The sequence below is a fragment of the Labrus bergylta genome, chromosome 23 (assembly GCF_963930695.1).
Source record: "Labrus bergylta chromosome 23, fLabBer1.1, whole genome shotgun sequence".
In the NCBI taxonomy this organism is placed as follows: domain Eukaryota; kingdom Metazoa; phylum Chordata; class Actinopteri; order Labriformes; family Labridae; genus Labrus; species Labrus bergylta.
In genome coordinates, this window is record NC_089217.1 from 8,351,722 (window position 1) to 8,624,635 (window position 272,914).

General features: G+C 40.2%; 7 protein-coding genes and 2 long non-coding RNA genes across 20 annotated transcripts; 5 read left to right on the forward strand and 4 right to left on the reverse strand.

Annotated features, from left to right (window-relative positions):
* Positions 1-203: 203 nt before the first annotated feature.
* Positions 204-56,471, forward strand: col7a1l (collagen type VII alpha 1-like). Of its 4 annotated transcripts, XM_065951355.1 has the most exons (108): positions 206-461; positions 5,650-5,848; positions 9,037-9,217; positions 9,461-9,620; positions 11,177-11,270; positions 12,467-12,640; positions 12,932-13,095; positions 13,874-14,003; positions 14,115-14,231; positions 14,468-14,623; positions 15,035-15,151; positions 15,295-15,441; positions 15,557-15,676; positions 16,524-16,682; positions 17,269-17,382; positions 17,575-17,724; positions 18,054-18,191; positions 18,326-18,472; positions 18,651-18,770; positions 19,529-19,675; positions 19,842-20,105; positions 20,208-20,347; positions 20,733-20,856; positions 21,194-21,337; positions 21,471-21,658; positions 22,154-22,234; positions 22,369-22,386; positions 22,474-22,500; positions 22,707-22,772; positions 23,695-23,775; positions 23,877-23,903; positions 24,794-24,838; positions 25,035-25,109; positions 25,189-25,284; positions 25,450-25,476; positions 25,765-25,818; positions 25,993-26,064; positions 26,148-26,207; positions 26,325-26,360; positions 26,507-26,551; positions 26,716-26,751; positions 26,906-26,950; positions 27,691-27,762; positions 27,856-27,888; positions 28,766-28,837; positions 28,976-29,035; positions 29,176-29,211; positions 29,568-29,648; positions 29,927-29,962; positions 30,096-30,140; positions 30,613-30,684; positions 30,900-30,935; positions 31,208-31,234; positions 31,435-31,473; positions 31,566-31,628; positions 32,181-32,219; positions 32,296-32,340; positions 32,434-32,466; positions 32,757-32,822; positions 33,001-33,045; positions 33,198-33,233; positions 33,315-33,341; positions 33,436-33,507; positions 33,656-33,718; positions 33,975-33,992; positions 34,091-34,126; positions 34,207-34,245; positions 34,331-34,366; positions 34,469-34,597; positions 34,855-34,953; positions 36,029-36,223; positions 36,608-36,715; positions 37,701-37,745; positions 38,188-38,274; positions 38,657-38,713; positions 38,977-39,084; positions 39,882-39,929; positions 40,052-40,102; positions 41,368-41,421; positions 41,513-41,566; positions 41,686-41,724; positions 41,817-42,332; positions 42,461-42,496; positions 43,922-43,948; positions 44,062-44,121; positions 44,507-44,632; positions 44,778-44,849; positions 45,033-45,068; positions 45,169-45,228; positions 45,435-45,479; positions 45,572-45,607; positions 45,973-46,008; positions 46,143-46,199; positions 46,790-46,861; positions 47,036-47,107; positions 47,195-47,230; positions 47,319-47,399; positions 47,503-47,556; positions 47,691-47,744; positions 47,832-47,894; positions 47,993-48,055; positions 48,183-48,299; positions 49,154-49,231; positions 49,735-49,788; positions 49,918-49,966; positions 50,751-50,969; positions 52,566-52,637; positions 53,445-56,471. In XM_065951355.1, the coding sequence occupies exons 2-108, from the start codon at positions 5,773-5,775 to the stop codon at positions 53,669-53,671; spliced, it is 9,081 nt and encodes a 3,026-aa protein (XP_065807427.1). In that variant the 5' UTR covers positions 206-461; positions 5,650-5,772; the 3' UTR covers positions 53,672-56,471. The 4 variants fall into 4 exon arrangements, with proteins under 4 accessions (XP_065807430.1, XP_065807429.1, XP_065807428.1 ...); XM_065951358.1 differs by lacking the exon at positions 34,855-34,953 and having other exon boundaries at positions 204-461; XM_065951357.1 differs by lacking the exon at positions 37,701-37,745 and having other exon boundaries at positions 205-461.
* Positions 56,472-56,771: 300 nt separating this feature from the next.
* Positions 56,772-58,876, forward strand: ucn3l (urocortin 3, like). Its single transcript, XM_020653091.3, has 2 exons — positions 56,772-57,074; positions 57,462-58,876. The coding sequence occupies exon 2, from the start codon at positions 57,478-57,480 to the stop codon at positions 57,946-57,948; it is 471 nt and encodes a 156-aa protein (XP_020508747.1). The 5' UTR covers positions 56,772-57,074; positions 57,462-57,477; the 3' UTR covers positions 57,949-58,876.
* A 1,883-nt stretch (positions 58,877-60,759) lies between these two features.
* copg2 (COPI coat complex subunit gamma 2) lies at positions 60,760-67,365 on the forward strand. The gene is made up of 24 exons (XM_020652931.3): positions 60,760-60,914; positions 61,240-61,292; positions 61,377-61,457; positions 61,550-61,621; positions 61,727-61,806; positions 62,061-62,136; positions 62,288-62,380; positions 62,490-62,576; positions 62,683-62,840; positions 62,982-63,115; positions 63,230-63,297; positions 63,413-63,601; positions 63,826-63,921; positions 64,106-64,349; positions 64,473-64,548; positions 64,713-64,816; positions 64,940-65,065; positions 65,165-65,233; positions 65,327-65,508; positions 65,620-65,749; positions 66,098-66,195; positions 66,342-66,480; positions 66,567-66,665; positions 67,004-67,365. Exons 1-24 carry the CDS (start codon positions 60,878-60,880, stop codon positions 67,132-67,134), a joined length of 2,622 nt encoding a protein of 873 aa, XP_020508587.2. The 5' UTR covers positions 60,760-60,877; the 3' UTR covers positions 67,135-67,365.
* Positions 67,236-72,004, reverse strand: mest (mesoderm specific transcript). The gene is made up of 12 exons (XM_020652942.3): positions 71,876-72,004; positions 71,283-71,470; positions 71,029-71,108; positions 70,852-70,929; positions 70,420-70,556; positions 70,236-70,294; positions 69,979-70,019; positions 69,565-69,635; positions 69,359-69,460; positions 69,178-69,254; positions 68,104-68,167; positions 67,236-67,970 (listed from the first exon to the last, which is right to left on the reverse strand). The coding sequence occupies exons 2-12, from the start codon at positions 71,434-71,436 to the stop codon at positions 67,853-67,855; spliced, it is 981 nt and encodes a 326-aa protein (XP_020508598.1). The 5' UTR covers positions 71,437-71,470; positions 71,876-72,004; the 3' UTR covers positions 67,236-67,852.
* Positions 72,005-72,718: 714 nt separating this feature from the next.
* Positions 72,719-112,770, reverse strand: atp2b1a (ATPase plasma membrane Ca2+ transporting 1a). 9 transcript variants are annotated; one of them, XM_065951538.1, is made up of 22 exons: positions 112,616-112,770; positions 101,137-101,609; positions 93,054-93,251; positions 92,515-92,772; positions 91,704-91,829; positions 90,040-90,201; positions 89,099-89,137; positions 87,044-87,199; positions 86,711-86,925; positions 86,169-86,411; positions 85,840-86,081; positions 85,053-85,290; positions 83,541-83,720; positions 83,346-83,433; positions 83,155-83,261; positions 82,788-82,979; positions 81,686-81,899; positions 81,388-81,599; positions 81,183-81,290; positions 79,619-79,807; positions 78,906-78,995; positions 72,719-75,967 (listed from the first exon to the last, which is right to left on the reverse strand). In XM_065951538.1, the coding sequence occupies exons 2-22, from the start codon at positions 101,327-101,329 to the stop codon at positions 75,575-75,577; spliced, it is 3,843 nt and encodes a 1,280-aa protein (XP_065807610.1). In that variant the 5' UTR covers positions 101,330-101,609; positions 112,616-112,770; the 3' UTR covers positions 72,719-75,574. The 9 variants fall into 9 exon arrangements, with proteins under 9 accessions (XP_065807610.1, XP_065807611.1, XP_020508789.1 ...); XM_020653147.3 differs by having other exon boundaries at positions 75,782-75,967; positions 78,815-78,995; XM_065951541.1 differs by having other exon boundaries at positions 75,815-75,967; positions 78,811-78,995.
* A 49,238-nt stretch (positions 112,771-162,008) lies between these two features.
* LOC136177636 (uncharacterized) lies at positions 162,009-201,728 on the reverse strand. The gene is made up of 3 exons (XR_010665135.1): positions 196,064-201,728; positions 194,114-194,219; positions 162,009-162,356 (listed from the first exon to the last, which is right to left on the reverse strand). It is a non-coding gene; the product is annotated as an uncharacterized lncRNA (long non-coding RNA).
* Positions 201,729-235,012: 33,284 nt separating this feature from the next.
* Positions 235,013-252,477, reverse strand: st8sia1 (ST8 alpha-N-acetyl-neuraminide alpha-2,8-sialyltransferase 1). The gene is made up of 5 exons (XM_020653326.3): positions 251,899-252,477; positions 250,316-250,460; positions 244,546-244,655; positions 241,836-241,928; positions 235,013-240,860 (listed from the first exon to the last, which is right to left on the reverse strand). The coding sequence occupies exons 1-5, from the start codon at positions 252,075-252,077 to the stop codon at positions 240,380-240,382; spliced, it is 1,008 nt and encodes a 335-aa protein (XP_020508982.1). The 5' UTR covers positions 252,078-252,477; the 3' UTR covers positions 235,013-240,379.
* Positions 252,478-255,067: 2,590 nt separating this feature from the next.
* Positions 255,068-256,319, forward strand: LOC136177670 (uncharacterized). The gene is made up of 3 exons (XR_010665179.1): positions 255,068-255,353; positions 255,453-255,549; positions 255,884-256,319. It is a non-coding gene; the product is annotated as an uncharacterized lncRNA (long non-coding RNA).
* Positions 256,320-259,323: 3,004 nt separating this feature from the next.
* Positions 259,324-262,138, forward strand: LOC109998266 (troponin I, slow skeletal muscle). The gene is made up of 7 exons (XM_020653052.3): positions 259,324-259,545; positions 260,224-260,265; positions 260,693-260,734; positions 260,953-261,084; positions 261,193-261,282; positions 261,469-261,651; positions 261,751-262,138. The coding sequence occupies exons 1-7, from the start codon at positions 259,339-259,341 to the stop codon at positions 261,850-261,852; spliced, it is 798 nt and encodes a 265-aa protein (XP_020508708.2). The 5' UTR covers positions 259,324-259,338; the 3' UTR covers positions 261,853-262,138.
* Positions 262,139-272,914: the final 10,776 nt, after the last annotated feature.

Here is a 272,914-nt window from a genome sequence, read left to right on the forward strand (position 1 = left end):
GCTTTGTCTTTTTTCTGTCTCTCTCTCTCTCTGTGTGTCTCTCTCTCTCTCTCCCTCTGTCTATCTCTCTCTCTCGCTCTCTCTCTCTCTCGCTCTCTGAGCCAACAGGTTGCAGCAGCTTCACCCCCCCACCCCACTTCCCAAACTTTTCTGCACTTCAACAGAGCCCAAGAAAGAAAGTCTGTGCCATTCATCCACTCTTACACACATTTAGACACACCTACTCACTCTTTCACTCAGATACAGACTAACAGATACGCTCATTGACTCTTATGTGCCATTCAGTTGATAATCTCTGATTACACCCTCTGCAGGAATACTACATCAACGCAGGACTTTTTTTTTTCTTGCCGTGCTTGGATGAAAATTATTTTTGGTATCTTAGGGGAAATTCTTCCTCTGTTGACCGCCAAGAGGTCACCTGTATTGGGAATATAATGGTGATTCACTTGTGCGTAGCGGTAAGTGAGAATGTGTGGGCCCATTTTTGGGGCTATAGTCAAAACCCATTACTTTAACTGCACTTTAATGTGGTGCTTTATGGAGAAGTTTTAGAGTCTTAACTGCCCACATACCATTTGATACAGGCTAAGTGTCTGGACTTAGGCCAACTGTTTTTACACTGAGCATTTACTGCTGCTCTAGACACCACAATTTCTCATTTAATCGCATTACTTGTTGATATAAGTGCTTGTTACCTTTGTGTTCCAAATGATAAAGTACAGTAATTGCTGGAAAGCTGCCTGCACGTGGTCAGAGATCATGCACTTTTATTTCACATAGTACTTGCACAGTGCAGAAGTCCTGCATCAGTGAGTATGCATGTTTCAGCAAAAGTGGCCTGCATATGTGCAGAAGTAAGTGCAAAGATTTTGCTCAAGTTCAAAAGGAGCAAAAAAACATGATCTCATGCATTCATCTGTCATGTCAGCAGAATTCACAAACAAGTTGTCAGGTGGTGAAACTATGTAGAATTAATATGGGACTTTTTCTTCCCCATGTATAGACTTGTCTATGTTCCTAGACTGCAACTGCAGTGTGGTAAAAAGACAGTATGCAGCTTTGGAGCTATGTGCTGATCTGATTGAATCTCAGCTATGACATCCCCTATCATACATTATAGTTCTGAGGTGTATGTGTGTGACTGTGTGTGTGTGTGTGTGCGCCTTTTTTACCGTTACCGGTTCCCACCTACAGGGATAATCCATCCTGTGAAGTGGTGAGGTGGAAAATGCCATTATGTAGAAATAGCTGACGTGCAGTTCAACTTGCAGGGCATATGATGTGTGATCCAATGTGTGTGAGGAAAGAAGATATGGAACAGAGAAGGGAGTATCAGGGCCAGAGACAGTAAAGTTCATTTTGTAACGCTATTTAATCCTCGCAGGGGCAGTGATAAACTAAAGGCTTCAGACACAATATGCGCATGCAGCTTCTCCTGGGAGAGGCTGGGCAAAGTGTGTGTGATCCCAGCACAAGGTGTGAGTGACAGATACAGTCCTGCATGAGTGTTTTCTTTGATTTGGGAGCATTGCAAGAATGTTGTCTGAGTATCTGACTCTGGCTTAAGATCACAGACATTTCAGGAATGTCTTTGTTCAGGAAGGTTTTGTTAGAATGAGCTGTGATTTTGAGAATGTCCTTATGGATTTCGATGTCTTAAAGTCAGATAAGCCATGATCTGCACGATTTAATAAACCTGATATTTTTGCAATGTCAGATAGCGCAATCGCTCAAGAAATGGAGAAGAGTGATAAATCATCACATCATCAACATATTGAAGCATATATCTTATCATCACTGCAGTATTGAACAATGTAAGAGATTTATAAGATTAAGATAAGATTTACTTTTTATTGATCCCGCAAGGGGAAATTCAGTTTTTACACTCTGTTAATCATGCAACACACACAGGCTGAAATATACACACATGCACAAACAGGATTCTATGGACATGCACTAATGGAGAGATGTCAGAGTGACGGAGCCGCCCCCGGCGAGCGCTCCTGAGCTGGTGGTGGGTAGGGGGTTTGGTGCCTTGCTCAAGGGCACCTCGGCAGTGCTCAGGAAGCGATCTGGCACCTCTCCAGCTACCAGACCAACTTCCATATTTGGTACGCACCGGGACTTGAACCGGTTCCCAACCCAAGTCCCTACAGACTGAGCTACTGCCTCCCCTTATCACACATTACAGATTCTTCTCAAATTGTGAGGGCATACTTGGTTCCCATTGGACAAAAACGTTGATGACCCTTGCTTGCTTGCCATCATGCCATGTTTTTTAAATCTTGATGTAGTTTTTGAGCCATAGCTGCGATTAGCACTAATTTGCTAATTATAGTGTACTAACAGACTAAACTAGCTTTGTTGAACACAAAACATAAAAGTCATCCAGCTAAACATCACCATGTTAGCATATTCATTTTGCGCATGTGAGCGTGCTAATGTTAGCATGCACCTCCAAACATTGCAAAGCTACTTGCATGCATAGCTATGAAGTTTTAATTCCAATTCTTTTGGTGTGTGACAGTATTTCACTTTACTTCATCTTTTCAAAATCATTTGGATTAAATCAGTAACACATTTATGTCAGGCTTAAACTAAGGCTCCTCTGTTTTCTGCTTTTCTTTTTTCACTTTGCTGAAAACGGAATCAATTTTTACTGCAGGAAGATTCTGACACCTTTGGTCTGCAGTGACATGAAAGAAAAACTTTCTGTTTCATCAAATTGAAGGTATCATAAAACTCTAAGGTTCTGCTTTCCTGCTGATTTTCTGAGAATGTATGCAAACCTTTTAAGAAATCCTGCTGTAGGATGGATACAAGAGTAACTGTGTACATCTGTACTCTCTCTCTGTCGTTCATCAAAAAACCCACATTTGTCTGCTCTGCACTTCAGTAATAGGACGATACATGCAGAGACAGATCTTAGAGCTGCACAGGTATGTGAGGGGGAGAATGTAGGTTTTTGGCTGTGTTACATTAGAGTTCAAACCCTGCCAGCTCTCACTTCCATCTGCACAGGTTGTAAACTCGTCAGCCTTAAGCTATTCTGGCTTTACCAGACCAGGTGGTCAAATCAAATGCAGGAATTGTCAGGATTTCAAAATTGTTTCCCATTGATCTGATATATTATTTATATCACTATTATTTTTATTTATACTTCAAATATGTTCACATGAGGAAATATTATATGTGATGCATTCATGGATGATTGCGAACCTTTAAAGCCAAGTGAAATCTCTTCTGTTTCCAACTCATGAGTAGTTGAGTAAAGGCAAGTCTGTCTTTGATGTGACGCTTATGAATTTGCAAAAGCACATGCTCATACAGCCGCACAGAAACGTAGGCACACATGCATACCTATATGGAGTCATGGGGGGGGGGTTAAAAAGCTAATGTAAAACATAACAGCAGGAACCATTTCCCAGATCAATGTGCAGAGCGTGTTGCTCTCTGATGGGGGTTCATTTATTCCAAATAGGATAATCTTTTACTGCTGCATGATTCCTTTGCCAGCGCGTTGCTCGCTGCTTTAGGTGTTGGATTACTCTACTTAAACACTGATTATGCCTAACAAACTGATGTTGTTGAGCTCTCTATAGTGATACTCAAAACTTTTGACTGCAGGATCCTTAAGTTACATTTGAAGTGGACCATTGAGCAGCACTAATGCAGTGAAGATGCCACGATGAGTAACGACCATTGCAGTATACTTCCAAACTTGCTTTTCAATATTACCTTTCAAGAAACACTCTCAGTGGGAGATAATATGGACTGGATTGCCTTAACTCAGTCTATTATGCCAAAAGTAAAACTGTAGCCCCCCGGGGCTAAGCTCTCCCATGCTAACTTGAAGTATCCTCTATCTGTGCTGTAGAAGTAGAAGTCTGATTTCTGTATCTCAAAGATGCCGTCACTGTACAAATTCAAATCACTTAGAGATGTGCCAACCGGCTCTGCCACTTGTTGTCTTGAATTGAGGATTCTCATCAATAAAAAACTGCACTCCATTAGGCGTTTTGACTAAATGCTACTGTTTTCTTTTAATTGATGATTTTGAAATATCGCGGGAGAAAAGTTGTAGAAAGGTGGAGACTGTAATCAGACACACTTGTTGCCTGTTACTGCAGATTTGCTGGTACCATGGGCAGGGTAGTATGCGAACACATATCGGAAGCGATTAGCCATGCTGTCTTGGCCTCAGCCCTGTAAATAATCATCTTCACTGTGTGAATGTCGGAGGATGGCAGGTCCTTAGGGGGTTTGGCTAATCCTTTAGTGTAGGACAGGTGCACATGGTCTGCAGGTTAGAACAGTCCAAACATCTTCATACAAAAAGCTTCCTTCCATGCTTCCTACTTCAGTTACAGATCAGTGCAGTGCACCTCTCCTCTTCTTACTCTACTTGAACAGAAAGCTTTCTGTTAGATCCTGATTTGATTTTCATGTCCTGTCACAGAGATTGAACAGATTGATCATTTATTTTTTGACATCGTCCTAAATGCATATTCACCATGCGGAACAAAACTTGATTCAGCCTTAATCAAAACTTGGCAGCCTTTATGAAATGTCATTTTCCAATGATGAAGGGCTATATCTTCTCAGTAATGTGTGATGAATGATGAGTAACTTAATCTGACTCTCTGGAGCTCTTAATATACATTTCCATATACACTACTTTAGCTTTTCGCATGTATCAGTGTGTGTCTGCAAGCCCAGCAGTTAGTTTGTTATTTCAGGTATAATAACTTCAAAACAAACTCACATCACAGAATAGATTCCATTTATCTAGTAGATATGAAATGCCTGAATCAACAGCCAGTTATATTGTGAAAAGGTCCCTTAAAGCAAACATGACATGGACATACTTATCTGAATTACATTATTTGACATTTCATTCCTGCTATAGTTCCCACAAATCAAACGATTGTAACGTATGAGGGTGTCGGCAATCTGCACTTTTATCTTGATGAAAATTAAAGTGTGGTTATAAGTTTTGAAACATTAAGCTGTCACGGTGAGTTGTAATTTGCCTGATGTGAATGACATTTCAAAGTCATTACAAAGGCGAGGCCAAAAACCTGTGGTCAAAACCAAACAGTCTGAGGCACTGGCACGATTCTAGAAAGCTGCATTTAGAAGAAACTCTGACATGCAAGACAGCCATAATGATGTATTGAGGCAATAACTTTTGATGTTTGTGTATGTCCATAATGTTTGTACTTCTCATTAACAACTTTTAATAGTTGGGTGTATATGAGACAGTTTTAAAGCCTCTTTGAAGCTTTTATTTCCGTGCTTGAAGTGTTTACAGGGAACTCCCCTGTCTGCACTCTACTTATTTATTGTACATTCACCTTCATTATAACTATATCGATAAATCATCAAGAAAATAATTGTGTTTATTTCTCAAATGAATGAAAAATAGCTGATGTCAATATTCAGTAAAGTTGCTTACACAGAACATTTTCCATGTACATAAATATATTTAGAAACGTGACGTAAGATATGCGTGCAAAAAACTCCATGACTCTGCAAAAGCCTCCTCTGCAAATTAAAACCCACTGATTAGGTTTTGTCTTTGAGAGCCTTGAATGACTCCCCCCCCCCCCCCCCCCCTCTCTCTACTCATCTGTGTACTTTCAGATAAGTGGAAAGAAGAGTCAGAATTGATGATTGTGGAGTGGAACTCAGGAAGGGGATTCGAAGAGAGCAGAGACTGGGAGGAGGAGCAGGCGATCGAAGGAGGTAGAGGAGGAAAGGAAGAGTATGGGCTGCTCCTCTTTGTGGATCTTTCTCCTGTCCCTTTCTCTCTCCCATCCAAGGGTCACAGCACAAGCTGAAGGTAACAGCTCACTCAAATAGACACCCTTAAACACACAATATTCCCCCCCTCATGTTCCATCTCTTTATCATTTTAACCCACCACTATAGAGCCCACTATCATGCTTTTTCTTTACTTATCCAGTCTTTAATTTATTCAGAATTTCAGTCAGTGACTCATTCTCTTGTCCCTTTTTTTCCTCTTGTGTTATGTTTAACTATTCACTCTCTAAAATTGGTTGAATTCTCCCTTATGGTACCCATCCTTGCTCAATTCTGAGTCAAAACCATACAGTATGTCTGATTGGCAGCACAAACTATGACTCAGATGCTCAGGCTTCAGTGAGGGCGGGTGCTTAATGAACAAAGTCTGTTTGGAGTGCTTCATCATCAAATCTCCAGACATGGAATGGTACACGGTGAAGACACTAACCTGGCACCCTTCTCTCTCTCCACACTGCGTCTAGTCAGGGAATTCAAACATCTGCTTGCCTCCTGTACAGTACGGCACTCTGTCTGCCTGCCTGTCAAAGAGCATCTCCCTCGAAACACAACCTTACGCTCAGGTGCTATTGGATGTCACCAAAAGGTCAATCAGCCAATCAAAAGTTTGGATTTCCTCCATCTGGGATGTGGTTGGCAGAACGTGAATGTTAAAGTTGTTGGGCAGAGTTATGCAGGGATATAAATAGCCCAAGGCCATATGTGAAAGCTGCTGCAGCATCTTTATGACTGTTAAGTCTTAAGTCACGTGCTCACAAAGACTGCCTGTAATCTTTCAGGCCGGAAACACAAAAGGAGTCACATGTTGTCAGGGTTCAAATCAACTGACCAGCTGACACCTTAAAGCACCATTACTCAACATTTGTGTACGAAAATTTGTAAAGTTACAGTGTGTGCAATACAGGTTGGTCGCCACTTTGACTTTTCAAAAAAACTTCACAGCTTTATGAAGAGTATAACATTATTGAAAATCTGTTTTTTTTTTGTTATATTGTATATTATTCTACTGTGAGGTGGACACAACCCCCCCCCCCCCCCCCCCCCCAAAGTAATATCTGTATATGTAATTATTTTGTGGGCTGCTAACATCTTTAAGTTTCTAGAGCTAACATAAATCACTCGTCACCTCTGAGTTTGACTGTTATGTGTTAGTATATATGTGGCCCCTGCAGTGGTGTCCACAGACAACAATCAAACACAATATACATCTAAAAGGCCAGGTCCTTTAACCTGTCACAATCAACAGCACAAGCCTTTATTAACTGAAACATGACAGACACCCTGAGTCCTAAGATACTTGCATTGACCTAAACATTTGTGCAAACAGGGTCAAGAAACAACAACCAGGTCTCAGCCTGCTGGTTCAAAATAGGCTGTATTGTTCTCTGTGTTCTTTTGTTTGCAGCTACATAATGAAGTACATGAAATTCAAATTAGAACCAAAACATTAAGAGTGGTAGCAGACTGACTTGCTTGTTTGCAACCACTGACTGCCCCACACGAGGCGAGTATGCTGCACTTGAAACAGACCCTCGGGCAACGATTGTGTATTTGTCACACTGACTGCGAGAAATGTTTTCAATATTTGGACTCTCCAATCATTTAATATTCCTGACCCCCCCCCCACACACACACACACACACACACACACACACTTTTTGGCTTCTCTGCCAATTACCGCAGTTTTTTCTGCTTCTAACTGTAACTTTTACATTAATTTGACTTGATCAAATCTGATGGCCCCTTGATGTTCTTAGCCTCGTTCTCTCTTATGGTTTACATCTTTTCTCTTGATCTTGCTGGTTGTTGATTGCAGTAGTGCATCATTATTCCTCAGACTATGTCTTTCCTAGCAGAATTTTCTGCAGCGTTTGCTGTAGCCACTGAGCTACATCTAATGCGTAAATCAATGGTGTTCCAGCACAGAGGTGTACACAACCTTTGAGATATCAGCATAGATAACCTTCAAGAAACGCATTCCTAATCCCTCAGCATGTGCTGTCTCCTTATCCTTGGCTTGTGGCTCTCACCTGCCAGCACAGACAGACGAACTTGATAATTGATCTGGTTTTCCACCTCAGATTGTGTCTGTCTGACAGAGCTGAGCCTCCGATGCTTCCTCGCTCAGATTCTTGGCCATGTTTCATGTGATTTTACAGAAATCTGTGCAGTCGAAAACAGCCAATCGTGTATGTAAGGGTTGGCTTCCTATATGAGACTTAACTCAGGACATTGTTTGATCCTGTTTATTTTTCCTTTGTGATAAAACATAAAACAAAGCTTCAATTAAGGCAAAGATAGTGACTCAACACCAGCGGTGAGAGGCCCAAAGTGGTATTCCCGATGATATTATGTTTCCTTGGTGTGTTGCCAGATATGTATAGGTGTGTGAGGGGGGAACATAATGTCATGTCGCTGTGGGCAGGAGACATATGTCACCCCCTGTGAATCCTGGGATTGCAGCCAAAGGAAGAAGGGTGAGATAATAGGGGCGAGAAGGCTCTGTAATGAAATAGAGGATAGCAGAGTAGCTGAGTTATCACTTACAGAACAATCAGTGGTGCCTATCTCTTATTCACTAGCCTAATCAATGCTGTCGTCACTGTGGTTTACCGCATATGTAATGCCAGAATATTGACTAAGGGGACTTTTTGCACACGCAGCAGGTTTCTGTATTAAGCTAGTACAGTACTGAGGATCTATGTGGGAATATATACAGGCGTGTGTAGGAGTCAATGTATGCGTGGCTGTGCATGTCCTTTATGCATCAGTGCAGTTTTTTGTGTGTCTGGCTTTTAACTCCACTTTAAAAATGCGTCTGAATCATGCCAAACGCAGCAGATCCTTCTGTTAAATGTGATTGTTTGCTCGAGCGAGGGGACTGACCCTGATTTTTGGGTGTGTTTACCTTATTATTCTAAGCGTTCCTCATCGCTGTACTAAAGTTTTATTGCTGTAGTGCTCAGAATATTGATAGTCTCTTTGGCTCACTTGTGTCTCATTAAAAATTCATGGGGATGTGTGTAGGGCTTTGGCTGCATGACAGGAGCAAGTGAACAGAAAAAAAAGCTCAACATGATGGAACAAGAGTGCTATCTGGTGGCCAGTGCTGGAATAAAAACAAGGGCAGGAGCATCTCCATTTTTTTTCACAAACGCAATCTAGGTATTCTTGCTCATATTAATTCCCCAGGTGTTCTTCTCTCAGACTGCAGGACGACGTTGCAGGCAGACATCGTGTTTCTGGTTGATCAATCATGGAGTGTGGGCCAGACGAGCTTTTACAACGTCAAAGACTTCATCTCAGCGATCGTCTCCTCCTTCCGGGACAGTGTGATGGGAACTGAGGGGGTTCGCTTTGGAGTCACTGTGTTTGGGGATGTACCGAGGTAAAACTAAAACACAAACACAGTCATGAGAAATGAAAATGACACAGGGGAAATACCCTTTTCACTAATTGTCATGAAGGTAGACCAATTTAACCTTATTAGAGATTATTGTTAATATCCAAAAAATGTTAACAGCTTCTAAAACAAATGATGTCTTGTCCCCTTTTTTATATCACAAGGAGCGTTAAAATTAAAGTTCCTACATGATGCAGTTTTGCTTCTCCTGTAATCGTCTCCTTGCAGGATGAGAATTGCCCTGACAGACTACAGCTCCCAGGAGGAGGTGCTCAGAACCATCAGAGACCTTCCTTACGAGGGCGGATCCAGAAGGATTGGTGATGCCCTCCAGTTTCTAGTCGAAACTGTGTTCAGCCCGGCCATCAGTCGGGACCATTCCCCAAAGGTAGAACGCTTCAAACTGGGACTTATGACAACCTGCCTGCCATATTGGGATTGTCCCGGCAAGTTTCTAGCACATATGAAATAATGAGCAAAGAATAGAAAAAAGTACTTTGAATCAGTCCAACAAACTGATTTCACTTATTGTAGGTAATTTGAGGTCAAAGACACAATAAAGCAGTCGCATGATTAAGATTAACATCCTTAAACTTGTCCCACGCAGCTGTAAAACTGAAGTGCCTCAATCTTTTTAAAATGTATTACGAAGTCTGTACAAACAAGCAACTGGGAGGTAATTGGTTCAAGATTACAGCCCACACTGTTTCCAGCTGGCCACTAAAATGCATAAATTGTATATTTTGGCTGTGCGCGAAAGGAATTAAATTGTCTCTATTTGTTCTCCAAAGAAACATGGTGGAAAACACAAACAAAACAAACTGGTCTACCATTTTCTCTCCACGGTGGATCTGATTAAACGCTCTAGCTTTAGTCCAAGAATACAAAATGAGAGAATGTCTGGTAAGAAGTAACAAGCGGCAACAGATTGTGTTCAACTTTGGTTTATCTTTTGCTTAGGGAAGCAATATGAATAAGAGAGAGGTAATAAATTCCCCCTTGCTGATCCAACATGTCATTGACTGAATGGTTGTCCATGATGGGATGACAAGTAGTGTCAACCATTTCAAACACACAATAAGTCCAACTGACGGTCTTCCAATAGTGCTCAAAAATTGACACAATCTGCATAATCAAAGGGTCCTTGAAAAATTATGTATTCATTCATACTAGTCTCGGATTTTGACCCTTAACCAATATATTTTAAGTGAACTTGTCTAATTTAAAATGCTTAATAAAATATCCAGATGCCCTTCCTGCAGCTCTCAGTTTCTGTCAGCTAAATTCCCTCACAGTCCTACACTGTAGTGCAGTCTCAGTATAACGCAGCTGGTTAGCATTCCAATCATCTCTCTATCTCTGAGTGTGCGTGCGAATCATTTTGCAGCAGCAGCAGCAGCAGTGCACTTGACGTGGGAAGGCTGAGAATTGAGGATTAGGCTGATATATTGAATCGTACTGCCGGTGCACATGCTGAAAAGCAGCTACATTCTCATATTGATGCTCTCCAGCCTCCCTGATTCATTGACAGAGGGGCTGAACTTAGAATGAACTGCGTAAATTTTCCATGATGGGCAAATTAGCAGTCTCAGTTGGAGGCTAGCATCCTTAAAATCCACTTTGTTTGATTTATTAATCATGGGTTTAATTATGAGTTAAACCATGTCAAAAGACCATGGAGGTTGTTTTTTTTTTTTTTAGGATGAGACTGTTGGCAAGGAGGTTCTCTTTATCTGAACAAAATACTGTTTGGAGGGAGAATTACCTCCACAAATATGATCCATCGATTTTTATAAAAAACAAACATTATTTTTTACAGAGATTTCATTCTTTACAACATGGGTTGGTTGCAGTAAAACTACAGTATGTTTATGTAATCCATTCAAAATGGCTAATTAACGTGTTGAATGTCTATCATGTTTTCTGTGTCTCATTGTTGTTCAGATTGCTGTGCTGATCACAAACGGACGCTCGGAGGACCAGGTTGATGTTGCAGCCAGAGCTGTAGCTGACAATGGGATTTCTCTCTTTGCAGTAGGTGAGTATAAAACTTGTGAATTCCGTCAACATCCTCACTGCAGAGTCCTCTCCGATTTTTATCCCAGCTCTGCCAGCTTATCTGCAGTGTTTGCAGTTAGAAATTCATGCCCTGTTTGAATTCATTGAATTCAGTGTGGGTATTTGTGAGTGTGTAAAACTCGTGTTTCTTTCTGTGTGGGTGCCCTCATGCAGTTTTATGCTCTCTATACGTGCAAACATGACATCTACTAAATATGTATGTCAGAATAAGCAATGTCTTAATTCAGCTCCTGTACTGTATATGTTGACATTCTGATATTATGTGTGCCTCAGCAAAGCTACCTTATCCAACAGCTCAACCCCTCCCTTGTATTCACTCATACACACTGCTGTTTATCCACAAGTTTACTTACTCTTCTCTTTCTTCTACCGACAATCACAAGCACACGAGCCCACAACTTACTCCTCTCAGCTGGGAGCGGTGCAATAATTACTGCTCATTAGCCGAGGGTGTGCTAATCGCAGCCATTTTTCAATAGGCGATTCGGTGTCCCCCATTTGCACCTCTGACACGGAGGTCTGCTCCTCTCGTTTATCACTCCAGCAGAGAAGCGCCACATGCATCAAGGGCAAAACAAATATGCCTGTTGAGCCTGTGTGATATGGATAAAACACATTCATGGATTAATGAATCACACACAAGATTCTCCTTTTGTTAACTGTTTTTATTTTTACAGTTAGAAAGAAGAACTTTTCAAGCCTGCATTTGGTCTATGATAGGTGTTTTTGCTGCCCAGCTCCACACATTGATTCCTAACAAACACAGTTAATGCCATAACTTGAGGAAGGTTTCAGAAAGTGCTTGCTTTTGCCTAGAATATGCATGTGTAAGGGTTTTTACATATTTACATGACTTAAAGGAAAATCACTCAAAATGCCACAGCGCCCCCTGGTGGTTTTCAAAGGAGAGGACGTCGTGGGGAAAGCATGGGCCTCAGACACAAAAACAGACATTTAATGATAACTTTGTAGTTGGCACTCACTCGTTTTATTAGATATTGATAAAGTTAAATCCAGTCCCTGAGGTATCAAAAGTTCTTGTATAAATTCACAGTAAGTCATTAAGAGTTGGAATGGTTTTATGAACATTCATTTCGGCCAATTTTCCATTAGTAAGGACATGCTGTATGTATTTTTCCTCTTGTTTGAAACCAGGTGTTAGAGGAGCAGATGTGTCTGAGCTGAGGAGGATTGTGTCTGAGCCTCATGAGGAGCATCTGTTACTGGGCACTGACTACTCTCTGCTGGACACCATGCTTCCCAAACTATCTCGCAGAGTGTGTTTCACTGCCTCTGAACCCCCTCGTCCTGTGAAAACATCACAGCCAGGTGAGTTAATGTTGATACACACACACACACACACACACACACACACACACACACACACACACACACACACACACACACACACACACACACACACACACACACACACACACACACAGAGAAGAAAAGAAAAAGCTGCCATTAAACTGACAGCTGTTTGCATTTCTATATCGATCAATTTAATATCAAACTAGAACTTAAATGTGTAATTAGATAAAAACCCTGAACGTAATTGTGTTTGTATTATACATATTTTATACTCATTCATTTTCCTGTATCTTTTGGGAATTCTAGTTAAAGTGCGAGTGGTGGGTCCCAGAGACCTGCAGGTTAGTGAGCTAGCCCACAGTTCCCTCAGATTGACATGGACCCAGGCCACAAGTGATGTCACCGGGTATCGTGTCCTGGTCACCCCTCTCAACTCCAAGGGGCACCTCCTCCCCCTCCAGCAGAGACAGGTGAGGGTCCATAGACAATGATAGCTGCCTTGCTTGGATGTAACTGCATTAGACTGCATTATTACAAGTTTGGACTCCTTTTCGAACTGTTCACCTAAGCTTACCTTACATCTTATTCTCGCATAGACAGTTAATGAGTTTGGGAGGAGCCTTGCGATTCAGAATCTGTTTCCTGCAAATGAAGCTAAGTTCTCAGTCACCCTGAAGTTTTATAGACTCTGATAAAAAAACAAAAACATCCACTGCATATCATTTCTATATTCTTTAGAGAGCTCAAGATCATCCTAGGAATGTCAGTTTATTACAAAAGCTGTGGGTCACTTCTGGACTGAAACAATATGCAATGAGTCATCTCTCATAGCAGCCATGATGGAATTGAATCAGTGGGACCAACCTGAACAGTGACGATGACATAGATTTCCCTTTCTCTTTCCATAATACCTTTGCTTCTTTGTGTGTGTTGGTATACTGTTTTCATGAAAATACTCTACCTGTACCGTTGATATCTAAAAATAGTTACATGTCATTGCTAAGAGAGGAAAATGTTGTTTTTGCGTTCTATTATGAACCATCTAATATCGATATAATGGAGACATGGATACTAGAAAGACGTTTAGCCAAGGCATAAGGATGCTCTTTGTTCACTGAGGTACAAGCATGTATTGAAAGTGATTTTAAAAATGTGTCTATCAATGGTCTTTTCTGTACTCATGTCTCTTACTCTTTCCTGCACCCACAATCACTGTTGTCATTTTGCTCATGCCTTTGTATGAAACAGATTGATTTGAAGGCAGACGTGAGCACCACTGTGGTGACTGAGCTGAGTCCTAAAACCGAATATTCCCTCACTGTCTATGCCATCTACCCAAGCCTCATCGGAGACTCTGCAACAATCACCGCCCAGACCAGTGGGTGTCACACATCACCTGTTTTGTTGAATTTATTCATTTAGGAAAATATACAAATACTTCTAAGCATATTTAGATTTCACTTTGGCTCACTTGCCTTCTGTCTTTCAGCCCCTTTGCCTCAGGTGTCAAACTTCCGTGTTATAGAGGAGGGTCTCTTCTCTCTGCGACTGGGCTGGACGCCTCCTCTGGGGAAGCTAAACGGCTTCAAGATCTTCATTCCAAGATGTACGCAAACATTACCATACCCAGTTATGATCAGTTTGCACCAAACACCTTGCAAATTTCGGCATTCATCTGCGATTAACTTCTCATTGAAATTCCCAGAAAGATGTGAAATTAAAATGTATGGGTTAAAACAATGTGATCACTTTAAACTTAAGGCTTCAAGCATCACAGATGATCACATTTTCTTGTGAGAGTAAATTCTTGATCATTGATTCTCCTGGATTTTTGTTCTGCAGCCAACAGACCAGGATTTACCTATGAGAACGTGCTGCCTGGAGACACCTCCTCTCATGTTATTGACAGCCTTGAAGAAGATAAGAAATACATCATCAGTATTTATGCTGTTTACCCCCAGGGACCAAGTGAACCAGTTTCAGTAGTGGGCAAGACATGTAAGTTAGTTGGCTTTATCAAATTTCATATTATGCACCTTAATGGAAAATACATTCTTTCATATTTATTAACATTACAAAGTTAGTGTAAAATATGATATCTAACAAGGAAGCATATGCTAAGGTGTAGTACCAAACTATATCCACAGTGGGGTGATATAGTCCCAAAAATACCACCATTAGGTCTGTTGCATACTCTCATTTATGTTCATTTCATGCTATGCTGGAGATTTATCACGTCAAAGCTTGTTTTTTGATTAAGATGTATTTATATTAACTGGTTGTTTTTATTACAACGCTTCATATAATAATTTTGCATTTGAAAAATCTGATTAAATATCCTCACTCTTGCTCATAATGATTTTGTTGATAAATAAAATTAAAGCAAATATATATGGGTGTTTTCCTCAGTAAAGCTTATACCAGTTAAGCTCTTCCTGGTCCAAAACGCCACCACAGACACTGTCCAGGGGAGGTGGGCTTCAGTTAAGGGTGCCACAGGATACCGTCTGACATGGGCAGCCCCAGGTACTGATTTTCAATTTCAATTTTAAACAAAGACTTAGCCAAAAAAAAGTAAAACCAACATGTTTGATCTTACAGTCAGATTATACCCTATCATCCAAAAATACTTTGTGGCATCCAAATATTTCTTCACATGTTTCTTTCAGATGGCCACATAGAGAACATAAACCTTGATGACACCTTTAACTTTTACATGATCCAGGGCCTAAAACCTGCCTCTGAGTACACCATCACCATCAACCCCATCTTTGGAGACACAGAGGGGCCGGTCATCACCACCACAGTCAAGACATGTAACAAGAATGCTTGCTCAGAAGTTCAAAATACAGGAATAAGCATCAGAGACCAGATAGTAAACTCTCCCTCTCTCTCTCTCTCTCTCTCTCTCTCTCTCTCTCTCTCTGTCAGTGGAAAGCAGTGCAGTACAAACTTTGAAGGTGTCTGCTGTGAGCACAAGTGCTGCCGTCATCTCATGGAACAGTGTACCCGGATCCACAGGATACAGATTGGCCTGGGGACCAACTCCAGGTGACTGCATGGCTCTCTTTGTGGACCCCCAGTGTTCTATCTTAAAGTCAGTCCTGTCCTGTCAATGAGAAGATCTGGTTCTTATAGCGATACACACCATAACTTGAATGGTGGTGCAGTGGTTAGATTTGTTGCCTAGCAGTGAGAATGTTCCTGCTTCATATCACCGTTGGGCATGAGTCTCTGTGTGGAGCATGTTCTCCCCATGTATGCGTGGGCTCTCTCCGGGTACTCCGGCTTCTGCCCACAGTCCAAAGACATGCTCGTTAGGTTAATTGATGACTCTAAAATTGCGCGTAGGTGTGTATGTGAGTGTGGCTGGTTGTCTGTCTCTGTATATCAGCCCTTTAATTGAATGGTGAACAGTCCAGGGTGTACACCGCCTCTCAATGGCAGCTATGATCAGCTCTAGCCTGCGACCCCGAAAGGGTTGCGGTATAAAGAACTTATGGATGACTTTTGCACACTCTTGTGAAAATAAATGTCGAAACTACTTCAAAAATCAACAAACATCCTGATAATGTGCTTTTAGAGCTAGTACTGGGTACAAAGCATTTTATATGCATGTGTGTCCATGTTTTTCTGGCTTGACAAACTCACTCTGACAGAAGCCTTTGAAATTCCTCGGCTTTTACAATGAACAAGGATGTGACAGGACGCATGGTGACTCACTTTGATAAAATCCAAATGTTGTTTCCAGAGTTGGATACTCTGATGCTGTGCCAGAGTTGATATGGAATACCAAGACACTGAGGAATAATACACTGAAAGAAAGAGCGATGTGACTGTACTGTGAATATATCTATCTATATATATATATATATATATATATATTTTTTTTTTTCAGAGTTTGTTGGTCGGGACCGGCCTAGGCAGTTGGCTCTTAATAGCAGCACCATAGAGTACCACCTGAAGAATGTAGCACATGATACTGAGTATGTCCTGTCTCTGTATGTGCTGTTTGGACCTGTGGTGGGGCCTGGTATCAGTGCTACATTCAGAACGTGTAAGTACCAGTATTCAAACACCTGAAAAACCTCTTGGGTTTAGTTTTTGTTTTTAAATAACCTTTTCTTTTTCTGTTGAATCATAAATGTATGTATGTATACACATATTAAGATTAATAGTAATGAGAGAACCTTAGCAGTGTAACTTCATTACAGGCTTAAAAAAAAAATTCTACTGCCCTCTTTAGATTCAACGATGCATTACATCAGGTCTGGCAAATAGTTTTCTCTTGTTCTTTTCACACATGCATAAAAATCCTGAAAGTTCCCAGAAATTGTCGAGGTGAGCTGCATGTGTGAACACAAACGGACACATATTTCACCCCGACTTCAACTGGAATTCTTCCCGCAGGCCCCCTTGTAAAATTACAAGCGGACAGAGTGATGTTGTTCATACATTACCATAGTGTCATCATGGTGTTGGACTCGATTGCTTTGTCGTCGTTTTTCCTTTTTCCATCAGGTCTTGCCTCCTGAGAACCGAACCCTAACCCTTTCTGATGCATATTAGAGATTAAATAAAAACATGTACAATGTATAACCAAGAAAAACTAGTTTTGTGAGATGCCTCTTCCTCTCTTTTAGCTCCTTTGGGCTACGTGTCAAACTTCAAGGTGACATCTTACACCAGTAACTCCATTGATGTGGAGTGGAGTCCTATTGTTGGAGCAACTGAGTACAAACTCACTTGGAACACAGGTGATATATTAACACGTTTTTTACCCCTTCTGCTTTACCACACTATTGGGATTTAAGTATCTCACTGTTTAAGAAAACCTTGTTAAAGCCTTTATATGAAGTATGTGTCAAGAAAAGCTTTTAGAAATAATGTTACACACTGTTTGTAAAACTGTTTTGTATATCTTTGCATTTGTACTTTTTTGTGCGCAGATGACAGCAGCCCTCAGTCCAGTTACCTGGACCGCAGTGTCTTATTCCATCGCATCGGAGACTTGAACCCTCAGTCCACCTACACAATCACCATCTGTGCAGTGTACGGCAACTCAGAGGGTCCCGAAATATCCTTATCCCAGCTCACAGGTACAGAACTGAAGAGATGTCTGGAAGGTCTTCAGGACGTGCCGCAGCAACCGTGTGCTGTCTTTGCTTGACTGACATATAATGTACTTTGGACTTCTTATTTTTAACCACAGTTACTGTCATTGTCACTCCGGGTGAGCAGAGCTGCTTTCTTTTCATCACCGTCACCTTCAAAGTTAAAGCCCCTTGAGTCAAGTTTAACACACTGGCAAATGATACAGTGCATATAAAAAGTTGTGCTAGGTCATCCAGTAATTTAGGTTTCATGAGATTTTATATGGTTTACTATTTCCGTACAGCTTACGTGGTTATGTTTTGTTATTTTACAGCTGCTGACTCAGACTCAGGGCCAATCCAAGCAGTGAGGGAAGTGAAGGTTATGGACATTGGAGTTAACTCCTTCTCCCTGACCTGGAGGAAAACACCAGGGGCATCTGGGTACAAAATCTCCTGGATCCCCTTCCTAGGTAAGAGACCACAAATACCATTCATGCTTTATGCCCAATGCTCACATAAATGCATGCACCCAATTATTTAACAGATTAATTATACACGTAGACATAACTGTTAAACTGCTGAAATGTAATATTTTCTATTCTAGGCGGTGATGAGAAGTCCCAGGTAGTATCAGCTGCTTCTACCACCTTCACAATCAAGAACCTGCAGGAGAGCTCAGCTTATAAGATCCAAGTGTCCTCCATGGTGGGCAATAGGGAGGGAAGTCCAGTCCTGGTCACTGCACGCACCTGTGAGTCCTGCATGCCCCAAACAGCAATATTTAAATAACTGTTTTAACACAAATTAATCATAATAGGTATTTTAAATCAAAGTGAAGACTATTTTTCTTTTTCAAAGATTTGGACTCATGTTACCCTTGAGCTTTCTTTCTCCTTTAATCAAGTGGGTTTTTTTTTTTTCTGTTGCAGTGGACCTCCCGAAAGTGAATGGCTTTGCTGCTCTTAACACAACAGACAGCAGCACTATCCTAAACTGGACGCGTGTGGCTGGTGTATCTGGATACCTTCTCTCATGGAGGCACATATCAGGTCAGAGTTGAACTGGCCAGAAGTTTTGCCTTCAATTTGCCATCCATTAAAAATCAGCTTTCTCCGTCAAAGTTAGGCCAAAACGTTTGCATAGAGCTCTGTCATTAGCATTGTCTTACCAGTTTAAAAAAAAAAAAAAACGATCGCTACTCTTTTAGATTTTAGTGTATTATGATGTAATAGTCATCGCTCTTTCTCTGGGTCCTTTAGGGTTTGAAGTGGAAATGAAGCATGATGCATAATACACATTGTTTATTAAGCGGCGTCATAAGCACCCTATTTTGAAAGCAAAAGTAGAAAGAAATAAAAACCTTTAAGAAAAAAAAATCATGTTTATAAAACAAGCAGACTGATAGGCATTGTCTGGATGAGGTTATTATTTTTATAACAGTCTATAATGAGTAAGTTGCAACAATGTGTTGCATTAAATAACTTGTTGCTGTGGTTGTCATTGTATTCATTTTTAAGTAAAGACACAAGCATAATGTCGGGATATGAACATTTCTCAAAAGAAATAAAAATCCAGACAATGTGTAGTTATTTGTATATGTATTCACACTGATCTATAACTTCACACAGCCTGGTCTCTTATGACATCATTCCTGTCATCCATCACTTTTTGATGACCTTGAGTGCTTGGCGTATTCATTCATTGCTTTAGACTATAATGTATTCCATACAGAGTCATGCCATTTCTCAAAACTCAATCAGTTCAAGCATCACCTCAACAATAACTTCTCCTGTGTGTGTCTTTACAGTGCTGGACACAAAAACAGAGACCCTGGGCCCTGGCTTCAGCTCCTATAAGATCAGAAATCTGCTGTATGGAAGAACTTATATATTTACCATCAGGCCCTTGTATGGAGAAATGGAGGGCCCTATCAGCACTGTGTATCAGAGAATATGTAAGACACAGGATGTACATATTCTTGATTTATATCGAGATTATTATTTTTTTTCGACTTTCTTGTATCCCAACTTAAGACCTTTAGCTTGTTTGAGGTTATTTTGTATCACTCATGAAACTTATAAGTGATAAGTTACTTATCATTGTGGCTCTGTGCATCTCAGTGGGACAGGATCCTCTTGTTGCAACAGTCCAACCTGTGCCAGTCACAGTCACCCCTCGCATCACAACCGCCTCCATCAAAAACACCACCATCCACCAGACAGCCGTTAGAACCACCCGGCACCCCATTGCAGTGCCACCAACCAAATCCATAACCACCAAGAAGCCTCCAGGCCAGCCAAGTGTCACTGAAGCCAAACAGGCAGGAGTCCCCTCCATTCGATCAAGCACAGTCAGTACACAGACCAAAGCTCCACAAAAACCAGGTCCCTTACGCTCATTCATACACAGATATTTCTAAAGTGTGACCTTACTTGAACAAATTCAATTGTGAAACGTATTCAGTGATTGTTTCTTTTTCTTTAAAGCTTGTAGTAAGACAAAAGCAGACATCGTTTTTCTAGTGGATGAGTCCTCCAGCATCGGGATTGACAACTTTAACAAGATGAAAGACTTCATATTTCGAGTGGCAACTTACTTCCCTGCCATGGGTTCTCAGGCCACACAGGTTAGTCCCTCTATTGAAACAGACTTTTTATTACAATCCTGCTTGATGTGGCCTGAGGTGTATACTTTATTTAGTCTTTTTGGTCTTATGGCAGATAAAAATTGGAATTTATTATTATTTAAACTTTATTGAAAGACGTTGCATTGCAGAATAACTTTGCAGAAAGGATAAACAATGAATAATACACAATGGCTTGTGATTGGCTCCGTTCTGTACAGGTCTGTCGTCAAAGAAGAGGCACCAAAATAAATATGTTTTCACTATATTTGAAGCATATGTCAAGATTACTGAGTAAAACAAAAATGTTGATTTAAAGCTTTGATGCATCACATCTGTCTTAGGAAAGATGCTGATGCATGTTTTCTCCGTTCCTCTCTCTCTGCAGATAGCTGTGGTTCATTACAGTGATGAGCCTCGAATTGAGTTCCGTCTGAATGACTTCAAAGACAGAACCTCCGTGCTCAGGGCGATCAGAGCACTGCGCTATGTAGGGGGCAACACTAGAACTGGTATGTATTACTCGTGTGCACACTTCTTTTTGTTCGTCTGCAGGCTGTCATGAGATTGATTATAACAGTAATTCAAGTCCTGCTGTCGATGTCACCGCCACTAACAGGTTTCTATCTTGCTGGTCTACAGAAAACTTTAATTACTAATAAGCAGCCTGTGAGTCACCTGTATTCTGTTATCAAAGTGCTATCAAGACAATGTTTGATTTATTGATTGAAGGCATACCATGCTTACACTCTGCTGCCTGAAATACTGCCATGCAAAGGCGTAAATTTAATCTACCAGCGTCATCAGCAAAAGTTTAATTAATTTGTCTTTGTACCTTTTTACCCGCAGGAAAAGGCATCAGCTACGTTCTGCAGGAGCTGTTCCAGGAGTCTCTGGGGATGAGGCAGGATGTGGCCCACATACTGGTCCTCATTACCGACGGCAGAGCTCAGGATAATGTGGTGCCACCATCCAGAATTGCACGTGCTCTGGGTCAGTCACATGTATTATAAAAGCTAAAAAAAAAAAAAATGTTATATAAGCACAACTCAGCGAAACAATATCATGTCTATGGATGAAGGTTTTGCCTGTAGTATCGTGTACCGATTCTTTTTTTTCTCTTTAGGTGTCAGCGTCCTCGCAGTTGGAGTTTCTAACGCGGACATTGATGAGCTGAATAAAATCGCTGCACCCACCAGCTACAAAAATATCTTCTTCTCACCGAGCTTTGACGACTTCCCAACTATAGAGAGAGAATTTATCAACAGCATCTGTAGCGAGGAGCTCCTGTCCGAGTATAAACTGAATGATGAGGCAAGAAAGTACAAAACGTCTCGGAATTTTCCTTTTATTTGTCTTTACATGTTGACATGTTATAGTTAAATTAGACTGTTGAGCAGAGTTGTTGAGTTGAGTAGAATTTCTAATAACATTCTATATTTGTGTATTTGTTGTAGACAAATTTGCAGCTGAAAATATGCTTCTGGTGATTGAAATGTAACCAGATATCTCCCATAGTCACAATATTAAAGTTACAAATGTAAATGTAATGTGAATGCATATATAGAAGGTGTATAGGACAGGTCTATGAAAGCACATCTGGACATAATGAGGAAATCACTTTTTAATTAACTAACAAGGACTCAGTGGGTGAAAATATTCCAGCAGTCATTGACTTCATTTTGACGTCAGAGTCCTGTGAAAGTGTGAAATTAGCTGCATTTCACAGCCATCCCTGCTACTGCTCTGCAATGTGTTTGAAGGGTCCAGTAATTCATTAAAAACTTTTTGAAATGTTTTTATTTTCAGTCTGCTCAGTTAGACACTCCGACTGAAGACCCCGAGGAGCTGCTTAAGCCTCAGGGTCCCTGCACCTCCCAGTGTGCCAAGGTAAAAAAAAATCCTCCCTCTCCTTTCCCTCAAACAAGTGTGTAATGGGGTAGAAATGACCACAGGACAAGAGCATTCATTCGCTATACACGTACAGTTACTAATGCTTCATCATGTGTTTTTTATTATCTCAGGGCCAGAAAGGGGAAAAGGTGAGTTAACTAAAGTGTATTAAAGATTCACTTGAATTAAAAAACTGTATGCAATGACAGTGTTACTTATTTGATTTTTTATTACAGGGAGATGGTTCTGGTTTTGGAGGTCTGGTATGTATTTCTCATATTTCCATGTTTACATTATTTTATCTGTTAAATAATAAGCAAATACTTATTTCCCACTTCAGTATTCGTTTGGTCTCTCTGTTTTGCCTTGAAGTACCTTTATGCTTTTCATGACATGACATAACCTTTATTTAATAATCTAAATCTTAGAATAAAACTGTTTTCTTTTCTGTTCACTGTTTTTGATGTAGAGATTCAGACAAAGCCCTGGGCAGTATGACCCCTTCACTTCTTCAAAAGGAGAGACCGGAGAAAGGGTAAGAAACACAGTTGTGGTAACCTTAATCCCTGATGATCATTTATTTCAGACTTCTTGATCTTTTAGGATCTGTTTTGTTGTATACATGTAAAGGGAGCACATTATGGTATAGCTTACCACTCTCGGTCAGGGAATGTTCCAGCTTGGCATTTTCAAGAGTCATCTGAAGCTGTGACTCAGAACAATCCCGATCCGTGGCCATGTCTAAAAATCAATTTTTAATTATGCCTACATACATACATCTATGTAACTAACCCCAGTGCAAGACTGCATACATAAACAATTCTGTGTATCTAACCTTCTGCAATAGTATGCCTGTATATGCAAACTCATATACAATATTGCTATTTGCAATCACATCAGTACTTTAAAGTCACAGGCTCCAGGGCAAATGTGTAATTCACACCACACAGCCACTTTATATGCTTGTATATGTGTCTCTGTCGACTAATGAACAATGTATGTTGTTGTTTGATTTTTGCTTGCCATTGTGGTTTTATGTAAATGTGTATACATACCAAGCGGCCAAGGGGCTACAGATGGAAATAAGCCTATGGAAATATTTTAGGATTACTGTTGAAATTTGCAGATAGGAGTTATAAAGAGTCAACTTTAAGAATAGAGGAGGATTGCATTTTTTATGTTGTATATCATTATTTACTAGTCAACAATAGTTTAAGAATTATGTGGAGATTATTTTAAATAAGAGGTTCCATACAGTCTGTTTACTGTTTTCACTCCTTTAGTCATTTACAGTAAATCTTAACACAACTACTCCATCTTCATAGCTCCATTATATTAAAATACAGTTTTATTTATTTCTTCATATTCCCCTCTCACCACCCTGTGTCATCGGGCTCTACTGCGCGTGTTCATTCTTTCATCTTCCTGCACAGTCCATAATGTTTTTTATTTGACAGGGACCTTCTGGAACAGATGGAGTACCTGGGTTGCCAGGACGACCAGGAAGAACTGGACCCCCAGGTTCTGCCGGCCAACGGGTAACTCAATTCAGAAAAAGAAAACCGCATACTGACTTTGTTATAGTTTATTTTGTTCAGGCCTGACTTTGAAAATTATATTTGTTGTTCTTTTTGTTTAGGGCACTCCAGGCGTTCCAGGTGATATGGTAAGAAATATGATGATGAATAAAGTCTTTATGAGTTATTAGAGTGAGTCAGCCGACTGCTATTCACTTCATATAAAAGTGATGTCCTGACTTTGAATGTAGTCCTTGAGCAAAGCTACATGTTTCCTCTGTTCCCTTTGCTTTCTTACTGTAGAGGTAAACAACAACTAACCCTAACCCAAAACTTTAGCTAAATATAAGACAGCTAAAGGAATGTAGCCATTTAATATTTTTGAATTGGCAACTTCTAATTTGATGGCACTGGTTTACATTCACCTTTAACTTTGAAGACTTTTTTGTCAATTCTCATTTCCACCTACATGCCTCTAAATCAAACCTGTATATTTGTTACAGATCTATCAGAATAATGATAATCATGTCCACTATAGCCTATATATTTTCATCCCCTCCCCACGGGTTCATTGATGGACGGCTTGGCCTCCCCCCCCCTATCCCTTTCCAAGCCCGGGGCAGTCTAGGCCTGTGAAGGCTGTTTCGTCCTGAGCCGGGGATCCGGCCAAAGATTTCTGCCTTTTAATAAGGCAGTTTTTTCTTACCACTGTAACTTTTGCTGCTTTGCTAAAGTGCTCATGATGGATAGGCCGGGACTTTGTAATATAGCAATAAGTAAGGTCTTTTTACCTGCTCTTTGTAACATAACAATGAGTAAGGTCTTTTACCTGCTCTTTGTAACATAACAGTGAGTAAGGTCTTTTTCCCTGCTCTTTTGTAATGTTAACAGACAAAGAGTAAGGTATTTTACCTGCTTTTTGTAAAGTGTCTCAAGATAACACTTGTTATGAGTTGACGCTATACAAATAAAAATGTATTGATTTAATTGATTGATTGATTGATCTAATAATCACCCTTTCTCTTTCTTTCCCCGGCAGGGGCTTCCTGGACTCACTGGTCCAAAAGGACAGAGAGGAGAGAGAGTAAGTCTGACCGCTGCTTTTCATTTAGATTTAATTTCCGATTGCTTTTTCCAAGATATGAGCTGAGGACATGGTTGCAGACAAGATTGATGTACTTTAATTAAAAGGACCGAAGTGTTACAATAACAAGAACAACAGAAACAATGGAATTGCTCTGTTGAGAATCCAAGCTCATGCTTCTTGTGTGTCCTCATAGGGAGAGCCTGGATATGTCATAGCTGGAGCAGACGCAAATTATGTTCCTGGACGGAAAGGAGAGCCAGGATCTTCAGTGAGTCCTCAGCAAAACTGTCTTAGGGTTTTGGCTATAGTGAACTGAATAACAACACAGAAATGATTATGTATCACAGGGACCACAGGGACCTCCAGGTGTACCAGGGGTCAATGGAGCTCCAGGTCTACCTGGCCAGCCAGGGCCATCAGGGTCACCAGGAATATCTGTTAAGGTAAAATTAGATCAGATGTAAAAATTCAAAGTGAAGAAATAGGCTGTAAACACTACAACAGCATAATGATGTATCTGTTTGTATTTTATGTATACAATTTTAGATAATGTAGACTTTTTTAAGTTAGGCAGTAAACCAGAGTTTTTTCTTTTGTATGCACTTCAGGGAGATCCGGGGGAACCGGGAGAGAAAGTAAGTGGGTGCTACTTTGCAAGCCTTTTCAGTCTTTTTTAAAAGGATGCATTGAAACATTTTATTTACAGCGTCATGTGTTTTGTATCCTCTTGATGTTTCTGTTTGTATCCTTTTAAAGCCCTTTGTGACTCTCTTTTTGAAAGGTGCTAAATAAAGTTATTATTATTATTATTATTTTCTATTTGTATAATAAGCCTTTTTAATACCTCAAAATCAGATATGATCTACTATGAAAAAGGCATTGCTCCATTTTGATCTGATAAGGCTTTGATTCTTTTTGTAAAGGGTCTACGTGGGAAGCCGGGCGTGAATGGAGACAAAGGAGAGTCGGGGAGAGATGTAAGCCCATGGTTGATACAATGGTTAAAAATGAGCAACAAGACATTGCATAACAAAAATAAAAGATTTTTCAGAGCCACCTCCGAGAAAATATTTTGCATCTTTTGACACATATGTCTCTGTCTTCTTCATTTCTGCTGTTTCTCACACGCACACATATGCAAACTTCTCCAGGGTATTGCAGGTTTGCCTGGTCCCATTGGTATTGACGGGGTTCCAGGATTGCCAGGAGAGATTGGACAGAAGGTAAAGCGGTGAATAACAAAAAGAATACAACTTCAGTGACCAGTGTATAATAAACACATGTATCTTGGATGTTAATTTTGCAGGGGCAAGAAGGAATTGGCATTCAAGGTGTTCAAGGTCCTCGTGGAGAGCCAGGAGAGAAGGTGCATCACTTTTTACGCTTTAGTTTCTAGTTTCTAGTTTCTTTAGTGTTTTTCTAGATAATTAAATAAATAAAAAATGATATTTTTGCTTCAATGTTTGAACTTTTTGTTTTGCAGGGAAATCTTGGCCTAATGGGACCAGTTGGCCCAAAGGTAGCAGACATTAAAATCTGAACATAAAGTTGTCGATTTGTTTGATTGCTTTGTTTCTATATATATATATACATATATACATATATATATATATATATATTACAGAAAAAAGAATGTAGAATAATGCTTTTTGACTTATCCTATAGGGTGATCATGGAGAGCAAGGCATCCAAGGAATCCTTGGACCTCGGGTCTGTTATCAATCATTATCTCCTGTTCAAAAAGCAAGCAAAGAGTTTCTGCATATTTTAGTCATGAGTGCATATTAATTACTCGCTGCATAGTTTGATGAGCGTTTGATGCAACAATCAAGGATGAAAAGATTCAAAGACCAGTGATTTATTTTTACCTGCAGGGAAAGAAGGGATTCAAAGGGGAGCAGGGGGACAAGGTGAGGTCATCCTACACACATTGTCCACTCTCTCTCTCTCTCTCTCTCTTCAATAGGCTGAAAATATTCACTCTATACTTATTAAACATCACTTGCTGCAACAAAGAGTAAAATCGAGTTTATGTGAGTGTTTAAAAGCATTTTGCCTTTTTAGGGAGAACGAGGAGAGATGGGACCAGTCGGACCACTAGGACCCACAGTGAGTGAGGATTACATCTCATACGAAAAGGGCTGAAATAACTTAAATAAATACAGTTTATAGACATTTGAGCGACTTGTGTTCTTCCTGTGTTCTGGAACATGTTTCAACACAAGTCCCACATAATAATTCTGCTACCACATAAGCACATTACAATCTACTTTCTAGCTTTTTCTTTGATGGTGTAGAAAGCATGAGGCCGATAACAGAAGTTTATTTACGACCCAATCTGAAAACAGTTTAACAAAACACAATTTAAAAAACGTTTCCTAATATCTCCAAACAGACATTTAGGGTAATCAATGAACACATGAGGATGCCATTTTCAATCAAGATCAGGACTCTATTGTAGATGGTTATGATTACATACAATCATGAGCCAAATAATCAAACCTCTGCGGATAGCTTTTGCAAATAAGCAATTCCGTGCTGCATCAGTGATTTTTTTGTTTGAGGAAGTTTAGTCTTTTGGAAGAAACTAGCAAAAATAAATGCAGTCAAGAAGACCCTCTTCCTCTCTTTTCGGATACAATTTTCTATCCCAAATGTCTATTTGTATATATGAAATAATGGAGCGCTGGTCATGGATGTAGGTTCAAGGGTGTTAAAGAATGTATAGCTGATGATACATTTTAAAATTACAGGAACATTGGCAGAGTGCCTTTAGTCAACTATCAATCATAATAAAAACTATAGAGTCTAAAACATATTTGTCATGTTCCTTTTTTTTTTTTTTCCAGGGACTGACCGGGCCATTGGGGTTAAAAGGAGATGAGGGTCCAAGAGGTGTCCCTGGAGATCCTGCCAAGGGCGTAAGGAAACAATTCATCTAATTTTAACAAAAACAATGAAGGAACTTGATGCTTCATCCCTTCTCTGCCTTTTTTTTTTTTGCTTCACAACAGATAATTGGCCCAACTGGAAAAAAGGGTGCTAGGGTAAGTAACCAAAGTCTTTTTCTTGGTCTATTTGTCCAGATAAAGTTTGCCTGGGTTCATTTTTAACATCTCAGAGGTTTATAGCACTTGCAAGTCCACATTTGTGCAGATTTTATTTTAGACATTTCAACAGAGACAAAAGCAAACATTAGAGTCCTTTGTCGTTTTTTTATAATTATTTTGTGGCTTTCTTGCCTTTAATGGGCAGGACAGTGGATGGAGGAGAAAATAGTGTGCAACCTAACCACTAGGCCAACCGGTCCCCCCCCCACACCACCTTTCTTGACTTTAAGCATTTCTATACCCTCGCATTAAAATCGATGACTTTGACTTCCTGTTTTTATATTCACCCTGAGCTGCCTGTCGACAGTTTTAGAGACTGATAAGCTGTTCGGATTCAAAAAAGATTTACTCCCTTGTTGTCTTGACCAATTAGTGCAAAGATTTAAGAACAATGTTACCATGGTAACCTTCAGGCTGCTGGATTACACTGGTACATTTTGTCATAACCTCACATGTATGTTTAAACTGTTTGCCTATATTCATTTTAACTAGCCGGAATGAAGAGAGGGAGAGAAGTGATTTTCTTAATTTTTTATTCTGGTGAGACTTGGTTAATTAATTGTTCCGGGTATTCTTGCACACACAGACTCGGTCCTCTGGGTCTGCTTATCAAACACAATTAAGATTTTCTCTCATTAGCTTCTGCTGGGGGACTGAACGCTCCATTGAACAGGACCTCTTTAATCTCAGTCCACAGGCGGCTGTTTCAACTGAAGAGTTTTGTTTTGGAACTTGTGTGATCATGTAGACTGGCAACCAGAATCCAGTGGATGCCCTACTGCTGTTTATATATGTGAATATTTTTTGTCATCAGGGGGACATTGGTCCGGTCGGCCCTACAGGACCACAAGGGATAAAGGGTGAACAAGGAGACAAAGGAGCAAAGGTTAATAAATACCAACATTTCCCATCATTGCATTTTGTCATTTTTATTTTTTTAAGTTGAATTTTTTCAGACCAGAGTGGAAAGACGTTAGTTCCAAATGACAAACGATTTGATCATGATCTGTCCTGCTTTACACAGGGCAGCCCTGGTTTTGGGATTCCAGGACAACGGGGAGAAAAGGGGGAAAATGGTGAGAGGGTGAGTGATCTGCACAAGAGGAATCCCTCTGTTATCATTTGATATTTGTTGTCATCAGATAATACTGGAGTAAAAAAGAACTGTTCATAACTTTATCTTTTGACTAAGGCTTTATCTTTTTTTTTTATTATTATTCACAGGGGAATGTTGGTTTGTCAGGAAAGCCAGGACCAAAAGTAAGTTTTGTTATGAAGGCAAATTGTTCTGTATTGCAATGTTTTGTTGGTGAATAAAGGTGATAAACTCACCACCAAAAGTTTCCAAGCACCTTTAATCTAATTGTTTTATGCTGGTTAATGAAATTCAGAACTTCTCAACTTAAGAGACAGATATTTTCCTCCTTGGTTGGTGGAGACTGAAGCAGAGTTTAAAAAAGAGCACAAGTCCAAATGAATGCTAATGATGCTCCATGTCAGCAATGTTTAAAAGACTGTTGGCAACTAAAGCACACGTTATGTCCTAAAACATGAAAAAGTAGATTTATATTTAAGGTTTTCAGCGTTACTTGACCAGAGGTCTTGTGTTTGTCCAGGGGCTGGACGGCTTCAAAGGTGACAAAGGAAATATTGGATTACCCGGCAATCCTGGAGTACCAGGATTAAGAGGTAAAGATGTAAGTAAATCCTGAGTTGCTGATACAGCAATTATATATAATTATACAGGTTGTTTGTATTTCTAATTTGAATTATTTCAGAAATTGTGTTGGGACAAAGCTCCTAGTTTGAATAAAGACAGAAGTGAATATGATAAATGTCTCAACAAGCCTTGATGATATATTTACTTAATAAAAGATGTATAGGTAATGCTTCTTTTCCCTTTTTACATACATGCATATGCCTTCTGTGTGTTTACTTTGTAATGTTGATGACAATTACTAAACTTTGTGTGTAGGGTGCATTTGGAACTAAAGGAGACTTTGGAATAAAGGTACAGTCTGCAGCTTTTACAGTATAGTGTTGTTGGTTCACATTGTTGCTCATCAGCATTTATGTATATCAATACAGTTATACCTTTTTTGGATATATCGATTTAGCAACTTAAAATCTTTTTGTCCTCACAGGGAGAACAAGGACCCCCTGGAGAGCCTGGTGACAGAGGAATACGGGTATTTCTTTATTGTATCTCATAGTGAGTGATAGGTTTTGACTGTTGAAAGAAATAGGATGAGAAAAAAAAAACCCTGTTTGATCACAAGGGTCCCCAAAATCAACATAAACCAAATGTTCCTCACAGTAGCTTTAAATAACATAGGTCCTGAGGTTTACAAATGAAGAAAATGAGTTTGACAAAGTGCATAGAGTGCAGGTTGATCTGAAGGAGTATTTATCTTTCTGCAAACTATCCATGTTATAGAAAGTATTTGTAGAGTCTGTATGAATTAATAAACAGGACAGTAGATATTGGCTTTAATAGCTGCCAGCTGGAACATTAAGTCAGATAGTTGCACCGATTTTTTAATTGTATTCCAATTAACCATTTGTGTCACATTACACTTCTCTTAATTTGCCGCATCACTTGAAAGCGTTTGATCAAGGCAATAATTCAGGGCCCAGGTTAACATCTTTGTTATTGTTCAGGGTCCACTGGGGCTACCAGGGCGACCAGGAGACCCAGGAGAGAAAGGAGACTCTGGGAAATCTGGCTCACATGTAAGTCCTTCAGAGTTTAATAAAAGACCATGAACTAGCCCTTCAAAGACGTGGCAATAAGGTATTATTTATACTTTGTTATCAGTGTTGTTTTGTCTCCATTGAACACAAATCTGTTTAGTTATTTTGTGAAGTCACTTTGTCCATAAATAACTGGAAGATGTGAGTTCGATCTGCAATTCTTCTGGATAATTTGTCATTTTCTTTGTTTGAAGGGTACTGATGGAAAGAAAGGAGACAAAGGGGAGCAAGTACGTTTATATTCAACCTCTCTCTCTTTCTCATTGATGTTGTTTGTACCCCATGGTTGACGCAATTCGATCATTCTTCTGCATCATTCACCTGCTATCTTCCCGTGACTTCAGTGATTAAGTTTGCCATTTTGTGTTTGCCATCCTTTGGTGCACACCTGCTAGTTTTCCTTTGTTATGCAGATATGAATTGTGTTGGCAGTGCGACATTATAATATTAACTGGGTGTCTTCTTGTCCTCTTCTTTTGATCGTGCTGCCATGGTCACAAAGGGAAAACCTGGACCTCCGGGAACACAAGTAAACAAACCTCTGTTATCATTTCTGTCTGCTCCTCATCAGTTCAGCCATGTTTGACAGGGCCGTTTGTTGTAATGAAGCTTGAACAAGACAACATCACTCTCCCATAAGATGGAGAAAATGAACGCTTGTTCTCAATCAGCTGAAATCTTTTGTCAATCAGGAAGTTAACTTTTGAAACTTTTACTTTGCCTGAGCAGATTTTGGGGGACAATAACTTACTGACCAGAGTGATCCAGGTAACTTGAAGAATGACATTCAACATGATTTGATTTCTGATTTTTTTAATGACTTAATTGAAATTTCTCTTCTAATCACTCCTTCCCTTCAGGGTGAACCAGGAGAGCCGGGTCAGCCTGGATTGAGAGGAGAAGCGGGTCTACCTGGTCCCGCAGTGAGTATCTAATTGCTTTCTAAAGTAGTCATAAAAAATATTTATCATGTGCAGAAGCAGACTGATCATGACTACCATCAATTGTAAAGTAAATCCATCAAGTGTCACATAGAGCTGAAGCACTAGGACAAAAATTCAGTCTACAACATTTCTGCAGTTTTTCATATTAAAATGAAAAACACTATCTGGTTCCCACCTCTGAAACATTGTGATATGCTGGGTTTCTCTGTCTAACATTATATCAATGTGACTATCCTTTGAGTTTTAAATATTATCCATATAAGATAATACATTTGAGACATTACTCTGTTATTTTTGGCCTTTCCTAGACCAAACAATTAAAGGATTTGTTGTCTATTAGAGAAATAATCTAGACTACAGATGAATCAATAATGAACCCAGTGTTTTGTTGACAGAGTTTAGACTTTATGGATTTTAAATTATAGCTCGTATTTTGGTATTTAGTATGTTGTAATCTATAGACTGACTTTACATCTGGGTGTAGATCAAACCCTCAGGGGGGGGAAATTGAATAATGGTCTCACTCCACAGGGTCCAGAAGGGAAACCAGGACTACCCGGATCATCTCTGGTAAGTCAACTTCAAATTCTTACTCTGCTACTACCTACCTGCCTATATGTGAAACGTGAAACACTATGTATTACAGGGTGGTTCTGGACCTGATGGTGTACCAGGGAAACCAGGAGTTAAGGTTATACAAACTTTTGCACACAGTATTACTTGAGTTCATATTTGGGCATATGGAGTATTGAATCACTTACAAAGTGTTTAATAATATCTGCAGGGTACCCCGGGACAAAAAGGAGAGCCTGGTCTGGTGAGTGAAGCAAGGTTTCTTTTAATACAATATGAAATTAAACTGTGTCTACATGATTAGTTAAAGATGAAGAAACTTGTTCACTCTAATCAGAGAGACTGTTTCTCTGTTTTAACTCGGCTGTTTGAAGCGTTTTGTTTACACGGAAATATCTTTTTAGTCATTTCACGAAAGGATTTTCCAAGAGAGAGCTGTTAATAATCTAATTATGGAAATTCAAAATACTTTTAGCCCCTTTAGTCCAACTAATAATAAATAAATATGACTAATAACACTTTTGCTGTTATCAGAGAGGAGAAAAGGGAGACCAAGGCCGGGTGGGGATTGCAGGAATTCCTGGTTTACCGGGAACTCCAGTGAGTACTGCTACTCTATTCTAAATATAAAGATGCTTGTGTCTTAAAGATTCAATACCCATTCTTCATCTGTTTTTAAAGATGACTCTCAAGTCGACATTTAAGCCTTCACATCCACATTTATTGTTGTGTCTGGTATGTTTTCTGAATGAGCATCCTGATTTCTTCTTTATTTCAGGGCAGACCTGGCATCGACGGGAAGAGAGGACTGCCAGCAAAAGATGTGAATATCATTTTGATCTTTAAAAATAAAACGATACTCTGAGTGATATAAACCTGATTACTTTTATGCTTGACATCTGAGCTAATTTAGATATTTTGCTAACATTTTAGTTCAGTTTTTCAGAATTTCATACTACTTTATTGTTTTGTCAGGGAGAAAAAGGAACAAAAGGAGAAGATGGCAAGAAGGTACTTAAAATTTAGTTCAACCTTCTTTAAATGTATAAAGTGATATTTTGAATACGTGTGTTAACGTTCCTCTTGTTGCAGGGGGAGAAGGGAAATGCAGGACAAAATGTAAGCAGCTTCGAGATAAAGAAAAAAAAAACATTTTACATTTCAAAAAAGATACCTGAGGTTCCGAATGTATATCCTCCTCTTACCTTTACAGGGTAAAGATGGTAGTCAGGGGGAACAAGGACCTCCAGGTTTGCCCGGTAGGCAGGTTCTCGTCACTCCTGAGGTAAGAACAATCACTTGTAATGCTGGGGATTTTAAAAATCAACATATTCAGAGTTTTACCTTATAATTATACACTTTTCTCATTTCTGCTAATTGTTGAGTCAAAAGAAAGAAAAGAAGAAATTCTTCTGATTTTTACTCGTTCTCAGGGCGCCACCATTGACGAAATCCGACAAGCATTCCCAATCCCGATGGGTCCTCCGGGAGCTCCTGTGAGTTTGATGCTTGCTCTCGACATGTTCGTTGATATTTATAGCTCATGAAAAATGTCACATTATTTCATCTGATGCACGACATTATTCAGATTTGGCCTGCATGGCGGCTGAGTCATCGTGCAGCGATGATGACTGTAATGCTTTTATTGTGGGCTGCAATGAGTTTTGTCCTCATCTGAATACAGATAAGCTCAGTGCCATGCATTGTAGAGGCATGTTCCAATATCTTGCTCCTCTGTTTCTGTGTGTTTAGGGTTCACCGGGAATGAAGGTAAGATGGTGATGGGGTTCATATGAAACACCGTTATAATAGGAACAAAAAACATTAGCTCTGTTGCTCATTTGCAGCTCTTGTTGTTGTGTTTGCAGGGTGATAAAGGAGAAAGAGGCGTGAAAGGAGACACGGTATGTTTCAGCATTGAGCTTCACAAATATGTATATGGAAATGACATAATTTCACTGTGATTACTTGAATGTTTCTGCAGGGAAATGTCGGAGCTCCTGGCAAATCTATCGACATGAAGGTGAATACAAATGTAGAAGTAGCTCCCCCGAGACATAGTTTCTCATTTTGCACTTTTAGCAATCTGTTTTTCTTTCCCTCTTTAGGACATTGAAGTGATGTTTGAAGCGTACGGCATCAGGGTGAGCTCTGAATCTGACTTTGACTACATTTAAAAGTTAGAAATACTTGTGATTGTATCCGAGTTTGACCTTCTCTATAAAAAAAAAACTTCCTTTCCTTAGCTGCCTCTGTTGAAGGCTTTGATTGACAGGCTACTGCAGGATGGAATAGAGGAGCTGCTTCATGTGCTCATCACGTCCAAAAAAACAAAAGAAGGAACTCACACCTCCAACGTCATCACTGAGTACACGGTACATAAACTCAAAGAAAGGAGAGTGTGTCAGAGTTGGATTAAAAAAGGAAAAATGAATAAGCAAAAGTCAAATTGTATTATAAGACACTGTTACAAAACACCGAAGTTCAAAGAAGAGTAAACAGCTCAGTCTAAGTCATTTTAATGAGTCAAATGTTAACTCACTTATTTTCTCTGTCATGAAACAAAAGAATCAAACCATTTGTAAACCTATAAGAAGTGAAAAACTTCCGTTCATGTTTTTCTCTTCAACAGAGTTCAGTGAAGTTGGAGCTTACTGGCCAGTCTCCATCAGACCTAGACTCCATTAAGGACCCTGATTTTGGCCGACAGCTTCCAGAAGCTTTTTCAGTCGTACGTTGCCTCAAAAATGTCCATCGAACCCAGGGGTGGGCAACTGGTGGCCCGGGGGCCACATGCGGCCCCCATCAACCCTCAATGTGGCCCTCAGGTCAATTTTGACATATCAATTAATTGGAATCATGAAGAAAACCTGACAAATCTGCCAACCAGAATCAGAAATCATGAAAACCAGAAATATGTCCATAATAATATTTGATCACTGGTATATGTTGAGTTAAATTTGAGACATAATTGATTTTAATCATTTTTGTATCCTACAATTTGGCCCCCTGGCAGTGAGAATTAAATGAATGTGGCCCTTGCTGTGACCAAAGTTGCCCATCCCTGATCTAACCTCTCTACTGATGTTATTTCCTTAAACAGTCATAAGTGCAGTTATCATCTTCATTCAAAGTCAGAAGATATGCTTAGGGAACACCACAAAGACTCAATATTCTTGTTAATTTTCATAAACGATGCCATCATTTTCCTATTCATATTTAAACCGATTTGACTCGAGAAACACTGAATGGTAACAGAAAAACTCCATTACAAGACTCACATGATCTTCATTGGATCTCATCATAAAAATAACATTTAAATGAGAGGAATAAAGATGAACCGCTGACAAATATTTAGAGTCATCCAAATCTATTTTAGACTTATTCCTCACCTCATTAGGAGAGTCGGAGACATATGTTGCCTTAGACCATTCTTACTTACGAGTGAAACCACTTTGGCTGATAAGTTTTCACATGTATATGATGGTTTTATCGCATATAGTTTATGAACCCTTAACAAATGTCTATTGATTCATATCTACATTTTGTTTATATATTCTTAATCGAGTGTTCTAAGATGACCCTGAGGACAACAAACTAACACATGTTGGTCTCAGATATCGTGCAGCTCGAGTGTTGTTGTTTTGACCTCTGGAGACAGACGTAGATAAAAATTGTTACAAAAATATCAGCTCTTGTTGAACAAGTTCTTCATAACATCATCAATGTTTATACATTAAGTAGATGCTTCTTGTCCAAATCTGCATATCCTCTTAGCTCTAAAAATTATTTATTTTGATGTGAAGGACCCTTCAAAGGAAACAGCGGAGAGTCCCTCTTTATGGACAGACACCACGCTTAACGGCGAGCAAGAACTGGACAGGATTGGGAAGAAGTTGAGAGAACAGGAGAAAGTAGGCGGAGACGGGGACGGAGCATTTTCTCTCAAAATTAACCAGACAGCAGTCAATTCTACTTTCAATTCGACTACGACCCAGGAGGTAAGAACATTTAACAATTAGGTATGCCAAAATTAAATGTCGCTTTATGAAATGATTGGAAACGTGCTGAGAACACTGAACATATTAATCGTTTAACTGTTAATACAGAACGGGAAAAGATTATTTCCCAGCAACAATTTCCGTTGAACTGAGTAATAACATTTATCTCATCAAGGTTTCAAAAGCAGCGTAATCCCTTTTATTATATTATATTCTCTTGTAGTCAGACTTTATACAATAGGTATAGGTAGTATAATATATCATATGATATACTCATTATGCATCTCACTTTTACAGTAGGACTTTACACCATAGGTACATTTGTTTGGAAAATGTCATTTGTAAGACAAAAACTGTCAGAAACAGTTTCTGTGTGCATTCCAGACGGTTTCAGGGTTACCAGAAAGTGTGCTGGAGACGGTTCTCCTCTCTCAGGAGGACTCTCTGAAGAAGAACTCAGGACAAAAGAAGAAGAACAGGGAACGTGGGAAGGTAAAAGCTGCACTGTGAACATGATGATCGTTGAATGAGTTTTGCCCCTGACCATTCAAAACGTATGTATGTTTACATCCATAACATCAAACATGAAATACTCCTCTGTTCATTTTTAACAAATGTAATCATAATTCTTTTTGGTTGTCTTTGATAACATAACACATAGAGTTGAAGGAGCATGCAGGTATTGAACATTTCAGCTCAGCCTTCCTGCCTTCCAGTTATTCACTGCTTTGAAGTAATGTGATTAAAATATTCAAATCAACTTTCAGGGACTTTTGTGCTTAAAGTTGAGGTACTGTAGATATAATGCAGTCAAGCACTTATGAGCATGTTTCCAGTAGATTTAGGCAAAAAAAAAAGAAATAAATGCTCACTGTGTCTACATTTGTGTTTTGTTTCTCTTTTATCAAATGCAGTATTTATTTCTTATATGTAAAAAATGCATTGTAATATTTTGCAATGCAGCACCTTCTTTTTATTTTAACTGTACACAAACCATGACACAAAATCAGTGGCTTCCTGGAGGGCAGGATATCACTGTAGCCAGACAATGTTATTTATATATGCAGCTCTTTATTGGAAGAATAACCTGACATTAAAGAACATAAAGAGCAGCACGTTACATGCTAAAGCCTAATGAGAGAATCTAAAAATATTGGATTGACTCTAACCATAGTCTTCAATACTGTCAAACATTTTTGATTTAAATAAATGAGCTGAAACATACAAACCTACCTGTGTGCTCCTCAACAAATGAGCAAAACCCATTGATAACTATAACACTAAAGTGTCATTTTAAACACCTTAATTTAAATGTGTTATTGTTTTTTTTTGATATTCATTAACTACTTATTCCTCTCTTAAGTATCTGCCCATTAACTTGCAGTACCCACTCGTAGTTTTCATACTTGATCATGAACGTCTGAAGCATGAGAAACCTTTATCTTTTTTTCTCTCCGACTGTGAACTTCTTAACCAGGGCAAAGGAAATAAAGGACGGCATAAAAGGCAGAGACAACGCCTGGTAAATGTCCTTGAAGAGGGTCCGACTAAAACCACATTTTGCCCGAACTAAAACAAAAGAAACCAACTAATCAAGCCAACTCACCCTGCAGAACCCAAACACAGACTCTAACACTGGCCTAAGCTAACATGACATTAACAATGAATAAGAGGTTTAGTATTAAAATGTAACAGAAATAATCATAATAAACTAACATTTTAGATATTACAAACATCATTAAGCAGTTATTGTATACATGGTGTGGCTAGTCCAACTTAAAGCATGCATTTGTCTTAGTCTCCATGTGCTTCTCATTATAATGATAACAGGTTTGAAACTTTTGATTAACGGGTTGCTTTGTCATCGCTTGGCTTCGTTGTCTTCCAGCCATTGACACAAATGATTAACAATGATCAGTACCAGTATCCTCCTCTAATTGTTGTCATTTCTCCTTAATCCAAAGACAAATGAGGAGGACAAGCAAGACAAAGAGGAGGGGGAGGAGGAGGAGGAGTTTTTAAAAGAAGAAGAATACAGCTATGAATATGAGGTGGGCCGTAGCCGCAGTAAATGACTAATTTGTGAGCAGTGGGAAACTTCAATTTAAAGTGATGGTTGATGATGCGTTGGGGTTGTTATGGATTTGGTGCGCTGTCGTTGTGGGTGTCTTCTTGTTAACAGACCCGTCAAACTCATAATGAGATTGTAAATTCATATATACATATGTATTGTAGAGTCTCGTCTGTGCCCACACTAAACTCTGCTGAGAGTTTGATTAATGACACACCCACCACCTGAATTAATTATTAGAAATAAATGAGTTTGTCATCACAAGCCCACTCAAGCTTCTCTGCATATCTTCCACTGGAGCTTCTGGAGGTTGCGAGTGTTTAAACGTCATCAAAGTTAGTTTTTTTTCTCTTTCTAAATAGGATGAAATTCATCCAGATGACCTGTCTGTCTCTCAGGAGAGAAGTGGCAACAGACAGGTGAGTTTGCTTCAAACTTCATGCTCTCCTCTGTTTAGCTGATAGTGTTTAAGTAAAATAATATGTTTCATGTTTCTGTCATAGCAGCTTGAAGTCCCTATATAGTCCTTTCCCCTTCTGGTTGATAAAAGGCTTTCTATTAATCAATCTCTTTTATTTCACCAGACTGCATTCTGATGGAAAGAGAGCAGAGACAGCTGAGCTCAGTAATGTCCTGCACCTGAACAATAATAACATATTGAAAGTGTTTTTCTCTTTTGTAGGAGGATCATTTACCCACAAACAGTCCGGCCCAGTTAGAAACACGGGCTGAAACCTCCAGTCGTCCTCTGCCATCCTCAACCAACAGAGCGACAGATACTACAACTAATGTAGGATGTGTTACATACCATCATTTATTATTGATTTAGATTTTCCAATCACCCAGTCTTTCCCACGCTAGGTGTTACATTTTCCTTGTTTCTGTGCAAGTTGAATCACCTTGATGATGTTTATTATTCTTTCTATGATTAGACAATGAACTGGTTTAGGTGGTGCTGGTAAAACATGTAAAGGGAGTGTGGAATGAAACTGGTTAAGTTTAATGGTAAACACAAAAGAAAATTGCAATACAAAATAATTGACATTACTTGTTTTTCAGATACACACAGACACATGAACTGCACAGGTCACTTTATATATCAATATATAAGACAAATGTTTAGGAACAATTAAGTGTTTTCTGTGTGTGTTTTTCTATGTAGGTCTTTTTCACATTAACCTTTCCACAGGCCTTACACGTATAACATTTTATTGCTTTTGTTTGAAGCTTAAAGTCTTGGTGCTGGTCTTGGTCTCAATGCACTCTGCTCTTGGTCTCTGATAGAGGGGTCATGCCTAAAACACTAATAATAAATAAAGAGACCCCAGAGCTGAACAGAAAGACGGTATGATTTTGATAAGAAACACATCATCTACATATTAAAAACACCATCGTAGGCTTATTTCAATTTGTCTGAAAAGAATAGTTTTAACTACAACCATTCAAAACACTACAGCCTGTTGGATCTCATTTGGGCTTCCTATATGATCAGAAGATATTTACATCTCATTAATGTTAGTTCTCAAACTGAAGCATGATGTTTAAAAGAAAATGAATGTAGTTAATTTCCATTTTCTCCTCCTGCAGGTTGTTTTTACAACCACAGATCCACAACGCAGCGATGAAATAGAACAGGTACTGAGCAGCAGCTGCCTCTCACTGTAAACGTTGCATACTGATTTGAACTGAACATAGTGCTTCAAAGTTTTTCCACTGTCATCTTCCTTATCTTATTTGTCCTTTATTGTTATGAGCAGGACGAAGTGTCACTACCTACACCTCCCATCACAACAGAACAACCAGACAAGGTAGCGTTGAACTTTGAACTCGCATCACAAGCTTGAATCTTAATTAACTGGATGTTTCTGGAGACTCTTGCATGCCTGGGAATGCCAATCTTCTTTATTTACACTCAAAAATGAGAGTCTTGAAAATGATGCACAAGTGCTTGAGACGTTATATACTGTTTTCAGGAAATAAAACATGCCTTGAGTCATATAACAAAGAAGCACTTGGCATCATGTTTTCAGACTTGTTTCTTCTTTCTTTCTTCTGTGAAAGTTTCACCAGTGCAAACATGTTTGTGTGAGGCTATGAACACAAGGGGAATGTAAAAAAAAGCCATCAAAGAGTTTGGATTCACAATCCAAAGCATGAGACAGGACAGCATGTTTTTTTTTTTTTTCATCTGAAGTTTGTCTGAATGGGAATGAGCTGGAAAAGCATCCTGTAGTCTCGCTCTTGAGGAGAAAATTACTACCGAAGAAAATGATTCCAGAGAGTTACTTGTAATACTCTCTCTCTCTGTTTGTTTGTTTTTTTTTTAAACAGGATTTTTCTTAATTCCCAAGAGACTGTGACTGTTTAGAGTTAAAGAAATCATAAGAAAACACACAACACACGGAAAGCACTGTGAACTGTTTTGCTGGTGAGGAGCCCTGAACCTGACCCTGAGCGTTTCATGAGGAAGGACTTCTTTTCACAAAGGGACGATGTTTTCCACCACACTCCATTTCTTTTTTGAGCGCTTTTTATTAGATGGGGCTCGTTAGAAAATCAGGCAGAAGTGACATCCCAGGTTTAAATTCATTCTGCATTATGTTTAATGTAACCTTGACTTTAGCCTGCCTACAGCTTCCAATTTATTTATTTAGACATATATTTTTCTGTTACAAGCTTTCTTTAACATGTGCAACACTTTTAGCCCACTTTTTCTTTGTCAATTTATTTCTGATATTTTATTTATTGAACCATGAAAAAAAAAAGTGTTTTCTTCTCCCACAAACACCTTTGAATCACAACGTTATTCAGACTGTTATTGTACTTTTAGCCAATTCTTGCCAACTCAAACATTCTTTTCACTGGTGAAATGTTTCTTTGTTGTTACACTGTCTGTCTAATTTTAATCTCTTTGTGCATGTATCTCTGAGTAAAACTGCTTCAACAACTTTATAGGCAAGTCTGTGTCTTCCTTTCTTACATGGTTCACCTCATGCATAACAATTATATATCACATTGCTTCAGCTGTTTGACATGGAACATTACATTTACGTCGTTTTCGGGGGCTTGACAGGTTCTTCAATCCCAAATCAGGGTTAGGAAAAGCGCCGACTGGCCAGATTCCATGGTAAGTTTCACCTTGTTTTGTAGAGGACAGTTTAATAATACACATTTAAATTTTAAAAAAGGGCAGACGTATTTACATTTTTATATCATAGGTGTTCATGCCAGGTGCCCCGGGTGGAAGAAATCGCTTCAAGGAGGCCTCCAAAGTAACTTTTTTTCAAACAAAAAAAAAAAATTATGTGTCTCCATTATAAGCAAACATGTCAACAAAATTCTATGGTCTGTCTTTATCGACCATTTGTTTGTTTCTTTATTTCAATTTCAGCATCAGTCATCTGGAGCTCAAGGTTACAATAGCTGGAATGTAAGTCAGCTACTGAGATACAAATCTAATCCAAGAAGATGGTTTGACTTATAAATGGATACATTTGTGCTTCAAAAAACTTGTTTTTCTAGAGGAAAAAGCAAGAAAATCCTGACCTCCATGCACATACAAGCAGTCAGAAGCAACAACACAGCGGGAGCCAGCGGTACAGTGATACAGAAAAAGAGACTGACATAGAAACTCAAGAGGGAGGCCAAGAACCGACTGCAGCTAAAGGACTGGAGGAGTTGGAAAAAGAACAAGAGCCAGACTACTGGGAGGAGGAGAGGAGTGGAGACTACGACTGGGAAACAGAAGAGGATGTGGACCGAGAGAGGGATGGCTTGGAGGAGGAGGAGAACCTGGAGAGGGAGAGAGAGAGGGAGAGGTTGGAGATGGAGAGGGAGAGAGAGGAGCTGGAGAGAGAGAGGGAGGCCGAGCTGGAGCTGGAGAGGGAGAGGACAGAGCAGGAGGGGGAGAGAGACTTAGAGAGGGAGAGGGAGGAGTGGGAGAAGAGGAGGTTGGAGATGGAGAGGGGCCGGGAAGGTGGTTATGGTGAGGAGACAAGACAGCCGTACCCTTACTCTCCAGAGTACTTTTCTCTCAAAGTAAGAGACAATGTAGAAACCTACATTCACTCATCTTCAGAACATTCCCAGCTTTTGTTGTTAGTTTTACATTTTAGAGATATAATGTTATAATGATTGTCAATGCTATGGCATTTTTTATCTCATAGGGACAACAGGGAGAGAACGGACAACCTGGAACAAAGGTAAAGGTCTATTTATCGTAGGGACACATAAACGGTTTGACTTGAATTTATTTTCTCCAATCTGACTTAAGTGGAATCATTCACATCCTATACTGCGCCTGTCTTAAATCCATTTGAAAAACACAAAGTGGAGTGTTTACATATTGGCAATTCTGACTTAAAGTGGCAGTTCACCCAAAATGCTCGACACAATAAAGCCAAGTGTTGAAAAAATGACACCCATTTGGAAGTGACTAAAAACCTTCAGTTTCTCGGATATCAAATTGAGGCTAGCTTCAAAAGACCCAGAAGTCCAATACACAGCCAAATTTTAAAATGTCCACGACAGCAGAAATAAACATGTTTACGGCCTGGTACCAAAAACAGTTTTAGTCTAAGTGATTAATGTCTGTATCAGCACACACTGTACAGAGGGGGGATTTTATAAACTCAACAGTTATGCATAATTGGGATCATGTCTGAACTGACTGCATGGACAAAATTCATGGTGAGTAAGATATTTGACTGATAACTGTTGATTAAAAGACAGAAGGATTCGATTTTTCATGATAAGAAAACACAATTTTTGTAAGGGTTATCGCCAACGTTTTTAAATCATTATTATCAAGTGAATATATCATTATGTGCTGCTGTATCCAGCTGTGCAGTGGCCTTTAACTATGTGCTATTTGCCAAGATACTGGCAGCATTTCTTTATGATTCATGTCTCTTCTCAGTTGATATAAATTGCATTGAGTTTTTAGGGTTTAAAAACATTAAAGATTGAAATAACTGAGTGCTTTTTCAGTTGGAACAAAGTGATATGGGGCACTCAGAGGGGGCCCTTTATAGTCCCCCTCAAACAGTCTGAGTCGCCCCTTTTGCTGCTCAGTAACCTAAAGTTTTATTTACATTTTGAACCTCACATAAACACTTCAAAATCCTTAATCTATTCAGGGGTTGGCATTACCAGAAGAGAGAGAGAGAAAAAAAAACAAACATGTTTTGTCATTTTAAAGTGAAACATCTTTTCTTTGTCAGGATTTGTTGACTCACCCAAATCGTTCCGCTGATTTAAAGTGTCATTATCATCATCCTGAGATCACAGAGCCAAAATGACAGTCGTCATATAACATTTTCCATCGGTTCATAAAAATATAATCGTCACTCTCCCCTCCTACCCACATTGCATCAGTCAGTGACATCAGAACTTCTGCGCTGTCTCGCCTGTCAGTGCAGCCGGTCGACTCCAGGCCTTTGATGTCCCATCGTCTCTATTTCTGTGTGACTGTGAGACAACAGATTAAAGCAGACATTAATAATTCCCCTTGTTGAACACGGTGTCAAGTTCTTTTTACATTGAAAATGCCTCTGTGCTGGTTTATTTTGGCTCCTGAAAAACAACGTGCTGAGGTGTGCTTTCTAACTGATGTGCTCTCCTTTCAGGGTGAAATTGGAGAAAGGGGACAAAAGGTAAATACTAGTGTCATTAATAAGCTTTCAGTTCTCTTATTTTAGAGTTAGGTGTGAAATCTAGAAATGTATATCTACAATTAAATGAACAATGTTTTTTTGTTTTTTTTCAGGGAGAACCAGGCAGTGGCCACAGAGGTCCAGAAGGTCAGGCCGGTCCTCCAGGACAGAAGGTAAGATTTACTTCCCCACTTTGAGAAACGATAAAATAAAGTGAAAAAGTCTCATTTATAACTTCCTTCCCAAATCAATTACTCTTCATGGTCTTTCAATCAATTTCACTTTGATTGACTTTGTCTCCCACCGAGCTTTTAATTTAGGGGATGTAATTGACTCAGTGACTCACTCACTCAATTCATTATTAATTAATTATGTTTTAGGACATAAAGTGATAAAGCAAAGAAGGACTTTAATTTGAAAAGATTAATCATCAATGATAGAAGGCTGGAATAATTACATTACAGAATCAACTGACCTTTCACCGTGTGTTTGTCTTCTTAACATGTCATTTTGTCTCCATCTTTCTCTCTGTGTTCCTCCTTCTTTACCTCGCTTTAGGGAGAACCAGGTGAGTCAGGGCCTCCAGGTGCTCAAGGAATCCAGGGTATCCATGGTAACACGGGCATCCAAGGCTCTCCAGGCCTGAGGGGCCTGCAAGGAGACCCGGGAGAGCCAGGCAGGGAGGTACAAGAAGCATGGTGTTCTTAAATTGCTCACTTTTTAAATGTTGAAAGACAGACAAAGAGTTTGAACAAATGCATGAAATGAGAAGGAAGGTAAACATGTTGAGGTTTATTCGAGACACAAGATGTTTTGTTTGTTGTTGCAGGGTGAACGCGGTAAAAGAGGGAAGAATGGATCACCTGGAGCTCCTGGATCTCGAGGAGCAGCAGGAACTCTTGTGAGAAAACGACCTTTTCTTTGAACTGTCTACTTTGAAACTCATTCATTTCAGATTAACTTTACTTAGTGTCACTTAGTAAGTAAAACTACTTCAAACAATTGTCTTAATATCTTTTTGATTTGCTTCTGATATGAATGATTAATGATATTTTCTTTTCTTACACTGCACATTCTGAACAAGGGTCCTACTGGTGAGCCTGGTATAAAAGGAGAAAAGGTATAATTGCACATATGATGTCATAAACTGAGGATACTGCTTCTTTTTTTCACCTTTTGTAAGAATTTGTTAATACTTAACTCAAATTTGTCTTCATCAGGGGGACAGTACTCCTGGAGAGCCTGGTACAAGGGGGTTGACAGGTTTCCCAGGAAGAAGAGTGAGTTCAGTTGAGCTTAAACATCATATTTAAACACGATTAGTCCAGGTTTGGTTCGGGGAAAAATCCAGATTTCAAACTCAAACACACTTATCATATTCATCTGTTTGTGTGAAAGTGAATGATGATTGATCTTGTGTACCTGTCAACACTTTTTGACATGCATTATTAAACCCATCACTCTTATGTTGGGGGATTTGTTTCAGGGTGAAAAGGGAGCTCCAGGCAATAAAGGAACTCTGGGAAACATAGTAAGCAACTTCTCAGACTAACCAACATGGTAACGTATAGTAATGTAAATTGTACAATGTACGAAAATTCTCCTCTCTTACCTTTTTTCCAGGGTATAAGAGGCTTACGTGGCAGCAAAGGTGAAAAGGTGAGTCGTTATTTAACTTTGAAACAGGAGGATTCCTTTAATTATTTCAACAACTTTTTCAACGATATGCTAATATCATAATGCTGCGTTCGATGCCAATTTGCAGTGTCTTATTTCAGCAGACAAGACATATAAGTTGTTAAAACTCCTTGACTTTGATGAATAGTTCAAACCACATGGCGCTGACATTACCGTCAGTGGGTTTCAGACTCTAATGCAGCTTGTTGCAAAGTAACATACCTGAAGACAATAGGAGTACTCTTCATGACTCTTTATCAAAGGCAGCAAAGAAGAAGAGATATAACACAATAAGTGTACTTCTATGACACGTGATGTTGGGAGACTTTTTTTTTTTTTTTTTGCAGGGTGACGGGGGGTTACCTGGAGTCAGAGGAGAAAGGGTAAAAGTTGTTTTTTATTACAGCATGGCTTCACATGTAGGATGTTTGCTGGCAGTTTGTGTCATGCAAGAAGATAAAACCATAAAAGTATTCATGACTCATGGCTCAATATCTCTGTAATGACTTTTCTGCAGGGGAGTGTGCTTCAAATTCAGGGACCTCGCGGTTTTAAGGGCTCTAAAGGAGACGGGGTGAGATGATTTTGAAGCTATCGTCATTTATGAGACTGTTCAGTTAACTTATAAATAGACATTCTGAAATGATCACAAATAAAGCTTCTTTCATAGATCTTGGTTTAGTTTAATAAAGCTTTATTTATCCGTAATACTTTTACTACACCACTATGTGGAAGCCAAAAAATAACTTTTAACTCAACTACATTCATCAAACATTTGTTACTGTTTCAACTCTAGTTATTAAAACCAGAGAAGTATGAAATGTGATGTTACGTCATGCATTAGGATATAAATAAACAGGTTAAATAGTTGTAATATTAGTGATGCCAACACAATCATGCATGACTTATTATAATCCAGTCATGCCATATATACTGTTATGATACTTATATGTACTTCCTTAGTCCTGCAAACCTTCTGCTTCAAACTGCTGCTTCTTTACCTCAAAAATAGAACGCATTCAATACCTAAAACACGACAGACTAAGATTTGAATGCAGGACTTGTTATTAAATGTTTGTTGACTGTTTTTTTTTTTTTGATTTTTAACACATGTTAAGTAAAAACACAAGAAGACCTGTAAATGAATGAGATGTTTGGTTTCAGGGTGAACGCGGCCCACCAGGCTATGATGGAGATAAAGGAGAGAAGGGCGAGGACGGTCCTCCTGGAGTCAAGGTCATAAATCCTTCTGTTTACATTCAAAAACACATAGAAGAACAATACTTTCTGTAAGACACTGATGTCAAATGAGTCATTATTAAGTCTGATAGACAACAAGATGACCTCATGCTTCATTTACGTATCTGGACATCAAAGAAAACTATTTTACTGCTAATTGTTTTAAAAAAGGGAGTAAAAGGAGATGCAGGTACTAAGGGTGCGTTGGGGAGGTTTGGAGCAAGAGGACCAGTCGGCCAGAAGGTAAGGACACTATGACTGTTCAGTCTGTTTAACTTTTCAGTATTTTTATTGTATTACTTTATGACCTGTTATTGTTTTCTCCTACAGGGAGATCCAGGGGAGCCAGGACTCAATGGAGTTGTGGTAAAGATACAGCTGTAAACATCCAGTAAATGTAAATGTGCATTACTTTTAATGAACACAAACATAAATACCCGTGATGTGATTTAAGGGTCGCAATGGGGACCATGGCGTGGATGGAGCCAAGGGAGACAAAGGAGATTTAGGACTGGATGGCCAGAAGGGCAATCAGGTACGCTATAATGAATATCATCCGTTAGAATTCTTTTGACTTCCACAGCTTCAGAATAACTTTGTTTTTTTGCGGATGTGTGTATTTGCTTTTTTTTTTACAGGGGGATCCAGGAGAACCAGGCTTAGCAGGAGACAAAGGAGAGAAGGGAGAGAAGGTAGAGGCCGTTTCTATTTGCCACAGTTGTTCCATTATCATTTCATTTTCTTTAAGATTGAGCCCATGGGGTTGTGTTTGAAGTTGCAGGTCGTCTATATGTATGATATTGCTGTGTGTTGCCTGCTGTTTCAGGGTTTCAGAGGTTTACCTGGACGCATCGGGAGTCCAGGCCTAGATGGTGAAGATGTAGGTATCTTAGAAATCGATTTATATGTTGTCGAACAATTTCAAGAATCAATATAACTGTGTGTATGTAACTTGTTTCTTTAACAGGGAGAGATGGGGATACCTGGCACCCCTGGCGTACCTGGACTGAATGGACTCACAGGGCGCAAGGTGATTAAAATAGACAATTCATGAAGGACCATATTAGTCTTTTTCTTTGCCCCACATGCACACAAACTCACTTTTCTCCTCACATGTTTTGGATTTAGGGTGATAAGGGAGCAGGAGGTGTCAACGGTGCTGATGGTGAACCAGGAGAGAAAGGAGAAAAAGTAAGCAAAACAATGTCATTATCACGATTCATCTTCCACATGTTGTCATGTTTTGCTGTGTTTTTTTTATTTAATATTTTAGTATTTTTTGTATTCTGCTTTCTCACTTTGTTCTGTCTCCATTCAGGGTGCGTCAGGTTTTCCAGGTTTCCCGGGGTTCAAGGGGTCTGCAGGGATTCTGGGGAGGGATGGAGATGATGGACCTCCAGGAGTACCAGGACCCCATGGAGAACCAGGGACTAAGGTACAGTATTCCTAGTCCTTACTTGTATTATATATATATATGATGAGCTCGCTAAAAAAAATGGAAGAAAAACATAATCTCTGGATATTTTCCCAATAAAGATGAATTATCTCACTCTTTTGAGATAATGAAAAAGTTTATAATGAGTCCACTGCGTCTTCTGTTTAAGGTATGAATCACTTGCTTGCATTAGTAGCCTTTAGTAAAATATAGAGAGCCATATTACCACTGTCTTATACTGAATGGTGCATTCACTATAAAGCAAGTTCTTTAATTATAAACAGGTTAAAGAAGCACTAATGATCCATGGAGCTAAATCAATAGCTGAAATTTACATAAATGTACACTTTAATATTTCTCCTGACGATAAAATGTATCAAATAGTCTTTAAAAAATCATTTCTGTAACAAATAGTCCAACTAATGTGAGAGGATGACTAAGAATGTGACAGGACACAATGAATAGAAGGATGAAGTTGATTACAGTCATCACCATGTCTGAGACTGGCAGCTTGAGCTCTGTATACACGCCTTGATTAACACACACACACACACACACACACACACACACACACACACACACACCGGGATCTATTTCTGTCTACTGGTTTAAAATAATATCCTACTCAATTAGCTCTTTTCAGACACAATTGCCAGACTTACAGTGTTGACAGAGAGGCTGGAAACCTCTAATGAGGATATTCCAAGGATGAACCCTAATTGCTCTGTTTTTCATGCTGCTTACAAGTAAATGGTGAAATATACCGCCATGGATTTGTCCTTGTCATCCTAGAGGAGTTTATGCGAAGAAATTTCACACATGGTAAGTTGCTTTCTGATTTCTGTGTCACACAGGGGGAGCGGGGTAGACGGGGCAGATCAAAGCCGTGTCAGACTGGAGCACCCGGGACTCCAGGACTAAGAGGAGCGAGTGTAAGAGTCACAAAATACATGACACATCTCTCATTAATGCATACTTTGCAGAGCTGAGCCTTAACCCTCTCTGAGTAAGCATCTCTAACCAAATGGTTTTTCCTATTATCTACTGTATGCTGTTATATCTGGGTTGCACACAGTGATTAGCACTGTTGCCTCACAGCGAGAAGGTTCCTGGTTTGAGTTTGCATGCGTTGGTTTCTCTCTGGCTTCAGTCCAAAGACATGCTCCTTAGATTAACTGGTGACTCTAAATTGCCCTTAAATGTGAATGTGAGTGTGGCTGGTTGTCTGTCTCTATATGTCAACCCTGTGATTGACTGGTGAACAGTGCAGTGTGTACCCCGCCTCTTGACCAATAACAGCTGGGATCGGCTCCAGCCCCTAGCCACCCCAAACGGGAATAGCAGTATAGAGAATGGATGGATGGATGGGTGACTTTTAAAGTGAATGTTTTGTCACTACTAATTACGGTCTACTATTTGTGTTTTTTGACTATAGGGTACATTGGGCATTGAAGGAGGAAAAGGGGAGAAGGGGGAACCTGGACTTTCAGTATGTTACTCAGTTTAACACAAACAACAAGCATAATCCCATATGCATGTACACACTTTATATTATTTGAATACAGAACGAGAAAAGCAGAATCAAATGATGCAGAACATTGTGCTTCTTTGTGTCAAGGCTGAAGAAGTGAAGGAGCTGGTCACCAAGGAGGTGGTAGTAAAATGTGGTAAGATTGCCTGTATGAGTGTGTGTCTGTGTGTGTGGGATGTGCCTGTCATGTTCATCACTTGTACATTATGGACCCTCCATGGGTGATTGTACTTTTCTGTACATTTATCGTAGGAATTGTGTGCCTCTAGATAGTTCTACATATTATGTGAGAATCGTGTGTGTGTGTGTGTGTTTGAGGTCTCCTGTGGCAGCAGCAAGGCACCCGTGTGTGTGTGCCATCTGTTATGTTCTCTCAGAGGAACACACGCCATGGTGCCCTCGACAGCACAACCATTCACAAACACCAAAACTACCAAGAGGTGGGACGTCTCATGAGGAATTCAATACACTACTTACAGGTCTCTGAAAGGATAATCCTGCATTCTGTTGACCTGTCTGCAGTATGCCTCTTTCACAGAGGACAGTAAGAGATGTCACAGTAGAAAGCACAGTTCTCTTTTAGATATGAAAACTTTTAAGAAGACTTTAAGGCTCTTGTTAAAAGCTTTTCATTCTTCAGTTGTATTATCATTGCATCCTAACTTTGTGTTTTTGTAAATGTAGCCCCCTTTTTTTTTAAATTGTTGGTGAGACAGTCTTACTTACGTTCATTTAGTGTGTTTGGTCTTAGAGTGTGCTCGTTGCTAACTTCTGGATTGTTTGCTTGTATTTATTTGTTTTTATTTAATTTGTTATTTCTTCTGAAGAGGTGCCAAGAGGTCTGCAGGGTAAATGTTAAACGTTATTTGGGGTTCATGCATATAAGCTCATTTCTTTGTATCATGTGTGTGTGATTTCAGGGTTGGAATACAAGTTCATGGTCAAATCTGTGGATCCAGATGGAACCGACTCAGAGACAGAAAAGAACGACATGGTGATATCCCTCAATCGTGACCTGCTTGAAGAAGGGATGGAAGAAGATGTTGAATACATGGAAGAATATGAAGACAATGTGGAGGAAATTACAAGTCCCGCCCCGGTGACCCTCGAGGAGGAAGAGACCAAAACAAACCGCACTGGTAATTATGATTCCTTCAGTGGTACACAACACGCCACACGTTACTGTTGGGCTGTTGTGCAAGCCTGAAGGTCAAACTCACAGATGCCTGAGATATTCTAATGTTGTAAATCAGTTGTGACCAATTGTGTGTTACTGCTAAATGGTAACATATGTCATACTCATGTGTAGCAGCTGCTACAGTATGTTGGAAGTTTCTCTTGTGTGTGGAGGTTGGAGGGGCGTTCTGGGGTGGGGTGTTCAGATAAAAAAACATGGCATTATAATTTCCTTTATATCATCAAATTATATTAGAAAACCTCTCTGTATATTATCATGATTCAAGCATGCTGGTATACTAAAGGAAACAGGATTATCATTAGTGTCATACATGTTATAGTCCATTATCTATAAATGTAATTAAAATGACTTTTGCTCTGCTAAGCTGCAATGGTTTGAAACACTAAGTAGAAACAGCTTTTTGAAGATAAGCTAAATGTTTCTCTAGATACTTCCTGTCTGGTTTGCTAGTCTATTTGATTGGTTTCTTTATCTATTACATTTAGGTTTGATATACTCAGCAAATTCAATCTAAGGTGCAGAGATTGGCTCAATTCTCCAGAGAAATGTCTTCAAAATATTTTGCACAAAATGCCATGTTAAAGACTCCAAGAACTTGAGCGCTCAAGTAGCCATCATTTAATGCAAAACTGATGTCAATGAAGTCATCAGCAGCATCAGGACAAAAATAGTTAAACAAAGGTTAAACATGCGCCAAGACATCACCAGTATTTAATGAAGCTCATTAGTGAACAAACCCCAAGGAGAGAATCACAGCCCTTTTTACTGTTCTTCTGGCTTATGATCAACATAACCAGAAAAATAATCAGCTGTACTGTCATTGCCCATAGTCAATGTCAGCATGTTTATTCATAAATCACAATCAGTCAGACTGAAGACGGTCAGATTCAGCTCACACGGTGTTCATAACAGTGAATGTGAACAAGTGTGGAAGGCTACAGCTCAATATTGAGACTTTGATTTTTTAAAATGACAAAGACATTAAAGGTTTCCTTTGTACTGCTCACTCTTGTTTAGTGCAGACAGTTAAACCTGAACTGTTATTTTTGTGCCAACAATTGTTTGTTGCTTCAGCTTCTTCATGTGTGAAATATATGGAAAGCTTAATTTGAGTAAAGTTGATTGTATTTGTTTGTTAAGTACACTTTCCACACACTTTTCTAACTCTATAACCATTTGGTATAAATGGTATTTTTCTTGATGAAAATGTTTCTGACTGAACTTAGCGGCCGTCATTTGATCAAATTATGTAAAAGGAGATCAACAATAAACTCACAGAAAAAAAAGAACCTGTGATTTTTATTGTGCAAGTAAAAAAAAATGTCCTTTGCTCGCATTTTGGATGTCCTCTCTCATTCCTGGTTTTAACAGCATATGAATGTTGTGACTGTGTAAATGTAGTGTCTCAAACTAAGATAGAGTAGTAGACTAGACTGAACCTTCAGCGTAGGTCCAGTCAAAGTGGATCCGTCTTGCTCACAGACGATTGAATCCACCAATCTGTAAACTTCTCGTTGATGTTGTTTTTATTTTTCAGATTCTTTAGAGGGAGCGGCTGCCCAATGGAGACAGAGGACGAAAAGACGAGTATTTAGAACAAACACTGCTGGTAAGTGGCCAAGAAAAGTGAAACTCTTCTTATCTCTCAGCCTCCCCTCTTTCATTATCTCTTGTTTACGTTCTCTCTTGCTGTATTTTCATCATTTGTGAGTCATGAGTTCCTTGACAAAGATAAAAGCCCAAGGAGGGAGAGAACGCTAAGACTAAAAGTTAATCCCTGATTGTTTGACAGCCTGTGCTAGCTTTCAAGAGGCAATTTAATCAATACAATTATGTAGTGAAAAATGTAATAGGAACTTTGACTGTTGTCTTCTTGAAAGACAGCAGAGCGATAGCCCAACATAGCACAAATGCAGGAACCAAGAGTTTCAGAGGGACGTTTTTCAGCAACAAAAAATGCTGTTTCTTGTTAGGGAGAAAAATCGTCACTTGCACATGCAAAATAAAATGATAGAAGTGTTTAAAGTGAACTTCCTAACTTTGCCCTGCTGTTGTTGATCAAAGATTGACTGATCCAGAAGCTTGCTACTCATGATGCACTTTTAGTTTTTAAATATCTCACAGACCACATGACAGCTGAATAAGACATGGCATTAGATCTACAGTATGTTATGTACGCTGTTTTATTCCCATCCAGCTCTCTTTATGGAAGCAGAAACATACAAACATATCTGTCTCAGTTTTTGTCTGTTATGTTGTGAAGTCATTACACTCTCTTAATCATAGCTTTATGAAGTGATTCGCCTCCAGTGTCCTGAGTTAGTATCTTTTTTATTGAAGCCCAGCAGTTAAAATATATTTCAGAAGAATATATTTAAGCTTTTTCACGTTTTTTTTTTCACCCTTTTTTCTGCAGTTTCTGCAGCAGACCGCTGCCTGGAGCCGATGTCCGAGGGCTCTTGCTCAGAGTACGCCCTGCTCTGGTACTTCCACCCTCGCTCAGGGAAATGCAGGCCGTTCTTGTTCGGGGGCTGTGGGGGAAACAGAAACCGGTTCAGCTCAAGACAAGAGTGTCAGAGCTGGTGTGGGAAAGAGAGGAGTGTTAGAGGGATCCTCTCAGATCACAGAGGAGATATTCACTGAAACAGCTGATGAAGAGAGTGAGAAATTCTACTCTGAATGTTGTACAGTGTGTATGGATTCTGTTCATCATTGAATCTAGCAACCCCCAACAAGACCATTGTGTACATAAGTGTGTAATATGTTCATGTTTAGTGTTTTATATCGGATTTATTTATATATTTTTACACCTTTTTTACTTTTGTTGAAAGTCAAGATGTGAATGTTAAAAATGTGTAATTTCTTTCAATATTTCTTCAACACACTGAATGTCAACAGTAATCAATACTCACACGGCTGAAACATTAAATCAGTCTTCTCTTTTTCACATCTATCTGTCGTGCTTGTCTCTGCATTTTTGTTTTGTAACCCTTAGTCACTTTTATTTTATTTTTGTAAATTCCCCTGCAGCCTGTGTGAAAAATAAGAAGCTGGTGGCTGATTGCCTGCTGCCACCTCCACTGCTACATATGTCCCTCTGGTGGGGGGTGTTATGGGTCAGGCTGGGAGCCAGATGAGGGCCAACGGGGCCCAGTGAATGAGATCAGGCAGCAACTGTTTCAGAGGCCTCTCTATCAGACTAACACAGCAGTAGAGGGGATTCCTGCGTGGCTGTCGGTGTGGAGGCAGCGTGCAGTCAGGGTTCTTTTTTTTTTTCTGGCAGTTTGACACAAGAAAATACATGACACATCTTAGACCCTCAGGTTGTCATCGGTATTTTGAAAAGAATACTGCAGTGTAGGTTTTATAAGTAGGGGCTGAATATATAAATTATTTCTATCAAAATTCAGTTTTACAATGCTACGTTTTCTCTGCAACATTCTCCACCAGCAGCAACAACAGTTCTCTTAAATATTTAGTTTTGATGCAGAAATTCCTTGCACCTAATTGTGGTGGATCTTTTTTTTTCTTTTTCTTTTTACTCATTATGCCTCCAGAGTGTTTCATCATATAAGTCACGATTCAGCTCTTCAATGTACTCCCACATGCTAAGATTCTTTATAGATCTGCACGATGTGGTAACACTCTACTGTGACAGGATGTCCTCATTCAACCACACCCCCTGCTTACACAAGAAGGCAAAAACCCAAGACTGGTGCAGCACTGCAACAATATATCATACTTAATCATTACTGCAGCTTTCTGTGAATTTGTGATAAAAATTTGATGCAGTTATTCTTAAAATGATTTAACTCGTTGCCCAAAATATGATCCTCAATCATTTTCTCAAGCTCATAAATTTAGGTTTCTTCAAAGGTGCCCTGTGGAGTTTTCTTGTAAACAAACAAAAGTAAAGTAATTCAGTGAATCTCAGCATTTTTCCAATTAAGCCCCACCCACTTTAAACCAGGAAAACAAGTATATAGACACAGATACAGGAAATATATCTGTCTGTTCCAACTTTTGCAGATGATTTCATGTTTGTGTATTTCACTGCGTATGGTGTATGAAACTGGAGGGGGAAAAAAGCTTGAGGAAAACATTTGACAACTTGAAATCAGACTTAAAGCGAGACTACAGAAATGTGTGTGTGTGGTCAGTGCGTCTTCACACTGAGCAAAAGGCCTTAATGGGCAAGGACACGGTCAAGAGACTGTCGACAACATAATCCAGCGTAAAGTGAGATTTTTCCATTAAATTTGAAAAGGATTAATTTATTCCATTTCAGGGATCAATTAAAGAGAGAAATCAGGAGTGGGAGGACATCTCATATCCCAGCGTGTCACAGACTATGATTACTCCTGCTGTGAGGACTCATATAATCCTACAATGGAGCTGCTCATTACAGCTTGACCCAGCACCCTTTGATCCTCTCACTCCTTAATCTCTTTCGTCTTTTTGACATGGGAATGTACATCTCTGCAGGTGGCTCCAGTGTGTCACATGTACACTCAGAGTTTTAATTAAAACACAATGTTCTCCTGATGTCAGATATCATATCTTCTTTTGACATGAAACAGCCATATGTGCAGCATGCAAATCATGCATACTGGGCAGCATTTTATCAAACACAGTTCACTGATTTGATTTGTTGGTCGAGAAATCAGGCTGGAAAAACTTGTGTACATTCAACAAATGCACATATGTCAGAGTCATGCATAGTACAAGGAGCTGGGCCCCACACTATGTTTACAAAAATGTATTTCAATTTTTTGTAAGTATATCTTTTCTTTTTTTCCATTGTAGCACAATGAATAAGGTAAAATGATGAAAACAACTGGAAGCACTTTCTAATAAGCCAACCTTTATATTGGGTTTGTGAGTTGTATCAAGAGACTTTAATCATGGTTAATACATCCATTCCTAATGCCTCTAATCAGCGATTATACAGTCACTATACTTTATTCTCTTCCAACATGTCGTTTGCTTTGTCTTTGTAGCTTATAATTTGGGTTATAAAGACTCATCCATGGCCTATGTGACCTCCCCCCTTTCCTACATGACCTTTTACCAACTGGAAAAAGGGACTGCGGAGCGTCATCAGTCGTCTTTAAATAAGCGACACTTATTAGAAAATGCTACCAAAATTATAATTTAATAGTTTTGTTGGTAAATTGTCAAGAAAAAGTGAAAATGAGCCTTGTATTTGCATTTAACTTAACTTGATGATTCATTCAATCCCGTTTCAGTTCAAACAGCATCCTTTCCCCAAAGGTTTGACACAATTAAAGCATCAAATACTCTTATGTTAGAATCTGTAAACAGCACGTTTGACATTTCTGTGTAAATTGATGTTCATTCATTTCTATAAAAAAAAAGGGCTCAAAGAATCAAGTATGACAATGGGCAAAAAAAAGAAAATAAATAATGTCTCCGTTTAAAATATAGGGTTTGTTTTTCCTGCATATTGGAGCTGTCCATGGTCCTGACCTCTGGAACACTTGGTGGTGCTGAAAATGCAATTCCACAGACATAGCAATCAAACGTGTCGAAAACTTTGCAAGCCAACAACAGACATTTCAATCAAATGCTTCAGTTTAAAAGAAGTCGCATGAGGGTTAAATACATTCAAACTACATGCAAAACGTACATAACAGCCATTGGCTGCCGGGAGAAGGCGAATCTGTCTTTTCAGCCTGAGGTCGTGATGGTCGCGATAAGTTTTTCATTAAAAAACAAACACTCTACATCACTGCTTCAAAACCAATGAGATACTTCACAGAATTACTCAAATGTCAACGGGATGACGTGGTTGCTGGCGTAGTGCTGCAGTTCGATGGCTCCTACTAAACGAATGCGTCGTGAATGGACGCGCGAGACACTCTGCTGGTGGGACAGCGCGCGCTGCTGACCTCCGCACACTTTATCAGGATTTCTCATCACAAATTGAAGTGAGGATTTCTGCACCTTGTTTTTATTCTTTGCAGGGATACGTGTCGGCTGAAACCTTTTCATAGTTTGTTTTTTTTATTATAGGAGTTGAGAGGTAAGTTGTGAGCAAATTATTCTTAATGTTTCGTGTGTGTATGTGTGTGTGTGTGTGTGCATCTAAACCACTTAAATAGTATCATAAACACACATTCAATTGTATTGTGCTTAAGCTTTAAAACAAACCATGACATTTCTCGAAATCATCAATCTTAAAACTACATTTAGACCTCCAAAACATTCTGGTAAGATTGTCTATTTTGTTTGTTTTCAGCGTAAATAAAATACATTTATTTGACTCCATTGAAATGAATTCATCTCTGATTACACCTTACTTTATACTCTTCTTTATTACGACTCAATCTTTGTCACTTACCTATGCACTAAATGGTTGTAAAGTGATATAGCCTGTTTTGTCATTCTTCTCCCTCTTCCCTTGTGTTAGTCCCAGAGGACACAGCATGCTGTCCTCCCTGAAGACCCTCCTGCTGCTCTCGGTCCTGTGCACACCAACCTCAAGCCTGTGCCTCCGCCTCTACCAAACCCGATCAGACCTCCTGTGCGACGACCAGCTGTCTCTCGGTGTCCGGAGTGATGAGGATGAGCCTCCCGGTTTCTCCCCCATGAACAGCTGGAGGTCCCTGCTGCAGACCGCGGAGTATCTCGCCTCCTCGTCCTCTTCGTCTTTGGAGTCCAGCCGGGAAAAAAGGACTTCAAGCCCCGCAAACTACCGCTTCATGAGCCGGACCAAGCTCAGAGGTCAGATGCTACGGAACAGCAACAAGGGGGACCGGAGAAGCAGGCTGACCCTGTCCCTGGACGTCCCCACCAACATAATGAACGTGCTCTTTGACGTGGCCAAAGCCAAAAATCTGCGCGCAAAAGCAGCGGAGAACGCGCGCCTTCTGGCTCAGATCGGACGGAGAAAGTGATCAAAGTGATTATGGACAACTCAGACTTAACAGACAGCCATGACCAGTGTTGGCCTCGTTACTTCTTATTTGCTTGAAAGTAATGCTTTTGATTTGTTTTCGCAGGGTAAGAGCGTTTTTAGTTTGTATAGTTCACTTGCTCTCATGTGGAAATCATGATAATCAAAGTATCATACTGTATTATCTGTTTTGCACCAATGATGATGAGAACAAATCAAGTTCATGGCTGTGGTTCTTGAATGTCTTTGAGTTTTGGGAAACGATTTAAACTCAAAAAATAAGAAAAATGTGTCTAATAAATATAACCCTGTAAAACTAGCTATCAGCAGACACTGCAGACTTTCACATTTATTAAGTTATTTAGACTTAAATCCACCGTTAAAGTTGTATTTAAATGATGGCTCCAGTTATAAACATGCCCGAGTAGCGAGAATAATCCATTTGCTCTTTTTAATGCACTCAAAATGTTGCAGCACCATCTTAAATCAAGACAGAAGAGGGTCAAATGTATTAAAGATGCAGATATTTTATGAGACCAGTTGTTTATTTCAGGCAAGGAAAACATGAGAAAACATGTTTTGCTCTGAAAACAAGTGACATCAAGAGATTCATTTTGAGACTCATTTTCATCCTTTAAAATAAGATTCTAGGACTAGTAGAGTTTTGAAAATGTTACTTCCAAGATTGATATAAGTTGCATTTAAAGGGACTGTGTTCAACAAGCCTTAATATTTTCTTTTAAGTTAAATTTATTTTTATTGTCCTTAGATTGCTCCAAATATTTCAGATTTTAAATCTTGGACCGAAGAAAAGAGCAGCTGTGATTGTTAATTCTTACATCCTCAAATGAACCAAAATATTTTATTACTCTGTTGCATTATCATGATCTTATTTTCTCTTTGGTGCTTTATTGAGTTATTGATCAAAATGGTTTTCTGTTCAGAACTTCAATCAGGAGACTTGACTATAAAGATTCCAGATTTGATCGTGAAACATCCACAGTGGCAGAAACACGAGAAGACCATGACATACAGTATAATGCTATAATGCACGGGATAATAATTGTTCATCAGATGTCTGTTATTTTTATACTCCAAATAAAGGATTATTTTTCCTCAAATAAAGCAGAAGTAACAAAAGCATTGTCATCTTTTATTGAACAGCACTTTGAACGGGACTTGTGAAATATTTATTTAAATTATAACTCTTTATTAACTTTACTACCTATGAGGCTACTTCTAGATAGGCACATAGTGTTTGTGTCCAATTTAAGCTCATTTCTTATTTCACTACAGACATGTACAGAAAAAATAAAGTTGGGGATATATACTAAAAAAAATAAAATAAGAAAAAGCATATTAAACATCAAAGGTCGTATCAGTCCTGCCCTGTTGTCTGTACATTTTTATGTAATAAATTGTGGGGATATAATTAATCTGCCTGAGATAAGAAACAAAGCAATGTCGACATCTTGTGGTCATTTGATATAATTACACCATAGGGTATGAGTCGGCTCTGCTTGTGTGCACTCCGCAGGGTCACCTTATCATTTAAAGTTTCATCCAGCCTGCTCATCTGGGCTATTATTATTATTATTATTATTATTATTATTATTATTATTATTATTTAGGCCTACATTTCCATAAGCAAGGTAGGATGACGATAGAGACCCCGGCCCTTAACAAACAGTTTTCCATTCAGTCTTCAGCTGAACATAGAATTACTTACACATTTGTTTTCGAATACTCAATTGAAATTCAAGATTCAAGATTTATATTTGTCACATGCTCATACAGATGTGCAGTGAAATGTAAAAGACTGTTCCGCAAGGCCATGCAATGAACACTCAAATTGCTAATACACACATATACAGTAAAATAGATTATAATGTAAAATCTAAAAACGAAATATTTGAATTTACAAAATATAAAATATCGAATAATGTAAACAGTGAAAAGTGTCAGTGTGTAAAGTGTCCAGGGTGTCAAAGTGCAATGTGCAGATTGTTTTTAACTGAGGAGAGTGGAGTTAACAGTCCAGACAGCCTGAGGAAGTAGGAAATAGGCCATACACTGAACATAAGCAGTGTATGCATAAGTAGTGATAGTGATAGTTTTGGGTGCTTTGCAGCGTGTATAGCTTGTATTGTGTGTGTAGGTGCAACATCACACATATGACATTTAATGGAAACAGAAGATAGATAGATAGATAGATAGATAGATAGATAGATAGATAGATAGATAGATTGATAGATATATAGATAGATAGATAAATACTTTATTGATCCCGAGGGAAATTCAAAGCATCCAGTTGCAGGTTACAAGACATGACATGAAACATTTGTTACAAATTAAGCCGCAAAACCGGCCCCCCCTCCCATACATATGTATTAACCCCAAAAAAGATTTAGAGAATACCCCTAGATGAATCAAACTTAAACTGTGCAATTAAAAATAGATTTATACAAGAAATGTACATAACCCGTGCAGGGATAAAAATATATGTGTAATTTAAAGCAAGAACCTATAAACAGTTGAGGGAAAAACATCTATAATTAGACCTGAATATATTTAAAAAAAAAAAAAAACCTTTGTTGACCTTCTGAAGTTGTGTCGTTTATATATGTACAGCAATGAAACCTGTCGTATTAATTTCTGAAAAAAGAAAGTTCGCTCTTATCTTATTTAATTTGGACCATAGCTTGACACATAACTAAAACTGATGGTAATGTTTTTGCAGAGCTTGCCATCAGCGCCCCCTGCCGGCGATGACGCAGAATGACACTGACGTATATTCCGTTGACGTGGACGTTCCAACCGGAAGTCAGAGTCACATATCGGCTACGTGGAAGTAGCTAGTAGTGTTCTGTCTTCTGTCCGAGGCTGAGAGAGCATCTTTTGCCCTCGTCCGACACTATAACTCCGACAAAATGATTAAAAAGTTCGACAAGAAGGACGAGGAGTCTGGTAAGATTGTGTTTGTTGTTGAAATAGAATAAAAAAGGAGAATTATATCGGACCCAGTTTATCCTGAGCTACCGTGTAAGTGTTAGCTGACTAGCAGCAGGTAACCGCGTTAATGATCATTATTAACGTTTATGTCGCGGTTTGCATCAAGTTTGCGTTTGCTAAGGCACTTATAAACATCACATGCATTGTTCTGTGTCACATTGATGATGTAAATACTAACTTGGCAGTGTAACAGACGTGTTATCTCTGGATTTATGGAGCTCCAGCTGCATACTATGTGACGTTTACGTCAGTGGTTTAACTCTTATGTTTTCACATGCAGGAAGTGGATCAAACCCTTTCCAGCATCTGGAGAAGAGTGCTGTGCTGCAGGAGGTAAAGTCTGCACCTGGTGATGATTGAAAAGAAAATGTGTTCTGCACAACTCAGAGAAACAACAACATCCTTATCTTTTCACAGGCACGCATCTTCAATGAGACTCCAATCAACCCGAGAAGATGCCTCCACATTCTCACAAAGATTATCTACCTTCTCAACCAGGTATCACTTTCTTGACAGGGATATTAAAAGAGCTGTCTGTCTCATCATAGACCTGTAACTCTGTCTGAATGACATTGTCTTGGTTTATGTAGGGGGAGCATTTTGGGACCACGGAGGCCACAGAGGCCTTCTTTGCGATGACCAGGCTCTTCCAGTCAAATGATGTAAGAGATCAATTCATTCATTATCAGTCAAGTTACAAAATAATACGATTTCTTATTTTCAAGATTCATACAAATCAGTTATTTTACTCCTTTTTTTCCTCATAGCAAACCCTAAGAAGGATGTGCTACCTGACCATCAAAGAGATGGCCAACATCTCGGAGGATGTCATCATTGTCACAAGCAGGTTTGTCCCATGAAATGTGTTCAGATATCACCTGTTTGCAAACCACTAATAATCTACCCCTGGAAGTGTGTTGTTGTAGTTTTTTGCTGACCGTAAAGATCACTAAAACACTTTCCTAAAGATTGTTTGCGCGTGTTGTTTTAAAAGCATACATGAATCAGGATCTGTATGACTATTTGAATCATTACTTTGTTTTTTTTTTTTGTTTTTTAAGGTTATATTGTTTTAATTATTCATTGTGTGGTGTTTTGCAGCCTGACCAAAGACATGACGGGGAAGGAGGATGTGTACCGAGGACCTGCCATCAGAGCCCTCTGCAGGATTACAGATGTGCGTGTTGCCTTATTTGATAGTCTTCCGATTTGCACCTCTTCAGCTCTTCCTTGACCTTGTCATCTCGTGCAAGAAAGGACAAAGCGTTCATTATTTAGTTCTTTCTGACTGACAATTGTGTGTTTGATCTTCCCTGTCTCTTCCACAGACCACCATGCTGCAGGCCATTGAGAGATACATGAAGCAGGCTATTGTTGACAAGGTGCCCAGTGTGTCCAGTTCAGCCCTGGTCTCCTCACTGGTAAGAAAAACACTGAGATTCTTTGACTGGGTATTCTGTGTATTATTGAGATAAAGTTGTCTAAAAAAGTTCCAGTGGGTAATGAAGTCCTTTCTGTTTCTGTGTCCAGCACATGGTGAAGATGAGCTACGACGTGGTGAAGCGTTGGGTGAATGAAGCTCAGGAGGCTGCTTCCAGTGACAACATCATGGTCCAGGTGGGAAGAACAGACCTGCATATGATTTAACTTGAAACCAGCTTTTGTCTGCGTAGTTGTTTTATTGTATATTAAACCTGGTATTAATGTAAGTCCTGTCTTCCAGTACCATGCTCTGGGCCTGTTGTATCACCTCAGAAAGAATGACCGTCTGGCTGTCACAAAGATGCTCAACAAGTTCACCAAGTCTGGTCTCAAGTCTCCCTTCGCCTACTGCATGCTGATCAGGATTGCAAGCAAACTGCTGGATGAGACAGAAGCAGGGTCAGTAGACCTGCAAGTTCCACCCTGATAACGATCTTTTGTCATAATGTGTGAATGGGACAGAAAACATGACACACACGGCATGGTTGATGTTGTCTAGTTAGGTTTGTTTACATCACTGTATTCTTTTTTTTTTTTCAGTCACGACAGCCCCTTGTTTGACTTCATCGAGAGCTGCCTGAGGAACAAGAATGAGATGGTGGTGTATGAGGCGGCCTCTGCCATCGTCCACATGCCCAACTGTACTGCAAGGGAGCTGGCCCCTGCTGTGTCTGGTCAGTACGCTCACCTCGTTCATTTTAAGTTGACTGAAGCAAAGAAATCAATGTCATGTGTCCGTTAACTTTAACAAATTGATCATGTTTTTTTTTTTCTTTGTCCTCCTGTAGTGCTGCAGCTCTTCTGCAGCTCCCCTAAAGCAGCCCTGAGATACGCTGCAGTCAGGACCCTCAACAAGGTGAAGCTTCTCCCTGCATCCTTTCTTCACATGCCTTTTTTTCCCCCTCAAATAAAAACTTAAGTATATGGTAATAATCAAATTCACTACATTATGTCTCCCCTTTGTCCATCAGGTGGCCATGAAGCACCCGTCTGCTGTGACTGCCTGCAACTTGGACCTGGAGAACCTTATCACCGACTCGAACCGCAGCATCGCCACGCTGGCCATCACCACTCTGCTGAAGACCGGCAGCGAGAGCAGCGTGGACCGCCTCATGAAGCAGATCTCCTCGTTTGTTTCTGAGATCTCAGACGAGTTCAAGGTCACTTTTCTTTTAGTCTTGTTTTTTTTTTTTTTTTTTTCCCTGTTCGTGATTATACAATACAAATAAATCACATGTCAAAGTTTTTAGTATATCATCCAGGATTTTAGCTTCTGTGGTGTGAAAAGGTGTTATCTCCAACATGACATTCACATCTTTGCCATTCTTTTTTTTTTTGTTAAACATGTTATTTCATTCTATTGTCTGTTGCGTCTTTACTGCAGGTGGTGGTGGTCCAGGCCATCAGTGCTCTGTGCCAGAAGTATCCCAGGAAGCACAGCGTCATGATGAACTTCTTGTCCAACATGCTTAGAGATGATGTAAGTTAAACAAAAACAAACCACAGACAGTCTTCACTCTTTGGTCTTTGCCTTGCTCACTCTATCAGTGAATTCTGTACCGGCATAGAAAACAATCATGCTCTTTCTCTATAGCATACTATAGTTTCTGTTAATGCTCTGAACTGAGCACCAGCCTCACAGAGATCGTCTCTCCTTCCTTCAGGGTGGCTTTGAGTACAAGCGGGCCATAGTGGACTGCATCATCAGCATCATCGAGGAGAACCCCGAGAGTAAAGAGACGGGTTTGGCCCACCTGTGTGAATTCATTGAGGACTGTGAGCACACTGTGCTGGCCACAAAGATCCTGCATCTGTTGGGCAAAGAGGGTCCACGCACCCCCCAGCCCTCCAAGTACATCCGCTTCATCTTCAACCGAGTGGTGCTGGAGAGCGAGGCAGTCCGTGCCGGTGAGACAGAGTAGTCCTTTCTTTCTTTCTTTCATCTCTAACTTTGACGACCATGGAGGCTTACTGCTTCATCCAGTGTATTGACGCAAATTCACACTGTTTTCTATGCATTTCCACCTTCAGCCGCAGTCAGCGCTTTGGCTAAATTTGGAGCTCAGAATGACGATCTGCTGCCGAGCGTCCTGGTTCTCATGCAGAGGTTATTATTTATTTTGAGTTGTTGTTTTCTCTTCATATTTTCTTCATCTTTCTGTGGAAAACTCATACAGTTCTTGATTCTTTGACTGTCAGACTCCTTTAAAGTTATACATAGTCCAGACTGTATGTTTGACTTATGACTCTAACATGTACATGCTCTGACAGGTGCATGATGGACAGCGATGATGAAGTGCGAGACAGAGCTACTTTCTACATGAACGTCCTGCAGCAGAAGCAGAAGGCTCTGAATGCTGCCTACATCTTCAACGGTAAACACACACACACACTCATGTTACACTGTCAAGGGTTTTGATGGGAAAACACTCAAACGTTGTAAAAAAAACCCCAAAAAAAACAGTGTTAATGTTTCCTCTTGCTTGTGTTTCTCTCAGGTCTCTCTGTTTCCATTCCCGGCCTGGAGAAGTCCCTCCACCAGTACACTCTGGAGCCCTCAGAGAAACCTTTCGACATGAAGAGCGTCCCTCTGGCCACCACTCCTTTAACAGAACAGAAAACAGGTAACAGCCAACAAGCTTTTTATTAATCCACACCTGATGCTTCACTATCAGGAGGAATCTGCACATTATGAAATATCTGTCATTGTTTCTCTCTCTCAGAAATCGCCCCTATTGCCACAAGCAAACTGCCAGAAAAGTTGGCCCCCTCCCGCCAGGACATTTATCAGGGTAAGTTTGTAAGCACTTCGATGCAGTTAGACTCTGATATTAGCCGTCTTTATCAGAACTGGCGTAACAGAGTGTCACTCTTTCTCCTCACAGAACAACTGGCAGCGATCCCAGAGTTTCAGAATCTGGGCCCGCTCTTCAAGTCCTCCGATCAGGTGCAGCTGACGGAGGCTGAGACAGAATATGTGGTGCGCTGCGTCAAACACACCTTTGCAAGGCACATGGTGTTCCAGTTCGACTGCACGAACACTCTGAATGACCAGCTTCTGCAGAAGGTACTAGCTGAGAAGGAAATCACAGCAGCAATTAGACTTCTTTTTTTTTTTTTTTTTCATTTTGGATTCTGAGGTTTGAATGCATCTTGCTGCTCGTTGTTTTTTTTTTAGGTTGTAGTACAGATGGAGCCGTCAGAGTCCTATGAGGTTGTACACTACGTCCCCGCCCTCAACCTCCCCTACAGTCAGCCCGGTTCCTGCTACACCCTGGTCCACCTTCCTGATGACGACCCCACCGCTGGTAAGAAAAGATGGGCTTCACTTTTATAGATCACAAACATGCAGCACATTAGAGACTCCCCCACACTCACCTCTTCAACATTGCCTACAACCACTAACTCCCCCCCTCCCCTACATCACTTCTTCATTGTACTGTCCTCGTCGTTTTTTGTTTTGTTTTTATGGTTTTATATTTCGTCAAAGCGTCTTTGGGTTCCTAGAAAAGCGCTATAAAAAACAATATATTATTATTACTATTAGTAGTACTAAAATCACTCAGCAACACAAGGTCCAAAATCTTAGATTATCAGCAGTAAATTGTGAGAGATTGTTATCAATTAAATAAAAGTCCCGTCACATCTCTCCACAGTGTCTTGCACGTTCAGTTGTACTATGAAGTACCTGGTCAAAGACTGCGACCCAAACACAGGAGAGCCTGACGATGACGGATACGACGATGAATATGTGGTACGTAGTTACAGCTCATGTTTGTGTATTTTCATCCATGTGAACTTTATTTTATGTCATTGTTCATTTGCCCCCTTTACATCTAACTCTTCACTCCTTGTCCTTCGTTTTTTGCTCTCCTCTTTTCCTCCTGTGCTCTTCCTCAGCTGGAAGACCTGGAGGTGACAGTTGCAGACCACATCCAGAAGGTTCTGAAACCAAACTTTGCCGCAGCATGGGACGAAGTGGGCGATGAATTTGAGAAGGAAGAGACGTTCGCCCTGGCGTCTGTACGGACCTTAGACGGTAGGCGAGAATATGATGTTGTTGTGCACTTACTCGTCATTCAAAGATCAACGTGTATGTGACTGATTAGTGGTTTTCCTCTGCAGAGGCGGTGGGTAACATCATCAGCTTTCTGGGAATGCAGCCATGTGAGCGCTCAGACAAAGTTCCGGAAAACAAGAACTCACACGTGCTGTTCCTCGCAGGTGGGTGGTCGTGATCAGTGTGTTTTAAAATGCAAAGTGTGTCTTCTCTTTGAATGTCATCACATGACATTTTGGGAAGCAAGATGAAGTTGTCTTAAAAAAAAACAGCTTTCAGCAAACACTGAATCCACATTAACATTAATTTCTAAAATAAATATATTAACAATAATGTTTCCTTTAAGAAAATTAAAACAAAAAAGAGGTCAAATAGTAGAGTTCAGTGAAACACTACATTAAGACTGTTGTCATGTACTGTCAGAGTATATTAAGGAACATATTCTTCTGTTAGGATGAAAAAAAAAAAACTTAAACATTTTTCTCCCTCATGCCCACATCAGGTGTCTTTCGTGGAGGTCATGACGTTCTGGTTCGTGCTCGTCTGGCGCTGGCCGACGGTGTCACCATGCAGGTGACGGTTCGCAGCAGTGAGGAGACCGTGGTTGACGTCATTCTGGCTTCCGTGGGCTAAAACGCTCACACTGCTGCTTCGTGCCAACGCAGCCACTAAAACCTGTCCTGACGTCACTTACTATCCTCTGCACAGCTCGCTAAATGTCAAATACAATGAGCTTTAAAAAATCATTTTATTATTTCTGGTAAATGAACTTAAATGTGTTTCTTTATACTGTGCTGGTCCTCATGTTTTCTCCACAGTGAGAATATTCTTCTGTCAAATCTCTAATAAATTCTGTTAAAGAACTTTTTTTTTTTTTACAAAACTATTTTATTTGAACAAAATTTGACATTATCTTTTTCATTGACATCAAGAAAAAAGTAGAAAATCATATCAAAAGTCATTCAGAGTGCAGCTGATAGCAGGACTTGACTGATCATGAATCGACACACACCAACATTTAAGTTCAACAATCACACAACCACACTGTTAGGAATCATGCTTCCTCTGAGGGTTTATAAATTAACACTGCTGCCAGTCCATCAGTTAGTTGCATTTAGTACACTTCATTTGTTTTCTAGCTCATATTTGATGCCTTCAAATGTCACTCTTTGACATTTGAGCGGTTAATGCTGGTTAATGAGAACATCACTGGAAATTAAACCTCAAACTGATACAGCTTCTCCTGCGTACAATCATCAGGAAAGGTCATTTATCACTCAAGTGTTTCAAAAGTACCAAACAGCTTCTGAAGTGTGCCTTGAAGCACAGGTGTTGCTGTTTGCTTTTCCCTTCAGAAAGAGTGAATAAAGTTAAAATACGCATTAAGGAAGCCTGTGGGATCCTCGAGCTGAGGGTAGTGGCTGATGTGTTCGTCCAAAACGGTCACCGTCGACCTCTGGACCAGCTGCCTGAAAGGCGAGATTACAAATTCAGGATTCTGTAAGTTCAATTAGGAGGCTAAGCAGAGCTCTTTGATGAGGTGGGTGTATTTAAGTTCATCTCAACAGAGTGGAGGAATCAGAGGTGGGAGGGAGCACTCACTGGTAAAGACGGATGAACTGGGGATGAGGGTTGACGGGGTCCAGGGGTCCGTAGATCATGTGCACTGAAAGACAAGCGGGGATGAAACGGGGTCAAAGAGGGACATATGGAGGGAGGGTCACTGAGGGACGATGTGAAGGAGTGCTGGAAGAGTTTTCTCTTTCTTAAATAATTTTAAACCGCAGAGTTACACAGTCAGTTGAAATGTATCTCAACGCCTGTCATCACTCATAAGTAATCTCTTTTACATGCATCAAGTCGTTTCCACATCCTGCTCATGTAAACATTAAAAGGAGTTACATTTAAGTTCTTTGTTTTTATTTGATATGGGTCATGTCAGTGTATCAGTTCTATCTTGCCATTTTACAAAAATAAAGAATGCAGACAAATAACTGTGATTACCATGTGAGGCAATACTCTGTTTTTAATGCAAATAGGCTTAATGTCAGGCATGAATTAGGTAAAGCGCATCATAACGTTTTAGAATTAGCGCTAAACACAAAGTAAAGGTGTGGCTGAGGGAAGAGGCATTAGCTATCTGGTCAAAGAAAAGGCTCCATGGTGCTTGAGGAAAGATTTTAATGGATCACCCAAGTCTTTGAATCCTTTTGAAAACGGGCCAGTTTTTGCCTCAGATATTACCGGTATTTAAAATTTTGCAGGTTGACACAATTTTTCCAATCTGGGGACAAGTGCGTGTTCTGTTATGATTTTTTCACATTTTTGACATCAAAGTATCATTATTAATTTGTGTGGGTCCTTGGGGTGCTCAGCTTTACAGGCTACACACTGGAAGATTTCAGGCCCGATTAGCTGCATTTCCCATGAGGTGTGTGTCAGTAGCACACATAGATCCCTACCCCCACTCCCCCCAAGCTCGGGATCACAGATGGACTACGAGGCTTCTCACAGGCTAAGCAGCTTAGCATCAGTGGCTGCTGAGTAAATACGCTTAAAGGAAGTGTTTGGTTTATACCAAAAAAATATATATACACCTGATTTTTTTTTTACACACATATACACACACACACACAAACACAAATATCACAAAGTCTGAAGCATCTGTGTACTCACATGGGACGATGGTGGAAGTGAGCACGCCCACCCATCGGTCTCTGTGTTTTAACCGCTGGTTGATGTACTGCAGAATACTGAGGAAGAGAAAAATCAGACAAAGTCAGACCAAAGATAAACAGCAGCCAAGAAAATCAAACACAAAATACACACACACACACACACACACACACACACACACCTGTCCATTACTAAGTTGCCATCGTTGTAGCGTAAACCAGTCCACATGTCCCAGAATTCAGCATCTGTGGGCTGCGTGTACGGACCAAAAACATCTCCAATCCTGCCAATTGAAAAGAGAAAAAAAAAACACTGACAGTGAAAAGGATACCACAGCAAGGTAAACATGTTGGTTCAATTTCAGAACAAAAACTCTGCTCTTCTTACCCCTTCTGGAAGATGATATAATTGGTGAGACGAGTGAGAACTGGAGCCAGAAAACTGGAGTCCTTCAGAACCTTTTGGAGACAGAACAAAAGTGTGATGGAGAATACTGGGAGACAAACAGATAATAATAAGAATAATAAATTAGATTTATATAGCGCTTTTCTAAATACTCAACTCCAGGCTCTTAGGATTTAAGAAATCAAACATTAGCCACATATTACACAAAAACTAAAGTTCTAAATAATGCAAAGGCAACGTGATTTGATTGAATTCTTACCTCTAATCTAAAACAGTTCTTCAGTTCAGAACAAAAAGAAAACTTTCAGGATGAGGAGTAAAAAATATTTGAGAAATTCAACCAAGTCCAGTTACCTTTCGGTTTACAGAGATAAAACAACACAAAGGGTTACTCACTGTCTGCAGTAGGCGTGGGTGATGTGTTTCTGGGAATAATCCTGTTGGAAATGACATTTTCAGCACACTGAAATGACTTTCACAACAAGAACAACAAGAACAGTCAGATCTGGGTAAAGTTTACTTGTCTAAACACACAGATCTTGTTTTGTCCCTTCCACAGTCAGAAAAATCAAAGATCACTTCACTTTACATTGATACAAAAGACGATCGAAATTCAACTTTTTCCCTCAATAAAAAATCACCGTGCACTGTACCTCCATTGGAAAGACACAGGCTATTGAACGTCAGGTGACCGCTACGGTTTTGGTGGTTCCTGAGGACAGAGGGGGGGGGAAACAGAAACAGAGAGAGAGAGAGAGAGAGAGAGAGAGCAATTACTGATTATACTCTGTTTTTTATTATCTGTATAAACACACTAACTGTCATACAAACACCTACCTGTAGAGCAGCTCCAGGGCCACAGTGTCTCCATAATCGTGGGAAATCACATTTACTCTCTGGTTGATCAGACCCAGGTGAGCCGCCAGAGCCTCCACCACGCTGGCCTGCTCGAAGATGGAGTACCTGTGGGGTCGCTGTGACGGCCGGAGACGAGAGGAAATGAGTGTTTGATGCAAACAGACTGAGCTAAATAACATGACAAGATCCACAACAAGATCCCCCTTTTCTGGGGGGCTTTTTATGCCTTTAATGGAGAGATAGGACAGTGGATAGAGTTGGAAATTGGGGAGAGAGAGAGAGAGAGTGGGGAATGACATGTGGGAAAGAAGCCACAGGTGGGATGTGAACCTGGGCCGCCCGCCTCCATACATGGGACGCGCGCACTAACCACTGCGCCACCAGCGCCCCCAACAACAAGATTTTACTCACTGGTTTTTCACTGAAGCCAAAACCCAGGAAGTCAAGTGCGATTACTCGATGGAAGCGCTGAGTGAGGGGCTCCCAGATCTATACAGGGGGGGGGGGGGGGGGGGGCAAAAATGTCTTCATATGCATGACTTTTTTTTATTCTGAGGTTGTTTACTACTGAGCGTTTGCATTGCGTACCTTATTCCAGTCATAGCTGGAAGTGGGGAAGCCGTGGAGCAGAACGACCACATCGGAGGTCCCCAAAGCACCATAGGACTCTGGTTTGAGTGGAAAAGAAAAAAATTCAAGAATTAAGTTTAAAATATGACAGCTGGGGAGTGTTGACGAAAGAAGTGCAATGTGCTAGGATATTGTGGTGACAGAAACATGTATATGATGTGTATCCCTGTATGGAGATTTGTGGATTGAGACATTAAAACACCCTCTCTGACCTCTGTAGAAGACCTCCCTGCCTCTGAACTGGAAGAAGTCCCCGGCACTGTGCCACTTCTGCAGGGCAGGTGACAGCTGAGGGGGCGGGATGTTCAGGTACACTGCCACCAGCGGGATGCAGATCAAACCCACATGTATCCACCACTCTCTCATTTTCAGCTCAGCGGTGTGGATGTCTCATTCCCGACTGAAAAGACAAGAGCAGCACTTGTCATACATGACAGGGTGAGATGACGAATAAGAGGTGTGTTCAAAGGCAGGACTGGAGCTGACTTCACCTCTCCGTCCGCCTACATTGAAAACAATGATGCATTCCTATACAATATGATTAACTATTGCACACCTATGTTTGCTTCAATGACAAGAAACAGCTAAGAAAACCCCGCTTAGAAGACACATTAATACCAACACAGATATTGCGTTGCAGCAAGTAAGCTAAAAATGTTAGTTAGTTTGCGAGTATGATTGATTTCAGAGACAAATGCAACAACTTCAAAATCCAAAACACGACGCCTGTGAGTAGTTATATTCATAATGCTCTGGGTTATGTTTACTTAAATAGCCTCACACGGTTGCTGACTACAGTACTTACAGAAATGCAGCGAGCTGTCACTGACAGACCTTCGCCCGGTGTGTACGTTTCATTACGTTGCTGCTGCGGGGCGGAAAGCAGCGTTTGCACAGATTGACAAAGACGAAGACGTCTCACTCTGACCATAACTCTGGGTGTTTCAAACGTGTGCTGAATTTGACAGTCAGGAGTTAAAAAATGTCGCTAATCCTTCAGGAACACTGGTGGATCCGAGCAGCCACCTTTCTCCTGGATGCTGTCAACCGTGAAGAAAGACTAGGGCGAGTGATTCATCTTATTAATATACAATCTTTGTTTAAGTGGGCTACAGAAGGGAAGTCTACTACCCTCTGCTGGTGTGGATGTGTAGCAACATACAATAATATAGTGAATGTACATTATGTGATTAGTGCTTTAATGTTTGAGTTCAAATGTAATTTTACAATTTAATAGAATATTTATAACCATGTTTGTGACTGAACAGTTGAAACACTGTAAATGTGACATATTTTATAAGATGGATCAGCCATTATTTCCACTTGATTGTTTATTCTATTACATCATCAACCTAAAATAGTCAGAGGAAATCATGACTGACTTTTTAAAGTATGCAACCCCTTGAAAATGTTAGAAAAAATAAGAATAATGTAACAAGAACAAATAAGCCATTTTTGTAAGTCATTTCTGGACATGAGTTTGTCAAAGCTCTAATTTGTAAATGTACAGTTTTAGCATTAATTGTTTTTCTTTCTTTGTTTCTGTAGTTATTTGAGTGAAGTCCTGCAGAAAAACTGAAGAAAGAGTCCAACCCAATGTGAAACTCAGTTCCATACTGCACAGGTAAATAAAAACATGGCCCTGCAGTTAGGCTAAATACATTTTTTATTTTTAAAAACCATACACATTACTCGACAAGTTTCAAATGTAAATCCAATCACGATATCCATTTAAAATGCTCAAGATAAACAGACATGAAGTACTTTTATTTCCAAATGTTAAAAGATAAAAAAAAAATAATAATCCATAAAACAGATGGAAAAACATTCATTCCCATTACAGGAAGAAGCTACAGAACAAACTCCTCATGCGGTTTCCTCGTCTTTTCAATTGCTCACTTTGTTATGCGATCCTAGCTGCTATTTTGTCATCTGTAAAACAAGTTAAACAGAACTTTATTTTCCCTCAGAGAACGTCATGATTTAACATCTACACTTTCCTTTTCCCTCCCCCCCCCCTCCCCTCTCCCCACCGTGCACGGCCAGAAGACTGCAGGAAGAATCTGCAGCCTGCTGCCCCAGTCATCGTGTGTGATAGACAAGCACCGTCCCAAACGCTGAATTAAGAGTGGAAATATACAAACTCAAAAGAGGTCTTGTTCTCTCTCACACCATTTGCACCCTGAGATGAAGATTCCAGAACAACACACAATTTAGTGGCCAAAACCCTCCCCCATAGAACGTGATTGGTGTCAAATCATCCAAAATCGGTTTAGTACGATGAAAGGTATCATCAGTATCGTCATAAAAATACAAAGGTACATTTTCTCTATCATGGTTTGTATCAAAATTCTTCTTCCCCCGAGGAACGCTATGAAATAAAGTACCCTGTGCAGATTGATACCAGTGTATGCCTAGTCTTTATTCTTGAAAAATGCACATGTCCAATTCTTTAGCGTTTCCAGTACATCAGGTGTCAAAAATATCTTACAAACAAATCAAATGCAGCAACATTTATTCATGGTGAAAGGAGTCTGACGGACAGGGATGAAGAACAGAACATGACTTTTTTCCCCCCCTCTGTTCATGATTCTGAAATGTAAAAAAAAACTGAAATCAGAGGAGTAAAATTACGTTTTTTTTTTCTTCTAAGGCGTGATCTTAAAGATTGAATGAAATATGAAAATAATTCACTTGTTTGTTTGTTTTTTTAACCAAGACAATGGCTTACTATCTAAATACACAAAGTCTGTAATTAAAAGGGTTTCTCTCTATAGATTCCTTTGAAATTAAATACTTTTATTAAGCCTGAGTAAACAAATGTCAATATTGTACATTGGCAGGGGGCTAACGTTTTGTTGAAGGAACTAAAGTTGCATGAAAATGCAGCTAATTTAAAAAAAACACCAACTGATAACCAGGGTCCATATTTAACAAGCATTCAAAGAGAACCTCCTTCAGGATGATCAGAATGAGGCTTTCAGCCGGAGGAGCAACATTTACCTGCCAGTGGCGTTAGCTAAATTGTTATTGTAGCCAAGGCACAGTCACGTTTAGTCCAAATAAACTTATTGTGTAATAATAGATCGGCTCACAACACAAGGCGAGATTGAGCCATTAAAAGAAGTGATCAACTCAAATGTTTTTGTGATTTTATGACTTTGGCAAAAACATTTTAGCTGTAACGTGCAAAAAAAAAAAAAAAAAGAGCTTGTAGCGGTGTCATTTTTTCAGCTAATCTTAGCCTGTTCTAATGGAACTAATATTAAATACTACAAGAAGCAGGCCAAACACGGTAGAAACCTCGGACATCTAAAGAAGAGGCTTCTACGTTGTGCTAAAAGCGACATCATTCACACATCACGCCCGCCTCTGAGGTAAGACTTTGTTTCCTGGTCCAGCACGATTCAACATCCTGACATGCTTGCTAAATATGGTGCCAGATGTGTTTTCAACTCCCTTTTAATGAGTGAACCTTTCAACATGTGGAAATCCTTGAACACAACGTAATGAATGAAAAGAGAATCCAGAACTCCAGAAGGTTTTTGTGCACATGAAAACTATCGAAGAAATGGAAGAAGTAAATATATTTATAGCAATGTTAGTGGACAGAGGCCCCCAATCGTCTTTCCCGTCCCTGTGTTCCTGTGAAAATGCCGCGCCCCGGACCCTGGACCTCTTTTCTATACAAGCCTTAGTGTTTATCGGTTTGCCTAGAAGGTTCTACATTTATCTACAAATATATAACAAATAAAACTTGCAGGCAAAAATAGTTAAGTTTCAATAGAAACACCCTTTTTCCTGAAAATACAGCAGTATCTGAAATAATCCTCTCATTCATTTTTTATTCTGTCCCAGTTTTCTGCATCATACATCAGGAAGCTCATTTGCCTACAAACAGAAAAAAAGTATCTACAAACTTTGTAAACAGACCTGCTTTTTCCAAAAAACATAAATAACTCAAAATATTAACAGCCAATGGAGCAGAAATAAGTTTTGAATGAGCAAAGGGCCAAAGAGATAAATATACAACACCATTCAGATAAAAGAGAAGCTAAAAGGTTCTTTCTGAATTCTTACAGACGATCTTCAAGCCAGGAGGAGCTCCTCCCCTTCTCAATTCAAATAATAATAATAATAATAACAATAGAATAATAAAAACAGGTCACTTTCAATCTGAGTTTATAATCACCCCTTGTTTACCGAGAAAAACAAAAAGGAGGGAGGGGTGGAGACAGAGTCCTCGTGTTGCAGCGGGGGTTTTCATAAGAACCAAAAATAAAAGAAGACCAAAGCATCCACACCAAGCCGCACATTCCTCTGAATGTTTGCTGTTCTCATAGTCCGGCCCGAGCTGAGCTCACGCAGGACCCTGCTCTCCTCCCGGCCCCTCCCTCTCTCCTCTGAGTGTTCACTCCTTTCGTTCGCTGCGTCCGAGTCGAAGCTCCTTGGTGACGGGCAGAAAGGTGGTGGTGACGTCGTCGTGTGGAGGTCAGGGGTCAGATCAAAGGGAGGTCTCCAGGCTGTGTAGGGGGCTCCCCGGGGCTGAGGGGGTTCCTGATTTGGGGCCCTCTGGGAGGAGGTGGTTGCTGCTCTCCACAGCGTTATTGTTCTGGTTTGGGGAGGGTGACACCGGCACGATTGGGGTAGAGATGGCGGTAGGAGTGAGTGTGGGTGAGGGCGGCGTGGGTGTGGTGTTGCGGGGGCTTGCTGAGTTGCGCTTGGTCGGGGCGTCGTCCTCGGCGTCGGTGTCGTCTATGAGGGGAATATGGGGCTCAGAGTCCTCTATCCGGAACTCAGGGTGGGTCATGAAGTTGTGGATGGATGATCGCGACTCGGGCTTCTCCAGCCCCTCATAGAGGGAGATGGAGCTGCGGAATGCATTCACCACCCGGATCTGGAGGGAGGGAGCAGGTAGAGGTGGGACATTAAGTCTCGTTCAGTAAGGATAAAAGTGTATGTTGCATTCTAACACCTAGACAGTACAACGGATCAAAAACGAGGGCGCTAGTTTTATAAGTTTTAAGGGCAAAGGTGTATCAGTGAGGAGGGGGGGGGGGGGACTTTCAGAGACGTGCAGGTGTGCAGTTATGTTCATTTCTATCTCTAACTCGTCCTGTGTCCTGATTTCAGAGCATCACACCCATTGGTTTTTGGACTACTGTTTTAAAGCTGTAAGTTCTGCGCCTCATCATCTTGTTGTTTTGAAGCCAGACGTTACCTTACTTAGATGTGAAGCTGAATTAATATTGCCGTGTCTCTTTCCTAGTCTACCTGGCAGCGACTTGTCAATCACAGATCGTCTCAAAAAGAAGAAAAGTACCAACAGAAATGTTGTACGTTGAACTGCAAGGAAAGAAACTAGCAGCCTGTTTGCTACACAGATCAAAGAGTTGAGTTTAACTGATCGTCCAGCAAGGCAAACAGCCGATCATAGTTTATCCTCCTTCTCTCAGACTATTTCTTTGTTTTGCTTTGTTGTTGTTCTTTGTTAAGTGTCTTTGTGTCTTCAGAAAAGTGCTATATACGTAAGTCCAATGTATTATTATTATCATTTTGGGGTGGCACCCTGGGTGGTCGATCTGATTTTAAAGGGGGATCTATGGTCACTCTGTGCACACCCCTGCAGGGAGCCAGACTTTAATACTATTAGACCATAAATAGGACAATAATTTGAGATCATAAAGATATGAAACCATTTTTACTAAAGGTAATAGATCAACTGAACGGTAGGGTCATGAAACCATGAAATTAGTGGAGTCAACACCTGCTGGCCGTTTGAAAGAATGCAGGTTGAAATGCTTCGGCATTAGGCTCCTGTTTGAAACCAAGAGACTCCATCCACTACTTTTAAATAGAATACCAATGCAATTTAAATGAAAAAGGTAGACGTGTGTCTGAATTAAAGCTACTCTGGTATGGTAACAAGAATAAACTATAGCTAGTGGAGGTCAAAATAAAAGTGTTAATTCAAATTCAAGTAGTTAATTCAAAATGTGCCTCGGGGAAGTGAACAAACCAGTTTCAAACCTGATGCAATGTTTGTGTTGTGTTTTATTTTGTTGTGAGTTCAGTAGTAGGATTTAAAAAAAAAAAAAAAAAGAAAACACTTGGTAGATCTCTCTGTGTCGGATTAATCAAAATGCAAAAATCAAGAGCTGAGAGGGATGCCGTTCTTTAGACCAGAACGCATCCAGAGAGCAGAGAAGGACAGAGGCTGGACAGTTTCACTGTTGCTTGACATGCTTAGTACAGATTAAAGAGAGAAAGACAGGACAGAGAGAAGGAGAAGATGAGAGGAGGAAGACAGTCAAGACAGAGGAAGGAGGATGGAAAGAGGAGAAGGAGAGAGAAGAAGAGACGGCAAGAAAGACAGAGAAGGGTGGTCAGTTACAGCTCATGTTCGTGGAGTAAAAACAACAAAAAGCTGCAGCAGCCAAGCATGTCTACAAGCTGGTTTAACATGTCAGAGAACAGCACGAGAGAAAACTCACAAACGAGACCAGAGACTTTGAACCCATGCAGAGCGCGGCGCTACCTTGTGTTCAATGGTAGTAAACCTTTGAGTATAGCCCATGACACATTTCACAGAATCTAAAGAAGAATACGTGGGGGGTCAGTGGTAATTCAGTCCTTTTTTGGGGGGGGGGAGGGGTAGTGGAAACATTCTGCCAACAAACAAATATTCACATGGTGGAGAGAAGAAAAAAAAAGGCTTTTTAATGGCATCTGAAAGAGAAGTTTAAGAAGAAGTTTAGAAAAGTCTCGTCTCCAGTTTCCTCTGAGACAAACACAACATTATTATAACATCTTCAAACATTCAACCCGCGGTTAATACGTCTGAGACACTCCTACATGTTTACATTCAAAAGCAAGTTCACTTCAGCTGTTTTCTTTTTGACATCTTTTGCACATTTAAAACTCACAGCTGGTCTTCCTGGGAAGATCTGAAAGAGAAACAATGATTGTCAAGAGTCACAAAGTTCTGCTCAGTGATCTGGATCGTCTGGATGGAGTTCTCTTCATCTAGTTGATGTCGTGTGTCTTAGACCTTTCAAAACACTGTTTGCATACAAACGCACCAACATGCCTCTCCATTGCCATACTTTTTCATTCTCCCAGAATGCACCACAGCTGCAGAGGAAAGAGTCATTACATCACCAGGCTTGCGAGGAATCTGCTAACTCGCACATCTATTTCCATGGCATGGTTTGTCTTTACTGTTTTTAGGCCGTGATCATGGGCTTATACTCAAAACATTTACCCGCTTAGGGACTAAGAAAGCTGCGACACAGACCCATGGGTGCTACAGGAGGCACAGAGCAGACTGAGGCAGCTGCAGACAAACCTGAATCCAGAATCATTTTAGGTCAAATGAGATGACAGTAAAACAGTTTTTTTTTGTTTTGTTTTTCAGTTTTTGAGACCGAAGCAGAAGCACAACAGAAAACATGATGACACAGAGATAAACACCTTGTTACAGAGTACATACAGATATATATATATATATATATACAGCTGTGTTATCAAAGCATTATGGAAGATGTGGTACTTTTGGTGTCTTGTGTTTTTTTTTTTTTTTTTTTTTTTCAAGAACATGGGGAGGGGGGCATTAAGAGGAGCATGAGAGAGTCAAAAGTGTCAACGTTAGGTGAGAAGAAGAGTGGAGGAGGAAGATGTTAGAGGAACAGAAGAAGTCAAATAAAATGAAAGTCTCATGCACTAGAGGAGAACACGCACTCACACCCCACAGTGGCAGAAGCGGAGTTGGCGGCAGTGGCAGAAGTGGTAGTAGTAGAAAAGGCTACATGTGTAGGGCTAGAAACATTGGTTACATCGTGCTGTTGTTGGCTGGAGTTGGAGGCCTGCCGCCTTAGAGCCCCCTGAAAGGAAGTTCCACTCTGGAACGCACTCACTACATCCATCTGCAAAGAATCAGACAGCGTGACAGGAGAACAAAAAAGCCCAGAGGAAAATAAAAACACAACACAGCCAGAGGAGAGAGAAAAGAGAGAAAAAATAAAGAAAAGGCACCAGTAACCATAGGAAAAATGTCACTTGGAAATTGGATTTAGGCATTATAGTTAAAAGAGAGAGGGAAAGGGGAGGGGTGGTGGTTGGGTTTAAAGGCACTGATCGAAGGGTCTCCAAAATCTGACCTCACTTTTACTCTTTTTCTCTGCAGAATCCTTCCCAGCTACAGCCAGGCCAATCCTCCTTTGAATATTCACTTGTCTATTTAACAAGCTTCCCATCCAATCCAATCGCTTCTCATCAGTACCTTCAAACTTTGTCTACATAGATCCAAACCGAGTCAGAGAAAAATAGGCATAAAAACCTGCTTTAGTTCAAAAGCAGAACAGGGGGAAAAAAAAAAACGAGGACGTTTGTTTTTAGGGCACAAGCCATTCTTACAAGAGTGCCGAGAAAGAACCAAAGAGATTTGAAGCTGGAGGAGCAATAGAGAGTTAAAGGGTTTATGGCTTTTGATTCCCTTGGTGTCAGGTGCGGTGTTCCGTGATGCACGGGGTGGTCTGTGAGTCGTTACCTGAGTCTGGATGCGATTGAGGCCCCTGAACCAGAGGATCTGTCCCCGGCGAAGCTCTCGTTCGGCGTGGTCGATCTCTTCCATGTCATCCAGCTCGTCCAACTCCTCGTCTGGGATCTCCTCCTTCTGCGTGCCGTGACCCGCCGTTTTCAAGAATTTTAAGCGGCTGGTGGGTATCGAGGAGATTACCTGGAAAAACATCGGGATTAACATGAGCAGCACCGACTCGTGACAATGTTTCAGCGCTCAGCGTGGTGGAGTGACATTATCATTATGGCAGAACAAACGTCTCCGGCTGCACCACCCGGAAATAAGTGGCTGTGACAGCTGAGACACTGACGCCATGTGTTCTGTCTCACAAAGAGTGAAGCAACACACACGTACAGGAAACACTTTGCACAGACAAAGAACTCAGTCCCATTATTATATCATATCAGTTATGTAAGTTAATATCACTCTAAAGTTTCCTCCTGATCTCAACACATTTTACAAAACAGCCGTGCATCATATAAGAGACAGTAAGTCGATTTATCACACAGCCAATCAATAGGAAATGAATCCCCACATATTTGAATAATAAACATTCATTTGTAACTAAAGATAGAAAGCAAATACATGAAGTCCCTTTATTTCAGCTTCGCAAAACTTAAAGTACTTTGCATTTTTTTGTCACAAGTAATTGTAAATTAATTAAGTAAATACATTCAAAGACGCAGCCTGAAGTCGACACTGCAGCCAATAAGAATTTAGCAGAGGCTCTTAGATAGTTACTCTATTATCACATGATTGATGAATAATTGATGTTACACATGTTAGTCATATTTTAAAATTAAGCGGTGCAATTGCTGCTAATAGTAATTAATAACCCATTAAAATAAAAAAACGCAGCACTCAGAGACCTTCCCCCCGTGGTAATGGATAATCTTTAGTCTGTAATTAATAATCATCTTCATGCTACAACAAAAACTATTCTCATCTGTCATCTACTTCAACTTACAGGCACTCAGTGCAACTCGTATTATGTGTGTCTAGTCAGAAAATGATTGCAATGTAATTAGTTTTGAATTGACGTGAGTGTTTAATGACATAGTGAGTGCGCTGCTCTGTAGGAGGCAGAAAGATGGAGCTAGAATGACGTCAAACATTCGTTATGACTCGTTGGCACCGTCAGCAGAGAGCAGGGAGAGATCTAAACCCTCGCTCTCACTATCTTCACCGAAAATCTTTAGTTAAAGTTATTTATTTATGGAAAAAAAAATCAATAATTTGCGGCACATAATTAATTCCAAAAATGTGATTAAAAATCAAATCAACACACACAACAAAGTGGAGTAAAAATAATAACTATGAATTTGTCAATACTCTGACTACCTCATTCAGGAGGCTTCATTTATATAACTACACTTCCTGTGTTTTATAAAAAAACAGATTCAATATGTACTCTGATTGCAGGAGAACATGATGTACTCTTTTTTTCTCAATTTGACACCCACTGAAGTGACTTCAGCACAAGGGGGCAGTGTTGCACCATGTTTATAAGCTCAGCTTTACTGTCGCATCTCACCTGTCCCCATAGTAAAGAGCCAAAGCCTAAGAAAGTGCACCACAGCCACTGGTCGACGGTCAGAGCCACACAGCTGAACGGCTTCCCTCCAAACTGCACAATGACGATCTAGAGGAAGCAGGAGGACAGGAAGAATTTATCAACGACACAACTCTTGGATTTAGAATTGGTAGGTTGGTCTTATTTTTTTTCAGGTTTATTCTACCTGGATAATGAAGGTACCAAAGACGATACTGCAGAAGATGAGGTTGTTGAAGATGCCTTCAAAGACATTCCTTTCCCCGTGGATCTTGCGGGCGTTGATCTCGTTGAAAAGCTGCATCAACACAAAGGTGTTGAAGACGACGGTGTAGTGTTCAGACGGCGGGGCATGGAGGGGTGTATTCCTGCCGCTGTCGATGTCAAAAATTTTCTCCCCTGGACAAACAAAGATTTCATCTAAATCAACGCATGGATTTCTTGGTGCTGATTAATGAAGGACGTCACCAAGTAAATGTTCTTACCAGCAAAGAGCAGAGTAAAGATGATGACCAGCTGGTACACTCCCTGACCCAGGATGTTCTTCATCATGGTGCGGGAGATGAGCGGCTTGTTGCGGCCATATGGCTTCCTCAGCAGCAGGGCTTCTGTGGGGGGCTCTGTGGCCAGGGCAAGTGAAGCGAAGGTGTCCATGATGAGGTTGACCCATAACATCTGTACTGCTTTGAGCGGGGAGTCCTGGAGGCAGAAAGAGCAGAGAGAGAGAGAGAGAGAGAGAGAGAGAGAGAGAGAGAGAGAGAGAGAGGCAACAAATTAGGTTAAGGAGGAGGAAAAAATAACCGTCCTACAGGATTCTCATCACTGTCACCAATAAAAGTCCCAAACATGATGGAAATTCAGGCCATTTATTAGCAATCATTTAGACTGACATGAACCAAATTGCCTGCGGAAAACAATTTATTTTGTTCACTGCAGCGTCGCTGATCGCACGTTTATAAGCTGCAGAAGTACGAGGATTGAGGAGTGTGACGTGAGCACAACACTTGTGCAAGCTGTGCCTAAAATTCAACAGACAGTTTAATAACTAAAAGAAAATAAGGTCCGATAACATGTATGTTCGATATTGTACACGGTCCCTTTTTAGATAAAATGAAATAAATATTGAATATCAGAGACAGATCGACATTATTCGAGAACTAAAGCAGAGACACAAATCGATGCATCAAGCTGCAGAACACGGCTCATGTCGGCTTAAAAAGACTGGAATATAAAAAAGTATTAGGGAAATATCACAGGGGGTTATTATCTTTAATCAAATGATCAAGTCTCTTTGGGCAAAATACTGAAAATGATCCAGCTGCTGTATTTTATATAAATCCTGAGCCCGCGTTTCCTCTCACCTGACAGCTGGATCTCCACTTAGAGAACCTCGAACTGAAAACTTCCCGCCTGTGAGATAAAGCTTATGTAATCTCAGTGTGCTGCTGCCAGCTGTACCAATTCCATGGCTGCCGAGTCAAAGTGTGAACTAGAGAGCTAAACTTCTTACAGCTCAAACCGTCGTCACACCGGAGACCGATGCATTCTCTGTCACAGTGAAACAGAGTCGGTTAGCCCGGTGCTCACCTGTGTGATGCAGGCTCCTGTAAACGCTACGATGACGGCCACCACGTTGACAGTCAGCTGAAATTGGAGGAACTTGGAGATGCTGTCGTAGACGTTTCGTCCCCACATGACGGCTTTGACGATGCTGGAAAAGTTGTCGTCAGTCAGGATGATGTCAGAGGCCTCCTTGGCTACATCTGTGCCAGCGATACCCTGAAGAAAAAAAAAAGAGATTAGGATCGGGAATCTGTCTGCATCACAAATATATTTCATATTTATTTATTTCAATGGAACGAGTATCCCTGTTATTTTATCAAATGAAGCATAAACTGTTTTGATTTATTTGATATCTTTTAATTAAGGATGATCAAAGAAGGGAAAGTCTCACCATGGCAAAGCCAACATCGGCTTTCTTCAAGGCAGGACCGTCATTGGTGCCGTCTCCTGTTACTGCTACTACTTGTCTCTGTTCTAGGACTGTGCTGTCAATGATACCTAAAAAGAAACAAGACAGTGTTTATAGGGAAATGTTGCATCATAAAACAAAAGGGTCGACTAAAAGCAGAAAAACAGATTCACCTTTCACTAGTGTGTGTTTATCTGTGGGGGAAGAGCGAGCCAGCACTCGTAGTTTGGGCCAGATCTTGTCGATGCGCTCTTGTTCGATCTAGAAACATGAGACAAACCCTGATAGAATCCCAAAATAACATTTGACAGCTCTCTCAGGGGTACAGTATTTTTTTTATTTTTTATTTTTATATAGCTGTGGCCCACCTCTCCTTTCTCATTGCGTATCCTGCGGTTGAATTCTTTCCCTTCGATACAGATGAAGTCATCTCCGGGCAGCAGGATGCCGCACTTGGTGGCGATGGCTCGAGCCGTGTTGATGTTGTCACCGGTCACCATCCGCACCGTGATGCCGGCACGCTGGCACTTCTTGATGGCATCGGGCACCTGGAAAATGGCGGGGGGAAAAAAAATGAGGGAGGAAATGCAGATTTATTTGGGTATCAAACTCAGCTGTAGCTAACCTGTCGTTTTCTATTTCAACACGCCCCTCCTCTGTGGGGGCGTTCAGGAGCATAATGTCAGGTTAAGGATCAAATCGACAGTATGGTGGAGTTTCACTGTTCTTATTAAACAACAGGCAGATGATTCCAGCAAATACGTTGAGTACATGCTAACTGCCTGGCATGGTAGAAATTAATTCATAGCTGTGTCTCACTGTGGAGCCACTCCTTTAAAAAGCACTTTGATGATAAATCTTGTGAAGGTTTCCGTATTTAATATCTGCACCAAAGCAGAGCTACTCCTTAGGGTTAAAAATGGCTGATGCTGCATCTCCGGTCAAACCTTTTTCCTGCTCTACTCAGAAAGGCCTAAAGTGCTCAACAGTGCAGTGGAATCAATCAAGCCGCCAGTACGTTCCTTAAGGAGTGCTTGTCAAACAGGCTTCCATGTGTTGGAATGGGGAAGAAAGGGGGTAACTGCCTGAAGGTGTCTTTTCTGAAACCCGAAATCCGACATTCCAACCCCTACATGGCGTGACTGACCCACACAACCAGGAAAAAAGGGTTTACATTTCCTCTGTAATAGTCTTTTTGTCATTATTGACACCACTTTATCTGTCACCAAGGCTATGAATTTCCTCACGGGGGGAAAATATGCATCATTTTTTCCAATATTAAAATGTTACTGCTTCATCCTCCTCTACATAACACATTTGTATAATTGACTTCAAGTTTGGCTCCTTGGATTAGGTACTTACACCACAAATTGATACTTGTTTTCTTTCTATTCAAAAGAGGTTTCATGCTCAGGGAAAATACAATTTACAAAGACTCGCATTATGTTAGGTCAGTTACAGAAAGAGTAAAAATACAGATGTTTGTTATGTATATTACATTTTTTCCTATCCTGGAAAAGAAAAGAACAGAAAAATAAAAAACTCTCTGTATGTATTTCCCATTCGTGTCCATATACCACAGTAGTTGTTATACTTTAGTGTGTGTACTTTAGTGTTAGCAGCACACACAGCAGAACAAATATAGCTGATCAAGATAGTGGTAAAAGCTCAAACTGAGTAGCATGGAGCTACTTGATAATGCAGTGTGTGTATCCAACAACACAAAAGAGTTTGTGCAATCATGGGAGTTAATAGAGACACTATTCAGTAGACATCATCCACATCTCTGTCATACGGTTTGTTAACAAGCTTGTTTGTTAATAAAGTTCTCTTTTTTTAAACTAGTGTGAATGTGCGTCCTTGCTTGTGTAGCCACATACCTCAGGTCGCACAGGGTCTTCGATGCCCACCACACAGAGGCAGGTCAGTCCAGAGAGGATGTCATTCTCATTGTCCCAGTCAGGCTCTCCCTCAGAGGCAGGGAAGTCTCTGTATGCAAGGCAGATGGTCCTCAGGCCCTCTGAGGCCATGGGCTCGATCACTTTCTTCACCATGTCGTCTCTGTCACGCGGGCGAAACACCTTCGACTCACCGTTTGCCGTCTGGATTTTATAGCACCTGGAGGTTAAAAGGGGATACAAAAATAAATGTCGAAACATTGTGAAGAAGAGGGTTAAAGGAAAAGAAGGAGGACTGTAAAGAGGCCAAAATATCCAGAGTAAAAATGAAAAAAAGTACCCAATCATAAATGTAGAAAATAATTTGGATTTAAAGGTTTGAGGAAGTGGAGAAGACAAAGCGTCTGAATGGTGAGCTGCAGTAGAAGAAGTTGCATTAAGCCCCCTGTGGGTTAAAAAGAAGCCCGCTCGTTTAAGAGGCTTACAGAGTTGTTACCGGCTCATTTTCTCAGCGCCCGTTTTAAGTCGCAAAGTAAGGGGCTTGGGTGGGATGCACTTGAACTTCTTAGCTGCTTAAGCCATTACACATATCATTCACTGGCCAGCTAGGTCGACTAAAACAGATCTACTCAATAACTTTTCTTTGAGAAAAAATTATTGACGCGAACAGAAATGAAAAACCTTCAAATCAACAGAGCTGACGTCTAACATTCTAAGTATGTCGTCGTCTAAGTATAACATTTTGAACTGAAATAAACGATGTTCTTACTTTTTTAGGAGAATTTCTGACGCCCCTTTGCTGAACATACGGTAGCTGCCGTCCGCCATTTTCAACACAGAGCTCATTGACTTCCTCACTGAGTTGAAGGTGTAGACTTTGTATAGTTTCTCTTCAGGAATTTCATTCCGAATAGCCTGGTAGTCCCGCTTTAGATCTTTAGAAAAGCCAAGCAAGGCACATTCGGTCTTGTTGCCCACCTGTCGAGGAAGGCCGCCTTCTTTCTCTGGAGGCTGGAGTAAAAGACAAGAAGTCGAGTAAGGGCAAATTCAGGGTGATACATGGTTTGATAAAAGCCGGATTCCATCCCTCAGACTCACCATGATCTTTGTAGTGTAGGCGCAGTTGACGGCGATGCCCAGAATCAGGATGTCTAAAATGGAGGAGGGGATGTTCTCCGGTTCGGGGACTTTCCTGTAGTGCTTCTCAGCGAGGTAGGCCTGCACCACAGTCATGCGGTTCATGGTGAGCGTGCCCGTTTTGTCAGAGCAGATGGCCGTAGCGTTGCCCATAGTCTCACAAGCGTCCAAGTGTCGCACTAAGTTGTTATCTTTCATCATTTTCTGCAAGAAGATAAAAACGATATATGAAAACAACTACATGTAGCAGTGAACAAACATACATCTGAAGCTGCACTTTCACTCTAACAGGTGTTTAGAGGCTACATGACTCAATTAGAAGCTCCTTGGTTGGATAAAAACCAGTAATGTCTGACAACTTCTGCAAAGTGGATTATAGCTTAGCTTTAAGGTATCAGTTAGCCAAGTCTCCTTGACTTAAACGCCTTGCCTTCTAGTTTTAATAGGCTAAAGAGTAAGCTGGTCAGCACTGGGCAAAGGGTCACTTAGCTAGGAGAATTTACCTTAACAGAATACGCCAGGGAGATCGTTACAGCGAGAGGCAGGCCCTCAGGGACAGCCACCACCAGAACGGTGACCCCAATGATAAAGAATTTCACAAAGAACTGGATGTAAACGGGGGTGCAGTCCTTGACCCAGGGCAGGTTCTGGATCCAAAAGGTGTCGACTACAAACAGCACCACCAGGATGATGACGGTGATTGCTGACATAACCAATCCTGAAGGAAAATAGACAAAACAATTTGTCAAAATGTTGGGATAAAAAGATTAAAAAACATAAATATTTATTTTTTAAATCTATTGTCTTACACAATCAGAACTTATTGTCTGACCCACCTGCTTTGCCAATTTGAACGGCTAGTTTGGTCAGTTTGCCCTGGAGAACAGACTTCTCTTTCTTTGGCAGGTTGGATTTCTTCTTCTCCTCCGCATCAGCTCCCTCGTCGCTGTTCAGAGGCTGCATTTCCATCGCAGCGCCATCCTGTGCTTTAGCTGCAGCGCAGAACAAGAAATAACATGTCGCTTGAGATGAAATGACCTCATTTGATTTTGACACAATAGTAACATTGTGTGCGATGACTTCACCGTCAAAGCGATTCCAGTGCTCATGGAACGAGCAGCGGTCTTCCAGATGTAACAAAACCAGCTCAAGAAAAAGAACACTCGAGAGCTGCATGGAGGCACTGATTTAGATTTGTAAATTTGATTCAATTTGCAAGACTTGAAATAAAGAAATGCAGTGTTGAAATAAACTGAATGTGGGCTCTTTTACCTTCTTTATTTTCTATATATTCTTTTGTTTTTGGGACAACAACAGGTTTACACAAAGTTGTACTTTGACACAGCAACTTGCTTCTGATCACATCAAACTTCATTTCAGGATGACAGATTTAATAAAAAAAGAGACTTTAAGAGGAGCAGAGATGTCACATCACTCAAGAGTGTAAGCAAACTTGTTTTTTGCCTCCCCTTTTAGACGTGGAACGTGGGAAATGTCAATGCAATTATATTTGCAGTGATCCGACGGCTCAGTAATTAGCAGGAAGATTTGGAAATGTAATTAGCATACTCCCACCTAGAGATTTAAAGAACAGGTTATCTAGCTAGCAGCATCCGAGGAATCACCTCCTACTTCCTCAGCAAACCGCAGCAGTTGTTGCCATTTAAATTCCCATAAATCTCTTTCATCTCTTCCTCAACATCCCTCAGGACACCCCTGCCGTGCAAGCAGGACTGACGGGAATCCCAAACCTCCATCTAGCCAGGTAACCTTGGAGACGCAGAGCCTCTAATGGCAGAGGAGGGAGGAGAGGCAGCCGGCAGGCCAGCAGGGGCTGCTCTCTGTCGTGTCACTCACTTTGATAAAATCATTAGTTCTGTCGGGCACTGAAGCTACTGCCGCTGCTGCTTTTGCTGCCGCAGGACAACTGACACATCTTCTGCAATCTTTCACTTAGTGCTGTTTATATTGTGTGTCTTTTTTTTATAAGCTCCTGCAGCTCCATGTCCAATTTGGCAATGCTAAAAGCTCTATTTACTATGGCATGACCTGCAGCATGGCATTGTGTGTGAATGTATGTAGCAGGAAGGGGAGGGGCACGAGCACTGGGCTACTGCAGCTGCTGCGGACTGTGGCTTGTTCTGCACTTACATGGCCTGTGTAATCTCAGTCTAAAGGATTACTGTTGATTCCTGGCAGGCAGAGGGAATCTGTGCACCAGGGACTAGCGCCAGGGTTGTGGTCACAGACCCAAGCACTACTGATCATAGTGCCCCGGCAGGGCTACGAGCTCGGCAAGCTGACCGAGTTGCCAAAAAGAGTCTCATTATCATTGTTGTCAGTTTGAAATTGCACCAGAGTGAGTCCGACAGTTTGACTGGGAATAGTTCAGATAGGGACATCAATAGAAATCAAATCGTGGGGGCCTGAGGGAGAGTCGCAGAGAGAAAGATGGGTGGGAAAGCAGATGTTCTGGCCCTAGAATTGTTGCATGGCTTTAATCTCCTCACCACTAATCGCTATAACTGGATTCAGTAGCACCTGCTGCTCAAAGCGCAATGTGCAGGGGAAGGACGAGAGAAGAGAGAGGGAGAAAGAGAGACAGAAGGGAGGGACAGACAGCACAATGGATGAGGTAAGAACGGCAGGTACTACAAATGCACTGACGAGGGGTCATGCAGAAATATTCAGCTCCTCACCTTCCTACATTAAATCACTGCAGCTAATTAATCACACATTGAGGCTTCAACCTAGATGAAGTGCCGTTACACCGGGAGCGAGACAGGGATATAGCCGAGGGCTAATACACAGATGTAGGCGCTAAGCCGTAAGACAATTATTTATGGTTATAAGTGTGTTTCAGCGGGTGTGTGAGTGGGCAAGAAACTAACCTTTCTTACGATTTTCAACAGACCCATCCTGCTTCTTGTCTGTAGAAAATATATTACATGGAGTCAGTGATGGGCAATACACAATACCTGTTATATTAACCACTACTTTTAAATCATATCAATACATAGTATGTTCATCATTACGGATATTTTCTTAGAATAAAGAAAGTTAGAGAGAAAAATCAAGATATTCAATCAACCACTGTCGGTTTTGCATGACATAAAAATGTTGTCTTAATAGAGGAGATGGTACAATCTTTTTCAGTGTTACACATTTCAAATCTAGCTCAGTCTCCTCGGTCATAAACACTTCTACAATCATTACGTCACATTTAAGCTAAATTCTTTTTTTAACATATCTACTTTAAGCACATTTTTAAACATTTTCAAGCTCTTCAAATGTGAAGTTGAAGGTTTCTTTTACCAACGGTGAAAAGTGATTATTTTGTTTTGTACTGTTTGTAAGACGATAAAAAGACACATGAAGACATCAACATGGGAAGGACAGTTAGGGGATAATAACAAAGATATTTTTTCTCTTAATCTTTCACATAATTTTGGACATTTTGAAGATTAAGAGATTTAAAAAAAAAGACACTTCCAACGGAGAACAGAAAAAAAAATGTATTTTTTATGTTCATAACTCGCTGCAGATCCTGCAGAAAGCTCATCCATGGAACCTTGAATCTGCAGCTGAGCTCCGTCAGAGGTAACCCTAACTTGCATGGGTAGTGACACTTTTCTCCCAGCGTGCATTTTACTCTGCTACCAGGTCAACAACACTTCTCTGCCCTGTCTCAACTCCTTCAGTAATCATTATTAAAGAAAAAAATCTCCAGGAATATAATGGGATCTGTCTGTGATGAAAAGCTGCTTTGCAAACATGTCCGTCTGCTGTGTGGATCCATCAATAACAACACATAAGCAGTGAGGATACTAACTTTTTCTTTGTTTCTTCTTCTCCTCCTTCTCCTTTTTCTTCTCCTCCTCATCCTCTTCGTCCTCCTCAGCGCTCCCAAGTAAAGTGAAGATAATTCCAGTTTGAGAGTTGACACCCACAGCAGTGACCACCATTTTCCCTGAGCCTTCCATTACATGGGTGCCTTTGGTCAGGGGAGGAAAAATTAAATGTGAGTCATTAAAAGAAGGAGGAAACGCACGTTTACAGTTTCCAGCTAAATGTTTTTTAATTCATGTTTGACTTGGTTTGGCAGAAGCTTTAACAACCTTCATTTCTGCTTTGATTTTTTTTTTTTTATTGAGGTTTAGATTTAATACTGACCTTTGATTACAAATAAAAATGTGCAACCTGGTTTAGAAAGCACCTTTTTCAGCCACACAAAAAATTTCAATTTTAAATGCATGCAATATACAAGTGAAGAGTAAAAGAAACTCATACTCTCGTTGGCCCTCCTAACCTTTAACAAGACGCTTTTAATCAAAAGATGATTGTCGGTGAGGGTGAATTAAGGGAAATCTAAGAGGCTACAACCGTTTATTATCTCAGTGTCTGTATCCCTCTAAGGACGTGGGAAAAAAGATCTTGTCAATAAGAACAGAAAAAAACAAACAACAGAAGAGAAAACAGAAATTTAAAAAGAAATGGAGTAAGTGGAAAGCTTCTAAAAGTTCTCTAATGTCCGTGTTAATTAGAGGATGTTTTCCCTCCATTCAGGAGAGTGATGGCAGAAGGGATGCAGCTGGTGCTGAGGGAAATCAGAAAGTGCGCACACGCACGTGCACACGCACGCACGCACACGGATCAATCTGCTATACACAACACTGGAGCTATAACAGCATTGCATCTGGGGACTGTTGGATGGTTTGATGATAATTGATTACACTGAGCTGCAAGATAGGGACACCAATTCATTTTTAATTCTAATCCAGTTTGTCACTTAAGCTACACAAATGAACATTACATTGACTTCTGCTACTATTTTCAGTGTGCAGCAGCGACAGCTTATTTATAAATGATCAAATATCTTGACGAGTCAAAAGTGGTTCACCTGTTGTTTAAAAATATACATTTTATACCATATTTATGTTAATTCAAAGGTGTTAAAAGTTATCAATGCGGGATGAAATGTTGGAACAAAAGTGGAGCCGTCTGTTAGCTCATGTCATGATTCTCCTGTCAAATGGCCTCGATGATGCAGTTTGGCTTAGTCTGTCAAAGGTCACTTCCTGGGTCTGAAGTCTGAGAGGCTCAAGACAGCCGATCAAACATCTAGTTAAAAATGTAGGTACCTCATAGACCATGCAGTGTTTTAATTACCAGAACTCATTTTTAAAGTAAGAAGGTCAGCTTCCACATTGACCTCTATTTTAAAGTCTTTAAAAAATGTAATAGCATTTGGACGAGAACAAAGTGCACAAAGGTTATTGGTCATTTCATTTAACAAAGACTGGACTGACATGAAGACAGACTTTGAAAACGATGTGTTGTAATATTTAAACGAACTCCTGAATTATGAATCATTTCTTAACAGCGTGTTCAAAAATTGGACAAAATGACAGGAGAAGTTATTAAATCACAACCTTGACTCATCGTCAGAAAAGAACCAGAAAGAAGAAAACTTTACAGAAAAACGCCTTGTGCTACCTGATAACAGCATAGGATCTTTTTCATGTGTTTTCTTGACATGGTCTGACTCTCCTGTGAGTGAGCTCTCATCGATCTTCAGGTCGTTGCCTTGGAGGAGGACTCCGTCAGCGGGCAAAAGGTCACCTGAAAAACACAAGGAGGGCTCGCTTTTAATTTGAAGGAACAGAAGTGTACTATCGTAAAGTTTGGTGTATACGACGCACTTTTACAACCTTTCTTTCGTCTAAGAAGTTGGCTGCGTCCTATATACATGTGAAGTATAAAGTGGTGAGATATGCACTGACATTACCGCAAGTGCAGCCTCCACCCTCACCCACTGCAGGCGACCTGATACCAATTGAAAATTCACCCCAAACTGCCACTACCTTTTGCAAAGCATAACAACCCAGGCCAGGATTGCGGCGGCAATTTTTTTTCCCCTCTTTCTTTAGGTCATAATCATGTATTTAAAGAAAACAGAGGTATAGAAAATAAACCTTGTAGAGAGCTGGTTTAATTGAAAACATAGTGAAAGACAAAAAGTGACCAGCAGAGGTGTGCAGTGGTTGTGGGCTGTCGGGGCGTACTTCACAAATATCAACGTTACAATAGGCCGAGAGCTCGACTTCTTCTTTTTCCCTCTGGGAGACTTGTTTATTTAGTGTTTACCAGTGAAGAAATATATCCTGGATTTTACGCTGATAACACAATTACTTTTATTGAGTCTTGGATTTTTTTAAACGTTTATTAGTTGACAAACTTTAAACCATCAAACAGCAACATCTCGAGTAGAAGACAAACGAAAACAAAGCTGTAAATCATTTCTCACCATATTTTATTTGTGCAATGTCGCCCACCACGATCTCAGCCACAGGAATTTGGATGACTTGTCCTCCACGGACGACGGTAAATTTCTGCTCCTGCTCGATGCGGCTCTGGAGGCCCCTGAACTGCTTCTCTTTACTCCAGTCGTTGAACGCCGTCACCAGCACCACACAGATTACTGACAGAAGAATGGCGGCGCCCTCGATCCAGCCTGCTTCCGACTCATTTTCATCCTCCACACCGCCAGCTGCCCTTCCACAGTCTGCAGAGGGAAATGAATACAAAGAGGATCTTTGTCACTATCCCATAAATAAAACAGCATATCACATCACCATGTCACTCAGGCACACGTTTAAACAAACAGATACAGTGTAAAACTCTAAGAGAGTGGGCCTGTTATCAGATATGACCGTGAAATGAGATTATCCAGATAAACGAAACAAAACAACATTTGTTTAAAATTAAACATGCTATGAACGACCAAAAACAGTTCAATTAAAGAAAGGCTAACAGTAACAAGGATCAATGAGTGTTGCTGCTTACGTTCTCTTTCGGCATCTGGAGGTCTATAAAAAGAAAGGCCTAGTGAAACTATGGCTGCCACTTCTAAGATAATCAGTGTGACATCCTGTAGCGCCTCCCAAACTAACTGTAAAAAAGTTTTGGGTTTTTTGGGCGGTATTAAATTCTGCCCAAACACTGTTTTCCGCTTCTCGATGTCTGCGGGCTGTCCACTTAGACCTGGGGAGGCAAAGACAAAGACAAAAAAAAAAAGTGTTTTATTCACAACATTTTCATTTATAAATCCATCTCAAACATCCAAATAATTCAGAAGAGAGTTAAATGCTGCATTATTTAAGTTTAGATGGGGGCATTTCTGTCGGTATTCGGTTCATGGGAGAAGAACTCAAAGGTTACTGGACCCTCCAAATACGCTAAACCTGAAAGGGATTAGCATTTGTGACTGGAAACAGGAGAGGTGACAATGCTGGGGAACAATGAGACACTCTTTGTGGCCATGTCAAACATTTTCACCTCTTTCGGGCACAAAAAGAAATGTGAGAACAGAGGTCAAATCTAATTGAGTACACTGCCTTTTTAAATACAATGGCCGACTGACGGAAGAGGTCCAATCAGCTTTGAAATCACAGGTGTGTCAGCGTCCTCTGATAGAGTCATCTCTCTGACGCATCGCACGTCTGGTCGGCCGGAGACCTATTCATCCATGTGCAGTAAGAGCATTCTGCAGCCCACCACCCCCACCCCCACCCGCCCCATTCACATGCCTCCACATTCAAGGCGGCATAGTCATATATTCAAAAGGGCCTTCGCACATTTGATGATGCATGACAGTTTTTTCAGCTCTATTCATGCCGTCGGACTCTGTGTGGGTGGCTGCGTGGACTGGACTGAGCCATGGGGGGTGGGGGCGGGGTGCAGAACGGGAGGCCAGCTAAGTGACTGTGTGAAACTGCTACTGACAGGCAAATGGGGGGGGGGGAGAAGCTGCACTCAGAATAGCAGAGTCTTAATAGGGAAAAGGATCAGAAGGGTCAAGGTGTGGACAGACAGAGAGAAGGACAGACAAAAGATAGACACACACACGCTGACACACACAGGCTAGAAGTACAATGCAAATCTTGACACCACATTTGGATAACGAGTGTGTGCAGCAACAACAGTGGAGACAGTTGTTCTTCACATGAGAATAACAACTAGTTTGAAGACTCATCACTCATTTTAGTCATTTTGTAAGCCAACATTCTGCACATTCTCAGCTTTTCAAATATTAATATTGGCTTCTTTTCTTTGTCACATTGTAAAAATGAATGTTACATTTTCACACAGTCGAGTAAAAAAAAAAAAACCCAAAAAACAGTATGCTGTTTGCAATAAGCTGTTGGAATCTTTCGCAGCCATTTTTCTCTATACACAATTAAGTCAACAACAACAAAATCTTCAGATTCATCTCCATCAAGACAAAAACGGAGCGATGGGACTGTTAAAGTATGACTCAAATAAAACTTACTTTTAGCCTTTGCTATTTTCTGGGGACTATTAAATATGAACAGCCTGGCTCACTGTCCAGTTTCCACTTATTTTCTTTTAAATGTACAACAATCTGAAACACAAATATAGGAATAAATATTCAGAGGAACTTTGAAAGATCAGGATTTTAACTTTACATTTAGAAGGTTATCAGATATAACTAAAAAAAAAAAAAACAGGACTGCATTTGGAAATTCAAAACATGCTGCTTAAGAACTGTAGGCTGCAGTCACTACATTTGGTAAACAAGTCTATGCACCCCTGAACCTCAAGGAGAGACACACTTTCTTTTTTAATCACAATTATTATGTCTCATTTGAAGTAGTCTTTTTAATCAGCTCGTAAGTGTGTTTTCATTTACCAGCTTAAGTGTTTTCTGTTGTCATGAGTCACAACTATGTGACAAGTGGAAGACGTGCTTGCTTATAAATGCAGTTTCATTCCAAAAACATTAAACAATGTCAACATTTTACATTATGTATAATAAGATAAGATACCACTTTATATAAGAAAGGAGTATTTCAATGATAAGTCCATGACTTAGATACTTAGTATCCTCTACATTTTCCACGACACAGATTTTCATATCCTTTTTTTTCTCCTTAAAAAAACACTAGTGACGCATGTACAGGACAAAAATCAGCAAAGAGATAAGTGGTACCTCTTTGTCCACATGGGGTTTCCAAAATCAACACAAACCAAAAGTTCCTCACAGGAGCTTTAAACGATCATCAAAAATGTTGATCCCAAGACTGCTCACCGATTGATCATCCATCTTTTGAGCTCTGAAGAACATTAAGCATCAATCAAGGTCCCTCTCAATGTAACCATTATAATCCACTTATGGACAACAGGACGACGCTATACTAAAGAATAGCTTAAAGATATCCATAAAACAGCCCGTGTTCCATCGTTCACATTTCCAACCACCGGTCACTTTAAACAGTTCTGGCCTTCTCCGTTCAAAGAGATAGGGGGAAAATAATCTTGTACATCACTAGGTACATTTCTAATTGACTTTACAATTAAGCACTAGCACATTCTTTTCGAAAAGGGAGGTGAGAAAAATGTTGATGACTCATCACACGGCACATTAAAAGGCTACGGGGTTTATCTTGCATAGCTGCCTGTTGCTGCTCCCTGGCTGTCTCTCACCGTCTGCTTTGATTCACTACGCCTCTAATGAAAACATGCTGACAGCTAATAACCCGTTCAATTTTACACCACGTTTTCCTTTTGCACTAGAGCAGTAAATACAAGTGACAGAGGACGATCAACAAGTCGTCTCTCTGGGCTAGATACACAAACAGAAAATAGGCCGTCCTTGGCCCCTCACATCCTTTCAGCAGCCAGAGTCAGTCTCAAGTCAAGTAGCTAATCATTAACCATTTAATTTGGATGCTTGTCCCTAGCTGACCCTGAGTACTGTCATTTTAGCCCCCACAGTGGGGGTCAAGGTAAGGCTTCACTCTAGGCCTGTCATAATTAAAAGATGTAGGGTCACATTTTTTTTGTCTTTAAATAGCTGTGTGTAGGGCGAGATGTCCAGAACACTACGCAGCTCAATAAAACACCATTCAGAGGACGAATCAAAGCAATCTTATTTCAAAAGGGAATATGTGAAGACTTGTGCACAAAACACAAAGAAAAGAGAGGAAAGGAATTCTTCACACCCCGTCCTTAATAGCGATGTTCTGATACTATTGTTTCCCTCCTGATACAGAAGCCAATACCTCAGTTTGCAAATTGAAAACCTACCGATCCAATACCAGTACTGTAGGTTGGTCTAAAGAAGTAACAACTACATACTTAATCCCCGGTGAAGATGTGATATAATTGATATCACTGATTTATGTATGACCTGTATATTAGAGAACTGAAGGTTCTCTGGTGGAGGCATAGTGCAACTTGGAAGAAGGAGGATGTGTTGAAGCAGGTCAGAAAAATACATTTACTTGTGTGAAGCTGTTTTATGAACTCCCAAAAATGTTCAGGTTGCATGCCCTCTGAAATGTTCCAGAGTTGCTTGAACCCCAGAGTGGAGAGACAATCCCTGTCTGCCTAAAGGGGAGTGGGGAGGGCTGTGCGCTATAATGACAACTTTTCCCTTTATACCAATTCTACATGTATTTTGACTTATTCAACAATATCGAGGAAGCAGCAGAGAAAAGCATTACTTGTGAACCGAAAAAACACAATGTATCTGTTCCATTACATGCATGGAGATCGAACTGGACTCATGCTGGTAACCATCTCCTCCTCCAACTAGCTTGTGGTGAAAAATGTCCTGAAAATTTCCTGCTGAATTCTCACATCAGCTCACCCCGACTTCACATGGAAGTTTTACAAGGGGCCTGGCAGGAAAAACTCTGGGTGAAGAAACTTCTTCACACAGATTAAAATGTAAAACATGCAAATTTTTCTTCGGGTGTTTAAAATCTTTTTGGATGAACTATCTCAGTGACCTAGGGAACAGAGGCAAACACTATTAGAAATGGAGTAATAACATGAATATAAATTGTCCAAAGTGCAGCAAGGTCAATAACAAATGGGAGTATGTTTATATTGATATTGTGCTCCAAATCTTGCATGGATAATTGGATTCTGGGGCTCCCAGCACCTCTGTGCAGGTGGTAGTATCTGTTTGGTTTTTTTCTACACACAGACTAACCACTTGGTCCAAAGTCATTATTATTGTTTGTTTTTTTGTATTTGAAGTTTATCTTCAATTTAAGTATCCTAACAGTTAGCAAATTCCTAATGTTCCTGATGTAATTCTTCTCTATTTAAAGTGATTAAAGTATATTTTGGTTCTTATTGCACCTAAGCAGATTGTGTGCTAATGAGAAGAGCTTTGTCCACAGGAACAGTAATGCAGCACGCTCGGTGAGAAAATGCTCACCAAGACCACAAGACTATATAAGTAACATTTAAGACAACTCTCTAAATAAACACTAGATATCTGAAATGTTTGTACTAGACAGTTCCAACACTACATTTGGTTTTGAATGACAAATACAATGGCACTTCACTAGGACTTTAAGGAGATATAAGAAACCGATATTCAGCTTCACTATCATCCGCAGCATCTTCATATGTTCTTCATCCCTCGTGGCTACAGCCCATACAAGCACATCTTTCTGAATTCAGAGATGAAGATGAGCTTTTCCTGCCCTCTGCCTCTGAACTGTAAAACGAGTAAACTATCATTTAACAGTCTCAACCTCTCCATTGAATTGGAGAGGAGGAGGAGGGGGGGGGGCGGGGGGATGACATATCCAGAGAGCCTGTCAGCTTCTGAGAATTGCAGTCCAATTGTGCAAGCCTCTAAGCCCTCAGCTGATTGGATCGATAGGCTGCAACCCAAATATTTGACTACACTGAAGTAGCAATCGACAGAAGATGGCAGCGAAAATAGGAGAACACTGTCAATAATATTGATGCAAAGTGGCCATTTGATAGGTCTTATTATGCAGAAGAAATAGAGCTTACCGTGGGGAGAAAAATAAGTGCCAATGTGTTTGCAGGGCTTGCTGAAAATATTGATAGCACATGATTTCACTTTTTCTAATATCAAATGCTGAAAAGTAAATAATTGCCACCTCTGATTTTTTTTTTTTAAAACACACAAACAAACCACAATTTATTTGTATCTTAAAGCACCAACTGTTGTGCCCACAAGAAAGACTCCCCAAACCTTAATGCAGACATCTGGATACACTTTGGATTACAATACTATGCCCCAGGGCGGTGATATTCAATGCTGAGAAAATGTGCTAAAGGGATGGGAATTTTGTCAAAACAGTACTCCAGTGATTTAGAATAGCTTTTACAAACAGCTGTGGGACTCACGAGAGACGGATTAAAAACAACAAGAATGGTCACAACTGGTGCAGCAGAGGCTCAGATGCCCTGACTCATCTAGTAAGGCCATAAAAAGATAAATTACCCATACAACAGCATTGCTTTCCTTGACTTAGAACCATGCCACTGACAAGTCCACAAGCTCTTACTGGCTACATTTGTTGCTATGTGTCATCTCTGAGTCCCAGTCACCAGTTACAAAAACCACAGATAACATCACATAAAGTGGTTTCACACACACTGAGTCTTACTTTCCAAAATGAGTAAACTGGTTATGACGCGCATAAATGTCGGGGAGTTCCCCTTTCGATGTCACGTCATTTATGAAAATAACTGCACAACTACCAAGAAAACAGAGCCAAAGCCTAACTGATCATTATGTTCTGAGTATCACAAACTACTAGAGCACAGAAATTACAGCATGTACAAGGCAGAACTAACACCAGACCAACTGCATGAACTTCAGGTATTGGTCAGCCATCTTTTTCAATCACAAAAGGGGGTCCCCATCATAATTAGGAAGTACATAATACCAGCAGAACCAGAGTTTAAATATGTCAAATATTATATAATCTATTGGGCTTGATATGTTTTATGATTATACTCTTCAGATTTCACCTTTTATTCCACTACAATAAAACCCTGTGACGGGTTAATGGTCTGTCTTTGTCAAACACACAAAAGTAATATTTGAATAAGAGTTTGGCAGCGTTCATTGTCACAGTTTAGAAAGCCTATTGTGAAATGTGCATAATTTTTCAAACTCAGAGCATTAGTATGTTAATTAGCAGAATCACTATAAATTGCATCCCCATGAAGTTCAATCTAAGTGATCTCAAAATTACCAAGACTTAAGTTGTAGAACGGAAACAGCAGCACGATAAATTATATTAAGCCTAATCCAGGCTGACAGGCCGTGCTAAAAATTAGTCTGCGTAGAGTGGTACATCCGTGCACAGCTGCAACACAGAAGTTCAGTCTAACTTCTTTGGGTGAGGGGGGAAAAAAAAGAGCTTGGAAATGTGGAGGATTAGCGGAGGATTGGCTTAAGAGGTTCCAGAAATGGCCAACCAACTAATTAGAAATCCCTTTTCAATTGTCAAGCGCCTGTAATCTTAAATGATGGCTTAATTTCCCAAGCCAATGAGGAATGAGCTGATTGAAAGTGGAAGTATAAAAACTACTGAGTGGCTGCCTACCAAGTGCAACAATAACCTGCTGCGAGGGGAAACAAATTGAGGATCTTTTCAAGCTTATCAGTATCGTGCAGTCGCAAATAACTGCAGAAATGAAAGACAATATTTAGAAAATCTGGTATGAGCGGTTTTTGTTTTGTAAAGTATTTGGCATGTTTAGCAAAAAATTGGTCTTCATTTAGAATGTAGACATGAGTAAATATCCCCTCCGCCTTAAAAACATGTTTAATAAGGATGGCAAATATAGACTGCAGATATTGATCAAGTGTGTAGATAAAGCAAACATTGCTGATAACTTGATATTACTATCAACCAATATTGTAAGACTGCTGAAAAAGCCAGCGGGACTGAACTAGCCACATTCTTTTGTAGCCTAGGCTAGGTAGTATACGCTTTGGAAAGGAAAGTCACTCATGCTACAAATATGACAGGACTATGTTCACCAGCTTGACAGCCACATGCATGTTTGGACAGCTCAGGCTCTCTTTCAGGCAAATTCCTACTCAGCAATTTCTCCTCGGTTCAGACAATGGCCTACTAGCCTGCAGAACACAAAGTGCAAGCAGAGAGACTCTGCATGTACACTGTGTTGTCGATAAATGAAAGGTCAAAAATCGAATGGTGAGGTGGTCCTTCTTGAATGACAGATGTTTTGTGTTGTTTTATCGTGTGGTATTTATTGCATTCCTTTTGGTCTGGTGAGGCCCAGGAAATTTGTTTCCTTTGCTTTTGAGACAGTGAATTGCGGACTGTTGCTGCCACAGTGAATGTGCGGTGCCGTTTTAATCTGGGATCAAACTGAAAATCCCCTCCCATAAGAGTTCAGTCAAGGTCATGCTGGCGATTAGGCAGACTGTCTATAGAGAGACAAACCGAGACAGAGGGAAAAGAGTGGTTGAAAAATGGCAAAAAAGACAGATAGAGGTGCTGTCAATCACTTCTGCTGGGGTTCTGCTGTAACCTATTACTCTTTTTTTCTTTTACAATACTCAGCATAGTGCTAGCGTTGTGTGCACTGTTTTGTTGTTTTAGAGTAACAAACAGAGGAGACATTCAAAAGATGAACTCACTCCTTCCCTTACATGTTCAAGTCATTACTACCCAGCCTTACAGCCTCCTGTTTAGTTCGCCACATGTGGGACGTTGACCTGCCTGCAGCCTGGTGCTGTGCCCAGGCAGACAGCTGGTCTGTCTGAAGCCTGCACACAGAGACGCAACGACACGCACACACAGAGGTGAAAAGGGAGAGAGAGGGAGGGTAAGAGGGACATATCCACAGGCCTCGAAATAGAGCAGGACTGGCCCAGGTCACAGCCAGCCTGCCTGGCCACCTGTCTGGCATATGAGTTTTCCAAGGAAGTGATGTCAAGGTATCCACAATGTGGATGACAGGGCAGTGACACGCCTCCTAAACTATGCAGCACATTAGCATTCCAACAGCACTGGCTACTAGCACTGTTTAGATTACATCCTGAGTTTGATCCATTAATCATGCTGAGTGTGAAGGAAGCATTTACCATCTATAGGTGATGTTTTTAACCGCTGGCAGAGTCCTTGACTATCGTCAAAAGATTCCCCAATTTTGCTTAGCGCCTCTGCGCCTCTCAGTTCCATAAGGGAGCGCAGTTCTTTGAGCGTGCAGCCAAAGTCTCCATCGTGGTTGGCCTCCACCATGGAGTTCTTCACCCCGCTGTACGAGTTGTTCGCCATTGTCTCGACGCCTCCCCACTCTCTGCTTCAGCTCAACAGTGGGGGTAAAAGAAAAAAAAAAAAAAGTGTTCCTGGAAAAGCTTAAATCCTCAAGGGTGCAAGCACAGTGGTAGTTCCCATAAAACAGCTGACGGGCCCTTCAGAGGCAGCTGGAGTCATGCGCCGGGTAGCAGGGCAGGGGTATTACAAAACGGGCCATTTCCCTCGGAGAGCTGAGTTCCTAGTCTTTCATGGTGACTGAGGATCACCCACAGAGGTGGAGGTCACCATGCATGCAGGTCTGAAAGAGAAGAGCAAGGCCATTAGTGACATTACCAAGTGTAACTTTTTATACAGAAGGTTTCAACGTACATTTATGATTCATGCTTAGGTTGTCAAAATGCGCAATACTTCAATACTTATTTCACAACGTATTTCAAAATGAAATGTGTTTAGTAATGGGGTTGCAATTCAAATTCAAAGTCACAATTTGGCAAATATTGATGTTTCTCAAGTCCTTTTGGCCTCATACAGAGAGAAAAGGAAGGGCATACTTTAGTATGTATTTCTAAAACAAAATGTTTCACACGTGTTTGTCCAGAGTAGACAGGAAATACCACGTATTAGGAAAGGAAATACCACGTATAGGGTCATGTATAGTATCAAAGTTTAAAAATCTGGTATCATGACAACTCTTCATCATATAGTGAATGAATGAGAAAACCAGTCAAGTCAATACTTATTTTTGTCTTTATCTTACAGGTTCCTTTCACACAGCATTATCATCATTTGATTAGTTTCCCTTGGGAGTCACCCTGCTTTTACTCTAGTGTTGACTTTATGATTGCTTGTATTCAATTAAGCCTTTCAAGCTACGTTCATTTGACCATTTGTGTTTCTCTCAGAATCTGTCATCATACAGCCTCAAAACATGAGCAGCGACACTTAAGTTGGAACATTTTACTGCTGCATAAAAGGAAACCACTTAGCTGCTTAGACGAGCAGCTCAGTAATTAGCAAAACTGCCTACAGTCCCTGCCAAGAGATGTTTGATTAGCTGCACTTGAGTTGTAATAAAATAAGAATAATTTTGTCATGTGGACAAAAGCACTTGTCAAGTAATGTGCACTCTGCTTCCCTGACCGAGTGTGCGAGGGGAGTGGAGCATTAGCATTCAGTGATCACTCTGCTCAGAGCTGCTTCCAGGGTTTTTCCTGCACGGACAGTTTAAAAGGCAGTCCTTTCCCGTCTGCCATCTTCATCGACTATTAATACAAAGTTATGGCAGCTGTTTTACAGTAAAGGGTTTGCAGCAGCTTCTCCTAGAGTGTCTTGCAATTTTTCAACTGGTATGAGTTGACTCTCTGAGCCTGGTTCATTTGCTTTGAGTGGGAAATAAAACTGTTGCATTAAGTTCATGTAGAAGTATAATTGCAATTGCAGTGGTACTCATAGTCACAAAATAACATATAATAATGGGAAATGTGTCAACTTTTGCCGGCCATTATCTGGTAAAGGTTCGACAGACCTTGAAGGCTTTATATGTGATTTTTTTTTGATCCAGCAGATGTCGCCCTTGAGCACGAGCATGAAACCAAAACAACTCACGGTGCATTGTTGTGTTAGCATGCTAATGCAAGCAATCTTTATTATTCTCGTATCTTCACACTGCATGTAAATTTACCCGAAATAAGCGTGATTTAGAAACACAGTTAAGCAGTGAGTACAGTATGTTATTCTTCTTTTCTCTAGTCCCTCAATTAAACAACTTTTAAATGCAAGGGGAGGAGTCGGTTGGCCGTCCTGGCGATGTAAACAAACTGAAGATAGGACTCGGAAAACTCAAAGCATCACAGACAGTGGGACTCGGGTGTTACACCCATTGTAGACAGTCATTACTCACAGAGTTATTTTCAGAGGATATACTTGATTTCTATTACATTTCAGTGTGAAAAATCACATATAAAGACTTTGAAGAAAGTGTGTTTGTAGAACATAGAACAGAGCTTCTGTACTTTCTGTTAATTTGGTTTTTATTGGTTAATAATCCATCTTTACCCACACTGAGAATACTCTTTCTTGAGGGAAAAGCAGAGTTTAGTGATGAGCTTATATTTGAGTATTGAGAAGAAAAAGAAAGTCATCAATCATGAAGCCCAGATTACCCTCTTTCATTCTACAATGAAATGTCTGATCTCTTTAAATACTATCGGGCAGATTGGAATGCCAAAGAGGCAGTTTCCTCTTTTAGTACTACCAGGTGTTAAATACAGCATCAAGAGTCAAACTCTTTCATCCGGAGAGCCATGCAACTGTATCATAGCCCCCTGCCGTGTTCAAAGAACATACAGAAGATCTGTCATTGAGTGAGGGAAAAAAAGGCAGCAGCTTCCCCGCAGTGGACACTATGCTACCCCCACCAGCATAGAGAGCAGGGAGCCAGTGACTGATTACCTCAGGAAAAGCCTTCTGTTTAATCTAATTAAGACTATCTGTGGCATCAGGGAGCTCCATGGTGCTTTACATGGGAGAGTCCATTCTAATGAGAGGCTGCTGTCCATTCAGCTTTAATCAGCCTAACACAACGACGCTGATTCATTCATGTCGACCAAGTTGATAGGAATTTATCTAAGTTAAGTACAAGCGTACAACTTCAAAGTGGACTTACAAAGGCTAAAGTATTGGAGGTGTTAATCTGTTTTAAGGAGGATTTGATTTATTTCTTAAAACCCATAAGGGTCTAAACTGGATTTTTTTAGGGAAAGATAAATCAAGGGATGGATTGTTTTCTTTAAGCCTTGGACGATTGTATGAAACATAAACTGTACTTTCTGCTGGGAGGCCCTGGGGAAGCTGTACTGATCAATAAAGAAAGGCACCAGTGTAGACAGACAGCGACGGTACTCCTCGCCTGAAGAAAATGCAGCACTTATCTCTCAGCTGGGGAAGATATAACCTCTTTCTGGATTTGACCATAATGTGCTCAAGAGGACACCATTTTTCCTGTCTTTACTCTAAATAGGACATCAAGCATGCACCTCCAAACTTAAACATCCAAAAGTCAAAATATGTCACAACTTTAAACTGGGACACAGATGCAAGGAGAGAAAATGCACAATTGCACGTATGAATGCTTGCAGCTTATTCCATTGAGATTCTTGGAAACTATTCTGTCACATGTTGAGATTCTATTTGGAGCCATCTGCCATGGAAAAAGGGACAGGATTCATTATTTATTACACAGCATAATTGCAGGGCCGGGCGTGTTACTGAGGTGGGAGAGATCGCAGAAATCCCCCTCATTGAAAGGGAAATACTCTTGCTCGGCTTCTACTCGCCTAAGGTTACGATGAGGCCTTTGTTGCATATTGAAATGTCTATTGAAAAACGCTTTACTTATTTATGACAGCAGGCTTTATCTAATAACTTTATATGCTATTTTACATGCACGAAAATAACTTTTTCTTGAGGATTGAACACAAATTCCCTGCCAGCCTTCCGAACATGTGTACATGATGTTTATCTCATTGCAGTCAAAGTAAGAACAATGGAGGAAAGTTACACCTTTCCCAGCATGTGTGTGTGACAATTAGTGGACAAGTAAGACATACTGGCATCATGATAAATTGTGGTCTAAACTGACTCCTCCTTACTCCTTAAGTAAGTTTGGTCAGTTATGATATGCCTGTGAGATCTCAAAGACTAATAAGACAAGGCCCCAGTCCATGAAACAGTCCTTTTGAATATAATTGATATTTTTGAATATAAAGGCAATAATTATCACAGCGTAGGACTCGGTTGCTAAGTTCACTATCCTCCAACACCCCAAGCCGTACAACAGGGGTAGTTTCCTGATGTGAGGTGCATGTGTGAACAAGTAAGTCAGAAAGATTTCCAGTGTATTCTGAAAATGTAGTTTAAATATTCATGTGTGCATGTGTGAAACAAAGCTTATGTTAAGGGGTCCTTTCTTCACATTAAACTGACACCTTGATAATAAACCTTCACATTTAAGTTAGTCGTTATTTGTAACCATCACTTTAACTTGAAGCCCATTTCAGAAAAAGATTTAGGGAATCTGAGGTAAATGACTGTCTTGTGCACTTACCACCAATATGTGGCTCTTGAATTGTGCAAATGGCCTCTGAATGACTCATCTTAAAAGGGCAGGAATATATCACTGGCCACATGGGCAGATCACATGTGCAGCCTATACTAAAGCATGTTATTGAGTGCCTTCTCCATTTCTGTCTTCACATCTTACTTCACGAGCCCTCTCCCCACATTCACGCCCCCTCACCCCACCGGCGGCCACAACGCTGAGACCATGGAAGTGCCAACATTTGCTGTGCTGCGACAGTTTCGGGTTGCGGAGCAGGTCACATGTCACAACAGTGGAAAATCATTGTGATTGGATCTCAAAGCCAACAGCTGGCATGGTATGGTTGAATGACAGAGGCTGGGATTAACCCTTTCCATGCTTTAGTGGCAAACCCATAGCTGAGCATGGTGAACATGAGGTGGTTTACCCAAGGTTGAAGGAAGTCTCATCTTAACCCAAGCTATTTCAGGCTGCTTTCACACTCACTAAAAACGTTGCATCAAAGGGCTGCAGAAAGCAGAAACGAGTGACGGACAACAGTGATGGACATCTAAGAAAATACACCCATCTTCGTCGTCTTTGTTTCCACGCTAAGGAAACCCTCTGGCAGTTCGAACACCTCAATGTGCCAACAACTCAATGCAAGTCAGGGATAGCAATTCTAGGGATCCCTCTGCAATGGAGCTGCCTAATGCGAGGGGTTGGTATTTTTAGCTTCCCCCAGACTGTCCCCTCCCCCCACCGCTAGCCGTTGCTGAACTGGGTCAGGCCATGTAAATGTGGAGGGTACAAAGCAGAGGCACCCAGCCCTCCTTGTGTGCTGCATGGCTCCCAGCTAAAAGCGCTACTTCACCCTGCATACTGGAACCTCTTCACGGCTTTCCATCGCTGTCAGGCTGCCAATTCATATGTTGTCACAGTCAGAGGTGTCACCATCAACGCTCTTTTCCTCCATGGCTCTCATTACTTAACGTATAGAGGGGCGTCTACCATTATCCCTCTGACCAGGGTCTAAGGGGTGGCAATTAATTAGGGATGAGTCATTTCTCTTTCTTCTTTATCTGTACACAAGTGAAGGTGCGAAATCCTTGTTTTTGTTTTTTTGTTTTTTTTTTGTTTTTAAACCCTCCTTTATTGATGACTAATTTGGTATGATAAAAATTAATGTTTCTACATCATCTTCAATGCAAACCAACAGCAGTTGTTTACTGCAACCTATTGAAGCATTGTGTTTTGTCGCTGAACTTTTAGGGGCGGTAATAAACAGCCTTTTCAGAATAATATGGATATTTTTTTCTGTTTTGAAAGAAATGTGTCCGCAGGCGATGTTGATGCTAGCCTGAAAATAGGGCAGGATTCAGGATGCTAACATCAAGACAAGAGATATAAACAACATCCTAGATATTGCACGGTGAATTGAAGGTAACAGGGTTGTTTATATTAAATGTGGTTTTTGTTTAATTTAATAGTCGTGTTCAACAAGATGCAGTTGACATGAAAGCGGCTGGGCTTTAAATGTAACCCAAAACAGGATGAGAATCTGTGATTCATCAATAACTTAGCAAACCTCATCAATGAATGCACCATGGAAGAAGTCACACAGTTTGTGTTTCACATCAGCGCAACGGGAATCCTGTTAACGTTTAGTAATGAGCAACACCATTAAGATTGTGTTTCTGAGAGACAAAATTTACAAAACAAAAAAATAGTAAGAAAATATGACTCCTCTTTGTCTCAGCTGTAGTATTTACAGTGCTGTAGACTGATGTCCTGTGACTGAGATCATGTTACAATATTTTTCCTTGAGAGGAAAGAATGACTGGAGTGTTCTTTCATTTTGCTCTTACAGTGTCCTTCATGTCCATAGGATGGAAAATATTCCAAAATGGAGCATCTTTCATCAAGCCACTTTGAAGATGAGAAGGTTTCTGTGTTCTTTGTTAAGTGTGATCCTACACAGCAGCTCAGCGGCCTGAGGTCCTGCCGGCCGCCCTGCCATTTGCTGCTACTGTCTGACCTCGCTGTTCTTAACATTCCCGTTTCAGGACGCACGGATGTTGAACACTAAATTCATTTCACCTAGACCTGATTGTGAAAGTCAAGCTGTACAGTAGGGCTGATTGATGTTACAAACAAAACTGACATTGTAATATATATATAAATTGCGATTATCTAAAACTGAAAAAAATTAACAGATAAAGCAGCGCCTTTTTCTGTACATTAATAAAAAATTTAATCAAACTATCGTACTTTTTAACACTTTTAACACACTGGCTCCAGCGGCTCTGGCACATGCATGCACACACACAGACGTGACGAGAAAACACCTGGAGAGAGAACAGGAGGAGCGACATGTTACATCATAAACTCGACAAATGAACTTTGTGTGGCCACAGCATTAACGAACTGATAATTGGTAGTGGGAATACTCTCATTTTAAATCCGCCTAGCATGATTGTGCGTCTGCCTCGAGAGTCATGCCGTGCTATGTGACATCAGCAGCGGCTCCTGGACGCACAACGGTCAGTTGTGTGACCACTGAAGGTGATATCAGACGGACTTTGATTGATAATTAGTCATTGCAAATGAGAAAACTGGTGGGTTTTGTTTGGATCGAACAACAGAAGACTGCCCTCATGTCCTGCAATGTGACTAATGCACATGGGCACACCGAAAATGTAATGTTTAAACTACATATAGTTCAGCCCTTCTAAACAGTACTTTCATGATGCTGGAGGTGGTGAAGGTAAATGAGACTGAAAGCGTATTCTAGCTATGGCGAGGGGTATTTCACCAATTTTACAACAGGATATTACCGTATATTGTTTCTTTAGACAACGATATGATATTTGCTGATATCACGAAGTCTGCCACAATATGATTTTGATTCGATTCAGCAGCCAGTGAGTGATTTCATACAATCAGTTACATTTGTCCTAACTGAAAAAAAGCAATCAAGGATTTTCTTTACAAAATCCAGTTTCACTTGTTAAGCGCCACTTTCTTTATTCATGTTTTTTATTTCATGGGGTCCCTGATTACCTTTTAATTATGAACAACGCTTAGCATGTTTGTGTTTCAAAGACAAATTTAAAAATGTCTTCTTTAAGCATCAAACATTTATTTTCCTGCATGCTGATCAATTGTACTGCACCAATTTGTGCCTTTTCAGCATTTTAGTATAATCAGGATCCAGTCTTGTGTCCTCTTTGGGCTTGATTTGAAAATGTCTTTTGAACACATTTACACACATGTGGATTTAAATAGTTATTGTGTTTCTGCACAATTTTAGACCTTGCGTTCTCTAGCTGTATACAAGTGGCATATGTATAGTGTATATGTAGTTTTGAATGATTTATGGGATTTTAATTAGATTAAATCTGTGACAAATGGTGGAAATGGAATCTTGATATCGATGACTGTAGGGGTTGGGAAGAACTTTTGGCACATACAGACCGACCTCAAAATGAGAGAGAGGGAGAGAGAGAGAGCGGCTGTCCTTTTGAGATCACTTAAAGCAGCATGCACAAGAAAAAAATGACACCATCCTGATTACGGTGAAATAACGCAGATTTTTTTTTTTTTTTTTTTAAATCGCAGAGTTCCAGACCTCGCTGACATTATCACCTCCTTCCATTTCTCTCTGCATGTCTGTGTGTGCTCCTTTGATAACTGCACAGCATCCATTTTTAAAAGTTTAACTTTCAGTTATCTCAGCAGGTGATCGTGGAATGAGTAACATCAACAACGCGATAAAACAACGGCATTCGAAGGTTTATATTAAACATGAGACGTTGCACAGCAATCTATGCATCTACGGAGCTAATAGGAGCAGACGACTCTCTCTCTTGGGAGAGCCTTATCAGACGCCGCTAACACTACTTTACAGAGAGGTCAGATTCTTTCTTTTATCCAAATAGGATCTTAGAAGGCGATGGCGTACAGATAAAAAAGGAAATATGCAAACACGGTTGCATAATAAACCTGTCAGCTTGGCGCTAGCGTTGTTTGAAAGTACAGGATGACGTGCAGCTGGGCGGAAACTACAAAATGTGTGTGCGGGTTGGTGCAATTCCAAAATCAGCCTTATCTTTAAAATGACAATCAATGTTTAGACTTCTCATTGACTTGATTGGCTCTTTGTTCAACCAATTGATGTATTGATCCAGACCAATGGATTGTTATACCATTAACTAAGGCTAGTGTAGGAGCCAATTTACTGTGTGTGTATCTATGTATTGTATTTGGTTTATATGCTTATTTATTGACTTAATTTGGACGCTAGGTGGTGATAATTGATCATTTGGGTTAATTGGTCAGGTGGTATGGTTGTTTATAGGTCACGGTTGAACAGGAAATGGGGGAATAGGGGGTGGGAGTGCACGGTTCTTGCAAAGTAAGGCAACATAACGTAAACGAATTAAAACAAACATGAATAATCTAAGGTTATATACACAGGCATGAAAACAAAGATAAGCAAAACCCAATCCTATATAAGTAAATATTACTAACAACACACTGAAAATGCGTCACTGTGACTTAGTTCAGTGATTTTCAGTGTGCATTGGATTTTTTTTTTTTTTTCTAATTGTATACTCCTGCAACCCAAAGGCACCTGGGTGTGTGTGTTAGCTGTGCATCCTGTTGGTTGATTTTATCAAACCACCATAAACACATTTCAGTTCATGGTAAAATCTGACTGACTATATTTAGCCTTAAATGTCAGTGTACATGAGACTCAATGTCACCTTAGATTCCTGACCTACAGTGGCATGTTCTCTCAAATAGTAACAAAAGTTTGCATCTGAGGGACACAGACTGAACTCAGGACAAATGCTAGCAGTCGTTTTTTAGGGCTTTGCTTGTGTATGAATTCGGTGCAGAGCATGACAATAAAATCAGTGGAGATATAAAGCAGCTGTAGTGGGGACTCTTCTGGTATGAGTTAGAGACAGTCTTGACAGGTGATAACTGGCTGGAAGAAAGTGCACTCAGTTTACTGCATTACTTTGCAGTGACTATCGCTATGTGAACACTAAAAACTCCTGAGCCATGAGACACAACAGCACTTACTTTAACAGCAAGCTATAATGTTAGATTAGCAGAATACTTCTACTGGTCGTACTCCCGAGCGTGGTCTATTAACTTCATATGCAATGCATTAAGGATGAAACCTGGAGGTGTATTCTTGGAGGTTGTTGGTCTTTAAACGCAAGAAGGGGGAAACACTATCAAGATGAACCACACTGCCAAGGAGGTCAACAGATCTTGTATTACCTTTTTCCAAAACAATTCAAAATTCAATTGCAACAACTACTGAATCGCTGGCTTTATTCCGGAGCCAGAAACGCTGTCTATATCCAGCCGTTATGAAAAACGCACGGTATAGCAAGGAATAAGAAAAGATATTTTTGTCATTCTTGAGTGACAGCGACAGTCTCAGTTCAAAGGGCTCAGACACAGCAACAGATTGTGTTACTGTGGGTTTAAGTGAATCATTAAACAAACTCAAGAGTCTCTATATGCTGAACACGATAGATATTACGAGGCATCGCTCAATGTTTAACCTTACAAATATACGTTCCATGCAGAGATGAAGGCGCGGGCCTATTTAAAATAGAATTCCAGCAATTGTCATTACATACACAGTAGCATACTCTATAACAAGGTTGTCGGACTAATGCCTGGCAATTGAATAGCTTAGCCTACATTGTATTATGTAATGGGTCCACTGATAACTAAACAATTTCTACACAGGCATTCCTTCTTGAATAGAAAAGCAGTCGATGCACTTGAAGGTCAAGCTGTATTGTGTATTCAAATGTATTTGGATAAAACTGCAAGCTTATTTGCAATCCACTGTAGGATCACAAGTCATTACACAAACACACACACTCACACACACTCACACACACACACTGCTGGCGCTGCAGCAAAGCGGTCGCTGTTTAATTGGATAAGGAGTGATCCTTTCAACTAGACACCAAAAGGTGCTCAGGGGCTGCACTTTACATACACCTGGAAACTCGCATGCAATATGAGCAGTGTAAAACTACATTGCATTGTAAATTAAAGGTCAAGGGTGTACAGTTTTACAAGTAATAAACATGCAGTAGCTGGAAATCTTAAGAAACACGAGATACTTTCCCGATGTGAAGTAACTCGCATGGTATTTTGAAGCGATATGCTGTGTTCAAGGGTTAGCCTAACTGTCCAAAATTTTCGATACCGCGTTCGGCTTAAATTGAATGCCCTTCTTTTTTTCTACATAGCTCAAGAGAGTGGAGGGTATTTTATAAGGTAAAATGACAGATAACAGCTGGGTTCAGGATGAGGCAACGGGTCACACAAATCCATTAACATTAAAATGACATCCCCCCCCCCCCCCCCCCTCCCCAATGGATGTTTTAACTTTGACAGCATGGAGATATGCTGCCTGTAGGTTACTTTTTTTTTTTCTTTTTTTAATTTACACATTTGCTTTTTACTCTATTGTGACAGTCAGCCAGCAAAATAACTTTAATTTGCCGGTGTTTCATGGGTGATGTGTTTCTCGATGTGACATTTTCGGCAACTACGGTTATTTCACAGTCCGTTTCTTAAATGATGAGTCGCGATGTGTGGACGTCAAACCTGCTGTCCACCACAAATAATAACGCGTTAAGTCCAAACACATCGGTACAAGGCTTTGCGTTACAATGTTAGCAAACTAGCTCCGCAAGGCGCTGTGTTTAATTGCAGAAAAGGGAAAATACACAAATGCTTCTTCTTCTTCTTCTCTTCTTCTTCTTCTAACAGATTGTCAAGCAGGAAAAACTTCGCCCAAGGGGGGGGGGGGGGGGCAAAATGCACAAGTCTTACAAATCTAAAAGGGATAGGGGAAAGAGAATCTGCCTGCAACCTCGTTTGATTTGCCACCTGGGTTTGGAAAAACGAGACGCCCCAATGTCAGTATGTATTCCAGATATATCGTTAGCGATGTTAGCTTGTGGCGTAAAGCTAACTACTACACAAGGCTGCTACCCCACCGGTGGCTTGGCCCTCGTTTGACCGTTTCTTTTTAAAATATAAGCCTCAACCGTGATGTTTTTTTTTTTCTATGCAATGTGTGAAACACGTGGAAGCAGCCTTTAGTCGTCTTGCGGCATTAGCAGCTTCAAGCACCAGAAATTTAACTCCCCCCCCCCCAAAAAAAAAATACTCACTCCGTTCTCTGAAGAGCTCCCCAGGTCCCTTTCTCCCGATAACTCCCCCCTTCAGTCTCACCAAAGACTAGACTCTCTCCCCTGATCTGAGGTAAAATCCCGCCCACTGCGCTGTCACAACCACAGCCAAAGTCTCCATCCGCGGCTGACAAGATAGTTCCCCTCCGCGTTGAGCGTGTCGAGAAGCGCTTGTCCGCTGTGCGCAGGAACCAGTCGACGCATGCGCACAGTTGTTCAAATAACACTTAGGAAAAAAAAAACACACATCTGAAACTCTGCTTCCACGATTCATATACTACTGCAAATGATTAACACAGCAATTATGAAAATGCGCCTTTTTCAGAGATAAGAAACAGTCCATATGCAAACGTATTTCGAGGGTATTCAGCATTTTATATCATGTTTATCAAGCCGTTTGTAATGAAAGCGTAACAAAAGCTGTTGAAACAATATTTGGCACACATACTGGCTAACATTAAGGGGTTCAGTTTTCGCCAATGCAGACAGGTAGCAAACCCCGGAAGTGGGCTGCGGGTGTTCATCTCGCTTTGCCTACTTCGTCTCTGTCACAATACCGCCGGGGACATGTGATGCACGTCAAAAGGAGGATGGGTATGGACCGCTGGTGTGGATTCCCATTGGCTTAGCCGGCATATCAGTCGCCTATGGAAACGGTTACGTCATGATCCCCTCGTACTCCCTTTTTTTTTTTTTTTTTTTTTGTTGCTCCCGTGTCGCTTTTATAATAACAGGATTATTCAACAGTTCCTCCATCATATGGTGTCGCCTGTAAAAAAAAAAAAAAAAAGTAGTCACTGAAGCCTCACTGCTGCATCGTTTCTTCTGTGTGACAGCCTGAACTCCACCTAGGCTACACAAGGCACTTCCCTCGGCGCCTAATCAAACCTGACGTCATTCTTTCCATGACGTAGCGCTTTTTTTTTTCTTCTTCTTCTTTTGCTTCTGCGGATTCAATGCCTGTATTCTTCTCGATGCCTTAGTCCTGGTTGAGAAGGAGTCAAACACCGCAGCCTTCACGGTACTTGGGGCCAAGTGCATGGAAGTGCATTGCATTTCAGTATAAGCAGAGGTCAATGGCTTCTTTTGCGGTAGAAATGAAACAGCAGATTGTTTATGTCTATAGAATAAAAAGCATCACAATGACGGCAGAGGAAAAATTACCCTATCGTTCCCCAGTAGATGCAGGATAAATAAGCCGTAATAGAGGGTTAAGCCAAATAACATGTAAATAATTTGGAAATGCAATGTGCATGATACATAATCAATCATTTCCAATTTACTTGATCCAAGGCTGGTTAAGAAACTGTAAATTGACATACAATTTACATCTGAAGTTGTTTGACTGAAAAACTGGATCCCACATTTAACAAACATGACTTGTGGTTGATGATAAACAGATAACAACCCCGGCCGAGGTCAAACCACAGTGTAATATACTTGCTTTTTTGGCATAATGAGGTTTAACATTAACACAACAGCCCTAAGAACACAGAACCATTTAACTCTTATGGTTTTGTAAACGGGTGTGAAAGGTCGACATGTTTATGCCTGTCTGCAATTTAAAAAAATGTTCAATGTTGACTCAGAAATGCTGGTCACATTTACGTCAAGCGGCACAGCACATTTGGTATGAAAGGGGAAGAGAAGAAGTAGGAAAAAAAAGTGGTTCAGGCCAGTTGCCTTTTGCAATAATTGGTATGTCCCTGTAATTCTGCAGGGGTTTTTCAGTCAAAAGAAGAAAAAGGAACACTATAAAGTACATTTTTGATTTTTGGTGGCATGTTATTGGTGTGTACTATCATGTAAACAACAGTGCACTGCAGACAGTTTAATATTCTTGATACAGAACTCAATATTCCTCAATATGGTAGCATTAAAAGCAGATTTAAGAAGAAACATGGGAATTATTTCGACCAATGTTTGAAAAAGCAGCTGTCAGTGAGATCCAGCAGTCAGTCAAGTCTAGGCGCTAATATGCGTACCCACACCCATCACATATCTCTAAGCTGTCAGTCAAGCTTCTGCTCTCGTACTTCAAACTAGAACTGTTGCAAAGCGGCGCTTCAACGCGCATGTGTTTCTCCAACGTCTCAGAAACACAGGCCTCAGCCAAGCTGGCACAAGCAAACAGGCTTTCCTCCTTGGGCCTTTAGAATAAAATAAAACAATTGTGCCCAAGCAGAGAGGGAGTTATTTTTACGCATGCTATTTTTCCAGTTCACTGTCAGTGGTTTTGGTGGTTTCATGATTGGCAGCCTATGTTCTTTGTGTTGGGCCAACCTGGAGCAGATGTCCCTCTAACATGCCACCCAGTTCTCTCTCACCCTCTCTTTCTTTCTTTATACACACTCTTTGCATCTCCCCTTCCTCTTTATCGCCACCTTTCAGTTACCGCAGAAGCCAGGAGACACACTTGGGTAGACATGTTAAATAGCCTAAATATGTAACTATTTGCATGGTTGTGCATTAGAGCACCTGCAAAATACTCTGGCACATACAAAAAAATGCTGATTTAACACTTCAGTTAGCCAAACACGCCACAATGGGTTACCTTTTTTTATTTCTGCAGATGCTAGTTGGCTGATTTTGTGACCTTCTGACTGAACCGTGCTAGCAGTTTCCCTCTGTTTCCAGACTTTGTGCTAAGCTACACTGATAAGCTGTTGGCTCAATAAGATAAGAGTGGTCTGGATCTTATTTAGACTATTCCTTTAAAATGAATTTCATTTGAAGGACACAGAGTAAAAGTAGCAAAAGCAAGGCACTCAATCCCCCCAAACAGATGCTACACACACAAATATATATATTAGCAATAAAAAGGTTCATAAAAATGTGTGTGTAACAAGTTAAACTCTTCGTGCATCACTAATCACTTTTCCTAGACGGACAACATTTTCCTACCAGTCAGTCCCTCATGTTTGTAGCACCTATTCTTTATCTGAATATGACAGAGAATTAATTAGAATCCCGCCTTGTGTCACCACAACCTGTTTGTTCAGTTGAAACCACTTAATCTCTGCTTCAATCCATTTAAACACTTAGGGACCGCAGAGGAGAGCGGGATGGTGAAGCCTCACATGAAGGGCCGTTTAGCTGTATCCACATTACAATCTGGGAGCAGGGAGCTGTCTTGTCTTTTCCCCCTTTCAATGCAAACAGCGAATTATGAATTCCTGGAAATTAAGAGAAAAAAATAAAAGGTGAACCCAGCTGCAGAAAAAAAAAAAAATGATTTAAAGTTTTTTAAATGTGGGAAACCAATCATTTCCCCTGCAGCTGTTGTGTGCTTCTTGTTGTTGACTCAGTTTCTTGTTGGGTGGAAACTTGCCATATGCTCTGGAGCATCTTGTGAACTACAGTAAATGTCAAGAGTCATTAGCCTTTGTGCATGCTAATGTGTCGTTCGTGCTGTCTGAGTAAGCATTAATGATGAGACATGCCAAAAAAAAAAAAAAGAGGATGTTGCCTTCAGGGTAACTTTTTCACTTTAGAGACAGACAAACACACTCAGAACTGAACTGCTTTATGAACTTATTTTGAAGGGGAACACACATGGTTTCATTGAGGAAGTCATTGCTGCAAAAGAAAAAAGTTAGGCAAAAGTGTTGTCACATTTGAGAATTAACAAGTTAGCTGCTGTTGTGTGTGTGTGTGTGTGTGTGTTCATCCCAACATAGAGCTTTAATTACAGGGGTAGATCTCTACACACCATGAGACAAGATAGCTTGACAAATAATTGCGGGTTTAGTGGAAGAGTGTGACGTGTCTGCTGTTTTAACTAAGAGAGGAACTTAGTTGCAAACTCGGCATCTTATCACGGTTTTAGATAGCAAGCTGCTGGGAGCTGATTAAGACCTTTGCATACCTAACAAAGCATTATGGGAAAGCCTGAAGGGATGGAAAAAAGAAATCATAAAGCCGCAAAGAGATTATCAGTTATTTCCTAAACAGTTTTTTAAACAAACATATGACCGCGGTGGAAAGGCCTATGGTGCACTTGAGGATCATGTGCCTCTCAAGTGGAAAAAATGTGAACGTGAAGATGTCTCATTATTCAACTTGCACAACCTGGGGCCCTATCAGTGAGGACACGCTGTATGAATATTGCTTCCTTTTGGTCAACCGATCTTTCTACACCACTTTGTTTCTTGAACGGACGTCGGATTTTCCACTGGCTCAGCACATTGGCAAAGAGTTGGACTGAGGGGGGGAGGGTTGGAGGACGAGGGGGGGAGGACGAGGGGGGGGGGGGGGGGGGGCTTCCTTCTTTTGAAGAGGAAGAGGAAAAATTGCATAGTTTAGAGAGAGAAATGCTGATCAAGGTTGATGGTGGATCAGAATGTTTCCGATTGCAAATCAATCAAAAGTCATGTAGTAAACAATCCTTTGTTTAGAACAGTTCCTGAGTTTAGAGAGGGCTGCATTAACATCAGACTGTTTCAACCTGTTATTAAAGCAGAGCTGTAGCATCAACAAGCCTTTTTCATCTAACACGTCATTAGTCGTCCACAATTACTGTAATCCTGAAGTCCACAAGAGTCCAAACATTAGTTTATGTCTGCTGGAGGAATCCACAATTATATGATTAACATTCACAATCCTGCTGACTGGCAAAACAAGCCAACACAGACGCATGAATTACACCTATGATGCAGGTAAGAGGGGATCTGGAGTGGCCCTGTTAGGCAGCCACACACACAAAGGCCCGCTTGTGTGAGAGCGAAGTGGTGGCGGTAAGGAGGGGTCTAACATGACTGAGCTTCTCGTCCTGGGCTCGCGCATGTTTGTGTTTCCAACTACCCCTGGAATTTACTGCAGGCACTGGTGAGGGCAGCCACGGAGAGGTGAACGGCCTCCAGGATAAAGGCCGCGGTTGTTGGGGAAAAAGTAGCAGAGAGAAATAGACGTTTAAAAAAAAAAAATTAAAAAAAAGGGAAGAGAGAGATGGAGCAAAAGCAGAGGCAGGACATAAGGAGTTATTGTTTTAAAAAAAAAAAAAAAAGTCAAAGAGTCAGCGAATAAGTGTGAACTGGAAATAGAGATGGTAAAACAAAAGCTGTGTGTGTGCGCAAAGGGAATGTGTGTGCGTGTGCGTAACAGGGTAGGAGACAGTGGTCTTACTCAGCCCTGAGCCAGCAGCGACGAGATTATCTGGCCAAGTTTCCACTCGCAAACAATAATTCACCTCAAGTGCCCATTGAGGCTACACTTTGTCAGGACATTGTCCCACCCAGCCCAATATGAGGATGTGGGAGTGAAGGACTATGGTATGCCATTGCCATATAAACTTGTGTGTGTGAAGCCATAGAAGGGTGTAAGCAGTGCTCTTGAGGGGGGGGGGGGGTGCCACTGCCCACAAGGACGTGTTTTCCCTGGTCTGTTTTCCGTTGATATCGTCAGTATTTACATTGGGCTCGACTGGCGGTTGAAGCTGGAAAGTGTATTTCATTCAGGCCAGTGAACATGTACATGTCATAAAATGTAGGGCATATAAATAGTCTTGCTTCAATTACCGCCAAAGGCAGAGAAACCACCTGAGATTACACATTTAGGCGCAGTGCAGCTCTCATGGAAAAAACAGGATGGACACAAACAAGACGAAAAAATTGCAGAATCAAACACCATATCTGTGTTTCATGCTCCAAAACAATTTGCCCTAAAAAAAAAAAAAAAAAAAGATGAGGAAAGGTAACTGTTTTGAGGTGTTTAGACTTGATTTACAGCTTTTGTGCTCGATGACAGGGGCTAGTTAGCCTTCTGGCAGAGGTGACTGGGTAAATTTGTGGCAACAGGCAGTAATTAAGAATCGCTTTCACTGTGTTTAGTTGCTCAGTTAGGCGTGCAGCCCATCAGCCTTATAAATCAGCTGTTCTCTTCCCCCAAAGTCTGAGCAACACCACCCGGGACCAGGCAAAACAATTAATGGAGACTTAATTACAGAGCCATATCAGATTCTTGCTTTACCCACAGAATGTGCAGCGAGCAAGGGAAGAAGGAAAACATTACCATTTGCTCTAAAGCTGCTGCAGTTTCCAAAGCAGAGTGGCACAGTCTAGGCACAGATGGGGCATAGATCCAATGGGAACTCGGTGCCCTTTACACCCCGTTTCTTCCCTTTCGCATGGGGGCTTTTCCCCAGGGACGGAAGAAAGGCTCGGGGAGGATGAGAGGAAGGATTACAGACTAGGTCCTATGATTCTTGGGGCAAAAAGAACCCAAGAGCACATGTGAATACGCGTACACAAGCACAACAAGTGCACACAGACACACACCTGGCCTTGCAGTCCTTGTTGATGTCCTTGATCGTCCTACCAAAGATGAGAGAACATGTGAACATGTGTTCCTGAATGAGAGAGAGGGAAGGGAGACAGAGAAACAAAACAAGGAATAAGATATAAATTAACTTTATCTTCATGAAAACAGAAATCTAGCCTGGTCCTACATGGACGGAGGTAAAGAAGTTAGTCTACCAGCACCTCTAAAGATTTCCAATTGACAAATTATCTTGTCTTTTAAAAAATATATATAAATAACTAGCCAGGCAAATTGTTCCCTTTTGTTTCAAGTGACTGTGCTTAGAGAAGCTAAGCTAGCCATCAGCCGGCTAAAAGTTTGTACCATAGTTAATAGATGGATATGACAGTAATAACCATGTTCAGGTAACTGTTAAAGATAGGAATACAAAAGTAAGAAAAGTTATTTTAAATATCTCATCACAATAAAGGCCGACGATCATATCACAGGTATTCATCTTCAGAAGTCTTAACTACATCCTTAAAAGAAAAGTGTTATCCAACAAAATTAACCTTTTTCTGTAACTCGGCTCTAAAACAAAAGCCTATATAACAGGTCGAGGTCTTTATGACACGAGAGATACCGCTTTTGGCAGCTGAAACAGACCCAAAGTTAAAAGATCAATACAACTTCTTTGAACAGAAGTGGTCACCATAAATGCTTAGACGCAGGCATTTTAAGCTTTGACACAAAAAATCAAATTCACGTAACGCTCTAAATGACGTCGATGTAGACCGAAATAGGGAGGAGGACCTGTAATATGTAAGCGGCAACAAAAAACAACCCATAAAGAAGGACTCATTCTTTAGGGATTAAAGGATTTTAAGAATTAAACTGTCTTTTTCATTTTAATATGTGAAACAAGACCACTATGACATTAAGTAAATGTGGGTAAAATCATAGCCGTGCTTGGTTAGCTAGCTATGATCAACCCCTGTGATTACACGCATTGCCCCCATTATCATCATTATCATCATTATCATTGGCACACCCCTCACCCTGATTTAGAGTGAGAGTGAGAGAGAGAGGCAGATCCCGCATGATCCCAGCATAGCAGATGGATATGTCAGATATGCCTGCTTGGGCTTATGTAGATGCTTAGTGGTAAATGTAATGACCTGTGTGTGTGTCTGTGTGTGTGTGTGTGTGTGTGTCAAGCCCTCAACCCACTGCTCCAATTATCCTGGGTTTGTATGGGGAAAACTCAGTCACTTTGCTGTGACAGAAAGGCACGACAGAACCAGTTATAACTTGGATTCTCCAACCCATACAGAGGGAACTTTTTCCACTTGGAGACAGATGGAACAAAACGACTGTTTACTTTATCGGTTAAAATAAAAAGTTACCCGTGGTTGCCAAGACTGTATGGGGGGGGGGGGGGGGGGGGATTGTATGAAAAATATCCTTTATAAGAAAAAAATCAAGGTTCCATCGAACTGTGTCAGTCTCTAGGAGGATTATCATCTGCATGAATGCTATTAAAGCATGTGTAAAACTTCATGGCATCAGTTTTGAGGTTTTGGCAAGGATTGCTCTTCTTCAAAAAGCCAAGACAAACAGCAGAGTCTCTGTTCATTGAGTTGTCATATAAATTGATCGCACAGGGGCGGACCTGAAGTTAGTTTGGGCTCCATAAGTTCAAAACAAATAGAATGAGTTCTGCTATAAAAAAAAATTACACAACAAGCTGAGAGCTTCACTTTGTGTGAGTCAAGCTGCATGTGATGCTGAAAAATCAGTTTCAAAGGCTCTTTTACAATGACCCTCTGTTGCTGGTAATTAAAGAAATTCTAGGGTTTGTCTTGGCATGGATGATGAACTTTGTGGTGATCTGGTTGCTTCAGGTTTTTCTCTCATGAATCCACAAAAGAAATGATGACTGCATTCTTATTATTTTTAAATAAGGGCTGCCCCCCCCAAAAAAAAGTCTAATTGGAATCATTGGTCAAAAACAGAGCTGGAAACTAAAATAAGAGAATGAGGGAAGACATGAGGTAAATGGCCAAGGGTGGGAGTTGAAGCTCGGCCCACGGGTTCAAGAGTTGTAGGTTAACCACTGTGCTAAACCAACGTCCCGCTTTGTTAATTTTAGATTTCATGGTTTACAATGTTGTTACTGAGAGCTGAAGCATTCTCAAAGGTGTGAACCTCTCCTTAACAAATAGACCAGGTTACTTCAGCTCACTAACTAACAAAAATCAATCAATTGGTGAAAATATGCATGTAAAAGGTACTGAGCGGATAACTACCTTACAGCTTATGCACATTAGACCGGCATTGCAAGCCAAGATTTAAAAATAATTAATAATTTGTTTTATCAACTGGTGCCAGAAAGGGTGACAACATTGAATTGTAAGGACGGCTTATCGCACACATCCCTACTTCAACCAGCAATAAAGTAGTTTACTAGAAACAATCTGATGTACAATTAACAGCTTAGGCTTTCGCTTAACCACAAAACAGCCAAATTAGGATTCCCCTGACAAAATTCAGATTTTCTTGTTACAGCCCTATAAACCAGTTCAGTTCTGTGTAATTTCTCTCTGTACTGTCATGAATCTCCCCTCATTTGTCCTTCAGCCCTCCCTCTCTCCCCCAAAGTCACAACCTTCAGCTGCTATCCAACAGTTAATGGAAACTTGCCTCCCTGTCAGTGTGTCATGTGAAGGGCAAGGCAGGAGTTTTCCCAAAGCTCTGTTTGTAGAAAGACACACTTCCTTTGTTTGATGCATCAGAGGCATGGAGAAGGAGGGTATTTTTACTTAAAACTCTCTTAGTGGCCTTCTTATTTTGACCTACAGGACGGCAGGGGTGTATACATTCTGTTATGGGAGGCAGTCTTTGGGCTCAACCCGACATCTTGGAAAGCCTTCTTTCCCCCAGTGACACCTGTGATGTAACAGCAATACCTCATTTCACTTATGAGTGACATAGTGACACAATATAAATCACACTCTCCATCACCGTACCTCTTCTTGGTAGTTGTTTAATGTCGACTGGTGCAGTCTATCCATTAGCCTTGTCCATGTCAAATTCCACTCAGATCTCTAGTATGCGAGAAACCATAGAAACAGACTGGCCTTTGTTTCTCAAGCTCGGAAAAGTGTCCTGTGAGCTGAACTGAGTAATACTGCTGCGGCAGATGACAGGCCCACTCTCACACATTCAGTGGCGGAGAAAAAAAATGGGTGAAAATTTCATTAATAAAAGGTGCGACATTTTGAAGACGATTTTCCAGAAATTCTTCTTTGTGATGAACTCTTGAATCTCATTGGGAGTCCAAATCAATCATTTAGAAGTTCTGGAGGGTAGTACAAGCACCTGTTGTGGAACATCTGTTGTTCTCCTACTGGGGGGCTAAATGCAAAGAGTATAAAGCTGCCCATAGAACTTGACTAATAGCTAATACCAAGTGTCTTATTCCACCAAGATTTTGTAGGTCAGTCCTTAATAACTAGCCGAGGGGACCTCTTGTGGAAAATGTATTTATGGCAGGTTTGTAATGGGAACTGGCTCTCCAGGAAGTTACTGGTAGAAAACTAGAAAACCCAGACCCAATAGACTGAAAATGTACATATTTACACATTGGGTTCTGTGCCTATTATATATATATATATAAAAGAGAATGCATGCTGTATCCCTTTGTTTTTATGTTTTTATGCTAAGCTAATTTAGCCACAATCCTCTGCTTTTCTTTTTTTTTGTTTTCACTTTTTGGGAAACAGGCCTTAGCCTCATTAGACTGACCAGAGCACACAAACTACAGCTGGTGTACCCTGCATGTAGCCTAGTTAGAGGCTACCCTACTTTCGGCTCCAATAGCCCAGTTTCAGAAACACCCAAAAGAGTCAGTCTCTCCATGAGAACAGAGTCCAAATAAGTAATGGCAACTCTGAGCTAACATTGAAGCTACCCTCTAAAATAAAAGAGTGACGATTGGACAGAGTAGTCACAGGGAGCCTCAACTTGGGAGTATTTCAGGCATCTATTTGACAAGCTTGTTCTTGGTGACTTCCAGGATTTTGCTTGAGGACATGCTGGCAGGACATATAGCTGTTAATGAGCACTGAGTGCAGTTGTGGAGGCAGTCACTGGCAAGTTTGGTGACTAAAATATCAGCCTTTTTGAGAAGTAGTCTTCAAAATGTGTTATAGCATTTCCTCTTTACTAACAGCGAGTCCAGCTGTTTTCAAGGTCTAGTTGGCAAAACATTAGCAAGACAGTTGATGTGCTCCAGGCTGGAACGAAACATGGGTTCTTTCCAGTTTACTTCCCAATGTCAAACAAGTGCCTCTCCACTGTCAAATGCAGGGAAACTGTGACTAAATACATTCCCCAGAGCAGAAGCATCGAGGAACTCCTTGCTATAAAAGGGAAAAAGGACAGAGAGGAGACTCTGGTTCGAGGCTGCAAGTCAACATTAGTGTTATTATCTGGAACCTAATGTTGCTGCAAGCCGGCACCCTGCCAGTTTTAGTAGATGCTAATTGCTATCATTATGGATAGGCTGTTTGCTCAAGGTATAAACTGTGGTCTGCCGATGTGAAATGGAAACGATCAAGTGATAGGAACACCAAGGGAGATACAGTTGAAGGCCTGTTTTTCTAGTTTCAAATCTGTATTATCACATATTTTGTTTGTCTTATCCTCCTCCTGTTGAATCACTGCTCTGCATCATTTCACTCCCCATTCCTGTATCTCCCTTTGAGGCTGTCCCTGCTCCTCGTTAAAGTAGGTCACAGTTAAGAGAGATGATAAAGAAACTCCAGGGTGGTGGAGGTTTCTGGCGCGGCTGCAGCGTTGGTGATGTCAGTGGTGTTAGCGGTGCAACGGGAGAGCATTGGTAGCGTAGGTTCTGAAGCCATGTGGCATTGTACCTGCTAATCCATAATGGATGAGGGTCAGCAATAATGGATGAGGCTGGTGAGTAACCTGAGGATGCGATGGGACATGGAGACTTACTTGGGCCTTAGCCTCCTTTTCCTCCTTCTCCTCCTCCTCCTGTTGGCAGCCAACACACCTTTTTCAGAAAACAAGGAACATGATGCTGACCCTGACACAGCAACATTGACAAACAAACATGGTGGCCATTGATTAAATCCATACTAGCACTCAGGCAAGCAAGGTGGTCAGTTATTGAAGGAAGGCTTCGCTAATGACAGGGCAAGACCCATGTTTTTTGTTGTTTTAATGGAGGGTGGAGGGGGAAGTGCCACTATATTAATTAGTGTGAAATCTGATGATTTGGTTGAGACCAAACCAGAGATAAAAGACAAAGAGTTGTTGGAAAGAAGTCGTTTCTGAATGCTAAATGTTGAGTATTTTTAGGAGCAACTGTTTGCGAACAAGGTTGTCATAGCAATTAAACACTAATTGATATGATATGTCAGTGTCTTTGAACAAAACTTGTCAAACTGACCCCAGGTGGCAAAAAGGGACCACCAACAGTGTTAAGAATATTCTTATTTTGGGAGCCTACCACCAGGGCTTCAAAGTCAGAATATATTGCTATTTTCTTTCAACAGAAAATGTATCAGCCTCTCGTGAGTACCTGTGCTTGGAAGTGCAGGGCTATTTTTTTTTTTTTTTTTTTTTTTTTTTTGGAGTAGCCCTTCAAAGGCAGCCTTTAATTTATCCGATTCACTGCTCATAGCTTGAATTGGGTGGGATGAGTCAGCCAGTGATCCCACAGCTAAGTATTAACTGTCCATGATGAGATCTTTTGAGTCAGCTGGCCCCCACAAAGAGAGCACTGTACCCAAACAGCTGCCACTGCCCACAACAGCCCCACAGTTTAATGCAGTCATTTGAAATTCAATACCGCAGGGCCCGTCCCACCTTACAGTAGCAATCAATGACCAGCACTTTTGACAGGCGACACTGCTGTCTGCTGAGTGGAGGGTGACAGATGGGAAACACTGAGGCGCTGTTTTTGTGTGGGAGGGATGGTGGATGGGGGTTACTAGTGAACTACACTGACAATGGCGTGCTTAGTCACACACCTGATGGACTGTGAGAAAGAGTGTGCGTGTCTGTATCCCCACGCAGTCAAGAGTCAGGGAGCTGCAGAGGGTGACTGACTCATTCCTGCAGCGAGGGTGGGATCCCGAAAAGACAGATTGTACTGCCCTCCATACTCATTCTATTTCCCAGTTTCCCAATGATGTGCTCATTTATTTAATTAGATCCCCCTCATTTCTAAGTGGCTGCTGATTGATTTCTAGTGGTACATGAAATGCGGAGGCAATGTCATTTGGCAAACGGGCCAAGAGCCGATGAACCTTTAGGTGTGAAAGTAAAAAGGATTTCCCACATACTTTGTGTGATTACATGGCAAAGCTTTTGGCTGTGAGTGTGGAGGCACAAATCCGCCAGAAAAATCGATCATGCACTAGCAGAATAAAACCATGTGAGTGCACGAATCATGAGTCAGTCGGAGAGAAATAGGTGTTTGTACAAAGCGAGTGTGACTGTCACGGATAATGAGGGAGCGATGGGGAGAACAAGCGGACACATTCACAGCTCGGTAGATGAAAAAGCAAGCTGTAACAATGGCACAGTCATTCACAAAAACCCTGTGATGTTCAGCCGAGGAAGCTGTGGAGGACGGTGACATCTTAGAGCAAGGAACAGACACACTTACCAAGCACATTTAAGCTTTTGTTCACCAACATAACAAGTAAATGTATTATTTTTCCTATGTCCTTGCATGAGAATATTTTTTTCCAAGTGTGTGTCTAAACACCGTCCTATGTTTCCTGTGAAGAGATGATCCAACAATATTTTCTCCTTCCCAATTCCTAAACTTGAAAGGTCAAATTTCTCTAGCTATGACTAACATTGTACTCTCTCGCTCCACAATGTTGCTATTAAGTCAAGGTTGCCTTTTTTTCAGATTGATGACGGTATTGAATAGATGTAGTGTCTTTGGGTGGAAATGCACAATGCACCTAGTTAACATGTTGAATCAGGGAGGGCTCATCCTAAAATTTGCATTTAAACTCTCATGTTGAAAGGCTTTTGATACATTTTCCCAAACTTAAATATAGACTGCTGATTTCTGCATCTGTAAATCTACAATTTATATCAGCCACCTGAAGCGAGAAGTGCAGTTGAATGGAACCACTGTTGATTGTAACTCATGGGTTGAAACATGATTAAAAATTACAGGGTGGTGGTAACCAAAGTTTTGATATGAAACATAAGCAAGAGAAACTTCCACAGCACCCCATTCTATGTGATAGCAATCAAATCAGAAAACCAAAATTCATATCATTCTTAAATTGTAATTACGCAGAGTGGGTTATTAAAGTCTGCGCCCATTGGCCATATAGTATTCTCCCAACACATGGGATGCACCAAAAATCAAGCAAAGGCCAACATATAATATAATCTTGTAGTAGCAATAGCAGCAACATTGTACTTTCAAAAGAAGCCTTTTGCATATTTGTTTGCACCACATATCAACTATTTCATCTTCCCTGCAATGAAAAAAGTCGTGTTCAATCGCCGCTGTGGCGCTGATAGTGCAAGGCCATGAAATCTCACTTCCATTTGACACCCCCAGATAGCACATTCAGTATCATGTCAGCGAAATGATTTCTGTAAATCCATTCCCCAAGTCAGGCATGACACATTGTGTGGCTGGACAAATCTTGTGTAGCAGTTTATTAGTTCTCACTGACTGCATCACATATCAGCAAATCAAAGTGCAGTACAGGAATGGTGATGCCAAAATGCATCACCAAAATGCCACACGCACATAATATACTATTTACCGTTTAAATCCATGCAGCAATTTTTATGGTGTCACTCAACTACCAAGATATGTGGTAATATTTATTTCTCGTTCTACGACATGCTCTTCAAAGTGCGTGAAATAGGTTCCACAAGTTGAAAGCGAAGGTAGGAAGCAGAGAGTGCACTCTGGTTATCTACCTTGTACATCATGAAACAGGAAGCCCTCATGTAGTGTGATTTAAAAGATTTTATCTTTCTCCATGTAGTGCTTCAACTTCCTTTGTTCTACCCTGCCAATTATTTTCTTGGTAACCCCATTAATTGTTTTGTCTAAATCGCTAAAAAATAAGTGAAAGAAAATCTTATTCAAGTCCCAGTAATTATTGTTGATGAATTTTAAATTTGTTAGTTTGTCAGACCAACTTCCCAACAGCTGACAGAATTTCACCTACTGTCGTATATTGGCATAAAGGCAGCACATTTCTAAACTAGAGCATTTTAACCAGAACATTTGAGGTTAAATGAACTGAAACTATCTTTAATAATCAAATTATTTGCCCATTCACTTACTGTCAACCACTAAACGGATTAATTGAAGACTGGAATAATAAGGGCAAGAGTTATGGTTTCAATCTACAGCGACCAAATTGTTTTAAAATATCCATTAGCTGTTCTAATTGAATGTATTTTAGACCAACTATTCCATGCTTGGGAAAAGCTTTACTTGTCCCTGAACAGATGAAATACTTTGGTATGAGAGATATTTGACGTTCTCGCTCTGATTGAACAGAAAGATGAAAAATTCTCCCATCAATTGGATTGGACTTGACACCGCCAAGGTCCCTCTGATTGGATGTTTAACTACAGACAGTGATTGATGAGCCATCATACAAAGAATCACCCAACGGCGGCTTGGACGCACTCTTGGGTCAACTCCACCTCAGATTAGATGGGACACCAGCTGAATTGTGGGTAGGCATGTATGTGGTGGGAATAAATTGTATCGGGGCCATTTTGTTTAGATCTTAATCTTTATTCAAATGTATTCATGGGAAAGGAAGGAAGCTCATATTTTCGAAAATGAGCATGCTAATGCATCCCCTGCAGATTTTCTCTCAGCTGAACACGTGTGCACTCAAATACACGGACAGACACACTGCTGCTTACCCCCACAGGGCATTTCATCTCAGTAGTAACAACTCCAAGCTTAATATGCTCCCTGCTTGGCAATGTCAGTACAGCAGACATATAAAAATCTCAATGGAGTACAATGTGATCACTTGAAACCAGAAATAAATGCATCATGGGATGGGTTTATATTTGCTAAATGACGCAGCATGAATTATCTATTACAACCACAATCTTGCTCTGCATGACGCTGATAAGCACTGTTTGAAAAAAATCTGCTTTTTTTTTTTAACTGTTATTTTAGTAGAATATAATATCAGTAAGTGGTTGTACTGTATCTACATAAAGACACAGGCTCTGTGCAATGTTTCACAGTCACCACGATGCTGAAAGTTTTCGACAAAATGAGCGAAACAGATTGCCTGTGAAATCTAGCTCTGAAAGTCACAAGTTTTTCCTCTCTTTAAGAATATTCAGAGAAAAAAGAAAACAACCCACAGAAGCATTTTTGCTGTAGAGCACAGTTACACCACCCATGCATGACACGTTCTCTGCGTTTTGTGATCCGGTCACACCATTAGAAACAATTTTATTGTTACCGAATCCTCCGGTTAACTTCCAATATCTAATGTCCTGATGGTCTGTGGCTGCGTCTGGTAATCCACAGTGATGTGATATGATTGGTGAATATCTCAATATAGTGACCTATTTTTCTGGTAGGTTGACACAGCCAGCATGGCTTAACTGATCATATAAACCCGTAACTAGATGCTCTCTTGTGTTGCAATAATGTAATTTGTGCTGCTGTTCGGAGTATTTATAACTGAACAGAAGCTGAGCAAATATGTATGTGCGCGTGTGTGTGTGTGGTCTCAACTCTTCTTTAGAGTGTGTGTGCAGCACTTGTCTCGATGTGTTTGTTCCCCTGTGTTGACGTGTAAGGCAAACACAGCTTATAGCACCAAGGAGGAGGTTCTTTTTATTGTATGTGCTATTGCCATGGCAACACAACAGGAAGAAGAGAGCCTGTTGAGAGGATGTGACCCTGGCTGAAGAATCAAAAGTAGCATCACACACACACACACACGCACACACACACACGCACACACACACACACACACACACACACACACACACACACACACACACACACACACACACACACAGCTCGAGCAGATCACACTCTCACATCCTAGAAACTGAATTACTTTACACACACAGTATGTCTGAATGCAAGTTTTGATAGATGCAGAGCAACCCTGGAAAGCAACAGGACTGTGCGTGTGTGTGTGTGTGTGTGTATGTGTGTACTTATGTGAGTGTTTGTGTGTACTTATGTGTGTGTTTGTGTGTGCTGTGTCCTCACTGGGACATGAACGTAACGGGATATGGGGGAGCTGTGTGTACCCTTGAGCACAAAACACTTTATAAATAACTAAGAGACACATGCCCGCATCTCATTAACATTATCATTCCATCACACACAAGTATGTACACACACACACAAACACACAGAGGACATTCATGATATTAATAACCGTCAACTTGGAATAAGCAGGAGCAGCTAAAGCAATTAATGTTTGCGCAGTGTGTGACAACAAGTTACACCCTAAAAACCCTCAGCTTTAGAACAACACTGAAAACCATTAAAGGAAAACCGCAATGGTAGCTACAGTTACATCAAGCTGAACCTTCAACTGCTGAATATGTTTAAAACTGTAATTGAAGTTACAAGTTCAATCTGAAGATTTATGAGTTTGACACGAATTTACATTTGAGAAGCAGGGTTTGTGATTGGCTGATACGCAATGTTAAGCGTCTTGTATTAACATTAAATGACCTGAATCAGACCTGGTAGTCAGTCATGATGAATGGTGTTCATTTAGTTCCTTTGTCTGTTGGACAAGATCAGAGAATGACAATTTTCTTTTCATGAAGTTAGTTGGACAGATGCAGCACGGCCCTATGAATGCAGGGTTTCAGATCTGACTTCAGCCAAGTATTTATAACGTGGATCAAGTCATGATACAAACGTGCAATAGATTAGACTCACAAACAAGCAATGAAGAGAGGATCCGACATAAGAACCAAACATTAATATGGATCTAACGCAGTCAAAAAATAGGCAATAAATACTTAAGGGTGTCCGACTTACCAAAAAGGTAATTATTAGTGGATCAAGCAAGAGACATAGCAATAACAGCAAATCTGATTTATGAGCAAAAAGAAGTTCTGGCTCACAAACAAGCAATAAGAGCAGACAATCCAATCAGGACATTGCCCTCTTATGCATATATCACTCAGCACAAGATCAACTGTGTGACAGACTTTCTCAACTACTGAACATACTCTGCTAAATGTACACGTTTGTCTGGACTTTCTACAACAGCGTCATAAATGCCAGTTTGTATCATCCATCCATCCATCCATCCATTAACTATACCGCTTTTCCCGTTCAGAAACTAGACAAGTTGCTTCAATTTCAGCTGACGTCTTTTCTCAGGTTGACAGACTGCAAAAAGACGTCCAAAGATGTGAGAGAAACAATCTTTTTTTGTGTGTGTGTGTGTGTGTGTGTGTGTGTGTGTGTGTGTGTGTGCGCGTGCGTGCGTGTTTGTGTGTGTGTGTGTGGGTGTGTGTTTTACATTGGCTGAACACATTTTTCAAGACATTTTCTCACAGCAGGAATCAGGGTCACTACAGATAGATTTTACAGACCTGTGAAGACATTCACTTTTGATATTCAACGCAGTAGAAGCCAAAATGAAAAGCCATCCAATATGAGGGTCAACTAACAGATATTTGTAGTCCTTCATACATCTAATAAAACGTTTCTTCTAGTCACTCATGTAGTCTATTATAAGAATAAAGAGAGGGGGACTTGTGACACGTTCAAATTGCTCAGCTACGCTAAAAAAAGACTAAAAACAGTCGTTCAATGATCCCACATTGGTGCATCCATTCCATTATCTTCAGCTTATCCAAAATATGCTGCATGATACCAACATGTTTTGATAAGATGAACATACACAGCTGTTTTTAAAGGCATTATTTGTTAATGGGAGAACATGTCCATGTTAATTGGTTCATAATTAATAAACTTTGCATCTTTGGGGAATTTGTGAGGGTAAATAAGTATTTTTGCGTGTGTACGTGTGTTTTTAAGAGGTATCCTCTTTTTCATCTTCATACCTCTTTTACAGTTCACTGCTCATACCCTTCGAAGGATTTCGGGCTCACATTCTTTTAGGGGAAAATTCAGATTTCCTGACTTCGACCTTTTTCCATCTGTTCTCGTTCAGTGTGCGTACAGTAGATGTGTAGTAGTCTGTCCTGGACTGACCCTGGTCCAGTGATAACATCATTACTCTGCAGTGCTGCTGCCGTTTCCAAGGCGATGAACAGGACTGCTCACTTTCCACCTCAAATGCATTGCACGACGTGTGTTTTTGTGTGTGTATGTGTGTGTGTGTGTGAGCATTTACATACAGTACATGCTTGTGGTAGTATCCGTTTGTAGTGGCAGCCTTTTGTTAGTATGAGCACATGACTGCAGGGAGGTGAGTTGTTCATGTTTAACAAAGCATTATAGTCAATAAGTCAACGTTATGTTTAACCTTTCTCTTTTTTTTAATCTGCTATCTAGCCAGGGGTAAATACATATTTGTGTGTGTGCATCTGTGAGAGTGGATGAAAATAAATCTCTATCAACAGAAGGCAATAGATTACACAGCCTGAGGGCAAGAGAAAACACACACACACACACACACACACACACACACACACACACACACACACACACACACACACACACACACACACACACACATGCACATATCACTACCACATAAAATATGAAATACATTAGTGCAACTTTGTGCATGTCTGTCTGCTGCTGATACAGGAATTCAGAGAATGTTTTACAAGCCACTTTGATGACACAAGCATTTTTGACATTTTCTTTTAACCATTTCCCAAATTAGTGAGAACCCAGCTTTAAGGATATTTAGTGTGTGGCCGTGTGTGTGTGTGTGAGACAGAGAGGACTCCAGGTAATGTAAACCAGACCAGCTCAACTCGAATAATGACTACTAACATATTGTGTTCCCATTATATACTTGCCCTGGAATCTTTATGATGATGGATTGGTTAAGACAAGCAAGAGGAATGTGTGTTTCTGAGTGCATGTGTGTGTGTGTGTCCTTGTAGTTTGATTTTAAAAGCTGTTTTGGAGATTATTGACAAGTAGTTAATAAATTGCAAGAACTTGCTTTTGCTTACCAACTCAAATTCTTACAAATATATTTAGCATCTAATGAACAAGAGAGTTAATGGAGCTAAATGGAAGTTAATACTGTTTTGTGACTGCTGAATCACTGTTATGAGATTATGCAAATATGAAAATGAATTCAGAATAGAAACAAGGGTGTAAGAGCGGGGAGGGGTGGTGTTTGGTGTCTTCATTAGCAGTGGTGTCACATGGCTGCGGGTGGAGAATAAGCAGGAGAACTTCTGTGCATGATAAGTGTGTTCATGTGTGTTAGAGCTGCAAGGATAAGTCTAAAAAATGATTCTGGTGATACAATCATTTCATTTCGAACATTTCGAGGTTTTGTGCACCATGATTGTGAGGATTTGATTCTTGTTTTTTTTTGTCATGTTTGATAGTGAACTATAGGTTTTGGATAAGGAGCTTTAGCTTATTCAAAACGAACATGTGCATGAAACAATTCTCTTCTGAAAAACTCTCTTGAAGGAAAATACCATCTCATAAAACTCACTGTCAAACACGCCTCCACAAAATGAGGAGATTGTGGAGGAGAGGCGAAGAGATGGAAAAGACGAGAGAGGGAGTTTGTTCGTCCGTCTCTCAGCGGCAACAACGGCTGCACATGATACAGGTCGGCTTTCATTGAGCAACGGAAACATGATGTAAGGGTCGAAGGCCAAGCAGTGCATGTGTTGGGAGTGTGTGTGAATACTGGGAAATGTGGAGAGAAAGCACGTAAATACATTGGAGCGTAAAAGAATCTAACCCTATCAACATAGATAAAAGTGAATGGCAAAGGAGAACATAATGAGTGTTTAAAAAGGGGAAAAAGAGGGAAAAAATATATTAAAATAAATTGATTTAGGCATGTTCAGGGTTGCAATCTAAACCCAACAAATCTGCTGCCCCAGATCGCTTTGTTTAACAGTTTACACCATATGAAGGTGCTTGGAAGTCATGGTGGAAACACGCAACATTTGCGGGGTCCCCCAAAGCCAATTCTGAATCAAAAATGGCTGTGTTCTAGATGAAACTGTGTTCCATTCAACTGGTAAGCAGCATGACACAAATATAGACAAGTCTAACAGGTGCAGGCCTCCTGTTAGTTGGCTATGTAGGCTCAAGGGGAGCATTAAGCAGGTGTTTGCCTCCCAGGAGAGAACACACGAGGACTACATTAATCAAATGCCAGACTTTTAACAAAACACATTGAACGGTGACTAACTTCACTACTAAGTCTATAAAGACTATAAAGACTTTTACAGTGCATGTAAAAAAAAACTGTTGACTGAAGGCTAAAACAATGGAGAATAGCCAGAGAGCAGCAGCTGCAATACAGGAATTTATTTGGGTGACGTTTGGGGGGACTGGATTATTTATAGCAGGTGTGACTGACATTACACCTTAGCACAATTTGTTAGGTACATTACATATTCAAAGATCTAAAGCATACAGAAAGTACACAACTACACACAATCACAAGCCATATCATAGCTACTGAAAACAAACTACTGCTGCACTGACATGAGATTTAAGGCTGATCATAACCAATCAAACCTTACAATATAAAATATGATTATAGTTCAGTTTATTCTTGTCTTACAGAATGTTTTTCACTGCAAGTAACTATTACATGTTTAATCCATAAATATTCATCATTTTGTATTTATTGTGAATACTGTGAAGCACAAATTGCAGTTTCCAACCTTCTGATTTAAACAACAGTCGCTACTTCAACTACCAATGAGTGAAAACATTATTAATTTGTTTGTCCTTGGAGATGAGGCTCTTCTTTTATGTATACTTCTATAGAAACAGTGTCCTTTCAAAGACTTCATGACAAACAATTCACGATGAGTTCAGTCTTATTCTGTATTAATGGCCTTGCATGTGTGTGTGTGTGTGTGTGTGTGTGTATTTCTGTAAGCATTGTGAGTGATTGACAACATAAAACAATGTGTGTATTGAAAAGTGTGTTTTTTGTCATCACATTTGGAAGTACATATTCATCCGTGTGTGAGCTCTGTCTGTGTGTACATCCTCATTCTTCGAGCCGTAATGAGAGAGTGATGACTGGTCTGCAAACGAGTATGACAGCGGGTAGGAAAAGACACACAGCCAGGGTTGGGCAACCGCCAGGCATGCTGGGATTGATGGCTCTCTGGGCAAACAGACGTCCTTCAGGAGCAACTGTGGCAGAGAATATACTGCTTAGTGAGGGAAAATGTGAGAAAGAGAGTGAGAAGAGGAAGGAGGAAGTGATAAAAAAAAACACACATGGGAGTTTGTGTTGACAATGTGTTTCACATAGAAAGTATACGTTTACTTGTGCTCAATGCCAGAGGGGATGTGGTCTTTGGTCAATAGATGTTTTATACTTATATAAGAATAGATTAACATTTGGGAAAAAATATATATAATGAATATAAAGCTACAGCAGCAGCCCATTAGCTTGCATCCATTTTACTGTTAGCTGGAAATGGCCCTGCCCTTATAGCTCAAATCTATTACTTTAGAGTTAGTTTTAGTATGAATCAAATAAACAAAAAATAATTTGGTAATTTGTGAGCTCCCGAGGTGTTGGATGATGGATTTTGTCATCTTGTCATCTTTCACAGCCAGGCTAACTACTTCTTGTTTCTCTGCATTATGCTAAGCCAAGCTAAGCTAAACCAGCTCCAGTAGCCTCGTGTTTACCGTCCAGGCATGAGATTGCTCACTTCTTCTTATCTTTGACAAAAAATTAAACACGTAGATCCCTTAGATGACATTTAAGGACTAGGACTGAAGTCAAACAGTATTTTCATTGTCTTCAATTGACTTTCACTCTGTTGTTTAGTCAACAATTAATAAGACATTTGTCATCAGTTGCATGTTTTGGTCAACCAGCAATCAAAATCTCAAACGCAAAGCTTTCAAATATCATAGTCCTGCTTTTAGTCTTGACACCTTTATATTCTATATCTGCTGTATTATATTTTTTGTGCTGGGAAAAGAAATACGCTCTTGTATAACCAAGTCCCCTGTGTTGTATTTTGGGCATATAGCTTTGGCTGTTAGCTGTGTGGGGGAACTTTACAGACTTAGTTTGCAAACTTTCCAGCTCAGCGATTTTTCTGCAGGGACAAGGTCTATCTAAGCAGAGAAAAGTGGATGAGGAAGATTTGAGATTCAATTTGGATGGCAGATCTGTGAAGATACAGCCTGTGGCAATGTCCTGTGGGCCTCCCACACAGCCAGAAGACGACGAGTTGTGTGGGAGTGAGACAGACTGATTGAAATTTGCCTGAAAACGCCGCACTGCCCTCACTGACATGCAGAGGGTAGACTTTGTCCGATGACTTTATGAGGTTAAAGTTCCAGGCTGCGTTGACTTTCATTTGTTATTTACAGTTATTTTACTGACTGGTGCTCTATGTTTGTTTGACTGGTAGGAAAAAATTTAAGAACATGCAGAGGAACATATGGTACAGAAAGAGATGTTAACATAGCACTAATCGTAAGAACAGGTAGAAGCAGAGTTGTTTAAGATTTTTTGCAAAAACAAAAAAAAACAACAACTGTGATTTCAGTTCAATTTCTCAACTTAGGGCTGATTTAAATTTAAAAAAGAATCAGAGGAATACACAGCAGCACTTGTCTGTTGGAATGACAAGCCTGTGATTCACTGCTACTCCTAGGAAGGATGTGGCAACCGTAATGTGTCAGGAAATAGTTTCACACAGAATTACAATTTTGCAAGAGAAGATGTTCCGTTTTCAGAGGAATACGTTTCTGAGATATAAGACATACAACTCAACTTCCACAGGCACATGGAATACGCTAGCTTTGGGACTTTTACTCCTGAAACAATTAGAAAGTGTGAAATAGAAGTCCTGCGACCCAGAGAACCTCATTAAGTGTGTTTATTTTTGCCCCAGAGGTGGTTTGTCTGATCTCAAAGCGACTGGATAAAAAAAATCCTGTTTCGTAAGTCTTGCCAACTGTGAACAATCTAATTTCATCCTTCCATTTTATTTATTTTCTCTCAAATACAGAACATAAACACCTTTTATTGGGCTTAGGGAGTTCATAGAGGACTCCCAATAAAAGTATGGTTTAGATTAGAGCGCTGTGTGAGAGTGTGAGTGAGCAAGCGAGGGAGGGAGGGAGGGAGGGAGGGAGGGAGGCAGACGGTGCAGCAGACAGGGATGGCACAGCTGATTCTATCACAGGCTTTTCTACTTCCTCTCCACAGGCCTTTCTGCTTCCTGTTGTGTTGCCATGGTGCTGCATACAAAAGAGGACAAGCTACTCTTCTCCAGGAAGCCATAAATAATTGATTGGCAAGTGGCTTAATCAGCCCTGAGGCTGCCTGGCAATTCCACAGCTAATTCCACAGCTGGCTATAAATAACTCATTACGCTAATTATGGTATGTGAGCACACAGCGAGCCTGCAAGCGCAAACACAGTCAAGCATGACTACTGTGGGTTCAAACACGATGTCCGTATGTCCAAGTTACAGAACTCCAACAGCAGCAGCAAGCACTTCTTCCACTGTAAATATTAAGTGATGAGAGGAGCTGCTTTCACATGTGCCTGGAAACTTTTTTAACGTCTGCCCTCCTTTTGGTTTCTAATGAAGGAAAGCTGGCAACTTGAATTACCAAAGATAAACTACTCAAATCCCATGCACTATATTCATGGCCATTTTCCCCTCGAGTCACACTCGGGGTGGGAAGCTTGGAGCTGTTAGAAACAGACTGTCTAAAACATGGATGTAGTATCAGTGACGTCAATAATTGGTTTCTGAAGAGGCGTTATAAAGCCCAACAATGGTGGTCTCCAACCAACTTCCAGCTAATCTGGAAATGAGGTGGAGCTGAGATAGGCTGAATAAATATCTTGGTTGCTGAGACTAACCCTGCTAACTCATTGAGCGAGCATTTCCAAAAGATGAAATCAACATGAACGAAGCCAACAGTATAAGGTCACTAACACGTTTAGCTAAAGTGAAGTCTGACAAAGCCTTAGCATTTAAATATGGGCTCTAATAGAGATTTCTTGGTTTTTGGAGCCAGCCCAATACTGCTGTTTTTTGTTTTGGCATTGGCTTCATGGAGGTCCTTACTTGGTTTAAATTTTCATAATGTTGTATTCTTGTCTGCAAGTTAATTAAATGGGTAGAATTCAATAGTTGGGCCACTGAAGATAAAATTAGAGAATGGAAATCAGGAGGGACATGGGGCTAAATGTCAAACTCAGACAACTAATAACACAGCAAGTTTTAGACATCTTAGCATTTAATTCCACTCCTGATTAACAGTACAGTTAGCTAAGCATTTATGACTTTCCTATCATATATCACGCCATGTAAAATTTAACAGACCAAGCTAATGTGAAAAGGGTTTATTTAAGGATGTGGTTAAATTCTGACACTGTTGTCTTTGAGTAGTAAACAGGTTTTTAAAATGTTTGTTTTAACGTGAAATATGGCCTGATGTCTCGCAAGACTTTCATTCTGTATTGTCTTTTCAATGGCTGATCAACCATAAAGTGGTGGATTGGTAATAATTTGTCAAATTCTGTACACACATTTGACTTTAAACCCAGAAAAAAAGCAGTATGACATATACTTGTACTTACATCCCTGAGCAAGAAGACAGAGAGGAAATAGTAGCAGAGGGAATATGGTCAATGAGACTTGACAAGAACAGTGAAATGATTCTCCAAGACACCGGCCCATCAGAACTCTCTAAACATGACACACATCGCCTGCTGTGACTTTGACACATCTCAATACCACTCTTATTTTGATGGCCTGTCTCCGGTGACAAGAGGATTCAGTTGCTGGAGAAGTAAAAGGAGAAGCACTTAAGAGACCTGGGAGATTCTCCTCTGGGCAAAACAATAATAACCTTACTGTCTCTGCCTATGTCAGTAGCACTCCATCTGTGTGTCCATCTACTTCAATTACATCCAGAATTCCTGCTAATGACCGGAAGTGCTGATAATGCACAGGAAAGAGTCACATAACTCACTGGGACGGCTGCATTTTGGAGGACTTCAGATGTTCATTGCCTGTTTAAGACTCAAGTGGCGATAAAGCCCAAAACATACTGACGTCATTGGTTGACATATAGTTAAAGATGGTATACACCATTATCAAGGCAGAACACACACAAAACGCACAAAAGCTGCTAGAACAGTTAGTTCCTAGGGGCAAAGTGGTTCTCCTAAGAGAGAGATTGAATGTTTGAGGACCCTCTATTATAATCTGCTGCCACTAATGCAGTCCTTCACCAGAGAATCAGCCCGCCTACTCTCCACTATTCATCCCTCGCTCTTCTTGTTCAGTGACAAAAGCACAAAGTTACAAAAAAAGGACAATTTAAGAATCTCCAGGCAGAATCTCTTGACTCTTTCAAGAGTGGCCAGGGAACACAGAGTACTGTGTTGTTTAATGGTTTTATGGGGCAGGTTGTTGCTTTATGTTTGTCCAGGAGACACAGTGCGGATTACGTCAGAGTGGAGAAGCAGCCTTTGACTCACATAACAGTTTAATTTTTGAAAAATAAGTACACTTTAGAAAGGCCGCCATTTAGCTTAGACTGAAATATCTCAACAACTACTGTATAGAAAGGATATCCCTTACTTATTGTACAGATAGTCTTGGTCATCAGATGATAAATCCTAATGGTTCTTCTAAATCAAATGACTTTACCTCTTAATTTCTGGTTTCAAATGATGACTCCAATTCTGTAAGATAACCAGCAAATTGATATTTTAGATTCCAAGCAAAATATCTTAACAACTATTGGATTAATTGCCATGGCATCTGATACAACCATAAATCGGTTATTCAAGTTTTGTGCTAATAAGTAAATAAAAACATGCTTCATAAAAATGATGATCATTATAGACAATACCTCCTGCTGGTAAACATTAACCTAGCTGGTAATGGTTTTACTTTTCTGTCTGAATAAATCTCTAATATCAAACAAACTTACTTTACAGTATAAATAAAATCAGATTTTCAAGAGGAGTCCTTTAAATTAGTACTTGCAGCACAATATTAAGGCACTGCAGCATGTCATGTCAATCAGGTGCAAAGTGAAGACAGCAAAGAGAACCTTTATCTCCAACTCCAACCTACTCATCTGGCCTCTTCCAGCACTGTGCCCACTCACAGGGAGGAGGTGGTGGTGGAAAACATGCAGGATACACTGCCAGAGAAGCAGTGACACGAGGCAGGCACCATGCCAACCACTCAGTGCCCACTTTGGTCCTCTGAAGTGGGTTGAAAATGTTTTAACGGGTGGTCAGTAATTAAAATACACATACAAACAACCAACGTTGGAATTAATCAAGCTTGAAATAAACTTTTATTAGGTTTTAGCCTGAAAAGTTTCATCACAGTTGCTGAAATGAGAAATCACCCTTTGATCCAAACCCACATTGATCATTGAAGTCCAAAATCAGAATATATTGGTGCATGTTTACTGTTATACTTTAAGATTCTGAATATTGAAGCTCAACAGTGACTTAGTGAAATTAGCTAATTGTAAACAATAGTAAACAACTATATAAAACTTCTCCCCATTGCCGCACATGTGATACTTCAGATACCAGCATTAAAAATACAACCAAAGAGCCAAAGAGCATTCATCGATGAAGGATCTCTGCTGAAATGCTGTTGCTGGTCTATATGCTGCTGCACTACTCAGATAAAAATATGTTAAAGGACATTGGTTGTATAAATGCTGAGGGATGGGGGCTTGAAAAATTGTCCATCTTCCAAAAGGGGGCCCGTCAGAAAAGGTTTGGAAACCACTGCACTAAACAGTTTAATGTTGTCACCCCTGCAAGTCAGCACCAGATTTAGTAGTCGTGGGCTAGACCCAGCACTTGTTGTGCTATAACCATAGACTAGCTGTAGCTCGGTCAATGGGGCTGCTCTCCCTGTTCTACTGCCTGGATGTAAACAAGCAGAGTAAAGCGATAGCATCTCATAGGAGCAGCACAGTTTGACACTATTTTTTTATAGAGCAGATGCAGATAAAGTTATATGTAGGCTGTGTCAGGTTTAACTGAAATATCGACCAGAGAAATGCTTAACCAAATTCAGTGCAGGCTTGTGGACATCAACCTTCAGGGAGGACCAATGGCTGGAGGTGCTAGCACTGCTAACATTAGCCATAATCTACAAAAATTACATTGTTTACCCACAGGCAATTTTAAATAAATCATCGACTGTTTTCTGAGCATGCCTTTAGACTTGTCTTTAAAATTATGTTTAACCAACTAAGAAATTAGTTGCCAAGAATATTGCTACGTTTTACAAATCAAGATTAGAGATAATCTCAGGTACACTTCTAAATTATCTGAGGTTCCTTGATTGTACAAATCCAGTGCGCATACGACCTGAGTGGTAGTTTTAACTGACTTTTTTGTGATAATACAACAAAAAGTAAACACCAAAGTCCCTAAGGGTAACCCATTGGGAACACGACAGTCAAAAGTACAAACCTTTTTGCCATCCATTGTAGAAATGTATACAACTGGGTGGCAAACTAACCAAGTTCATGTTCTTGTAAAAAATCAACAGGCGATTGTTGGTGGCCTCAATATTCTCAGAGACATCCATCACAGAGGCAACACTGAAATGATCGAGCTCTTCTCACACCTTTTTGACAGCTCTTATGAATGACCCTCAGGTGTATTGGGATGGGATGAATAAATCAGGTTGACACATGATGCAACCAAGGAAACATACGAGTGTTCTATTAATAGCGCCTGTGCCAAATGTGTGATGCATAGGAATAATTATGCAGCCATGCTCGATGACCTTATTTAGAGGCGACCCGAGGGTAAACATGGCCTCATGCAAATTGTGAATAAACATTTATTTTATGGCCTCAGCTTGCTGGGTGCCAATGGGTTAACCACTGGGGACATAGTAATCTACATGACTGCATCCTAACGCTCATCTGAGAAGCTGGGATGCCTCAAACTCCTCAGACCATATAAGTGAAAAAAGCAATTTGATGTTTATCAAAAAGAGTACAGAGGAGCTTGGGGTGAAGGGAGCTGTAGGAGGAAGGTCAAAAATAACCAATGAAGAGGGGAGAGTGACATGGGTAGAGCTATTTCTTTTTCCTGAGATCAGTGCCAAATATGGTCTTGGAGCCCAAAATAGGTATTTTCCAGCTCTTTGCAGAGGTTCTGACATTAGTCATTTGGGTAGAGGTGCATTAGAAACATACTGTATCTCCAGTCCAAGAGAGAGTTTTTTTTTTTCTTTCCTGTGGGCAAAATTGCTGCCAGAGAGTGGGGTCCAACTCGAGGCTGACAGTGTCTCCATCTGGCATTACTGCTTTCCTTCACATGGTGCATGGCAGCACAGAGGAAGCAAGGGTTGAGAGAAAAGTGTTGGGAGATGGTTGTTAGAGACAAGCATCAATATGAACTGCAGATGGTCCATTAACAAGTCCCAAAATAATAGAAATTACGATTATTTATTGTATCTCAGCACATGAACAACACCTCATTGTATCTGGCATTATTTTCTCATTTATTTAATACTGCAAGATAAACAAGAAATGTATTGTATCTTGCAGAAAAAAATTATATCAGAATATTTGATTTAACCAATATTGTATAGCTTAAATTCAGTTTAGGGTACTGGCAATATGACAGTCAATGCACCAATCAGACACCATGAATTATTAGCCAAAGACTATCAACCTGCTTGAGGTACATGATAATGTACAACAGCAGGGTGATGCTAGAAATGATAGTTATGTTGATTAAGATAGCAAAAAGGCTGCAATCAATGTTTTCCCACAAATATTTTGAAAAATTTTCAGACCCAAATATGTTGGAAGAGGACTATTTGGCTTGTAATTTCTCTAGGGAATGGCATTGGCTAGCAGAGAGTTTCATATTGAGGGAACTAGTATTAAAACATCTCTTATAATGACTGTTATTTGGCAATTAAAGAGACAAAACAGGGGCTAAAAACTGCAAACACATCGCGGACACACATGACTTTACCCTCCTGACCTTTCTCCCTAGTGACAGTTGTGTTCCTTCAGGACTTACAGCAGGCTATGTGTGCATTTGTGCGCATGTGTGTGTACATGTGTGTGTGTTTGGTTTGTGTGTGGCTGTGACGTAACATAAACCCTGGCTATGCCCAGATTCAGCACAGCTGGGCTTCTCAGTATTCCAGATTACAATACGTCACCAACTCGCTCTCAGCCCTCCCTCTCTAGTACACTCACATCTACTTTCAACACATGCATGCTGACACAAACCGACTGCAGTGATGTCATTGAATTTGTTTCTGTCTTTTCCTCTCCATCTGCCTCCCTATCTCAGTCTCTCCATCATGCACACAAATTTGTTTACCCTTCTCCTGTCAGTTAGGCTCTGCATATTTACCCAATCTCCCCTCATCTCTTCTTATTTCATCTGATTTTTTTTTTTTGTTTGTATGTGTGACGTTCCTCTCTGGCTGTTTCTCTTTCGGTCTCTTTCTCTCAAACCCACACAGCTTGCATCAAGGTTTGCAGGAGCATAGCTAAACCACTGTCCAGATGTCAAGCTGTTTTTATTTGCCTTAGATATTTGTACCACGATACATCCTGGGGATGAAAAAATCCATACAATCTAGTCTAATTCTTTGTTTTAGGAAAAAGGAATGGATGAAAATTTTAGCTACGTTTTTTTTGTGTCAGGGTAAAAATAAAGCTTTTCTTCATTAAGGTATCATACGGCTGCAACACATTTGCCGTTAGGAATTTTCCTAAATAAAACACAGACAAACCTTGTTTTTTTCCATCAACACTGAGGGCTGCATTTACTATTCAGTCTAGTGTGTGTGTGTGTGTGTGTGTGTGTACGTGTGCGTGTGTGTAACTGTGCAGCTTGTGCAGCAAACCACAACTTGTTTTTGGAGAACAGTAGAGGGTTGAAACTATTTTAGTGTGAGTTATAAACCACTATGTACTGTAGGCCATGCACTATTTTTCTGTTTTTCAGTTTGAGATATTTTGGTAGAATATGTTCAACTACGTGGTTGCAGGTTATATGAGTACCTTCATACTGTAAGGGGGGGGTGGGGTACAAATATGAATACATTGTTGACAACATACAAAAAAAGTAGATTTTGCAAGATGCTGTTTTGCTCAACTACAGAGTATGAGTTTTTTTTTTTTACCTGATTAAAATTAATGATGAATTAATCGATATTTTTCATATGGGGAAAGAAAGTGGTACCAAGCCTGGGGCGCCGGGTGGTCTGGTGGTTGTGTTGCGTGCCCCGTGTGTGGAGGCTTTGGTCCTCGTTGCAGCAGCCGTGGGTTTAAGTCCGACCCTGGCCCTTTGCTGCATGTCTTCTCCCATTCTTTCCTTTCAACATTTCCTGTCAGTCTTCAGCTAACCTATCCAAGAAAGGCAGGACAGGCCCTAAAAATACCTTTAAAGAAGTGGTACCAAGCCTTACCCTGCCTCCTGTAGAGATTTGAAAAGAAACATGTTTTCTTCTTTTAACCTGTATGTGATCCATACACATAATCACAGTCATAACACCAACCAATTACATCCGCCTTTCTATTTTCACGCTTTTCTCACTTTCACTTTCAGCATTGTCCATGCGTCACTGAGAAAGCATCCTGCTGGCCACATCTATTTTCTACAAGATTAAGCCAATTTTCCGAAGGGATTGTATCAATTTAACCCAGCTATCACGCCGTCTCTCCTGATCTTAAGCTAGACGAGCCTTCAGTTTGCTGCCGAGGTCATTGTGTACTTCATGTGCCCCGGCGTTAAAGAACGCACACACTGGAGGAGGAGAAGATAAAGCGAGATGAAAAGAGCAGAGGAATGGAAAGAGAGGCGAAGAATGAGGGGAAAAGATGGGGGAGAAGTGCAACCACAAACACACACAAGTATACTCTTGTTGGCTAAGCTGTGAGCCCTGCCAGGGAATAGGATGATAGTGGACTGCAGGGGGGTGGGGTTTGATAGAGGCATTTGGCTGGTCTGATTCCTGTGTGTGAGTGTGTGTATGTGTATGAGGGAGACACACACAGAGAGAGAGAGAGAGAGAGTCAATGCTGCTGAGAGTTTCACGCACAATCATGGTATGGGATGCAACACTGAAAACACACAAGCCATGCAGTAATACACACAAACACACAAATACGTCTTATGCCATCAGACACACCAGGATTAGACCCTTCCCTCTCTCTTTTACACAAACACACACACACACACACACACACACACACACACACACACACACACACACACACACACACACACACACACACACACACACACACACACACACACATGCACACACACAAGAGAGATTACAGTGCAGCTCTACTAGTTCCTAATGGTTTTCGAGGCATCATGAGAATCATGACTGTCAAATTATGATGTCATCGCCTCAGCACAACAGTACATACAACAGGAAACACACACCCAGACACACACAGTCAGAGTGCACACTTGCATGCTGATTTATGCATGGGATTTTTGCTGGGGTTGTCATAATACCATCCCAGCAAAAACCTTTCTGTCTGAGCATGTCATTTAAAATCCATTATTCATGTATTCCTTAAAATGACATATCTATTGTAATTACATATGGGTGCAATACTTTTTTTTGGTGCTGGTTGGGCAGAACTTCGATCGAGAAAATGAAGATAAAAATGTATAGTCTGTGTGAGGTAACACTGGCATATCCACCTGAGAAAAGTGTAACTACATTCAGCATTGGCACCAGCCACACTCAATAAATAAGATAACATTATTTACCCACAGACATTTAAAATAAATTATGTTCAATCCTGATTGTTTCCTGGGTGTTTTCTCACCTTTGGACAGGTCATTTGGACATACCTGTTGCAAACACCAAAGCTCTTGTTCGTCTGTCTGTCTTAACTTCTAAGCAGTGTATGTAAATCCGAACCTGAGGTGGGGCCTTGTGTTTGGCATACATGCTACATTAACAGCTGCATGTACATAGAGGTCCATGTTAAGTGCCACGAGTCAACACAGCCGCCATTGGTGGTGCAACTGAAAGAATTGTTTGATTGATTGATTGATTGAGTGTGAGCCTGCTGCACAAACATGCATTCACTGTTTTTGGCCACGCCTTGCTTTATATTCACACAACTCCACGCTTTCACACCTGGGTGCAGCCAAGTTAAACCGCTGGCTACTGGAGCCACAGAGCAGCTGGGATGTCTGAGCAGTGTAATGTTGGAACGATGCAATCTCGAAACCAAAGACTATAAATACGACTCTAGTCCTCCCAAGCGGGCGGCCCAGGTTCTATCCAACCTGTGGCTCCTTTCCTGCATGTCATGCACCACTCTATTTATCCCTGATTTCGGACTCTATCCACTGTCCTGTCTCTCCAATAGAAGAACAAAAAGCCCCCCAAAAATATTTTTTTTAAAACAAGGGCTCATTCATCACAAACTTTTATTCAATGTTAAAGTTCAGCAAGTCGTTTTTAATACTGAAGTGGAACTATGATGGTTTAATACTTTGAAATTGCAATAGATGTGGTTGAAGCATGCACAACTGCAAATATTGAATTCAACAAAACCTTTTTTTTTATTGTTTTTCTTTGTTTATTTCAATGTGTCATACACCAAAAGGTACCCAGTCCACATGGGCTTACAAGATACAGTCAAGCATAACAAACAACAATACAATAACAACAGAAGAGAAAAAAAGAACAGATCTCTCATCCTCGTCAAATCATCTCCTAGCTCCCTAACATTGCCTTACATATTCTCGCCAGCTTTCCATAAATACTGAGAGGATAAATGATATCACAACAAGGACCCTTGGTTTGAGCGAATGCAGAGCAGCTTACATCATTACCTATCTCAGTGTCATGGCTCATCATGCCGTGCTTATAGGGGTGGCACAAGTGTTAACGTGTTGCTACAAAGTGGTATCGCTGTCTGGACATATGGGGTGGCAAGCCTGTCATGCCCTGACACAGGCGAGTAGCTAAACTCTTAGTGCTGAGTGACTGGAATGCCAAGGTCCAGTAACCCCTGGAAGCAATAAGGGAAGGAAGTAGCAGTTCATACAGGGACTCGGAGTGTGAGTTGGGAGACTCAGTGGGAGTTCAAGATCTAATTTTCAGGTAACCACTGAGCAATAGAGGTCATGTGCAGTCAAGATATATCCAACCTTCCACAATTATAGATAGAGCATTCCTCCTCACATACATAAAAAAGGGGTAAATCTTGACATTTGTTCCGAATTTAAACATGTAGTTCATGGATTGGAACAAACATTGGCACAAACATTGATACTTTGAAGACGATGAAACCCAATAATGCAATTTAAGAGGAATGACTTAGCCAATATGAACCTAATGGTGGTCTCCATGGTGCCAAATGGATACATCCTTAAGACTTTCATGAACCCAAATGTATCAGACAAAAAAAAATCTCATGGTGTAATAAACAGTCGAAGACGCTTGGAGACCCAAATTGGGGTTGGATGTTGCAAAAATGCCTTCCTTTGGAGGTTTTCTGGAAACATCAAAGTAGGAGGAGACCCCAGTGTATACCAAGATCTCGCTGGAGGGACTGAATAGGGGATCCCCTGTGTGGGGGTGTAAAAGTTGCTTTGTAACTGGAGTAACAAGGTGTGCCGCTATCATGACATTTGTTTGCTACAAAGGAGGGTTAAAAGCAGTTTGTCGTACCCACAAGTAAAACAAAAAAGGTACAATGAACAAACTTCTCCTGATGTAAAATAGCTCTCAAAAGTTAAATATGGTTTGGAAAGTAAAATGGTATTCAGTTCCATATAAAGATGAAGTGTCTCCCTTGCTTTTCATGCAGGAGGCATTATCATCATATGAGTCAACAGCAATTGGAGCAGAGGAATATTATACTGATGGTCAGCTGAGGACACACAGTAGAATGGCTGTCCAGTCAATTCAACACAGAGTTATTTCCATACTGATCAGAGTTAAGGCTCCGCAGACACAACATTCGACTCGCAGATTAAATCTTAACCAACATCAACTAGCAAAGCAGAAAAACCTTTTGCCTGTTGTAGTTTTTAATGCTTCATAAGTTATAAAGATTAGTGCTTGAGCTTTTAAAGGCTTATCTTGACACTGTATTAGCACAACAAGGTTATTTAGCTCTTAGGCTAAGGCGGAACTCTTATCCTATTCCCCATTACATCCATCAAAGTTCAAAGAGACAATGAAGAGAGTCTCTTCAATAAACCATTTCAGATGGTTATGGATAAACCAATGGTTCATCCATAAACAATGGTGGGAGAGACAATGGACAAGGTCAAGTGTCTGCAGTAAATATCATGAGCAGACACACTTGGCCAGACTCCTTTCCAAACATTCTTGCCAATAAGAAAAAAAAGAGCCAACTATAATACACTTCAATTCTGAGTATGAAAGTAAAATGGTTCCTGCTCAAAAATCCTGTGCGATTAAAGGCGCAGAAGGCAGACGAAGATATCCACTGAGAATAAAAAAAAAAGAACCCTGTGCCCTATCTGAAAGAGAACATACTTTGCCCTGAGCCATAGTCCCTGTGCTGCGACCTTTGGTCTCTCACTGTCTGATGGGCCATACAGGTTGGAACAGTGTCATGCTTAGTTGACAATTTCTCTGTCCCTTGATGAAGGGTTTATGGTGCAATTTGAGAAGGTAATGCCTGTTTATTGCAAAGGAAGGAAGGAAGGAACTAATTGTGTCAAAGTGACTGAAAGAGATAATGGAGACTTATATTACTGCTGGCCAGAAATCAAGAATAAATAACTTTACCATTGAAAAGCAGTAAAAAAAAAAAGAGGCAGTATTGATTGGAAAATAGAGAGACAAGGCAATTTTTTTTATAGCCAAGTGTCCAAAATTTATGACTCTAACTTCCTTTTAGAGCAGACACACTTGTGGTGGAGTTGTGACATAACCAATAGGCAGAATGGGAACTATAGTTAGTCAATCAAAACAGTTATACAACTATGTAGCTTGTTTTACCCCTGATATTAAATATTATATTCAGGAAACGGCACCAAAGGTAGGAAAAGGAGAGTTGCAGCATGCTCCTTAGCTGTAGAGTCCAACTTTTGTTGATCCATTCGTCTATCCCGCTTAGGTTTTGTCAACATGAACATGACAACAGTTCTATGAATAATGCGGTCACTAATAGGCTTTAACAGTTCCATGCAAGCGTATGTTACGTTTGGTCATTTTTCTGAAGTGACTGTTCCTCTAGATTTTCTTGGGAGGACCAATTTCAGCAGAAAAAACAGAGTCAACACTGTTAATATTAAGAACAACATCAGCATGTTTGCTGATGAGCTTAAAATCAATATTTAAGCTGCTGCTGTGAGACAATTTATTTCACAAAGCAGCTCTGACTCTTGCCCTCCACAGGTTCTATTTTAGGATCACGTTTGAAACATAAAAAAAGGAGGTTACGGTCTGTTTTCTGATTAACCACAGGAGTGATTCCCTGTTGGTAGTACTGTGGTACCATATCCAGAGCCCTGCAGCTTCAAGGATGTAGACATAACAAGGACACAGCAGGTACTCAATTATGCCCTCTATGGTATACTTTCTGTCAAAGTGAGGGAGTACAAATTATGAAATGGCTATTGAGGATGGATTCTTTTGCCAACTACAGTTTGGACAGGTTTCCAGGCAGACCTTGAAATCAATCATCATGGTTGAGCGAGGAAGGGAAGTTAATTCTAGCTGAGGCAGAAGGGGTAAAGCCTGCTGAAGGATTCACAGTGTGTTACAAATTGGTCACTCAGGTTTGCGGCTTTGGACCTCGGATTCTGCTGCAATAAGGACAATTTTTTTCAGGCTAAGTTCCAAATGCTCAGCGGCAAATTTTGCCCTGGCTGTGCTGGGAGTCCAGATCGTTTCTGACAAATCTCTACTTGCCTGTTAGTGTAGCTGTTGGTAGAAGAAAGTAAAAGAGAAAACAACCACTGGAAATAGCTTTTTATTCAGATGGACATCTGGGCTCAGAGGCTTTATTACCAATCCGCAAGGTCCCTCCCCTGCTGTCGCTGCTGTGCCTCTATCCTCTCTCTACCCTTTTCTTTTACTCCGTCTGCCCTCATATATCAGAACCACTGCTTCTGTTGTGCCCCCAAGCACAGTCACGAATTGACATGTTGAATTCTCAACTGGGACATTAAACCCCAGGGATCAAGCATACAAAGAAAGCTCTTTTATATCCTCTCCCTTTGGAGGTTGTTTATGTTCATCACACGGTGCACTAGGTGGATTTCCACACAAAGGATTCAAAACTGCGACAGCACTGTAAAGAAAAAAAAAAAGAAAAAACATTTACCCTCCTGAGACGAAAAGGTAGACGAGGACAACTGGGATTTATTTTCTATACAGAGAAATGGCTCATGTCAAAAGCACTTTTTCTCCCTTGCTTGTGCTATTGCTTACATTGCAACATGGAAGATGATAACCCAAGTGGCCTAATGATCAACTGCAAACCAAAGAGAGCTTGCCAATTAAAGGTGTATCCGTGTATTTTAGTCTTTTAAGCTATCACTATCATCCTGCTCCACTCCACATAACTGCCACTCACCTGCCTGCCACTTTATTACATATGCCAGCATTATATTATTTATATGCTTTTGAGGGAGATGATTCATTTGAGGGAGATGATTCATCCAAGTGGAGAAGGACAGCTGGGACATGGAGAAAAACTATGTAAAAACATGTCAGTTTGAAGCCTTGATTCGGTGCTTGTTCAATTTGTACACGTTTGCTCTGTGACTTGTGTCTCTCACTGTGAAAATATTAGGTTGGATAGGTACGACTAGTACACATTAATACTATATGTTCATTCTCTCAAACCTACACCTACACTCACACGCTCTCCTTGTATTTTCAGGTCAGCTCAGTAGAGAGCACTCTGCGATAATGAGCTGCTCCACTTTCATGACAGATGGAAAATGTGCAGCACGCCGCGCTCCGCTCCTCCCTTCCCTTCTCCACTCCACTTTGCCCAGTTTGCCCGACCAGCAGCCCACCGGCACAGTCGCTGTGACGGCTAGGCGTCATATCAAATGATCGGGACACGCCGAACGAGCCGAGGAGCTGCCGGCGAGCTGGTGCAGTGGAAAAAAACGCCTCACTCTCCTCATCAATATTTCAGTCTTACCTGGTGAAAACTAACACCGGCCAACATATTCCATCATGTCATTGGATCAGATGCCTGAGCCTGCCACGCCAACATTGTTACCCGTACAAATGATGACGCAAAGCTTGCTTCATTATTCATGCCTTCTCTAAAGGAGGTGGAGAAGTTTGAGGGGAATGGAAAGCAGAGGATGTGCAAGAGTCCAATTATCAACAAGTAGGTCTCGTTTGTTCCTCGGCTGAAAAGTCGACAAGGAGCAGGAACGTGAACACGAGCTCCTCCTGGTGCAAAAGGCGAAGAAAGATTCACTCAGCTTGGCAAGACCTTTAGGTGTATCCCTAAGTGGGAGGTGTTTGTATCAGCACACATATATTGAGAGATTTACAGCAGTATTTGAGTAAAAGAAATGCACACGTAAAAACAAATATTCGGGTATCATTGCATTTATGAGATTCAATGTGACGCTACATACTGTATAAAGATTAAGGAAGAAAGAGATATATGACAAGTTAATTGTTTCTGGCATTCAGACAGACCAATTTCACTTCCAACCTTAATCGTGTAAGACCTTTTCCTTTCTACTACAAACTAGAAACGAGCATGAAAAACTCCCCTGATATTCTATGAGCTGCAAAGGGGATGATAGTGTTTTTTTGGGGGCTCCTGTTTGTACTTTCTCTCTCTTCAAATGAAACACAATTGCCTGAAACTCTGAAGAAAGTAAATTAGAGAACTTTTTTTTTTTTTTTTTCGCACAGCGACGGGTTCCTAGGTCTCTCTGGTTTTTATTGGGGGTTGGGACACCCTCATAGACAAAAACATAGCTCTGCTTCGTTATTTGGCTTTACCTCAACGTTGATATCAAAGTACGAGTTAAAACAAAATTGCATGCATATGGACATTTCCAACCTTCCAAGTCCATGACGAATCTCCCCAAAGTGAAAATAAGTGCATCAGATTGTACTGTATTGTTTAATAGCATATCGTATCATCTCGTATTTTAGCTCACAGTTGGGTTTTTTGTAATCGCTGGATGACATCCCAATAAAATTTTGACTCGGTTCTGCAACAGGCATTCATGTTCTTACCTCTGGGTGCAACATGTCACATAGTAGTTTTCCAACAAGAATGTAACACTTTCCTCTATACCAAAAAAAACGATTTCTAAGGAATCTTTAAGTGTTTATCACAGAAACTCCCTTTTTAATTCCCTTAAATCCACTGTGCTTATCCTGCCAACTTATCAGGCAATGGAAGTTACTTGAACGCATTAGGCTTAAACCATCAACACAATCAGTGTTTTTAGTTATGAAGCTTCTTCACTGGGCTCTGGAAAATGCTGCTTATCCCGTTGGTCAGTTGGAGAATGCGGTCATCGCTGCAGACCGTGAGCATGCACGTATGTCTGTTGGTGCATGTGTGGGTTTGCAACACGGTCTGGCTGAGGTCAGGGTTGGTGCACATTTAATCTGCTCTCTGTTTCCAGGCCACGCCAAGGACTTTGACACATCGCTTCTGTATCAATTATTCACAGGTGGCCCGAGACTTTCAAGGGTGTGCGCATGTCTCTCGGGGCTTGTGTGCCACACGATGAATTGTCCTTCAATGGTGCAAAAAAGAAATCCTCTGAATTTCAATTGCAGCTATAATACACACTGTCTCACATAATCACACCACATGGAAATTCTACCACATACTCACACACAGGCAGAGTGTGCTCCCACTCCAGTTGCACAACCCTTGAATTTTAGGATAGAATGGCCTGGTTTCATAAGCGGTCTGTCTCTACTGGCAGCTGGGCTGTCATATGAGGTCATTACTTGGGGCGGGACACAAGCACAGACTGGACACATCAGTAAAAAGCCAATGAGTGTGAAAGCGGGGCCAGGAGCGACCATAGAGCTCAGGTGATCCTGTCCAGGGAGGCAGTCGGGCGTTTGTATTATTCCTCTACTGAAACGTGGTGCTGTAGCGTTGCATTTAGGTACACAGGGTCCAGAGCAGTCGAATTATGCTTGTGTGTCAGTGTGTGCGTGCAGGCTGGTATTACTAAGCGCTCAGTGCCAGGGTGGGGTGAATGGCCTCTGTGCTATCTCTAGAGCACAGCTTGTTTACCCTAATGAACACAACTCCAACCAATCGCATGGAGGAGGACATTTGTGTATTGAAACTGCTCCAAAGCTGGAAATCTGAATAAATATGAAAACAATGCCAATGCTCGGGGACAATTTCTTTGGATGCTTACATGCCTGTTTAGAGAAACCAATTTTAACCAGACACTGATGGCTCTTTTTTTTTTTTACTCTCCAACCCCATTGTTGAACAAGCTCAGGGATCATTTTCGGCCTTTCTGAGAACTCCTTTGTGTTGCCTGAGTGCTGCCCTGTCAGACGCACCACTTATTTGGCGTCTGTACCGAGAAATTGTTTTAGCTCTTTCCATGAAAGCAGACTTAATTTAATGTCAATATTCACCATGTCCCTGAAGAAGACTTCTGCTAATACTGCAGGGCAGCGGAGCACTCAAATCGTTTCATCCAGTAGCTAAAGCTTCTTTAAATCCCTCCAAACATGAATTTTATTTTGACCAATAGGAAAATAGTTAATATGATGGGAGTAAAACGCTGCTTGGTCCAATAGTCGAGCACCTCAGTTGTTTACCCAAATCTCTAAAATCCCTCCGTGAGTGTTTATTCAGCCAATGCGAGGGCAGCTGCCGTGGCGCACAAGGACGAATGTCTGCCTGCGGGTGTGTGCTGATGTTGTGCTGCATAAGGCTGTGCCATGGCGTGCGTGTGACCATTACATCACGGCTAGCCTCTGAAACCGAACTGCCCACCATCACGTGACCCCCCTGCGACATCTCAGGAGCACCGCCTGGCTGATCTGATGACTTTTGCGATGAGACGATTTCCCTGCTGGCGCCCTGCTGTGTGTGCGTCTTAATCCCCCCCGTGCAGCCTATTGTCTAATAAAAGTGTGATTGACATTTCAAAGTGTGCAACTGGTAATTCACAAAGTGTGCTCATTTGCTTTTTTACATAACAGTAAATGTGTATCTGTAGATATGAGTGTATTTATTTTTCCTCTCATTGTTTTCTATGTCACCTTTTTAACCTCTAGACTTTCCGCCCCCTCCCCCTCCACACTGCACCCCGCCAAAGCCGCTTTGAGCTCTTTTGCTCTGACATCACCATAGTCATCATCAGTGGGCATGGACTGTACCATCAGTTGGCTAACAGGGGGTGGGGCTTCACTCAAATCACTGCCTTTTACTCCAACATTGAGGCAAAATACACCCTTGAATTCCACCGTAGGACAGAAAACTGGTCATTCACAGCTTGGGGATCTTGGTTCAAAATGACATCTAGAAACAGCCAATGTATTAAAAACAAAGAGTAATCTCTATGTCCCTTGGGTGCTGAAGGAACGTGCCAAAAATCTCTGCATCAGCTGAATAAATCTGCCATTCTCCCTCTAGCTTTCTCTTCATCTTTTTGTTCTGTTATTAAAGGGTCATGACCTGTGGATCTGTTCTGACATGTTAGGAGAAGGGTCAGAGAAAGGGACAAAATGACAAAAAAAGGGATGAAATAACAGTTCAATAGGAAGTCAATTCCTTTAATAGGGCAGCAATTATTATTTTATTTTTTTAAATGGCTTACTGTTATATTTGAACAATCAGTACAACAACCTGAAGTGTGAGCTGCACATGTTCTCAGCTGAAATGGAGCGGGCACAGTGTCTACACAGGTTAGTGTACAGGTAGTGAACACAGCGCAGCAGCCACTTCAGTCCAGTTCAGGCTCAGTGTTGCGTGCCGTTCAGTAGCATTTGGGCAGCACTCAGAGGCCAACACACAATTAGAGTAAAGAAAATAGACTTAAGCCCAGGGATTTGTGCAAATTTTATGCTCCGACAGGGACCTTTGTTGCATTTTATCCCTGTTTATCTCTCTCCCTACATTTCATCTCTCTATATGCACTGCGATATAATGAAGGGAAAAACATCCCTAAAATGTTAGAAAAAAAATAATAATGCAAATCCAAAGTTCCCAGAACCGTGGCTGCACAGGCATATATATTCTACAACTCTACAATTCACTTAGCAGACGCTTTTATCCAAAGTGACAAACATCAGACAGGAAGAACAACACAAGCAAGGATCTAGAGAGGAAGAAACTTCACTAAGTGCAAACAAAAAGCTTTAAGCCCAATCTGCCTCAGGTACTGACAGTCTGTGAACAGAGGCAAAGCAGTTTGTTTTTTTTATAATTAAAGTTAATATATTATCAACAACAACTAAACCTCTGGTCTTGAGATTTTGTATCTGAATTACAACAATCCTAAATATTATTAAAGGACTGATTGATTGCTGTCAAAATGTGTGTACATACATCAATCCATTTATACACAACTGTTTACCATAAAAATTGTGAAAAATGAAAGTTAACACAAAATTTTGAATAAATATAAAGGATTTATTATATATATAGGATTAAAGTCAATTTATGAATAAAAAAGGATAATTGGCCAAGTGGTAAAAAAGAAAAATCATTCCCATGATTCCCCGCCTGCCCCAATGTCATCATGTGTTACTGTTTTTGTTTGACAGCCCCCTGGTGGCGAAATTTACATACTGTTCCTTTAACTGTGCTAAATGTATAAATACAGGAATACATTTAATAAAACTAAATATAGTTCAATGGCCATTTCTCTGCCTTTAAAATAAAAGCTGAATAACACACAAATAAAAAACGGCAAGATGTGAATTTTCATCAGTTGTTGCATGGGCGACCCCTTTTGTCACCTTGAAAACTGATTGGGTGAAAAAGAATGTGGCAAAATATTTGCATTTATCCACTTGAACATCTTGTAGAAACAGATTACAAACATGACGTTAAATAAGCGCTATGAACGCAGGTGTTGTCCGACATTCGGATACACAACATCTGGTAAGAATGCAAACACAGCGCTGACTAGATATCTGAGTTTCACTCCCTTTTTCACTGTTGACCACAGTAGATAGGAACTAACAAACAACCTTCCTCAGCCAACATCCTTAATATCAGAGTTCCCTGTGTAACACTACAGAAAAGGATACGGACTATTTCAATCACAAGTTAATAAAAACCTTGAACAAAATCAACACTAAATTGGTACAAACAGGAGCTAATACAAGTAAGCAGACTCGTATATACACAGAAAACTCTAAAACACAATTCACTTTCCCCCAGTAGTCCAGACCATTTGACACTAAATCCTTACACCTGCTTTACATCAGGAAGTGGAAACATATCCAAAAGCAAAACCCAGCGGACACAGATAGCATTTTAAGCTAGATAAAATCCCCAATCTCCACTTGGGACTACTTGTTGAAGGACTTTCCAGAGTTGCAGAGTGTATCCAACACTGGCTGACATAATGTTGCATTAGCAGATCATGTGGACGGATGATTCACATTCCTGCTAGGACACCATTGGCATGGTATCACTACAGGCGGGAAGCCCCCACTCTACTCTGGAAGCCCCTAAACATCCCAAGAAACTTCCCCCTCGTAGCCCTCCTTTATAATCCGCGGGCACTGGCAGTTAAAAATAACCCGCCAAGATGCCGGATCGGCCCGGGTGACATGCGTCTCCATGGAGACCCAAGATGACAAGCCTGGGAGGTCAGAGGTGGGATATTAGGAGAATCATGGGACTGCAGGGACTTAGAAGAGTTAAGGAATTGAGAGGGGAACAGAAGAGAGGGCACGCTTAGAAAGGCAGATGCAGCGCAGACAAGGAAAAATCCCCTCACGGAGAGAGAGCGAGAGAGAGAGAGAGAGCTCTGCCCTCCAATATCACTCACTCGGAAATATAGACATGCCCTTTGCAACTGAGCTAAAGTCATCATGTCATTAAGCTCACAACGGTTTTCAGCTGGACATTTACAGTAGAGAGGCAGAGCACCCCTCCTTCAAAGGATATGACAGATCTTTGGTTCAAAGTGTATGAAATGTCCCCTAAAGGAGGATGAAGCACACAGTCTTTTTGTCATATCAATGTAGCAACAGAGAGCTGAAGTTTAAAAGTCACTTCCAAGCTCGTGTCTGTTCCTATATCTTCTGTGAAATGTCAATGAGTGCCTACCATGTTGAAAAAGAATTGAAGGAACTGTTGTTCAATATTTAATTCTTCAAAAGTGAACTCGGAAGAGATCAGTTCACCCAAAGTAATGATGGTTTTTAATGATTGATGATGACATTTGCCCCTTGTGGAGTAAAGTAGAATATGTTAGGGAGCTGTGGACTGAAGTCACACACAATAACTTTTATGTATGCAGCTTTTTCATTTATAAGGATGTATATCACTTATATGTGTGTGCTGTATGTGTTTATATTTTATTCTAATATATATTATATATTCCATGTGCTTTCCTTATAAGACTTATAATAAACTAACTAACTTTTACACACTTTTATAATTTGCTTATGTTGCTTGTTCCTGGTTTATTTGACTACATCAGGTAAAAATTACTTTTTCATTCCTGAACAAATGCCTTGCTGCTAGCATGGCTGGAGAGTCTTTATATCATATTTTTGTATTTTTAGGTGGCAGTTGTATTTTTATTTTGTAAAGTTTTGGAGTTGAACTGAAAGGCTTTATTTTCACTGCACCACAGAATACAAAGAGATTAAGTGTTTCATCCCTGGAGATGCTTAAAATATTACGAGGACACACTTTCATGAAGTATTTAAATCATTTAAACAGACACACATTCCATACAATGAGGACAAGGACAGGAATCCACAAGGAAAGGAAATATGTTCTCGTAATGTAATAATCTTTACAAATCATCGTCTTGTCTCCTTTATCTTTGCATCTTTGCATGTTTGTGGATATTGTCTAGTGTATTAACCTTGCCAGTCTTGACAGTGGAGTACACCACATGGCAAGCTGTTGAGTGAGGTTTTGTGTCAAGAGATAGACATTTCAAAAATATGCAGCGTGAATGTTTATGTGCGTTGGTGTCATTACTATTGGAAACAATCTGGAAGTTCCATTTTGACTTTGAATCTGGGTAAAGGTTGGGAAAACCTGCTCTAAAAGAGGTGAACCCCGCCTCCAGAGTCCCCTGTGATGCAAAAACCTAAAAGAGGAAGCAAGAGGGGTGGGGAGTTACAGTAGGAAAGGTTAGCTGTGAGGGTGAGCTGAGGGGAAACCCTAAGCTACAAATGACAGTCTGTCTGTTTCAGAGCTGCCCCCACCCTCTTGCCCCTTACACATCCCGACATACCTTCAACCCCCAACCGACCGTGGGTATTTTGAGCTTGTGAGTGTGACCCCACCGCCTGTTCTTAAAAGAAAGGAGTCACATGTCTGAGTAGTGTAATTTTTCACCTTTAGGGAACAGCCATGACCAAAGGCTTGTATTCACACAGTTTAAAACCAGATGACACATTCAGACTCATACCATTTTTCACCTTGAGGATGTTGATAAATACATGTGACAACACAGTAAACACCCAAACCATCAAACTATCAATTGTACTACTTGGTTGGCTCTGTAGTCGACCATATTTTCCTAACTTTACTTCTAAGTCACCAAAATAGATCTTTTCCCATGGATTTCTGGAAATATGTGGCTATTTGTGGTGGAATTTTGGTGTACTTCTTTCTTGTACATTTTTCAAATCGAGTCAGAAAAGAGTAGACACGAGAAAGAAAAAAAAAAGAGAAACAAAAGCGCTTCAGAGGCTGGCAACAATTGTGAAATGAAAAATGTAAACTGTAACCTGAAATTGTGTTTTTTTATTTGTGTTTGGTACACAGACTGAGATCAATGACTGTTCAGCTAGTTGTTCAATTTCCAAGCTGGTGCCGCGAGGGTTTCTGTTGGCATCTGAGTAAATGAGAAAACTGTCTTTTATTGTACTGAGTAATTAAAATGAAATCTGTCTCAAGAAAATTGTTCGTGAAACTGGACAGATTTGGCAAAGCTTGTAAATAACACAATTCATTCTTTGTGGTGCGAACAGGCAGTACTGAGTTGAATGACAATGAAACCATTTACACAGCAGCCATGTGTGTAGAGCAACAGAGAAAATGTAATTATTTGCTTTGATGCTTCAGGGAAATGTCCATTACTTTAACCAACAACAGTAAGACAGAGTTGTTTTTTTCAAATACTTTTTTGGGGCTTTATTAGATGGGACAGCCTAAAGAGAGTGGGGGACTACATGCACCCAACTGCGCGAGGATTGGGAATCAAACCTGCGACCAGTGCATAAGGACTGTAGCCTCTGTACTCGGGATGAGTGCTCTACCAACTGAGCTGAACCAAATGCCCAAAGACAGAGCATTGTTTTCAGCTTCCAAGGAATCTATTTGTGAAAAATCACAGCCTATACAATTCTAACTATAACAAGTCTCACTTCACTGAATTAAAGTTGCAGCTATAGCAACAAAACAACTGGATTTCAAAGACGACCAGTTTCTGTAATAAGTCTGAATGTTGAGAAGTTAATGAAGGTGACATTACATTGCTGAAATGTTCATTGTAGTCAAATTGTATCCAAAGGTTACACAAAATGAAGTGTGCTAAAAATATATGCTATAAAACTAGGGATGTTCCTAGCGACTAATTTCCCTGTCGACTGAACGCAAATTTAAATTCAGACTAGTCGCCCAGTCTTAAGTTAAGAAAACAGTGAAAACAGTCAAAATTGAGTATGATTTATTTTAACAAAAAATTAATTTGGTTGGCTAGTACCACCAGGGGTCGGTCCACCTTGCAGGTTAATGTCTTCCGGCCTCTGCTGGTTACCCATTGCTTCGATCTAGTGGTTATATACAAACCTGAAACAGCTTGTATGTAACTTTAAGCTCTTAGATCAAAATACTGTCAAACAGCTCTGCAGTATGCCATGCATCCACTGTGCTGGTTTACATCTGGGTAGTAGACTATTATGACAGTAGCCATTAGCTACGTCCAAACATTGTGAAACTGAAATGATTTTTTTTTTTCATAATTGTATAATAATATGTATAATAATAATATGTTTAACCTACAAGTAATGCTGGTGCCAGCTAGCGAGGGTGACAACATTTAATCTATTTGTTGTGCACATCCCCACATTATACCTAAATGCAATGCACAATAAATCTCTAAGAAAAACTCTAAGAAATCACTAGAATGAAAAAAAGTTGAAGATAAAGATTGTGTCTGTAGTCAGGTTTCATTGGCCAAACCTTTTTAGAATGTGGGGCATCAAAAAGAAGTAGGGCAGAAACCTGCTGCCATTTCTATTGAATTTAATCATGAATCTATGTTCAAATGAGCTATGTTGGATAAGACTACTGTCCAAAGAAAGTGACTTAAATCTGGCAAACTCAAGCTGTCTCCTCAACTGGTAATAACCACAGTTCTGCATTTTCAAAGTCAAGCAGGCACTGAAGAGAAGCTCAAAGTGGGTCATAGAGGGTGTAAAATGACTCCTCGGTAAAAACTGCCGAATGTTTCAGCGGTGGCGAGAGTTCTCATATTAATACTTCAAAGAAGATGGCTGTGAATAGAGTGGAGGGATCATTGGGGAGTAAGTGGCCGGAGGTGTGAATGGTACCAGAGGTCAAAGGTCCTTCAACACTCTTCATCAGTTTCTATACACTCACAGACTGAGCTATGCTGTACCACCATTGTGTGCAACAAAATGAATTTCTGAGCTGCACTACTAAAAAGAATCTTACCAAATACGTATGCAAATGTGTGTTGCTATAAATATCTGCGCACTAGAGGCAAAAAAAGCAATGAGTTAAAACGCCTCATATTTATTCATGTGATCACAGAGAAACTACACTGACTCGCATAAGCTAAATTAAATGGATTAGGACTTACACAGCTTCGATAGTATAGGAGATTCACCAAAAAAAAGGCAATTTCACCATCCAATTTACAGACAACAATAGCTCAAGTGAAAGCAGGGTAGGTAATGTCTTGCTGGTGTTAGCACCCCAAGCAATTATCCCCCAAGCTGTATGGTATGATTGCACAGGCCTTTCCAATAAAAGCTGTCGACTGGGGCTGCTCGGCTAGATTGTAATGCAGTGGAGGTGAAAATGTGTAAGGTATCTTTGGTTGCACCAAGGTTTTGTTTGCTTAAAGGGGCTATATGTAACTTTTTAAAAATACTGCGTTTGTAGCATAGACTGTAAATATTACTGGACGAACCCTGACCCGTCTGTTACATAGGCAGAAAATGAGTCCAATCGACGGCCGCATCCATATTGGATTTGCAGTCTCAACCTAACCTCGGATCAACCTAACGACAGCAGTAAGGCGGGACCGGCGGGACTTAACTCCGCCCATTCAGCTCGACGTTAGCAGTCCACTTCAAAGCATAGCTAACAGCTAGGCTGCTATCATCAACTATTCCTGCTCGTCCTGAAAAAACTCTACAAACAATAAGTTAACATTTAACTTTTCTACAACACAGTTAAAACTAATTATTTTCAACCCAAATATGTAATCAAAGTCTTAAAACTACACTTTTTTAAATATACAATTATGGTTATTAGTTATTTGTCAGAGCAGTTAGACTTTGTCAGTGTTAGCAGAGAAATACATTAACAAAGTTTTATCCATAGACTGTAAAAGACAACCAGAAGAAATCAATATTACAAAGCATACAGTTCATGTTACTGTTCTGATAAAAAGAGGAATGTCTGTGTCTTATATTTACTGATGTCAACAGCGATGAGGTGAACATGACAATTGAAAAATAATTATTTAGTATTTATTATAAGACATTTGTTTTCTATTGAACCCCGTGAAGTCATGGAGTCTGTGGACAGTGTCAGCTTCACACCAAAAACTTTTAAGTATTAGAAAAAATAGTGTTTAAGACTGGCATCTATTATTATGAGTTGCAGCTACCTTGTTCAATATTATTCCTGCAGATGTGGCTCATAACAAAAAAACACCCTGAGCTGTCACATGTAGTTAACTGTACATTTTGTCTTGTCTGAGGCATTAATTGAACACCTTTGTATTTCTCCTGTAGACACAGTGTGGATTATTGGTGACTGGTCCGTCGAGGTGCCCAGAGAGCTGCAGAGACAGAGGAAGAAACCTGAGCCTCAACAACATCTGCATTTGTTAGTTCTTCTGGGGTGGACTTCAGTTGCTTCTCTTCAACAGCTCGCTGCGAGGGAGGTCTCCCCCGGATGGCCTGAGCGATGTCACCCACAGGCTGAGAGCTGAGACGGGTTTTAAACCTCTTGACAAACCGTTACACTGCGCCCGCCTGTCAAGCTGGTCAGCTACACGCCTTATTGTGAATAACTCTTATCCTTCATCAAATCAAAACTGATGAGTCATCAAAACATTCACCCCCCGTACAGTGTGTGTCCATCGAGACATGAGCTAATCACACCTATTTGTTTGTTTTGTACCAAGCTGTAAACATGTTCATCTCTGCTGTAAAAACAGACTTTTTTTAATGTTGTTTTTTAGATTAAATAAATATTTCTATAGAAATGCACTCCTTTATGTCTACTTATGAGTATACATTTCAGATTTGAAATGACAAGACTAAAATGTGCATTAATGCTCAACTTAATAGCTTAGGGAAGGAAGTCTACTTTTACACAACTTTTTATTCTTTTGATAAATACTAATGTAGTTCATTTCTTAAAGTGGGATGGAACAGAGTCATTGCAAAATGATGCCCTTAAACACAGCCCCATTCTTAAATCAAGATACATGGAGAGTAAATAAGATCAATAACTTGTGAATAAAAACACAGTTAAAAATTATTTAGAAATGTAGTCTTCCCAGATCAATATCACATAATATCAACTTCTCCCATCTAAACTGGACAAAGGGTTTTAAAATGGGAAGAAAATGGTTTGATTGCAAGTTGTTTGGAGGAGATCTATTTTTATTTGAACAGCTGAAGCATGAATACAGTCTTCCAAGGTGCAAACCCTCCTCCTCCTCCTGAAGCTTGTGGAGCTCCTTCATGTACTGCTCTCCTATCTGCTGGCCATCTTCTCTCAGCAGAACTTCAACTGTTGAAAAGTCATTCTGAAGAAGCTCGAGCATGTGACATGGATCCAGGAGAACATGGTCTTCAGGATGGAAAAGAAAGAGAGACAATATCAGTTATTCATTAAATCATTTTGTTTGTTCTCATCTATTTTTCTGTATTCATCTGTGTGTAAGAGTACATTTATAAATTCAACAGTGTACTACCCAGACAACAAAGGTACAGTATTCAGGTAATCAACATCTATTCAAAGTTAAGAAGGTAAACATTATTGTAATCATGCTGTTTTCAGCTCTCTCACTCACTCACACAATGATATTCCACATCAAATTGCCTCAGATTTTGTGTGAGGAAAAATAAAGCAGTTTATTGTGGATAGTACTTCATCTTTACATGAAACAAACATAACCTGAATTATTTAAATCATTAACAGGTCCCAACTCTCTGTGCTTTAGTACAGAACATACAGTAACTCATTTATTATTAACATGAGCTCAGTACATGGCTGTAGTCTTCAAACTATTTCTTATACTTTATATCTATGTGCTTTATATCTTATTTTCATTCCATATGTTATTTATATTTTATATTTCTACAGCTATATTCTGTGTATGAATTCAGTGAAAATGAATATGGTTATTAATATAGTTCTTAATGGTTACAGATGCTCTTACAAAGTGCATTTTTTTTTTAATTTGTTAACAGTTTGCACAAATCTTAAGACACTACATCAACCATGTAACTTTAATGTCATCCTCTATAACCTACACAGCACATTAGGTTCAGTTCAGTTTATGTTACTGACGGATAATTACTACACAAAGTTTGTTTTTTTAATGTCCACATTTACATGGAGTATAACATTCATCATAACGTCAGATAACCATATTTACAGTCTGTGGTTAACCACCGAGGTGAACCTTTAGCTTCTAACATCACACAAACTCATTTTCAACATCTTAACAACAAACATTTCTAAACCATTGACCGTAAATAATGAGCTACACAGTTAGCCGACTGGTTTACAAGCTAACGCTAAACAAGCTAAAGGTCCGTAAATATAAATATCGACACGAGTATACAGTAAATATAACACTACTATATCACGTACCGAAAAAAACTGAAGCATCAACTTGTTGGATGGTCTGTTAACCGCACAGCAAGCCATGTATGTTGTCAGATATGTGTTAAACAAACTCTCCAAACGATGTAAAAAAGAGGAGAAATCAGACGGATCAAGCTGTTAGCCTCCTGACCTGCTGACCGCGCAGAGCTGTCAATCAAATCTTCCACAACCCTAATATGGGCATAGTCGTTTTCCTTAATAGAATAAAATCCGATGAGTTATAAAAAAATTCACCCCCCCCCACAGTGTGAGGAGAAGGGGCCGTCAACTTCTCAGATATATCTCGTTTTTTGAACCAGGCTGTAAACATGTTGATTCCTGTGGTAAAAACTGGCTTTTTTTGGCTGTGGGCTTATGGCACTTCCAGCGCTTCTGCAGCCAGCCTCAAGTGGAACCTCGAGGAACTGCAGTTTTTTGTACTTCCGCATAGGCTTCATTTTTCGAGACCGGAGGTTGCCCCTTGGTTTGTAGTGACACCGCATGGCCGCTAGGCGAACTGCACCAGTAACCTGTTCCTCGCGTGCTCGTCATGCGTGCTCGTACGTACACAAACGAGCATCATCATCAGCCGCGAAACACTGGATATTTACCGGCATGATGTTTACAGAGGAGGTATGTGGTCATACACATGTGAAAGTCTGTGAAGGAGTCTGTGTGTCTGTATTCATTCTCCATCCTACAAACGACAGACTCTGCAGGCACTGGCTGAGAGCAGGAGTGTGTGATGAGTTTGTCCGCCTTTGAGAGCTCTTAGGGCGGATAGAAGTGTGTGGAAGGCGGCCTTTGGCTGTAGCTGGAGTGTGTGATGAGTTTGCACTGTTGATCTCTGTAAGCGGAGCGGAGTGAGGAGGACGTTGAGAACGTGCAATAAATGTCACTTCCTGGGGCTTTTGCGGAAAATACGACCTGGGGAAAAATTTTACACAGGCAACATAGATAGACATTGAACATCTACTTTTTCACATCAGTTAACCGTTCGCTTATTAATGGGCGATAAAAAACGATTTATACATGTAAAAAGTTACATATAGAACCTTTAATGAGTTGTGAATGCCCAACTTAATGGCTTGTGTTAGGTACAGTTGTTCTGGTATCGATACTGGTATTAGCAATGTCAGTGATGTCAGTAACTGCATTAATAATTGCAGATATCAGTCGATAGAGAGAATAGTATCTTATTGACCCGTGTAATATCCCAACCAATTAAATCCCCCGAAAATGCAGCTACTTTCTGGTAAAGTTTCTTGTGTTGATAGGAAACAACAAACAACAGTGTGGAGCTAGCACGAGTACAATGCTAGTCGAAACAAGCTAAATCGCATTAATCATTGTTTATCTCCCAATACTGCCAATTCAATCAATCAATTCAATTTATTTGTGATTAATTTAAATGAATAATGTTCAGTTAAGGCAATAAAATGCTCGTTTCCATGACCCCATTGAAACCTATGACAATAAATATAAATAAAACAAAATAATAAATAAATCAAAGGTTTGTTTTAATCACACTAGAATCAAGGAAACTCAGCATCAGCCAATACTTCAGTCCTGATCTCTGCAAATACACCAGGTAGGAAAAATGGTCTCAGAACATCTCTAGAGTTAAGTAAAAGGAGTGTGAGCATACCTACAACAACGGGCTGAATATCTCGTAGCTGAATTCCTCACTCTCCCCATGCCCAATCCTCTGCCGTCAGGTCATGGTTTCTAAATAAAGCTCCACCAAACCTCTCCCGAAAGTCTCTTTGCCTGGTTAGTATATTGCAAAACACTGGGGTGTATATTCAGCTTGCAGGAATTCAAGGAACTTACACAGGAGATAAACCTGCTCCTGACCTCTGACCCTCACACTCCTTTCCCTCTTCTCTGACCTACATTATCACTCTGAGGTCGCTTATCCCTCGGAAATAAGTGCTGCTATATGGAAAATGTTCAGACCTTCATGCTACAGCATTGAATAAATAATACACATGGTCAGCAGGTATGAAGCAAGGCTCAAAAGCTCTATTTATGGTTTTATTCAATACAGAGGAGGGCTCACAATTAACGTGGGGCTACGGTCCTCAAAGTAGGCGGCCCGGGTTCAAATCCGACCTGAGGCTTCTTTGCCGCTTGTCATTCCCATCGCTCTTTCTGACTTCATCTTCTGTCCTGTCTCTCTAAAAAGCCCCCAAAACAAACACATTTTCAAACACACAGTATGTAAATGCTGACATAAGGGGGCTCTCAATCAAAACGCTGACAAACGATGAAGTCAAGGTGCCAGGTGGCCTTGTGGTTAGTGCGCACACCCCATGTACGGAGGCTGGAATCCTCCAGGAGTTCGAGGCTGGAGAGGAATAATGGGAGCGATCCTCTGTGCTACTCACCGCGACCCTGACGAACTAACTTAGAGGCGGAGAGGAGGACTCGGATTTACTGAGAAAGATGTTGTCTATGTTTTTGTTTGTACGTGCAGGTGAACATATTCCAGCATTTTTTTTTAAAACTGCTGGCATGTGTTCACCTGCACATACGCTCAGTCTCGTTCTGCCACAGCTTGTGTGTCATGGTGATGCACGGATTGCAATCATATAATAACTATAGATTGGGCAAACGACATCATTACATTTAAAATTCTGATTATTAACAGTCACATTTGTCTTACATTTGGTAATTTGGACCTGGCTGGGACTCGAGACTTGACTCAGACTGGAGGTTTGGTCACTCGGCCACAACACTGGGAACAACCTTTGCTTACTTCTATTTCCGTACCCGAGTTACCTGAATAAGGTAACTAGCCTTCTCTGTGGAGTTAAAATGTTCAAAGTAGAACACATTCTGCTTTGATATCCAAATTATCCCTGATATAAGGGGGCCTATTTTCAATAATTCAATACATATGGGGGTGCAGTCAGCAGAAAAAGACTAAAGCTACTTCTGAAGTATTTTTGGGACGATGCTGCTGAGCAAAATAAGACATTTCCTCGAGAGAGAATCTGCAACATGTACCAACAAGAAACCATACATACATAAAGTAACACGCTGCAAATCGAGATTCTTTAAAGCAAAAACAATTTATGTTTCTACCTTTTCTGTCTCTGTTACTGAAGATGATTATATAGTAGATTGTCTCTAAAAGTTATTCTTTAATGATAGAATGATTAATGACAATGAGCCAATCTACTTCTTCTTTGTGACATACAAATCAAGTTAATGTAGTGTTATATTGAAGCCACGACTGAGGATCTAACTATTTGGTGACAAAATTGTAAGTGATCATTTTGTATGTTTTGGGATTTTTTGTTTGTTAAATTAATACAATTATATATCATGCTACAAGTTGTTGTGTTGTGCTACAAGACTATCAACCTCTGTAGCACCAGCGCTATGGGCAAAAACATGTTAACGTACAGCCCTGTGGCAATATATTAAAGTGCATATAATTATACTTCAGCTGTGGTGACACATCCCCAGATAAACAAGCCTAATGTATCACTAACACTTCCATGAAATATAGCTTTATTATGGTATGAACCACATGTATTAACATGTGTTAAAGAAGTACTCTTATCACCTTTAAAGTGTTGGTGTGTGGATTTGTGTTTATGTGTATGTATGTGTACATGTGTGTGTGGTAGAGCGTGGGGAAATGACAAATCATCTGGGTTTAAGAGATTAAACAGCATTAGGAGACAATGGGGTTGACAACACATGCACACACACACGCACACACTCACACTTCACCTCCTATTGAGACAGCACACTCAGACACTATTAAATTCTCATACAGTGCACACACACACACACACACACACACACACACACTCAATAACACACCTACCAATTCCTGGAGCAAAACCTATTTCTCGGCTGGCGACAGCTCAGCACCAGCCTTTCGGTCATTGTAGCATTGCTTTGCTCTGATTGGTCCATGCTGCACCGGCCGCTGGGGACCCGCAGGGTTGTGAAGATGAGGTGGCTGCTAAGAGACTGAGTCACAACATGCAATGCTCCCTGCTCTCAGTGTCTCCCGTCAACAGCATTGACAGTTGCATAAAGACAGGCTCACTCAAGACAAACACTTCACTCTCACTGCTGCATGCTTTAAAACATGCTCGTAGGATATGTGCTTTGAACCTGTCTGAGATTTACACTTATTTCCCTGAAAGTGAACTGCTTGGCACAATGTAATGACGAAAAACGATAATCCTAAAGCATTCAATTACAGGTTACAAATCCATTTTGGATCTATAGCTCTCAATCTGAAATCTCACTTCATGTCTCTTCAGTTTCTGTTATGGAGCATCGACTGTATGGACAGTGCGTCTCCATCTCCTTTCATTCTGAAAACTGAAGCCAAAATACTCCCACCGGCGCTGACACATAGTGCTGGTGATGTCATTGCGAGCCATGACATGCTCAGAAGGGAGGAGGCTGGTGGTGCTGCGGAATTAATGTCACGACCCTCCCCCTAACCAAAGAACACGTTGAATTTACTTTAATTTAATGGCAAAGATCCATCAGGTCAGATTGCAGACTACAGCGGGACAGATTCTTGTGTCAAGCAGACAGTCTCTGTGTCAAGTCTCACGGCTCTTGTGTTCTTGTTTGTTACATATCCGCTTGCTGTTCCTCCTCTGTACCGCTAATCCGGTGAAGTATGCAGCAGTAGGTGTCATCAGAGTCGCCAATGACGTTGTTACATCCACCCTTTTTTTTTGTTGTTGCATCCAATTGGTAACTTACAAGAAAGAGCTCAGAAAAAAGCATAAACTGTAAGTATCTATCATGAAAGATGAAAAGTTTGAGAAACATTTACTAGAAGTGTATTTTCATTTTGAAGTTTGACACATATTCCAGCTGTTAACATGGAGGAGCCAGGGTTTATGACCTATACTGCAGTCAGCCAATGGACGGGGGGTTGGGGGGGGGGGGGGGGGGGGCTGTTAATCTTTTGGCTCCACTTCCAGGGGATATCCGTCCATCCTTATATACAGTTTATGGACGTGACATCCCCTTTTCCTTTATCGTGAAGACTGTGAATGCTGACCAGGAAATAGGATTGTTAAAGGTATTGGTTTACGTTTATGCACGACCTGTGAAAACGTACACATTACGTATTTTATTTCATTCTTTAATGAACTTTTATCCTTTTTTACAAGTACTTTTTAACCAGTTTAAGATTTTCCCAAGTTGAAAATAACCTTGAAGACCTTTGTAAAATGAGATATCTCAACAAATGGTTCAAAAAAAAAAAAAAAAAGCAGGAATACTGTTTTTGCATCATGTTACTTGGTAATGTGTTTGTCCTGCATGAGAGGAGGAGTTTTGTCATCTCCACTGATCTCCTTAATTGGGCTATAAAAAGAAATGAGGGCATAAACACACACACACACACACACACACACACACACACACACACACACACACATAATGCTGCAGCACAGACACAGAGAAGTCAGCACACTGTTTCCTTCTCTCTGGCATTTCCTATTCCTCCCTCCATCCAAACAAGCCAGTTGAAGCTGCAATTATGGGAAGGAAACCGTGTATTTATAGCCCCTCGAGGATCAACGGCAGAACAACTAGTTGTGTGGCACGAGAGGCGGTTATATTTAACATGCTGTGATGTCAACACGTGGCTGGTGCGTTTCCATGGTTTCTCCTCCGAGACAGGGCGGGCACCTTCTTATCAGCACGGCACAGAGACAGATGAGGCGGAGACTGAGAGACGGAGACGCAGGCAGACAGACAGACAGACAGAAAGATTGACAGCCAGACTCAAAGGGCAAGAGTAAGAAAAAATAAAGATGGAGGAGTGTGAGGGAAACATTTCAACGTGATAGACAACCTGTAAAGGACATTGTTTGTCTCCCAGTAGACCTCATTGACCTTGAACGGACAACCTTTCTTACTTTTAGTAGAAAATTCCATAACATACTGTACTTCTCTTACTTCCATCATTCCTTCCTTCTCTACTCCTGCACAGTCCTCTTTTCATCCGTCCCACTCACTCCTAATCAACACCCCGTCCCCCGTCCTTTAAGGTTATCTCAGATGCTATCTGCGGTCTGACAAAGGGCAAATAGGCTTCTAGCAGGCAGCACCTCATCTATGCAGAACAGACAGTAGATTTCTGAGAAATACATCATCTATGGTCTGTTATTTCTGTATAACGGACTGCTGTTTTGTACAATGGGTGCTGCAATAGACACAGTTCTGACAACTGATTCTGGAGAACCAATCATATCCATCTAAGGAGGGAGGCCTGAAAAAAAAAAAAAAAAAAATGACAAGAACAGAAAAGAAGTCCAGACGGTAAGACAATAGAATATAAAAGAAGAAAACTGCATAAGTAGGAACGCTTGAATATGAAATCAGCAAATTAAAAGAAGACCAATGAAGTTTACACTTTGTCACAGGAATTAGCCAATAGAACCAGCAAAGACAAAAACAAGTTTCCTTCAGGTGAAATACAGAAATACGTGACTCATGATGCGTCTTTCATGTTCTAATGAAAATTAATTTCACATGATCTCTGCAGAGCAAACAGTGATGATGCGCGCAGACAGTGTTGATACACGCGAGTGTAATCAGGCTTCAAAATACCACAAAGCTGACTGCAGTAATGAACCTGAGCCATTAGCTCCCTGTAGGCAGATTCAGCTAACAACCGGTTTAATGTTTACCCCAAGTGTAACTCAACCCCCCCCCCCCCCTTTACAAGCCTACAGTAGGTGTCAAGGCCGGTGTCATGCCTGCACACTATGTTTTCTATAATACTGCAGTGACAGATCCCAGAGACTTCAAGCCAAGGCTGGGTTATCTACAATAGCGCAGAGGGTTGTGTGGATTTAGCTGCAGTGGGCAATAAACTGAGCGAGAGTGAGAGAGGGAGAGCAGGCTTGGAGAGAGAAGCGCAACCATTAAAATGCAGCGATTAGCTTTAAGCGCCTTAAACTAACTGCTTTCATTAGCAAGACGCTACGGAGGATGAGGGGTGTCACGGCTGGTGACGCCCCGCGGGCTAAGTGAGAGGCTACAGAAGCTAGCGGACAATAGGCAACAGTTTAGGGAGCAGAGAGGGAGATGTGACTGGAAGCAATTTATGTGCCCTGTCTTTAATATCGTCTTCATGCTGAAGGTTTCATGTAGTGTAGAGGCAACTTTAAATCGACCCTTAATGCTGTGTTTATCATAATATTATAACATCGCTTTGAGTCACAAAGTTTATAGCAGCAGTTTCATTTCAGATTGTTGTTTTACAAGGGACGCTTTCTGCTCGGTTCATTGAATGTATATTTCATAGTTCTATGCATTTGTTATGCAGAAAGATGCACGCACATTCTTGTAGGTTGTAAACCAAATGTCTTTTCTCATTTTGATATGATATCTGCACACCTTTGGCAGGGTTTGAGTTGTCTGTATAGCTCAGAAAACCATTTATTTTTCCAAAAATGACGAGCTCAATAACACAACATTTGCATGTAGTTACAAAGAGGAATGTTTGTTGTATGACAAAGCTTGGTCTTAATTGCACCGGCTGAATAACTTTTAGGAAACCCTTACTTCATATGGTGTAAAAATTGGATAAGGGAATCACTAGCATCAGAATTCAACAAGGTTTATTCTGCAAATAGTTCAATGGAGAATATTTGTGCACCAGAGGTTTCAGTTAGTAGGGCTGCAAAATTAATCACAAAAAAAACACATGTAAGACAGTTTTCTTTTACTTCTGGTGTTTTTCATGCATTCAACTGTGCCTTTGGTTTTTGTTAATGTTTCATATAAATGCATTTTGACTGTCCAGCAGTTTGTTTTTCGACAGAGCAGGAGCTGTTTTGAGAGGTGAAATAAGAAAGATGTGTATTTTTTTTTAATGTGACAGAAAGAGGATGATATGAATACCTAAAGACATTACAGGCAATGGTGAGATCCCTTCCTCCGTGCCTCACTCCTCTGTCGGAGCTGCTCTCTGTTTCTATCTATAATCTCCTGCTCAGCCCTGGTGACTGGACTCTCAAACACAATTACATCACATAAGCTACTCAGGGTGCCTCCTAGTAGAGGAGAGGAGGGTGAGGGACAGAGGTTGTGTATGTGGAAGCATGGGAATTGAGTGAAATAACACCGGGTAGTACTGGGTTACATGGCAAGAAAAATGACTGGATTGGATCAACAGCAATAGTAATTGGCAAATACAGTTTGATGATGAAGCCAGTTTGAGAGGTATCCTGAGTGATGTCAAAACCAAACCAGTTTTTAATTCCTTTCGAGTTTATCCAGTTAACCTGAAGTTAAATATATTTTTAATGACTAGGAAATGTGTTGCCTAGGGAAGTAGATCCCTATTTAAAACCAAAAAGTCAGCTTTCCTTTGATGCTCTTTGGCAGGGCTTCAGGGGGCTGCTAGCTGAGCTGCTGCTTACATGAGCTCAGCTTGAAGCGCTCTCAACTTCATGATGTCCAACGACTAGAACCCTTCATATGGTTAAACGGTAAAGCTAAAACCAAAGCCAACTGATATGCAAAATGTAAGATTGGTATGATTTGCTCAATAATAAAAATTACTTCTAGAAATATGATTCTCTGATGTTTTCTCTGAAATGCCCACCATTTATCATTAACAACTTTAAATTTATATAATCCCTAGTCCGGCTATGACACAAGGAATCTAGATGTCTCCCAATGCGAAATGCAAAGTTTTTTTTGTTGTTCTTGTTAGAATACTGATAGAAATCAGTCTGAAATAGGAGATGAAAACAGGGAGCAAAAGGAGGAGACTGAGCTACGGTGTTAATCAGAACAGAAAAATAGAGAGTTCAGAGTGAATGGATGTTGGAGAGCAGCCACGGTGAGTGATTCACATCTATTTTATCCCCCAGAAGGCAAATGAATTGCACAGTCAAAAAAGAGAAAGAGAAAGAAATTGCTTTTTCACCCCGTATTATATATGCATGTGCAGCTTTTTCTGCCTCTGCGAGACAAAAGAATGCACATCAACAGCGTTTTTTTTTTTTTTTTACTTGGCACGTGAGTCACATGTGCTGTTATACAAAAATAGATCTTAAGTCTTCTCTGGCATCAAAGTAAATGTATTCTCCTTAAATGCTGATCCATAGGCAGAGAAGGGTGGGGAGGTGGGGGTAGGAGCACTACAGGCCCATTTGAGTTCACACTTCACAGACCATAAATAAAATGCTGTGCTCAGTGAAGGAATGGGAATAAAGAGAGCGAGGAGGGAAATCTGAATGAAAATGGTCGAGTGACAGGACCCTGAAGCATTTGAATTAGGGAAGTTCATGAATAAGGAGACTATGTATTCACAGGATTTATTCAGTTATTCATTGACCTTTGGATTTACAATGCATATGCACAAGGACGCAGAGAAAATGGGCTTCATCAAGTCCTTAAAATAATCTTTAAAAGGACGTTATAAGGCACAAAAACAGGGAGTTCATTATTTTCGGTAATGCAATGTTTTTTCCCTTGCAGGTGAATAAAGGTAGAAACAACCATTTGGAGGAGGAAGTTTGACTACCTGAGCTCTCAGACAGCACACATTTAAATGGCTTATATAAGGATGTTGTTAAAGTCAGTGGATAATTGAGCTGATGAGGCTGACATTTGGAGCCTGGAGACGAGGGTGTGGTGTCTGTGTGTAGTGGAAAGAGATGTAATTACTTTGTATGTTACAGAGGAGGAGAAAGAGACGGGATGACAGACTCGGATTATGGCGTTAACACGGCATCATCTTACACCCACATCAGACAGACAGAAGCACTCTGAACTTAACTGTAGCTCACAAACACTGAACAGAGCTGCAGTGTTTTGAAATAATGTCTAACTTTCTGTTTGCATTTTCAGTGATTCTTGCAAGTTGGTTCTGCAACAAGTGGCCTGATGACCGCCAGCCTCATGTCACCTGCACTGCTGCCTGAAGGGCATGACATCAGAGAGGCAAATCTGGATCATTTTTGGCCTACACTTACAAGCTGTATACAATTAAATTACAGCTGCACAATCAATGTGCAACAAATGTGCAGGGGAGCTGGTGTGGCAGCACATATGTCCCATTAATTGTGTTTCACCTATACCAGCACATAAGGAATCATGGTGGATGCTAAACCTCTGATGTGCATGCAGCTATGTTAGTATGCAATATGTAAATGAATCTGCACATGTACAAGATCGCATTTGCCCACATTTATCAATTATGTGTGCAGTGGGGAGTATATGCACAGGAACATGCACATTATTACACACAGCAACTGGGGCATGTGAATATGCCCCCCCACACACACACACACACACACACACACCCACACACACACACACACACACAAAAGACATACATTTCTTTCTCCCACAAGCCTTGAAATTGATTTATCCATGTGATGGTCTGTGAAGTGTGAACTCAAATGGGCCTGCAGTGCTCCTACCCCCACCTCCCCACCCTTCTCTGCCTGTTCTAACAGTCTATGGTTCTAACACACATCATGTCAAATATGGCAGTTTTGTCAGCAGCTCTAAGCTTCAAAATATGACACCATAGGTACACCTCTGGCATAAATTCTTGACACTGTCCTCTAGCTTATTGTATACATGTGCCATTGAAGTGATACTATAAACTTAAGAGGGCAAAACCTAACCAAACTGCAACTTGTGCTTTTGTGTATTTCTTAACCCTAACTTGACCATTTTATCTCGACAATCTAACTGGATGATGCATTATTGCTAGCATGATTGAAAACCCTGCGGTGGTTTAGGTGAGGAACCTCGGTGGCCATAGTTTGAAGTTTATGGGCCATTTACCAAAATTGTAATATTTTAGGAGATGGGAATGAGCATAACCTAAATCATAGGGCACACAAGCGAACGTCATCAGTGAACATAAGATGTTGGAATAAGGTCAAAAGGTTGCCACAGAGTAAGAGAGAAAAGACTAAAAAAACAGATTAAACTGACATGTAAATAAACACACAAGTACACACTGAAGATGTTCGCCACAAAATGTTTTAGCTGCAACTGCTCAAAATGAAGGAAACAAAAGTTTACATTTCTCCATCGGCTGGTGCAAACTCAACACCAACGCTAAATTCACAACACGTTTATTCAAGCCAATGTTTTTCCCTTTCAAGCACAGCACTTAAGGGCGAACTATGCAACTAATGATACATTCAATTAAGTGAGTGGGTGAATATATAAGCATTAGCATTTACCAAACAAATAAGAAATGAAGGTTGCATTAATCAGGTTGTGTAATAAAGGCCTTAGAAGGAGAGACAAAGCTAGAGAATTAAAAAAAAAAAAAGAATCTTCTGCCGCAAAGAATTCCTGAGCAAGCAACGCCAACGAGAGCCCTGACACGAGTCGGCAAGTACAACAAGTGCACAGTTCTCTAAAAATGTACATAGATTTGTCTGTTTTCTCCAAATGATTCATGTCTCATAGCTTGGTATAAATATCACCTTATTCATACTTTTAATGCAGTTCTGAAAACCACTTGATCTAGTTTGTGTAAATGATGTAAGCATTGTGCATAAGTTGTGTATATGCACATGCATATTATTATCTTATGATTATCTTATGTATGAAATGCTTTGTATGCCCATGTAGAGCACTCTGTATTGCATGCTGTCTGAAAGGTGTTATAGTAATAATCTTCCCTTGTAAAACATACTTAAATTGATCATCTGTGAAAAATAAACTAAAAATAAACACTTTTTTTCTCACTATATTTTTTTACAATACCTGTATCCCTTTGTTAATTTCAGATTGTTAAAAAATACCAAGACTGAGCTGTACACAAGATCTAAGCAGGCTCAATTACACCTTTGACTAAATCTGTGTATCCAATTCTTTAGAACTGAAGAAACATGCAAAGATCATTTCAACTAATTGACCCAAAAAAAAAAGGATGCCGACAGAGCTACACTGTTGAAACCATTTTCAATTAGGAGTTAGTTAGAAAAGCAAGTCGCCTTTTTGTTCTTTCTTAAAACTACAGACACATTAGAGACTCTTATCTGCCAAAAACTCCTTAATACCCTTTAACTGACAGACTTTAACATCTTACTCTTTATTAAATGGGACAGTTATCTGATCGCTGTAACGATAAGACAACTGGTTCCCTGAAGGGTTTTGTAATGTCTCTTCTTTCTAAAGTTTCACTTCCTATTTACCTTTTGTGTTTTTCTGTCATTACATTTCACATGTTAGCTTGTTGGAAATGTACACTGCTGACTTATTAAAGTACATGTTGTGTGCGTCTGTGCGTGTCTGTGTAAGAAAGAGAGAAAGTGAGAGACGCAGAGCAAGCGCTATCCTTGAAGGGGCAGTGTGGTGTGATTTTAATCCATTGTGAGCACCACATTAAGTCACAAACCGCCCACAATCTTTGCAAACTTGCATTAGCATCAGAAGAGGAGACCAGGAAAACACACACACACACACACACACACACACACGCACACACACACACAAGCACACCCATAAAGGCATGAACAAAGTTACAAATGCTTTCAGACATACAGCCCACTCTGCCTTCCCCTGCAATATTTCAGAGGTAGCAACCTTGTTTTGAATCATGTGTGTTCACTGAAATAAATGGCGGAATGAGAGGATGCTGTTTGCAAAATAAAAATGTAGAATACTTTTCTTACACGGTTAGTGATGCCCTTATTCTTGCCTGAGGGGATCCTTCCTCTTTATTTGCTTTCATTAATGAGCAGTCATAAAGAAGAAGACAGTGTGACAGCGACTGAAACCGGCATTCTTCCCAGTAGGGGGCTTTTGTGGTTGGAAAAATAAAAGTCAAATTGTATAACAGTCTACCAGATAATAAGTGAATCTACTTTTCACTCGACTGTTGATCGATTAACACAAGCTTTTGTCAAATATTACCTTGGGAATGACGTGACTCAGCTAAGGAGGACATGTTTGGGCCACTGGAAGACTAGTGGTTAGTGCGCGCGCCCCATGTACGGAGGCTGCCCGGGTTTCAGGTCTGACCTGAGGCTCCTTTCCAGCACAATCCATTTGAGACACTATTAGAGATCACTGAATTATTTTCAAGACAACAAATTCAATCTTTGATAGAATATATATTTTTTATTATCCCTTTAAAACTGTATCTGTGCTGTATTCATACCTTATATCCCTCTATGTGTAATACCTTTTGTAACATGTATTCTTCTTCATCCCTTGCTCTGTTCTGCTCTCTCTCTCTACCTGTGCACTCACATTGGTCCAGACCACGCAGACGCCGAGCAGGAGGTGCATGTGAGAGCAGAGCACAGTCAGAACGGATTCTAATCATTGTCTCCTGCAGCCCCACTGACATGACTCTCATTTCCAAAGGTTTTTTTTTTTTGTTTTTTTTTTTCAAATCTCCACCTCGCATCCACCCGTGCGTGGTACAGGCTCCTTTTAAAATGTAATCTGTTACGGATTACTGAGCACCCGCTCGAGATTTGACCCAGCAATATAATCCTTTGTGTTGATCTAACATAATCTGATTTCTCTCAATTACTTTGTCTCCAAAATACATGGAATATGACGTGAAATGAACAATGCACTCCAGTTATAGACTCCCTGAATAGCATTGTTATCCAATGTGATTGCAAACTTTGTACAATGACACACAACAGATCAAGCATGATTAGGAACTCCTCGTCTCATTTTGTCATCTGGATAGTATTCATCCTGCACACACATCCAAATTTACACATTAAAGTGACTCATTCAGATTTCTGTAATCCCAGTTCATGCTTTGTGTTATTCATCTTCACACTCTCACACCCCAGCCGCCCACAGTCACCTACCCTGCAGTGATGTTTTTGTCACCCCTCCTGCACACCGGGAGTCGTTTTGAATTGCTTCTCCACTGCGGCGCCTATCTGACAGCCCATGATGATCGGAATCGTTGCTCTTTATCTCCCCAGGTTTGAGACCAATCAAAGCGAGACGGCGCACTTCCTATCTGATCATGATAACTTTAGAGTCCTGTGCAAAACTCAAGGACGTTCGAGATTTTTTTATCCAGATAAATGTCATTCTGTGCTATCTGAGAACATCATCACATTAACAAGAGGCTGGTAAAAATGCTTCAAATATGCACCAGTCTGTATGAAGATATCAATACACAATGGTATGCATCTTACATCAGAACAAGATGTTATTGTGAGAAAACATTACGTCTGTTTGGGTAACCCAGCATGCAGCATTTTACTGACTATAGGATGTGACATAAGCAAAGTTTAAAGAAAGAATTTTAGTTCAACACACCAATCAACCAGTCTTTTTCCCTCCATTCAAATTAGATTCATTGGAGGTCTTATTGTTGTGGATTCCCAGTGATTTGCACAAAATGTTCACGCACGCATCCTTGAACAGAATGTGTCCTTTCTGTTGGAGGACTGTAATCGCTACAAAGGGTATTTCTTTGTAAGTTTTGTTTTTGTATTATTTTATCAAAAATTTAAGCAGAAAAAAAGGTTTATAGAGACAATTTGGACAAAAGTTTATGCAACATTGTTCCAAAAGTGTTCCATTCATTTTAAACTGGAGTTATGAGTTCACACAGATTTGACAAACTAAAAGAATAAATGTGCATCAGTCATGATAAATCTATTAGCGGATGATTATATTATGTATTTTGTCAGCCATGAAGCTGCACCAGTATTAAACAGTCTGCTTCATAAGCAGTTCAAAAGTCGACTCTGTACTTAAAAGTATACTTACAAATGATCGGCCAATCACAGCAGGTGTGTGTCTATCAACGAGTCTGGTTCTGCTTAAGGTTTCTGCCTGTTAAAGAAAGTGTTTCATAACTACTGTTACCAAATGCTTGATCATTGGTGGATTAAAACTGGGTCTCTATAAATAATATATCAAAGAGGTCTTGAACATTGTCCAACCCTGTTATTGCAAACATGCTATCTTCAAATATTAGTATGTGTGTGTGGACGTCAGGAGTAAAACTGTCAGAAAGCGAAACCACTTGGCCGGAGATGCTTTCATTGGCCTGAGGGAGGATCGGAATATTGACCGAATATTTATAGCTTTCCTAACATTAGAAATGATATCTCCCACACACACACACACACACACACACACACACACAAAATGAGATTGCAGTGTTATTTGTCGCTGCAGGCAGCTCTTCTTGCAGTAGCTGTGAATATACTGACCTAAATATGACATCAAAGCTTTTTTTGAACAACAATTTATAATTGTACTTTCATATTCTTTACTGAGGCGCCTTCGTTTTGTAATGATCTGAATTACAGAGGCCTATAAGAAGGACAGAAATTGCGTCAGCAGCCATGAGGGCGATTAATCCTGTTGGACACTGGAGCTATAGCTAACATCCCAAATGACTTATGACTTAACCGGCGCTTTATAGGCTCATCATTGTTCTGATTGTAATGATATTGATGACCTTCCCGGGTCTAAAATCTATTGATCTCATCTTCAAACTCATTTCAGGCCAGATATGAGTCCATAACAGTGCCACGGTAATGCAATATGGGATGCATGTCCCTCATTTGTCATGGTAACCAGACTGAGATGAGTTAAATATAGAGGCTTCCGGTTTAGCAGAGGAGGGTTTTAAGGGCTATTCTTAGCATTTAGAGCTGGTTTACGCACAGCAGCATGCAAGCCGCCCCTCTGCAGCAAAGCACAGGATGAGATTTCAGGGAAAAGACAATATAGATGTTTTTAGTTTTTCTTTTTGAATGAAAAATAAACTATCCCGCTGCGTCACTCTAAGAAGACAGTTTTCAAAATCTGCAGTCTAATTATTGTTAAATATATGAAATCAGCACGTCAGTCATGTGTGAGGAAGAAGAAGCTAGAATTACTGATTGACCATCTAATGAGGTTTGAAAGACATCTGCAGGAGGACTGGTATTAAATATTGCAACTTCACTTGACATTTTTCATTTATTTTTAACTGCTCAGCAGAGTCTGTAGCTGTGCAATCACAGTTTCATGAGCTGGACACATTATACTTTGAGTCGGATACTGTTTCATATTTCAAGACCTTATGCCATATTGATATAGTTGGTAGGAATACGATTAAATGAGGTCACATTGAAGAAAGGCCTCAGTGCAGCACGTAAGGTACAGGTGGGAAAAAAAAAGAATTATTTATGTGAAGAATAGGACCTTCATCTCTCTCTCTTAAAAGGATGCTAACAGCACCATAAAATTCTAACAGCCTCCTAAATTAGCAAGGATGTACACAAAGAGTAAATCCACAGTATCTGAGGCTCAGTAATGGTACAATGCATTACATATTTGGAGTAACACATCAAAACAGTGTCTGCTATATGTTGTAAATGTCGACTGGGGATGGTAGCTCTGGGCTTATCATTCCTGATTCTTGATCTCTGATATAATTTTGTAACTTTGTGAAATCATGGCAGCCATCGCTTCAAGATCGCGAGTTGTTTCAGGCCTCGTTGAAAGAGCAAGATTAATATCTGGCTCGGGCTGATACTGGTTATCAGCTCATATTGATTGGTTTTAGATAAATATGAATTGGCGTGTATGTCAGATAAGGCAAAGCAAGACAGAAATTATAAATCTGAGTTTTTATAATGAGCTGTTTAGAAAAAGAAATGCAGTTAAAAAAATGGTTCAGGAGGAAAAAAAAAAAACATTGTACAATATTGTAGATAAACTAGTAAGTATCTGTCTGTTTAGATTGTTGCTCCACCCAAAAAAACAAAGTTGTCATTATTGAAAAATGAAATGCGGTAGTTGCAGTTCTAAAGAGCTTGTTGCTCAGAGTTATTAAAGGGATACTTCACCCATTTGCATTAATCTTTGTATCATTAGAAACCTGGTAGTATTTTTGAACGGTCGTTCATCCCGCCCTCATTTTCCCCTGAGACGGGAAATCTTTGTATTTCTAAATCTGAAAAGGAGCTTCCAGTGACGCCAAATGACGATTTTTGCATCACTGGAAGCTATTTCACATTTCTACTACATATATGGCCCAATATCAATACAGTTTCATGTTTCAACGGTTGAAGTATCCCTTTAACTTCCATTATATGAATGAATTGGAACTCAGCCATGCAGGATCAAACTTCTCTTTTAACAGTTGTAGGAAACAAAGTACACCTTGTTTGTACAGTGAAGTGTTTGTATGAGCTCTTCCCTCTACAGTTTCCCTTCAGAAATCCTCGGGATTAAATGAACTCCTGTAAAGTCTCCTGAATGCTGTTCTTTTTTTTATTGTTTCCTGATTTGTTGCTGCCCTCTTGTTTTAACTTGATCTTTTCTGTGCATTTTTTTGTTTTTGGAAAACCCATTTATTCACCTATTTGAGCAATGTTCACATTTTCTTTTTTCCCCCCCTCAAGACTTCACTCTTCTTATATCTAATGCAATGGATGCTGCACCAAATGAGAACAAAGCACATGATTGGAGCAGAACAAGAAACAGATGGACAAAGATGGCGCGATGACCGACAAAGCCAGCAAACAAACTGATCCGTACAGAGGATCGTCTCCAGAATGAACTGACAGGAAACTAATGACCAATTAGAGAGAAGCTGGTAAGAATAGCAGTACAACCATCAACACCCAGTGACAGGTGCTGTGCAGAAGAGGAACTCACCCTTCAACAAGGGAACCCACCTAGACACACACACATTTACACACATTTACACACACACACACACACACACACACACACACACACAAACAAACACATACACAAGCAAACACTAGGGCTCAGGTGTTCCAGGACTTGCTTACACACTTGCCATGTGTCTGGCTGTCTCCCTGCCAACAGCACACAACACACACACACACACACACACACACACACACACACATTATTACACACACGTACGCACACACACACAAACACTCATGCAGCCTAAAGGCAGGTTTGGAGGGCACACAAACCCATACGCATGCATGGAAACCTTACACACAGTGACACTATTATCCTCTGGCCTTGGATGCCAAAATGAGTACAAAGAAGCGGTACGTGTATGTGTGTGTGTGTGTGTGTGTGTGTGTGTGTGTGTGTGTGTGTGTGTGTGTGTGTGTGATTGTGTGAGTGTGCGTGTATTTGTCCATCTGACTGTGTGTAAAGCAAGTGTGTTGACAGATGATATGTTTAAAACTGATACCACCCACACTCTCCCAGTGACAGCAGGTTTCATCACAGGGCACTGGACCTTTATGAACTTGGATGGTAGACAGTCGATTGGGAACAAAACAATTTGTCATGATCACCTCCTCACACATACAGCCGCACAGTACAGCAACTGTGATGGAAAACTATTCCCTTCCACGTCCTACATTATTGATCAACAGCACAGTTATAGATAAGAAGGATGTGATGCAGCTCCGCCAATGAATCAATCACTCCTATCCTCTTGTTTGCCATTTCAACACAAATAATTCTTCTCCTTGTCATATAGATGCATCAAAAGAAACAAATGATAAATTCATCTTGAAATGGACTCATCCTTTGTATATAGATTTTCAACATGTGTAATGAAAGGACTTGTCTAAAATCAGGCAGGCGGAGCTCCAAAAACAGTCCATGTACCCTTCTCCTCCATCATTAAATGAGGCGATGTTGTTCTCTACACTAAAGAGAAAAAACACAACATCCCAACACCCCAACATCCAAGAATCATATGGTTCCGAATCCTATCCAAATGTGAGGGGGGGGTTTTGGATCAAACCAAATTAAAAGGAAAACCATGTAAAGGTAAAGGCTTTTGGCTAACTTTGTTAAATGATGCTGCCTTGATGTTTGTTAATAAAGCCAATGAGGCGCAGCAAATGGAGTTGCCTTAATATTAAAGGTGATTGTGTTAAGACTTGAAATCTGAGAAATGTCAGACCAAAGGGACGTGAAGTGGGGCCTAGCATTCCGGCGATGACATTTTATACAGACATTTCAAGGTGCCAATACAAAGCCTCAAAGTAATCAACTAAAATAACTAAAATCAAACAACTTTTCTTGTTATGAGCGAGACAAAGAGCATGTCAGTATCGCCTTTAACTATTTAAAAATTTCCCTTCATAAAAAAAAAAAAAGAAGCCTTTTATTGAATAATATAAGATTTGATTATAATGTTTGTCTTAACATTAAGTTGCTAGTTTAAATAAAGTGGGTGGTTAAAAGAAAATGAAACATGTGGCTGGTAGATTTTTCAATCCATCAGCCAAAGTAACACGTCGGCGAAAAAGTTTCTGACCCTGTAACAATATAATGAAACTCAATGTTGATTCCATTGAATTAATTCAATAAACAACATCAATTAAAAAAAAAGGAAAGGAGCATGAGAGATTGACTTCACTGAAGACAAACTGTGGCTTTTCTGTCTTTTTTTGTGCATATTTTGATATCTCATTTTATTTGTGTGTGAATGCGTGTGCGTGTGCATGACCTCTGCAGTAGATTAAATCATTCAGAGAATCAAAGCAGCATTATGAGTCCCGTGTTTTATTTGATTCAATTGCGTTCCATGATCATGCACGGCGAGATAGTAAAATGAACCTCAAAGCAGCAGTGTGAGTCAGCGACCCCTTTTACCTCGGCATTCCATCTACGAGAAGAGCGAGAGAGAGAGAGAGAGCGAGAGAGACAGAGAAAGAGAGAGAGAGAGAGAGAGAGAGAGAGAGAGAGAGAGAGAGCAACTGTTGCTTATTTCACACACATCCATTTCAGCAGTACATAGTAAGAAAATCTCTTCACTCTGCTTTCAGGTTGTCAGTCATGGATGGTGGTGAACAAAAGGGGATGAGAGCAGAAGTTTGACTCAATTAAGTGTCACTCCATGAAGCTGAATTTCCCCCTCTGAGCGCGATGGGAAAGTCTCCTTTCACACGCGTGCTCTGCCAGGATGCGACATGTCTCCTGCACTGTTCTGCAAACTGAGGCCGGGTGTTACATTAGCCGAGGCAGCAGCTCCAGATCTGACGTGCTGGTAATTAGTTTTTCTTTGGCACGGTGGAGGCAGGTGTGGAGGAGGGTGGGCAACATGACAATACCAGCTGTCAGAGTGCCAAGCACTTCAGCATCAACCCTGTCCCTTTTTCTTCTCCGCTGCTACGCTTCTCCATTGAGACGCTTTCAGACCTTTTCATTCTCTTCCAGTTCTGTTACTTTACGTACAATAGGTGGATAAATAACTTGGGTTAAATAATGAGGCGTCCGGAACCGGCAACTTCACCAAGGCGCCGAACATCTCAATGTGATGTCCAGAGGATGAGTCACTCCTGGGATTTGGTCAGCCTTTGTTGGTTTGTAGGAGCAATTAAAGTCGTTTTGTTTTCCTAACATGTTAATCAGCTGCATGATGTGTGCCTGCTTTATTGACAACTTTAAATGTAAATTTCTTAGTTGGCACAATTAAGGAAAACAAAAATGTTTGATTTTTTGCAGTTTGAAATAATTGGAAGCGATTCAATTATTAAATGATAACTTTGTGCACTATGGGTTACATTTTCTTACTTCACTTCGATGCAGAGGACTTCGCCAACTAACAAGGTGCATGAAGAGTGAAAGGCAACACTTGTAGTATACCAAGATCAACTTTATTAACAAATTAGAGCGACCCGTTTCGGCTTGTGGGCTTCATCAGGGTCATCAAGAGACAGACTGCAGACATCATTTAAATAGGGAAGGCACAAAATGGTAATTTGTTTAATTAGAGCACAGTCTATCCAAGTCAAATTCCTTGTACGTGTGAGCATGCCTGGCCAATAAAGCTGATTCTGATTCATCGTTTACTTACATTTGTGGATGAGTTAAAAGTCTTTATAGGTTACAACGTATGAAATCTAACTAAACAGATGTTGATCACTAATCTATGTAAGAATTATAAATTCACTGACTTTTAATAACGTAAGTTCAACTAAACAAATGAAACCTTTTTCTGACAGAGCCAAATCAATTCCCACACTTGTTCAAATACTACAGACTATGAGAGGTGGCCAAGAGTATAGAGTATCAGCGGATGTGATATAGCAGGCAACTTTGGCTCAAATCTTCAGTGCTGTTCCTTTGAGCCTCTTCACTGTTGTCCCCGCAGACTTGAAATACTGCATTTAATCCCTAGAAGACATAAGACGCATTTGACCTCTGATACAAATCCACAATTCCACACAATCTCACCCAGCGTTGGTGTAATCCATCTTATTTGATAGCAAAAACACTGTGTGGGAGACCGTCAAACAGAGAGAGAGAGAGATACAGTGGATAAACAGGAATGAAGGGGTGAGGTGGGAGGAAAGAGAAACACAAAAAGGTTGATCTATTTCAGGACTGGTAATCTGTCTAGAACACACGACGTCAGCGCCGCCACATGTGTCTTTACATGTCACCATGACACTGTGAAGGAAATAGCGGTGCACTCAATGGTAGGGATGAGCTAGAAAGGGAAATAGATCGCAGAAATCGATGGATGCAGGAGCTTTTCTTAGCATGGACTCACTTCACAGAGCTGCTGCACGCATCATGTGGCTGCATCAAGTGTGTGTGCGTGTGTGTGTGCGTGTGTGTGTGTGTGTGTGTGTGTGTTGCAGAAAGACAAAGCAGGGACTTGTGTAGGTGTAATCCAGTCAAACAAAGCTCAGTTTCTGCCTATACTGTACCTGTGGAACATGAATTTCTGTACATATAGAATTCTTCTGACATTAAAGGAGAGTTGGGTGGGGGGGGGGTTACACGTTGGGTGGCCCAAGGTCGATGTAAGTGAAAGATGAACCTTGAACCTTTGGTATTTTCACATCAAGAACATCATCACTGGGGCCTGGAGAGAAGAAATGCTAAGAATAAAATGTGGAGCATCTCCCTCGGTGGACGGTCTTTGTAGAAAATAGAGCAAATGAACACAGACTGTGACATTCATCAGAGTGTGACTTTGGCAGGGTTACGATCGCCACCGCTCAACGCCACTGGGTAACTCTGTCTCCTGATTTATGTGGATGCTCTAATAAAGCCTAAAATAATCTGATGTAAATGTTCAGGTTTTTTTTGCCTCTTTAATCAATTTATTATATAGACAGTGCAACAAACTAAAGAGGAGAGAAGTAATAAGGGACGTGAACTCGCATTTCCAAGACGATCTGAATCGATTCTCTAGAGCTACGATTCGATATATAAAAAAAAAAGATTTGATGCGATCCAATACAAATTAATGATTGGATCCAAAGTATTTTTTTACTTTATGTAAATTAGGGGGGAAAATCACAGCCATTTCAAAAAACATGAACTCGTTTTTTATTACAGAGACAAGAGACATAGGCCTCCTTACAAACAAATATTCTGTCATTATGTGACTTGTTATCACACACCCATGCCCACAAAAGAAACCCCACAATTTCCCCCTAAATATCACCAATCACCACGCTCTTCACACTCATCCCTCTAATCCACAAATCTGTCTCCATGTGATCAATGTTTTCAAACTTTTTGCCATCCAATTAGCCACGTCCCGGTGACTTCTGCTGAGTCTATTGACCAATGAGGGGCTGTGTACCAAACATTCCACCAACCAAAGACAAAAGTGAGTCAGCAATGATCTCAAAGAGTGTTTTCACTGTTAAATAGTCATCCACGTCTGTTTTTCAGCACTGCACATGAATGTAATGAAGGATATGTAGATTCTCCTTTCACCATTGTAATCCAAACATGTAGTAAGAAATTAGCATTTCATGGAAATGTACTGTTTCATTCTGATTTCACACATTTAACTTGGCGTCTTGACACAGAAATCTACTGGAGGAGAAAAAAACAGCTTACTCAGCCAATGGTTGTCATTGTCAGAGGGCTTTTCTTTGTCCCCAAAAATCACAGAAAATTGCAGGCAAAGACTATTTGGACTGGTCAATACATCTGAGTAACGGGGGAAATCGCAGGGCATCTCATAATACCATAAGCCACACATGAACCACTATATTTATATCATGTTACAGCTGTGCAGTTCGTTTATATCACAAAACAATCAGAGAAACTGGTCACGATATGTGATTAACTGAAGAATGAAAAACTACATTATCGATATTTTGCACAAATTAATCATGAGTCAGGATGATAAATTGTCATATCGATATTTTGTACCATCCCTACAACTGAGTGCAAGCAGTTGGCTTTGTTGAGCGAGTGTAAAGTTTTGAGAGAAATAAAGACAAAATATGAGCTTGAAATCAATAAGTCATTCACTCAAACTGAAAGCAGTCTTGACTTACATCACACAAAAGAAGAAACAGTAACAGTATTACAGTATTATCAGTAAGAGTAAGAATTTACCATTTCCATAAACTGCAGATGCAACAAGGAATGTCCGATAGTAACTGATACAATCTTCACTATGAGGATAAAAATAAGTAATGCGGTATGCAGACAGACAGTCTTCATCTCTCTGTCAGTCTTCTCTTTATACAATAATGCTTCTCTGAAATGAGTCGACTGCTGAACGCCAAAGACTGATTCTGATACCCAAATCTGTTTAAGCTGATCCAATCCTGCCTGGCTTTCTCTGCGGATGAGTGAAATATGATGAAGTCATTCACTACAGCTGGTTTCTCTGCTGGATCTCTCAAAAGTCAGACAAGAAAACTATCTTGCTCATCCAGAACCGTAATCCATATTTTTTCCCCCCACAATGGTCCTCCTGGACTCGACTGACTGAAACGCAGTGAACTCAATCCAAACCAATCTTCACAAACAGCCCAGTCGTTAGCTGGCCCCAGATGTTAAAAGATGCTGTTCATTTGCATATTGTAATGAGGGAGATGATTCACAAGTGAGAGAAGGGCTAAGTGCTTCTTTTTTGTGTGTGTGTCAGTTTTCGTCATCTCCCTCCGAGCCCCAAACTAACTCTCTTTTGTGTTCTTTAATAAGTGCGGATCTCCCGCGGGAGACGAGCCCGCAGACTACACAGCATGCAATCTCGACAGATTAATGCAATTGTGTAAGCGTGCGTGTTTGTAGTGTACGTACTGTGTTTGTATCTGCACACAAGATAATGCCTTCAGAGACAAAAGCAGGATGTTTCCTCTGAGAGGCATTTTGTTTTCCAAAGACAACAAGGAATTTTCAATGAAAACAAAATTGAATTGAATGGTAGACAGCATTAAATTGATTTTGGAGCTGATGGGTGAGCAGAATGCCGGGGTTTTGTTTTATAACATTAAGAAGTGTATTGATTTGACCATTTTTACGTCACCGTTATGCCACATCAGGCAGTAGAACAACCTTTCTGGCTTAAGGCCTCAAATACCATCAAGACTACACACTTTCCTGCTTCTTCCTTTTCTTTCTTTTTTGAGGGAAGAGGGACAAACTATTAAATTCAACTGATAACATAATTTTTAAATAAATTTTAATTTTTTAACTTTAGTTCTTAATCACTGCATACTGACCCTATGTGTTCTATTTCTATGCCAATCTTTTAATTAATTAAAATAGTACACCACTCTAGCCAATAAGATATATATAAATGGTATACCATCCGATCCTGGTATCAGATTTCAGTCCAATCCTGACTCAAATAGCTAGATTGGGTATCAGTGACACTGGGCGGATCCATAGGGCCGATCTTCGAAGCTGATCTAAACAACTCAGTTTGTCTTGTGTATTTTACGCTTATTTTGGGCTTTTTTAAATGGCTATGTTCAGAAATAGGACAGTGTATAGAGTCAGAAATAAGTGAGAGAGAGAGAGTGGGGAATGACATGTGAGCAAAGAGCCACAGGGAGGATTCTAACTGCTTGTGTTATATTTGTAGTAGTAGTATAAATGTATCATTATTATCTTTTTTGTGTACATGTTACTTCTGTAAATACACAGTGTATTCTTAGTTGGGTTTATTATAAATAAAGGTTTTCCTGCAGCGAGTAAGTATGTCCTTGATTGGCCCAAAAGTGTTCTCTGCCTCGAGATTCTTTCCAAAGAGTCTTTAAAGCAATCTAAATTTGAACAACACCTTAAAGGTTTGCAGGGGGGGGGGGGGGGGTCCCCTCCAGAGGCTAATGCTATATGGGGTCCTTGGCGAGGCAAGCTTTGGGAACCCTTGGCACTTGTTTTGTGATCAATTCTTTTCACATTTCATCCTTCTTTTTGTTAATTCTATCAGTTTGATTATCTCTGATTACTTTGTACCGGACCACCCCATCCTGAAATGACATTTATGCATGTTTCATTTCTCAGATATTGTATTGTTATCGCATCTTAACATGATTAGAAAATTGAAAAGGCAAAAATGACGTTCCAGAGAGGGGTCAAAAACTTCCTGGAGGTTCAAATGCAACTAACATGGACGGATGAGCAGAAGGCATTTTGTCCTTCTTTTAAAGTACCATATGCCCGAATATGGGACAGTAAATCAACCTGGCTGCACTCATTCAAACAACGTTTTATGCTGACCCTGGCATTCAGAGAGTGAATGAAAGCCATCTCCCTAATAAAGACGGAACATTGTTCCCGGCTCTCTGGAGGGCATGCTGCTTCTCTGCCTCGATGAAAAGATGCTACCTTGGCAGACGACGACGCAAGCTTCTTTTTTAGACTCTGCTGCCGTCACTCGATTATGCACTCCCTTTTCAATGAAGGTTCTTTGTAAAGCTTCAGCCATAATGCAACACATTCATCCTGCTCTGCTTTGAAGGGAATGCAGTCATTTCTGTGTGAGTGTTTTTTTTTTTTTTTTTATTTTATCATCCGTCATGGTAGATTCAGGTGACTGTCTCTTATATGAAGACAAAGCGGTGTTGACTTCTCTCCACCTCTATTCAAGGGCGTGTTGTCGGCTATCATTGGCGAGTTTTAACAAACACGTCTCCCCTGGGATGGACCTTTTTAGAGTGGTTGTCCTCAACATTGGAAATTCATAAGTGGGTATGGTGAATGACGTGCAATGCTATACAAACATGACAGTTTACAGCTTTGAGTCAACATTTATAGAAAGAGTCAGCTGTGGAGATGTATGATGCATTCTTATTGATGCTTTACATTCATGCTCTGTTGAGTTTACTTAATGATGAAGACAATGTTATCTATCCTCACAGACAAACAAGAAGTGACTGGTTAATGTGTACAGTATGTGTGTAATATGTTATGTTTGATTTAACTACAGCTTAAACCTTAAAATAAAACAAATGATATGATTGGTGTTGTATTAAAGACCACCTCAACCAAGAGCGAGATATGACCAAATCAACAAGACTATAAGGGACTGCTACAAATTCAAGAATAAGATCAAACCAGACTGAGACAAAGTCAAGACAAGACCCCAGGTGCAAACACACATTACATGGATTTGTGTAAACCAATGAGGCTATTCATATAGATTGTAATCCACATTCAGTTTCATAGTACAGTCAAATCTACACTACTGAGTGTATCTTTAAGTGAACAGCTACAAAAGTGTTGTAAAAATAGAGGTATATTTCAAGGATGGGAATGATCTACTGTTTGCTGTTGTCAAATGCATTTCACCAAAATTCAATTAACCATTATTAATCTTCTTTTGCATGCGTTTAGTATCTGCCCAAACTGTTTTTTCAACACTAACAAGAAAATCAGACTCATCTTCAGAAAATGTATTTCCACTTAAAAGGTTATATGTCCCTTTTTTTTTTTAATATCGGACAATTACTTTTGAGAATGTTTTTAGTGGGGCAAACTCTCCTTTGAATGAGGTAGCTGTAGAACAGGGAAAATAACTTTCAAATATTGTCTGATGTAACACTCCTTGTGTTTTATCAAACAAAAATGTAACTTTTTACAATATTCTGGACTCTCAACGGTGTACATAATAGGAAACTGGACTTTTTGTATTATGAAGTACTGTTCAATGATGCACAGGAATTTGACTGATTTCCCTGCAGTCATTTTCTTGGCTGGCTGTTAAGTGAATTCCTGAGTCCTCTTCGTCTACAAAGAAGACAAGATTGAGAAGAAATGTAGTCGAGTCCTGATGGGGACAACTTCTTCAAAAATGTCTCTAGAGAAGTTTGTTTATGATTCATTGAAGTACATTTAAAATTAATATTCACTCTTCAATACACTCCAAAAAACCCATTCTGATAAAGACACAGCAAGCCGTGAAGCATTAATCATTTTGAATGTAGGTTGCCCAGTGGAGTGAGGTCATGAACAAGGACTTCTTTTGAAAAGTATTCCTTTTCAGTGTTCATTTAACCACTACTTGTACTCAAAACCCATACGCCAATGAAAACCACACATGCCAAGCAACAACATATAAATAGAAATCTTGCATTATCAAGACATTGCAGGGAGGGGCAATTCAAATAGGTATATACTGTTTCCATGGTAAAATAAAATAAAAAGCAGCACCCTGAGCTGTAAGACTGACAGCTGCACAGATATGTGACTTAATATTATTTACGGCTTTCTCGTAAACACCAATTGATTTGATTACATGCTGCTATTGTTTTCTGTCATCAAGGAAACAATTAATGAGAAAAGCACACACTCCAGAGCCTGGTGTGCTCACTGTGCATTTCAGTGTATTTGTGGCTCTATCAATAGCAAAGTGCTCCATGCTTCTACCTCTAAACACTCATTTATACTCTCAGTGAGACTCCTCCGCCTCACACAGAGCACTCTGATGGACCATCAGCCCCCTATCAATGGTCACAAAGCTACTGTAAATGCTAAAGAAAGGCTAACAACCACAATATTAACATGTCCTCCAAATACATTTTCATTCAAAATACAGGCTTAAACCCACAGTATGTAAATTCTGCAACCAGAGGGGTCTCTCAATCGAAACAATGACAAAAGGTGACTTCGAGGCAGGTGGGGCATCATGGGAGTGATTCTCTGTGCTACTCCACCTATAGCCCTGATGAAAACGAAGCGCTTGACAGCCCTAATCGTGATCAACGTACACGTCAATAGGCTTCCCGCTATCTGAGAAATTTTTAAACAGCCTGTATTTTCTTCAGGAAAAAATTGTGTAGGAAATGTTTTTGCAGCCTGGATTATATTTACCTGCAACATTTTTTGTTTTGTTTTTTTGGTAAGTGCAGAAAGGTGGTCGGGGTGGATGAAGGGACTCTTGGTGACAAGGTTGTTTTGCCCCCCTACAGTCTAGGACCCATACATGATAAAGGGGGAGTAGCAGAGAGAACTCCCATGATTCCCCGCTTGCCTCGACTTCATCTTGTCTTGTTTTGTTATTGTTTTGATTGAGCGCCCCCTGGCGGCAGATTTGACATACTGTGCGTTTAAAGCAGGGATGGGCAACTTTAGTCACAGCAAGGGGCCACATTCATTTAATTCTCACTGCCAGGGGGCCAAATTGTAGGATACAAAAACGATTAAAATCAATTATGTCTCAAATTTAACTCAACATATGCCAGTGATCAAATATTATTATGGACATATTCCTGGTTTTCATGATTTCATGGCAGATTTGTCAGGTTTTCTTCATGATTCCAATTAATTGATATGTCAAAATTGACCTGAGGGCCACATTGAGGGTTGATGGGGGCCGCATGTGGCCCCCGGGCCGCCAGTTGTCCACCCCTGGTTTAAAGAGACAGGAATTCTGCATTGCAGAATAATAAAACAAACAGCAGTAATCTAAATCTCTATCAGTAAAACAATCAATTGTTGCAGCTCTACTCGATACATTTGCAACTGATGTTTATTGAAAACTCTTCCTCATTTTTTTATGTCTATAAAAAAGAATCCTTGTTCCCTAGGGACTCAGGATTAAATGACCTTATGTATAATGTGACCAATTAAATTGTTGTTGATTTCCCTGAGGTTGACCTTATTCACTATGTGGTGTTTTACACTCCTCTTATTACACACTTAATGCCAGAGAATCCTCTGTGTATGCAGATTTTTAGTGAAGTCATGGGTCATTATGGGAGCACAAACACAAAAACACACTGATTACAAGTAAGCCTACACCATGAGCTTAAGACTGAGAGGTGTATTCTTTTTAACAGTATTTTTTTTTGACTCTCCAGGTTTAATTACCGGTGCCTAATGCATGCTATTTATTATGCATCTATTTCTGTTAATTAGCATTAATCAAACACTATGAGGGGAGATTATGTGGAGCCAACAGAGCGCAGTGTTGTTTATCTCAGTGCTGAGATAAAGGAGAAGCATTTCAGTGGAAAATGTGAAAAGTAAAGCAGATGCAGCAATGGGAAAGAGTCATGAGTGGAATAACACAAATGGGAAAATTTGAGCTGGCTTTGCAGGACAGAGAAAGAGCAAGCTGATCCAGTGTGCAGAGCAAAAACAAAAAAAACGGCCCTTTGTTGTTACCCAGCTCACATGTTTATTAATTTTGGCATCATGGCCGAGAGGTCAGCAGAGGTGTGTTTACACAAATTCCCCAATTCCCATAATGCTATGCGGGCCATCAGATACTATCATCAGCTTGTTTGCTACAATTAGCATAAAATTATATCATCTACGTTTTTGAAGTGCCTTTGAAACTTTGTTTGCATAGCTGAAATGCTTTGTTTGAATGCATTGTTTAAACACTCAGGCGACCTTTGGATGACCTCAAACATTCAGTCTAAGAACTGCTGATGTGACCTTTGAGCTTTCGGTGGACAAGGGCAGATCTGAAGCAGCTTCACCTGACTAAACCCCCCCAGCCCCACACACACACCACCACCACCACCCACCCACCCACCCCCATTGCAGAGATGTAGCACAATGGTTATTTTGGACAAATGTCACCCCTCCCTGCAGCAGCCGATCGTGTCACCCTTCCTCCCTCCACCCCCACCTGAGTTCAGCGTGAGGTACTCGCATCTCGGTCGGTTTCACTTCCTCAACCCCCATGGCATGAAACGCCTCACACCTGTTTGCATGTTTAGCTTCAAAGTGGGTAAGCACATCAAGTTTCAATTTGCAAACATGAAGAACAAAGTTTACATGCATGCATTAGTCCACACATCTTACTAAATACATGAACAAGCCTTAACACATACACACACACACACACACACACACACACACAATCTTGTAGCACCATCTTTTTTTCAAATGTCATATGTGAAGTGCCCGCATCCCGGAGACAATGAGGGGTATAAGGTTTCCTGGCAAGACTTAGCAGCAACCAAACTTAGAACTGACTCCCTAAGGATGTCGGTATGTGTGTGTGTGCGTGTGTGTGTGTGTGTGTGTGTGTGTGTGTGTGTGTATGTTGATAGGTGGGAGATATACACCAAACAGTAAAATTAGCTTCTTGCCAGCAGTCTCTTGACAGAATGTTCCAGTTATATAATTCATGTGTTCCAGAAGTTGTACGTATGTTGTTGAGAGTAAAATATTTTCGCCATGACTGAATGAGGGTTGTTTTTTTGTTTTTTTTAATGCTATCAGTGATTCCATTTCCATTTTTTGGAACAACTAGTAAGAGTTTTTTTCTTCGAGTTCTTACAGCTACAATGATACTTCAGGAGTTTCATATTGAGCCAAAATCAACGACAATCTTTAGAGTATGAAATTCTTTTGAAGTCCCCAAACATTACCGTACAAAGGCATATTTTCAGCACATATGTTAGTGGGTCCAACTTCTGACAATGTTGTGTAAAAGGTATATATGAACATTCCTAGATTGTCTTTAAGCCTTTTCCAACCGCCAACCACTGCAACGTTCAATTTGAATACAAAGACCAAAGAGGAGGTAAGCTCACAAGGTCACTAAATGCAAAAAGAAGAAAATCTTGGCATACCTTTGGGGTAAGTTGAATGGGATTTCTGTTGAAGCTTTTGCCTTTCTTCTTATTTTAGGCACCACACCAAACTCCTACATCATCCTACAAGAGTCTCATGTTTGACCTGTAAGACAAAAAAGTAATCAGTCTTTATTAAACTCCAGCTCTTGTAAGAACATTAAAACAATTCAAGCCAACGACTTCAGAGTGTTTCAAGTGCATTCATCATCATGTCATCATTATTTGTAAGTGGCTTGTTAAACTGTTTTAAGTCATGGGATGTCCTGAAGAAACAGAAACAAGCTGCTCATAATAAATTAAGCTCATGTCAGTAATTGAAGATCACTTATATAACAAAGGTTATCTTTGTTTTAAGGAAACACAGACTTCAATTTTAGGTTCATTATACCGGTGTTACTCAATATACACAGAGAAACAGGCAAAGGGTGCAAGGATAAACAAATGAAAGACTGGCTTCACACAAACACTGCTGTAAAGTGCCAACAGGGTGTTTTTTTGTCACCACAGATCCATATTTTCAAACCCAAGATGTTCTGAGGTCAAAACACTGATTCTTGCAGTGACAGTAATGGCCAATTTGTGGAAATTATTGCAGTGCTTTGTAAAAAGCTTTCCATTAATTTGAAACGGCTGAGGCAGTACAAAACACAGGCAATTTTGCCTGACTGCTACCCGACAGCTTCCCCCCATCCCCCACCCCTCTAAAATACACTGTTTTTCCTCAATCTTTTAATCACACAGACCTATCAGTATCACAAAGCCGGTTAAGCACCCTGACACAAGCATTTCACGACTTGAACCCAAGAAAACGGTAATTCCAGCAGGCTTGGATTAATCTGGTGTAGAGAAAGACGGAGGTGATGCTGTCTCTTCTCACTGAAGTTGTTGCTGACCTACAGACAGACATGACCATTTCCACTGAGCAGCTCTATCGATAACTTCCACATGTACTGCGTAATATCTTTCTTGTAATTCAAAATAGAGGGGAGTGTGGATAATTGTCAGTGCTATATGGACCCTAATTATTCTGCATTCTACCGTATTTTATATCTATGCACCCTGGTGACACAAAGAGCTCATAAGAATGTTTCCAGGCAAACCAGTCAAGAATGCAAGTTGATATAATTAAATGTTATTCAGGATCAAAACAGAACCACATGAGGCTTCAAATTGCTATTATACTACTGGTAGAGATAGGCAATGTGTGGATGCTACAATTTAATGACTTTTCAAATCGCACACACCAGGACACAACACACCTCTTTGTAGCAGTACAAGACCCTCTATCTCTCTGATCAGAATGATTAGATCACACCAGAACTCCATGATGACAGCTTTTAAACTAAAACTCAAAAAAGCCCAATCACCCAGGCAAGGTTACACGTAGTAAGCACTCAGAGTCAGAGGCTTGTACATGACATCAATCTCTTGGAATATTATGCGATGTACAAAACATAAAGAGTGCAAAAGCTGTAGTTTATTTCATGAAATGACATGTATGCATGTACAGCTTAGGGGTCATGTCAACAATTACAACATGTCAGCATTTATACGATCCACTTAATGCTGTGACTGCCATTCCTAGCAATAATTTTACAGCATTAAGAACAACACCGGTCAGTATAAGCAGTTTTGTGAGATTCTCAGTCAATTTAGTTATGTTAGTATGGTTTATTTTTAATGGGAAATACATCAAGCAGCTTCTCCAAAAAACGAAGGCTTGCATAGCCTACTGTGGAGAATGTTCCTTGTAAAAGTAGCAATATATCAAATTGAATTGTAAACCGTTATTACAGGCTGCAACACACATTTGAATGCTCACTGCAGCCTTGCAGGTAAAGTGGCACTCGTGTGATAAAAGCTACTTTTCAAAGTCATGTGGTATTCCATGAGAATATGTTAGAAACATATCAGCTTAAATATAGCTCACTTAATCATTGCACTCACCGGACACCCTGTTGCTCTCTCTGCCTCTGTCCTCTTGTCTCTCTGCTCCTCTACAAGTACCGGCTTCTCTGCACCTAATGAAGAAGTGAAAAAAACAAAAAAAGGTTTGGGGAATATAAGTTGTTCATTTTCTTGGTGTTCTTGATGAAGCTACATATATACGGGGACAGAAGAGGAAACAACACAATGCAAGGATAATTATGCTGGTTTCCTTTAATTAGCCACCAAAAAACATATTTTAAAATCATAACTTGTATTTCTTTTTTTTTTTAATACAGAGTGCATCCTGATATTCCTCATACATTTGTTGTAGAAATGCCACCTTCACGTTAATATTAATCCACTGTTGTGTAATGACTAGCTTCACTCAGAGTGACTACGGAGGCTGTTCAGTTATTTATTATTCATGATCCTTAATTTTAACGATGATTTCATTGCTCTCACATTGAGATTGATTGCATTCTCTGTGCTTTGAATAAAATTAAAATATATTCTCACTATATTATAATTACACAATTTTTTTCTTATCTGTTGAAGTGCTCTTGTAGGCCTATGTCTATTTTGCATCTAATAAAAACACACAATTTTGGACTATGTTTTGTCTTTCATTGCTTTGTAGTTTGATGTATTAATTTATTTACATTTCATTTATTTTGTATACTGATGCCAAAAACATGTATTTTGTTAACATATTTATTGTGGATCTTTATATTTTTTGGTACTGGGACACATCAGATTATTTGTCATATCTCATCTTATCTGTTCTGTATCAGTGGGGTTTTTTTTCTATCCCAAAGAGAGCATTTGCATATGTTTTAAAACAGACATGCAGTAGAAAAGAGTGGCAGTATACAGTATATTAACACTGCAGTGGGTTATGACAGTTTCTGTGTGCCTTAGGGAAGACGTCACTGGCACTATACAGTTAGTCTCCATGTACAGTCACATGTGTCTGACCATGTGAGAAGAAAAATGTAAGATGAAGTCGTCAATAAAACTGCAGATAATTTTAACAGCACTGAAGCATAAAATCAATTGGAGTACAAGAGCGTGCAACTATTGATTGCAGGGTCATGTCTGGATACAATTATTATCGACAATCGACATGTTACATGAGAAACGTGATGGGGCGACCAAAGCAGAAATTGTCTCATTTACTTTACTGTCCAGATCTCTGGTTTACTTTACTTGTCCCAAAAATAGTGAGAACGATCTGATGAATCGCTGTCCTTCTCATTCCCTGTAGAGAGGACAAAAAAGAATAAGACTAGGGCAGAGAGAGGCAGAGCACAGGGCAAAGAGTGCGACAGTGGCTAAAAATAACCCCTTGTGTAGGCTGTGTGTGTGTGTGTGTGTGTGTGTGTGTGTGTGTGTGTGTGTGTGTGTGTGTGTGTGTGTGTGCGTGTGTGTGCGTGTGTGAAAAATGGGTTTGGGTCTAATCAGAGTCAATCCTTCTTTCTAACTTAACACACAAATCACAAACACATTTGAATACCACTATTAATATCTCCCATCCCTTAACACAGGCGTGTGTGTGCTGATCACACTGACTCTCCTGTGGTGGCTGCTGCCCATGCTATGCATGTCCTCCTCCACAGGGCATTTCATCGCACTCTCTGGAACCAGAAGAGACAAGACCCCATGTTCAGACTAGGGTGGGGGTTAGGCTTCCAGCTCAGACAGAATTAACCAACTCTTGCTCTCGTTTCTATTTCTCCCTCCACCCTCATTCATTTCCCCCAAATCCAGAACAGAATGAATTCCCTGAGAGTTTGAAATTAGAAAATTAACCTTGTATGAACTTATGTGCTTCAATAATTTGGGTTTTGTGTGTCTGCTGGGGCGCCTCAGACACAGCAACATGCCACGGCAGATGGTGCAACACACAGGCAGCCTCTGTCAACACAAGAGAACAGGCAGAAGCGCAAAAGGACATATCGTCACGGAGGAAGAGGAGGCAATCAGGTGAGAGCAGGAACAAGTGTCATTTGTGGTTGAGTCACAGCGCCACCATGTGGTTGCCCATGTACCGCCTCCAGGATCTGCAGAGGGGGTAAAAAAAACACGTGTCATTGATTTTCCACACAGTCAACAAAAGGTTTTTTTTTTGTTTTTCGCTTTGCAATCCATGCAGGGTAAATACACAGCCTCCCATAGTAATTTATCCAAAATACACACATGCATACATGGTCACACACTCATAAGTAAATCCCTGCAGAGCTCTACCTGGCAACGGCATACAAACAGGAATTCTTTTCCCTTTCTGTCTCACACAAAACAACACCTCAAAACCCTGAATCTGTGTGTGTCTACTTGTCTCTGCATATAAAATATAAAAAGTGATGAATAAAACAACTTAAATTGTAACCAAATGTCATCCTGTTGTTTAGCAAACTCAGTGAGCACAGTGAGGAATTTGTTTTGTGAGCTGTGCAGATTAATCAGCATAAATTAAGTCACCCACCAAACACAGCCATGTTGCCATTTTTTGGTGTCCACATCTATATTTTTTTTTCAACAATAATCCCTGTGTGGGTGGCTTGGCTGGCCAAAGGCGCCTATTATGTGGCTATGACGTCCATCGTTTTGATTCCAGACTAGGGACCTTTGTCGCATGTAATTTGCCTCTCCTTTGCTCTATGCTGCTAATCAACACAAATTAGATAATTACAAAAACATTAAATAGTTTTTAAACCTCATCTACAATCACAACCTTTAGATAAAGTCCAGAGGAATCATTAGGAACACACTGTCAAAATTTTATCTTCACATTTTTACAACAGTTTTGCTTACTGCTATCTTAATCTTCGGGCTAAATGTTAACCACAGCATGCTAACAGACTCACATTGGCAATGCTAACATTGTGTTGTTTATCAGGTAGATAGTTAACCATGTACGGCTTGCTAATTTAGCTTGAAAGCATGCTAGCATTTGCTAACTAGCACTACACACAACCTTTTTTTGTTTGTAGTTTTGAATGTAGGCTTATTCACCATGAACTTAGTCTTTAAGGGTTTTTTATTTCAAACGTTACACAATGACAAATAAACATGTGTGTAGTCTACACAATTTTAAGGGCCAGCCTTTGAGACAATTATAAACAACAATTGCAAAGATTTGTGCAACACTTTGTGTCCTGTAGCTGTTGAGATTTTTCTCTTGACCAATGACAGGCCAATCATTATATCCATTAACAGCTACAAACATAATACTTTTACCTCTCAGTCCTTCATACATTCACATTTGAGCAGCATGCCTGGCAGCGAGGCAGACACAGAAGATTTGCTAATGACAGAGATGAGATAAGTCACGGAGATAGTGAGGGGGAAGACTTCTTTCCTTCACAAATACAAGTTTATGCAATGGGTGTCATCTCCATTTCACTACCCTCTGCCCTTCAGACACACATCAATGCATGCTGAAACTAAGAGGGGACATGGAAGATAAATGCCAACCCAAGGCAATTTCACAGTCTTTTCTCTTCACACATAGGATAAATTGACTAGCTGTCTGCAGAGCCACATCTGATAGTATTAGATCTCCATCTTGCTTATTATTTAAAAAATCACTGTAAAATATATTGCATTGCCTCCTGCTGTTGGCATAGCCCCAAACGTTTAGCTCAGCCTAGCTCAAACAGTGCTAACCACTATTGCTAGGCTGAAGGAGAAAGTTGCCATTCAATCCTGACAAGAATTTTCCCGAACGTTCACTATTGAGTTTTTTAGACGTGCCGGTGGCCTGGCATTGTTTTTCTCTGGACAGAACTATTATATAGGCTTGCTGTTTACGTAGCCTCTATGTGTTAACAAAAGCTAACCGTTTCTGGCTGGAATTTATTTTTTGATACACAGATCAATTAATAAACTAGTGGTGACTGTTTTTTGTTTAGAATACCAAACAAATAAATGTTTAATCATTCAATATTGGAGGCACTATAGCAGAATCTCCAGACAGAGCTAACCCAATAGACCAGCTGTAATTCTCCAGTCTCTTTACTTAACCGAGCTCACTGTTCAGAAACGTATTATCTAATCAATGCAAATAGAATATTTAACGAAGGGGGTAATGGCTCCTGAAGAATGATAATGTAAGTGGGGACCATTTAAGAAAGACGACAAAGCGAGCGGAGAGAGCATCGAAAAACACTTCCAAGGCTGCGTCTTCTGTAGGCACTGAGTGAAATGTCCTTGCTGGGACTTAAAAATGTTCTTAGATGATACTAAATTGACTGAATTTCAAGAGCTAAGCTGAAAGAGATGATGGAAGCAACCACTGGACATGATTAGTGTGAGTCAGGTCTGTCACGACAGAAAGGATGAAACAACCACTTATTACTTGCGTTACAGAAATGTTTAAGGTTACAGTTCTTTACACCACAGTTTTTTAAGTTTTTTATTCAAACTACTTGATTTGCGAGATAGTCAGGGCCAGACTACAAAGTAAGTTCTTAAGTAAAGTTATATTGAAGAAAAAGTAGCTGAGGTTACACAATTGAGGTGTAAACAGCTCAACACAGTGTTCAGGAGCAACCAAAAGTGGAATGGTTTAATGGACGCTTTAACCACCAGCTCCTTGACAGATTGTGGCAGCTCCTTTCTATTCCTGGAAAGAGAGCAATTACCCTGATGGACGAATGAGAGAAAAATTGAAGGAAAGAAAGGACTGTTTGTTCTGCCTGGGAATGGGAGAAGGAGTGGGGATGAATATAGTTTGTGTGGTTGAGAGAACGTATAAGCGTTGACGGACTAGAGATGATTTCACAGAAATTGACCATGTAAGAGTCTTTCAGCGTGCGGAAGAAAATAGGAAGCAAAATGTCAATCCTTTGCAAATTCTGTCCATTTCTTGATGAGTAGGAGGATGGAATTTGAAAATAGACTGTGCACCCACATGTCCTTGTCTACTGTTTTGTTCATTTAATAACTGACCTTTCACAAATATGGGAAAATAAATGAGTTGTGACATTCAACTAAGCTCATGCCTCCACCTCCAACGCTAATCATAACCACTTTAGATAGACAAACACAAAGATGGTTGAAGGGGCTGGTTGTTTATGAGTGTCTTTTTGGCCCAGAGAGCCATATCATTTGCATAATGATGGGTGGAAAATATGCTTGTTAAAGGGAACAGACTAATTGGGATATGACAGAGAAATATTAGCAAAGAATAAGAGATTTTACCCTGGAGTGAAAAAAACACCCTGTTATCTCGTCTAAATGATCCAAATAGTTGTAAATTAAATCCAAACATAACATCATGAATCTTTTAACGTTCATCCACTTTCCTTAATATGTTTACTCTTCAATAAACAGCAGCTGTGTAGTTAATTCAAGTTGCACTGTGTCCAATCTGAGGGGTTTATAAGTTGAGGTGAGTGAATCAGCAATGTTTCACATGACATGGCATTCCAGCATTCACAATGACGACTAAACAATGAGCAATATAAACTGTCTGGGCCTAATCTGAGCAAATGGAAAAGGAAACGCAAAATGTAAACAGTCAAAATCCACTCAAGCTACCCTCAAGCCAGAAAAACCTGTTCCTGATTACAACAGACTGCAGACCAAGTCATAAAGTACTACAGTAAGAACTGAAGCCTGCCACTCAACTTTATGACTTCAATGCACAGGCTAATTTAGTTAAGGTGTTATTGTTCGCATTAATAAGTCCCTAATTGACTTTTGCTGTAATTATTACTTATATATTCTTGAGCTTTTAATGCCTTTATTTGAGAGACAGGAAAGTGGATAGAGTTGGAAATAAAGGGAGATTTCATTGGGCCAAGCCAAATGATAGCTGATTCGCGATTTTCCTCTGTTTTCAGTCCTTATGCTAAGCTAAGTGGCTCTAGCTGGTGCCTTTGATTGAACAGAAAAATTAACAGAGTGGTGCCTATTTGTTCTAGACTCTGAATCTTTGCTGTTAAGTCACATGTAGAATAATACATCATGTTATATTTACAAAAAAAGAAAAAATTCTACCTCCCTAACGATGAAGTTCTTCAGATATCAAAAGCAGAAAATCGGTCTACTTGAATACTCCTCTTAGTCTAACAAACTGCCAGAAAGATATCCATCCATACAGAGTGTTCTCTTTTTGTCAAACTTTATCAATTTCTTTAACAGGCCTGGTAGAACTAAATGTGCCATCAATGTTAATTAACTACCTTACTTAAGAGCTTTTCTCACTGTTATTCCCTTAATTACTTTACTTGATTAAGTATTAAAAATGCTGCTCAAACCCATTAAGCAGACTCATAGATGATTCTAGTGCCAGCTCACTCAGTGTACTCGGCAAGGTGAAGAGAGGGACTGAACTGCTAAATCATGATGTAAATAATGTTTGGGCTCTTTGGTGCCATGGTTCAAGGACACCTTTTAATAACCAGTCCATTGTCAGCTTCTTCCACCGACCATTTCTTTCCTCTCCAGCTGATACTTCCCTTCAACCAACGTGCTACACATCCAAATCTTCACCTCCTCAGATTCATCTTCCTAATTGGCTAACTAAGGACTTAAAACAGAATTTAGACAACTTTGATTTCATTTTTTTTATTGATTTAAAATTCAGATATGCCTATAATCTCTTTGATGCATTTTTGATGAGCTTTTTGGCCTTCTCCTACACCATCTGCATTTCTTACAAGTAAATGTCTTGCCTTTTTACCTGTTACTGTGGATAAAACATTTTAATTTCATTTCAGTTTTTCTCCCGTCCTAAAGTGGGTAACTAAATAAATGTGAAGCAGGTTAAAGTGGGATAAACCATGTAATGTATATTCATCCAATCAATTCAATATTAGAAGTGCCAAATAATATAAGAATGTACCTCAGGACACTACAGTAAAGCATATAGACATAATTATTTGTTAATATGTACAGACACCCAACATTTATTCATATGACAACATTGACAACATTGTAAAGAAAAATGTACTTTGAACAAGCAGAAACCTCGAGCAGAACCAGACTCATTGGTGCCATGACTGAATATGATACATGCACAGTATATATATTTTTAAAGATATTTTGGGCCTCTTTGCCTTTATTAGATAGGACAGCTGAAGCGAGACAGAAAGGTTGAGAGGAGAGAGTGGGAACGACATGCAGCAAAGTGCCGAGCTTGGTTTCAAGAGCACTGCCGCTGCGATGATATAGCCTCTGTACAGGGAGCAACACAACCACCCGGCTATCCAGCGCCCCAAAATGTGTATGTTTTTCTGCACCTCACTGATTGTCATGTAGTTGTCTCTCTCCTGTTTCTGCTGCATGTGCTGTCTCTCCTATACTTGTTGACAATTCTTGAATATTATGTTTCAGTTTGAGCAGAACAGAACAGTTTGTCAGATGAAAAATTGTAACATTTCATTTGTTGTGACAGATTATCAGGGCTACACAGAAATTGATGACGGACTTTGATACAGATTCAAATCAACAAGTTGAAATTGTTCTTTGGGGGTAGGTCAGAGATCTGCCAACGTCTTTGGATAGAAGATAGATAGACAGAAGGCAAATTATGGCTTAAAGTCTTCAAGTGGTAAAGGTTTGTCTTCATCCACAAGCTGCTGCAGGATTGTTTGTATGCTGCTGCTCTGTCACTTTCCCATTTATTCTCACACATCATCTTAGGAAAGTGAGTCCGTGTGAGTCATCCTTCAGAGAATGTAGCAAAAATCAATTTTCTTCTCTTTTTTTTCTTTCCTGGCAGCAGCGACGCAGAGTAAGCATGGTCTATTCAAACAGTTTTTGTCCCCAAGGTTCACATCGTTCTTGGAGAAACTCGTCCTTTGTTGTTTGGAAGGTTTGGACATTTATTGTTGCCTCTTGAATGTATGTGCATGTATTGATCCCATGTGGCGTTTACTGTCCACACAGAGACGAAGAGCCAATCGACGCGAGACATTTATATGTGTCGTATGCATGTGCACGCTTTAACGCAACATGTAAAAGAAAAGTAATCTATCCATGACAGACTAGTGTGTGTTTATGTGTGTGTGACAGTTTGTCTCTATGATTGCCCCTCTCTGCCTGTTTGCACTGAGTGACAAATGGCTGACAGGCGGCATGTCCAGCAGCGGGTGATGGGTTGAGGGGGAGCGGGCTTGTATCGTCCTTGGCTCTCTCATCGTATCGATCGCCCTCCATCTTATTAAGCTCCTGCCAAAACTCACAGCTCGGTATTGACTTGAGCTTATTATACCTCATTTTATACCAGTAGCACAACAAAGTCCGAACAAAGCAGCTGCCTGCAAGAAGAATCGGCTCAAATACTTTTAATGCTCAAGTGTTTTTAATCAAAAGATAGACTGATTTACAGAGAATACTGATCTTCTTTGAGGAGGCCAAATCCACCCAAGACAATTCATTCACTGAGAAAAAGACGTAATTAGTATTGATAGAAGCTACTACAGCTTTTGTTCAGTTTGGAATTTAAGTCTAGTAAGACAAAATCTATGCTTCAACATGCATCAAGCAAAACGTATGAATGAAAGTTTGAGGACCACTGATTCAGAGCATAGGTTCCCAAAACGTTTGGTTATTGGAGCCTAACCCTAACCCCTAATGAAACTAACCTGTTCGACTGATAAATGACTTTGTTTTTCTTGGCTCTTTTTTAAGTAAATCAGGACCCCTTAGTGTTTTCAGTGACTCTGATTCAGACCCCAGAGTCTGTGACTACGAGACAACCAACAAAACTATTTTTTGAGGCATTCCAGGACACAACATGGGAAGGACATCAGACTAACTTAAAGCTCCCGTTCGGACATTTTAGCTGGTTATTAAAGATTAAAATGAATACTCACAATATGACTTACAAAACCAGACCATCAGACTCATTCCTACAGCATTATTTTGTCTCTAACCAATGCGAGTGGGAAGTTGTCATGAAAGGCCGTTTACAACACAATGCAGAAACAACCTTTGTTTACAATTTCCACCGCAAGATAAGATCAGACGCCCTTTTCAGACTGCAATTCCCACAGCTGCGCTGCGACGAAGCTCTGCAGTCTTTACGCCTGAAGACATTCATATTGATTCTGCAGCCGTGTAATATTGTTTTCCCAATCAATCAATGAATGAACATTGCTTGACGGAATTGCAGAAGAGCGAGAGAGCACGGCACAGCGGGAGCTCCTCATACACTCATAGTTCGACGTGCACACACACACAGCGCTGTTCTCCCCTGCTGTCTCTGCCAATCCCGTCTTCATATTGAAGGATAAACGTCACAGGGGCGTGAATATTGGCCTTGAAACAGCAGCCTGACTAGGACTAGAGGAGAGATAGGGTGTACTTTGTTGTCCACAGGGGGCGCCAAAATTGACTGAATGTTCCTCGCAGAAGCTTGTGCACAACACTATTTTAAATCTTGACTGCTTCACCTTTCCCTCACTCAAATCAAGAGACAAATGTTAGTGGGTGTCATTTTTCTTATTTAAATCATTTTTTTAGCCTGAACAGTGATTAGAAGCTATGACACAAGCTTCTTTGTTATCAAATGTTATTTACCATCACTCTACCATCACAGTGATGGGATGACATGCAGTCATCATATGGGACATATAGGCTGTTATTAGCTTACAGAACTATGAGGGAGTCATTTTAGTAAATAGGTGGCATAGGAATAACACTGCTAGGTCTCAGAGCATTGCTGCCAACTTGTAGCTCCATAGATGTGTAACTTAAGAGTTGTAGGTTTGCATTTGGAGTGAAGAATATAGAAGAAATGGACGTTAGATTTTCATTTTTAGAGTTGGTGTCTTCAGCCTTACCAGAAGTCGAAAGTCACTTCAAGAGTCGTGAGACATAATCTGTACACTGAACCATAAAATCACGGGTCTATAGAGTCCAGAGAGGCAGAGGTGGTTTTATAAATGTTCACAGCTGCTGAGAGAGTTCTGTATCTACAGGCTAAGTTCAAAGTTAAATTGTTGGAGTTGACATGCTGTGCAGGTACGAACTCAACCATCTGTTGTTTACACTCTGCTGCCCTCGACAATATGTGACAATGACACAGCTGCCTCTAACTCTGCGGTGACATGGACAGCGGGAACAATGAGCGCAGCCTCTGATCTCTTCTTCACTTTTCAACACTTTTATGGAAGTGGTGACGATAATGATTTCTTCTCTCTTATCTAAATGACAGAGGAGGGTGTAATAAAAGAGCACAGCTGCGAGTCATTATAGTCTTGCATTAAGAACAACAAACTTAATTTTCCTGTCCTGTCTTTGACATGACTAATCATCACTTCTTGAGACAGAACATAAATCATGAGAGGCACCTGTTGCGGTTGAAGCACGTCATGGTGTGCTGACAAAGGTTAATGAAAGTCATAATAAAACTTAAAGAGAAGCCTGAAGAGAGGGAGTCATTACAGACACTTAACTGTCAAAACACTCGCTTAAACACGTTTAAACAACTTATCTAAATTCATCTGTGCAGGAAGGAACAGGGTTACAAACTACTATGAGATTTAACAGCATATTGTGCCAAAAAAATCTAATTGGAAAAGCATAAAAGAGGCAATTACTCCTTGTAAATCTATCTTGCAGATGACGATATTGGAGTGTTAAAAAATATACCACCTAGGTTATGGTCGGACAGAGGGGGAAAAGCTGACACCACAGCGAGAGAAAGAAGCATTACTGAGCCAATAAGGAGTAAAGATGCAGTCTCATAGAGTCTACATTAAAGAATACATCACAGATAGATTGGAAGCAATATAGACTGCAGCACAGCCTCAGCCTTCAAATGCACTTTAAAGCAAAAAGAGTATATGCACACAGGGCAATGTTGCTAGGCAACACAGTAGGTTGTGTAGTTCTTATCATCCATCATTGAGTGTGTTGATGTACTCACCTGTCTGAAAGGCATTCTGTGAGTTCTGTCGATACAAAGCCGTCCTCGGTCTAGTTTGGTTGAACTTCTGGCGTTGATATTGTCTTCATAGCAGGATCTTAACAGTCCAATCAGCCTGTTCAGTCCACTGTGCTCCTCCAATCTACAAACATTTTGAGCTGAAACACGCTGTGCAGCTTTTACAGGGAAAAAGGACAGCCAAACAAAGAGACCTCACTCACATCATGAAAGGTACAACTTTCTTGAACACATGATTCAATGTTGGAGGATTAATCATTAGCATGTTAGCGAACCCAGAATGCAACATTGTGGGTGTGTCTGATTTTGTTCACTTAGCGTGCTAGCAGGGTGGTGCAACAACAACAAAAAAACATCCAATGTGAGCTCATTCAAATTAAAAATAAATAAAAATACATTCAAACTCTTTCCATTTGAATGTTTGTCTTCTCAAGGCTCAAGAGAACTATAATCATAAACTATAGAACGATGATACTGCCTCACACATATAAGCAGAATATTTGTATTCTTCTGTCTAATGTCAAACATGTTAATACTTACATATGAAAACCAATAAGCATAAAAATGTTTCAACAACAAATATTTACAAGATGTTAGTTTTTATAATCCACTGTTTATCCTCCCTCTTACCGTCATCCACCAATCAGCAGCCGACCAGCTGACCTCCTAACCTCTTATGAAACACAGTCTGACATTAGAAACCAGCAGTCACACTATAATGTAGTGATGTATAAGTTTAGATTGACAGTCAGTGTATGTGTGTGGGAAAGAAAGAGAGAAAGAGAGAGAGAGAGAGAGAGAGAGAATGAGATTAGCACAGGAGTGATCAATGAGAACAAGATCAAGGAATGAGATGCCAGCTGTGTGTATTTTGATTGAACAACTATAATGCAGTACACAAAAACACCAAAAAAAAAGGTACATAATGTTAATGATAAAGAAAGAGCGGAGAAATTTATGCAAATCCTATCAGTGTCTCATCAGTGTCTTTATTGTCCCACAGGGGGAAATTAGATTTTTACCAGGAGCACACAGAAGACAACAAAATATAAGGACAACATCAACAGTAAAATAAAGACTAAAAAAAAAAAAAAAAATCAGACAACACTACACAATGTTAAACAATATAAAACATCTCAGTAATATCAGTCAAGAGCTTATACCAGAATGAAAATGTTTAACTTAGTTATTAAAAGTGCAATTAAAGTGCAAAAAGAGCAACCTAAGGGCTAATTGCTATTTAATATATTAATCGGACTGGGGACAATAGAAAAACCATACTTTTTAAATGCATGTGTATTGGTAAGAATGTCTTTGGTAAGTCAGGTGAGGAAGCACTGTATTGGTGTCTTTATGTAGGATTTTTGTCTCTGCCAAAATGGTTTTGGATTGGTCTCGGGGTAATTTAAACCACACCAAACTCTAGCTAAAGTAACCTGGTGTTCATCTGATCTCTGTTTAAAAGCACGGAAAGGGAAGACAATTAAAAGAGGCTTTGTTGAAGTTAGCTTCGCTCTGAGGTGCATGCTCATGTATCAAACTGAATCCCACTCTCAGTATAAAGCAGGTTTGTCTGTTTGTGTCCTTGACATAGTTAGAGGACTGTCACCGCACGCTGCAAATTCCAGCCCTGGACACAGCGTCAGTGTCACTCTCTTCGCTACCTGCCCATTCCCTGAAACTGCTGGGTCAACGGCCCTGAATGTCCTCTGCCCAGCCTCTGCAGACAAGCAAAGTGAAATGGGGGAATGTGGACAGAAATAGATGTGGCACAAACCTCCCTCAGTTCCTTGCCTTGAACTGGTTTGACTAATGAGGCAGTATAGCAGAGGGGTTAAGTCCCAAAGGGCGTACAGGATAACTTCAGCGCCCCCTTCTCCTTGCCCTATTTTTTTTCTTTTCATGCTAGTGTGTGCCTGTCTGAGTGTGCTTTAATGTGAGTGAAATGCTTACCTCGGGCTGGGCATGGTTAGCTTTCTCTATTTGGGTCACAACGCTCTAATGGATGACTAAAGTAGGACCAGCACACTGTCTTATATTAATCACCCTCATATTTGCAGGGAGAGAGAAAATGCACACCGGAAGAAAAAAACAAAAAACATTAGCCCAATAAATTAGTGAAGAAGTCGACTTATTTGACCCAAAGATAAACTGGTGACGTAAATCTTGGAGAAACAAGCTGCTAACCACAAGGAATTTTTATTCAATCCCAGACAGACTCGATAATGTGAACTCCAAACTGCTTCACTGGAGCTGCTTGGGGCGCACTCACACTAGAGCAATGTGAGTGTGTTGTGTCCAGTGTTGGACTGGGGAGGGGGGGGGGGGGGGCAATGGTGCTTCAGCATGGTACAGGGCAGCTGGGCCTAGAAGAGAAAATACATGCCGGCAAAATAATCCTGACAAACAAATATTAGGAAAAACAAAAAGCTTGAGTTGCTCCTGGAATTTAGGACACAGCGAAAGAAGGTTAGCTTCAACCAAATATGCTTGACACATACAGTATGTGTTAAAATAAAAGCACCTGCTCCTACCAATAATTCAGACAACAACCAAGAATATGTGCTTGTATAAAATGTTTTGTGTGTGCACGTGGCTCTACATGTACCCAGACTGCAGTCAGGGTTAGATGTTCCCTTAAGTAATACGATTGTTTGTGTGTCTGTTATCACTCTGAGTGTCAGGAGGTTAACATGACCACCTGACCTTAACAATGACATGACCTTTTTTTCAAATTCAGTTTATTCAGATTCCCTGAGCAGAGCGCTGCAGTTATGTAATCCGGAAATCATTTTAGCAATCATAACATGTTAGTGGCAAAATATATCAGAGCTAGCACTATGGGTGTAATGTTGAGAATGTTTACCTACATGCGTCATTCATTTCAGGGAAGAGAAAAAAAAAAAAAGATTTCCTGAAACCAGAAGATGGCTGCAGTGACAATCCTTCTGCTGCCACCTACTGTACGGGAAAATACCTACACTCTGATCAGCTTTTATATCAACTGAAGGAACGGTTTGGTGCGTTAAAAAAATTGTCCAACAAGAGGTAGATTCAACATTTGTGTTTCTTAGTATTTAGATCGCTCCAAAGCCGAGTTGGTCTAATTTTCCCAGGATGTTGTTGACTGTATGTTTTCCAAAGACATTTAAGCCAGGGTGTAAAGCCCATTGACGCCCAATTGAACCAAAGCGTTTACATGACAAGGATCATTCGGCATGCTGATGATTACTCACCAAAAATCCCAGCCCCACCCCTCCCCATATTCCAGTCAGAAAACACTTTGAAGTCCTACTCATGAGTGGGAAAATGCTGGAGTATTTACACTTTAGTCACTTCTCTCAACAAAGAATCTCTGCCAGAATTCCTTATCGTGGGAGTGCATCAAATCGCTGCTGCTTCCTTTGTTTTGATTCATGTGAGCAACTCCTCCAATCTGATTTCCTCAGTGTGGGTCATCAAATTAGCACTGTAAAAAATGTCAGCATGGACACAGAGATAGTTTTCAGGGGTTTTTTTTGCCTTCATGTTAGGTACAGAAGAGGACTTGGAGGATGAAGATAACCCCTTAATTCCCTCCTCACCCATACTGTAACCTGACATTCATCCTTGATGTGTTTTCACGCTTTTAAGCAGGGCATGAAGTCACACAAACACACTTGCTCACACCACAGATTCTTTTAACAGCTTCTGTTAAATGGAGGCCATGTCCAAAGTCAGGTCAGAAGCAAATCCAAACTTCTGGCCAGTTGCCCTCTCTCTTCAAGTGGAGCCAAGTGCCCAAACATTCTCCCAGCAGGCTGAAAATGACTCCTTCCAGAAAGAAAATAATAATCCAACGATGCCTGGGGAGACATTTCCTTTAGGGGCGATTCTGAAGTCAGAACGTGCTGGAGCTGACAATAATTACATGTCATCACATTGCAGTCATCTGCTTGGAGTACTTCAGAAACTACAAATGTAGTCAAACAGTTGGTCTTCCTAGAAATTGACTTTTTAAATACAGAGGACCTGCTGTGTTTTACTCCCTAGCTAAATATTTCCAGTTGAGACATGACAAGAAAACAAGGGAGGGACACAAATCTACAGCAGGACACTTTGGGTTCATGGTCTGAATGTTAGTTATTATTCCATCTGTATTGTCTTGATCAGTTCAAAGACATAATTACAACAGTTTCTGTTTTGGACTGTTGCATCAGATTCAAGCCACAAATGAAACCCTGTGGAAACAAAAGGCAATTAAAAAAATAACTTGTTTTAGATATTCTTCTTTGCTTTTGTATGACATGAGATGAATTCACCTCTTCGGGTGTTAAGAGGAGAATTACCTGTACTCTTTTTCCAGACGTGTGAGCAGCTGATGGTTGGACACAGTTAATAATTGGTTAAGTAATTTAAGATAGGACATGTGGAAAATTTGAACTAAGTGCAACACTATCTTGATTATCAGGTGTTACATTTCATTTTCCCTTGGAAGCTTAAGTCAATAAGAATTAGAGAAAAATACATCAGAGAGTTATTTTTTTATTTAGATAGTTGTGTTAAATGATAACCCTAACACACACACACACAATCTGCCATATTGAGAAAACGGATCATATTTTCCCCAGTGATAATAGAAAATTATAGTAATAGCTGGAAATACAACCTCGAGTTGTTTGCCTGTCCATAACCAATTTCTATCATCTATAAAATATGATTTGCACCATTTTCCACTCAAAACACTGGAGTAAAATTATACTGTATATCCTTAACCCATTACATGGATTAACAGATAATCATTCAAATTCATTTTTAGATAATCATAGGAGATTATCTGATCTGTTAACTGGAGTTATCACAATAAATATGAGTGAAATAGACGGCTGGAGAAGTTTCACAAAAATAAACCATTATTTTAAATGACCTCATTGACACAGCTTGACCGAGATAATACCTGAACCAATCTAACGCCGATCGACGCTCACGCTGTGGCAGCCAACACGGGGATCCATTAATCAACCTGCAACAGTCTGGTTTCATATCCTGCCAACAGTATCCACACACACACACATACACAGCTCCCCCAGGTGTAATTGCTGACCATCACGCTGGACAGGTTTACCACAGGGTGAGTTTCACAGACTGACATGTACTAAATCCAGGACACGGACCCAGCAGCAATAAGGGATGGCAGCATCGTGTCACATCACAGCAACCACTCACAACTTTCAGCCACTGAATCAGACAGGCGAGAGACAGAGAATCCAGATAACTGCAGTCCTCTCCTACACGTCCCCCCCTTAAAAAAAGACATGAAACTTCACACGGTGCGACGAGCGCCTCAGGAAATGTTAGTTTTGCCTTCATTGCCAAACATATGACATAACAACAGGCGTTGCTTTTGAACTAACTGAGTCCAGTTGCCATACTTACCTGGGGTGTTTGTTGTCAGCCATAAAAAAAAAAAAATTAAACAAACAAACCATGTACGATACTCTTAACTATAGACTCCCATATACCACTTCTCTTATGAGCACTCTAAAGCTCTCTGGGGTTTTAAGTTTGCTGGGCACTACTGCCACCATGTGGAAGCTTAAAGTATTAGTTCCCTTAACAGGATGAGTCGGGGTTTTCAGGTAATACTTGCGAATGCCCTTCTTTGCAAACCATGGTTAAAACTTATACTGAAATTTCCTTTTAACATGTTAACAACTCGCTTCTGTATACGACAGCCTGACATTAAAATGAAATGTGAATGTCAGTCTTACAAAACAGTTGCTATGACCTCCCTGTTCTTTTGTGTGTGTCCTCTCACATCATGTATTCAATCTTTTGTAAAAAAAAAAGTTATGAAAGAAAGAAAAATCCAATTACTACATCTGTATGAAAACTAGAATGCCTCAATACAAAAACTGTTGAATGGATCACACTTACACCAATGTTAAATGAATTGCCCCCCCACCCCCCAACCTTAATTTGGTAGAATTTGAGAGACAGGAAGTGAGGTGCGCTCCAGACAGCATCAGGACACGAGTTGAACCTGCTGTTGAGAATATTAAACATTAAAAAACCGTCAAATCTTGAGTCAAAAATTAATTTAAAAAAAAAAACCAAAGAGTCAATGGTTCACATTTAACAAAGAGCATTTATTGAACAACAACCTTTTTTTTTTAACCCTATAATAATGGATTCTGGACAATAATCGAACTGAACACTAAACTTAGCGCAAGGGGAAAAACATTTTCCATAACACTTTACTGCGTTTCAACTTCTCGCTGGAAAAAAAGTCAAAGATAAACAATTGACAGTAGATGTCACCTTGTTTAGGCCGTGAGTTGAGCCGCCTCCCTTGGTGTGGCTGCTCCTCTTGTCAACAGCTGTGGACTTTGGACCTGGAAAACGCTCAGACAACAGTGACCGTGGAAAGAACCCCCCAAAACAACTCATCAGTGTACCACTATTGCCATCTATGACAATGCAGTGCAAAAACAGAATACCTGCCCGGGGTTACCTGGATTTTCACAATCCGTTGCCAGGGCCGAAGGTGCGTTCGATTCGTGTCCTCTGGGCGGCGCCACTCAGGGCTCAGGAGGGGCGGGCACCGTCCAGTGCGCCGCTGTGAGACAAATAAAGCCCATTCATGAATCATGCGCCATAAATATCACACAATATGACTTCAGGGGCCAACAACACACAACAACAAAACAGATACATGCACAGTTTAAGTGTTCACATTAACTTTCACACCTCTTTAATCGACTTATCACGTCGGACAAGTCGCATCGGTGGAGGGGGGAGCTTTGGGGGGGAAAGTCGCCAGACCAGTTTCAAAAAGGCCACGTAGACCAGTTCAATCCGGTTGTCAGCACTGGTCAAAGGCCTCGTCAAAGTCACGCTCCTGAAAGGCAAGACAGCTCTCGTAACCATCGTCCAACGCAGCGTACACACTCACAGGTGAGAGACACTCGGCATACAGGTGTCCGTTTGTTTCACGCGACACCGGGGCCGTCCGGTTGTCGTTCATGTCTTCGTAAACTTTACCCATGAGGTACTGCGTGGTGTTTCTCGGGGCCATTGCTCCAGCTGGTTGACTTCTCCTCTCGCTCATAACTCCAAATACTTCAGCGAGTGCGTCCAGGTGTGCCCGCTTCTGCGCCCGGCGGAGGCCCTTCTGGATGGTCGTCCGAAGTTTGAGGGCCTTGTCCGCCGCCTCGTTGTCGTCGTCCTGCTGCTGCTGCTTGGTGGAAACACGGGGGAGTTTCCACCGCAACTTTGATCCAGGTTTAATGCTTCTACGTACAAAGCAGTTCTTCGTGCGTTTCGTGCAGGTATCCATCGATTCTACACACATTTCAGACCCAAAAAAAAACTGTTCAGGAAAAAGAAAGGTCGAGTGACTCTGCAGCTTTCGTTTCCTCTTATCTCTCTCTTTTAAAGTCGTCTTCAGTTAAATACAGAGACTAAAACTACCAAGGAAATCCATATATTAATACAAAAAAAACACTGATTAAGTTCAGAAGCTCACAAACTAGAATAAGTAAGATCTTAAATGTGGAGCTACTACTGAACACCTCACTCCACGTACGTCCCAGTAGAAGTATGTAAAACGTAGGACCCACGATGTATTTATGAGAGATAAACCCCCACAATCCTTTGCTTCCCAGGACGAGCGGAAAGCGGTGCTGCCCCCTGCTGCTGTGGAGCATAGACCGTAAATAATCTTTATACATAGGTTTGGAGTGAGAACTGAAACTCTTTGTGATTATTTTATTCATTTATTTGTCAATTTTATTTCATTTAAAAAAAAAAAAAAAGTTAAGAAAAAACAAACAAACATAAAATCTCAAATTTTGAATGAAAAGGAGCGGAAAGAAGATTAATCTTATAATATCTTGCCCCTCTTTTACAAAATATTAGTTAAAACAAAACAGAACACTTAAAACTGTGGTGACTTTAACAAGGAACCAAAATAACTTCTCATGTCTCTTGTTTTTCGTTTCCTCTCTCCTCGATCCTCGCTTCAACGGGAAGTGCAGAAAGAGGCAAATAATGAGGAAAGGATGAAAAACAATACAAGCATTCGACTTGAAATGATCTATAAAAACATTTATTTTACATGCTATTGAAAGCTTTAAAATATTTTGGAAAAAAATGATCTGTATTTTGACTTGCTTAAAAAAAAAGGTCACTTAATGAATTTTGCACGGTTAATACTGATTGACGAACATGTTTTCAGTTTAAGTGGTGTTATGAACTGAACCAGCCATTCAAAAAATTCAGCTAAAATCAAAAAGCAGCATTGAAAAACAGTCTACACAAAACTGTTATTATGGGGAAAAAAATCTAAAGTCCATTGTGTAATAATGTTGTGATATTTCGCTTTATGATCATGGTCAATTTCAAAAGAATGCAACTTCGATCCAAATCAGAGAACAATTGAAACATCTCTAAATCCCCAGATGAATTGCAATTCACATTTATCTGAACCTTGACACTTACATCACAGAAAGAGTAGTTATGTATGAGAGGAAAATGTATTTGCAAATGCTCCACAAGATGGCAGACTGCAACAAGAAATTAATCCAGCACACAATGCGACTATTTTTCTGTAACACCAGAGGGCAGCATATAACAGTGCTGACTGTGTTATAAGCACAGGAATTTCCCTGCAGAAATCTGTTTCCATCATGGTCTCTGAAAGGCTGAGAGTGTCTTCGAACAAGAGATGTAGTCAGTTATCCAGTGCGTGTGTGCGTGTGCGTGTGCGTGTGCGTGTGTGTGTCTTTATGTTTGGATTGTCAAGGGATACTTGTATGCATTTTATATATTGCAATTGCACTTTGATGAGCATGCAATTCAGAGCTTTTGAATGAGGCACTTAAAAAAACTACCTACTGTCACTCAAGTTGAAGGTCTGCGGTTCTTGCTAAACCCCACCCCCATTCGTTAGCATCACAAGCTCCTTTCAATTTCATATTCTTGTCTGCTGGTTCCAGGTTACCAAGTTGTATAAACAAGGCAATGTTAAAAAAAATATATTTATAATTTATCTGCCTCTGGACTGATGGGCAAATAAACAATAAAAGAACACTGAAATGTGAGCCGTTATTTACCAGTTTCATTGATCCTCAGCCGGCCTTTAAGCTGCCTGTTTTCAATGTTTCTTAGCAATCACACCGTCATCAGTCATCAGAGGCTGGATTAATTGTCTAAATATTTCCCTTATTCTGCTGAATGAGTTCACTATTTAGTCCACAAAAGAGAACTTTCTAAATAGTAGGAAATGGGGGTGTGATTTCAGACACATCCTGTCATATTGAGCTAACACTAATCTGGGTTAGCCAACAGTGATGTCAGCTAGAAATGTGTTATTAACAGATGGCTATTGTCATCTGTTGTTAACTTGATGTGGGTTTCCAATGAGGTCGACTATCAAAAATGTTATTTTACCATGAAATAAGACCTAATATTCCTTCATTTCGACATCCGTAGTCTTTTTAGTAATGTGAGCAGCTTATGTAAAAGAAGAAACTCATATAGCTTTGAACTGACTCCCCACATTTTAGATTTATGTTTTCTAGTTTTGCTGGGTGATGAGATGGCCTCCATTCTCCAAACTGCTAAAATAAAGGCATTGCTTTTATTTACCATGTTACAGGTGTTTGCTTCTACTATATGACCATCGCATACTGTTAGTGGGAAAGCTGTAGTCCATGAATGATGATATCTTAAGCAGGATACTATGTTATCACTGTTGTTCTGCACTCAGTGTCGGCAAACAGCCAAAAGATGAATATCCGCTGTGAGGATTTGCAGAGGATCAGTCAGAGTATATTTCTCTGAGCACTCTGCCAGACAAACGCTTACACCCATTTCTGGTCTGAATATTGGCATTGTGCTGTTCACACATCACTCTCCATCTCTCAGAGCAGCTGACAAGTTGCCTCTCTTCATCATTTTCACACATCGTGTGAGCCTGAAACGCACTAGCTCAGACGGTTTAAAAAAAACGGCCAAGTCTTTTGTAAAAATAATAATGCTTACAGCTATTTCCTCTGAGATAGTGTCAGTATGTGTTTTCATATATTCATTAATTTAGGCAATTTTGTTGACATTTTAATCAGGGGTGCAAACGTGTCACCTTTCGGCGAAATTCACCGTTTTGGATCCCAAATAGGTCATTTGTATGATTCATTTAGATATGTAATAAAAACATTTGGGGGGGGGGGGGTTAAATCTAATTTACATAACGTTATTTTTCCTTGAAAACACTGTGGAAAGATTTGGGAGCACAGGTTCTTCATGTTTCACTGAAGCTTTATCAAAAAGTGAAAACAGGACATAGATATCGACAAGCAATTGTGTTTTTCTTATTGTTTGCACTGCTTCTTTAGTCAGTCTGAATGCTAAAATCTTCTGTAAATTCAAATTTTAAAGCTGGTATTTAGTTTGTCGAAAAAACGACGAACTTAAACGAATGATATCAGACGTCCAACTGTCCCGCCACACTGTTGAACACAGAATATCGGACATTAACACCGCAGTTGAATCGCAGTTGCACTCTGATCTTCAAACATGCGAGTATTTCAGTGTCGCATTGGATGAGTCTTGTGACATTCAAGACAAGCCTCAGTTGGCAATATTTGCACGATCTGTGTCAAAAAAGTGTGTGATAAAATACGAAATCCTTGATATTGTGCCATTAAAGGACAGAACCCGTGGCATCGATGTGAAAGAAACAATGATGGCTGCATTTGTGAAAGCAAATCTGCCAGTACCGAAGCTAACTGCAATAGCCGCGGATGGAGCGCCACATATGATCGGATCTGTGAACGGGCTTGTGGGGCTGTGCAAAGCTGACAACACATTTCCCGAGTTTTGGAATTTCCACTGCATCATTAACCGGGAGCAACTCGTTGTCTAAATCACTGAATTTAGACCACGTCATGAAGCCTGTGATGGAAATCGTCAACTACATCCGCACACAGGCAATTCAAGAATCTCATCACCTGAACTGGACCAAGGGCTTCCAGGTGACCTGCCGCTGCACTGCACTGTGAGGTGGCTGTCTAAAGGCAAGGTGCTTTCTCACTTCTTTGAGCTTTTGGATGCCGTGAAACTATTCATGGTGCAGAAGGACAAGGACTACCCCGAGCTTTCGTACGCCAAGTGGATTATGGATCTGGCCTTTTTGGTCGACATGCTGTGTCATCTGGACAGACTGAACCTGGATCTGCAGTTAAAAATGCTGCCTGACCTGGTGCAAAGTGTGTTTGCGTTTGTCAACAAACTGAAGCTGTTCAAGACACATATTCAAAAGGGAGAATTAAATGTTAAATGCAGAGACGGATTGTTTGAAAGCCCCGCTAGTCACAGACGAGGCAGCGGCCGAGTTGGAGATGATCGATCTTTGTGAGGAGGACCAACTGAAACCTGTTCTAAGGGAAGGGACCATTGAGTTCTGGAAGAGTGTGCCAATGGAAAAATACCCCAGTGTCAAACGGGCTGCGCTCAAGCTACTGTGAATGTTTGGGTCAACATACGTTTGCGAGTCTGTGTTTTCTACCCTGAAACACGTGAAATCAAAACATCGATCTGTTCTTTAACCGTTTGTGTAACTTCAGCTACGCAAAATCGGACATAATAATTATCGGCCCTAAATCCCTCACCAATTCCATTCACAACTTCTCCTTCACAATAGACAACTCCAGCCTCTCCCCCTCCCCTCATATCCGCAATCTTGGAGTCATCTTTGACAGACAGCTCCCCTTTGATCACCACGTCACCCAGCTCACAAGAACCGCCTTCTTTCACCTCAAACATATAGCCCGCCTCCGTCCACGACTCTCATTTTCTGCTGCTGAAACACTAATCCATGCATTCATCACATCCAGACTCGACTATTGCAACAGCATCCTTTACGGCACACCATCCAAAGTCCTTAATAAACTTCAATACATCCAAAACTCTGCTGCACGCCTCCTCACCCACACCCGAATAAGCAAACACATCACCCCTGTCCTGCAAAATCTCCACTGGCTCCCTGTCCCTTACCGTATCCAATTCAAAATCCTTCTCCTCACACATAAAGCCCTTAACCACCAGGCCCCCTCCTACCTCACGGCTCTCCTTTCACCCTCACACTCCTGCACGCAGCCTCCGTTCCTCAAAAGCCAACCTTCTATCTCCCCCTCTTAGAACCAAGCACCGAACCTGGGGGGGACAGAGCCTTCTGCATAGCTGCCCCCTTCCTCTGAAACTCACTCCCCACACACATTCAACACTGCACCGACCCTACTACTTTCAAATCACTTATCAAAACTCACCTCTTTAAACAAGCTTTTAATGTATGATTGTGATGTATTTTCTGTTTTCTGTAGTTTACCTTTATGTTGTTATCTTTATGATTTGTGTGTAATGCTGCGATGTCCGTTAGTCTGTCCTTACTGTGCTGTTCTTTATGTTTTCAACTATTGTAAAGTGTCTTTGAGTTTTTAAAAGCGCTTATAAATAAAATGCATTATTATTATTATTATTATTATTATTATTGTTCTGACAGACACACATGTGAAAGAATTGCTTCGAGTGGCCACAGCGGAATACAAGCCAGATTTGAAGAGGATTGTTCAAGGCAAGGAATTCTAGAAGTCCCATTAAGAAGCAACATGCATAGTAAGAAAAAAAAAAAAAAAACTTTTCACGCATTTTGTTATTGACGCTATTGTAAATTGTTACATTTTTGTTTGTGGACTTGGTTGAACTGAGAGTTTGTGTGTGAGACAGTGCACACAATGTTCCTTGTTGACAGTGACTGGCCTGTGGGGAGGGTGTGTGGGTGTGTGTGTCTCTGTGTGAGGGTGTGTCTGTGAGTGTCAAGGCTATTGTTATTTTTTTATTTTAAATCTGTGTGTTTGAGCGAGAAATAGAGAGGAACGTGGAGGAGGACGAGAGTGAGGCAGAGAGCAAAAGACCGGGCGAAGGGACAGGGCGATGTTCATGTGTGCCTGTGTGTATGATGTGGCTCTTTGCAGTAAGACAGCAAAAAATGTGGCTCTTGTGGCCAGCCCCGCCCTATTCAAACTCCTGTTCAACATTCTTTCTCACACAGCCTCTCCTGATTAACAGGTTTAATTGATGCTTTCCAAGGTGATACAGGTTTGATTGTCATGTAAATGCAATAAAGGTTAACCCTAGCTTTACTTTAACTTATGTTGGCTAAATGACTTTCAGTTGCCTCTTAGTTTAATAAGAGTGGAGCATGTACAAACTTGCTGGCATCAAGGGACAAGGAGCCACACTTTACCACTGATTTTAGTTAGAAATCATAAGCCATATAATATATTGATTTATTACTGATCAATTCTTATTTCATTATCACACTGCTTTGTTAAATTTAAGCCTTAAAAGTATTCTGTGACTATTTGCTGTCAAATCAAGCTGAGTAGAAATCGGACTTAAAAGTTAATAAATATGCTAAGATTAACCTAGTCTTATCTAATGTTTACTTAATTTTAATGTTTTTTTTTGTATCTTCTGAAAATAACTCTGTGAGTAATGACTGTCTACAATGGGTGTAACACCCGAGTCCCATTGTCTGTGATGTTTTCAGAGTCCTATCTTCAGTTTGTTTACAGCGCCGGGACGGCCGGCAGACTCCTCCCCTCGAGTACAAAAGTTGTTTAATTGAGGGACTAGAGAAAAGAAGAATAACATACTGTACTGGTCTCTGACCTAATAAAAGTAAAAAGAATAATAAAAACTTACATGATGTGTATATATAAGTATACACAGTCTAAGCCTGTAAAAAGATTCCATCTATAGGTGTTGACATTGAGGACAAAAGGGAGATCTTGAATTGATTATTTCAATCTGTGTGTTGTTCATAATTACACTGTACAGCCCTGCACTAATCTTTATCTTTAACTTCTTAGCAGTAGATGACACCAAGACTATCACCGGCCTCCGAGGACACCCTGTCCTCCTACCATGCACCTGCTCAGGAATCGATTTGGACAAGGACTTTCGATGGCAGATGAAAAAGTCAGAACAAGTCAACAAAACTCTGTTATTCGAGTACAACAAATCATCTCCAGATGTTGGCGATGATTTTGGAGTTTGGAGCATTTTAAGCACTAACAGGCCAAGCTATTGTTTGTGGCAGAGGATAACTGCTCTCATCTCCTAACTAACATCACATGGAAGGAGCAGAGGAATTACACATGCTGTTTCAGTAACACATCGGGGGGGGGGGATACAGAACCCACCTTGTCATTCTTAACGTTCGTGGTGAGTAATTTATTTTACACACTCACAGTATTTGATCCTTTATTAATTTACAATTCAATTTGACGTACATTAAATATAATCTTGCATCATTTTAACCTTTAGTCCCCTCCCACCAGCCATAGTCAATGTTTTATAAGAAGCGCTGAAGTACAAAGGTTTTCTGGTGTGATGCAATAGGACTCGATGAATTTGAATGGATGGCTTCTTCCAAACTCGTCCAGAATCAACATAACCTACAATTATATGTGGGGCGCTCACTCGTCTCCACATATACAACAGCTGCTTGCCCATTACTAAACTCAACATGTGTTTCAATGAAGTGCCATGTTCTCCTGAAAAGGCTCATTTATCTCAAAGTCCACACAGGGCCAGCTCTCTGGATTCAAGACTTGGTGTCCTGCTGTCCATTCTCGCGCCGACCACGATTGCGCAATATCGCCGCGTCGACCGCAAGAAGCATGAAACCTGATTCAATGAGTCGCAATGTGCAGCACGTGGTTAATTTACATAACGTTATTTTTCCTTGAAAACACTGTGGAAAGACTCGAAGTCTGGCTAGCAAGCCAGCCTTTCTGTTACACATCCTGTCTGATCATGTTTACTGTTTGGTAGCCATATAAAGATGTTGAGAGGAAGGTGTGCTAGCTGAAGGTAACTTCATACAGCTTTCTGGTTCATTATTATCTCAGGCAACATTAAAGTGACACCTGGTCAACACATGTAATAAGAGAGGGAATATAAACTTAATGAAAATCAGCAGGAGCAAAACATCAGGTTCATATATTGATAATGTTTCACATTTAATGATAGAAGACATTTGACAATATTGTCATACTTGATGACTGTATTATGATGTTCTCTCAGACTCTGCTCTGAGAGCTACTTGCAGAGTGACTGCCCTTCACATCACCTCTTAGTGGAACATGGTAAGCCCTGTTCTGCAAATTCATCCCATTTATAAAAAAGGGACTCAAGGTTGGAAGCACAGGTTCTTCATGTTTCACTGAAGCTTTATCAAAAAGTTAAAACCGAACATAGATATCGACAAGCAATTGTGTTTTTCTTATTGTTTGCACTGCTTCTTTAGTCGGTCTGAATGCTAAAATCTTCTGTAAATTCACATTTTAAAGCTGGTATTTAAAAGAAATCTTCCCGGGGGAGCATGCCCCCGGACCACCCTAGAGGGTTTGGATCCATGTCACCTTTTTCATCCCTGATGAGTTTGCACCCCTGTTTAATATAGCCAAGATCATTCTTCTTTTAGGTCTTTATAGATGTAACAGCATGTGTAAGACTTACAGCAGCAGATCTATACTTGGTTAGCAGCCAAGTATATGTTGTGAGCTTGAAAAGGAAACAAGGTTTGCTAAGACTGAAATGTATATGTCTGACATTTACAAGTAAGGGTAATGTCATGTTTCTAGCCTTTGAGAAGTATACACAAATAGAAAGGTTGCTGTTGCTGTTTTGTCTGACTCCCGCTGAATAAATCTAAAATAATCCAAAGACTGTCTCATGATTTCTTTCTTAAACAATTCCAGAAAAAACACCCCCACCTACCAGATAGAATTTTGTATTTGCTTTACATCATGCCATTAAGTAGCAGAATAACATAGACATTAAATGAAGGTATAATAAATCAATTGCGTTTGCATCAATTGTTATGACCAATGGTTGAATGGCTTCACTTCATTACAACTCTGACATTACACTCTGCTTCTCTGAGTACCAGAAGTCTTGGTATAGTTGTGCTCATGACAGATTAATGATGGGTCTTTGGACACAATAAAACAAAGATCACAGTCTGTTATCTGCTTTTGTCTTGAGACATTGGTTGTGAATTGGCACTATATAAAAATAAAGATTGACTGATAAAGTTGAATACATTTGATACAATCTTACTTGTATAGCTGTGTGTGAGTGATATCCACAGGAGCTGGGCACAGTTCAAATTTCTTCCGCAGTGCAGAGGCTCAGGAGAGTGGGCGGTGGGGGGAGGGGGGGGGACAGATAAGCTTAAAGAGAGACATTGGACGCTTGGCTAAATCAACTGTACACCCTTCACCCCACACACACACACACACACACACACACACACACACACACACACACACACACACACACACACACACACACACACACACACACACACACACACACACACACACACACACACACACACACACACACACACACACACACACACACACACACACACACACACACACACACACACACACACACACACACACACACACACACACACACACACACACACACACACACACACACACACACACACACACACACACACACACACACACACCTATCAAGCATGCATTTGCATCATTGGATTTGACTTTGCATGTGTATCCAAGATAAGGAGTTGTGCCTGCTGACTTTTGAAGCCCTAAATTCAGTTCGGCATTGTGCTACTTGCATGATATAAATTCCTATTTTTTGTTGGCTTCATTATGCCCACACAAATCTAATTTTTTAATATCTCCATCAGATAACCGATACAGATTAGTGTCTGTGGTTTTTGGCATTGAAGCATTTTACAGCCGGACTCAGGTTGGTGAGACAGACTTCCCTTATCTTTTAGAGTCTTAAGCTGAAGTTACTTTTCAGATTGTGCAGCATGTTGTGGAGAGGGTGGTAGACATTAATTGTCAACAGTTTTGCACAAACTTTCACTGCTATCACCTCTTCCCCAGCCTCTCAAGCTGCATGCTCACAACAGACTCAGCCTTCTTTGTCAGTTTGTTCAGTCTGCTGGCATCTTTTTGCTGTGGTGCCTGCTCCCTAGCAAACATGGGCAAAGACGATGGCGCTCACAACAACAGACTGATTTTGGAGCATTTTAAGCACTAACAGGCCAAGCTAAAATAATAAGGAAAAAAAACATGATACCTGCTATACAACACATGCCCATGGTACCAATGCTAATGTAAGCAACAGTGAGCCTGTAGGCCTACCGCCTCTCAGAGCAGCTAGACATGTTTTTTAATGCAAGATGTAATAAATTATTGATTTTATTATTAGATATGAAAGTCATTACATGGTCTTAAGATTAGATGTTATTCACATGTCTGTCAGTTTAATGTATCGGCAATGCCAGAGGGGTTTAGAGGAATTGATCTGTTAATCAAACAGAAAATTGGATTTGCAGATTTACAGTGGAAACATTAGTCTTTGGTTAGATTAACAACTGTATGCCTCCTGACCACAGGCCATAAATAAAGCATGGTTATTCTAAGAAAAGGGACTTTTCATTTCATATTCAGTGAGCTGAGATGTCTTATTCATACGTTGAGATATTGTGACATTTTCCACACCCATTTTAGCCTCCAAGTTAAGGGTTTGCTGCTTCTCTTTTTTTCCTTCTGTAAAGCTAAACTGAATATTTTGTGGTTTTGGACAGTTTGGCTTAAACAAATAAGAGATAGCAGTGAAAAATATCTCTGTCCTTCTGGGAATATCTTCAGCGCCCCTTTGTGTCAGTTTCACACAGGATTTACACCATCACCTCTTGTGTGTGTGTGTGTGTGTGTGTGTGTGTGTGTGTTGCAATTTATTCCATTCACCTCACCATGTCTTTTCGATCCATTGCAGCCTACACATATCCCTACGCCCACTGGCCACCTGCTGCATAAAAATCCTGCTGGGAAACTCAACAAGCAGACAGATTTGACAGACGATGAGCTGAGACAGTGTGTTATTCTCGCATCTGCTGTGTGAACATATGTTTAACATATGGGTTAGGAGGATTCTAGGTCTAAATTTAATGTCAGGAGTTATAGGTCCAAGACTTTTTTTTTTTTTTTTTTTTTTAAATCTTTTTCTTTCTGTCTCAGCAGACTCAAATAAGGTGGCTTTATGTTTCTGTAATGCGTGCAGTGCGTGTGTGTGTTTGCTGGTGAAAGTTGTGTTCACCTCTTTGTGCTGTGACCCTGGCTCTAGCGGGATGTGTCTAATGAGAGCTATAAATATCCTGGAACAGACCAGGCTCCCACTCCCAAGACAAACACACACACAAACACACACACACACACACTAAAATGTGTTCAGTTTTTGCAGTCTCTCCTGGCCCATACGAAGCAAGTAAGTGAAGAGGGAAAAGGAGAGGAAATAACAGATACATTCTAAACTAAGCTCTTCAGCAGAGTCTGTCACAGAACCCCCGCCTGCTCTCCCGCCTACTCATCTTTCCACTCACTTGCTATTCTTTCCTCCCCAAACGTCTCACAACTACAACATTAATGAGTCACAGCTGCTTGAGTGGGAGCCAGAATGTCCTGGCCAGTACCTTGGATTCCATCAAAAAAAAAATCACTTAAAAGGTGAAATTCAGATTGTTTTTCTGAGCTCTTGAAAACAGTTGGTAGATAAAAGGTGGAATAGTTGAAATACTATCGCCAACTCATTACATGGAAGTGAAAGTGTCATACGCCACAGCAGATTTTGATTAATTTATTTAGCTTTCACTGACTCTGATTGTATATTCAGTATTTTAAACAAAAGATACAGAGCTTGAGAAAGCACCTTAAAAAGGGAGCAATCCTAATGTTTGGGGGGAAAAAAAAGGTTATCTATCTTAATTCTAATTTTTCCAGGGGTTTTCCAGCCCCTAACAGATGATAGATTGTGTCTATACTGAAATTTCAGCTAACATGAATCCCTGGGAATCTGTCAGAGTTAGAAACTCAGACGTTTAAAGTTCAAATGTCCCATGAAGGAAACTTTTGTGTCAGAATTCATTCATTAAGGTCACACTGTTAACGACTGTTCAGCTTCTTAGTCACAAGATAGCTACAGAGTTATTCCTATTTGAATTAAAACCACATTCTTGCATATTTGAGAGACATGTGAAAACTGAGTCGGTGGAACATGTAGGATACGGAATCTATGTGCCACATCATTTCAGTAAATATGCCAAAAGCTGATTTAAACTGAGTTTCAAGTTTAAAGTATTTTTGTCTTCAAATTTCTCTCTAGGAGGAGATAACATGTGACTGTGGCTTGAGGCCAGATTAAAGGAAGGTTATCGTGATGACCATCAGTTGTCCCTTTAACCCCCCCCCTTTATGACTTGTCCCGTTTCAAAAAGCTGGGTTACACAATCAGGAACTCACATTCACAGAGAAAACCCATCTGTTTTCTGCTGAATGGGACATTAATTAATGGAATGTCTTGTCAAACACATTCTGAGAACGCGGAGCCATTTGACAAAAAATGTAAATATTGTAGCATGGAGTTATTTAAAATCAGCATCCAGACATGTTGGTCCAGGTTTTGGTTTCTTGGAACGTATGCAACAAATGACTCATTCAGGAACAAAGCACTTTATTTGGTCTGTTTTGTAGATGTTATAAGACACCTAGGCTATCGGGTTAATGTTCCTCACACTCCTAAACCCCTCCCCCATACAGAAACTTAGCGTAACAAAGCTGTCAACGTATTTTAATAGGCCTTCTAAAGCAGCGTGAATGGGGGTCTTATAAGACTGACACTGTTTCTGGAGAGATTGGGGAGTGGTTACTTTATTACACCAGACCAAAAGTGTGAGGAATGGTTTTCAGTCTTTAGCTAGATAGTTAGAAAGCCTAGCAAACTAGCTTATGTTCGGCAGTAAAAACCCCAGCACCAAAGGCAAATAGCTTGTCATTAGCGTTATGATTATTCCCTGAGATCGGTGCAGGGTCATAGACTGCATGCACACGACCGTCGAAATCCCCATAGTTCTACTCATAATTAAACTGCTGCACTAGGCCTATATGCTTTCTTTTCATCATCTTTAAAATGGTAGATTATGTTTAGTCATGTTTTAGTCAATGGCATGCAAATGTATGGAAACATTGAAAGAAACATCCATATCTACCAGTATTGAAACGTTCCATCCTGTTACAGTTTTTGAAATTTTAGAGCTCAAGTAACACATGTAGCTTAGCTTCCACTACAGCAGCTAGCCACGGCTGATATAATCTGTTAGAGTTAAAAGCTATAGAAGAAAGATAACCCTCAACCTTCCTCTCCTTCTGGCTCAGAGTACTGCACATTGATTAACCAGTAGATATACATACCAGCATTTCATCATCGTCTCGCAATTACTAATGCTTTTAAACATTGATTTTTTCCCACTTGGCCTTAGTAAGGTCACTGAATCAGATGAGCAATTCTTATTTCTTGTCTAGCTTCTGGAATCGAGCCAGTTCACACAGATACCATCAGTGAGAGGAGATTCATTTGGCCACAAAGTGCAGGACTGGTCCCGAGGCTAGGTTGTGCTGTCCCTGTTTGCCTCATTCCCCCTCGTTCCTCCTTCTTCCTTGCTGTATTACTTGCAGATTTGCTACAAAAACAGAAGCTGTACAGACATTTTGACCTTGAGAGTTACACAAGACTTTGTCCCAGAGGGGAAATTCTTTTTGAGAGGAACATTTGAGTAACTTGAAGACTTGAACTTGAACAGAAATCTTAAATAAATAGAAAGAAAGAAGTTAAATAGGAAGCGTTCAGATCGCTCAAAGCAAAAGGTGACACCCTGAATCAATGATTTAAGGCACCAGGGTTAAAGCAGCATTTTACAAGAGCAGCATTGTATTTATGCATTTGCTTTCTGCAAAGTTTCCCTTCCAGGGCCGTCCTTGTTTAAATTATTATCCCCAAATCCGTTGCCAAATCAGCACTTTTCCAAAGTGGCCAAAGCTACACTGCAGCCTCTAAATCTAATTTACTTAAAGCCAATTCAAATGGGCCATCTCCAAATTACCCTGGGCTCTTTGGAAAACATCCCAGAGGCTTTCTGCTTTCCCCCTTGTCGGCTGTGTGATACATTATGGATTGGATGGGGGAAAATGGCAAGCCACCAGGGAAAGAGCTAGATGACAGAGAGAGACAGATGAAAGCTCTCTTCTCTCTCTCTGTTCATATGATTAGCTTTATTAATAGCAGGAAAAAAACCGACATTTCATTTTTACTAAGTAACTCCCATTTGTCATGTGGAGACACAGAAGACATTAGTAGCGGCATTATGTGACCCAGCAGTGAATAAACAAATGCTGGATACTGAAATAAGTCTCTCTTTTGACAATTAACCCTGTGATGCCAGCATAAACCGGTGCATTCTATACATTTTTGTACATTAATATTGTAACACATGAAGCGTTTTCACCCAAACTCAACATATTTATTTGAATACATTTTGTGATATGCCTCGAAAGACACTGCTCCAATGTATTTTCAGCATGAAGGTAAAAGTTAGACTTGTTTGATAAATTTTATTCATCAAGAAAATGAAAATAGGAGCACAGCTATGATGCCAGAGTCAGGAGATAGTGGCATGATTGTGGCTGATATGGGATTTTTGGGACTAATATCAGTACTGATGTTAAGAGGGGATGATTCCCAGATTACCAATATGATCGCTCTTTTGAATATCTGAGCTGGAACAAACTTTTTCTACAGGGAATGTGCACCAATATCACTGAACAAATGTATTCAGATATAAACGATGCTACAATGAGAATATTTGCCTATATCAACGCTACATGTGGTTTGGTGGAATCCCAATGTCAAAAGAGCGGAGAACAACATACTGACCAAAACGAGATGCAGCCATTCAGGATCTAATAAATTACTGTCAACCTGTGATTCTTGGTTCTTCGATCATCAGTTCAAAGAATGTTTTTTTTTTTTGATATATCCAAAGTAAAGAAATATTCTGTATCTTAAGAAGCTATTCTATGCCTTTAATTAGCACTCTCCCATCACTAATTGAAACATTCCTGCCTGTGCACTGCTCACCTCCCACCAGCCGCCTTATTATTCCTCCATAATGTCGACACTAAGGGGTATGCTGTTCTTCATGAAGAGCCAATCCTGCAGCTTTTAGGAGTGCAGCCCTGCGCCCTAATTGGACCATGGGGCCTTCTGCTCAATGTAATGGGAGCTGACATTGGGCACCAATGGGGAAACATGTTTTCAATTTCATGTCCCGATGGCCTCCCTTTGGGTTTGCTGCTTCCTCTGAGCATTTACAGGCTGCCAGAGAGCTCAGGCAAGGTCCCTGTGAATGTGAGTGAGGGTGAATATGAAGGGCAAGAGCCTGCCGCCACATATCAACAGAGAATATTAAATATAGATGAAAAGCCATGAAAAATAGAAATACTGCAAAGTCATTACAGAGAAACCTTTTGTTTGATTCCTTCCTGTATTCCCTTTAGTACTCAAAGCCATTATACTGTATGCAAGTGGACAGGTACAAATGTGCATTTGATAAATATGCTCATATTAGTTCACCATGTTTTCATTTTATATATAATATAATATATATATATATGGATAAGAATTGATGATAAGATAAAGAAAAAGTGTAAGCCAGAAAACTAGTGTAAAAGTAATAAAATGATGGCTATCACTCCTGTTTGGTTCAAGACACCGACCTTTGTTCTCAAATAAATCCTGTGGTTATCTAAGGTCAACATTTCAGCAGTGTGACATTATCACTTTGTAATGTCTGAGAACTCTGTAAAAGTGGACATACTTTAAGAGCCGTTGAGGCCATTTGCGTTTCAGTTGCAAAGAAAGATGGTTCGTTTGTGATTGGTTTTTGCTAGGGGATGAATTTGCATACACTGAGAACACTGAGGAGGGATAGCAGTAATTTACTTACCTTTGCCTAAATTCTAATCTTGTATGCAAATGGATAGGAGATGGTCAGGAGTGTAGCATGAGCATGTGTGTAAAGAAACACAGTATTATAAAGAACAAATTAATACCAAAATACATCTTTGTTGGATCATTTACATGTTTACAATCATCCAGAAAACAATCAGCAGCTGAGATATTTTGCTTAAAGGCACAGAGGCCAAGGAAGTGTACCGTTGAGCACAGATCGGAGCACTCGAACTGGACTTTAGGGGTGAAGCGTGCTTAGGCACGATACTGATTGCCAGTGTGACCGCGCCCTTAGTCAAATATTCATCTGCAGCTATGTTGTGGTTTCTTAGTTGTTTCCCTGTACAAAGGTTAAACTTTAGTTTTAAATCCAGTAGAGCTTGTCTTCTGTTTGTGCATCAATTAAGGTAGCTTTAAGAACAATTAATGCAAATATCTGACTAATACTATGCAAACAGTCCTTTTCGTTAAATAAAGCTTGCTTATACACAAGCTCATCCCAACAGTTGTAACAAAGTCAGGAGAAGAACGCTGCATGGCGAGATCTGGAGACAATTAGAGGAAAGTGAAAAACGTGGAATTCAGAGGAAATCGATGGGCTGACTTCCAAACCCAAAAGCTCAACTGGCCAAATCCCTTCATGGGCCTTTACAAAAATGGAGTAACAAAGTGTGTGCATGTGTCTGTAATTGCAGCACAATACTACCCTGCACCAAGTTAGAAGCCACCATAAAGTGGTGTTCCACGATTGGTGATACTTTAGAGAAAGAAAGCAATAGGACTGAAGCTCTGAAAGGCCACTCAGTATAACTTCAGGACACATAATGCGCTGAACTAGTGACCATGGAGAGTATCAAATAGTATTTATTAGATTAGCACAGAAAGCACTTTGAGACCGTTTGCTGTGTCAGCAAGAAAAAATAAGTCATACGAATCACTGACATCCAAAAGACATAATACCAAGCAGCAACCTCTTTGGCTTTTTAAAAATGAGGCCAACGAGAGTGACAGAAACTACAATTTCATGAGTGACCACTAGAGGTTGGCTCCAAAAGTGAGTCAATCCCCTTTAGGCCTCATATAAAAGAAAATCATTAAAACTGTGACAACAGGGTGCAAATAAAATAAAAAAAACTCTCCTGTTTTGAGTTTTATGAAGGCTTACTGTTAGTGGCCTGCTTATGATGCCGTTAGCTGTCAGTTAGTTGTCACCTCAGCTAAATTAGCCACTGGACTTTATTTATTTTGTACTTGCTAGTCATCCAAAAGGTTGTTGGTCCAGTTTTTTGATTAAGTGAAATTCTTGGTATTATAGCATTTATGTTGGCACTAATCATTAGATATTAGTGGGTGAGCACATGGTTTATACAGTCTTTGATAAATTCTCCATTCAGCAACCTGCTTTAAAAAAAATACACAGCCACAGCTTTTAACTGATACATGACATCAGTAAACGAAGATTAATACGAATTGTGCAAGGTGGAGATAAACAAATATTCAATAAAGAAAAAGGAGGGAAATAAACTGAAACCCGACGGGATAAATGACAGACCTGGGAGTAGACCTTTGAGTTTAGATGATGGATAAGTCATGTGAAGCAGAGGACTTAGTTTCACCAATCCAGGAGGAAATGAATAACAACGAGCAGCTTTTGGGAAATGTGGCTGGAGCAGAATAGGACACACAGAGCAGCCTGCACAGCTGAAGACTCATTTAACATGTTTAAACATTTACAATCTACTTTAAAAGACAAATGAGGAAATCAACCTAAACATATGCAATTGGAAAGTTTAAAGGATACTTATGTCAGGGCAGAGGGCTAGCTGAATGGAGGTGGGTTAAGGAGTCTGACGAATTTTGACACTGATGTTTTTCTGTAGGCGGACATCACAAGTTGCGTTGTTTGCAGGTGGAGTCGAATCTGAACACAGGGTCAAATGAGCACAGTGGTGAGGGGAGCAGAAACCAGGGTTCTTATACTGGAGCAAAGGAGTTGATGAGTTGCAGGTGCTTGATTACACAAACCACACCCTCTCCAGAGAGACAGGACACACACACACACACACACACACACACACACACACACACACACACAAAGTCAATTGAGAGCAAGGATTTGTTTTGACCTTTGGTATTGGCTAGACATTGATTACACCCATCCCCCAACCCCCACCCCTCTGAATTTTCATAATAGACTCAATGTGTGTGAAAGGACATAATTCTGAAAGTACTTTTGCACTTTTACATTTTCTTAAAATAATTAAATCAATGTTCCTAAATATTTGAAAATATGAGTTTTCAGAACAATTTCAACACATTTTTAGACTTCTGTATGCCGAGAAGAGTATGTAGAGAATTTCATGCGTTAATGTTTCATCACAAGGTTTGTAATTAGTAGCATGACGACTTGTCCCCCACATGAACTACAACATTAACAAAGAAAAAAATGGATGGCGTCTTGTGTCTATCCTTACTAGATAAAAAACAAAACGCTCACATGGTTCTGAAACTTCTACAAATACGCAAGTTGGTTTAAAAATAATGCTGATTTAGTCAATCTTAATCCCATGCATTTCATTAAAGTGACATAAAAATAAATGTGCAGTTATAAAATATTTGAAAACAGTGTATGCTACCTGCAGTTTCTTAAGGTGATTGATGCTGGGTAAAGCAAATGAAAACTAGACACAGCCAGACAGTCGCTCAGCGCCTCTTTCATTATCGACTTAAAGAAGATGATCTGACCTCTCAAAATAGTGTTTACGGTTTGTGCACCGTCCAGTCACACATCAACCAGAGCATGCCCTGCACTGGAGCTTCTATATTTGTTCTGTTCCTCATCTGTAACAAGAATTAACCAAGAAAATGAAGTAATTGAGTTTGGGACAGAGGTAGCTAACAAGGGACTTCAGTGTAACAGAGCACAAAGCTTATCTCATGTAAACGTCACACACATCACGTCAGGTTCTGCTGTGGAAAACATTCACCCGTATCCAGGGCTGCTATTATAAGCTTTAACAGGGCAGAGACTGTGTGCATGCGAGGGAGACGGATAGTTTCTTAATCCCCCTCAAGTTTTAGCATTTGCTTCTTTCTTTGGGTAGGTTGCTCTGGTGCCAGAAATAGAAATAAGAAATCGGCAGGTGGAGGAAAAGTGAAGCTTGGCTGCTTTACCCATCATTTTAAATTAACCGAGGAGTAACTTCACAGAAGCACTTGTTTTGACAGTTTTCAAGGCTTTGCTCGAGTTTAGAAATGGACATATTAATACATCTGTGTGTCTTTAACCTTGTGCACAGGAACACACATGTCACAGAAGGCCTCTGAAGTGTGTCTAGTTCAGCTCTTTGCAGTATCATAAACTGACAGCTAACAGGTACAGTTAAGCGAATACTTGCTAATCTTAGTTTAAGATACACAAATATTAATGTTTCTCTTTATGGGTAAAAATAAAGGAGGATAAGAGTCTACAGTCATGCTTACACAGCCTTGTGAGGCTATGCCAGGCACCTTTGTTAGTCTGAGCTAAATGCTTATGTCTATACTCTGATAACAATGCTAACATTCTATTATTTAAGATGTAGGCCCAAATGATTACTTTGCCATTCATTTCTAAAGTGTGTTAGCATGCTTACATTTGACTGTATAATGGATGATAGCTTACCTGCAGTCACATCACTCACTATTAGCTACCAGACTACCAAACAAGATGTGAAAATAATGGCACATCTGATTCTTCAGGATTATTGTGCCCGGGGGAGGAACACACTACCTCACATGACCTCAATGGAGCTGGCAGTATTTGCTAGTTTAATGCTCTGCGCAGAGTTGAAGAAATGGCTGGGGAGACATGGACAACATGGATTGTTGTTCAGCGAGAGATGGAGGTACGACTTCAACTGTCATATACATTTCAGGTGTCCAGTGCATCCATATGGGTTGTGACTTGCCGGCGGTCTACATTACTACTGTCCTCTTGTGTCTCTCGGGGAGATTGGATCTTTATTCCACTTACACTATAAAATAATCTGGGCAGATAATCATTTCCGAGCTGCCTCGTGTTGGGGATCAGCCCCGCGATTGTTGGGAAGGGGCAATCGGACCTCAAATCGGCCAGATTATCCTGTAGTCGGAGCCAGGTTTTAGTCTACTCATAAACAGTATACATGTCCTAGAAAGCACGAAATCACTGATCACTAAATGCTACTGTACACATGCTAACATGGTAATATTTGAGAAACAAAAATTTGTATCTTAGTTTATCACGTTTACTTCTTCACAGTTGTCAATTTTTGGACGTATTAAAATTTCAACAAAAACATGATCAGATTAGTTCTTTGGGCAAATAAAGATATTACAATCCATCCTGTGAATTGATATGAATATATGTTCAAAACTTTTACTCAATAGTTGGCAACAGCGGACAGTTAAAGTCATTTAGATTCAACTTCTGTAATCTTTTTTTACATTTACCACATTTTATCCATCTGGATTAAAACACAGCAAACAATAAAGCTAAAATGATTGTGTTTCTTAATTATTTTATGTATGCATAAGCACTCATTGCACTCAGCTCTCATCCATCCACTACCTTCATATCTCAATAATTAAATCCCTATATTAATATGCTCCATCCTCTCGGCTATCTCTCCAAACCAGTTAGACAAATTAGGGCCTTGATCATAAATCTGAAGCTGAAAGGTCCGATGGGGGGAAAGCTGTGTAGCTTTTGCTGATGCATGTTTAAAAATTTATGAAGCAGAAAACAGGCCATGCAGACAGGGCTGTGGCAAAGCACAGGGTTTCTTTGATGCCGGTTAGCAGAAATGTTTCTAACCACTAAAACAAACTATATGGGCAGCAAAATTCCTCTGTGCCCACACAAAGGGAGACACAGGAATGTTATGAAAAACCTTGAAGAATCTGCTTTCCCATGAAACAAGTTGTGAATTATTAACAACATAAAAGTAGATTGTCATTTCTGCCCTAGATTTATCTTCTGGTTCACAATATTATGTGGCTATAAATCAAAACCTTAACTAAATATGAGCAAAGCTGTTAGTACCTTGAACATCTGGCTCTCCATTACATGAAAGTAAACCACACAGCTGAACATGTCATCATTTTCCTTCTTTTATTGGACATGTTAGTTCATGGATGTGGTTGTTTTCAGTTGTTTTTTTTTCTATGGAAATCAGTTGGTTGGATTAATTTCAAACAGCATTTCTGAACATGCTCAGGCAGGGTTGTTCACAGCAGATGATTTGATTGAGCAGAAGAAATGGAAGTTAAGGTAGCACAAACAGTAATGCCTCCAGAAGGTTTATTTTTCCATCATCTTTTTCTAATAAGAATTTCAACAGAAATTCAGTCAATCAAGGCAAATAAAGCACATTTACACATGTTGTTTAGATTAACCAATCTTGGGATAACAAGGTCACTATGTGGAGAATTGGAAAATGTCATTTGTCAACCCCAGTGTTGGTATTTAAAAAGACAGTATTGTCCCCCACTTATACATCTCCTTTACCAACTCCATCCGCGTTTCAGACATATGACAAGATGCAGTAATTACATAAAAATGTATTTGCAGAGGGGCTTTAACTAGTTAATTCTGTTTTATCATGGTTAAAATAATATAAAGTGTAGTTGCTTTTAATGTTTGACCCATTTGAGATTACATTTCTCACATCATTCGGTAGGTAAAGCCATAACAGTGACTAAAATCTGCATCTGAGAATCTGCTGTGTTAAACCTGTAAGAAGACATTGGCATTGATGACTTGAGGTTTTCAACAGAAGAAGCTTTTATCAATAAGAGGTGAAGGAAGGTTACAGTGCTAACAGTCACACAGTGGCAAGTTTCACACTGTTATCATTTAGGAATTTGGTGTCTTGCTAAAGGACACTTACGCTATTCAAATGGGTGCTACGGGTATCAAGCATGTGGCCTCTACATGACCAATCTCTAACCAATAGGTCACCCTGCATTCCACACAAACTGTACTTTCATTAATGTGACTCTTTAACAGGAACGGTCAAGAAAAAAAAGGACGAGAAGTAGTTTCTTTGTGAAGTCCTAGCTGTCATAATCAATTTTGTTCTGCCATGTTACACCAGGAAGTCGGTTTAACACTAAGAAATTATTCAACTTCTAAGAAATAGTGTGACGTTTCAGGAAATTTGCGTATTTAGTGGGTAATATTACTATCATATCTGTGTGGCTAATATGACAGTTAGCTTAGCCTGTTGGTGTATCTCAGCATTATGACTGAAGACTGCAGAAAGTCTAGCCATCTGTCATTTTAGCTACACAGCACCTTTTGACAGGACAGCAACCTTCACTTATGCTTATTGAGTGCTCATATCTCACTTTTAATATAAGTAAAGCATTAGAAAGCTTGAGAAATAACGACGAGCTGGCTGTTCCCCCCGTTATAACCTCTGTGCTAACTGACAGCTGCTAGCTGTAGTTCCATGTTAGCTTCATGCTCCACTGCTGCTTATGCAGTACTCATACCTTGCTTTAAATGTGAAAACATCAAGAGTTCATTGAAATGTCTGAGAATCTGAGGTACTGGTAAGTTAGTTGTAAGTAAACCTGCTGGCTGTAGCCCAGCATTAGCTTAATGTTTCACTGTACTTGTATCTGGTTTTCAATGCAAATTCAAACTGAAACTTGCATCTTCAACACACAAAAACATGGTAATAAGAGCATTTTCAACATTGGCTACATGTTTACCCCGTGACAGTCTTTCTGCTATGCCAAGCTAACCTCCTGATAGCTGCAGTTTTTGTTGGTTTCATGCTTCTACTCAATGCTGATACCCTGTAACATGCACTGATTCAATGCACAAAAAACATGAGAGCAAGCTTTAGAGGTAATGTTAGCAAAATGTTTCCCTTTTTGTTAGTCTTCATGCTGAGCTAAGCTAGCTACAAGGTTGACTGCCAGACGCCAGAATGATGTTTGGTATCATTCTTCCCATGCATCTCAATTTTAGGAACGGCTTGCCATTTCTAAAATTTGACACTAACAATATGTGATAAAGTAGAAAGATACAAGCATGATGATGAAATTGCAGAGAACGCTCCATTTTGGTGTGTTGGTTTGATATGGAGCCTGTAGTGTGAATCTAAAAATCATTGATTATCTGCCCCCTTATTGGTAATCCTGTTTTAACGCTCAGTCAATAATAAAAGCTGTTTGAAAAAAGGGCTGAATTAAAAAAAATAAATAAATTGACTTGGAGTGAAAATGTACAGAGAGGAGAATTGAAGCATCCCAGCGTATGCATGTTAGCTGTGCAGGTTATAGCAGGAAGAACATAGTACCAAAAATACCCTGATTCTTGTTATCAATGAATTCCATTTATTCGAACCTGATGAGCTACACGAAGCCCATAGCTTTTGATAAAACATATTGTGAAAGAATGAATGTGGATCTAAATTAATTGGTTGTAATGCTAACAGTCCCAATATTTACATGACTGATTCATCTCCCTTTTTGTAAGAAATCTAAGCTTTGCAGTGTTTTTCTAATTGCTCAGATAGGATGGAATGAGGCCATGATTCAGAAGATAATGGAAATACATAACAAATCTGTGTACCAAAAGCACATAAACATTAAAAATCATCATGCTTACTTAAAATCCACAATATGTCACATCTCATTCATTCACAATACTGGGCAGGAGAGCAAATGATAAAAAGGTGCAAAAAAGAAACGTCACAACTAAAAGCAAATTGGTCAAAACGTTCATCAAGTTCAGTACTTGCAGAGCCACATGTGCACTTGGACTGGAAATATCACATTTTTTTTCATTACCTTACAACATGTAGCTCTTTAAGCAGATTTGACATGACGTCATGGGTCCACAGAGCCGAGTTTGGCCAGGAAAATCAAAGTTTGAAAACATTTAAGACCTCGATCAACATTAGAAATATTCCTTGTTTCAATGATTGTTGTGCCTTCATTCATCCCAAAGGCACTGGACCTTACTCAGTTTAACAAACGAGGATTAGATAAAAGGATAAAACATTACCCTAACAGCATGTTTGGTACCTAGAGTCCAAGGAGTACTTTCCAGGATTGTGGTACGCTCCATGCACTTACCATGCAGAGTCTTCTGTTTTGTTGTGGCATTGACAATATGGCACAGTCACATGAATCACTCTTAAATAACATTTAAAAGAAACAACAATTTCAAAACAAGTATCCTCAAGGTCTACAAGTACCAGGAAAAATACAAAACAATGTTTTTGTTGTCTGTCACTTTAAGCATGTTTTTTTTTTCCCTTGTGCAAGAAATAAATGTAAAGAAACTACAACAAAAATCTCACAATTTAAAAAGAAGCACAGAACAGAGGCTCAGTTCTTTCTGTACTTTGATGCAAAATTGTAATGCTGATTAGCACATGGGTAAATTATTTTATGAAGTGTCCAGCAACCAAAGCAAAAACAAATATCACCTCTTCCCTATATTTACACAGTAGATATTGTCCTCTAACATCACACAGATGATGGGAAGCACAACAGCTGTTATCACATCATACTTTTATATTACAGGTTTTCCAGTCTGGCAACAGGAAATTAAATTGAAAGTCTCTAATTAGCTACTGTAAGATAACAGATGTTAGCATTCAGCTACATCCTGTCCACATGGAGGTCACAGGATACACGTGAGGAAAGAAATCTCTTCCCTGAAGTTGATATTTGTTAGCTTAATCTTAGCTTAATTTTATCTTAAAGTATGCCCTGATGTCGCTCCATAAAAGCTTATTTCAGCATTCAAACAAAGACCGAGCTAACATTATCGTTAGCTGGCTAAATTAACCTAAAACAAGGATTTTATGTCTTTTCATGCATGGCTTCTATCAAACAACAGCTATCATTTGCAGACAACCAGCTAACAACACAAGTTGTTTTTATTTTTATTTTTTTACAATCAAAGAATAATAAAGTAGCTAATGTTGGCAGTAATGTTAGTCAGGAATGAGTTAATTGCTAATATTAGCTATTGGGATGGGTTATCTAATTTGGTAATTTAACTACCTAATTTCCACATTTGTGTGCTCTAATGTCTTTTGAGGTGCTTATCAAACAAGATGCAGTGAAACAATAATTACTTGTTAGATAACGTTTTTTAAAATAACATACAAACCTGGACATATTGCCAGTTGAGCTTCCCATCCTGAATGTGACTTTAGAGGAAAATTTCCAACCTTTGAATATACTGAATTAGAATCCCATTTTGTGACATCAAGTCCTGAATCGTCTTTTCTGTTAATGTCTCTCTTAATATCTTGCCATTGAGGAGCACAAGAGCAGTTTGAGAGAGTGTATCAAAGAGACACTGTTCCCTTGGCTTGGTACTTGGCAAGTATAGAACAGTTACCAAGAGGTTTCTTTGTAACTGCACACTCTACAGAAGTAAATCAGGCTGTTTTTGACTCCAGGAGCCTGCTGGAGACTGGAATGTACCAAATAGCTGGTCTGAGAGCTACTTTTTTTGTGAATTTTCTTTTTCTAATTGCAATGAATTCTGAATCCACAAGTCTATAATGATATCTCCCTTCTACTCGTGGCCACCAATAAACAATAGTTCACATTTAAATCACATTTGGCAAACAAAAAAAAAAAACATGAAGACCGGGATGTTCTCATGTTCCCTTTTCGGTGAAGGGTTTAAAAATGCAACTTGGCTTAACATTCGACAGTATATAGTACTTGAGACGCCGTTTCTAATGGCTCCTGCTTTGAACTACAGCTCTATTTGGCACTAGAGAATGCCAATTGAGTGCTTCGTTGGTTGAAGAAAAGCAGAGAAAATCCTTTCATACACAAACCAGCCAGCTTTCACTCTTTCTCCCCCCTGCCTGTGTTTTCCCCCTCCGTTTAATGTCCTATTCAAGATTCTAGGTACAGGACACCACTATCTCTCCCTTCTTTCTTGCATTTGCCAGTCTGTCAGTGCGTTTTATCACCCCCTCTGTTCCTCTTCTCCTTCTGTGTTTGATTAACAAAGACCCAGAGGGGGAGGGGGGTTTGGTCCAGCTGCCCCATATGTCAGTCAGATACAGTAGTCAGCATAAAAAAAGGAACTCTTTCCCCACCCATCCAAACCTACAAAATATAACCTTTTTTTTAGTCCCAGCTGAGGCTTTTCCCAAATAAAAACACATCCATGCACACAAGAAGTTAAGAAACAAAAGGACGGAGAAATGGCATATTTGAATGTATGTATATTTGACATTGTGTGTGTGTGTGTGTGTGTGTGTGTGTCCCTGATGCTGCTGGTCTGGGTGGAGGACATTCTCATGGAAATCAGGGATTAGCTGTGGAGGGATAGCAGGAGAGTGAATGGACATGGATGCAGAGCCGAAGGATGGATCCAACCATTTGAGCACCCATTTTTACACGAACTTCCTGTTTTGAATCCGTTTCCTGCAGCCTTACTGAACTCCAATTAACTCCTTGAACCAGCTCTAACTCCCTCCTTCCTGCGGAGTGCAATGTCCCACTCGAATGCGCAATGTGCCACTTTTGTGTAAGTGCCAGAGCTGGACAAACTCCTCTGGCATGGCGTGGAACCATTTGTACGGCAGGATGTTGTCGTAGTAGTGGTGGCTCACTGGCTGCTCGTCCAGGCCGACTGAAAACGGCCAGAAGCCATAGGCCGTCACTTCCTCGCACAGCCCCAAGGCCAGGCTGACTAGAAAGAGCCCTGTGGAGAGGCGTTTGGCGTGGACGCCTCGGCCTTTCCAGAATTTTCCCACCGTGCGAAGAAATTCAGGATTGGCAAAGAGCATGGTGAGGTTGGAGGAGGTGTCCGCTAGGGCATAGTACGCCCGCAGTGATGGATCAGTGCCAGGCTTCATGGAAAATGCGGGCATGTAGATGTAGCTGGAGCCATAGACTTTCATACTGTCTACAAAGGCTTTTCTCGACCACAGGAGGTTCTGAAATCTGAGATTGAGGAACAGAAGGAAATGGCCATTACTATAAATGTCTGTGTTTGCGTCATCTGTAGACTTGTCTTAGGTTTCTTTAAGAAAGGAAGTGAGCTTCCTGTGTAGTCACAAGCTACACTACAGGAAAAGGTAACTTGCTGGTGAATGGATAATGGCACTTGTTTTAAGATGGTCAGGATTTCATGACTAAGTCAAGCCCTGACAGATGGAGCAAGATGGAGCAAGCTTCCTTATTCATTAAAATGCGCCCAAACCCTTTGTGTGTTACACATCTCAATTAAATGAATACGCTGTCATTCACATATGCCTGTGATTGTTTTTCATCTTGCACTTTAATTCAGCCAACTTCCAACCTTTTACAGCTCTCGAACGCACACTAACTTAATTTATATACTCTACCTTTTGTTCATTTCACAATACTATTATTTTTGAGTGGTGTTTATCATTTTTTTTATATTTAATGCTATAACCTGCCACTGTTTTGAAATGTTCATGACAAGACAATCCTTCTCTTCTGTTTACTTTATTCAGTTAATCTTATTTTACTTCTTTAAATGTATAATATGTATCTATATTTATAAATCCTTGTGTTTCTTTAAGTCTTGTCCAGATTAGTTTTTACATCATATATAAAGTACAAATCTTTCACTAAGTACACTTGGTTGAAAGTTGCTACTCAAATGCCTGCCTTCACTATTGCATTTTTCATTTTCCATTAATGCCTTCCTGAAAGGCTTTTAAAATGTCAATTCTCCTTCTCCTTCTACTTTGATTTATAACTCAGAAACTTCTCTGTCAAAGTAGTAAAATGTGGTACAGTGTATAGAGAACTGGTTCTGCTGTTGATGGAGCAAGCTTCCTTATTCATTAAAATACGCCCAAACCCTTTGTGTGTTACACATCTCATCTAGTAAAATGTGGTACGGTGTATAGAGAACTGGTTCTGCGGTCGAGGAGATGAGCTTATTACCTTTTCTCGATGATGCTCGGGTTGGCTGTGACAAGATGCGTTGTGGTTCCCACGTCCTCCACGTAGTCCTTTGAAAGTGGAGGAAGGTTACACCTAAATGAGCAAAAGAGAGACAGGATCAATAAGCGTTTCACATTCTCCACAAAACCATAATGTGCTAAACCCTCACGTATATCAGTCGTTGATGTAGTTACAGTTAAGAACAATTAAAGTCAACATGTGGGTTCCCTTCTAATTAGATTTGATAACGATTTTTTGTTTCTGGTTGCATTAAATAAGCCTGTAGATGTTTTATGACTTCTGAAGAGGCTAAAAGAAGGGACGTTTCTGATTGTTCAGACCAGAGTGAAATGATGTGGTGGAAAATTGTTTTAATGACTTGGTTTACCAACGCTGGCAGCCACCTTTAGATTTTTTTATTTATGGGCTTTTTGTGCCTTTATTGGAGAGATAGGACAGTGGATAGAGTTGGAAATCAGGGAGACAGAGAGAGGGGAATGACATGCAGGAATGAAGCCGCAGGCTGGATTCAATCCTGGGCCGCCCGCTTGGAAGACTACAGCCTCCAAATATACATGGGGCATGCGCCACCAGCGCCCCAACCACCTTTGAATCACTTTCACCCACTGAAATAAAGTCAAATGTTGGTGAAATATATTAACCCAGACACTTTCTTTCTCTCTCTCTGTCTTTTAAAAAGAATACCTCAGCTCCAGATTGTTATTCAATCCAATTGGAAATCATGTCAAATTAAAGGAATATTGTGCAATATTTTACACATAAATAAAGCAGAAAAGAAAGTATCCTATGTTAATGTCTCTCTGAGTCATGACTGTCTACAATGAGTGAGGAGCACAAGAACATATGGCTGTGTTGTTGTCGGAGCTGTGTTTGCATCACTTGGACATGGACATAGACGGGTTAAAAGAAAAGCTATTTTAGTCAAGGAGCAGAAAAAAGAAGAATAAAATACTCACTGCTTATTTCACGTTAGCGTTTTTAGATCACGGCCATTATAAGTCAATTTACATGCAATGTGAAGCTACAGGCTAACTAAAGTGTGCTAACATTAGCCTGCTAACACAACAATGCACAACAAGCCAAAGAGAATTTTGTCCGCTGCTCGCGCTTCATGTTGCTAAATCATGGTGCGTTCCATTTGATAACTCCCTCGTTGGGAACGAAAGGGGAAGGGGAGTTGGAGATGTCCCTAAACAGCAGTTTCTATTTGATCAACGAGTTGTTCATTCTTCCTTTAACCGTACAAAATGTACATGTTTTCGTTTCAAACATTCGATAAGTTCCTACTTTTGTTTAACTGGACCATGTCAGCAATTCATTCTACTATCTTTGAGGTACTCCCTGATGCTCCCTGCAGTTACTCCCACTGACATATTTTACAACTCTGGCATTTCCCATTCAGCAAAATGAAGTCGCTTGAAACAGCCAGCTAACCACTCCAGAGTTGACAGGGGCCCAAACACAACCTTTTGTCACAGTTTGGAAGAAATCAGCATATATGATAACAAGATGTTTTCCTCCAATTCACCAGGAAACAGTTACAGTGATTAGATCTTTTGATAAAAAAAAAAAAAAATTAAAAAAATTAAATGAATGTGTTAGGACTCATTGGAATTTCAATGCATTGTATATCCTGGGTTAAGTCACCTTAAAATAATACAACCCAACATCCTTCATCCTGTATTGGGGGAGGTGAGAATAACATCCTGTCTAAGGAGGTCTATGTTGTCTAAGGAGGTTTCCATATGACATGGACTTCTTTTTGAACTGGGGGACAAACCCAGATCACTGAAAAATCTACACAGAAAGTCTTATCAGTCCATAACTGCAGAGACCCATATAGTCCTCTTATCCTGAATCTGTTATTTACTAAAGATTTTCGACTGATGCTATTACTTTTTCCCCTCTGCTGATGTAACACTGCAAATTTCCCCACTGTGGGATTAATAAAGGATTCATTTTTCTTATTTCTTATGTCAGTGGATTTGTAAAGGGTCGAAGCAATCACGGTCACCTCAAAGTGCTGCTCCCTGCAGAGATGTACTGATGGTTCGGAGAGTCTATAAAGTTTGTGCAGTTATACAATGTCACAAATAACAGAGAGAAAACATATCTGAGAATAACATCTGCTGAACCTTCCTATGCATGTCCAGCTTATTCAGTGTACTTAAAGTTATTTATAATCTTATGATTTATGATTTTATGATTTGTCCCTCTTTTTTTGCACAACTGATCTGCTTGGTGGTTACAGGAACATAGACGTTGCTATTTTTCAGCAAACTGTCACAGTGAAACCAATACAACAGCATCTGTACTGTGATTACTTCTTTCAAGATGAAAAACACCTTCATTTGGAAGCTACAACAAATTTGTTGAATAGTTCTCCTTGTCTGACTTTGTTCGGTTCTGCTGTTATTTTGCACCAGCAGATGGTTACATTCTGCTTTATGCGTTTCTGCTTATGTCATCGCCCCCCCCCCCCTTATCTTTGTCTTTCTCACACCAAACCTCTTTTCTCTCTTGCCCTTGCTGTGACCCATTTTTCTGTCTGCCTCTCTCGCTGCAGTCCACACCAGCTTTCATTATCACTGATGGCTAATGGTGTTTGGCTGCTCTCTCGGGCGCGGCTGATTCGCATTTGGAGGAGCAGCGGTGAAGAAGCACCATTGAGCCCCATTTTTTTTCTCACCGCATGACGAAGTCAGCCTGGTCAATGTCCCGTCCACATTTGCTGTGCTGGAGAATGCCACCGTTGCCCACCACGGCACACTTCTTCAGGGGCAGTTGCAGAGGGTTGTTCTGGGCAGAAGGGAAAGTGCAGCTCAGTTAGTGTAAACACAGACACACAATCATCTGGTGATTAACACACAGAGCCACGTACACACATGCACAGATGCAAATATTAATTTTCTCCAAACTGGATCCCTTAATGAAGGCAGGGTGAATGAGTCACCCGGTGCTCAGTAAAGTGCAGGACCCAGGCCTACTCTTAACTATACTTAACAGGATGCTAATGGATGCACCAACATATGAGTTGAGGAGATGGGAAAAGAGCAAAGGTCAACCAAGGATTTTAAAAAAACAATGAAGCAGGTTAAAAATATACCATAATAATACCATATCTTCCATTTCTTTTAGCTCCTTATTTCAACTTTTCCATTTTCTTTTGCATCAAGATAACTTCATCAACCCTTTATCAAACACTTTAAGCCAACTTAGGCTAAGGCTAACTATCGCAACCAAAAATAATTTCTTTTTAACTTTTTTCCAACCAGTTAGCCGTAACCTTTAGCCAACTGTTTCAACTTCATATCAACTACTCTGGTATACCTAGATAGTTAAGACAGCTACGTCACCTATTTACCCATAAAATAGCATTCATATTCATTTATTTTAGCTAACTATCCGATCAATTATTACTAGCTAACAATTTCAACCATTCATAGAGCCAAGTATTTCGTCCGTTAGTCCCTAACGTATAGCCATTTAAAGTGTTTATCAGTTACTTTTGTCAACTTCAAATGTCGAACAACTTATAGCTAACCCATTCATTCATCCCCTTCAGCTACTTTAGTAGTAATTATTAGCTACTTCAGCTACTAACTATTTAAACTGCGAGGCATGCACTTTTTTTTTTAAACCATTAGCCATAACTTTTTGCTAACTATTTGATACATCGCTTCCAGATTATTATTTCAAATATTTATCCTTCACCTTTGAGTGAAGCTAGGTCTTTTAGCGTATGTTTTAGCTAGCATGTTTTTTTCTGAAGTTTCTCTTTTACTTGCTGCTTATTGAACTACTGAGAAATGATTATTGTTATAATTATATATATTTTTTTAGCAATCTTAATCACATAATGCTGAAACAGTATTGTAAAGACGTGACCTGTTCATTAAATATAGGGATTTCTTTTCTTTGGAATTAAATTATTTGTTTTCATTTAAATGATCTACCACATACAGTACACAAGCCGACCAAGGGAGAAGTTCCACTGGTAGTGATTCACTGCCCTATCATCGTCTAAATAAAAGCCTGGTATGAGACAGTATTACAGTTGTTTCTGAGAACCCTAAAATACCATGCTTCAAGAGGCAAGAGCCAAAAATGTCCTTTTCTTTTGCCCAGCCTGCATTTAAGTCAGAGGCATGGATTAGGGGAGATGGTGGAAACAATTGTGCCCATTATTCCCCTTTGAGTGCACAAAATTGAGAATACACTCACTCACACACACACACACACACACACACACACACACACAGCTTGCCTCAGGGTCTCTCTTAGAGCGTGACAGAGTTGAGGCAGAGGACAATACCCTGCTAACAGCACATTGAGCTGGGGAGGGGTACCAGCAAGCCGGGCAAAAACTTAAGAGGGGGACACTTATTACAGTATCATGTGGTCCTGCTATTTCTGAAAAGTCATTAATCTAACTCTTTAACCATTATCTGGAACACATGTGGCTTTGTTTTCTTATTTCCATTTAGAACGGCAACCAATGTACATGTTCCTCCTTTCTTTCAATTACTTTATTAGCTTTTAAAATGAAAGAAATTAGTGACATGATGATTTATCACAAGCTCCCAGCCAAAAACATATTAAAGTAACTCTAATGTAAAACAGAGAAAAGCTGGTAATCTCACATTTGAGAATGCTGGAAGCAGCTACTCGTTTAATTACTGTTGTGTTTTTCAGTGTGCGTGTGCAATAAAAAGATTTATTTTTATTTATTCAACCTTTATCATGAGTCATTTCTTTAGCCTGCAGGCAACAAAAAGAAAAAGTGTATGAAGTGAACATCAGAAAATGAAGAGATCTGAGGAATATGCAGTCCAGCCCAGTGAACTATACGGATGCTCTACTAAACTAACCGGCAATTAACAGTCAAAGCCTAAATTGGCACATTTTCTGGCAGTAACTCAGATACTGAAGCTGTTGCCAGGCTACAGTAGTGAGGCTGTTCAAACCTGCAATGACAGCAGTGGTAATTGAGAAGGCAGAGAATATGTTTAAGTGTATACGAGAGCGTATTCTTCGAACAGCCCACCTAAACGCCGGTTACCTTCCTTCTACATATAACCAGGCCACAATATAAGCTTGTAGAGAAAGTGCAACCCTGCTTCTTGAAATAGGCAATGTATACATTAGATGGAGTGTCACAGTGTCACCATAACCGTAGGCAGAGTGATGCATGGGAGTCTGAAAATACCAACCAGTAACATCCCAGTGACACAGAGCACTGTATGAATGAATGTAACATTAAAAGAGTACAAAACAGTGTAATGATTAACTAACGTCATTCCAAAAAAAAACGACAAACACTCGAGCTGTGTGAGCAGAATCAATAGTAAGTCCTCGTCAGAAGTCACATGGTTAAAGAGTTCAGCGTAACATGGACATAAGATCAATTCAAAAGGTGTGTCTGTTCCAACAGCATCAAATCTTGTTAACTTTTGAGGGCGCCATTAGCCTAGCGTTTATGTCGCTTGCCCCACGTACAGAGGCCATAGTCCTTGCGCAGCGGCCGTTAGTTCGAATCGGACTTCGACCCCTTTGCTGCTTATCTTCCAATATTTACAACCGTGTGTCTTGTAAACGTTAAAAGCTAACTAATGTTTTCCCTGGCTTGAATTGATCTATTGTCTGTCCATGAAATACTTTTTTTCAATAACTTATTATGTAAAAAAGAAGTTAGGCACCTCATCTGAAAACTAAAGTTTATTTCCTGAAACTGCCTATTTCCTCCAGAAAAAAAAACCCCTCAGCTCTAACATCGTTTCCATCATGTGCAATACAGAGAAATAACTACTTTGCATCTGAAGAGCTGAATGTTCTTATCCTGCTTTGGTAAAAACCAGTGTGATTCCAACAAATAACTTCCTTTTCCCAAAGAACAATCCTGAAATATTCACTTTCAATCAAAAATGAAAGACGGAATATTTTTCTGCTAATGAGAAGCTGCAGCCAGCAAATGTTTGGCATTGCTGCTTAAAAGAAATGACCCAAATTATCAATTAAAACTATTGCAGATCCAATTAATTCTGAAAACCGTGCGTACATTCGACTTTACACGTAAGAAACTCTGGGTCTAAAAAGCCCACAGTTGTACATTAACCCAAAAGAACCCACAGTATGGATCATCGGCATATTAACAGTCAAAGCCTAAATTGGCACATTCTCTGGCAGTAACTCAGATACTGAAGCTGTTGCCAGGCTACAGTAGTGAGGCTGTTCAAACCTGCAATCACAGCAGTGGTAATTGAGAAGGCAGAGAATATGTTTAAGTGTATACGAGAGCGTATTCTTCGAACAGCCCACCTAAACGCCGGTTACCTTCCTTCTACATATAACCAGGCCACAATATAAGCTTGTAGAGGAAGTGCAACCCTGCTTCTTGAAATAGGCAATGTATACATTAGATGGAGTGTCACAGTGTCACCATAACCGTAGGCAGAGTGATGCATGGGAGTCTGAAAATACCAACCAGCAACATCCCAGTGACACAGAGCACTGTATGAATGAATGTAACATTAAAAGAGTATAAACAGTGTAATGATTAACTAACGTCATTCCAAAAAAAAACGACAAACACTCGAGCTGTGTGAGCAGAATGAATAGTAAGTCCTCGTCAGAAGTCACATGGTTAAAGAGTTCAGCGTAACATGGACATAAGATCAATTCAAAAGGTGTGTCTGTTCCAACAGCATCAAATCTTGTTAACTTTTGAGGGCGCCATTAGCCTAGCGTTTATGTCGCTTGCCCCACGTACAGAGGCCATAGTCCTTGCGCAGCGGCCGTTAGTTCGAATCGGACTTCGACCCCTTTGCTGCTTATCTTCCAATATTTACAACCGCGTGTCTTGTAAACGTTAAAAGCTAACTAATGTTTTCCCTGGCTTGAACTGATCTATTGTCTGTCCATGAAATTATTTTTTTCAATAACTTATTATGTAAAAAAGAAGTTAGGCACCTCATCTGAAAACTAAAGTTTATTTCCTGAAACTGCCTATTTCCTCCAGAAAAAAAAACCCCTCAGCTCTAACATCGTTTCCATCATGTGCGATACAGAGAAATAACTACTTTGCATCTGAAGAGCTGAATGTTCTTATCCTGCTTTGGTAAAAACCAGTGTGATTCCAACAAATAACTTCCTTTTTCCAAAGAACAATCCTGAAATATTCACTTTCAATCAAAAATGAAAGACGGAATATTTTTCTGCTAATGAGAAGCTGCAGCCAGCAAATGTTTGGCATTGCTGCTTGAAAGAAATGACCCAAATTATCAATTAAAACTATTGCAGATCCAATTAATTCTGAAAACCGTGCGAACATTCGACTTTACACGTAAGAAACTCTGGGTCTAAAAAGCCCACAGTTGTACATTAACCCAAAAGAACCCACAGTATGGATCAGCTCGGGCTCTCTCTCTTCAAATTCTCATTTCGTTATTTATTCACCCTCACCTCCCCCCATCCCTCATGAATGAACATGCGAGGCTCACGCCTGCAAATTAGGGTCAGATATTCATCACCCATTTACAGGCCAGGATATGAGACTGCAGATCAGTAATGGGGGATACAATCTTCATTATTAGGGACTTGTATACTACCCTGGATACATAAAACCACAGGCACACACATATACCCTTGTCCACATGCACACACACACACACACGGACATGGAACCAAGTAAATATAGCTTGACAGACCCTATCTGGATACAGAGCCACAAACTGGATCCAACAAACATTCTGTTGCTTCTACACCTGCTTTAAAACACTCCTTTTCCTGGACCAGTGGGGGAAAAAAACACGCAGGACAGGGTGTATCGCCTTGAGAAATAAACGCAGGACAGGAGCTATATTTGATGGAAAAGTAGAAGAGATGGTACAAAAAAAAACACGTCATATGCTCCTGCTAGCTGTCCCTGATTCTGTCTCAACAAAAAACAAAATGTACTGTTTTAAAAGAGGGAAAGTAAAGGATGCATGTTTTGAAAATCAATACAAAAAAAGAAACAGGAGCCTGTTATAGCTTACATTCTTTTACATTTAACAAACAGCTTTTGAAAGCTATCTAATCACTCCAACAGACCCCTTCCTCTCACATCTCCAAATAGTATGATTGACTCTGCAGCGTGCTCAGCCATTAATCCTCTCTCCTTTAGAGAGCACCACTCTGCTCCATAGCCCTGTGCCAGCATCCTTTATGGATCACCAGGATCCATTTCAGAGAATACCCCCCCCCCCGCATTCCCCATGCAACAGTGTCACGTTTCGCTGAGTGGGAGAAAAATTGTTTACAGTTATTGGCTTTTGCTTCTTTTCAAGAACACAGCTGCATCAGTCAAAGTCAAAATGTGAAACTTAATACAAGATTCGTTCTTTACCAAACCGTTTTTCACTGCTATAGATGGAACTTTTTTTTTTTTTTAAACAAGTACTTAATTTCCTTTTCCATACCTTCACAAAGAGCGGGTAGGTATCCTTGTTGACGGTGTGCGAGTGGTAAAACTCGCCGTCGTACCACAGGACCTTGCCCATCGGCGAGTTCTCCTTGGTGACCGCAAACATCTTCTTGGGATCGCAGCACTCCGTCAGCAGCTTCCTGTGCAGAGAGGGTGTAGGGTAAGAAGAGATCTGGTCTCTGGTGGTTTCTGGACCGTTTGACACAAACTGGATTAAGAATGGGCGGCTGTGACTCTGGTAAGAGACGGGCTGTAATAACTGCTAATTTGTTTGGCAGGAGACGGCAAGAATAAGATTTGTGTAAGTATGACGGGACAAAGAAGCTGCTGTGTAAACATCCAGAGCTGCTCGTTAGAAGAAATAATCACAGCGTTTCATTATAGACACATGGAGTTTCAAGCATGACGACATTCAATAACGGCCTGGCCTGGCCTGTCCTCTGCTTTGTCCCCCTCTTGGACGTAAAATCCTGAGCAGGTGTCACCTTCCCTGATGATCCTAATCGGCTTTGCCTCAGAGAATATTCAGCACATTCACAACTCAAAAGCTCCTTAAAAATAGTGTTAATTACTGTTTGAGTGAATGCAAATGTTTTTACATGTTTAAAACTTCAAGTGTTATACTGTACAATAAAACAAGGGACCACAATACAGAGCAGAGAGGTCAAAAGGAATTGGACAATAACTCTCCAAGATCCCAAATGACAATATGTTAGCTTATAAGCATTACTTATAATATCAAGCGTGTTTAAGGATGAAGTTACAAAGCTTTGTTGGGTTTAAACATGGTCTTAGTTTGGAAATACAGTTTTTATTTCGCATGATTTTGATGATAATTTACCCTGATTCCTATTTGGTATCCATCTTGATCTATATAGAAAGATATATGCCCAAACTGAGAAGGACCCCGATACAGACAAAAGGAGGTCACAGGCACTCTGTGACAGTTATTATCCTTTCTGATAAATATGTTTGCTTCTTGACATAACTTAGAAAGATTGTATTATGCCCTAATGCGAAGAAAATGCGTTCAAGAAAAGTCTTTGCCTATCTTTGTCAGGGACCCCAATGCAGACAAAGGGGGGGGGGGGGGTCACAGGCACTCTGTGACAGTTATTATTCCACAGAATCCTTGCTGATCATGTTTGCTGCTTGACATAACTTGTAAATGTTTTATAATGCCTTTTTTAGTGTGCATCCAAATGGTTATGATGTAAAGGAAATACATTCAAGAGGAGTTTTTGCACGTTATCTTTGTCAGGGACCCCAATAGGCCTCCAGACAAAAGGGGGGCAGACACTAAGCAGACTTTGTGGAAACAGTAACCAAGTAGAAAACAAATGAACAATAGCCTATGTTTGCTGCTTAATATAACGGATGTATTTGATTTCTCTCAAATGGTCGCAAGTTAAAATAGTAAATAAAGAGAATCAAAAAAAAGACCATCTTTGATAATTGCATTGTGTGTATTACTGCCCTTTTGTGCTCCGGGGACCGACGGGGTCCTGAAGGACAGCTGGGGGCACCGGGCCGCGCTTAAGAAAATCAATGGACAGAAATAAGATCCCTGAGACGAACCTGTACAGATCGACGCCGGTCTGGTTCTTCTCCCATGCTTCCCCCTGCCTCAGCACCTCCTCCACTATTTCTTTATCGCGTGGGAGTCTGTAGCCGGGGTAGATGTAGAACCAGCAGAGCACCAACACGCACAGAGCGGCCCACACCGACAGTTTCCCCCGGTAGCATCGCCCCAACATCTTTATCCCCCCCACCTCCCCACCTCCTCCTCCTCCTCTTCTCTGGTGCTCAAAACAATCGGTGCATGCACATCGAAGCAGGTGCAGCAAAACGCAGGTTGCGGTTTTCAAAGCTGGGGTTTCCGTCCGCTGCAACCCCCGCGTCTCATCCCGCAGACAGGGTGGAGTGTGAATGGAGCTGCTTGGTAGTTTGTTACCCGGTCGTTTGTCTCAAGCATCGGTATGGAAATCCGGTATCCGAGTGTCCCAACGTGGGAGGCTCACAGCAGGGTGCGGGGTTGTGGTGCAGTGTGTCGGGCTCTGCTCTCGGAGCATCACCACCATCATTACAGCCTGCGGATTCAGAGAAATCAAGGGGGGGGGGGGGGGGGGGGCGCCTCCCCTCCCCACCCGGTGTCCTGATGTATCCTAATAACGACAGGGGGGGGGGGGGGGGGTCTCAAAGTGTCCACCTCTCTCCCGCAGAAAGGTTCCTCTCCTCGGGCCGTCCTCTGCCTTGCTGCAAGCTTCAGCGCGGAAAGTGAACCGGGCCAGTCCAATTCAGTCCCCCTCCACCGTCCCTCTTCCTCCTGTCAACACCCCCCTTTACGAGACAAAGTGCTTCTTGTGCTGCTGAGGAAGTGCTAAGCTCGCTAGAAATAGCACGGTTGAAACGGAACTCGCCCTTCAAAATAAAAGCACCCTCAATGACTGTACAAAATTGAAGCCAATTTACCTCCAGCCATGGGCGCCAACTTTGCCCGTTGTAAGTAAGCAAGAAAAGGAGGCTAAGTAAAGATGATTTATGTTGCACTTTTCACAGACAAAGGTCACAAAGTGCTTTACATCAGCAAAAAAACAACAACAGCATACATACAATTAAAAAAAAGGACAAGTGAGTATATCATGGCCGGCATTATAAAATCCTGCAATAAGGAACAATAATTGGCATAATAAAACAAAGACGAGTAGGTTCACCGGGTGAAGCTGATCACCCATAGGCCTGTCTGAACATTCACGTTTTTAACTGCTTTTTAAAAGACTCAACAGAGTCAGAAAGATGTAGATGGTCAACGAATTGGATTGGTGCTATGGCCTCAAACGCACGATCTCCACAAGTGTTAAGATGTGTCTGCGAGACAGACAACGGGTGTAGGGTGTTTGACCTTAGTGAACAAGTGGGTGAATACGGGTGAATGAGTTCTGACAGATATTCTGGGGCCTGACCGTGAATGGCTCTGAAAGCGAGGCTGACAATTTTAAACGTAATCCTATATGCCACAGGGAGCCAGTGCAGTGTTTTCATGTTCTCAGTTTACTGATATTTCTTTACTGATAAAAGCATGATCTGCTTAGCTGCTTGACATAGCTGTCCAGTGATAGTGAAGGATAAAAAATGACTCAGAAATTACAGAGGGTTGGAGCGAACAGCAGAGGAGAGGGGCCCAATGTTTTGCAAGATTATAGGAACATACTTGTCTTGGCCAATAACTAGGACTTGTGTTTTATCTGCATTTAGTTGTTAAAATATCAGATATATTGCAAGCTGAACCATAGCCATCATAGACTGTATATCACAAAGAAAAACTGATTTAGATAAATGTTTGGTTCAAAATATTTCCCGAATTACCAGTATGTGCTCACCTTATGCACAAAAATCATGAATATATTGGTTGTGGGTTTTATTTTGGTAATCCTGTTCCCATGTCCTGTTTTTTCCCCCTGCTGACTTGACCTGTCTGTGTCCGTCTGGCCTCAGCTTCCCGCTGTGATATGTGATTTGAGGTGCTGCTGCCCCCTGCAGGACTTCTTCTGCACTGCATGAACAAACCAGTGAAATAGTTGAGAAACCGCTACAGCTGTTGAGCACAGTACCACCAGAGTACCTAACCCAACATTGAAGTCATCCTATTACATTTAAAATGATGATAGGATATTTAAAATGTACTCTTTTGGGCAAAAATTTACTGCCATTCTAGAAAGTCCTGCTCATAAATAGCGTCTGTTCTGACCTCTTGTGGACATAGCTGGTGCTGAATGGTTTTTGCAGTCATTTCATTTCCCATGAAACAATAATCACATGTGTGGGTGCAGGCACACAGGGCATTATAAAGTAATCTGCACTTTTCTAACCAGGCTCCCTGCTCAGTCAGCAATGTTTTTTTTTTTATCAGGGCTGAAGTGTATGAAATGATTCTTTCTCTATGTGAAGCATAGAAATAAATTATAATTAATGTACAGCCCCCTCAATTTAAAAGAAAAAAGTAAACATACAGTGTAACAGAGTGAGTTAACAGAAAAAAATAACCAGACACTATCTTATCATAGGCACTTCTTAAATTGTCGTCAATTTATGGGATAAAATCTGACATAAATGTAGATGTCATAAAAACTATGAGAAGCATTTATTGTATTGTAAAATAAGGAACTAAAATCCTGCTGCATTGTTTATCTTGTCTTATTTCCTTACCAGCCCTTTTAAGGTTCTCAAAGGTAAAATAAAATTTAAAAAAAGTCCTGAATTTGAAGATTTGCTGCATTTCTTGCATGTTAAAAATGGTATAATCTCGGAAAGATTCTCATGTAAACATATACACAAATTATAAAGACATCATAATGCATTACTTTCAAAGATAACAAAAGGCTGTAGCTACAGGAGATATCGTTTCTCAGGTTCTGTGTCCAGCACTTCACACTTATTAAACAGACGTCACAGAAAAACTACATTGCTATATTCCTAAAGAATGACAAACCAAACAAAGACCAACCAGTTTGCTGTTTTCCTAAACCTCTTATGTCCCCCTACTTGCTGTTTTGGCCAATCAAAACAACACCCAGGTGCAAACAATCTGCCCTCCCCTGGAGTCAACGAGAGGCAGTTTTGCTTTCACAAAATTAAAAGATATGAAAATGAAAAAATATGTAAGATAATGCACACGTGCACACACACACGCACACACACACACCCACACACACACACACACACTCACACTCACACCCACACCCACACAGACACACACAAACACACACCACACACACACAGCTCCACCCACTCAGTTGTCAGCATATAAAGCTGGACAGAACCGTAGCCAGCTGAGAAATGTTGGCGGCTCACTGCGCCCTGTTGGGGAACTTGGAGGCAGCATCAAGGTCAGAGCAGCGGGCAGCAGAGTGATGCCATAGCAGCCTTCTTGGCTGTAGTCATGTATCAGCTGCTTTCACAGTACCCAGTGTCCAAACTAAGAAACAACATGCTAGTCTCTAGAAGATCCAGAAAGTCAGAGAAGACAGGCAGAGGTATATGGGGGATAAACCATCTAACAGTAAACTAAATACTCATACACACAATACAGTTTGGTTTCAAATGATAACAGAAGCTTTAATGTCATTGTGTAGTCAGCTCATGCCTGAGCCTGCTGGGTCATGATGACAGCGGATTCGGATGGATTATGTGTTCAACAACTGATGGGACAAATAACCTTTCAAAGAGCAGGTGAGGATCAGGCATCAGTGGTCTGTCTTAAAGAATAATGCTGTCGTTTTGTTTCTGTTTTTTGTTTTTTTTGTATAGAGATTCAAAATGAGCTCAATTGTTCAGATTTACGACCACATATGGAGAACTGTGGGGCGACACATTGAGCTGTCACCTATCTATTTATGAAAGCTGTAAGAGTAGAAAGTGCATTACAAGCGCTTCCCTGATACCCAGGCCTCTCTGTGTTTTTTTCTTTGTGTGTGTGTGTGTGTGTGTGTGTGTGTGTGTGTGTGTGTGTGTGTGTGTGTGTGTGTGTGTGTGTGTGTGTGTGTGTGTGTGTGTGTGGAGACAGAGCGGAGTTGGGTTGCATCAGAAATAGCACTCCCACCTGCTGAGGATCACTGAAAAAAAACCGATGACAGAACATTTGTTGTCCCCCGCGTCTTCCTCCTTTTATTGCCGTTCATTGCTCACTGAGGTATTGTCTTCTGTTCTCCCTCCGTTAATCAAATGGCGTTTGACACCGTAGCTCTAATATATCTGGAAGTTTGACGTTGTATATCAAATATCTGTGAAAATAACGTGTAAAACTAGGGGAGTTCATAAAAAAGGTTCAGAGGCATGGAAACGTCAGGTTTATATCTGTTGTCAAATCTTACTTTCACCTCTGCATGATATTTTTCATAGGGTAGTGACATCAGGAAATGTAGAGTGAAGATCCCAGATTAACCTGAGGCAGGTGTGTGACATTTTTATTTCAGCATTTTTTTATCCAATATTCTATCTATCTTGCCAAATGTGTGACAATAACACACATTCTTTTTTGGGGGGGAGGGGGGGATTGATTTAATTACATATTAACAATTACATATAGCCTACATAACTGATATGCGTGTGACCACATTACTTATAGATATAATTTACAGTATGGACATTTATTTTGAAATATTTTTTAAGTATCTGGATGAACATATGCATGTATGTACTGTATGTGTGCGTGGTCAATGGCAGACCAAAATAGGCCTTTAAAAAAACTAAAAAATACATGTATATCTATATGTACGAATCCCTTAGATCATGTCTGATGTAGTTTAGCTATATGAATCCAATTGATTGATGGATGACAGATTAAACAGAACATAAAGGTCAGAAGTTGAGCTATAACAAAGACAAACAAAGTTTTATCATACTATTACTATACCTGACAAAGCTGCTGATTCATCTTCACACTGGTGTCTAATCTCAGAGAAGCCCATACATCTCACTCAGAGCTAAGTTTTAGCCTAGACTCTTCACCGCTTCATTTGACTCTTATTAAGATGTCCTTGTAACTAAAGCCAGGTTAACCAAAAACATCTTAGCAATTTGACCAGCTTTATTCCAGGATAAGCAAGTGGAAAGAACCGAAACTTGATGCTTAGGGGTTAAAGTGATTAGCAAGAAGTGTCACAGCTCAGGCCAAGATTAGCATGCATGCTCGGATAACTTGATGAAGTCAGGCCAAGACATTGTTGAACGCAAATGATAACACAAAAACACACGTGTAACAGGATAAACAAGGCAGCTGAGGCAAAGAGGTCTCGCTAATGTTTAGCTAGCATGTTTACAATGTTCGCTTTATTAGTTCAACCTGTTAGCTATTTGCCAATTAGCACTTCACTCAAAGTACAGCTCAGCAATGTCTTAAGAAATGCTTGAGAACACTTGAGCCATGAGTAAAAGTTTGCCTGACAATATAAAATAGGAAGATGAACTTTGTGTTTGCGCAATGTGTTAGCATTGTTCGTGACTATCAAGTGTCGTCAAAAGTTGACAGTCTGCTCTGTTGAGCATGATTTAAGAGAGTTCACTAGCCAACGGTACCATTTCATCATTGCATTCATAGCTTTAGGGTCACATAGGGCCATCAACGCTAATGTTGCAAGTGTTTGCTAACTGCTAAATATATTATTGTTGGCATTGTTAGGATGTGGCAATCTGAATTCTTTTCAGATTGCCACATCCTCTTCTGTCGTTCAAATCAACTGAGGATGAGATCAATAAAAAAAAATGAACTGCAACTTGAGAAATAGTCTAAAAGGCAAAATTCAGTTTTGAATGTAGGTTGTTTTTTTGTTTTTTTAAATGCTTGATGAGACCCCAACCTTTGTTTTCATATATGCTTTTATTTCAAGCCAAGCTTCCAGAGAGTTCAAGTGGGCAAAGATAAATGAAAAAACAAGACGGCAAGAGGAGAAAGTTTTTACCTCAACTTTAAATGTGGTCCGAAAATGTTTTAATGATACAGGAATTTGAGCTTTCTTCAAATCTTTCCCTTTTAAACGCGATGACTGGAGTCATTTACATGCATAGTCACTGTTCCCTCTCCTCCTCTACTTCCAGTCTATTCTCAGTCTGAATTAAATTGTATATCATCACTGTAGCAGCAGCTACTCAAACATGCTGTTCCACCTACTCCTCTTCCGATGAATTTAAAGCTGTTGTGGCAAAAGAGGATCAACCTGCTGCTATTCTAGGGCTCTATGTAATCACATCAACCAGTATTTTTGTAATAATAGCTGTGATTAGAATAGATCAAATGCCAATTGAGTCAATCCCTGTTATTTAACCTTATAATGTCACTCTACACGACATTTAACCCCCCGGATAAATCTTAACGGTAATGACGAGCACTAACAGCCTCCCTGAGGCTGATAAACAGATATGAGGCAGCAGCGTCATTAACCATCATACTTATATTATGAATGAAAGAATAACTACTTACAGCCATAAAGTTGACAATTAGATTGGAATATTGTATTAAACTATGATTGTAGATGTTGATAGTGCTACTAAATTTGTCTCACCACTGTTGAATGCTGCCTATAAGGGATGAGCGGCTTGGCCTATTCTTAGAAAGTGATTGTTTGCCTTTGCTATTTGTGAGTGTGGGGTGGGTGTACATTGTACTCCTTTGTTGCATTATTATCTCGCTAAACCCTTGTCCCTTTTTGGGTCATTATTCATCTTATTACATGCTACAAGTTTAGAGTACAATTTCTTCTTTTTTGCTAGTTCTAAATTTGAAGATATTTTGAACACACACATGTTTGTATGCTAAATTTGGTGCTAAAGCTAAACATTAAACTTAAAGCTCCTGTAAAGGGTTTTTAATTGGTTGACAAACAGACTGAAATGAATACTACTGCCTCTACCTGACCTACAAAAGCAAATTTGACCATCAGAAAAAAGATTGGCTATTTCTATATTTACACATTTATCCGCACGGAGAAGGAGAAAAGAGGTATCAATTTGTCTACAGAGGAAACCATCGTAAATACACGAACTGAAAGTTCCTCACAGGAGTTTTAATCCATAAAACAGCATACAAGGATAATTAATTACAGCTTTTCATATAATTTGTTCTGAAAGGTAAAAATACAAAGGATAAAAGCGACAACTATTCCTCAGTATGCTAACTTCCTGGATATGTGGCTAGCCGCCTACTATCTGGTCCTGGCTAAGGAGTACCGCTTGTAACCTGTAAAATTACAAATTTTGATGTTTTAAAAGTTTTTTGGATGGATAAAACAAACAGATAATCATGTCTTTTTTTGGGGTTTAGAAAAGGTCCTGGTAGGCTGGGCTAGCTGTCTACCCCTGTATCAGTCCTTTAACTCAACTAGCTCCACCCTTTGGCATACAATGAATATTTCTATGACATTTATTTTTTATTTTTTTATTTTTGTTTACCAATTTATAATTTTGTTTATATCTAAGTCTGTTTCAAGCAACAAAAGGCGATATCAGGACAATTCCATTAAGGTAATGCCCCTTGATTTATTATTACACTCCTCTGGAGTTGTCTCAGTGTCAGCCGTGGTGATATCTCAAGTCTGGTCCCATGCCAACACATTCTTGGGACCAGACGTTATATCTGCGGTCCATGCACTACACAGCTCTCATAAAAAGCTGCCTATTGTCTTCAGCGGACACTGTTTGACTCTCTGCACCACTACAGACAACCACTCTCAGGTAAAACTGCCAATGTTACATAGTGATTTTAAAATACTTCAGCTTTTTAAGTACGTTTCCAATGTATGATTTGGTTTTGTTTAAATCTATTTTGCTTTTTTTTTTTTTTTTTACATATTTAAATGTGAGGGAGTATTTAAATCTATTTAAATGTGACTCTTCATTCTATTACAAATAATTCTGAACAACTGTTATTCTACACAACAGGACAGCTTTCAATTGTTTAAAAGGTTAACATTTTTTTTTTTAGCATGAGATCTTCTGCTGTCAGTGTTCTACTTGATTTGTCAGCTAGAGAGCTGAATTGCAGTGTCACTCTGCAAAACAACATGAAATAATTCGGAGTATAGGGAATGGATTTGTCCTTGTCAAGCCCTCGCTTTAATCCTCTTGTCAAAGGATGTTGAGACAGATTACACTGTGATTCATTAGTGACATATAAATCCTAAACTGTACTAATAATGTTTCTCTTGTGTGTTGATAATTGAAGTGATGTAAGAAATGCCATGTTAATCCTCAATCCCTGAATGTAATGGTCCGTATTTGTGTGATTAACTTCTCTTTATGATTAAAAAAAACTGTTTTCAATAAACACAATCATCCACTTTTAATGTTCTCATATAAGCCTAATGAACTTTTAGCATCATCTCACTCATCTTTATTTGTTGGGGATTTCAGGAGCCCGACAGACCTGCAGAGATGAATCCCAAAGGGGTTAAGGTGAGCGAGCTACTTTCTACAGTGTTAATCCTGCATGCATGGAGAGGGGACACATTGTCCCTATGCACACACTGGCAAAGATCTGGCAGTGGTTATCTGTCGGAGTTATCAGAAGCACCGAGAGCTTTCCCCTTGACTCCATCCTAATAATAAAGCATTATCTTTTTACATGTGGCTCGCAGTGATTGTTGACTCTGTGACACTCACAGACCCCTCCATACATATCTGACTGTATATGGAGTGATTGCCTTTAAAAGACATAACTGATGCAACTATATTTTCTGAGGATGAACATTGTGTCCATCCTTTGTGTTAATGCGCCTATACAACCCTGAATAGCCCCCATCATAAAATAAATAAATAATCATTAAAATGTGATCGTCTTTTTCATTGTGACATAATATTAACAACCATTATTTTTTTGCAGCCGAAGTCGAAGATTTCGGCTTCACGCAAGCTGTCCCTCAAGGTGAGTGGTTAATACAGCCTGAGATGTTCCAAATGTATTAAGAAGGCGGGGGAAACATTTATTCATGTATTTATCCCACCTCTTAACCCACATTAAGAAAAAAAAGAAAAACAAGAAATCTTTGAGCTCTATGATGATGTACATTTTATGTACAAAGCTTTGATTCTGTCGAGCACTTGCACCTCTGACTGAAGTGGTGATCTGTTTTGTGCAATCAGATGCTTCTCCTTACGAGAGCTTGTGAGGATTTGGAGAGGGAGCGGCAGGAGAGGGAGGAGGAGAAAGTGCGCTATCTTGGAGACAAGTTGCCCCCTTTGCAGCTGTCTGGATTACCACTCGAAGAGCTACAAGTAGGAGTCACAAAACACTTAAGAGCAGACTTTTTTTTTTTCCCACAGCCAAAAAATGTACAAGATTATAGAGTTGTATGGATAAACACCACATTTCTCCTTCTTCAGAGTCTATGTAAACAGCTTCATACAAAGATTGATGTTGTGGATGAGGAGAGGTACGACTGTGAGTCCAAAGTCAACAAACACAACAAAGATGTAAGTTTCTGAACACTCTCCTGTACTGGTTTTCTTGCATGGTTAAGTCAATATTCTCAAATTAATCCAAGTTCCCTTATTTGGCTTAAAGCCAGAGATAAAAATTTAAAAAAAACTTGGAGATTATTAAGTTACCAACAAGCATAAGCACAAACTGAATTTTGCAGTTTGCTTTGTATCTTCTAGATTCACGAGCTAAAGCTGAAAGTACAGGACCTTGGAGGAAAGTTCAAAAAGCCGGCACTGAGGAAGGTGAGGGTGTCTGCAGACGAGATGATGAGGGCTCTCCTGGGCTCCAAACACAAGGGCTCCATGGATCTCCGAGCCAACCTCAAGTCTGTGAAGAAGGAGGACGTCAAACAGGACAAGGTATCAAAATATTTCATCTGTCGGTCTCCCTACTCCCCTGAGGTGTTCCAAAGCCTTTGTGATGTTTTAATTTTTCTATTCTTATTTGCTCAACTCAAGGTGCTCACTACTGAAGTGGGTGACTGGCGTAAAAATGTGGAAGCGATGTCAGGCATGGAGGGTCGCAAGAAGATGTTCGATACAGCGGGTGGAGCACAGTGAGACTCGCAAAAAATGATGACGCTAGAACACTTTAGCTGAGCTGGGGAAAAAAGGTGTCTAGAAAAGAATGGAGTACCAGAATGCTTAATGACTCAGAACCTGTAGGAATTAAGATAAAGGCTTTTCAGCAGCGCCTCCATAGACAGTGCAATGACTCAGAACACTTACAGAAAAGTTTAGTTTGAGTAGAAACCCATTGTTTTGTTTTTTTATTACCAACGTGTTTTCTTATGACATCTTTAGACAATTAAAGTGGATATGAATAAACACTCAGTCTTTGATGTTCCATATTTGTATTTGACTTTATCATGTTTCATTGTACTGGCAGCCGTTGGTTTATGTGCGGCATGTAAGAGGCTGGAAAGCAGCTTAACTCATGATGGATTTAAAAAAGGAAGATGGGAGGGGGAACAACAGGTGTAATCAAACTCATAATGTTTAAATAGATCTTGGATGTATCCATTATAAAAGTTGAAAAAACATCTTATCTTGTATTATCTCTTGAACTGAGGAGAAAATGTAATGATAATGACTGTTTCTTTCTTGAAGAAAAAGATAAAGTTTCAGACATTTGGAAATGTTTCAGACATTTGGAAAAACCCAAGTAAAGGTTTGAAAGAAAATTGGCCTTGAATTAGACGATTGCAAAGGCCAGGTTTATCGTCAAAATTGCATTGGTGGTATTTTAAAATAATGGGGGATAAAAGCTGTATCGCTTTGATTAAAAGTAAGTTTTTTTCCATGAGTTGTATTCAGTGTGAAAATAGAAATAAACCACAGGAGACTTTCCAGCAGATGGTGAATCTTAGACCCTCAGAACACCTGGGCCGAGTATTTTTAGCCATGACTTCGTCCTCGGTAACTCCAATCCTTTAAAAGCAAAACTTGAGATGGACAGCATAACCTGCAGCCATTGTTATAGCACACATGCATGTTCCTCTCCTGTGTGTCAGTGGGTTGACTGGCTGCTGTCGCCAAAGCCTTTGTTATTTCAAGTATGAGAGTTACACTAACAATAGCTTCAGGATCCCTGGAAGTACAGGTCAGTTGATGCATTGTATGCTTTTATTGGCTGTTTATGGAAAGGTGTGTTTAGACAGCTGATACAAATCTCTCAAGAATGTAAATAATGCATATGTATAAACACGTGCAGTGTGCAGGATAATCATTTCTAAAGTTGGGTTGGGTACCATTAACAGTGGAAACAAAAACCCATCATTTATACCCGTATTCAATGGTACCTTTTATTATGGTACTTTACCCTCTCTGTAATGACAAATGTTATTTCTGTTGAAAAAAATCTTTAATCTTCTCAATTTCGACATTGTTTAGATTATTTTACATACCAAACAAAATTTAAAAAACAAAAGTTACATAACTTAATACTGGTCTTATACAGAGGCACCGGTATTTAATATGCTAACCCACATGGCCTAACAAGTGAAAAGGATAAGCTAATATATGGCCACCAATTACAAAAAGCCTTATCATCTCCAACAAAAACGTATCCACTTTACTAATCTATTAATTGAAAATGTTGGTAAAGTTGTCGATGCCTTTTTTCATATTTAGTGGTACATGGGGGGTTCACCAGCTTAGGTGCAGTTTGAAGTGTTCAGCTTCGGCTATTAAGCTAGCATCAACTCACACAACAACTTCTCCAATTAGCCAAATAATTACTTGAAGATGGAAGTGAACTAGTTCAGGTTTTTTGTGAATATTCAACATTCAGTGCTGGGGGAAAAAAAAGTGTGCTAACATTAGCTGAAGCTCTTCTAAAGCTAAATTAAGACAAGACTGAAGACTTGTTTAAAACAAGGACTTCGACTCTTTTTCTGTGTGTACCATGCACTCTCTGGAACCAACATTTGGAACCAAATTATTTAATCCAAATCAGTACTTTTTAGTAACAACAAATGTCAGCTGGCCCTGAGGAATGCAAAGTTTAACAGATGAAAGTGTCACTGTCACACCCTTCTTAGTTTGCATAAACCTGTGTGTGTGTGTGTGTGTGGGGGGGGTATGTGTTTACTCATGCTCTTGCCTGCCCATGCTCTCTTATAATAAAGAGCAACCCAGGTCTCAACACCCTGTATCTATAAATACCCCCTGATGAATGACCTTCACATAGAACGAATGCTCCAGATGTGCTAAATTCACTCATGTCAACACCACATAGTGACTGTTAACATGACAAAAAAGGTCATGACGCTGGAATCTTCTTTGGACCTTGACGAGGTGAGAGACACATTAAAATGTGAGCGGATGTGTCAAAACTCACACCAACACGGTGACTGCTGCGTGTGGGCTCTAACTGTGCTTTAGTGTCAGTGCCACTGGGTGGCAGTCAACAATCAGAGGACCACAGTACTTCTGCATTAAATAACCAAAAGTTAACCAAAAAGTGGATGCAATCATGTATTGGAAAGTCAAATCTACAGATGTATTTTAATCTTATAACTTGGGAAATTTTATGTCTTTCTAATAAATGATGTCCCAAAATTCAGGCGTCCGAAGTAAGGGAAATATTTCTTCAATCCAGTACTCTCAAAATGAAAAATAAAGGATAACTTTTGTTCATCTTATAAATGAACACATGCAGAATTGAGTTTATTTTCAATAGACGTTTGGAGAGGGGGATAGACCGTATTAAACTTTATCTTAAAAAAAAGAAACAGTTGGAAAAATGTATGTTTTATGAATACAATCTGTTTGTTTAAAAGAAGACTCTTCAGTCTTAGAGGACATAATGATTCATTTTATGATAAGTGTTGTGATAAACAAGAAGAGGTACTGTGGAGCCTGACATGAAATAATGACAGCTGTGGCTCTGAGAAGGGTTAGTTCATTTCACTGAAGTAATAACACAAAGGAATAGAAAAATGATAGTTAGGCTGCGAATAAAACACAGAGGCAGATTGTATTATGTGTGTGTGTGTGTGTATGTGTGTGGTCTGATGAGGAAGAATGATTGATACCATTAATCATCAACATGCAGCATGAGCAGGGTATTAATGACCGGAGGGTACTGTGGAGACATTATTGGAAAATATTTGACAGTAATGGGGGGGGGAGATAGTGATTAAACTGGCCTCCATATGACCCACAGCATGTGTTTGAAAGCAATCACGTGTTGATGAAATGTCTTCAGCAAAATGAGTGTTATCCATAATTTGTCTACAGGTAAGTTAAGTGTTAAACAGAACCAAAACCACAAAGACAGAGTACAAATGTTTTTTTTTTTTCAATGTGCCATTTCTTTTCCAGTGTTTAAAATAATAAATCATAATGTTGCTTCAGGTGTTTCTCAACTGTTATGTGAAACAAAACCTGCAATTTACAACATTTATTGTAGATTTCCCTTTCAAATGTCTCTCCTCATTATCAGTGCCTGTCGCAGTTCATGTACTTGGCAACAAGAGAGGATCCAAATGCAGAACCTCAGGCAGAGTAGTTTAAATTAAAGTCACTTTAATAGAAACTAAACAAAAACAGCCAAATAGTCGACGATTTGGGGGCAAATAAATGCAGACAAAGAACTCCCTGACAATGTAAGATGTGCAACCAAGCGTTGACCTCCAGTTTTGAAAAAGTGCTAAAAAGTGCAGTCCTGGAAGTCACATACACACTCCAAGTTAATAATCCCATGTTTACAGCCAAAATACACGTTTTCTTCTGCATAGGTTTTTATAGGCACACGCTGTATGGAGGATTACTTTTTTAAAACCTAATCTCTTTTGATTTCATGAATGATAAAAGTTATGTATAACTCGGGGCGTGGCTGATCTGACTTCAATGGGTCTCAAAAACTTGCTTCAGAAACCAATGGGTGACATCACTTAGACTACGTCCATGCTTTATACAGTGTATGTGTGCTCCTTAGAGCTTCCAGGGAAATGATGAGCAGGTGCAGTGAGTCAAGTGATTGGGGAAGTAATTAACATGACTTTGATTTACATATTGCAATAATAAAGCTTAATGATTGAGAAGCAACAGAAAATATCCTTTTTTTTATTTTTGTAGCTTTGAAATAAGGTCATGGGGTAAAGATTTTTAAGAAAGAAAGAGAGAGGGGGAAATGAATGTATTTACTTCTCCACTTCAATGTTCCCCTGTTGGTTTGAGGTACAAAGTCGCAGACTTCCTGTGACCTCTTGGCTTATGATGATGACTAAGTACTGTACAGTAAGTGTTTACGGCTTTCTGGTGGTAAAGTGACAAATAAGCTGCTTGAGGCAAATCCTGTTTCTTCTCTAAATATTCGCCTATATTTGGAGGTAATGACACAGGAAAAGGAGCTTAAAAAGAAGTATTAGAAAGGTGGATTCAAGGGGTTTAAACACACAAGTGCACTTACACACACACACACACACACACACACACGCACAATGTGCAAAATGCTCCCCTCAGTCAAAAAGTGTTAATTGGATTCGGAGTGAGAGGTGAAGCTCTTTTCAACCTCAATGAAACATTTACAAGCAGCAGATAGAAATGACTGGAAGCAAAAAAGATGAAGACACATTTCTTATTCAGAGCCAAACCATTTGACCCAACCAAAAAGGTTGAGGGTTAGCTTTTGCCTCGCTTGTTCTGAAACTACAGGTGCCTAATGAGCACTACATTACTTTACAGTACATAATGTTACCTCATATTTCTTCAAAAGTATTTATTGATTTTTTGATCGCCTGGAAGAGTGAAACCAGCTGTTAACAAAACATTGCAGATTACCATTCCTTTACACATTTAATAAAGGCTAGCTAACATGTCAACAAATCCAGAAGAACCAAATTAAATTATAGTTTTTGCTTCCTGAGACGTATCTGGCTCCTCAGCTGATAAATGATCCGCCATGTTGACTAGCTAGTTGCTAAAAAAAATGTCCCGTGGTTTGGTGCTTGGCCAAACGTGTATACATTTAAACTTCATGGTATGGAACAAAAACTGTCATACTGTCGACTGTTAAACCAAAGCAAAATGCTAAAAGATACTATAACAGTCTGAAGACTTCATCCGGAAGCGAGAAATTTGGTGTAAAATCTTTGGGGAGTCAAAAAGTAAGTCCACTTCTTTCATTCAAAAATGTGTTTATTTGCGTAAACGTTTGGGTAAGTGCTTATTCCCGTTAGCCGTACAATTAGCTCTCAAAAATACTTTTCAAAACTTAAAAAAAAATAAAACTTGGTGTAAAGTTGAAATTCCATGAATGGTAAGAGGTGACGCATCCTCTGGACCACATTGAGAAGCTCTTGCACAGTGTTGAGTATTTTTCTGTTTGTTAGTGTGTTTCTCAAACATAAAAGCTGTTTCACAGCAGTTGCATCAGCTAACAGCGGTGGTTTTACACCACGTCAGACCTCGCCCTGCTCACCTGTGATGGACTTTGGTCTGTCTCTGATCCCGAGCACAATCACCTTAACAAAGATGGGAAGGAAATAAAAGCATCAAAGGAACCAAGAACGGGTTGCAACATGTAGCGTAGTCACATCTTTTAACTGACTATTTTAATTGCTTTTTTTTTTTTTTTTGAAGTGGTGCTACTGTGTACATACAGAATAATTCGCCTTAAGTATCCGTTAAACTGTATTTCCAATCAGGACTCTTAAGAACACTGTATCTCTTTATTTTAATCACAGGATAAGCAGTAATGCTATTATTGGTTTCCTCTGAGCCAGTGGGGAGGGAGAAGGGGCTGATGGGTATTGGTTTTGGACACCATAGCAGACCAAGGGGTCAACAAGATGCAGCCATTAAAGATTTCCCTCTCTTTAAATAGCTGGATGCTTTAAAAAGAGATGCAAATACATATGAAGAAGAAATCTGTGCAGTTCATCAAAAACTCTACAAACATCTAAAGCATACGTCTGCATGTTTCTCCACTTTGGAATAACATGATCAGGATAACTTTCACATTTAGATATTAACAAACAAACCTCCAACGCTTCCAAAACGTCATAATAAAAGACAAGATGGCAAATTACAAGCACCCACTGCTTTGTGACAAGCAGAGGGGAAAATTCTGCTCAGCTGATCCTACATCGCCCCAAGTCTCCCTGCAGCAACCGTGTGAATAGCCTCTCATAATTAATTATTAATGGTGATGTTGCAATTTACCCCCATTGAAGATGTTGGAGAAGTGCAACTATGGAAGTACAGGTATAAAAAAACAACAGCAGGACAAAACATTTTGAAAGCTATTGTGGTCAAGACATTCAATAGTAATATACTTATTATAAACAGTCCTATTCGCAAACACCAGTTTCCTAACCCTAACCCTAGAGGGAAATTCATTCTACATTTCCACCTTGGTGTGACCCAAAGAATAAATTGACTGTAAATCAGTGTGTGGACCATCAGTGGGGCCGACAGTGATGGGGAGTGATGCACAATTCATGGCGCTTCGATATATTCTTAGAATACTGCCCCTGAATGATCAAGACTTTCAAAATGTCTGTATTTCAATTTTGGCACTAACCCAGAATCTCTGGATTCACGTGAAAGATGTGAATGTGCAAAATTCTACACATGAAATCCAACAGTGGGTCTACTGGGAAATATGATAGATGGAGTAACCTCATCATTTGAACACAATATGTATGTAAATGAATATGTTTATGTCAGGCTTTGTTGTTCTATAATTTTGTAAAACCAAATAAAATATATTCTTTTCTGTATTTGTAACCACTTTTTCATACCCAACAACCCTGAATCCCAGCGTAGAACACCTTATGTTACTCATCTGCTGCTCTTTTATTTCCATCTATTCCTCTGTGTACAGATACTTTGGAAAATCAATGTGGAACTATTTTTTTTTTTTTAACCTGGACTCCCCTTAGTAGTGTACCACACACACAGTATTTTCAGCATTCAGCGTCGGCCTCTCTAACTCCTACTGGATTAAATATTGAGACTGTAAAATAGAATTTTTAAGCCCTTCTGAATTGGTTTAGATTATTTCTTAGCAGAACTAGCAGCTTGGCTCTAGGACTGGTTGTTGGTTGGTTGGTGTAGCTGGTCATGGTCACTGGAGGATACAAATGTTTTGTAAATGTGAGCATGCTAGCACACTTAACTAGGATCAGGAACATGGTGAACATTTGACCTGCTAAGCACTAGCATGTTAGCAACATTTTGGTTGAAAATGGCATACTGGTGTTTGTATTTAGCGTTGCATTTATATAAAAAAATGACATTGCGGACACAAATTTCTTCATGGCATTAAAAACCCTTTTAATTCTGTCTCAAGAGCATTTAGTGTACACATCAAGCAATCCTTGCTGCTACTTAGCTAAATCTTTTTAAGTATGGTACTTTACTTACCAGACGCTCATGGTGTCAATGACTCACTGGCTTGCTTCTCTCAGCTGGCACCTCTGCAGAGGGTCGCTAATGAAGTGTAGCATTGGAAGTAATTCATCTCGACCTGACATTAATTGCTTTATCGTGTCGTCCAACTCTTATCGCGTCTCTTATTGTCATTAATGCGCCAAAGTCCTTGGAAAAATGTTTAATTCCTTACTCCTGTCATAAACCTTAAACTTTTCCCCTCTCCATCAGTTCTTACAACGTGAACACATTAGACTTCTTTGGCATCATTCATTGCAAGTGACAGCTTTATTGTGATAAATGTCTCCTTTTCATTGTGTTTGTCTCCCAAAAACTTTTCATGCCAAAGGGATAATGATAACACGTAAAACATCCTTAACCAACGAGACATTTTAGGGCTCAAAATCTCCTATTCTGAGTCGAGTCAGGTGCAAGCAGCCACCCATTTATCGATATTAACGAGAGGCCCTGCCCCCAGAGGAGCCAAAGAAAAGAGCAGTTATCTTTAATTGCTAAGTCTGAAGATTAGAGAAAAGTGAGAAAGTACTTTAAATGCTGTATAGTGATAGAATGAAGTAGAGTGCTCGCTTCAAATGGAAACTTTTCAAATATGTATGCAAGTGTTGAGTGCTATGGCTACTCAAAACAAACACAGGAATCCTTGTTAACTCCAGACACTCTTTGTTTCGAGAGGCAGCTTTCTGTTTCTTCGGGTTCACATTCGTGCACTCAGTCTGCACAGACTGCATCAAACACATCTGAATAATGAGAGAGAAAACAGCCGATACACTTTCAACTGAGCAACAAAACCCAAGATACGACAGCTCTCTGGGGAGAAAGCCTACATGGAAACAGCACACTTTTGAGATTAAAAGTTCTGCAGGAGGATCCTAAGATGGGACAAAACTTTAACACTGCAAACTTATTTTCCAACTTCTCGTTTAGAGGAGACGGGTATTTGAATATAAGCGATCTCTCAAAGGTTGTAGAGGTTATATTGTTTGAGATGATATTCAGATATTGTATACCAAGTCTTTGCACATTTTAGCTGAGCGTGTGCATTTCCAGTATGAATGGCGCCTGTTGCCAATGAGCCTCTGAGGCCCCCTGCTGTAACAGATGGCTGACATCATTCAGGCTTTGTCTATTCATATTTACAGGATATGGTCCATGGGTAAAAGCCAACACAAGGTTCACCCTCATTTTAGAACAAGATTAATATCCGCTCTGCGTTTTGCATCACTGCTTATATTTTCTCTGCTTTGCTGCTATGTCCACCCGGAAACATCCAGTGTCAACCAAAACACAACTTAAAAATACATGGAATAAATATGGAATCACTTTACTATAAGTCTATTTTTTCAGAAAAGGCGATTGACTTATCTTTAAACTTATGCATGATCAAACTGCAGCTACCATCTTTGTAGTCTCTTCGTCATAACTAGAAAGCAAATAAAGTTTAGAATCTCCTGCTGCATGATATCAGACGGGAAAACTTTATCATTCATATCACACTTTGTACCCAGTCGTTTCTGATCAAGGACATGCAACCTATTGAGGCTTCAGATTCCTGGAGGGTAATTGGTGTTAAAGGTGGGTTGCAGCTCTTCCCGCTTAAGGTCCAGAATAAGCAAGGCTGGACGCTGCAGATGTCACCCCAGCAAAAAGTCACTGCTGGCAGCTTTTCCAATTTTTACAATCCCACAGTAAAATGCTCTTTTGTCTCTTTCCAGTTGTGTACTGCTAGTCGGGTGCGCAAGCCCATTTTTCCCTTCATGCAGCTGGTAAAGCAGCCATATGGAAGCGGAGGACCCTGGCTGCACCCACACTGGCTCACCACTGTGTTCCTAATACCTAACTGGCTCAATGTCAAACCATATTTATATTTCCTCTGAGCGGGGTGTAAAAAGTTATTCAAACACTTTGAACATTTTCCATGTCCAGCCAAAATAAATAAACAAACAAGTGCAACATTTTGAACGTTATCATAAAAATAGCATTAATCACAGAATATCATTAATGTCACATCAATTCTGGAGGACATTGGCAGACTGTCGTTCGCCTCATTAGACTGCCGATCATGAATTAAAAATAACGAATTTAACAAAAGTGACTCAACATCATCTTGTCAGTTTTAAAACAACCTGCCAAACACAAACATGAGGCCTGAAACTAATAAAACATGTATTCAATTGACAACAAACTAAAACATAAGTAGAAATTCCTGCACATTGGCAATGCAGAAACTACAGCACCAAGCTACAGCAGCAGAGCACTCTCTCAGTGAAACATCACTTTAGTCTTTATCAGGAGAGATCATCTTTGCAAACCTAAAACCCATTTCCTCTTCTTGCTCTGCTCTCTGCTATCTTCTTGGTTGACTTGTTTTTTATTTCCCTTTTGGTGAAGTCACCGATAGGAAAGCAGAGACTGAAAAGCAGAATATAGCTTCCTTTCCAAACTATATCATTTGTTTACATAGCGTTAAAAACTTTTGGAAATGGTAAATGTTCATGTTAAAGAAAGACAACGTATACACAGTATAGAATAATTAAATCATTCTTAGACTGTGCTGCGAAGTGAGCCCCATTAAGAAGAGCTGTTACATTCTCCACTATACCTTTTTTTTTTAATCCTGTAAGGCAAACTTTCCTCCTTAAAAAAAAAGAGCTTACGCCCAACATACCAAGACTGCTCAAAAAGAGCCCCACGAGCGATATTAATCACATCACAAGTTCACATGGAGAACAGGCTCTTCCTGATCCCCATGCTGAAGTCAGATCTGGAACACCGGCAGACATTTTCAGAAAGGCAAGTCTTGCGTTGTGATAAGAAGTGGATGAGAACTGGAGAGGTATTGGAAGAAAAAAATATCAACATTTTTAAGCTACAACATTCAGGTTGCTTCAGATTGAAAATAGTAAAATGGTAGGCTAATCAGCAAAAGGCTAAGAATAGATTAACAGTTGTTTAACAGCTGAGAGACAGTTGTAATATCTTTATGATGGTCATCAGTGCTGTTAATCAAATTTGACATCTTTCAGGGGCGTGTGCAGACTTTCAGGCAGGGGTGGCCTGAAGTGTGACGTGTACACACAAACACACAAATAAACATGATTTATTTATCCTTTCCTATTCCACTCATAATCTCTACTTGTATTAACATACAGTAAGATCATGGCATATACCTCCATAGCTTAATTATTTCATGACCCAAAATATGTATGTTCAAATTCACAACTTGAAGTACTTCAAAACACATTGATGGGCAATGTTTTGGTACCGACTCAGTTAGCTCACTGCTTTCCTAAACTCCTGTCTTATGAAGGATGCAAAGTATTTATTTAGATTAAATAGTACAAACTAAAGAAAATATTCTCCATTGACATGTGCAGTAAACTACGTGACGTAAGTGGTAAAAACAAGAAGAGAATAGCAGATTTTAACACAAGGCCTGCCTCTGACAAGGCAATTAGCCAATCATAGTTTCATATTTTAGGATGGCCAATCAGAGTTGAGGGGGGCGCCATGCCACCCCTCTTGACACACCCCTGGTATCTTCAACAAACCATGACAAAAGATAAAAATGTCTACAAAAGATGTCACCAAAGCAGCTGGCAATGATTTTGTATATTCTCATATTGTAAAGTGACTAGAGTATGTCTCCCTCGTTTATTTGGGTTGTCTACCACTAGCTGTATGATATAAAACAATGGTTACAACAAGTTTCTGCTCTGAA

Excerpts from the sequence above, each read along its gene's own strand:
- atp2b1a (XM_065951544.1), bottom strand. The coding sequence starts at position 101,329 with ATGGCGAACAACTCGTACAGCGGGGTGAAGAACTCCATGGTGGAGGCC. Across the intron at positions 86,082-86,168 it reads CCTACACTACAAAGATCATG|CCTCCAGAGAAAGAAGGCGG; the intron begins GTGAGTCTGAGG and ends CTTTTACTCCAG. Across the intron at positions 85,291-85,839 it reads TCAGAAATTCTCCTAAAAAA|GTGCTATAAAATCCAGACGG; the intron begins GTAAGAACATCG and ends TTTAACCTCCAG.
- col7a1l (XM_065951355.1), top strand. The coding sequence starts at position 5,773 with ATGGGCTGCTCCTCTTTGTGGATCTTTCTCCTGTCCCTTTCTCTCTCC. Across the intron at positions 15,677-16,523 it reads GGCCTGGGGACCAACTCCAG|AGTTTGTTGGTCGGGACCGG; the intron begins GTGACTGCATGG and ends TTTTTTTTTCAG. Across the intron at positions 25,110-25,188 it reads AAGGAGAGCCAGGATCTTCA|GGACCACAGGGACCTCCAGG; the intron begins GTGAGTCCTCAG and ends TATGTATCACAG.
- ucn3l (XM_020653091.3), top strand. The coding sequence starts at position 57,478 with ATGCTGTCCTCCCTGAAGACCCTCCTGCTGCTCTCGGTCCTGTGCACA.
- LOC109998266 (XM_020653052.3), top strand. The coding sequence starts at position 259,339 with ATGCCCCTTGATTTATTATTACACTCCTCTGGAGTTGTCTCAGTGTCA. Across the intron at positions 261,085-261,192 it reads TACCACTCGAAGAGCTACAA|AGTCTATGTAAACAGCTTCA; the intron begins GTAGGAGTCACA and ends CTCCTTCTTCAG. Across the intron at positions 261,652-261,750 it reads AGGACGTCAAACAGGACAAG|GTGCTCACTACTGAAGTGGG; the intron begins GTATCAAAATAT and ends GCTCAACTCAAG.
- copg2 (XM_020652931.3), top strand. The coding sequence starts at position 60,878 with ATGATTAAAAAGTTCGACAAGAAGGACGAGGAGTCTG. Across the intron at positions 61,807-62,060 it reads GTCATCATTGTCACAAGCAG|CCTGACCAAAGACATGACGG; the intron begins GTTTGTCCCATG and ends GGTGTTTTGCAG. Across the intron at positions 63,298-63,412 it reads CAGTCAGGACCCTCAACAAG|GTGGCCATGAAGCACCCGTC; the intron begins GTGAAGCTTCTC and ends TTTGTCCATCAG.
- mest (XM_020652942.3), bottom strand. The coding sequence starts at position 71,436 with ATGAGAGAGTGGTGGATACATGTGGGTTTGATCTGCATCCCGCTGGTG. Across the intron at positions 69,461-69,564 it reads TATATCATCTTCCAGAAGGG|GATTGGAGATGTTTTTGGTC; the intron begins GTAAGAAGAGCA and ends TTCAATTGGCAG. Across the intron at positions 69,255-69,358 it reads GGCAACTTAGTAATGGACAG|TATTCTGCAGTACATCAACC; the intron begins GTGTGTGTGTGT and ends TCTCTTCCTCAG.
- st8sia1 (XM_020653326.3), bottom strand. The coding sequence starts at position 252,077 with ATGTTGGGGCGATGCTACCGGGGGAAACTGTCGGTGTGGGCCGCTCTG. Across the intron at positions 244,656-250,315 it reads CCTACCCGCTCTTTGTGAAG|AACAACCCTCTGCAACTGCC; the intron begins GTATGGAAAAGG and ends CCTTCTGCCCAG. Across the intron at positions 240,861-241,835 it reads CCGAGCATCATCGAGAAAAG|ATTTCAGAACCTCCTGTGGT; the intron begins GTAATAAGCTCA and ends CCTCAATCTCAG.